This window comes from Chiloscyllium punctatum, chromosome 45 (assembly GCF_047496795.1).
Source record: "Chiloscyllium punctatum isolate Juve2018m chromosome 45, sChiPun1.3, whole genome shotgun sequence".
NCBI classification, from domain to species: Eukaryota; Metazoa; Chordata; class Chondrichthyes; order Orectolobiformes; family Hemiscylliidae; genus Chiloscyllium; species Chiloscyllium punctatum.
Window position 1 is genome coordinate 1790054 of NC_092783.1, and position 279254 is coordinate 2069307.

A 279254-nucleotide genomic window follows, 5' to 3' on the forward strand; every position below is an offset into this window, starting at 1 on the left:
GGCTGAAACAGAGGGCGAGAAACAGAGGGGCTGAAACAGAGGAGCTGAAACAGAGGGGCTGAAACCGAGGGGCTGAAAGTGAGTGCGAGAAACAGAGGGGCAGAAACAGAGGGCGAGAAACAGAGGGGCTGAAACAGAGGGGCTGAAGCAGAGGGCGAGAAACAGAGGGGCTGAAACAGAGTGCGAGAAACAGAGGGGGAGAAACAGAGGGGCTGAAACAGAGGGCGAGAAACAGAGGGGCTGAAACAGAGGGGCTGAAACAGAGGGGCTGATTCAGCGGGGCTGAAACAGAGGGCGAGAAACAGCGGGGCTGAAACAGAGGGCGAGAAACAGAGGGGCAGAAATAGAGGGGCTGAAACAGGGGGCGAGAAACAGCGCGGCTGAAACAGAGGGCGAGAAACAGAGGGGCTGAAAAAGAGGGGCTGAAACAGAGGGCGAGAAACAGAGGGGGAGAAACAGAGGGGCTGAAACAGAGGGCGAGAAACAGAGGGGCTGAAACAGAGGGGCTGAAACAGAGGGGCTGAATCAGCGGGGCTGAAACAGAGGGCGAGAAACAGCGGGGCTCAAACAGAGTGCGAGAAACAGAGGGGCAGAAATAGAGGGCGAGAAACAGAGGGGCTGAAACAGAGGGCGAGAAACTGAGGGGCTGAAACAGAGGGCGAGAAACAGAGGGGCTGAAACAGAGGGCGAGAAACAGAGGGGCTGAAACAGAGGGTGAGAAACAGAGGGGCTGAAACAGAGGAGCTGAAACAGAGGGGCTGAATCAGAGGGTCTGAAACAGAGGGCGAGAAACAGAGGGGCTGAATCAGAGGGGCTGAATCAGAGGGGCTGAAACAGAGGGGCTGAAACAGAGGGCGAGAAACAAAGGGGCTGAAACAGCGGGCGAGAAACAGAGGGTGAGAAACAGAGGGGCTGAAACAGAGGGGCTGAAACAGACGGGCTGAAACAGAGGGGCTGAAACAGAGGGCGAGAAACAGACGGGCTGAAACAGAGGGGGGGAAACAGAGGGGCTGAATCAGAAGGGCTGAAACAGAGGGGCTGAAACAGAGGGCGAGAAACAGAGGGGCTGAAACAGAGGGCGAGCAACAGAGGGGCTGAAACAGAGGGCGAGAAACAGAAGGGCTGAATCAGAGGGGCTGAAACAGAGGGTGAGAAACAGAGGGGCTGAAACAGAGGGCGAGAAAAAAAATGGCTGTAACAGATGGGCTGAAACAGAGGGGCTGAAACAGAGGGCGAGAAACAGAGGGGCTGAAACAGAGGGCGAGAATCAGAGGGTGAGAAATAGAGGGCGAGACACAGAGGGGCTGAAACAGAGGGGCTGAAACAGAGGAGCTGAAACAGAGGGGGAGAAACAGAGGGGCTGAAACAGAGGGCGAGAAACAGAGGGGCTGAATCAGAGGGGCTGAAACAGAGGGTGAGAAACAGAGGGGCTGAAACAGAGGGCGAGAAACAGAGTGGCTGAAACAGACGGGCTGAAACAGAGGGGCTGAATCGGAGAGCGAGAAACAGAGGGCCTGAAACTGAGGGCGAGAAACAGAGGGGCTGAAACAGAGGGGCTGAAACAGAGTGGCTGAAACAGAGGGGCTGAAACAGAGGGACTGGAACCGAGGGGGAGAAACAGAGGGGCTGAAACAGAGGGGCTGAATCAGAGGGGCTGAAACAGAGGGCGAGAAACAGAGGGGCTGAAACAGAGGGCGAGAAACAGAGGCGCTGAAACATAGGGGCTGAAACAGAGGGGCTGAAACAGAGGGGCTGAAACAGAGGGCGAGAAACAGAGGGGCTGAAACAGAGGGCGAGAAACAGAGGGGCTGAAACAGAGGGGCGGGAAACAGAGGGGCTGAAACAGAGGGGCTGAATCAGAGGGGCTGAATCAGACGGGCTGAAACAGAGGGTGAGAAACAGAGGGGCTGAAACAGAGGGGCTGAAACAGAGGGCGAGAAACAGAGGGGCTGAATCATAGGGGCTGAATCAGAGGGGCTGAATCAGAGGGGCTGAAACAGAGGGGGTGAATCAGTGGGTCTGAAACAGACGGCGAGAAACAGAGGGCGAGAATCAGAGGGGCTGAAACAGAGGGCGAGAAACAGAGGGGCTGAAACAGAGGGTCTGAAACAGAGGGGCTGAATCAGAGGGGCTGATTCAGAGGGGCTGAAACAGAGGGGCTGAATCAGCGGGGCTGAAACAGAGGGCGAGAAACAGCGGAGCTGAAACAGAGGGCGAGAAACAGAGGGGCAGAAACAGAGGGCGAGAAACAGAGGGGCTGAAACAGAGGGGCTGAAACAGAGGGCGAGAAACAGAGGGGCTGAAACAGAGGGCGAGAAACAGAGGGGCTGAAACAGAGGGAGAGAAACAGAGGGGCTGAAACAGAGGGGCTGAAACAGAGGAGCTGAAACAGAGGGGCTGAAACAGAGGGCGAGAAACAGAGGGGCTGAAACAGAGGGGCTGAAACAGAGGGGCTGAAACAGAGGGCGAGAAACAGAGGGCCAGAAACAGAGGGGCTGAAACAGAGGGGCTGAAACAGAGGGCGAGAAACAGAGGGGCTGAAAAAGAGGGGCTGAAACAGAGGGGCTGAAACAGAGGGGCTGAAACAGAGGGCGAGAAACAGAGGGGCTGAAACAGAGGGCGAGAAACAGAGGGGCTGAAACAGAGGGCGAGAATCAGAGGGGCTGAAACAGAGGAGCTGAAACTGAGGGGCTGAAACAGAGGGGCTGAAAGAGAGGGCGAGAAACAGAGGGGCAGGAACAGAGGGCGAGAAACAGAGGGGCTGAAACAGAGGGGCTGAAACAGAGGGCGAGAAACAGAGGGGCTGAAACAGAGGGGCTGAAACAGAGGGGCTGAAACAGAGGGGCTGAATCAGAGGGGCTGATTCAGAGTGGCTGAAACAGAGGGGCTGAATCAGCAGGGCTGAAACAGAGGGCGAGAAACAGTGGGGCTGAAGCAGAGGGCGAGAAACAGAGGTGCAGAAACAGAGGGCGAGAAACAGAGGGGCTGAAACAGAGGGGCTGAAGCAGAGTGCGAGAAACAGAGGGGCTGAAACAGAGTGCGAGAAACAGAGGGGGAGAAACAGAGGGGCTGAAACAGAGGGCGAGAAACAGAGGGGCTGAAACAGAGGGGCTGAAACAGAGGGGCTGATTCAGCGGGGCTGAAACAGAGGGCGAGAAACAGCGGGGCTGAAACAGAGGGCGAGAAACAGAGGGGCAGAAATAGAGGGGCTGAAACAGGGGGCGAGAAACAGCGCGGCTGAAACAGAGGGCGAGAAACAGAGGGGCTGAAACAGAGGGGCTGAAACAGAGGGCGAGAAACAGAGTGGCTGAAACAGAGGGCGAGAAACAGAGGGGGAGAAACAGAGGGGCTGAAACAGAGGGCGAGAAACAGAGGGGCTGAAACAGAGGGGCTGAAACAGAGGGGCTGAATCAGCGGGGCTGTAACAGAGGGCGAGAAACAGCGGGGCTGAAACAGAGGGCGAGAAACAGAGGGGCAGAAATAGAGGGCAAGAAACAGAGGGGCTGAAACAGAGGGGCTGAAACAGAGGGCGAGAAACAGAGGGGCTGAAACAGAGGGCGAGAAACAGAGGGGCTGAAACAGAGGGCGAAAAACAGAGGGGCAGAAATAGAGGGGCTGAAACAGAGGGTGAGAAACAGAGGGGCTGAAACAGAGGAGCTGAAACAGAGGTGCTGAATCAGAGGGTCTGAAACAGAGGGCGAGAAACAGAGGGGGAGAAACAGAGGGGCTGAAACAGAGGGCGAGAAACAGAGGGGCTGAAACAGAGGGGCTGAAACAGAGGGGCTGATTCAGCGGGGCTGAAACAGAGGGCGAGAAACAGCGGGGCTGAAACAGAGGGCGAGAAACAGAGGGGCAGAAATAGAGGGGCTGAAACAGGGGGCGAGAAACAGCGCGGCTGAAACAGAGGGCGAGAAACAGAGGGGCTGAAAAAGAGGGGCTGAAACAGAGGGCGAGAAACAGAGGGGGAGAAACAGAGGGGCTGAAACAGAGGGCGAGAAACAGAGGGGCTGAAACAGAGGGGCTGAAACAGAGGGGCTGAATCAGCGGGGCTGAAACAGAGGGCGAGAAACAGCGGGGCTCAAACAGAGTGCGAGAAACAGAGGGGCAGAAATAGAGGGCGAGAAACAGAGGGGCTGAAACAGAGGGCGAGAAACTGAGGGGCTGAAACAGAGGGCGAGAAACAGAGGGGCTGAAACAGAGGGCGAGAAACAGAGGGGCTGAAACAGAGGGTGAGAAACAGAGGGGCTGAAACAGAGGAGCTGAAACAGAGGGGCTGAATCAGAGGGTCTGAAACAGAGGGCGAGAAACAGAGGGGCTGAATCAGAGGGGCTGAATCAGAGGGGCTGAAACAGAGGGGCTGAAACAGAGGGCGAGAAACAAAGGGGCTGAAACAGCGGGCGAGAAACAGAGGGTGAGAAACAGAGGGGCTGAAACAGAGGGGCTGAAACAGACGGGCTGAAACAGAGGGGCTGAAACAGAGGGCGAGAAACAGACGGGCTGAAACAGAGGGGGGGAAACAGAGGCGCTGAATCAGAAGGGCTGAAACAGAGGGGCTGAAACAGAGGGCGAGAAACAGAGGGGCTGAAACAGAGGGCGAGCAACAGAGGGGCTGAAACAGAGGGCGAGAAACAGAAGGGCTGAATCAGAGGGGCTGAAACAGAGGGTGAGAAACAGAGGGGCTGAAACAGAGGGCGAGAAAAAAAATGGCTGTAACAGATGGGCTGAAACAGAGGGGCTGAAACAGAGGGCGAGAAACAGAGGGGCTGAAACAGAGGGCGAGAATCAGAGGGTGAGAAATAGAGGGCGAGACACAGAGGGGCTGAAACAGAGGGGCTGAAACAGAGGGGCTGAATCAGAGGGGCTGAAACAGAGGGCGAGAAACAGAGGGGCTGAAACAGAGGGCGAGAAACAGAGGGGCTGAAACAGAGGGGCTGAAACAGAGGAGCTGAAACAGAGGGGGAGAAACAGAGGGGCTGAAACAGAGGGCGAGAAACAGAGGGGCTGAATCAGAGGGGCTGAAACAGAGGGTGAGAAACAGAGGGGCTGAAACAGAGGGCGAGAAACAGAGTGGCTGAAACAGACGGGCTGAAACAGAGGGGCTGAATCGGAGAGCGAGAAACAGAGGGCCTGAAACTGAGGGCGAGAAACAGAGGGGCTGAAACAGAGGGGCTGAAACAGAGTGGCTGAAACAGAGGGGCTGAAACAGAGGGACTGGAACCGAGGGGGAGAAACAGAGGGGCTGAAACAGAGGGGCTGAATCAGAGGGGCTGAAACAGAGGGCGAGAAACAGAGGGGCTGAAACAGAGGGCGAGAAACAGAGGCGCTGAAACATAGGGGCTGAAACAGAGGGGCTGAAACAGAGGGGCTGAAACAGAGGGCGAGAAACAGAGGGGCTGAAACAGAGGGCGAGAAACAGAGGGGCTGAAACAGAGGGGCGGGAAACAGAGGGGCTGAAACAGAGGGGCTGAATCAGAGGGGCTGAATCAGACGGGCTGAAACAGAGGGTGAGAAACAGAGGGGCTGAAACAGAGGGGCTGAAACAGAGGGCGAGAAACAGAGGGGCTGAATCATAGGGGCTGAATCAGAGGGGCTGAATCAGAGGGGCTGAAACAGAGGGGGTGAATCAGTGGGTCTGAAACAGACGGCGAGAAACAGAGGGCGAGAATCAGAGGGGCTGAAACAGAGGGCGAGAAACAGAGGGGCTGAAACAGAGGGTCTGAAACAGAGGGGCTGAATCAGAGGGGCTGATTCAGAGGGGCTGAAACAGAGGGGCTGAATCAGCGGGGCTGAAACAGAGGGCGAGAAACAGCGGAGCTGAAACAGAGGGCGAGAAACAGAGGGGCAGAAACAGAGGGCGAGAAACAGAGGGGCTGAAACAGAGGGGCTGAAACAGAGGGCGAGAAACAGAGGGGCTGAAACAGAGGGCGAGAAACAGAGGGGCTGAAACAGAGGGAGAGAAACAGAGGGGCTGAAACAGAGGGGCTGAAACAGAGGAGCTGAAACAGAGGGGCTGAAACAGAGGGCGAGAAACAGAGGGGCTGAAACAGAGGGGCTGAAACAGAGGGGCTGAAACAGAGGGCGAGAAACAGAGGGCCAGAAACAGAGGGCGAGAAACACAAGGGCTGAAACAGAGGGCGAGAAACAGAGGGGCTGAAAAAGAGGGGCTGAAACAGAGGGGCTGAAACAGAGGGGCTGAAACAGAGGGCGAGAAACAGAGGGGCTGAAACAGAGGGCGAGAAACAGAGGGGCTGAAACAGAGGGCGAGAATCAGAGGGGCTGAAACAGAGGAGCTGAAACTGAGGGGCTGAAACAGAGGGGCTGAAAGAGAGGGCGAGAAACAGAGGGGCAGGAACAGAGGGCGAGAAACAGAGGGGCTGAAACAGAGGGGCTGAAACAGAGGGCGAGAAACAGAGGGGCTGAAACAGAGGGGCTGAAACAGAGGGGCTGAAACAGAGGGGCTGAATCAGAGGGGCTGATTCAGAGTGGCTGAAACAGAGGGGCTGAATCAGCAGGGCTGAAACAGAGGGCGAGAAACAGTGGGGCTGAAGCAGAGGGCGAGAAACAGAGGGGCAGAAACAGAGGGCGAGAAACAGAGGGGCTGAAACAGAGGGGCTGAAGCAGAGTGCGAGAAACAGAGGGGCTGAAACAGAGTGCGAGAAACAGAGGGGGAGAAACAGAGGGGCTGAAACAGAGGGCGAGAAACAGAGGGGCTGAAACAGAGGGGCTGAAACAGAGGGGCTGATTCAGCGGGGCTGAAACAGAGGGCGAGAAACAGCGGGGCTGAAACAGAGGGCGAGAAACAGAGGGGCAGAAATAGAGGGGCTGAAACAGGGGGCGAGAAACAGCGCGGCTGAAACAGAGGGCGAGAAACAGAGGGGCTGAAACAGAGGGGCTGAAACAGAGGGCGAGAAACAGAGTGGCTGAAACAGAGGGCGAGAAACAGAGGGGGAGAAACAGAGGGGCTGAAACAGAGGGCGAGAAACAGAGGGGCTGAAACAGAGGGGCTGAAACAGAGGGGCTGAATCAGCGGGGCTGAAACAGAGGGCGAGAAACAGCGGGGCTGAAACAGAGGGCGAGAAACAGAGGGGCAGAAATAGAGGGCAAGAAACAGAGGGGCTGAAACAGAGGGGCTGAAACAGAGGGCGAGAAACAGAGGGGCTGAAACAGAGGGCGAGAAACAGAGGGGCTGAAACAGAGGGCGAAAAACAGAGGGGCAGAAATAGAGGGGCTGAAACAGAGGGTGAGAAACAGAGGGGCTGAAACAGAGGAGCTGAAACAGAGGTGCTGAATCAGAGGGTCTGAAACAGAGGGCGAGAAACAGAGGGGCTGAAATAGAGGGGCTGAAACAGAGGGTGAGCAACAGAGGGGCTGAAACAGAGGAGCTGAAACAGAGGTGCTGAATCAGAGGGTCTGAAACAGAGGGCGAGAAACAGAGGGGCTGAATCAGAGGGGCTGAATCAGAGGGGCTGAAACAGAGGGGCTGAAACAGAGGGCGAGAAACAAAGGGGCTGAAACAGCGGGCGAGAAACAGAGGGCGAGAAACAGAGGGGCGGAAACAGAGAGCCTGAAACAGAGGGCGAGAAACAGGGGGCTGAACCAGAGGGCGAAAAACAGAGGGGCTGAAACAGAGGGCGAGAAACAGAGGGTGAGAAACAGAGGGGCTGAAACAGAGGTGCTGAAACAGACGGGCTGAAACAGAGGGGCTGAAACAGAGGGCGAGAAACAGAGGGGCTGAAACAGAGGGGGGGAAACAGACGGGCTGAATCAGAGGGGCTGAAACAGAGGGGCTGAAACAGAGGGCGAGAAACAGAGGGGCTGAAACAGAGGGGCTGAAACAGAGGGCGAGAAACAGAGGGGCTGAAACAGAGGACGAGAAACAGAGGGGCTGAAACGGAGGGCGAGAAACAGAGGGCGAGAAATAGAGGGGCTGAAACAGAGGGCGACAAACAGAGGGGCTGAAACAGAGGGCGAGAAACAGAGGGGCTGAAACAGAGGGGATCAAACAGAGGGGCCGAAACAGAGGGCGAGAAACAGAGGGGCTGAAACAGAGGGCGAGAAACAGGCGGACTGAAACAGAGGGGCAGAAAACAGAGGGGCTGAATCAGAGGGGCTGAATCAGAGGGGCTGAATCAGAGGGGCTGAAACAGAGGGTGCGAAACAGACGGGCTGAAACAGAGGGCGAGAAACAGAGGGGCTGAAACAGAGGGGCTGAAACAGAGTGTCTGAAACAGAGGGGCTGAAACAGAGGGGCTAGAACAGAGGGGTTGAAACAGAGGGCGAGAAACAGAGGGGCTGAAACAGAGGGCGAGAAACAGAGGGGCTGAAACAGAGGGCGAGAAACAGAGGGGCTGAAACAGAGGGCATGAAACAGAGTGGCTGAAACAGAGGGGCTGAATCAGAGTGGCTGTTTCAGAGGGGCTGAAACAGAGGGTCTGAATATGCGGGGCTGAAACAGAGGGCGAGAAACAGAGGGGCTGAAACAGAGGGCGAGAAACAGAGGGGCAGAAACAGAGGGCGAGAAACAGGGGGTCTGAAAGAGAGGGGCTGAAACAGAGGGGCTGATACAGAGTGCGAGAAACAGAGGGGCTGGAACAGAGGGCGAGAAACAGAGTGGCTGAAACAGAGGGCGAGAAACAGAGTGGCTGAAACAGAGGGGCTGAAACAGAGGGGCTGAAACAGAGGTCGAGAAACAGAGGGGCTGAAACAGAGGGCGAGAAACAGAGGGGCTGAAACAGAGGGCGAGAAACAGAGGTGCTGAAACAGAGGGCGAGAAACAGAGGGGCTGAAACAGAGGGCGAGAAACAGAGGGGCTGAATCAGAGGGGCTGAAACAGAGGGTGAGAAACAGAGGGGCTTAAACAGAGGGCGAGAAACAGAGTGGCTGTAACAGATGGGCTGAAACAGAGGAGCTGAAACAGAGGGCGAGAAACAGAGGGGCTGAAACAGAGGCCGAGCAACAGAGGGGCTGAATCAGAGGGGCTGAAACAGAGGGCGAGAAACAGAGGGGCTGAAACAGAGGACGAGAAACAGAGGGGCTGAAACGGAGGGCGAGAAACAGAGGGCGAGAAATAGAGGGGTTGAAACAGAGGGCGACAAACAGAGGGGCTGAAACAGAGGGCGAGAAACAGAGGGGCTGAAACAGAGGGGCTGAAACAGAGGGGCCGAAACAGAGGGCGAGAAACAGAGGGGCTGAAACAGAGGGCGAGAAACAGGCGGACTGAAACAGAGGGGCGGAAAACAGAGGGGCTGAATCAGAGGGGCTGAATCAGAGGGGCTGAATCAGAGGGGCTGAAACAGAGGGTGCGAAACAGACGGGCTGAAACAGAGGGCGAGAAACAGAGGGGCTGAAACAGAGGGGCTGAAACAGAGTGGCTGAAACAGAGGGGCTGAAACAGAGGGGCTAGAACAGAGGGGTTGAAACAGAGGGCGAGAAACAGAGGGGCTGAAACAGAGGGCGAGAAACAGAGGGTCTGAAACAGAGGGCGAGAAACAGAGGGGCTGAAACAGAGGGCATGAAACAGAGGGGCTGAAACAGAGGGGCTGAATCAGAGTGGCTGTTTCAGAGGGGCTGAAACAGAGGGTCTGAATCAGCGGGGCTGAAACAGAGGGCGAGAAACAGAGGGGCTGAAACAGAGGGCGAGAAACAGAGGGGCAGAAACAGAGGGCGAGAAACAGGGGGTCTGAAAGAGAGGGGCTGAAACAGAGGGGCTAATACAGAGATGGGAGAAACAGAGGGGCTGGAACAGAGGGCGAGAAACAGAGTGGCTGAAACAGAGGGCGAGAAACAGAGTGGCTGAAACAGAGGGGCTGAAACAGAGGGGCTGAAACAGAGGTCGAGAAACAGAGGGGCTGAAACAGAGGGCGAGAAACAGAGGGGCTGAAACAGAGGGCGAGAAACAGAGGGGCTGAAACAGAGGGGCTGAAACAGAGAGCGAGAAACAAATGGGCTGGCTGAAACAGCGGGCGAGAAACAGAGGGGCTGAAACAGAGGGGCTGAAACAGACGGGCTGAAACAGAGAGCCTGAAACAGAGGGCGAGAAACAGAGGGTCTGAAACAGAGGGCGAAAAATAGAGGGGCTGAAACAGAGGGCGAGAAATAGAGGGTGAGAAACAGAGGGCGAGAAACAGAGGGGATGAAACAGAGGGGCTGAAACAGAGGGGCAGAAACAGAGGGGCTGAATCAGAGGGGCTGAAACAGAGGGGCTGAATCTGAGGGGCTGAAACAGAAGGCGAGAAACAGAGGGGCTGAAAAAGAGGGCGAGAAACAGAGGGGCAGAAACAGAGGGCGAGAAACAGAGGGGCTGAAACAGAGGTGCTGAAACAGAGGGCGAGAAACAGAGGGGCTGAAATAGAGGGCGAGAAACAGAGTGGCTGAAACAGAGGGGCTGAAACAGAGGGGTTGAAACAGAGGAGCTGAAACAGAGGCGAGAAACAGAGGGCGAGAAACAGAGGGCGAGAAACAGAGGGGCTGAAACAGGGGGGGGGGAAACAGAGGGGCTGAAACAGAGGGGGTGAAACAGAGGGGCTGAATCAGAGGGGCTGAAATAGAGGGCGAGAAACAGAGGGGCTGAAACAGAGGGCGAGAAACAGAGGGGCTGAAACAGAGGGGCTGAAACTGAGGGGCTGAAACAGAGGGGCTGAAACAGAGGGCGAGAAACAGAGAGGCTGAAACAGATGGCGAGAAACAGAGGGGCTGAAACAGAGGACGAGAAACAGAGGGGCTGAAACAGAGGGCGAGAAACAGAGGGGCTGAAACAGAGGGGCTGAAACAGAGGGGCTGAAACAGAGGGCGAGAAACAGAGGGGCTGAAACAGAGGGCGAGAAACAGAGGGGCTGTAACAGAGGGCAACAAACAGAGGGCAAGAAACAGAGGCGCTGAAACAGAGGGGCTGAAACAGAGGGGCTGAAACAGAGGGCGAGAAACAGAGGGGCTGAAACAGAGTGCGAGAAACAGTGGGGCTGAAACAGAGGGGCTGAAACATAGGGGCTGAAACAGAGGGCGAGAAATAGAGGGGCTGAAACAGAGGGCGAGAAACAGAGGGGCTGAAACAGAGGGGCTGAAACAGAGGGCAAGAAACAGAGGGGCTGAAACAGAGGGGCTGAAACAGAGGGCGAGAAACAGAGGGGCTGAAACAGAGGGCGAGAAACAGAGGGGCTGAAACAGAGGGCGAGAATCAGAGGGGCTGAAACAGAGGGGCTGAAACAGAGGAGCTGAAACAGAGTGGCTGAAGCAGAGGGGCTGAAACAGAGGGGCTGGAACAGAGGGGCTGAAACAGAGGGGCTGAAACAGAGGAGCTGAAACAGAGGGGCTGAAACAGAGGGGCTGAAACAGAGGGGCTGAAACAGAGGGCGAGAAACTGAGGGGCTGAAACAGAGGGCGAGAAACAGAGGGGCTGAAACAGAGGGCGAGAAACAGAGGGCCTGAAACAGAGGGGCTGAAACAGAGGGCGAGAAACTGAGGGGCTGAAACAGAGGGCGAGAAACAGAGGGGCTGAAACAGAGGGCGAGAAACAGAGGGGCTGAAACAGAGGAGCTGAAACAGAGGGGCTGAAACAGAGGGGCTGAAAGAGAGGGCGAGAAACAGAGGGGCAGAAACAGAGGGCGAGAAACAGAGGGGCTGAAACAGAGGGCGAGAAACAGAGGGGCTGAAACAGAGTGCGAGAAACAGAGGGGGAGAAACAGAGGGGCTGAAACAGAGGGGCTGAAACAGAGGGCGAGAAACAGAGAGGCTGAAACAGATGGCGAGAAACAGAGGGGCTGAAACAGAGGACGAGAAACAGAGGGGCTGAAACAGAGGGCGAGAAACAGAGGGGCTGAAACAGAGGGGCTGAAACAGAGGGGCTGAAACAGAGGGCGAGAAACAGAGGGGCTGAAACAGAGGGCGAGAAACAGAGGGGCTGTAACAGAGGGCAACAAACAGAGGGCAAGATACAGAGGCGCTGAAACAGAGGGGCTGAAACAGAGGGGCTGAAACAGAGGGCGAGAAACAGAGGGGCTGAAACAGAGTGCGAGAAACAGTGGGGCTGAAACAGAGGGGCTGAAACATAGGGGCTGAAACAGAGGGCGAGAAATAGAGGGGCTGAAACAGAGGGCGAGAAACAGAGGGGCTGAAACAGAGGGGCTGAAACAGAGGGCGAGAAACAGAGGGGCTGAAACAGAGGGGCTGAAACAGAGGGCGAGAAACAGAGGGGCTGAAACAGAGGGCGAGAAACAGAGGGGCTGAAACAGAGGGCGAGAATCAGAGGGGCTGAAACAGAGGGGCTGAAACAGAGGAGCTGAAACAGAGTGGCTGAAGCAGAGGGGCTGAAACAGAGGGGCTGGAACAGAGGGGCTGAAACAGAGGGGCTGAAACAGAGGAGCTGAAACAGAGGGGTTGAAACAGAGGGGCTGAAACAGAGGGGCTGAAACAGAGGGCGAGAAACTGAGGGGCTGAAACAGAGGGCGAGAAACAGAGGGGCTGAAACAGAGGGCGAGAAACAGAGGGCCTGAAACAGAGGGGCTGAAACAGAGGGCGAGAAACTGAGGGGCTGAAACAGAGGGCGAGAAACAGAGGGGCTGAAACAGAGGGCGAGAAACAGAGGGGCTGAAACAGAGGAGCTGAAACAGAGGGGCTGAAACAGAGGGGCTGAAAGAGAGGGCGAGAAACAGAGGGGCAGAAACAGAGGGCGAGAAACAGAGGGGCTGAAACAGAGGGGCTGAAGCAGAGGGCGAGAAACAGAGGGGCTGAAACAGAGTGCGAGAAACAGAGGGGGAGAAACAGAGGGGCTGAAACAGAGGGCGAGAAACAGAGGGGGTGAAACAGAGGGGCTGAAACAGAGGGGCTGAAACAGAGGGGCTGAAACAGAGGGCGAGAAACAGAGGGGCTGAATCATAGGGGCTGAATCAGAGGGGCTGAATCAGAGGGGCTGAAACAGAGGGGCTGAATCAGTGGGGCTGAAACAGACGGCGAGAAACAGAGGGGCTGAAACAGAGGGCGAGAATCAGAGGGGCTGAAACAGAGGGCGAGAAACAGAGGGGCTGAAACAGAGGGTCTGAAACAGAGGGGCTGAATCAGAGGGGCTGATTCAGAGGGGCTGAAACAGAGGGGCTGAATCAGCGGGGCTGAAACAGAGGGCGAGAAACAGCGGAGCTGAAACAGAGGGCGAGAAACAGAGGGGCAGAAACAGAGGGCGAGAAACAGAGAGGCTGAAACAGAGGGGCTGAAACAGAGGGCGAGAAACAGAGGGGCTGAAACAGAGGGCGAGAAACAGAGGGGCTGAAACAGAGGGAGAGAAACAGAGGGGCTGAAACAGAGGACCTGAAACAGAGGGGCTGAAACAGAGGGCGAGAAACAGAGGGGCTGAAACAGAGGGGCTGAAACAGAGGGCGAGAAACAGAGGGCCTGGAACAGAGGGCGAGAAACACAGGGGCTGAAACAGAGGGCGAGAAACAGAGGGGCTGAAAAAGAGGGGCTGAAACAGAGGGGCTGAAACAGAGGGGCTGAAACAGAGGGCGAGAAACAGAGGGGCTGAAACAGAGGGCGAGAAACAGAGGGGCTGAAACAGAGGGCGAGAAACAGAGGGGCTGAAACAGAGGAGCTGAAACTGAGGGGCTGAAACAGAGGGGCTGAAAGAGAGGGCGAGAAACAGAGGGGCAGAAACAGAGGGCGAGAAACAGAGGGGCTGAAACAGAGGGGCTGAAACAGAGGGCGAGAAACAGAGGAGCTGAAACAGAGGGGCTGAAACAGAGGGGCTGAAACAGAGGGGCTGAATCAGAGGGGCTGATTCAGAGTGGCTGAAACAGAGGGGCTGAATCAGCAGGGCTGAAACAGAGGGCGAGAAACAGTGGGGCTGAAGCAGAGGGCGAGAAACAGAGGGGCAGAAACAGAGGGCGAGAAACAGAGGGGCTAAACAGAGGGGCTGAAGCAGAGTGCGAGAAACAGAGGGGCTGAAACAGAGTGCGAGAAACAGAGGGGGAGAAACAGAGGGGCTGAAACAGAGGGCGAGAAACAGAGGGGCTGAAACAGAGGAGCTGAAACAGAGGGGCTGAAACAGAGGGGCTGATTCAGCGGGGCTGAAACAGAGGGCGAGAAACAGCGGGGCTGAAACAGAGGGCGAGAAACAGAGGGGCAGAAATAGAGGGGCTGAAACAGGGGGCGAGAAACAGCGCGGCTGAAACAGAGGGCGAGAAACAGAGGGGCTGAAACAGAGGGGCTGAAACAGAGGGCGAGAAACAGAGGGGCTGAAACAGAGGGCGAGAAACAGAGGGGGAGAAACAGAGGGGCTGAAACAGAGGGCGAGAAACAGAGGGGCTGAAACAGAGGGCGAGAAACAGAGGGGCTGAAACAGAGGGCGAAAAACAGAGGGGCTGAAACAGAGGGTGAGAAACAGAGGGGCTGAAACAGAGGAGCTGAAACAGAGGGGCTGAAACAGAGGGGCTGAAACAGAGGGCGAGAAACAAAGGGGCTGAAACAGCGGGCGAGAAACAGAGGGCGAGAAACAGAGGGGCGGAAACAGAGAGCCTGAAACAGAGGGCGAGAAACAGGGGGCTGAACCAGAGGGCGAAAAACAGAGGGGCTGAAACAGAGGGCGAGAAACAGAGGGTGAGAAACAGAGGGGCTGAAACAGAGGGGCTGAAACAGACGGGCTGAAACAGAGGGGCTGAAACAGAGGGCGAGAAACAGAGGGGCTGAAACAGAGGGGGGGAAACAGACGGGCTGAATCAGAGGGGCTGAAACAGAGGGGCTGAAACAGAGGGCGAGAAACAGAGGGGCTGAAACAGAGGGCGAGAAACAGAGGGGCTTAAACAGAGGACGAGAAACAGAGGGGCTGAATCAGAGGGGCTGAAACAGAGGGTGAGAAACAGAGGGGCTTAAACAGAGGGCGAGAAACAGAGTGGCTGTAACAGATGGGCTGAAACAGAGGGGCTGAAACAGAGGGCGAGAAACAGAGGGGCTGAAACAGAGGGCGAGCAACAGAGGGGCTGAAACAGAGGGGCTGAAACAGAGGGGCTGAAACAGAGTGGCAGAAACAGAGGGGCTGAAACAGAGGGGCTGGAACAGAGGGGGATAAACAGAGGGGCTGAAACAGAGGGGCTGAATCAGAGGGGCTGAAACAGAGGGCGAGAAACAGAGGGGCTGAAACAGAGGGCGAAACAGAGGCGCTGAAATAGAGGTGCTGAAACAGAGGGGCTGAAACAGAGGGGCTGAAACAGAGGGCGAGAAACAGAGGGGCTGAAACAGAGGGCTAGAAACAGAGGCGCTGAAACAGAGGGGCGGGAAATAGAGGGGCTGAATCAGAGGGGCTGAATCAGAGGGGCTGAATCAGAGGGGCTGAAACAGAGGGTGAGAAACAGAGGGGCTGAAACAGAGGGGCTGAAACAGTGGGGCTGAAACAGAGGGCGAGAAACAGAGGGGCTGAATCAGAGGGGCTGAATCAGAGGGGCTGAAACAGAGGGGCTGAATCAGAGGGCTGAAACAGAGGGCGAGAAACAGAGGGGCTGAAACAGAGGGCGAGAATCAGATGGGCTGAAACAGAGGGCGAGAAACAGAGGGGCTGAAACAGAGGGTCTGAAACAGAGGGGCTGAAACAGAGGGGCTGAATCAGAGGGGCTGATTCAGAGGGGCTGAAACAGAGGGGCTGAATCAGCGGGGCTGAAACAGAGGGCGAGAAACAGCGGGGCTGAAACAGAGGGCGAGAAACAGAGGGGCAGAAACAGAGGGCGTGAAACAGAGGGGCTGAAACAGAGGGGCTGAAACAGAGGGCGAGAAACAGAGGGGCTGAAACAGAGGGCGAGAAACAGAGGTGCTGAAACAGAGGGGCTGAAACAGAGGGGCTGAAACAGAGGGCGAGAAACAGAGGGGCTGAATCAGAGGGGCTGAATCAGAGGGGCGGAAACAGTGGGGCTGAAACAGAGGGCAAGAAACAGAGGGCGAGAAACAGAGGGGCTGAAACAGAGGGGCTGAAACAGACGGGCTGAAACAGAGAGCCTGAAACAGAGGGCGAGAAACAGAGGGGCTGAAACAGAGGGCGAAAAACAGAGGGGCTGAAACAGAGGGCGAGAAACAGAGGGGCTGAAACAGAGGGCGGGAAACAGAGGGGCTGAAACAGAGGGAGAGAAACAGAGGGGCTGAAACAGAGGGGCTGAAACAGAGGAGCTGAAACAGAGGGGCTGAAACAGAGGGCGAGAAACAGAGGGGCTGAAACAGAGGGGCTGAAACAGAGGGGCTGAAACAGAGGGCGAGAAACAGAGGGCCTGAAACAGAGGGCGAGAAACACAGGGGCTGAAACAGAGGGCGAGAAACAGAGGGGCTGAAAAAGAGGGGCTGAAACAGAGGGGCTGAAACAGAGGGGCTGAAACAGAGGGCGAGAAACAGAGGGGCTGAAACAGAGGGCGAGAAACAGAGATGCTGAAACAGTGGGCGAGAAACAGAGGGGCTGAAACAGAGGAGCTGAAACAGAGGGGCTGAAACAGAGGGGCTGAAAGAGAGGGCGAGAAACAGAGGGGCAGAAACAGAGGGCGAGAAACAGAGGGGCTGAAACAGTGGGGCTGAAACAGAGGGCGAGAAACAGAGGGGCAGAAACAGAGGGGCTGAAACAGAGGGGCTGAAACAGAGGGGCTGAATCAGAGGGGCTGATTCAGAGTGGCTGAAACAGAGGGGCTGAATCAGCAGGGCTGAAACAGAGGGCGAGAAACAGTGGGGCTGAAGCAGAGGGCGAGAAACAGAGGGGCAGAAACAGAGGGCGAGAAACAGAGGGGCTGAAACAGAGGGGCTGAAGCAGAGGGCGAGAAACAGAGGGGCTGAATCAGAGTGCGAGAAACAGAGGGGGAGAAACAGAGGGGCTGAAACAGAGGGCGAGAAACAGAGGGGCTGAAACAGAGGGGCTGAAACAGAGGGGCTGATTCAGCGGGGCTGAAACAGAGGGCGAGAAACAGCGGGGCTGAAACAGAGGGCGAGAAACAGAGGGGCAGAAATAGATGGGCTGAAACAGGGGGCGAGAAACAGCGCGGCTGAAACAGAGGGCGAGAAACAGAGGGGCTGAAACAGAGGGGCTGAAACAGAGGGCGAGAAACAGAGGGGCTGAAACAGAGGGCGAGAAACAGAGGGGGAGAAACAGAGGGGCTGAAAGAGAGGGCGAGAAACAGAGGGGCTGAAACAGAGGGGCTGAAACAGAGGGGCTGAATCAGCGGGGCTGAAACAGAGGGCGAGAAACAGCGGGGCTGAAACAGAGGGCGAGAAACAGAGGGGCAGAAATAGAGGGCGAGAAACAGAGGGGCTGAAACAGAGGGGCTGAAACAGAGGGCGAGAAACAGAGGGGCTGAAACAGAGGGCGAGAAACAGAGGGGCTGAAACAGAGGGCGAGAAACAGAGGGGCTGAAACAGAGGGTGAGAAACAGAGGGGCTGAAACAGAGGAGCTGAAACAGAGGGGCTGAATCAGAGGGTCTGAAACAGAGGGCGAGAAACAGAGGGGCTGAATCAGAGGGGCTGAATCAGAGGGGCTGAAACAGAGGGTCTGAAACAGAGGGCGAGAAACAAAGGGACTGAAACAGCGGGCGAGAAACAGAGGGCGAGAAACAGAGGGGCGGAAACAGAGAGCCTGAAACAGAGGGCGAGAAACAGGGGGCTGAACCAGAGGGCGAAAAACAGAGGGGCTGAAACAGAGGGCGAGAAACAGAGGGTGAGAAACAGAGGGGCTGAAACAGAGGGGCTGAAACAGACGGGCTGAAACAGAGGGGCTGAAACAGAGGGCGAGAAACAGAGGGGCTGAAACAGAGGGGGGGAAACAGATGGGCTGAATCAGAGGGGCTGAAACAGAGGGGCTGAAACAGAGGGCGAGAAACAGAGGGGCTGAAACAGAGGGCGAGAAACAGAGGGGCTGAAACAGAGGGCGAGAAACAGAGGGGCTGAATCAGAGGGCGAGAAACAGAGGGGCTTAAACAGAGGGCGAGAAACAGAGTGGCTGTAACAGATGGGCTGAAACAGAGGGGCTGAAACAGAGGGCGAGAAACAGAGGGGCTGAAACAGAGGGCGAGCAACAGAAGGGCTGAAACAGAGGGGCTGAAACAGAGGGGCTGAAACAGAGTGGCTGAAACAGAGGGGCTGAAACAGAGGGGCTGGAACAGAGGCGGAGAAACAGAGGGGCTGAAACAGAGGGGCTGAATCAGAGGGGCTGAAACAGAGGGCGAGAAACAGAACGGCTGAAACAGAGGGCGAAACAGAGGCGCTGAAACAGAGGTGCTGAAACAGAGGGGCTGAAACAGAGGGGCTGAAACAGAGGGCGAGAAACAGAGTGGTTGAAACAGAGGGGCTGAATCAGAGGGGCTGAATCAGAGGGGCTGAAACAGAGGGTGAGAAACAGAGGGGCTGAAACAGAGGGGCTGAAACAGAGGGCGAGAAACAGAGGGGCTGAATCAGAGGGGCTGAATCAGAGGGGCTGAAACAGAGGGGCTGAATCAGAGGGGCTGAAACAGATGGAGAGAAACAGAGGGGCTGAAACAGAGGGTGAGAATCAGAGGGGCTGAAACAGAGGGCGAGAAACAGAGGGGCTGAAACAGAGGGGCTGAAACAGAGGGGCTGAAACAGAGGGGCTGAATCAGTGGGGCTGATTCAGAGGGGCTGAAACAGAGGGGCTGAATCAGCGGGGCTGAAACAGAGGGCGAGAAACAGCGGGGCTGAAACAGAGGGCGAGAAACAGAGGGGCAGAAACAGAGAGCGTGAAACAGAGGGGCTGAAACAGAGGGCGAGAAACAGAGGGGCTGAAAAAGAGGGCGAGAAACAGAGGTGCTGAAACAGAGGGGCTGAAACAGAGGGGCTGAAACAGAGGGCGAGAAACAGAGGGGCTGAATCCGAGGGGCTGAATCAGAGGGGCGGAAACAGTGGGGCTGAAACAGAGGGCAAGAAACAAAGGGGCTGAAACAGCGGGCGAGAAACAGAGGGCGAGAAACAGAGGGGCTGAAACAGAGTGGCTGAAACAGACGGGCTGAAACAGAGAGCCTGAAACAGAGGGCGAGAAACAGAGGGGCTGAAACAGAGGGCGAAAAAAAGAGGGGCTGAAACAGAGGGCGAGAAACAGTGGGTGAGAAATAGAGGGCGAGAAACAGAGGGGCTGAAACAGAGGGGCTGAAACAGAGGGGCAGAAACAGAGGGGCTGAATCAGAGGGCGAGAAACAGACGGGCTGAAACAGAGGGCGAGAAACAGAGGGGCTGAAACAGAGGGGCTGAAACAGAGGGGCTGAAACAGAGGGGCTGAAACAGAGGGCGAGAAACAGAGGGGCTGAAACAGAGGGCGAAAAACAGAGGGGCTGAAACAGAGGGCGAGAAACAGAGGGGCTGAAACAGAGGAGCTGAAACAGAGGGGCTGAAACAGAGGGGCTGAAAGAGAGGGCGAGAAACAGAGGGGCTGAAACAGAGGAGCTGAAACAGAGGGGCTGAAACAGAGGGGCTGAAAGAGAGGGCGAGAAACAGAGGGGCAGAAACAGATGGCGAGAAACAGAGGGGCTGAAACAGAGGGGCTGAAAAAGAGGGCGAGAAACAGAGGGGCTGAAACAGAGGGGCTGAAACAGAGGGGCTGAAACAGAGGGGCTGAATCAGAGGGGCTGATTCAGAGGGGCTGAAACAGAGGGGCTGAATCAGCGGGGCTGAAACAGAGGGCGAGAAACAGCGGGGCTGAAACAGAGGGCGAGAAACAGAGGGGCAGAAACAGAGGGCGAGAAACAGAGGGGCTGAAACAGAGGGGCAGAAGCAGAGGGCGAGAAACAGAGGGGCTGAAACAGAGGGCGAGAAACAGAGGGGCTGAAACAGAGGGGCTGAAACAGAGGGCGAGAAACAGAGGGGCTGAAACAGAGGGGCTGAAACAGAGGGGCTGATTCAGCGGGGCTGAAACACAGGGCGAGAAACAGCGGGGCTGAAACAGAGGGCGAGAAACAGAGGGGCAGAAATAGAGGGGCTGAAACAGGGAGCGAGAAACAGCGGGGCTGAAACAGAGGGCGAGAAACAGAGGGGCTGAAACAGAGGGGCTGAAACAGAGGGCGAGAAACAGAGGGGCTGAAACAGAGCCGAGAAACAGAGGGGGAGAAACAGAGGGGCTGAAACAGAGGGCGAGGAACAGAGGCGCTGAAACAGAGGGGCTGAAACAGAGGAGCTGAAACAGAGGGGCTGAAACAGAGGGCGAGAAACAGCGGGGCTGAAACAGATGGCGAGAAACAGAGGGGCAGAAATAGAGGGGCTGAAACAGAGGGGCTGAAACAGAGGGCGAGAAACAGAGGGGCTGAAACAGAGGGCGAGAAACAGAGGGGCTGAAACAGAGGGTGAGAAACAGAGGGGCTGAAACAGAGGAGCTGAAACAGAGGGGCTGAATCAGAGGGTCTGAAACAGAGGGCGAGAAACAGAGGGGCTGAATCAGAGGGGCTGAATCAGAGGGGCTTAAACAGAGGGGCTGAAACAGAGGGCGAGAAACAAAGGGGCTGAAACAGCGGGCGAGAAACAGAGGGCGAGAAACATTGGGGCGGAAACAGAGAGCCTGAAACAGAGGGCGAGAAACAGGGGGCTGAACCAGAGGGCGAAAAACAGAGGGGCTGAAACAGAGGGCGAGAAACAGAGGGTGAGAAACAGAGGGGCTGAAACAGAGGGGCTGAAACAGACGGGCTGAAACAGAGGGGCTGAAACAGAGGGCGAGAAACAGGGTCTGAAACAGAGGGGGGGAAACAGAGGGGCTGAAACAGAGGGCGAGAAACAGAGGGGCTGAATCAGAGGGGCTGAAACAGAGGGGCTGAAACAGAGGGCGAGAAACAGAGGGGCTGAAACAGAGGGCGAGAAACAGAGGGGCTAAAACAGAGGGCGAGAAACAGAGGGGCTGAATCAGAGGGGCTGAAACAGAGGGTGAGAAACAGAGGGGCTGAAACAGAGGGCGAGAAACAGAGTGGCTGTAACAGATGGGCTGAAACAGAGGGGCTGAAACAGAGGGCGAGAAAGAGAGGGGCTGAAACAGAGGGCGAGCAACAGAGGGGCTGAAACAGAGGGGCTGAAACAGAGGGGCGGAAACAGAGTGGCTGAAACAGAGGGCCTGAAACAGAGGGGCTGGAACAGATGCGGAGAAACAGAGGGGCTGAAACAGAGGGGCTGAATCAGAGGGGCTGAAACAGAGGGCGAGAAACAGAGGGGCTGAAACAGAGGGCGAAACAGAGGCGCTGAAACAGAGGTGCTGAAACAGAGGGGCTGAAACAGAGGGGCTGAAACAGAGGGCGAGAAACAGAGGGGCTGAAACAGAGGGCGAGAAACAGAGGGGCAGAAATAGAGGGCGAGAAACAGAGGGGCTGAAACAGAGGGGCTGAAACAGAGGGCGAGAAACAGAGGGGCTGAAACAGAGGGCGAGAAACAGAGGGGCTGAAACAGAGAGCGAGAAACAGAGGGGCTGAAACAGAGGGTGAGAAACAGAGGGGCTGAAACAGAGGAGCTGAAACAGAGGGGCTGAATCAGAGGGTCTGAAACAGAGGGCGAGAAACAGAGGGGCTGAATCAGAGGGGCTGAATCAGAGGGGCTGAAACAGAGGGGCTGAAACAGAGGGCGAGAAACAAAGGGGCTGAAACAGCGGGCGAGAAACAGAGGGCGAGAAACAGAGGGGCGGAAACAGAGAGCCTGAAACAGAGGGCGAGAAACAGGGGGCTGAACCAGAGGGCGAAAAACAGAGGGGCTGAAACAGAGGGCGAGAAACAGAGGGTGAGAAACAGAGGGGCTGAAACAGAGGGGCTGAAACAGACGGGCTGAAACAGAGGGGCTGAAACCGAGGGCGAGAAACAGAGGGGCTGAAACAGAGGGGGGGAAACAGATGGGCTGAATCAGAGGGGCTGAAACAGAGGGGCTGAAACAGAGGGCGAGAAACAGAGGGGCTGAAACAGAGGGCGAGAAACAGAGGGGCTGAAACAGAGGGCGAGAAACAGAGGGGCTGAATCAGAGGGCGAGAAACAGAGGGGCTTAAACAGAGGGCGAGAAACAGAGTGGCTGTAACAGATGGGCTGAAACAGACGGGCTGAAACAGAGGGCGAGAAACAGAGGGGCTGAAACAGAGGGCGAGCAACAGAGGGGCTGAAACAGAGGGGCTGAAACAGAGGGGCTGAAACAGAGTGGCTGAAACAGAGGGGCTGAAACAGAGGGGCTGGAACAGATGCGGAGAAACAGAGGGGCTGAAACAGAGGGGCTGAATCAGAGGGGCTGAAACAGAGGGCGAGAAACAGAGGGGCTGAAACAGAGGGCGAAACAGAGGCGCTGAAACAGAGGTGCTGAAACAGAGGGGCTGAAACAGAGGGGCTGAAACAGAGGGCGAGAAACAGAGGGGCTGAAACAGAGGGGCTGAATCAGAGGGGCTGAATCAGAGGGGCTGAAACAGAGGGTGAGAAACAGAGTGGCTGAAACAGAGGGGCTGAAACAGAGGGCGAGAAACAGAGGGGCTGAATCAGAGGGGCTGAATCAGAGGGGCTGAAACAGAGGGGCTGAATCAGAGGGGCTGAAACAGAGGGAGAGAAACAGAGGGGCTGAAACAGAGGGCGAGAATCAGAGGGGCTGAAACAGAGGGCGAGAAACAGAGGGGCTGAAACAGAGGGGCTGAAACAGAGGGGCTGAAACAGAGGGGCTGAATCAGTGGGGCTGATTCAGAGGGGCTGAAACAGAGGGGCTGAATCAGCGGGGCTGAAACAGAGGGCGAGAAACAGCGGGGCTGAAACAGAGGGCGAGAAACAGAGGGGCAGAAACAGAGAGCGTGAAACAGAGGGGCTGAAACAGAGGGGCTGAAACAGAGGGCGAGAAACAGAGGGGCTGAAAAAGAGGGCGAGAAACAGAGGTGCTGAAACAGAGGGGCTGAAACAGAGGGGCTGAAACAGAGGGCGAGAAACAGAGGTGCTGAATCCGAGGGGCTGAATCAGAGGGGCGGAAACAGTGGGGCTGAAACAGAGGGCAAGAAACAAAGGGGCTGAAACAGCGGGCGAGAAACAGAGGGCGAGAAACAGAGGGGCTGAAACAGAGTGGCTGAAACAGACGGGCTGAAACAGAGAGCCTGAAACAGAGGGCGAGAAACAGAGGGGCTGAAACAGAGGGCGAAAAAAAGAGGGGCTGAAATAGAGGGCGAGAAACAGTGGGTGAGAAATAGAGGGCGAGAAACAGAGGGGCTGAAACAGAGGGGCTGAAACAGAGGGGCAGAAACAGAGGGGCTGAATCAGAGGGCGAGAAACAGACGGGCTGAAACAGAGGGCGAGAAACAGAGGGGCTGAAACAGAGGGGCTGAAACAGAGGGGCTGAAACAGAGGGGATGAAACAGAGGGCGAGAAACAGAGGGGCTGAAACAGAGGGCGAAAAACAGAGGGGCAGAAACAGAGGGCGAGAAACAGAGGGGCTGAAACAGAGGAGCTGAAACAGAGGGGCTGAAACAGAGGGGCTGAAAGAGAGGGCGAGAAACAGAGGGACTGAAACAGAGGGCGAGAAACAGAGGGGCAGAAATAGAGGGCGTGAAACAGAGGGGCTGAAACAGAGGGGCTGAAACAGAGGGCGAGAAACAGAGGGGCTGAATCAGAGGGCGAGAAACAGAGGGGCTGAAACAGAGGGCGAGAAACAGAGGGGCTGAAACAGAGGGTGAGAAACAGAGGGGCTGAAACAGAGGAGCTGAAACAGAGGGGCTGAATCAGAGGGTCTGAAACAGAGGGCGAGAAACAGAGGGGCTGAATCAGAGGGGCTGAAACAGAGGGGGGGAAACAGATGGGCTGAATCGGAGGGGCTGAAACAGAGGGGCTGAAACAGAGGGCGAGAAACAGAGGGGCTGAAACAGAGGGCGAGAAACAGAGGGGCTGAAAAAGAGGGCGAGAAACAGAGGGGCTGAATCAGAGGGCGAGAAACAGAGGGGCTTAAACAGAGGGCGAGAAACAGAGTGGCTGTAACAGATGGGCTGAAACAGAGGGGCTGAAACAGAGGGCGAGAAACAGAGGGGCTGAAACAGAGGGCGAGCAACAGAGGGGCTGAAACAGAGGGGCTGAAACAGAGGGGCTGAAACAGAGTGGCTGAAACAGAGGGGCTGAAACAGAGGGGCTGGAACAGAGGCGGAGAAACAGAGGGGCTGAAACAGAGGGGCTGAATCAGAGGGGCTGAAACAGAGGGCGAGAAACAGAACGGCTGAAACAGAGGGCGAAACAGAGGCGCTGAAACAGAGGTGCTGAAACAGAGGGGCTGAAACAGAGGGGCTGAAACAGAGGGCGAGAAACAGAGGGGCTGAAACAGAGGGGCTGAATCAGAGGGGCTGAATCAGAGGGGCTGAAACAGAGGGTGAGAAACAGAGGGGCTGAAACAGAGGGGCTGAAACAGAGGGCGAGAAACAGAGGGGCTGAATCAGAGGGGCTGAATCAGAGGGGCTGAAACAGAGGGGCTGAATCAGAGGGGCTGAAACAGGGAGAGAAACAGAGGGGCTGAAACAGAGGGCGAGAATCAGAGGGGCTGAAACAGAGGGCGAGAAACAGAGGGGCTGAAACAGAGGGGCTGAAACAGAGGGGCTGAAACAGAGGGGCTGAATCAGTGGGGCTGATTCAGAGGGGCTGAAACAGAGGGGCTGAATCAGCGGGGCTGAAACAGAGGGCGAGAAACAGCGGGGCTGAAACAGAGGGCGAGAAACAGAGGGGCAGAAACAGAGAGCGTGAAACAGAGGGGCTGAAACAGAGGGGCTGAAACAGAGGGCGAGAAACAGAGGGGCTGAAAAAGAGGGCGAGAAACAGAGGTGCTGAAACAGAGGGGCTGAAACAGAGGGGCTGAAACAGAGGGCGAGAAACAGAGGGGCTGAATCCGAGGGGCTGAATCAGAGGGGCGGAAACAGTGGGGCTGAAACAGAGGGCAAGAAACAAAGGGGCTGAAACAGCGGGCGAGAAACAGAGGGCGAGAAACAGAGGGGCTGAAACAGAGTGGCTGAAACAGACGGGCTGAAACAGAGAGCCTGAAACAGAGGGCGAGAAACAGAGGGGCTGAAACAGAGGGCGAAAAAAAGAGGGGCTGAAACAGAGGGCGAGAAACAGTGGGTGAGAAATAGAGGGCGAGAAACAGAGGGGCTGAAACAGAGGGGCTGAAACAGAGGGGCTGAATCAGAGGGCGAGAAACAGACGGGCTGAAACAGAGGGCGAGAAACAGAGGGGCTGAAACAGAGGGGCTGAAACAGAGGGGCTGAAACAGAGGGCGAGAAACAGAGGGGCTGAAACAGAGGGCGAAAAACAGAGGGGCTGAAACAGAGGGGGAGAAACAGAGGGGCTGAAACAGAGGAGCTGAAACAGAGGGGCTGAAACAGAGGGGCTGAAAGAGAGGGCGAGAAACAGAGGGGCTGAAACAGAGGAGCTGAAACAGAGGGGCTGAAACAGAGGGGCTGAAAGAGAGGGCGAGAAACAGAGGGGCAGAAACAGAGGGCGAGAAACAGAGGGGCTGAAACAGAGGGGCTGAAAAAGAGGGCGAGAAACAGAGGGGCTGAAACAGAGGGGCTGAAACAGAGGGGCTGAAACAGAGGGGCTGAATCAGAGGGGCTGATTCAGAGGGGCTGAAACAGAGGGGCTGAATCAGCGGGGCTGAAACAGAGGGCGAGAAACAGCGGGGCTGAAACAGAGGGCGAGAAACAGAGGGGCAGAAACAGAGGGCGAGAAACAGAGGGGCTGAAACAGAGGGGCAGAAGCAGAGGGCGAGAAACAGAGGGGCTGAAACAGAGGGCGAGAAACAGAGGGGCTGAAACAGAGGGGCTGAAACAGAGGGCGAGAAACAGAGGGGCTGAAACAGAGGGGCTGAAACAGAGGGGCTGATTCAGCGGGGCTGAAACAGAGGGCGAGAAACAGCGGGGCTGAAACAGAGGGCGAGAAACAGAGGGGCTGAAACAGAGGGCGAGAAACAGAGGGTCTGAAACAGAGGGGCAGAAGCAGAGGGCGAGAAACAGAGGGGCTGAAACAGAGGGCGAGAAACAGAGGGGCTGAAACAGAGGGGCTGAAACAGAGGGCGAGAAACAGAGGGGCTGAAACAGAGGGGCTGAAACAGAGGGGCTGATTCAGCGGGGCTGAAACAGAGGGCGAGAAACAGCGGGGCTGAAACAGAGGGCGAGAAACAGAGGGGCAGAAATAGAGGGGCAGAAACAGGGAGCGAGAAACAGCGGGGCTGAAACAGAGGGCGAGAAACAGAGGGGCTGAAACAGAGGGGCTGAGACAGAGGGCGAGAAACAGAGGGGCTGAAACAGAGGGCGAGAAACAGAGGGGCTGAAACAGAGGGTGAGAAACAGAGGGGCTGAAACAGAGGAGCTGAAACAGAGGGGCTGAATCAGAGGGTCTGAAACAGAGGGCGAGAAACAGAGGGGCTGAATCAGAGGGGCTGAATCAGAGGGGCTGAAACAGAGGGGCTGAAACAGAGGGCGAGAAACAAAGGGGCTGAAACAGCGGGCGAGAAACAGAGGGCGAGAAACATTGGGGCGGAAACAGAGAGCCTGAAACAGAGGGCGAGAAACAGGGGGCTGAACCAGAGGGCGAAAAACAGAGGGGCTGAAACAGAGGGCGAGAAACAGAGGGTGAGAAACAGAGGGGCTGAAACAGAGGGGCTGAAACAGACGGGCTGAAACAGAGGGGCTGAAACAGAGGGCGAGAAACAGAGGGTCTGAAACAGAGGGGGGGAAACATAGGGGCTGAAACAGAGGGCGAGAAACAGAGGGGCTGAATCAGAGGGGCTGAAACAGAGGGGCTGAAACAGAGGGCGAGAAACAGAGGGGCTGAAACAGAGGGCGAGAAACAGAGGGGCTAAAACAGAGGGCGAGAAACAGAGTGGCTGTAACAGATGGGCTGAAACAGAGGGGCTGAAACAGAGGGCGCGATAGAGAGGGGATGAAACAGAGGGCGAGCAACAGAGGGGCTGAAACAGAGGGGCTGAAACAGAGGGGCGGAAACAGAGTGGCTGAAACAGAGGGCCTGAAACAGAGGGGCTGGAACAGATGCGGAGAAACAGAGGGGCTGAAACAGAGGGGCTGAATCAGAGGGGCTGAAACAGAGGGCGAGAAACAGAGGGGCTGAAACAGAGGGCGAAACAGAGGCGCTGAAACAGAGGTGCTGAAACAGAGGGGCTGAAACAGAGGGGCTGAAAGAGAGGGCGAGAAACAGAGGGGCTGAAACAGAGGGCGAGAAACAGAGGCGCTGAAACAGAGGGGCGGGAAATAGAGGGGCTGAATCAGAGGGGCTGAATCAGAGGGGCTGAATCAGAGGGGCTGAAACAGAGGGTGAGAAACAGAGGGGCTGAAACAGAGGGGCTGAAACAGAGGGGCTGAAAGAGAGGGCGAGAAACAGAGGGGCTGAATCAGAGGGGCTAAATCAGAGGGGCTGAATCAGAGGGGCTGAAACAGAGGGGCTGAATCAGAGGGGCTGAAACAGAGGGCGAGAAACAGAGGGGCTGAAACAGAGGGCGAGAATCAGAGGGGCTGAAACAGAGGGCGAGAAACAGAGGGGCTGAAACAGAGGGGCTGAAACAGAGGGGCTGAATCAGAGGGGCTGATTCAGAGGGGCTGAAACAGAGGGGCTGAATCAGCGGGGCTGAAACAGAGGGCGAGAAACAGCGGGGCTGAAATAGAGGGCGAGAAACAGAGGGGCAGAAACAGAGGGCGTGAAACAGAGGGGCTGAAACAGAGGGGCTGAAACAGAGGGCGAGAAACTGAGGGGCTGAAACAGAGGGCGAGAAACAGAGGGGCTGAAACAGAGGGCGAGAAACAGAGGGGCTGAAACAGAGTGCGAGAATCACAGGGGCTGAAACAGAGGGCGAGAAACAGAGGGGCTGAAACAGAGGGTGAGAAACAGCGGGGCTGAAACAGAGGGGCTGAAACAGTGGAGCTGAAAGAGAGGGGCTGAAACAGAGGGCGAGAAACAGAGGGGCTGAATCAGAGGGGCTGAATCAGAGGGGCTGAATCAGAGGGGCTGAATCAGAGGGGCTGAAACAGAGGGCGAGAAACAGAGGGGCTGAAACAGAGGGGCTGAAACAGAGGGCGAGAAACAGAGGGGCTGAAACAGAGGGCGAGAAACAGAGGGGGAGAAACAGAGGGGCTGAAACAGAGGGCGAGAAACAGAGGGGCTGAAACAGAGGGGCTGAAACAGAGGGGCTGAATCAGCGGGGCTGAAACAGAGGGCGAGAAACAGTGGGGCTGAAACAGAGGGCGAGAAACAGAGGGGCAGAAATAGAGGGCGAGAAACAGAGGGGCTGAAAAAGAGGGGATGAAACAGAGGGCGAGAAACAGAGGGGCTGAAACAGAGGGCGAGAAACAGAGGGGCTGAAACAGAGGGTGAGAAACAGAGGGGCTGAAACAGAGGAGCTGAAACAGAGGGGCTGAATCAGAGGGTCTGAAACAGAGGGCGAGAAACAGAGGGGCTGAATCAGAGGGGCTGTATCAGAGGGGCTGAAACAGAGGGGCTGAAACAGAGGGCGAGAAACAAAGGGGCTGAAACAGCGGGCGAGAAACAGAGGGCGAGAAACATTGGGGCGGAAACAGAGAGCTTGAAACAGAGGGCGAGAAACAGAGGGTGAGAAACAGAGGGGCTGAAACAGAGGGGCTGAAACAGACGGGCTGAAACAGAGGGGCTGAAACAGAGGGCGCGAAACAGAGGGGCTGAAACAGAGGGGGGGAAACAGAGGGGCTGAAACAGAGGGAGAGAAACAGAGGGGCTGAATCAGAGGGGCTGAAACAGAGGGGCTGAAACAGAGGGCTAGAAACAGAGGGGCTGAAACAGAAGGCGAGAAACAGAGGGGCTAAAACAGAGGGCGAGAAACAGAGGGGCTGAAACAGAGGGCGAGAAACAGAGTGGCTGTAACAGATGGGCTGAAACAGAGGGGCTGAAACAGAGGGCGAGAAACAGAGGGGCTGAAACAGAGGGGCTGAAACAGGGGGGCGGAAACAGAGTGGCTGAAACAGAGGGGCTGAAACAGAGGGGCTGGAACAGATGCGGAGAAACAAAGGGGCTGAAACAGAGGGGCTGAATCAGAGGGGCTGAAACAGAGGGCGAGAAACAGAGGGGCTGAAACAGAGGGCGAAACAGAGGCGTGAAACAGAGGTGCTGAAACAGAGGGGCTGAAACAGAGGGGCTGAAACAGAGGGCGAGAAACAGAGGCGCTGAAACAGAGGGGCGGGAAATAGAGGGGCTAAATCAGAGGGGCTGAATCAGAGGGGCTGAATCAGAGGGGCTGAAACAGAGGGTGAGAAACAGAGGGGCTGAAACAGAGGGGCTGAAACAGAGGGGCTGAAACAGAGGGCGAGAAACAGAGGGGCTGAATCAGAGGGGCTGAATCAGAGGGGCTGAATCAGAGGGGCTGAATCAGAGGGGCTGAAACAGAGGGCGAGAAACAGAGGGGCTGAAACAGAGGGCGAGAAACAGAGGCGCTGAAACAGAGGGGCGGGAAATGGAGGGGCTGAATCAGAGGGGCTGAATCAGAGGGGCTGAAACAGAGGGTGAGAAACAGAGGGGCTGAAACAGAGGGGCTGAAACAGAGGGGCTGAAACAGAGGGCGAGAAACAGAGGGGCTGAATCAGAGGGGCTAAATCAGAGGGGCTGAAACAGAGGGCGAGAAACAGAGGGGCTGAAACAGAGGGCGAGAAACAGAGGGGCTAAAACAGAGGGCGAGAAACAGAGGGGCTGAATCAGAGGGGCTGAAACAGAGGGTGAGAAACAGAGGGGCTGAAACAGAGGGGCTGAAACAGAGGGCGCGATAGAGAGGGGATGAAACAGAGGGCGAGCAACAGAGGGGCTGAAACAGAGGGGCTGAAACAGAGGGGCGGAAACAGAGTGGCTGAAACAGAGGGCCTGAAACAGAGGGGCTGGAACAGATGCGGAGAAACAGAGGGGCTGAAACAGAGGGGCTGAATCAGAGGGGCTGAAACAGAGGGCGAGAAACAGAGGGGCTGAAACAGAGGGCGAAACAGAGGCGCTGAAACAGAGGTGCTGAAACAGAGGGGCTGAAACAGAGGGGCTGAAAGAGAGGGCGAGAAACAGAGGGGCTGAAACAGAGGGCGAGAAACAGAGGCGCTGAAACAGAGGGGCGGGAAATAGAGGGGCTGAATCAGAGGGGCTGAATCAGAGGGGCTGAATCAGAGGGGCTGAAACAGAGGGTGAGAAACAGAGGGGCTGAAACAGAGGGGCTGAAACAGAGGGCGAGAAACAGAGGGGCTGAATCAGAGGGGCTAAATCAGAGGGGCTGAATAAGAGGGGCTGAAACAGAGGGGCTGAATCAGAGGGGCTGAAACAGAGGGCGAGAAACAGAGGGGCTGAAACAGAGGGCGAGAATCAGTGGGGCTGAAACAGAGGGCGAGAAACAGAGGGGCTGAAACAGAGGGGCTGAAACAGAGGGGCTGAATCAGAGGGGCTGATTCAGAGGGGCTGAAACAGAGGGGCTGAATCAGCGGGGCTGAAACAGAGGGCGAGAAACAGCGGGGCTGAAATAGAGGGCGAGAAACAGAGGGGCAGAAACAGAGGGCGTGAAACAGAGGGGCTGAAACAGAGGGGCTGAAACAGAGGGCGAGAAACTGAGGGGCTGAAACAGAGGGCGAGAAACAGAGGGGCTGAAACAGAGGGCGAGAAACAGAGGGGCTGAAACAGAGTGCGAGAATCACAGGGGCTGAAACAGAGGGCGAGAAACAGAGGGGCTGAAACAGAGGGTGAGAAACAGCGGGGCTGAAACAGAGGGGCTGAAACAGTGGAGCTGAAAGAGAGGGGCTGAAACAGAGGGCGAGAAACAGAGGGGCTGAATCAGAGGGGCTGAATCAGAGGGGCTGAATCAGAGGGGCTGAATCAGAGGGGCTGAAACAGAGGGCGAGAAACAGAGGGGCTGAAACAGAGGGGCTGAAACAGAGGGCGAGAAACAGAGGGGCTGAAACAGAGGGCGAGAAACAGAGGGGGAGAAACAGAGGGGCTGAAACAGAGGGCGAGAAACAGAGGGGCTGAAACAGAGGGGCTGAAACAGAGGGGCTGAATCAGCGGGGCTGAAACAGAGGGCGAGAAACAGTGGGGCTGAAACAGAGGGCGAGAAACAGAGGGGCAGAAATAGAGGGCGAGAAACCGAGGGGCTGAAACAGAGGGGCTGAAACAGAGGGCGAGAAACAGAGGGGCTGAAACAGAGGGCGAGAAACAGAGGGGCTGAAACAGAGGGTGAGAAACAGAGGGGCTGAAACAGAGGAGCTGAAACAGAGGGGCTGAATCAGAGGGTCTGAAACAGAGGGCGAGAAACAGAGGGGCTGAATCAGAGGGGCTGTATCAGAGGGGCTGAAACAGAGGGGCTGAAACAGAGGGCGAGAAACAAAGGGGCTGAAACAGCGGGCGAGAAACAGAGGGCGAGAAACATTGGGGCGGAAACAGAGAGCTTGAAACAGAGGGCGAGAAACAGAGGGTGAGAAACAGAGGGGCTGAAACAGAGGGGCTGAAACAGACGGGCTGAAACAGAGGGGCTGAAACAGAGGGCTCGAAACAGAGGGGCTGAAACAGAGGGGGGGAAACAGAGGGGCTGAAACAGAGGGAGAGAAACAGAGGGGCTGAAACAGAGGGGCAGAAACAGAGGGCGAGAAACAGAGGGGCTGAAACAGAAGGCGAGAAACAGAGGGGCTAAAACAGAGGGCGAGAAACAGAGGGGCTGAATCAGAGGGGCTGAAACAGAGGGTGAGAAACAGAGGGGCTGAAACAGAGGGCGAGAAACAGAGTGGCTGTAACAGATGGGCTGAAACAGAGGGGCTGAAACAGAGGGCGAGAAACAGAGGGGCTAAAACAGAGGGCGAGCAACAGAGGGGCTGAAACAGAGGGGCTGAAACAGGGGGGCGGAAACAGAGTGGCTGAAACAGAGGGGCTGAAACAGAGGGGCTGGAACAGATGCGGAGAAACAAAGGGGCTGAAACAGAGGGGCTGAATCAGAGGGGCTGAAACAGAGGGCGAGAAACAGAGGGGCTGAAACAGAGGGCGAAACAGAGGCGCTGAAACAGAGGTGCTGAAACAGAGGGGCTGAAACAGAGGGGCTGAAACAGAGGGCGAGAAACAGAGGCGCTGAAACAGAGGGGCGGGAAATAGAGGGGCTAAATCAGAGGGGCTGAATCAGAGGGGCTGAATCAGAGGGGCTGAAACAGAGGGTGAGAAACAGAGGGGCTGAAACAGAGGGGCTGAAACAGAGGGGCTGAAACAGAGTGCGAGAAACAGAGGGGCTGAATCAGAGGGGCTGAATCAGAGGGGCTGAATCAGAGGGGCTGAATCAGAGGGGCTGAAACAGAGGGCGAGAAACAGAGGGGCTGAAACAGAGGGCGAGAAACAGAGGCGCTGAAACAGAGGGGCGGGAAATAGAGGGGCTGAATCAGAGGGGCTGAATCAGAGGGGCTGAATCAGAGGGGCTGAAACAGAGGGTGAGAAACAGAGGGGCTGAAACAGAGGGGCTGAAACAGAGGGGCTGAAACAGAGGGCGAGAAACAGAGGGGCTGAATCAGAGGGGCTAAATCAGAGGGGCTGAATCAGAGGGGCTGAAACAGAGGGGCTGAATCAGAGGGGCTGAAAGAGAGGGCGAGAAACAGAGGGGCTGAAACAGAGGGCGAGAATCAGAGGGGCTGAAACAGAGGGCGAGAAACAGAGGGGCTGAAACAGAGGGGCTGAAACAGAGGGGCTGAAACAGAGGGGCTGAAACAGAGGGCGAGAAACAGAGGGGCTGAAACAGAGGGCGAGAAACAGAGGGGCTGAAACAGAGGGGCTGAAACAGAGGGCGAGAAACAGAGGGGCTGAAACAGAGTGCGAGAAACACAGGGGCTGAAACAGAGGGCGAGAAACAGAGGGGCTGAAACAGAGGGTGAGAAACAGCGGGGCTGAAACAGAGGGGCTGAAACATTGGAGCTGAAACAGAGGGGCTGAAACAGAGGGCGAGAAACAGAGGGGCTGAATCAGAGGGGCTGAATCAGAGGGGCTCAATCAGAGGGGCTGAATCAGAGGGGCTGAAACAGAGGGCGAGAAACATAGGGGCTGAAACAGAGGGGCTGAAACAGAGGGCGAGAAACAGAGGGGCTGAAACAGAGGGCGAGAAACAGAGGGGGAGAAACAGAGGGGCTGAAACAGAGGGCGAGAAACAGAGGGGCTGAAACAGAGGGGCTGAAACAGAGGGGCTGAATCAGCGGGGCTGAAACAGAGGGCGAGAAACAGCGGGGCTGAAACAGAGGGCGAGAAGCAGAGGGGCAGAAATAGAGGGCGAGAAACAGAGGGGCTGAAACAGAGGGGCTGAAACAGAGGGCGAGAAACAGAGGGGCTGAAACAGAGGGCGAGAAACAGAGGGGCTGAAACAGAGGGTGAGAAACAGAGGGGCTGAAACAGAGGAGCTGAAACAGAGGGGCTGAATCAGAGGGTCTGAAACAGAGGGCGAGAAACAGAGTGGCTGAATCAGAGGGGCTGTATAAGAGGGGCTGAAACAGAGGGCCTGAAACAGAGGGCGAGAAACAAAGGGGCTGAAACAGCGGGCGAGAAACAGAGGGCAAGAAACATTGGGGTGGAAACAGAGAGCTTGAAACAGAGGGCGAGAAACAGAGGGTGAGAAACAGAGGGGCTGAAACAGAGGGGCTGAAACAGACGGGCTGAAACAGAGGGGCTGAAACAGAGGGCGAGAAACAGAGGGGCTGAAACAGAGGGGGGGAAACAGAGGGGCTGAAACAGAGGGAGAGAAGCAGAGGGGCTGAATCAGAGGGGCTGAAACAGAGGGGCTGAAACAGAGGGCGTGAAACAGAGGGGCTGAAACAGAAGGCGAGAAACAGAGGGGCTAAAACAGAGGGCGAGAAACAGAGGGGCTGAATCAGAGGGGCTGAAACAGAGGGTGAGAAACAGAGGGGCTGAAACAGAGGGCGAGAAACAGAGTGGCTGTAACAGATGGGCTGAAACAGAGGGGCTGAAACAGAGGGCGAGAAACAGAGGGGCTGAAACAGAGTGCGAGCAACAGAGGGGCTGAAACAGAGGGGCTGAAACAGGGGGGCGGAAACAGAGTGGCTGAAACAGAGGGGCTGAAACAGAGGGGCTGGAACAGATGCGGAGAAACAAAGGGGCTGAAACAGAGGGGCTGAATCAGAGGGGCTGAAACAGAGGGCGAGAAACAGAGGGGCTGAAACAGAGGGCGAAACAGAGGCGCTGAAACAGAGGTGCTGAAACAGAGGGGCTGAAACAGAGGGGCTGAAACAGAGGGCGAGAAACAGAGGGGCTGAAACAGAGGGCGAGAAACAGAGGCGCTGAAACAGAGGGGTGGGAAATAGAGGGGCTAAATCAGAGGGGCTGAATCAGAGGGGCTGAATCAGAGGGGCTGAAACAGAGGGTGAGAAACAGAGGGGCTGAAACAGAGGGGCTGAAACAGAGGGGCTGAAACAGAGGGCGAGAAACAGAGGGGCTGAATCAGAGGGGCTGAATCAGAGGGGCTGAATCAGAGGGGCTGAATCAGAGGGGCTGAAACAGAGGGCGAGAAACAGAGGGGCTGAAACAGAGGGTGAGAAACAGAGGGGCTGAAACAGAGGGGCTGAATCAGAGGGGCTGATTCAGAGGAGCTGAAACAGAGGGGCTGAATCAGCGGGGCTGAAACAGAGGGAGAGAAATAGCGGGGCTGAAACAGAGGGCGAGAAACAGAGGGGCAGAAACAGGGGGCGTGAAACAGAGGGGCTGAAACAGAGGGGCTGAAACAGAGGGCGAGAAACAGAGGGGCTGAAACAGAGGGCGAGAAACAGAGGGGCTGAAACAGAGGGGCTGAAACAGAGGGCGAGAAACAGAGGGGCTGAAACAGAGTGCGAGAAACACAGGGGCTGAAACAGAGGGCGAGAAACAGAGGGGCTGAAACAGAGGGTGAGAAACAGAGGGGCTGAAACAGAGGGGCTGAAACAGAGGGGCTGAAACAGAGGGCGAGAAACACAGGGGCTGAAACAGAGGAGCTGAAACAGAGGGGCTGAAACAGAGGGCGAGAAACAGAGGGGCTGAAACAGAGGGGCTGAAACAGAGGGGCTGAAACAGAGGGCGAGAAACACAGGGGCTGAAACAGAGGAGCTGAAACAGAGGGGCTGAAACAGAGGGCGAGAAACAGAGGGGCTGAAACAGAGGGCGAGAAACAGAGGGCCTGAAACAGAGGGCGAGAAACACAGGGGCTGAAACAGAGGAGCTGAAACAGAGGGGCTGAAACAGAGGGGCTGAAAGAGAGGGCGAGAAACAGAGGGGCAGAAACGGAGGGCGAGAAACAGAGGGGCTGAAACAGAGGGGCTGAAACAGAGGGCGAGAAACAGAGGGGCTGAAACAGAGGGGCTGAAACAGAGGGGCTGAAACAGAGGGGCTGAATCATAGGGGCTGATTCAGAGGGGCTGAAACAGAGGGGCTGAATCAGCGGGGCTGAAACAGAGGGCGAGAAACAGCGGGGCTGAAACAGAGGGCGAGAAACAGAGGGGCAGAAACAGAGGGCGAGAAAGAGAGGGGCTGAAACAGAGGGGCTGAAGCAGAGGGCGAGAAACAGAGGAGCTGAAACAGAGGGCGAGAAACAAAGGGGGAGAAACAGTGGGGCTGAAACAGAGGGCGAGAAACAGAGGGGCTGAAACAGAGGGGCTGAAACAGAGGGGCTGATTCAGCGGGGCTGAAACAGAGGGCGAGAAACAGCGGGGCTGAAACAGAGGGCGAGAAACAGAGGGGCAGTAATAGAGGGGCTGAAACAGAGGGCGAGAAACAGCGGGGCTGAAACAGAGGGCGAGAAACAGAGGGGCTGAAACAGAGGGGCTGAAAGAGAGGGCGAGAAACAGAGGGGCTGAATCAGCGGGGCTGAAACAGAGGGCGAGAAACAGCGGGGCTTAAACAGAGGGCGAGAAACAGAGGGGCAGAAATCGAGGGCGAGAAACAGAGGGGCTGAAACAGAGGGGCTGAAACAGAGGGCGAGAAACAGAGGGGCTGAAACAGAGGGCGAGAAACAGAGGGGCTGAAACAGAGGGTGAGAAACAGAGGGGCTGAAACAGAGGAGCTGAAAGAGAGGGGCTGAATCAGAGGGTCTGAAACAGAGGGCGAGAAACAGAGGGGCTGAATCAGAGGGGCTGATTCAGAGGGGCTGAAACAGAGGGGCTGAAACAGAGGGCGAGAAACAAAGGGGCTGAAACAGCGGGCGAGAAACAGAGGGCGAGAAACATTGGGGCGGAAACAGAGAGCCTGAAACAGAGGGCGAGAAACAGAGGGTGAAAAACAGAGGGGCTGAAACAGACGGGCTGAAACAGAGGGGCTGAAACAGAGGGCGAGAAACAGAGGGGCTGAAACAGAGGGGTGGAAACAGAGGGGCTGAAACAGATGGAGAGAAACAGAGGGGCTGAATCAGAGGGGCTGAAACAGAGGGGCTGAAACAGAGGGCGAGAAACAGAGTGGCAGAAACAGAGGGCGAGAAATAGAGGGGCTAAAACAGAGGGCGAGAATCAGAGGGGCTGAATCAGAGGGGCTGAAACAGAGGGTGAGAAACAGAGGGGCTGAAACAGAGGGCGAGAAACAGAGTGGCTGTAACAGATGGGCTGAAAGAGAGGGGCTGAAACAGAGGGCGAGAAACAGAGGGGCTGAAACAGAGGGCGAGCAACAGAGGGGCTGAAACAGAGGGGCTGAAACAGGGGGGCGGAAACAGAGTGGCTGAAACAGAGGGGCTGAAACAGAGGGGCTGGAACAGATGCGGAGAAACAGAGGGGCTGAAACAGAGGGGCTGAATCAGAGGGGCTGAAACAGAGGGCGAGAAACAGAGGGGCTGAAACAGAGGGCGAAACAGAGGCGCTGAAACAGAGGTGCTGAAACAGAGGGGCTGAAACAGAGGGGCTGAAACAGAGGGCGAGAAACAGAGGGGCTGAAACAGAGGGCGAGAAACAGAGGCGCTGAAACAGAGGGGCGGGAAATAGAGGGGCTAAATCAGAGGGGCTGAATCAGAGGGGCTGAATCAGAGGGGCTGAAACAGAGGGTGAGAAACAGAGGGGCTGAAACAGAGGGGCTGAAACAGAGGGGCTTAAACAGAGGGCGAGAAACAGAGGGGCTGAATCAGAGGGGCTGAATCAGACGGGCTGAATCAGAGGGGCTGAAACAGAGGGCGAGAAACAGAGGGGCTGAAACAGAGGGCGAGAATCAGAGGGGCTGAAACAGAGGGCGAGAAACAGAGGGGCTGAAACAGAGGGGCTGAAACAGAGCGGCTGAAACAGAGGGGCTGAATCAGAGGGGCTGATTCAGAGGGGCTGAAACAGAGGGGCTGAATAAGCAGGGCTGAAACAGAGGGCGAGAAATAGCGGGGCTGAAACAGAGGGCGAGAAACAGAGGGGCAGAAACAGAGGGCGTGAAACAGAGGGGCTGAAACAGAGGGTCTGAAACAGAGGGCGAGAAACAGAGGGTCTGAAACAGAGGGCGAGAAACAGAGGGGCTGAAACAGAGGGGCTGAAACAGAGGGCGAGAAACAGAGGGGCTGAAACAGAGTGCGAGAAACACAGGTGCTGAAACAGAGGGCGAGAAACAGAGGGGCTGAAACAGAGGGTGAGAAACAGAGGGGCTGAAACAGAGGGGCTGAAACAGTGGAGCTGAAACAGAGGGGCTGAAACAGAGGGCGAGAAACAGAGGGGCTGAAACAGAGGGGCTGAATCAGAGGGGCTGAAACAGAGGGCGAGAAACAGAGGGCCTGAAACAGAGGGCGAGAAACAGAGGGGCTGAAACAGAGGGCGAGAAACAGAGGGGCTGAAACAGAGGGGCTGAAACAGAGGGGCTGAAACAGAGGGCGAGAAACACATCGGCAGAAACAGAGGAGCTGAAACAGAGGGGCTGAAACAGAGGGCGAGAAACAGAGGGGCTGAAACAGAGGGCGAGAAACAGAGGGGCTGAAACAGAGGGCGAGAAACACAGGGGCTGAAACTGAGGAGCTGAAACAGAGGGGCTGAAACAGAGGGGCTGAAAGAGAGGGCGAGAAACAGAGGGGCAGAAACGGAGGGCGAGAAACCGAGGGGCTGAAACAGAGGGGCTGAAACAGAGGGCGAGAAACAGAGGGGCTGAAACAGAGGGGCTGAAACAGAGGGGCTGAAACAGAAGGGCTGAATCAGAGGGGCTGATTCAGAGGGGCTGAAACAGAGGGGCTGAATCAGCGGGGCTGAAACAGAGGGCGAGAAACAGCGGGGCTGAAACAGAGGGCGAGAAACAGAGGGGCAGAAACAGAGGGCGAGAAAGAGAGGGGCTGAAACAGAGGGGCTGAAGCAGAGGGCGAGAAACAGAGGGGCTGAAACAGAGGGCGAGAAAAAGAGGCGGAGAAACAGAGGGGCTGAAACAGAGGGCGAGAAACAGCGGGGCTGAAACAGTGGGGCTGAAACTGAGGGGCTGATTCAACGGTGCTGAAACAGAGGGCGAAAAACAGCAGGGCTGAAACAGAGGGCGAGAAACAGAGGGGCAGAAATAGAGGGGCTGAAACAGAGGGCGAGAAACAGCGGGGCTGAAACAGAGGGCGAGAAACAGAGGGGCTGAAACATAGGGGCTGAAAGTGAGGGCGAGAAACAGAGGGGCTGAAACAGAGGGCGAGAAACAGAGGGGGAGAAACAGAGGGGCTGAAACAGAGGGGCTGAATCAGCGGGGCTGTAACAGAGTGCGAGAAACAGCGGGGCTGAAACTGAGGGCGAGAAACAGAGGGGCAGAAATAGAGGGCGAGAAACAGAGGGGCTGAAACAGAGGGGCTGAAACAGAGGGCGAGAAACAGAGGGGCTGAAACAGAGGGCGAGAAACAGAGGGGCTGAAACAGAGGGTGAGAAACAGAGGGGCTGAAACAGAGGAGCTGAAACAGAGGGGCTGAATCAGAGGGTCTGAAACAGAGGGCGAGAAACAGAGGGGCTGAATCAGAGGGGCTGAATCAGAGGGGCTGAAACAGAGGGGCTGAAACAGAGGGCGAGAAACAAAGGGGCTGAAACAGCGGGCGAGAAACAGAGGGCGAGAAACAGAGGGGCGGAAACAGAGAGCCTGAAACAGAGGGCGAGAAACAGGGGGCTGAACCAGAGGGCGAAAAACAGAGGGGCTGAAACAGACGGGCTGAAACAGAGGGGCTGAAACAGAGGGCGAGAAACAGAGGGGCTGAAACAGAGGGGGGGAAACAGAGGGGCTGAAAGAGAGGGCGAGAAACAGAGGGGCTGAATCAGAGGGGCTGAAACAGAGGGCGAGAAACAGAGGGGCTGAAACAGAGGGCGAGAAACAGAGGGGCTGAAACAGAGGGCGAGAAACAGAGGGGCTGAATCAGAGGGGCTGAAACAGAGGGTGAGAAACAGAGGGGCTGAAACAGAGGGCGAGAAACAGAGTGAATGTAACAGATGGGCTGAAACAGAGGGGCTGAAACAGAGGGCGAGAAACAGAGGGGCTGAAACAGAGGGCGAGCAACAGAGGGGCTGAAACAGAGGGGCTGTAACAGAGGGGCTGAAACAGAGTGGCAGAAACAGAGGGGCTGAAACAGAGGGGCTGGAACAGAGGGGGATAAACAGAGGGGCTGAAACAGAGGGGCTGAATCAGAGGGGCTGAAACAGAGGGCGAGAAACAGAGGGGCTGAAACAGAGGGCGAAACAGAGGCGCTGAAACAGAGGTGCTGAAACAGAGGGGCTGAAACAGAGGGGCTGAAACAGAGGGTGAGCAACAGAGGGGCTGAAACAGAGGGCGAGAAACAGAGGCGCTGAAACTGAGGGGCGGGACATAGAGGGGCTGAATCAGAGGGGCTGAATCAGAGGGGCTGAATCAGAGGGGCTGAATCAGAGGGTGAGAAACAGAGGGGCTGAAACAGAGGGGCTGAAACAGAGGGGCTGAAACAGAGGGCGAGAAACAGAGGGGCTGAATCAGAGGGGCTGAATCAGAGGGGCTGAATCAGAGGGGCTGAAACAGAGGGGCTGAATCAGAGGGGCTGAAACAGAGGGGCTGAATCAGCGGGGCTGAAACAGAGGGCGAGAAACAGCGGGGCTGATACAGAGGGCGAGAAACCGAGGGGCTGAAACAGAGGGCGTGAAACAGAGGGGCTGAAACAGAGGGGCTGAAACTGAGGGCGAGAAACAGAGGGGCTGAAACAGAGGGCCAGAAACAGAGGGGCTGAAACAGAGGGCGAGAATCAGAGGGGCTGAAACAGAGGGCGAGAAACAGAGGGGCTGAAACAGAGGGGCTGAAACAGAGGGGCTGAAACAGAGGGGCTGAATCAGCGGGGCTGAAACAGAGGGCGAGAAACAGCGGGGCTGATACAGAGGGCGAGAAACCGAGGGGCTGAAACAGAGGGCGTGAAACAGAGGGGCTGAAACAGAGGGGCTGAAACTGAGGGCGAGAAACAGAGGGGCTGAAACAGAGGGCCAGAAACAGAGGGGCTGAAACAGAGGGCGAGAAACAGAGGGGCTGAAACAGAGGGGCTGAAACAGAGGGGCTGAAACAGAGGGCGAGAAACAGAGGGGCTGAATCAGAGGGGCTGAATCAGAGGGGCGGAAACAGTGGGGCTGAAACAGAGGGCGAGAAACAAAGGGGTTGAAACAGCAGGCGAGAAACAGTGGGCGAGAAACAGAGGGGCTGAAACAGAGGGGCTGAAACAGACGGGCTGAAACAGAGAGCCTGAAACAGAGGGCGAGAAACAGAGGGGCTGAAACAGAGGGCGAGAATCAGAGGGGCTGAAACAGAGGGCGAGAAACAGTGGGTGAGAAATAGAGGGCGAGAAACAGAGGGGCTGAAACAGAGGGGCTGAAACAGAGGGGCAGAAACAGAGGGCTGAATCACAGGGGCTGAAACAGAGGGGCTGAATCAGAGGGGCTGAAACAGAGGGCGAGAAACAGAGGGCCTGAAACAGAGGGCGAGAAACAGAGGGGCTGAAACAGAGGGCGAGAAACAGAGGGGCTGAAACAGAGGGGCTGAAACAGAGGGGCTGAAACAGAGGGCGAGAAACTGAGGGGCTGAAACAAAGGGCGAGAAACAGAGGGGCTGAATCAGAGGGGCTGAAACAGAGGTTGAGAAACAGAGGGGCTGAAACAGAGGGCGAGAAACAGAGTGGCTGAAACAGAGGGCGAGAAACAGAGGGGCAGAAACAGAAGGCGAGAAACAGAGGCGCTGAAACAGAGGGCGAGAAACAGAGGGGCAGAAACAGAGGGCGAGAAACAGCGGGGCTTATACAGAGGGCGAGAAACAGAGGGGCAGAAACAGAGGGCGATAAACAGAGGGGCTGAATCAGAGGGGCTGAAACAGAGGTTGAGAAACAGAGGGGCTGAAACAGAGGGTGAGAAACAGAGGGGCTGAAACAGACGGGCTGAAACAGAGGGGCTGAATCGGTGGGCGAGAAACAGAGGGGCTGAAACAGAGGGCGAGAAACAGAGGGGCTGAAACAGAGGGGCTGAAACAGAGTGGCTGAAACAGAGGGGCTGAAACAGAGGGGCTGGAACAGAGGGGGAGAAACAGAGGGGCTGAAACAGAGGGGCTGAATCAGAGGGGCTGAAACAGAGGGCGAGAAACAGAGGGGCTGAAACAGAGGGCGAGAAACAGAGGGGCAGAATCAGAGGGGCTGAAACAGAGGGGCTGAATCAGCGGGGCTGAAACAGAGGGCGAGAAACAGAGGGGTTGAAACAGAGGGCGAGAAACAGAGGGGCTGAAACAGAGGTGCTGAAACAGAGAGCGCGAAACAGAGGAGCTGAAACAGAGAGCGAGAAACAGAGGGGCTGAAACAGAGGGCGAGAAACAGAGGGCGAGAACCAGAGGGGCTGAAACAGAGGGGCTGAAACAGAGGGTGAGAAACAGAGGGTCTGATACAGAGGGCGAGAAACAGAGGGGCTGAAACAGAGGGCGAAAAACAGAGGGGCTGAAACAGAGGGCGAGAAACAGAGGGGCAGAAACAGAGGGCGCGAAACAGAGGGGCTGAAACAGAGGGTCTGAAATAGAGGGCGAGAATCAGAGGGGCTCAAACAGAGGGCGAGAAACAGAGGGGCAGAAACAGAGGGCGAGAAACAGCGGGGCTGATACAGAGGGCGAGAAACAGAGGGGCAGAAACAGAGGGCGAGAAACAGAGGGGCTGAATCAGAGGGGCTGAAACAGAGGTTGAGAAACAGAGGGGCTGAAACAGAGGGTGAGAAACAGAGGGGCTGAAACAGACGGTCTGAAACAGAGGGGCTGAATCGGTGGGCGAGAAACAGAGGGGCTGAAACAGAGGGCGAGAAACAGAGGGGCTGAAACAGAGGGCGAGAAACAGAGGGGCTGAAACAGAGGGCGAGAAACAGAGGGGCTGAATCAGAGGGGCTGAAACAGAGGGTGAGAAACAGAGGGGCTGAAACAGAGGGCGAGAAACAGAGTGACTGTAACAGATGGGCTGAAACAGAGGGGCTGAAACAGAGGGCGAGAAACAGAGGGGCTGAAACAGAGGGCGAGCAACAGAGGGGCTGAAACAGAGGGGCTGTAACAGAGGGGCTGAAACAGAGTGGCAGAAACAGAGGGGCTGAAACAGAGGGGCTGGAACAGAGGGGGATAAACAGAGGGGCTGAAACAGAGGGGCTGAATCAGAGGGGCTGAAACAGAGGGCGAGAAACAGAGGGGCTGAAACAGAGGGCGAAACAGAGGCGCTGAAACAGAGGTGCTGAAACAGAGGGGCTGAAACAGAGGGGCTGAAACAGAGGGTGAGCAACAGAGGGGCTGAAACAGAGGGCGAGAAACAGAGGCGCTGAAACTGAGGGGCGGGACATAGAGGGGCTGAATCAGAGGGGCTGAATCAGAGGGGCTGAATCAGAGGGGCTGAATCAGAGGGTGAGAAACAGAGGGGCTGAAACAGAGGGGCTGAAACAGAGGGGCTGAAACAGAGGGCGAGAAACAGAGGGGCTGAATCAGAGGGGCTGAATCAGAGGGGCTGAATCAGAGGGGCTGAAACAGAGGGGCTGAATCAGAGGGGCTGAAACAGAGGGGCTGAATCAGCGGGGCTGAAACAGAGGGCGAGAAACAGCGGGGCTGATACAGAGGGCGAGAAACCGAGGGGCTGAAACAGAGGGCGTGAAACAGAGGGGCTGAAACAGAGGGGCTGAAACTGAGGGCGAGAAACAGAGGGGCTGAAACAGAGGGCCAGAAACAGAGGGGCTGAAACAGAGGGCGAGAATCAGAGGGGCTGAAACAGAGGGCGAGAAACAGAGGGGCTGAAACAGAGGGGCTGAAACAGAGGGGCTGAAACAGAGGGGCTGAATCAGCGGGGCTGAAACAGAGGGCGAGAAACAGCGGGGCTGATACAGAGGGCGAGAAACCGAGGGGCTGAAACAGAGGGCGTGAAACAGAGGGGCTGAAACAGAGGGGCTGAAACTGAGGGCGAGAAACAGAGGGGCTGAAACAGAGGGCCAGAAACAGAGGGGCTGAAACAGAGGGCGAGAAACAGAGGGGCTGAAACAGAGGGGCTGAAACAGAGGGGCTGAAACAGAGGGCGAGAAACAGAGGGGCTGAATCAGAGGGGCTGAATCAGAGGGGCGGAAACAGTGGGGCTGAAACAGAGGGCGAGAAACAAAGGGGTTGAAACAGCAGGCGAGAAACAGTGGGCGAGAAACAGAGGGGCTGAAACAGAGGGGCTGAAACAGACGAGCTGAAACAGAGAGCCTGAAACAGAGGGCGAGAAACAGAGGGGCTGAAACAGAGGGCGAGAATCAGAGGGGCTGAAACAGAGGGCGAGAAACAGTGGGTGAGAAATAGAGGGCGAGAAACAGAGGGGCTGAAACAGAGGGGCTGAAACAGAGGGGCAGAAACAGAGGGCTGAATCACAGGGGCTGAAACAGAGGGGCTGAATCAGAGGGGCTGAAACAGAGGGCGAGAAACAGAGGGCCTGAAACAGAGGGCGAGAAACAGAGGGGCTGAAACAGAGGGCGAGAAACAGAGGGGCTGAAACAGAGGGGCTGAAACAGAGGGGCTGAAACAGAGGGCGAGAAACTGAGGGGCTGAAACAAAGGGCGAGAAACAGAGGGGCTGAATCAGAGGGGCTGAAACAGAGGTTGAGAAACAGAGGGGCTGAAACAGAGGGCGAGAAACAGAGTGGCTGAAACAGAGGGCGAGAAACAGAGGGGCAGAAACAGAAGGCGAGAAACAGAGGCGCTGAAACAGAGGGCGAGAAACAGAGGGGCAGAAACAGAGGGCGAGAAACAGCGGGGCTTATACAGAGGGCGAGAAACAGAGGGGCAGAAACAGAGGGCGATAAACAGAGGGGCTGAATCAGAGGGGCTGAAACAGAGGTTGAGAAACAGAGGGGCTGAAACAGAGGGTGAGAAACAGAGGGGCTGAAACAGACGGGCTGAAACAGAGGGGCTGAATCGGTGGGCGAGAAACAGAGGGGCTGAAACAGAGGGCGAGAAACAGAGGGGCTGAAACAGAGGGGCTGAAACAGAGTGGCTGAAACAGAGGGGCTGAAACAGAGGGGCTGGAACAGAGGGGGAGAAACAGAGGGGCTGAAACAGAGGGGCTGAATCAGAGGGGCTGAAACAGAGGGCGAGAAACAGAGGGGCTGAAACAGAGGGCGAGAAACAGAGGGGCAGAATCAGAGGGGCTGAAACAGAGGGGCTGAATCAGCGGGGCTGAAACAGAGGGCGAGAAACAGAGGGGTTGAAACAGAGGGCGAGAAACAGAGGGGCTGAAACAGAGGTGCTGAAACAGAGAGCGCGAAACAGAGGAGCTGAAACAGAGAGCGAGAAACAGAGGGGCTGAAACAGAGGGCGAGAAACAGAGGGCGAGAACCAGAGGGGCTGAAACAGAGGGGCTGAAACAGAGGGTGAGAAACAGAGGGTCTGATACAGAGGGCGAGAAACAGAGGGGCTGAAACAGAGGGCGAAAAACAGAGGGGCTGAAACAGAGGGCGAGAAACAGAGGGGCAGAAACAGAGGGCGCGAAACAGAGGGGCTGAAACAGAGGGTCTGAAATAGAGGGCGAGAATCAGAGGGGCTCAAACAGAGGGCGAGAAACAGAGGGGCAGAAACAGAGGGCGAGAAACAGCGGGGCTGATACAGAGGGCGAGAAACAGAGGGGCAGAAACAGAGGGCGAGAAACAGAGGGGCTGAATCAGAGGGGCTGAAACAGAGGTTGAGAAACAGAGGGGCTGAAACAGAGGGTGAGAAACAGAGGGGCTGAAACAGACGGTCTGAAACAGAGGGGCTGAATCGGTGGGCGAGAAACAGAGGGGCTGAAACAGAGGGCGAGAAACAGAGGGGCTGAAACAGAGTGGCTGAAACAGAGTGGCTGAAACAGAGGGGCTGAAACAGAGGGGCTGGAACAGAGGGGGAGAAACAGAGGGGCTGAAACAGAGGGGCTGAATCTGAGGGGCTGAAACAGAGGGCGAGAAACAGAGGGGCTGAAACAGAGGGCGAGAAACAGAGGGGCTGAATCAGAGGGGCTGAAACAGAGGGGCTGAATCAGCGGGGCTGAAACAGAGGGCGAGAAACAGAGGGGTTGAAACAGAGGGCGAGAAACAGAGGGGCAGAAACAGAGGGCGAGAAACAGAGGGGCTGAAACAGGGGCTGAAACAGAGAGCGCGAAACAGAGGAGCTGAAACAGAGAGCGAGAAACAGAGGGGCTGAAACAGAGGGCGAGAAACAGAGGGCGAGAACCAGAGGGGCTGAAACAGAGGGCGAGAAACAGAGGGGCAGAAACAGAGGGCGCGAAACAGAGGGGCTGAAACAGAGTGTCTGAAATAGAGGGCGAGAAACAGAGGGGCTGAAACAGAGGGCGAGAAACAGAGGGGCTGGAACAGAGGGTGAGAAACAGAGGGGCTGAAACAGAGGGGCTGAAACAGACGGGCTGAAACAGAGGGCGAGAAACAGAGGGGCTGAAACAGATGGGCTGAAACAGAGGGGCTGAAACAGAGGGCGAGAAACAGAGGGGCTGAAACTGATAGCTAGAAACAGAGGGGCTGAAACAGAGGGCGAGAAACAGAGGGGCTGAAACAGAGGGGCTGAAATAGAGGGGCTGAAACAGAGGGGCTGAAACAGAGGGCGAGAAACAGAGGGGCTGAAACAGAGGGCGAGAAACAGAGGGGCTGAAACAGAGTGCTAGAAACAGAGGGGCTGAAACAGAGGAGGTGAAACAGATCGGCTGAAACAGAGCGGCTGAAAGAGAGGGCGAGAAACAGAGGGGCTGAATCAGAGGGGCTGAATCAGAGGCGCTGAAACAGAGGGGCTGAATCAGAGGGGCTGAATCAGAAGGGCTGAATCAGAGGGGCTGAAAAAGAGGGTGAGAAACAGAGGGGCTGAAACATAGGGGCTGAAACAGAGGGGCTGAAACAGAGGGGCTGATTCAGAGGGGCTGAATCAGAGGGGCTGAATCAGAGGGGCTGAAACAGAGGGGCTCAATCAGAGGGGCTGAAACAGAGTGTGAGAATCAGAGGGGCGGAAACAGAGGGCGAGAATCAGATGGGCAAAAAAACAGAGGGCGAGAAACAGAGGGGCTGAAACAGAGGGGCTGAAATGGAGGGGCTGAATCAGAGGGGCTGATTCAGAGGGGCTGAAACAGAGGGGCTGAATCAGCGGGGCTGAAACAGAGGGCGAGAAACAGAGTGGCAGAAACAGAGGGCGAGAAACAGAGGGGCTGAAACAGAGGGGCTGAAACAGAGGGCGAAAAACAGAGGGGCTGAAACAGAGGGCGAGAAACATCGGGGCTGAACAGAGGGCGAGAAACAGAGGGGCTGAAACAGAGGGCGAGAAACAGAGGGGCTGAAACAGAGGGCGAGAAACAGAGGGGCAGAAACAGAGGGGCTGAATCAGAGGGGCTGATTCAGAGGGGCTGGAACAGAGGGGCTGAATCAGCGGGGCTGAAACAGAGGGCGAGAAACAGCGGGGCTGAAACAGAGGGCGAGAAACAGAGGGGCAGAAACAGAGGGCGAGAAACAGAGTGGCTGAAACAGAGGGGCTGAAACAGAGTTCGAGAAACAGAGGGGCTGAAACAGAGGGCGAGAAACAGAGGGACTGAAACAGCGGGTGGGAAACAGAGGGGCTGAAACAGAGGGGCTGAAACAGAGGGGCTGAAACAGAGGGCGAGAAACAGAGGGGCTGAAACAGAGCGGCTGAAACAGAGGGGCTGAAACAGAGGGCGAGAAGCAGAGGGCCTGAAACAGAGGGCGAGAAACAGAGGGGCTGAAACAGAGGGCGAGAAACAGAGGGGCTGAAACAGAGGGGATGAAAAAGAGGGCGAGAAACAGAGGGGCAGAAACAGAGGGCGAGAAACAGAGGGGCTGAAACAGAGGGGCCGAAACAGAAGGCGAGAAACAGAGGGGCTGAAACAGAGGGCGAGAAACTAACGTGCTGAACAGAGGGCGAGAAACAGAGGGACTGAAACAGAGGGCGAGAAACAGAGGGGCTGAAACAGAGAGGGTGAAACAGAGGGGCTGAAACAGAGGGCGAGAAACAGAGGCGCTGAAACAGAGGGCGAGAAACAGAGGGGTAGAAACAGAGGGCGAGAAACAGCGGGGCTGATACAGAGGGCGAGAAACAGAGGGGCAGAAAAAGAGGGCGATAAACAGAGGGGCTGAATCAGAGGGGCTGAAACAGAGGTTGAGAAACAGAGGGGCTGAAACAGAGGGTGAGAAACAGAGGGGCTGAAACAGACGGGCTGAAACAGAGGGGCTGAATCGGTGGGCGAGAAACAGAGGGGCTGAAACAGAGGGCGAGAAACAGAGGGGCTGAAACAGAGGGGCTGAAACAGAGTGGCTGAAACAGAGGGGCTGAAACAGAGGGGCTGGAACAGAGGGGGAGAAACAGAGGGGCTGAAACAGAGGGGCTGAATCAGAGGGGCTGAAACAGAGGGCGAGAAACAGAGGGGCTGAAACAGAGGGCGAGAAACAGAGGGGCTGAATCAGAGGGGCTGAAACAGAGGGGCTGAATCAGCGGGGCTGAAACAGAGGGCGAGAAACAGAGGGGTTGAAACAGAGGGCGAGAAACAGAGGGGCTGAAACAGAGGTGCTGAAACAGAGAGCGCGAAACAGAGGAGCTGAAACAGAGAGCGAGAAACAGAGGGGCTGAAACAGAGGGCGAGAAACAGAGGGCGAGAACCAGAGGGGCTGAAACAGAGGGGCTGAAACAGAGGGTGAGAAACAGAGGGTCTGATACAGAGGGCGAGAAACAGAGGGGCTGAAACAGAGGGCGAAAAACAGAGGGGCTGAAACAGAGGGCGAGAAACAGAGGGGCAGAAACAGAGGGCGCGAAACAGAGGGGCTGAAACAGAGGGTCTGAAATAGAGGGCGAGAATCAGAGGGGCTCAAACAGAGGGCGAGAAACAGAGGGGCAGAAACAGAGGGCGAGAAACAGCGGGGCTGATACAGAGGGCGAGAAACAGAGGGGCAGAAACAGAGGGAGAGAAACAGAGGGGCTGAATCAGAGGGGCTGAAACAGAGGTTGAGAAACAGAGGGGCTGAAACAGAGGGTGAGAAACAGAGGGGCTGAAACAGACGGTCTGAAACAGAGGGGCTGAATCGGTGGGCGAGAAACAGAGGGCGAGAAACAGAGGGGCTGAAACAGAGGGGCTGAAACAGAGTGGCTGAAACAGAGGGGCTGAAACAGAGGGGCTGGAACAGAGGGGGAGAAACAGAGGGGCTGAAACAGAGGGGCTGAATCTGAGGGGCTGAAACAGAGGGCGAGAAACAGAGGGGCTGAAACAGAGGGCGAGAAACAGAGGGGCTGAATCAGAGGGGCTGAAACAGAGGGGCTGAATCAGCGGGGCTGAAACAGAGGGCGAGAAACAGAGGGGTTGAAACAGAGGGCGAGAAACAGAGGGGCAGAAACAGAGGGCGAGAAACAGAGGGGCTGAAACAGGGGCTGAAACAGAGAGCGCGAAACAGAGGAGCTGAAACAGAGAGCGAGAAACAGAGGGGCTGAAACAGAGGGCGAGAAACAGAGGGGCAGAAACAGAGGGCGAGAAACAGAGGGGCTGAAACAGGGGCTGAAACAGAGAGCGCGAAACAGAGGAGCTGAAACAGAGAGCGAGAAACAGAGGGGCTGAAACAGAGGGCGAGAAACAGAGGGCGAGAACCAGAGGGGCTGAAACAGAGGGCGAGAAACAGAGGGGCAGAAACAGAGGGCGCGAAACAGAGGGGCTGAAACAGAGTGTCTGAAATAGAGGGCGAGAAACAGAGGGGCTGAAACAGAGGGCGAGAAACAGAGGGGCTGGAACAGAGGGTGAGAAACAGAGGGGCTGAAACAGAGGGGCTGAAACAGACGGGCTGAAACAGAGGGCGAGAAACAGAGTGGCTGAAACAGATGGGCTGAAACAGAGGGGCTGAAACAGAGGGCGAGAAACAGAGGGGCTGAAACTGATAGCTAGAAACAGAGGGGCTGAAACAGAGGGCGAGAAACAGAGGGGCTGAAACAGAGGGGCTGAAATAGAGGGGCTGAAACAGAGGGGCTGAAACAGAGGGCGAGAAACAGAGGGGCTGAAACAGAGGGCGAGAAACAGAGGGGCTGAAACAGAGTGCTAGAAACAGAGGGGCTGAAACAGAGGAGGTGAAACAGATCGGCTGAAACAGAGCGGCTGAAAGAGAGGGCGAGAAACAGAGGGGCTGAATCAGAGGGGCTGAATCAGAGGCGCTGAAACAGAGGGGCTGAATCAGAGGGGCTGAATCAGAAGGGCTGAATCAGAGGGGCTGAAAAAGAGGGTGAGAAACAGAGGGGCTGAAACATAGGGGCTGAAACAGAGGGGCTGAAACAGAGGGGCTGATTCAGAGGGGCTGAATCAGAGGGGCTGAATCAGAGGGGCTGAAACAGAGGGGCTCAATCAGAGGGGCTGAAACAGAGGGTGAGAACCAGAGGGGCGGAAACAGAGGGCGAGAATCAGATGGGCAAAAAAACAGAGGGCGAGAAACAGAGGGGCTGAAACAGAGGGGCTGAAATGGAGGGGCTGAATCAGAGGGGCTGATTCAGAGGGGCTGAAACAGAGGGGCTGAATCAGCGGGGCTGAAACAGAGGGCGAGAAACAGAGTGGCAGAAACAGAGGGCGAGAAACAGAGGGGCTGAAACAGAGGGCGAAAAACAGAGGGGCTGAAACAGAGGGCGAGAAACATCGGGGCTGAACAGAGGGCGAGAAACAGAGGGGCTGAAACAGAGGGCGAGAAACAGAGGGGCTGAAACAGAGGGCGAGAAACAGAGGGGCAGAAACAGAGGGGCTGAATCAGAGGGGCTGATTCAGAGGGGCTGGAACAGAGGGGCTGAATCAGCGGGGCTGAAACAGAGGGCGAGAAACAGCGGGGCTGAAACAGAGGGCGAGAAACAGAGGGGCAGAAACAGAGGGCGAGAAACAGAGTGGCTGAAACAGAGGGGCTGAAACAGAGTTCGAGAAACAGAGGGGCTGAAACAGAGGGCGAGAAACAGAGGGACTGAAACAGCGGGTGGGAAACAGAGGGGCTGAAACAGAGGGGCTGAAACAGAGGGGCTGAAACAGAGGGCGAGAAACAGAGGGGCTGAAACAGAGCGGCTGAAACAGAGGGGCTGAAACAGAGGGCGAGAAGCAGAGGGCCTGAAACAGAGGGCGAGAAACAGAGGGGCTGAAACAGAGGGCGAGAAACAGAGGGGCTGAAACAGAGGGGATGAAAAAGAGGGCGAGAAACAGAGGGGCAGAAACAGAGGGCGAGAAACAGAGGGGCTGAAACAGAGGGGCCGAAACAGAAGGCGAGAAACAGAGGGGCTGAAACAGAGGGCGAGAAACTAACGTGCTGAACAGAGGGCGAGAAACAGAGGGACTGAAACAGAGGGCGAGAAACAGAGGGGCTGAAACAGAGAGGGTGAAACAGAGGGGCTGAAACAGAGGGCGAGAAACAGAGGCGCTGAAACAGAGGGCGAGAAACAGAGGGGCAGAAACAGAGGGCGAGAAACAGCGGGGCTGATACAGAGGGCGAGAAACAGAGGGGCAGAAAAAGAGGGCGATAAACAGAGGGGCTGAATCAGAGGGGCTGAAACAGAGGTTGAGAAACAGAGGGGCTGAAACAGAGGGTGAGAAACAGAGGGGCTGAAACAGACGGGCTGAAACAGAGGGGCTGAATCGGTGGGCGAGAAACAGAGGGGCTGAAACAGAGGGCGAGAAACAGAGGGGCTGAAACAGAGGGGCTGAAACAGAGTGGCTGAAACAGAGGGGCTGAAACAGAGGGGCTGGAACAGAGGGGGAGAAACAGAGGGGCTGAAACAGAGGGGCTGAATCAGAGGGGCTGAAACAGAGGGCGAGAAACAGAGGGGCTGAAACAGAGGGCGAGAAACAGAGGGGCAGAATCAGAGGGGCTGAAACAGAGGGGCTGAATCAGCGGGGCTGAAACAGAGGGCGAGAAACAGAGGGGTTGAAACAGAGGGCGAGAAACAGAGGGGCTGAAACAGAGGTGCTGAAACAGAGAGCGCGAAACAGAGGAGCTGAAACAGAGAGCGAGAAACAGAGGGGCTGAAACAGAGGGCGAGAAACAGAGGGCGAGAACCAGAGGGGCTGAAACAGAGGGGCTGAAACAGAGGGTGAGAAACAGAGGGTCTGATACAGAGGGCGAGAAACAGAGGGGCTGAAACAGAGGGCGAAAAACAGAGGGGCTGAAACAGAGGGCGAGAAACAGAGGGGCAGAAACAGAGGGCGCGAAACAGAGGGGCTGAAACAGAGGGTCTGAAATAGAGGGCGAGAATCAGAGGGGCTCAAACAGAGGGCGAGAAACAGAGGGGCAGAAACAGAGGGCGAGAAACAGCGGGGCTGATACAGAGGGCGAGAAACAGAGGGGCAGAAACAGAGGGCGAGAAACAGAGGGGCTGAATCAGAGGGGCTGAAACAGAGGTTGAGAAACAGAGGGGCTGAAACAGAGGGTGAGAAACAGAGGGGCTGAAACAGACGGTCTGAAACAGAGGGGCTGAATCGGTGGGCGAGAAACAGAGGGCGAGAAACAGAGGGGCTGAAACAGAGGGGCTGAAACAGAGTGGCTGAAACAGAGGGGCTGAAACAGAGGGGCTGGAACAGAGGGGGAGAAACAGAGGGGCTGAAACAGAGGGGCTGAATCTGAGGGGCTGAAACAGAGGGCGAGAAACAGAGGGGCTGAAACAGAGGGCGAGAAACAGAGGGGCTGAATCAGAGGGGCTGAAACAGAGGGGCTGAATCAGCGGGGCTGAAACAGAGGGCGAGAAACAAAGGGGTTGAAACAGAGGGCGAGAAACAGAGGGGCAGAAACAGAGGGCGAGAAACAGAGGGGCTGAAACAGGGGCTGAAACAGAGAGCGCGAAACAGAGGAGCTGAAACAGAGAGCGAGAAACAGAGGGGCTGAAACAGAGGGCGAGAAACAGAGGGCGAGAACCAGAGGGGCTGAAACAGAGGGGCTGAAACAGAGGGGCTGAAACAGAGGGTCTGATACAGACGGCGAGAAACAGAGGGGCTGAAACAGAGGGCGAAAAACAGAGGGGCTGAAACAGAGGGCGAGAAACAGAGGGGCAGAAACAGAGGGCGCGAAACAGAGGGGCTGAAACAGAGTGTCTGAAATAGAGGGCGAGAAACAGAGGGGCTGAAACAGAGGGCGAGAAACAGAGGGGCTGGAACAGAGGGTGAGAAACAGAGGGGCTGAAACAGAGGGGCTGAAACAGACGGGCTGAAACAGAGGGCGAGAAACAGAGGGGTTGAAACAGATGGGGTGAAACAGAGGGGCTGAAACAGAGGGCGAGAAACAGAGGGGCTGAAACTGAGGGCTAGAAACAGAGGGGCTGAAACAGAGGGCGAGAAACAGAGGGGCTGAAACAGAGGGGCTGAAATAGAGGGGCTGAAACAGAGGGGCTGAAACAGAGGGCGAGAAACAGAGGGGCTGAAACAGAGGGCGAGAAACAGAGGGGCTGAAACAGAGTGCTAGAAACAGAGGGGCTGAAACAGAGGAGGTGAAACAGAGGGGCTGAAACAGAGCGGCTGAAAGAGAGGGCGAGAAACAGAGGGGCTGAATCAGAGGGGCTGAATCAGAGGCGCTGAAACAGAGGGGCTGAATCAGAGGGGCTGAATCAGAAGGGCTGAATCAGAGGGGCTGAAAAAGAGGGTGAGAAACAGAGGGGCTGAAACATAGGGGCTGAAACAGAGGGGCTGAAACAGAGGGGCTGATTCAGAGGGGCTGAATCAGAGGGGCTGAATCAGAGGGGCTGAAACAGAGGGGCTCAATCAGAGGGGCTGAAACAGAGGGTGAGAATCAGAGGGGCGGAAACAGAGGGCGAGAATCAGATGGGCAAAAAAACAGAGGGCGAGAAACAGAGGGGCTGAAACAGAGGGGCTGAAATGGAGGGGCTGAATCAGAGGGGCTGATTCAGAGGGGCTGAAACAGAGGGGCTGAATCAGCGGGGCTGAAACAGAGGGCGAGAAACAGAGTGGCAGAAACAGAGGGCGAGAAACAGAGGGGCTGAAACAGAGGGGCTGAAACAGAGGGCGAAAAACAGAGGGGCTGAAACAGAGGGCGAGAAACATCGGGGCTGAACAGAGGGCGAGAAACAGAGGGGCTGAAACAGAGGGCGAGAAACAGAGGGGCTGAAACAGAGGGCGAGAAACAGAGGGGCAGAAACAGAGGGGCTGAATCAGAGGGGCTGATTCAGAGGGGCTGGAACAGAGGGGCTGAATCAGCGGGGCTGAAACAGAGGGCGAGAAACAGCGGGGCTGAAACAGAGGGCGAGAAACAGAGGGGCAGAAACAGAGGGCGAGAAACAGAGTGGCTGAAACAGAGGGGCTGAAACAGAGTTCGAGAAACAGAGGGGCTGAAACAGAGGGCGAGAAACAGAGGGACTGAAACAGCGGGTGGGAAACAGAGGGGCTGAAACAGAGGGGCTGAAACAGAGGGGCTGAAACAGAGGGCGAGAAACAGAGGGGCTGAAACAGAGCGGCTGAAACAGAGGGGCTGAAACAGAGGGCGAGAAGCAGAGGGCCTGAAACAGAGGGCGAGAAACAGAGGGGCTGAAACAGAGGGCGAGAAACAGAGGGGCTGAAACAGAGGGGCTGAAACAGAGGGGATGAAAAAGAGGGCGAAAAACAGAGGGGCCGAAACAGAAGGCGAGAAACAGAGGGGCTGAAACAGAGGGCGAGAAACTAACGTGCTGAACAGAGGGCGAGAAACAGAGGGACTGAAACAGAGGGCGAGAAACAGAGGGGCTGAAACAGAGAGGGTGAAACAGAGGGGCTGAAACAGAGGGGCTGAAACAGAGGGCGAGAAACAGCGGGGCTGAAACAGAGGGGCTGAAACAGAGGGCGAGAAACAGAGGGGCTGAAACAGAGGCCGAGAAACAGAGGGGCTGAAACAGAGGGGCTGAAACAGAGGGGCTGAAACAGAGGGCGCGAAACAGAGGGGCTGAAACAGAGGGCGAGAAACAGAGGGGCTGAAACAGAGGGCGAGAAACCGAGGGCGAGAAACAGAGGGGCTGAAACAGAGGGTCTGAAACAGAGGGGCTGAAACAGAGGGTCTGATACAGAGGGCGAGAAACAGAGGGGCTGAAACAGAGGGTGAAAAACAGAGTGGCTGAAACAGAGGGCGAGAAACAGAGGGGCAGAAACAGAGGGCGAGAAACAGAGGGGCTGAAACAGAGGGGCTGAAACAGAGGGCGAGAAACAGAGGGGCTGAAACAGAGGGCGAGAAACAGAGGGGCTGAAACAGAGGGTGAGAAACAGAGGGGCTGAAACAGAGGGGCTGAAACAGTAGGGCTGAAACAGAGGGGCTGAAACAGAGGGCGAGAAACAGAGGGGGTGAAACAGAGGGGCTGAAACCGAGGGCGAGAAACAGAGGGGCTGAAACTGAGGGCGAGAAACAGAGGGGCTGAAACAGAGGGCGAGAAACAGAGGGGCTGAAACAGAGGGGCTGAAACAGAGGGGCTGAAACAGAGGGCGAGAAACAGAGGGGCTGAAACAGAGGGCGAGAAACAGAGGGGCTGAAACAGTGGGCTAGAAACAGAGGGGCTGAAACAGAGGAGGTGAAACAGAGGGGCTGAAACAGAGCGGCTGAAAGAGAGGGCGAGAAACAAAGGGGCTGAATCAGAGGGGCTGAATCAGAGGCGCTGAAACAGAGGGGCTGAATCAGAGGGTCTGAATCAGAGGGGCTGAATCAGACGGGCTGAAACAGAGGGCGAGAAACAGAGGGGCAGAAACAGAGGGCGAGAAACAGAGGGGCTGAAACAGAGGGGCTGAAACAGAGGGCGAGAAACAGAGGGGCTGAAACAGAGGGCGCGAAACAGAGGGGCTGAAACAGAGGGTGAGAAACAGAGGGGCTGAAACAGAGGGGCTGAAACAGTAGGGCTGAAACAGAGGGGCTGAAACAGAGGGCGAGAAACAGAGGGGGTGAAACAGAGGGGCTGAAACAGAGGGCGAGAAACAGAGGGGCTGAAACTGAGGGCGAGAAACAGAGGGGCTGAAACAGAGGGCGAGAAACAGAGGGGCTGAAACAGAGGGGCTAAAACAGAGGGCGAGAAACAGAGGGGCTGAAACAGAGGGCGAGAAACAGAGGGGCTGAAACAGTGGGCTAGAAACAGAGGGGCTGAAACAGAGGAGGTGAAACAGAGGGGCTGAAACAGAGCGGCTGAAAGAGAGGGCGAGAAACAAAGGGGCTGAATCAGAGGGGCTGAATCAGAGGCGCTCAAACAGAGGGGCTGAATCAGAGGGTCTGAATCAGAGGGGCTGAATCAGACGGGCTGAAACAGAGGGTGAGAAACAGAGGGGCTGAAACAGAGGGGCTGAATCGGAGGGGCTGAATCAGAATGGCTGAAACAGAGAGGCTGAATCAGAGGTGCTGAAACAGACGGCGAGAAACAGAGGGGCTGAAACAGACGGCGAGAATCAGAGGGGCTGAAACAGAGAGCGAGAAACAGAGGGGCTGAAAAAGTGGAGCTGAAACAGAGGAGCTCAATCAGAGGGGCTGATTCAGACGGGCTGAAACAGAGGGGATGAATCAGCGGGGCTGAAACAGAGGGCGAGAAACAGAGGGGCAGAAACAGAGGGCTAGAAACAGAGGGGCTGAAACAGAGAGGCTGAAGCAGAGGGGCTGAAACAGAAGGGCTGAAACAGAGCGGCTGAAACAGAGGGCGACAAAAAGAGGGGCTGAATCAGAGGGGCTGAATCAGAGGTCTAGAAACAGAGGGGCTGAAACAGAGGGCGAGAAACAGAGGCGCTGAAACAGAGGGGCTGAAACAGAGGGGCTGAATCAGAGGGGCTGAAACAGAGGGCGAGAAACAGAGGGGCTGCAACAGAGGGCGAGAAGCAGAGGGGCTGAAACAGAGGGCGAGAAACAGAGGGGCTGAATCAGAGGGGCTGAAACAGAGGGGCTGAATCAGCGGGGCTGAAAAAGAGGGCGAGAAACAGAGGGGTTGAAACAGAGGGCGAGAAACAGAGGGGCAGAAACAGAGTGCGAGAAACAGAGGGGCTGAAACAGAGGGGCTGAAACACAGAAGCTGAAACAGAGGGGCTGAAACAGAGGGGCTGAAACAGAGGGCGAGAAACAGCGGGGCTGAAACAGAGGGGCTGAAACAGAGGGCGAGAAACAGAGGGGCTGAAACAGAGGGCGAGAAACAGAGGGGCTGAAACAGAGGGGCTGAAACAGAGGGGCTGAAACAGATGGCGCGAAACAGAGGGGCTGAAACAGAGGACGAGAAACAGAGGGGCTGAAACAGAGGGCGAGAAACCGAGGGCGAGAAACAGAGGGGCTGAAACAGAGGGTCTGAAACAGAAGGGCTGAAACAGAGGGTCTGATACAGAGGGTGAGAAACAGAGGGGCTGAAACAGAGGGGCTGAAACAGAGGGGCTGAAACAGAGGGCGAGAAACAGAGGGGCAGAAACAGAGGGCGAGAAACAGAGGGGCTGAAACAGAGGGCGAGAAACAGAGGGGCTGAAACAGAGGTGCTGAAACAGAGGGGCTGAAACAGAGGGGCTGAAACAGACGGCGAGAAACAGAGGGGCTGAAACCGAGGGGCTGAAACAGAGGGCGAGAAACAGAGGGGCTGAAACTGAGGGCGAGAAACAGAGGGGCTGAAACAGAGGGCGAGAAACAGAGGGGCTGAAACAGAGGGGCTGAAACAGAGGGGCTGAAACAGAGGGCGAGAAACAGAGGGGCTGGAACAGAGGGCGAGAAACAGAGGGGCTGAAACAGAGAGCTAGAAACAGAGGGGGTGAAACAGAGGAGGTGAAACAGAGGGGCTGAAACAGAGCGTCTGAAAGAGAGGGCGAGAAACAGAGGGGCTGAATCAGAGGGGCTGAATCAGAGGCGCTGAAACAGAGGGGCTGAATCTGAGGGGCTGAATCAGAGGGGCTGAATCAGACGGGCTGAAACAGAGGGTGAGAAACAGAGGGGCTGAAACAGAGGGGCTGAATCAGAGGGGCTGAATCAGAAGGGCTGAAACAGAGGGGCTGAATCAGAGGGGCTGAAACAGACGGCGAGAAACAGAGGGGCTGAAACAGAGGGCGAGAATCAGAGGGGCTGAAACAGAGGGCGAGAAACAGAGGGGCTGAAAAATTGGGGCTGAAACAGAGGAGCTGAATCAGAGGGGCTGATTCAGAGGGGCTGAAACAGAGGGCGAGAAACAGAGGGGCAGAAACATAGCGCGAGAAACAGAGGGGCTGAAACAGAGGGGCTGAAACAGAGGGGCTGAAACAGAAGGGCTGAAACAGAGGGGCTGAAACAGAGGGCGAGAAAAAGAGGGGCTGAATCAGAGGGGCTGAATCAGAGGGCTAGAAACAGACGGGCTGAAACAGAGGGCGAGAAACAGAGGTGCTGAAACAGAGGGTCTGAAACAGAGGGGCTGAATCAGAGGGGCTGAAACAGAGGGCGAGAAACCGAGGGGCTGCAACAGAGGGCGAGAAGCAGAGGGGCTGAAACAGAGGGCGAGAAACAGAGGGGCTGAATCAGAGGGGCTGAAACAGAGGGGCTGAATCAGCCGGGCTGAAACAGAGGGCGAGAAACAGAGGGCGAGAAACAGAGGGGCAGAAACAGAGTGCGAGAAACAGAGGGGCTGAAACAGAGGGGCTGAAACAGAGAGCGCGAAACAGAGGGGCTGAAACAGAGGGCGAGAAACAGAGGGGCTGAAACAGAGGGCGAGAAACAGAGGGCGATAAACAGAGGGGCTGAAACAGAGGGGCTGAAACAGAGGGGCTGAAACAGAGGGTCCGATACAGAGGGCGAGAAACAGAGGGGCTGAAACAGAGGGCGAAAAACAGAGGGGCTGAAACAGAGGGCGAGAAACAGAGGGGTAGAAACAGAGGGCGAGAAACACAGGGGCTGAAACAGAGGGGCTGAAACAGAGGGCGAGAAACAGAGGGGCTGAAACAGAAGGCGAGAAACTAACGTGCTGAACAGAGGGCGAGAAACAGAGGGACTGAAACAGAGGGCGAGAAACAGAGGGGCTGAAACAGAGAGGGTGAAACAGAGGAGCTGAAACAGAGGGGCTGAAACAGAGGGCGAGAAACAGCGGGGCTGAAACAGAGGGGCTGAAACAGAGGGCGAGAAACAGAGGGACTGAAACAGAGGGCGAGAAACAGAGGGGCTGAAACAGAGAGGGTGAAACAGAGGGGCTGAAACAGAGGGGCTGAAACAGAGGGCGAGAAACAGCGGGGCTGAAACAGAGGGGCTGAAACAGAGGGCGAGAAACAGAGGGGCTGAAACAGAGGGCGAGAAACAGAGGGGCTGAAACAGAGGGGCTGAAACAGAGGGGCTGAAACAGAGGGCGCGAAACAGAGGGGCTGAAACAGAGGGCGAGAAACAGAGGGGCTGAAACAGAGGGCGAGAAACCGAGGGCGAGAAACAGAGGGGCTGAAACAGAGGGTCTGAAACAGAGGGGCTGAAACAGAGGGTCTGATACAGAGGGCGAGAAACAGAGGGGCTGAAACAGAGGGTGAAAAACAGAGTGGCTGAAACAGAGGGCGAGAAACAGAGGGGCAGAAACAGAGGGCGAGAAACAGAGGGGCTGAAACAGAGGGGCTGAAACAGAGGGCGAGAAACAGAGGGGCTGAAACAGAGGGCGAGAAACAGAGGGGCTGAAACAGAGGGTGAGAAACAGAGGGGCTGAAACAGAGGGGCTGAAACAGAGGGCGAGAAACAGAGGGGGTGAAACAGAGGGGCTGAAACAGAGGGCGAGAAACAGAGGGGCTGAAACTGAGGGCGAGAAACAGAGGGGCTGAAACAGAGGGCGAGAAACAGAGGTGCTGAAACAGAGGGGCTGAAACAGAGGGGCTGAAACAGAGGGCGAGAAACAGAGGGGCTGAAACAGAGGGCGAGAAACAGAGGGGCTGAAACAGTGGGCTAGAAACAGAGGGGCTGAAACAGAGGAGGTGAAACAGAGGGGCTGAAACAGAGCGGCTGAAAGAGAGGGCGAGAAACAAAGGGGCTCAATCAGAGGGGCTGAATCAGAGGCGCTGAAACAGAGGGGCTGAATCAGAGGGTCTGAATCAGAGGGGCTGAATCAGACGGGCTGAAACAGAGGGTGAGAAACAGAGGGGCTGAAACAGAGGGGCTGAATCAGAGGGGCTGAATCAGAATGGCTGAAACAGAGAGGCTGAATCAGAGGTGCTGAAACAGACGGCGAGAAACAGAGGGGCTGAAACAGAGGGCGAGAATCAGAGGGGCTGAAACAGAGAGCGAGAAACAGAGCGGCTGAAAAAGTGGAGCTGAAACAGAGGAGCTCAATCAGAGGGGCTGATTCAGACGGGCTGAAACAGAGGGGATGAATCAGCGGGGCTGAAACAGAGGGCGAGAAACAGAGGGGCAGAAACAGAGGGCTAGAAACAGAGGGGCTGAAACAGAGAGGCTGAAACAGAGGGGCTGAAATAGAAGGGCTGAAACAGAGGGGCTGAAACAGAGGGCGAGAAAAAGATGGGCTGAATCAGAGGGGCTGAATCAGAGGTCTAGAAACAGAGGGGCTGAAACAGAGGGCGAGAAACAGAGGCGCTGAAACAGAGGGGCTGAAACAGAGGGGCTGAATCAGAGGGGCTGAAACAGAGGGCGAGAAACAGAGGGGCTGCAACAGAGGGCGAGAAGCAGAGGGGCTGAAACAGAGGGCGAGAAACAGAGGGGCTGAATCAGAGGGGCTGAAACAGAGGGGCTGAATCAGCGGGGCTGAAAAAGAGGGCGAGAAACAGAGGGGTTGAAACAGAGGGCGAGAAACAGAGGGGCAGAAACAGAGTGCGAGAAACAGAGGGGCTGAAACAGAGGGGCTGAAACACAGAAGCTGAAACAGAGGGGCTGAAACAGAGGGGCTGAAACAGAGGGCGAGAAACAGCGGGGCTGAAACAGAGGGGCTGAAACAGAGGGCGAGAAACAGAGGGGCTGAAACAGAGGGCGAGAAACAGAGGGGCTGAAACAGAGGGGCTGAAACAGAGGGGCTGAAACAGAGGGCGCGAAACAGAGTGGCTGAAACAGAGGACGAGAAACAGAGGGGCTGAAACAGAGGGCGAGAAACCGAGGGCGAGAAACAGAGGGGCTGAAACAAAGGGTCTGAAACAGAAGGGCTGAAACAGAGGGTCTGATACAGAGGGTGAGAAACAGAGGGGCTGAAACAGAGGGGCTGAAACAGAGGGGCTGAAACAGAGGGGCTGAAACAGAGGGCGAGAAACAGAGGGGCAGAAACAGAGGGCGAGAAACAGAGGGGCTGAAACAGAGGGCGAGAAACAGAGGGGCTGAAATAGAGGGTGAGAAACAGAGGGGCTGAAACAGAGGTGCTGAAACAGAGGGGCTGAAACAGAGGGGCTGAAACAGACGGCGAGAAACAGAGGGGCTGAAACCGAGGGGCTGAAACAGAGGGCGAGAAACAGAGGGGCTGAAACTGAGGGCGAGAAACAGAGGGGCTGAAACAGAGGGCGAGAAACAGAGGGGCTGAAACAGAGGGGCTGAAACAGAGGGCGAGAAACAGAGGGGCTGGAACAGAGGGCGAGAAACAGAGGGGCTGAAACAGAGAGCTAGAAACAGAGGGGGTGAAACAGAGGAGGTGAAACAGAGGGGCTGAAACAGAGCGTCTGAAAGAGAGGGCGAGAAACAGAGGGGCTGAATCAGAGGGGCTGAATCAGAGGCGCTGAAACAGAGGGGCTGAATCTGAGGGGCTGAATCAGATTGGCTGAATCAGACGGGCTGAAACAGAGGGTGAGAAACAGAGGGGCTGAAACAGAGGGGCTGAATCAGAGGGGCTGAATCAGAAGGGCTGAAACAGAGGGGCTGAATCAGAGGGGCTGAAACCGACGGCGAGAAACAGAGGGGCTGAAACAGAGGGCGAGAATCAGAGGGGCTGAAACAGAGGGCGAGAAACAGAGGGGCTGAAAAAGTGGGGCTGAAACAGAGGAGCTGAATCAGAGGGGCTGATTCAGAGGGGCTGAAACAGAGGGCGAGAAACAGAGGGGCAGAAACATAGCGCGAGAAACAGAGGGGCTGAAACAGAGGGGCTGAAATAGAGGGGCTGAAACAGAAGGGCTGAAACAGAGGGGCTGAAACAGAGGGCGAGAAAAAGAGGGGCTGAATCAGAGGGGCTGAATCAGAGGGCTAGAAACAGACGGGCTGAAACAGAGGGCGAGAAACAGAGGTGCTGAAACAGAGGGTCTGAAACAGAGGGGCTGAATCAGAGGGGCTGAAACAGAGGGCGAGAAACAGAGGAGCTGCAACAGAGGGCGAGAAGCAGAGGGGCTGAAAGAGAGGGCGAGAAACAGAGGGGCTGAATCAGAGGGGCTGAAACAGAGGGGCTGAATCAGCCGGGCTGAAACAGAGGGCGAGAAACAGAGGGGTTGAAACAGAGGGGGAGAAACAGAGGGGCAGAAACAGAGTGCGAGAAACAGAGTGGCTGAAACAGAGGGGCTGAAACAGAGAGCGCGAAACAGAGGGGCTGAAACAGAGGGCGAGAAACAGAGGGGCTGAAACAGAGGGCGAGAAACAGAGGGCGATAAACAGAGGGGCTGAAACAGAGGGGCTGAAACAGAGGGGCTGAAACAGAGGGTCCGATACAGAGGGCGAGAAACAGAGGGGCTGAAAAAGAGGGCCAAAAACAGAGGGGCTGAAACAGAGGGCGAGAAACAGAGGGGCAGAAACAGAGGGCGAGAAACAGAGGGGCTGAAACAGAGCGGCTGAAACAGAGGGCGAGAAACAGAGGGGCTGAAACAGAGGGCGAGGAACAGAGGGGCTGAAACAGAGGGCGAGAAACAGAGTGGCTGAAACAGACGGGCTGAAACAGAGGGGCTGAATCGGAGGGCGAGAAACAGAGGGGCTGAAACAGAGGGCGAGAAACAGAGGGGCTGAATCAGAGGGGCTGAAACAGAGGTTGAGAAACAGAGGGGCTGAAACAGAGGGCGTGAAACAGAGGGGCTGAAACAGACGGGCTGAAACAGAGGGGCTGAATCGGAGGGCGAGAAACAGAGGGGCTGAAACAGAGGGCGAGAAACAGAGGGGCTGAAACAGAGGGGCTGAAACAGAGTGGCTGAAACAGAGGGGCTGAAACAGAGGGGCTGGAACAGAGGGGGAGAAACAGAGAGGCTGAAACAGAGGGGCTGAATCAGAGGGGCTGAAACAGAGGGCGCGAAACAGAGGGGCTGAAACAGAGGGCGAGAAACAGAGGGGCGGAATCAGAGGGGCTGAAACAGAGGGGCTGAATCAGCGGGGCTGAAACAGAGGGCGAGAAACAGAGGGGTTGAAACAGAGGGCGAGAAACAGAGGGGCAGAAACAGAGGGCGAGAAACAGAGGGGCTGAAACAGAGGGGCTGAAACAGAGAGCGCGAAACAGAGGAGCTGAAACAGAGGGCGAGAAACAGAGGGGCTGAAACAGAGGGCGAGAAACAGAGGGCGAGAAACAGAGGGGCTGAAACAGAGGGGCGGAAACAGAGGGTCTGATACAGAGGGCGAGAAACAGAGGGGCTGAAACAGAGGGCGAAAAACAGAGGGGCTGAAACGGAGGGCGAGAAACAGAGGGGCAGAAACAGAGGGCGAGAAACAGAGAGGCTGAAACAGAGGGGCTGAAATAGAGGGCGAGAAACAGAAGGGCTGAAACAGAGGGCGAGAAACAGAGGGGCTGAAACAGAGGGTGAGAAACAGATGGGCTGAAACAGAGGGGCTGAAACAGAGGGGCTGAAACAGAGGGCGAGAAACAGAGGGGCGGAAACAGAGGGGCTGAAACAGAGGGGCTGAAACAGAGGGCGAGAAACAGAGGAGCTGAAACTGAGGGCGAGAAACAGAGGGGCTGAAACAGAGGGCGAGAAACAGAGGGGCTGAAACAGAGGGGCTGAATTAGAGGGACTGAAACAGAGGGGCTGAAACAGAGGGCGAGAAAGAGAGGGGCTGAAACAGAGGGCGAGAAACAGAGGGGCTGAAACAGAGGAGGAGAAACAGAGGTGCTGAAACAGCGGGGCTGAAACAGAGGGCGAGAAACAGAGGGGCTGAATCAGAGGGGCTGAATCAGAGGCGTTGAAACAGAGGGGCTGAATCAGAGGGGCTGAATCAGAGGGGCTGAATCAGAGGGGCTGAAACAGAGGGTGAGAAACAGAGGGGCTGAAACAGAGGGGCTGAAACAGAGGGGCTGAAACAGAGGGCGAGAAACAGAGGGGCTGAATCAGAGGGGCTGAAACAGAGGGGCTCAATCAGAGGGGCTGAAACAGAGGGTGAGAATCAGAGGGGCGGAAACAGAGGGCGAGAATCAGATGGGCTGAAACAGAGGGCGAGAAACAGAGGGGCTGAAACAGAGGGGCTGAAACGGAGGGGCTGAATCAGAGGGGCTGATTCAGAGGGGATGAAACAGAGGGGCTGAATCAGCGGGGCTGAAACAGAGGGCGAGAAACAGAGTGGCAGAAACAGAGGGCGAGAAACAGAGGGGCTGAAACAGAGGGGCTGAAACAGAGGGCGAAAAACAGAGGGGCTGAAACAGAGGGCGAGAAACATAGGGGCTGAACAGAGGGCGAGAAACAGAGGTTTCTGAAACAGAGGGCGAGAAACAGAGGTGCTGAAACAGAGGGCGAGAAACAGTGGGGCTGAAACAGAGGGGCTGAAACAGAGGGGCTGAATCAGAGGGGCTGATTCAGAGGGGCTGAAACAGAGGGGCTGAATCAGCGGGGCTGAAACAGAGGGCGAGAAACAGCGGGGCTGAAACAGAGGGCGAGGAACAGAGGGGCAGAAACAGAGTGCGAGAAACAGAGGGGCTGAAACAGAAGGGCTGAAACAGAGGGCGAGAAACAGAGGGGCAGAAACAGAGGGCGAGAAACAGAGGGGCTGAAACAGAGGGTGAGAAACAGAGGGGCTGAAACAGAGGGGCTGAAACAGAGGGCGAGAAACGGAGGGGCTGAAACAGAGGGTCTGAAACAGAGGGGCTGAAACAGAGGGCGAGAAACAGAGGGCCTGAAACAGAGGGCGAGAAACAGAGGGGCTGAAACAGAGGGCGAGAAACAGAGGGACTGAAACAGAGGGGCTGAAACAGAGGGGATGAAACAGAGGGGCTGAAACAGAGGGCGAGAAACAGAGGGGCTGAAACAGAGGGCGAGAAACAGAGGGGCAGAAACAGAGGGCGAGAAACAGAGGGGCTGAATCAGAGGGGCTGAAACAGAGGGCGAGAAACGGAGGGGCTGAAACAGAGGGCGAGAAACAGAGGGGCTGAAACAGACGGGCTGAAACAGAGGGGCTGAATCGGAGGGCGAGAAACAGAGGGGCTGAAACAGAGGGCGTGAAACAGAGGGGCTGAAACAGACGGGCTGAAACAGAGGGGCTGAATCGGAGGGCGAGAAACAGAGGGGCTGAAACAGAGGGCGAGAAACAGAGGGGCTGAAACAGAGGGGCTGAAACAGAGTGGCTGAAACAGAGGGGCTGAAACAGAGGGGCTGGAACAGAGGGGGAGAAACAGAGAGGCTGAAACAGAGGGGCTGAATCAGAGGGGCTGAAACAGAGGGCGCGAAACAGAGGGGCTGAAACAGAGGGCGAGAAACAGAGGGGCGGAATCAGAGGGGCTGAAACAGAGGGGCTGAATCAGCGGGGCTGAAACAGAGGGCGAGAAACAGAGGGGTTGAAACAGAGGGCGAGAAACAGAGGGGCAGAAACAGAGGGCGAGAAACAGAGGGGCTGAAACAGAGGGGCTGAAACAGAGAGCGCGAAACAGAGGAGCTGAAACAGAGGGCGAGAAACAGAGGGGCTGAAACAGAGGGCGAGAAACAGAGGGCGAGAAACAGAGGGGCTGAAACAGAGGGGCGGAAACAGAGGGGCTGAAACAGACGGCGAGAAACAGAGGGGCTGAAACCGAGGGGCTGAAACAGAGGGCGAGAAACAGAGGGGCTGAAACTGAGGGCGAGAAACAGAGGGGCTGAAACAGAGGGCGAGAAACAGAGGGGCTGAAACAGAGGGGCTGAAACAGAGGGCGAGAAACAGAGGGGCTGGAACAGAGGGCGAGAAACAGAAGGGCTGAAACAGAGAGCTAGAAACAGAGGGGGTGAAACAGAGGAGGTGAAACAGAGGGGCTGAAACAGAGCGTCTGAAAGAGAGGGCGAGAAACAGAGGGGCTGAATCAGAGGGGCTGAATCAGAGGCGCTGAAACAGAGGGGCTGAATCTGAGGGGCTGAATCAGAGGGGCTGAATCAGACGGGCTGAAACAGAGGGTGAGAAACAGAGGGGCTGAAACAGAGGGGCTGAATCAGAGGGGCTGAATCAGAAGGGCTGAAACAGAGGGGCTGAATCAGAGGGGCTGAAACCAACGGCGAGAAACAGAGGGGCTGAAACAGAGGGCGAGAATCAGAGGGGCTGAAACAGAGGGCGAGAAACAGAGGGGCTGAAAAAGTGGGGCTGAAACAGAGGAGCTGAATCAGAGGGGCTGATTCAGAGGGGCTGAAACAGAGGGCGAGAAACAGAGGGGCAGAAACATAGCGCGAGAAACAGAGGGGCTGAAACAGAGGGGCTGAAACAGAGGGGCTGAAACAGAAGGGCTGAAACAGAGGGGCTGAAACAGAGGGCGAGAAAAAGAGGGGCTGAATCAGAGGGGCTGAATCAGAGGGCTAGAAACAGACGGGCTGAAACAGAGGGCGAGAAACAGAGGTGCTGAAACAGAGGGTCTGAAACAGAGGGGCTGAATCAGAGGGGCTGAAACAGAGGGCGAGAAACAGAGGGGCTGCAACAGAGGGCGAGAAGCAGAGGGGCTGAAAGAGAGGGCGAGAAACAGAGGGGCTGAATCAGAGGGGCTGAAACAGAGGGGCTGAATCAGCCGGGCTGAAACAGAGGGCGAGAAACAGAGGGGTTGAAACAGAGGGGGAGAAACAGAGGGGCAGAAACAGAGTGCGAGAAACAGAGTGGCTGAAACAGAGGGGCTGAAACAGAGAGCGCGAAACAGAGGGGCTGAAACAGAGGGCGAGAAACAGAGGGGCTGAAACAGAGGGCGAGAAACAGAGGGCGATAAACAGAGGGGCTGAAACAGAGGGGCTGAAACAGAGGGGCTGAAACAGAGGGTCCGATACAGAGGGCGAGAAACAGAGGGGCTGAAAAAGAGGGCGAAAAACAGAGGGGCTGAAACAGAGGGCGAGAAACAGAGGGGCAGAAACAGAGGGCGAGAAACAGAGGGGCTGAAACAGAGGGGCTGAAACAGAGGGCGAGAAACAGAGGGGCTGAAACAGAGGGCGAGGAACAGAGGGGCTGAAACAGAGGGCGAGAAACAGAGTGGCTGAAACAGACGGGCTGAAACAGAGGGGCTGAATCGGAGGGCGAGAAACAGAGGGGCTGAAACAGAGGGCGAGAAACAGAGGGGCTGAATCAGAGGGGCTGAAACAGAGGTTGAGAAACAGAGGGGCTGAAACAGAGGGCGTGAAACAGAGGGGCTGAAACAGACGGGCTGAAACAGAGGGGCTGAATCGGAGGGCGAGAAACAGAGGGGCTGAAACAGAGGGCGAGAAACAGAGGGGCTGAAACAGAGGGGCTGAAACAGAGTGGCTGAAACAGAGGGGCTGAAACAGAGGGGCTGGAACAGAGGGGGAGAAACAGAGAGGCTGAAACAGAGGGGCTGAATCAGAGGGGCTGAAACAGAGGGCGCGAAACAGAGGGGCTGAAACAGAGGGCGAGAAACAGAGGGGCGGAATCAGAGGGGCTGAAACAGAGGGGCTGAATCAGCGGGGCTGAAACAGAGGGCGAGAAACAGAGGGGTTGAAACAGAGGGCGAGAAACAGAGGGGCAGAAACAGAGGGCGAGAAACAGAGGGGCTGAAACAGAGGGGCTGAAACAGAGAGCGCGAAACAGAGGAGCTGAAACAGAGGGCGAGAAACAGAGGGGCTGAAACAGAGGGTCTGATACAGAGGGCGAGAAACAGAGGGGCTGAAACAGAGGGCGAAAAACAGAGGGGCTGAAACGGAGGGCGAGAAACAGAGGGGCAGAAACAGAGGGCGAGAAACAGAGGGGCTGAAACAGAGGGGCTGAAATAGAGGGCGAGAAACAGAAGGGCTGAAACAGAGGGCGAGAAACAGAGGGGCTGAAACAGAGGGTGAGAAACAGACGGGCTGAAACAGAGGGGCTGAAACAGAGGGGCTGAAACAGAGGGCGAGAAACAGAGGGGCGGAAACAGAGGGGCTGAAACAAAGGGGCTGAAACAGAGGGCGAGAAACAGAGGAGCTGAAACTGAGGGCGAGAAACAGAGGGGCTGAAACAGAGGGCGAGAAACAGAGGGGCTGAAACAGAGGGGCTGAATTAGAGGGACTGAAACAGAGGGGCTGAAACAGAGGGCGAGAAAGAGAGGGGCTGAAACAGAGGGCGAGAAACAGAGGGGCTGAAACAGAGTGCTAGAAACAGAGGGGCTGAAACAGAGGAGGAGAAACAGAGGTGCTGAAACAGCGGGGCTGAAACAGAGGGCGAGAAACAGAGGGGCTGAATCAGAGGGGCTGAATCAGAGGCGTTGAAACAGAGGGGCTGAATCAGAGGGGCTGAATCAGAGGGGCTGAATCAGAGGGGCTGAAACAGAGGGTGAGAAACAGAGGGGCTGAAACAGAGGGGCTGAAACAGAGGGGCTGAAACAGAGGGCGAGAAACAGAGGGGCTGAATCAGAGGGGCTGAAACAGAGGGGCTCAATCAGAGGGGCTGAAACAGAGGGTGAGAATCAGAGGGGCGGAAACAGAGGGCGAGAATCAGATGGGCTGAAACAGAGGGCGAGAAACAGAGGGGCTGAAACAGAGGGGCTGAAACGGAGGGGCTGAATCAGAGGGGCTGATTCAGAGGGGCTGAAACAGAGGGGCTGAATCAGCGGGGCTGAAACAGAGGGCGAGAAACAGAGTGGCAGAAACAGAGGGCGAGAAACAGAGGGGCTGAAACAGAGGGGCTGAAACAGAGGGCGAAAAACAGAGGGGCTGAAACAGAGGGCGAGAAACATAGGGGCTGAACAGAGGGCGAGAAACAGAGGGGCTGAAACAGAGGGCGAGAAACAGAGGTGCTGAAACAGAGGGCGAGAAACAGTGGGGCTGAAACAGAGGGGCTGAAACAGAGGGGCTGAATCAGAGGGGCTGATTCAGAGGGGCTGAAACAGAGGGGCTGAATCAGCGGGGCTGAAACAGAGGGCGAGAAACAGCGGGGCTGAAACAGAGGGCGAGAAACAGAGGGGCAGAAACAGAGTGCGAGAAACAGAGGGGCTGAAACAGAAGGGCTGAAACAGAGGGCGAGAAACAGAGGGGCAGAAACAGAGGGCGAGAAACAGAGGGGCTGAAACAGAGGGTGAGAAACAGAGGGGCTGAAACAGAGGGGCTGAAACAGAGGGCGAGAAACGGAGGGGCTGAAACAGAGGGTCTGAAACAGAGGGGCTGAAACAGAGGGCGAGAAACAGAGTGCCTGAAACAGAGGGCGAGAAACAGAGGGGCTGAAACAGAGGGCGAGAAACAGAGGGACTGAAACAGAGGGGCTGAAACAGAGGGGATGAAACAGAGGGGCTGAAACAGAGGGCGAGAAACAGAGGGGCTGAAACAGAGGGCGAGAAACAGAGGGGCAGAAACAGAGGGCGAGAAACAGAGGGGCTGAATCAGAGGGGCTGAAACAGAGGGCGAGAAACGGAGGGGCTGAAACAGAGGGCGAGAAACAGAGGGGCTGAAACAGACGGGCTGAAACAGAGGGGCTGAATCGGAGGGCGAGAAACAGAGGGGCTGAAACAGAGGGCGTGAAACAGAGGGGCTGAAACAGACGGGCTGAAACAGAGGGGCTGAATCGGAGGGCGAGAAACAGAGGGGCTGAAACAGAGGGCGAGAAACAGAGGGGCTGAAACAGAGGGCGAGAAACAGAGTGGCTGAAACAGAGGGGCTGAAACAGAGGGGCTGGAACAGAGGGGGAGAAACAGAGAGGCTGAAACAGAGGGGCTGAATCAGAGGGGCTGAAACAGAGGGCGCGAAACAGAGGGGCTGAAACAGAGGGCGAGAAACAGAGGGGCGGAATCAGAGGGGCTGAAACAGAGGGGCTGAATCAGCGGGGCTGAAACAGAGGGCGAGAAACAGAGGGGTTGAAACAGAGGGCGAGAAACAGAGGGGCAGAAACAGAGGGCGAGAAACAGAGGGGCTGAAACAGAGGGGCTGAAACAGAGAGCGCGAAACAGAGGAGCTGAAACAGAGGGCGAGAAACAGAGGTGCTGAAACAGAGGGCGAGAAACAGAGGGCGAGAAACAGAGGGGCTGAAACAGAGGGGCGGAAACAGAGGGTCTGATACAGAGGGCGAGAAACAGAGGGGCTGAAACAGAGGGCGAAAAACAGAGGGGCTGAAACGGAGGGCGAGAAACAGAGGGGCAGAAACAGAGGGCGAGAAACAGAGGGGCTGAAACAGAGGGGCTGAAATAGAGGGCGAGAAACAGAAGGGCTGAAACAGAGGGCGAGAAACAGAGGGGCTGAAACAGAGGGTGAGAAACAGACGGGCTGAAACAGAGGGGCTGAAACAGAGGGGCTGAAACAGAGGGCGAGAAACAGAGGGGCGGAAACAGAGGGACTGAAACAGAGGGGCTGAAACAGAGGGCGAGAAACAGAGGAGCTGAAACTGAGGGCGAGAAACAGAGGGGCTGAAACAGAGGGCGAGAAACAGAGGGGCTGAAACAGTGGGGCTGAATTAGAGGGACTGAAACAGAGGGGCTGAAACAGAGGGCGAGAAAGAGAGGGGCTGAAACAGAGGGCGAGAAACAGAGGGGCTGAAACAGAGTGCTAGAAACAGAGGGGCTGAAACAGAGGAGGAGAAACAGAGGTGCTGAAACAGAGGGGGCTGAAACAGAGGGCGAGAAACAGATGGGCTGAATCAGAGGGGCTGAATCAGAGGCGTTGAAACAGAGGGGCTGAATCAGAGGGGCTGAATCAGAGGGGCTGAATCAGAGGGGCTGAAACAGAGGGTGAGAAACAGAGGGGCTGAAACAGAGGGGCTGAAACAGAGGGGCTGAAACAGAGGGCGAGAAACAGAGGGGCTGAATCACAGGGGCTGAAACAGAGGGGCTCAATCAGAGGGGCTGAAACAGAGGGTGAGAATCAGAGGGGCGGAAACAAAGGGCGAGAATCAGATGGGCTGAAACAGAGGGCGAGAAACAGAGGGGCTGAAACAGAGGGGCTGAAACGGAGGGGCTGAATCAGAGGGGCTGATTCAGAGGGGCTGAAACAGAGGGGCTGAATCAGCGGGGCTGAAACAGAGGGCGAGAAACAGAGTGGCAGAAACAGAGGGCGAGAAACAGAGGGGCTGAAACAGAGGGGCTGAAACAGAGGGCGAAAAACAGAGGGGCTGAAACAGAGGGCGAGAAACATAGGGGCTGAACAGAGCGCGAGAAACAGAGGGGCTGAAACAGAGGGCGAGAAACAGAGCGGCTGAAACTGAGGGCGAGAAACAGTGGGGCTGAAACAGAGGGGCTGAAACAGAGGGGCTGAATCAGAGGGGCTGATTCAGAGGGGCTGAAACAGAGGGGCTGAATCAGCGGGGCTGAAACAGAGGGCGAGAAACAGCGGGGCTGAAACAGAGGGCGAGAAACAGAGGGGCAGAAACAGAGTGCGAGAAACAGAGGGGTTGAAACAGAAGGGCTGAAACAGAGGGCGAGAAACAGAGGGGCAGAAACAGAGGGCGAGAAACAGAGGGGCTGAAACAGAGGGTGAGAAACAGAGGGGCTGAAACAGAGGGGCTGAAACAGAGGGCGAGAAACGGAGGGGCTGAAACAGAGGGTCTGAAACAGAGGGGCTGAAACAGAGGGCGAGAAACAGAGGGCCTGAAACAGAGGGCGAGAAACAGAGGGGCTGAAACAGAGGGCGAGAAACAGAGGGACTGAAACAGAGGGGCTGAAACAGAGGGGATGAAACAGAGGGGCTGAAACAGAGGGCGAGAAACAGAGGGGCTGAAACAGAGGGCGAGAAACAGAGGGGCAGAAACAGAGGGCGAGAAACAGAGGGGATGAATCAGAGGGGCTGAAAGATAGGGCGAGAAACGGAGGGGCTGAAACAGAGGGCGAGAAACAGAGGGGCTGAAACAGAGTGCGAGAAACAGACGGGCTGAAACAGAGAGGCTGAAACAGAGGGGCTGAAACAGAGGGGCTGAAACAGAGGGCGAAAAACAGCGGGGCTGAAACAGAGCGGCTGAAACAGAGGGTGAGAAACAGAGGGGCTGAAACAGAGGGCGAGAAACAGAGGGGCTGAAACAGAGGGGCTGAAACAGACGGGCTGAAACAGAGGGCGAGAAACAGAGGGGCTGAAACAGAGGGCGAGAAACCGAGGGCGAGAAACAGAGAGGCTGAAACAGAGGGTCTGAAACAGAGGGGCTGAAACAGAGGGACTGATACAGAGGGCGAGAAACAGAGGGGCTGAAACAGAGGGCGAAAAACAGAGTGGCTGAAACAGAGGGCGAGAAACAGAGGGGCAGAAACAGAGGGCGAGAAACAGAGGGGCTGAAACAGAGGGGCTGAAACAGAGGGCGAGAAACAGAGGGGCTGAAACAGAGGGGGAGAAACTGAGGGGCTGAAACAGAGGGGCTGAAACAGAGGGGCTGAAACAGAGGGGCTGAAACAGAGGGGCTAAAACAGAGGGGCTGAAACAGAGGGCGAGAAACAGAGGGGCTGGAACAGAGGGCGAGAAACAGAGGGGCTGAAACAGAGGGCTAGAAACAGAGGGGCTGAAACAGAGGATGTGAAACAGAGGGGCTGAATCAGAGAGGCTGAATCAGAGGCGCTGAAACAGAGGGGCTGAATCAGAGGGGCTGAATCAGAGGGGCTGAATCAGACGGGCTGAAACAGAGGGTGAGAAACAGAGGGGCTGAAACAGAGGAGCTGAAACAGAGGGGCTGAAACAGAGGGCGAGAAACAGAGGGGCTGAATCAGGGGGGCTGAATCAGAGGGGCTGAATCAGAAAGGCTGAAACAGAGGGGCTGAATCAGAGGGGCTGAAACAGACGGCGAGAAACAGAGGGGCTGAAACAGAGGGCGAGAATCAGAGGGGCTGAAACAGAGGGCGAGAAACAAAGGGGCTGAAAAAGTGGGGCTGAAAGAGAGGAGCTGAATCAGAGGGGCTGTATCAGAGGGGCTGAAACAGAGGGTGAGAAACAGAGGGGCTGAAACAGAGGGGCTGAAACAGAGGGGCTGAAAAAGAGGGCGAGAAACAGATGGGCTGAAACAGAGGGCGAGAAACAGAGGGGCTGAAACAGAGGGTCTGAAACGGAGGGGCTGAATCAGAGGGGCTGATTCAGAGGGGCTGAAACAGAGGGGCTGAATCAGCGGGGCTGAAACAGTTGGCGAGAAACAGAGTGGCAGAAAGAGAGGGCGAGAAACAGAGGGGCAGAAACAGAGGGGCTGAAACAGAGGGCGAAAAACAGAGGGGCTGAAACAGAGGGCGAGAAACATAGGGGCTGAACAGAGGGCGAGAAACAGGGGGGCTGAAACAGAGGGCGAGAAACAGAGGGGCTGAAACAGAGGGCGAGAAACAGAGGGGCTGAAACAGAGGGGCTGAAACAGAGGGGCTGAATCAGAGGGGCTGATTCAGAGGGGATGAAACATAGGGCGAGAAACAGAGGGGCTGAAACAGAGGGGCTGAAAGAGAGGGGCTGAAACAGAGGGCGAGAAACAGAGGGCCTGAATGAGAGGGCGAGAAACAGAGGGGCTGAAACAGAGGGCGAGAAACAGAGGTGCTGAAACAGAGGGGCTGAAACAGAGGGGATGAAACAGAGGGGCCGAAACAGAGGGCGAGAAACAGAGGGGCTGAAACAGAGGGCGAGAAACAGAGGGGCAGAAACAGAGGGCGAGAAACAGAGGGGCTGAAACAGAGGGGCTGAAACAGAGGGCGAGAAACAGAGGGGCTGAAAAAGAGGGCGAGAAACTAAGGTGCTGAACAGAGGGCGAGAAACAGAGGGGCTGAAACAGAGGGCGAGAAACAGAGGGGCTGAAACAGAGAGGCTGAAACAGAGGGGCTGAAACGGAGGGGCTGAAACAGAGGGCGAGAAACAGCGGGGCTGAAACAGAAGGGCTGAAACAGAGGGCGAGAAACAGAGGGGCTGAAACAGAGGGCGAGAAACAGAGGGGCTGAAACAGAGGCCGAGAAACAGAGGGGCTGAAACAGAGGGCGAGAATCAGATGGGCTGAAACAGAGGGCGAGAAACAGAGGGGCTGAAACAGAGGGGCTGAAACGGAGGGTCTGAATCAGAGGGGCTGATTCAGAGGGGCTGAAACAGAGGGGCTGAATCAGCGGGGCTGAAACAGAGGGCGAGAAACAGAGTGGCAGAAACAGAGGGCGAGAAACAGACGGGCTGAAACAGAGGGGCTGAAACAGAGGGCGAAAAACAGAGGGGCTGAAACAGAGGGCGAGAAACATAGGGGCTGAACAGAGGACGATAAACAGAGGGGCTGAAACAGAGGGCGAGAAACAGTGCGGCTGAAACAGAGGGCGAGAAACAGAGGGGCTGAAACAGAGGGGCTGAAACAGAGGGGATGAAGCAGAGGTGCTGATTCAGAGGGGCTGAAACAGAGGGGCTGAATCAGCGGGGCTGAAGCAGAGGGCGAGAAACAGCGGGGCTGAAACAGAGGGCGAGAAACAGAGGGGCAGAAACAGAGGGCGAGAAACAGAGGAGCTGAAAAAGAAGGGCTGAAACAGAGGGCGAGAAACAGAGGGGCTGAAACAGAGGGGCTGAAACAGAGGGGCTGAAACAGAGGGGCTGAAACAGAGGGGCTGAAACAGAGGGCGAGAATCAGAGGGGCTGAAACAGAGGGGCTGAAAGAGAGGGGCTGAAACAGAGGGCGAGAAACAGAGGGCCTGAAACAGAGGGCGAGAAACAGAGGGGCTGAAACAGAGGGCGAGAAACAGAGGGGCTGAAACAGAGGGGCTGAAACAGAGGGGATGAAACAAAGGGGCTGAAACAGAGGGGCTGAAACAGAGGGCGAGAAACTGAGGGGCTGAATCAGAATGGCTGAATCAGAGGGGCTGAATCAGAGGGGCTGAAACAGAGGGGCTCAATCAGAGGGGCTGAAACAGAGGGTGAGAATCAGAGGGGCGGAAACAGAGGGCGAGAATCAGATGGGCTGAAACAGAGGGCGAGAAACAGAGGGGCTGAAACAGAGGGTCTGAAACGGAGGGGCTGAATCAGAGGGGCTGATTCAGAGGGGCTGAAACAGAGGGGCTGAATCAGCGGGGCTGAAACAGAGGGCGAGAAACAGAGTGGCAGAAACAGAGGGCGAGAAACAGAGGGGCAGAAACAGAGGGGCTGAAACAGAGGGCGAAAAACAGAGAGGCTGAAACAGAGGGCGAGAAACATAGGGGCTGAACAGAGGGCGAGAAACAGAGGGGCTGAAACAGAGGGCGAGAAACAGAGGGGCTGAAACAGAGGGCGAGAAACAGAGGGGCTGAAACAGAGGGGCTGAAACAGAGGGGCTGAATCAGAGGGGCTGATTCAGAGGGGATGAAACATAGGGCGAGAAACAGTGGGGCTGAAACAGAGGGGCTGAAAGAGAGGGGCTGAAACAGAGGGCGAGAAACAGAGGGCCTGAATGAGAGGGCGAGAAACAGAGGGGCTGAAACAGAGGGCGAGAAACAGAGGTGCTGAAACAGAGGGGCTGAAACAGAGGGGATGAAACAGAGGGGCCGAAACAGAGGGCGAGAAACAGAGGGGCTGAAACAGAGGGCGAGAAACAGAGGGGCAGAAACAGAGGGCGAGAAACAGAGGGGCTGAAACAGAGGGGCTGAAACAGAGGGCGAGAAACAGAGGGGCTGAAAAAGAGGGCGAGAAACTAAGGTGCTGAACAGAGGGCGAGAAACAGAGGGGCTGAAACAGAGGGCGAGAAACAGAGGGGCTGAAACAGAGAGGCTGAAACAGAGGGGCTGAAACGGAGGGGCTGAAACAGAGGGCGAGAAACAGCGGGGCTGAAACAGAAGGGCTGAAACAGAGGGCGAGAAACAGAGGGGCTGAAACAGAGGGCGAGAAACAGAGGGGCAGAAACAGAGGCCGAGAAACAGAGGGGCTGAAACAGAGGGCGAGAAACCGCAGGCAAGAAACAGAGGGGCTGAAACAGAGGGTCTGAAACAGAGGGGCTGAAACAGAGGGTCTGATACAGAGGGCGAGAAACAGAGGGGCTGAAACAGAGGGCGAAAAACAGAGTGGCTGAAACAGAGGGCGAGAAACATAGGGGCAGAAACAGAGGGCGAGAAATAGAGTGGCTGAAACAGAGGGGCTGAAACAGAGGGCGAGAAACAGAGGGGCTGAAACAGAGGGCGAGAAACAGAGGGGCTGAAAAAGAGGGTGAGAAACAGACGGGCTGAAACAGAGGGGCTGAAACAGAGGGGCTGAAACAGAGGGGCTGAAACAGAGGGCGAGAAACAGAGGGGCTGAAACAGAGGGGCTGAAACAGAGGGCGAGAAACAGATGGGCTGAAACTGAGGGCGAGAAACAGAGGGGCTGAAACAGAGGGCGAGAAACAGAGGGGCTGAAACAGAGGGGCTGAAACAGAGGGCGAGAAACAGAGGGGCTGAAACAGAGGGCGAGAAACAGAGGGGCTGAAAAAGAGGGTGAGAAACAGACGGGCTGAAACAGAGGGGCTGAAACAGAGGGGCTGAAACAGAGGGGCTGAAACAGAGGGCGAGAAACAGAGGGGCTGAAACAGAGGGCGAGAAACAGAGGGGCTGAAACAGAGGGCGAGAAACAGAGGGGCTGAAACAGAGGGCGAGAAACAGAGGGACTGAAACAGAGGGCGAGAAACAGAGGGGCTGAAACAGAGGGGCTGAAACAGAGGGCGAGAAACAGAGGGGCTGAAACAGAGGGCGAGAAACAGAGGGGCTGAAACAGAGGGCAAGAAACAGAGGGACTGAAACAGAGGGCGAGAAACAGAGGGACTGAAACAGAGGGCGAGAAACAGAGGGCGAGAAACAGAGGGGCTGAAAAAGAGGGTGAGAAACAGACGGGCTGAAACAGAGGGGCTGAAACAGAGGGGCTGAAACAGAGGGGCTGAAACAGAGGGCGAGAAACAGAGGGGCTGAAACAGAGGGCGAGAAACAGAGGGGCTGAAACAGAGGGGCTGAAACAGAGGGGCTGAAACAGAGGGCGAGAAACAGAGGGGCTGAAACAGAGGGGCTGAAACAGAGGGCGAGAAACAGAGGGGCTGAAACAGAGGGCGAGAAACAGAGGGGCTGAAACAGAGGGCGAGAAACAGAGGGACTGAAACAGAGGGCGAGAAACCGCGGGCGAGAAACAGAGGGGCTGAAACAGAGGGTCTGAAACAGAGGGGCTGAAACAGAGGGTCTGATACAGAGGGCGAGAAACAGAGGGGCTGAAACAGAGGGCGAAAAACAGAGTGGCTGAAACAGAGGGCGAGAAACATAGGGGCAGAAACAGAGGGCGAGAAATAGAGGGGCTGAAACAGAGGGGCTGAAACAGAGGGCGAGAAACAGAGGGGCTGTAACAGAGGGCGAGAAACAGAGGGGCTGAAAAAGAGGGTGAGAAACAGACGGGCTGAAACAGAGGGGCTGAAACAGAGGGGCTGAAACAGAGGGGCTGAAACAGAGGGCGAGAAACAGAGGGGCTGAAACAGAGGGGCTGAAACAGAGGGCGAGAAACAGATGGGCTGAATCTGAGGGCGCGAAACAGAGGGGCTGAAACAGAGGGCGAGAAACAGAGGGGCTGAAACAGAGGGGCTGAAACAGAGGGGCTGAAACAGAGGGCGAGAAACAGAGGGGCTGAAACAGAGGGTGAGAAACAGTGGGGCTGAAACAGAGGGGCTGAAACAGAGGGGCTGAAACAGAGGGGCTGAAACAGAGGGCGAGAAACAGAGGGGATGAAACAGAGGGGCTGAAACAGAGCGGCTGAAAGAGAGGGCGAGAAACAGAGGGGCTGAATCAGAGGGGCTGAATCAGAGGCGCTGAAACAGAGGGGCTGAATCAGAGGGGCTGAATCAGAGGGGCTGAATCAGACGGGCTGAAACAGTGGGCGAGAAACATAGGGGCTGAACAGAGGGCGAGAAACAGAGGGGCTGAAACAGAGGGCGAGAAACAGAGGGGCTGAAACAGAGGGCGAGAAACAGAGGGGCTGAAACAGAGGGGCTGAAACAGAGGGGCTGAATCAGAGGGGCTGATTCAGAGGGGCTGAAACAGAGGGGCTCAATCAGCGGGGCTGAAGCAGAGGGCGAGAAACAGCGGGGCTGAAACAGAGGGCGAGAAACAGAGGGGCAGAAACAGAGGGCGAGAAACAGAGGGGCTGAAACAGAAGGGCTGAAACAGAGGGCGAGAAACAGAGGGGCTGAAACAGAGGGCGAGAAACAGAGGGGCTGAAACAGAGGGTGAGAAACAGTGGGGCTGAAACAGAGGGGCTGAAACAGAGGGGCTGAAACAGAGGGGCTGAAACAGAGGGCGAGAAACAGAGGGGCTGAAACAGAGGGCGAGAAACAGAGGGGCTGAAAAAGAGGGTGAGAAACAGACGGGCTGAAACAGAGGGGCTGAAACAGAGGGGCTGAAACAGAGGGGCTGAAACAGAGGGCGAGAAACAGAGGGGCTGAAACAGAGGGGCTGAAACAGAGAACGAGAAACAGATGGGCTGAAACTGAGGGCGAGAAACAGAGGCGCTGAAACAGAGGGCGAGAAACAGAGGGGCTGAAACAGAGGGCGCGAAACATAGGGGCTGAACAGAGGGCGAGAAACAGAGGGGCTGAAACAGAGGGCGAGAAACAGAGGGGCTGAAACAGAGGGCGAGAAACAGAGGGGCAGAAACAGAGGGCGAGAAACAGAGGGGCTGAAACAGAGGGGCTGAAACAGAGGGCGAGAAACAGAGGGGCTGAAAAAGAGGGCGAGAAACTAAGGTGCTGAACAGAGGGCGAGAAACAGAGGGGCTGAAACAGAGGGCGAGAAACAGAGGGGCTGAAACAGAGAGGCTGAAACAGAGGGGCTGAAACGGAGGGGCTGAAACAGAGGGCGAGAAACAGCGGGGCTGAAACAGAGGGGCTGAAACAGAGGGCGAGAAACAGAGGGGCTGAAACAGAGGGCGAGAAACAGAGGGGCTGAAACAGAGGGCGAGAAACCGCGGGCGAGAAACAGAGGGGCTGAAACAGAGGGTCTGAAACAGAGGGGCTGAAACAGAGGGTCTGATACAGAGGGCGAGAAACAGAGGGGCTGAAACAGAGGGCGAAAAACAGAGTGGCTGAAACAGAGGGCGAGAAACATAGGGGCAGAAACAGAGGGCGAGAAATAGAGGGGCTGAAACAGAGGGGCTGAAACAGAGGGCGAGAAACAGAGGGGCTGAAACAGAGGGCGAGAAACAGAGGGGCTGAAAAAGAGGGTGAGAAACAGACGGGCTGAAACAGAGGGGCTGAAACAGAGGGGCTGAAACAGAGGGGCTGAAACAGAGGGCGAGAAACAGAGGGGCTGAAACAGAGGGGCTGAAACAGAGGGCGAGAAACAGATGGGCTGAAACTGAGGGCGAGAAACAGAGGGGCTGAAACAGAGGGCGAGAAACAGAGGGGCTGAAACAGAGGGGCTGAAACAGAGGGGCTGAAACAGAGGGCGAGAAACAGAGGGGCTGGAACAGAGGGCGAGAAACAGAGGGGCTGAAACAGAGGGCTAGAAACAGAGGGGCTGAAACAGAGGAGGTGAAACAGAGGGGCTGAAACAGAGCGGCTGAAAGAGAGGGCGAGAAACAGAGGGGCTGAATCAGAGGGGCTGAATCAGAGGCGCTGAAACAGAGGGGCTGAATCAGAGGGGCTGAATCAGAGGGGCTGAATCAGACGGGCTGAAACAGTGGGCGAGAAACATAGGGGCTGAACAGAGGGCGAGAAACGGAGGGGCTGAAACAGAGGGCGAGAAACAGAGGGGCTGAAACAGAGGGCGAGAAACAGAGGGGCTGAAACAGAGGGGCTGAAACAGAGGGGCTGAATCAGAGGGGCTGATTCAGAGGGGCTGAAACAGAGGGGCTGAATCAGCGGGGCTGAAGCAGAGGGCGAGAAAGAGCGGGGCTGAAACAGAGGGCGAGAAACAGAGGGGCAGAAACAGAGGGCGAGAAACAGAGGGGCTGAAACAGAAGGGCTGAAACAGAGGGCGAGAAACAGAGGGGCTGAAACAGAGGGCGAGAAACAGAGGGGCTGAAACAGAGGGTGAGAAACAGTGGGGCTGAAACAGAGGGGCTGAAACAGAGGGGCTGAAACAGAGGGGCTGAAACAGAGGGCGAGAAACAGAGGGGCTGAAACAGAGGGCGAGAAACAGAGGGGCTGAAAAAGAGGGTGAGAAACAGACGGGCTGAAACAGAGGGGCTGAAACAGAGGGGCTGAAACAGAGGGGCTGAAACAGAGAACGAGAAACAGATGGGCTGAAACTGAGGGCGAGAAACAGAGGCGCTGAAACAGAGGGCGAGAAACAGAGGGGCTGAAACAGAGGGCGAGAAACATAGGGGCTGAACAGAGGGCGAGAAACAGAGGGGCTGAGACAGAGGGGCTGAAACAGAGGGGCTGAAACAGAGGGCAAGAAACAGAGGGGCTGAAACAGAGGGGCTGAAACAGAGGGGCTGAATCAGAGGGGCTGATTCAGAGGGGCTGAAAAAGAGGGCGAGAAACAGAGGGGCTGAAACAGAGGGGCTGAAAGAGAGGGGCTGAAACAGAGGGCGAGAAACAGAGGGCCTGAAACAGAGGGCGAGAAACAGAGGGGCTGAAACAGAGGGAGAGAAACAGAGGTGCTGAAACAGAGGGGCTGAGCAGAGGGGATGAAACAGAGGGTCTGAAACAGAGGGCGAGAAACAGAGGGGCTGAAACAGAGGGCGAGAAACAGAGGGGCAGAAACAGAGGGCGAGAAACAGAGGGGCTGAAACAGAGGGGCTGAAACAGAGGGCGAGAAACAGAGGGGCTGAAACAGAGGGCGAGAAACTAAGGTGCTGAACAGAGGGCGAGAAACAGAGGGGCTGAAACAGAGGGCGAGAAACAGAGGGGCTGAAACAGAGAGGCTGAAACAGAGGGGGTGAAACGGAGGGGCTGAAACAGAGGGCGAGAAACAGCGGGGCTGAAACAGAGGAGCTGAAACAGAGGGCGAGAAACAGAGTGGCTGAAACAGAGGGCGATAAACAGAGGGGCTGAAACAGAGGGCGAGAAACAGAGGTGCTGAAACAGAGGGCGAGAAACCGCGGGCGAGAAACAGAGGGGGTGAAACAGAGGGTCTGAAACAGAGGAGCTGAAACAGAGGGTCTGATACAGAGGGCGAGAAACAGAGGGGCTGAAACAGAGGGCGAAAAACAGAGTGGCTGAAACAGAGGGCGAGAAACATAGGGGCAGAAACAGAGGGCGAGAAATAGAGGGGCTGAAACAGAGGGGCTGAAACAGAGGGCGAGAAACAGAGGGGCTGAAACAGAGGGCGAGAAACAGAGGGGCTGAAACAGAGGGGCTGAAACAGAGCGCGAGAAACAGAGGGGCTGAAACAGAGGGGCTGAAACAGAGGGCTAGAAACAGAGGGGCTGAAACTGAGGGCGAGAAACAGAGGGGCTGAAACAGAGGGCGAGAAACAGAGGGGCTGAAACAGAGGGGCTGAAACAGAGGCGCTGAAACAGAGGGCGAGAAACAGAGGGGCTGGAACAGAGGGCGAGAAACAGAGGGGCTGAAACAGAGGGCTAGAAACAGAGGGGCTGAAACAGAGGAGGTGAAACAGAGGGGCTGAAACAGAGCGGCTGAAAGAGAGGGCGAGAAACAGAGGGGCTGAATCAGAGGGGCTGAATCAGAGGCGCTGAAACAGAGGGGCTGAATCAGAGGGGCTGAATCAGAGGGGCTGAATCAGAGGGGCTGAAACCGTGGGCGAGAAACATAGGGGCTGAACAGAGGGCGAGAAACAGAGGGGCTGAAACAGAGGGCGAGAAACAGAGGGGCTGAAACAGAGGGCGAGAAACAGAGGGGCTGAAACAGAGGGGCTGAAACAGAGGGGCTGAATCAGAGGGGCTGATTCAGAGGGGCTGAAACAGAGGGGCTCAATCAGCGGGGCTGAAGCAGAGGGCGAGAAACAGCGGGGCTGAAACAGAGGGCGAGAAACAGAGGGGCTGAAACAGAAGGGCTGAAACAGAGGGCGAGAAACAGAGGGGCTGAAACAGAGGGGCTGAAACAGAGGGCGAGAAACAGAGGGGCTGAAACAGAGGGCGAGAAACAGAGGGGCTGAAAAAGAGGGTGAGAAACAGACGGGCTGAAACAGAGGGGCTGAAACAGAGGGGCTGAAACAGAGGGGCTGAAACAGAGGGCGAGAAACAGAGGGGCTGAAACAGAGGGGCTGAAATAGAGGGGCTGAAACAGAGGGCGAGAAACAGAGGGGCTGAATCAGAGGGGCTGATTCAGAGGGGCTGAAACAGAGGGGCTGAATAAGCGGGGCTGAAACAGAGGGCGAGAAACAGAGGGGCAGAAACATAGGGCGAGAAACAGAGGGGCTGAAACAGAGGGGCTTAAACAGAGGGGCTGAAACAGAAGGGCTGAAACAGAGGGGCTGAAACAGAGGGCGAGAAAAAGAGGGGCTGAATCAGAGGGGCTGAATCAGAGGGCTAGACACAGAGGGGCTGAAACAGAGGGCGAGAAACAGAGGTGCTGAAACAGAGGGTCTGAAATAGAGGGGCTGAATCAGAGGGGCTGAAACAGAGGGCGAGAAACAGAGGGGCTGCAACAGAGGGCGAGAAGCAGAGGGGCTGAAACAAAGGGCGAGAAACAGAGGGGCTGAATCAGAGGGGCTGAAACAGAGGGGCTGAATCAGCCGGGCTGAAACAGAGGGCGAGAAACAGAGGGGTTGAAACAGAGGGCGAGAAACAGAGGGGCAGAAACAGAGTGCGAGAAACAGAGGGGCTGAAACAGAGGGGCTGAAACAGAGAGCGCGAAACAGAGGGGCTGAAACAGAGGGCGAGAAACAGAGGGGCTGAAACAGAGGGCGAGAAACAGAGGGCGATAAACAGAGGGGCTGAAACAGAGGGGCTGAAACAGAGGGGCTGAAACAGAGGGTCTGATACAGAGGGCGAGAAACAGAGGGGCTGAAACAGAGGGCGAAAAACAGAGGGGCTGAAACAGAGGGCGAGAAACAGAGGGGCAGAAACAGAGGGCGAGAAACAGAGGGGCTGAAACAGAGGGGCTGAAACAGAGGGCGAGAAACAGAGGGGCTGAAACAGAGGGCGAGGAACAGAGGGGCTGAAACAGAGGGCGAGAAACAGAGTGGCTGAAACAGACGGGCTGAAACAGAGGGGCTGAATCGGAGGGCGAGAAACAGAGGGGCTGAAACAGAGGGCGAGAAACAGAGGGGCTGAATCAGAGGGGCTGAAACAGAGGTTGAGAAACAGAGGGGCTGAAACAGAGGGCGTGAAACAGAGGGGCTGAAACAGACGGGCTGAAACAGAGGGGCTGAATCGGAGGGCGAGAAACAGAGGGGCTGAAAAAGAGGGCGAGAAACAGAGGGGCTGAAACAGAGGGGTTGAAACAGAGTGGCTGAAACAGAGGGGCTGAAACAGAGGGGCTGGAACAGAGGGGGAGAAACAGAGGGGCTGAAACTGAGGGGCTGAATCAGAGGGGCTGAAACAGAGGGCGAGAAACAGAGGGGCTGAAACAGAGGGCGAGAAACAGAGGGGCTGAATCAGAGGGGCTGAAACAGAGGGGCTGAATCAGCGGGGCTGAAACAGAGGGCGAGAAACAGAGGGGTTGAAACAGAGGGCGATAAACAGAGGGGCAGAAACAGAGGGCGAGAAACAGAGGGGCTGAAACAGAGGGGCTGAAACAGAGAGCGCGAAACAGAGGAGCTGAAACAGAGGGCGAGAAACAGAGGGGCTGAAACAGAGGGCGAGAAACAGAGGGCGAGAAACAGAGGGGCTGAAACAGAGGGGCTGAAACAGAGGGGCGGAAACAGAGGGTCTGATACAGAGGGCGAGAAACAGAGGGGCTGAAACAGAGGACGAAAAACAGAGGGGCTGAAACGGAGGGCGAGAAACAGAGGGGCAGAAACAGAGGGCGAGAAACAGAGGGGCTGAAACAGAGGGGCTGAAATAGAGGGCGAGAAACAGAAGGGCTGAAACAGAGGGCGAGAAACAGAGGGGCTGAAACACAGGGTGAGAAACAGAGGGGCTGAAACAGAGGGGCTGAAACAGAGGGGCTGAAACAGAGGGCGAGAAACAGAGGGGCTGAAACAGAGGGGCTGAAACAGAGGGGCTGAAACAGAGGGCGAGAAACAGAGGGGCTGAAACTGAGGGCGATTAACAGAGGGGCTGAAACAGAGGGCGAGAAACAGAGGGGCTGAAACAGAGGGGCTGAATTAGAGGGACTGAAACAGAGGAGCTGAAACAGAGGGCGAGAAAGAGAGGGGCTGAAACAGAGGGCGAGAAACAGAGGGGCTGAAACAGAGTGCTAGAAACAGAGGGGCTGAAACAGAGGAGGAGAAACAGAGGGGCTGAAACAGCGGGGCTGAAACAGAGGGCGAGAAACAGAGGGGCTGAATCAGAGGGGCTGAATCAGAGGCGTTGAAACAGAGGGGCTGAATCAGAGGGGCTGAATCAGAGGGGCTGAATCAGAGGGGCTGAAACAGAGGGTGAGAAACAGAGGGGCTAAAACAGAGGGGCTGAAACAGAGGGGCTGAAACAGAGGGCGAGAAACAGAGGGGCTGAATCAGAGGGGCTGAATCAGAGGGGCTGAATCAGAGGGGCTGAAACAGAGGGGCTCAATCAGAGGGGCTGAAACAGAGGGTGAGAATCATAGGGGCGGAAACAGAGGGCGAGAATCAGATGGGCTGAAACAGAGGGGTTGAAACAGAGTGGCTGAAACAGAGGGGCTGAAACAGAGGGGCTGGAACAGAGGGGGAGAAACAGAGGGGCTGAAACTGAGGGGCTGAATCAGAGGGGCTGAAACAGAGGGCGAGAAACAGAGGGGCTGAAACAGAGGGCGAGAAACAGAGGGGCTGAAACAGAGGGGTTGAAACAGAGTGGCTGAAACAGAGGGGCTGAAACAGAGGGGCTGGAACAGAGGGGGAGAAACAGAGGGGCTGAAACTGAGGGGCTGAATCAGAGGGGCTGAAACAGAGGGCGAGAAACAGAGGGGCTGAAACAGAGGGCGAGAAACAGAGGGGCTGAATCAGAGGGGCTGAAACAGAGGGGCTGAATCAGCGGGGCTGAAACAGAGGGCGAGAAACAGAGGGGTTGAAACAGAGGGCGATAAACAGAGGGGCAGAAACAGAGGGCGAGAAACAGAGGGGCTGAAACAGAGGGGCTGAAACAGAGAGCGCGAAACAGAGGAGCTGAAACAGAGGGCGAGAAACAGAGGGGCTGAAACAGAGGGCGATAAACAGAGGGCGAGAAACAGAGGGGCTGAAACAGAGTGGCTGAAACAGAGGGGCGGAAACAGAGGGTCTGATACAGAGGGCGAGAAACAGAGGGGCTGAAACAGAGGACGAAAAACAGAGGGGCTGAAACGGAGGGCGAGATACAGAGGGGCAGAAACAGAGGGCGAGAAACAGAGGGGCTGAAACAGAGGGGCTGAAATAGAGGGCGAGAAACAGAAGGGCTGAAACAGAGGGCGAGAAACAGAGGGGCTGAAACAGAGGGTGAGAAACAGAGGGGCTGAAACAGAGGGGCTGAAACAGAGGGGCTGAATCAGAGGGCGAGAAACAGAGGGGCTGAAACAGAGGGGCTGAAACAGAGGGGCTGAAACAGAGGGCGAGAAACAGAGGGGCTGAAACTGAGGGCGATTAACAGAGGGGCTGAAACAGAGGGCGAGAAACAGAGGGGCTGAAACAGAGGGGCTGAATTAGAGGGACTGAAACAGAGGAGCTGAAACAGAGGGCGAGAAAGAGAGGGGCTGAAACAGAGGGCGAGAAACAGAGGGGCTGAAACAGAGTGCTAGAAACAGAGGGGCTGAAACAGAGGAGGAGAAACAGAGGGGCTGAAACAGCGGGGCTGAAACAGAGGGCGAGAAACAGAGGGGCTGAATCAGAGGGGCTGAATCAGAGGCGTTGAAACAGAGGGGCTGAATCAGAGGGGCTGAATCAGAGGGGCTGAATCAGAGGGGCTGAAACAGAGGGTGAGAAACAGAGGGGCTAAAACAGAGGGGCTGAAACAGAGGGGCTGAAACAGAGGGCGAGAAACAGAGGGGCTGAATCAGAGGGGCTGAATCAGAGGGGCTGAATCAGAGGGGCTGAAACAGAGGGGCTCAATCAGAGGGGCTGAAACAGAGGGTGAGAATCATAGGGGCGGAAACAGAGGGCGAGAATCAGATGGGCTGAAACAGAGGGCGAGAAACAGAGGGGCTGAAACAGAGGGGCTGAAACGGAGGGGCTGAATCAGAGGGGCTGATTCAGAGGGGCTGAAACAGAGGGGCTGAATCAGCGGGGCTGAAACAGAGGGCGAGAAACAGAGTGGCAGAAACAGAGGGCGAGAAACATAGGGGCTGAACAGAGGGCGAGAAACAGAGGGGCTGAAACAGAGGGCGAGAAACAGTGGGGCTGAAACAGAGGGGCTGAAACAGAGGGGCTGAATCAGAGGGGCTGATTCAGAGGGGCTGAAACAGAGGGGCTGAATCAGCGGGGCTGAAACAGAGGGCGAGAAACAGCGGGGCTGAAACAGAGGGCGAGAAACATAGGGGCAGAAACAGAGGGCGAGAAACAGAGGGGCTGAAACAGAAGGGCTGAAACAGAGGGCGAGAAACAGAGGGGCTGAAACAGAGGGCGAGAAACAGAGAGGCTGAAACAGAGGGTGAGAAACAGAGGGGCTGAAACAGAGGGCGAGAAACGGAGGGGCTGAAACAGAGGGTCTGAAACAGAGGGGCTGAAACAGAGGGCGAGAAACAGAGGGCCTGAAACAGAGGGCGAGAAACAGAGGGGATGAACCAGAGGGCGAGAAACAGAGGGACTGAAACAGAGGGGCTGAAACAGAGGGGATGAAACAGAGGGGCTGAAACAGAGGGCGAGAAACAGAGGGGCTGAAACAGAGTGCGAGAAACAGAGGGGCTGAAACAGAGGGGCTGAAACAGAGGGCGAGAAACAGAGGGGCTGAAACAGAGGGCGAGAAACAGAGGGGCTGAAACAGAGAGGCTGAAACAGAGGGGCTGAAACAGAGGGGCTGAAACAGAGGGCGAAAAACAGCGGGGCTGAAACAGAGGGGCTGAAACAGAGGGTGAGAAACAGAGGGGCTGAAACAGAGGGCGAGAAACAGAGGGGCTGAAACAGAGGGGCTGAAACAGACGGGCTGAAACAGAGGGCGCGAAACAGAGGGGCTGAAACAGAGGGCGAGAAACAGAGGGGCTGAAACAGAGGGCGAGAAACCGAGGGCGAGAAACAGAGAGGCTGAAACAGAGGGTCTGAAACAGAGGGGCTGAAACAGAGGGACTGATACAGAGGGCGAGAAACAGAGGGGCTGAAACAGAGGGCGAAAAACAGAGTGGCTGAAACAGAGGGCGAGAAACAGAGGGGCAGAAACAGAGGGCGAAAAACAGAGTGGCTGAAACAGAGGGCGAGAAACAGAGGGGCAGAAACAGAGGGCGAGAAACAGAGGGGCTGAAACAGAGGGGCTGAAACAGAGGGCGAGAAACAGAGGGGCTGAAAAAGAGGGCGAGAAACTGAGGGGCTGAAACAGAGGGGCTGAAACAGAGGGGCTGAAACAGAGGGGCTGAAACAGAGGGGCTAAAACAGAGGGGCTGAAACATAGGGCGAGAAACAGAGGGGCTGGAACAGAGGGCGAGAAACAGAGGGGCTGAAACAGAGGGCTAGAAACAGAGGGGCTGAAACAGAGGATGTGAAACAGAGGGGCTGAAACAGAGCGGCTGAAAGAGAGGGCGAGAAACAGAGGGGCTGAATCAGAGAGGCTGAATCAGAGGCGCTGAAACAGAGGGGCTGAATCAGAGGGGCTGAATCAGAGGGGCTGAATCAGACGGGCTGAAACAGAGGGTGAGAAACAGAGGGGCTGAAACAGAGGGGCTGAAACAGAGGGGCTGAAACAGAGGGCGAGAAACAGAGGGGCTGAATCAGGGGGGCTGAATCAGAGGGGCTGAATCAGAAGGGCTGAAACAGAGGGGCTGAATCAGAGGGGCTGAAACAGACGGCGAGAAACAGAGGGGCTGAAACAGAGGGCGAGAATCAGAGGGGCTGAAACAGAGGGCGAGAAACAAAGGGGCTGAAAAAGTGGGGCTGAAAGAGAGGAGCTGAATCAGAGGGGCTGTATCAGAGGGGCTGAAAAAGAGGGCGAGAAACAGAGGGGCTGAAACAGAGGGTGAGAAACAGAGGGGCTGAAACAGAGGGGCTGAAACAGAGGGGCTGAAAAAGAGGGGGAGAAACAGAGGGGCTGAATCAGAGGGGCTCAATCAGAGGGGCTGAAACAGAGGGTGAGAATCAGAGGGGCGGAAACAGAGGGCGAGAATCAGATGGGCTGAAACAGAGGGCGAGAAACAGAGGGGCTGAAACAGAGGGGCTGAAACGGAGGGGCTGATTCAGAGGGGCTGAAACAGAGGGGCTGAATCAGCGGGGCTGAAACAGAGGGCGAGAATCAGAGGGGCGGAAACAGAGGGCGAGAATCAGATGGGCTGAAACAGAGGGCGAGAAACAGAGGGGCTGAAACAGAGGGGCTGAAACGGAGGGGCTGATTCAGCGGGGCTGAAACAGAGGGGCTGAATCAGAGGGGCTGAAACAGAGGGTGAGAAACAGAGGGGCTGAAACAGAGGGGCTGAAACAGAGGGGCTGAAACAGAGGGCGAGAAACAGAGGGGCTGAATCAGAGGGGCTGAATCAGAGGGGCTGAATCAGAGGGGCTGAAACAGAGGGGCTCAATCAGAGGGGCTGAAACAGAGGGTGAGAATCAGAGGGGCGGAAACAGAGGGCGAGAATCAGATGGGCTGAAACAGAGGGCGAGAAACAGAGGGGCTGAAACAGAGGGGCTGAAACGGAGGGGCTGATTCAGAGGGGCTGAAACAGAGGGGCTGAATCAGCGGGGCTGAAACAGAGGGCGAGAAACAGAGTGGCAGAAACAGAGGGCGAGAAACAGAGGGGCTGAAACAGAGGGGCTGAAACAGAGGGCGAAAAACAGAGGGGCTGAAACAGAGGGCAAGAAACATAGGGGCTGAACAGAGGGCGAGAAACAGAGGGGCTGAAACAGAGGGCGAGAAACAGAGGGGCTGAAACAGAGGGCGAGAAACAGAGGGGCTGAAACAGAGGGGCTGAAACAGAGGGGATGAAACAGAGGTGCTGATTCAGAGGGGCTGAAACAGAGGGGCTGAATCAGCGGGGCTGAAGCAGAGGGCGAGAAACAGCGGGGCTGAAACAGAGGGCGAGAAACAGAGGGGCAGAAACAGAGGGCGAGAAACAGAGGGGCTGAAACAGAAGGGCTGAAACAGAGGGCGAGAAACAGAGGGGCTGAAACAGAGGGCGAGAAACAGAGGGGCTGAAACAGAGGGGCTGAAACAGAGGGGCTGAAACAGAGGGGCTGAAACAGAGGGCGAGAAACAGAGGGGCTGAAAAAGAGGGCGAGAAACAGAGGGGCTGAAAAAGAGGGTGAGAAACAGACGGGCTGAAACAGAGGGGCTGAAACAGAGGGGCTGAAACAGAGGGGCTGAAACAGAGGGCGAGAAACAGAGGGGCTGAAACAGAGGGGCTGAAACAGAGGGGCTGAAACAGAGGGCGAGAAACAGAGGGGCTGAATCAGAGGGGCTGATTCAGAGGGGCTGATTCAGAGGGGCTGAATCAGCGGGGCTGAAACAGAGGGCGAGAAACAGAGGGGCAGAAACATAGGGCGAGAAACAGAGGGGCTGAAACAGAGGGGCTGAAACAGAGGGGCTGAAACAGAAGGGCTGAAACAGAGGGGCTGAAACAGAGGGCGAGAAAAAGAGGGGCTGAATCAGAGGGGCTGAATCAGAGGGCTAGAAACAGAGGGGCTGAAACAGAGGGCGAGAAACAGAGGTGCTGAAACAGAGGGTCTGAAACAGAGGGGCTGAATCAGAGGGGCTGAAACAGAAGGCGAGAAACAGAGGGGCTGCAACAGAGGGCGAGAAGCAGAGGGGCTGACACAGAGGGCGAGAAACAGAGGGGCTGAATCAGAGGGGCTGAAACAGAGGGGCTGAATCAGCCGGGCTGAAACAGAGGGCGAGAAACAGAGGGGTTGAAACAGAGGGCGAGAAACAGAGGGGCAGAAACAGAGTGCGAGAAACAGAGTGGCTGAAACAGAGGGGCTGAAACAGAGAGCGCGAAACAGAGGGGCTGAAACAGAGGGCGAGAAACAGAGGGGCTGAAACAGAGGGCGAGAAACAGAGGGCGATAAACAGAGGGGCTGAAACAGAGGGGCTGAAACAGAGGGGCTGAAACAGAGGGTCTGATACAGAGGGCGAGAAACAGAGGGGCTGAAACAGAGGGCGAAAAACAGAGGGGCTGAAACAGAGGGCGAGAAACAGAGGGGCAGAAACAGAGGGCGAGAAACAGAGGGGCTGAAACAGAGGGGCTGAAACAGAGGGCGAGAAACAGAGGGGCTGAAACAGAGGGCGAGGAACAGAGGGGCTGAAACAGAGGGCGAGAAACAGAGTGGCTGAAACAGACGGGCTGAAACAGAGGGGCTGAATCGGAGGGCGAGAAGCAGAGGGGCTGAAACAGAGGGCGAGAAACAGAGGGGCTGAATCAGAGGGGCTGAAACAGAGGTTGAGAAACAGAGGGGCTGAAACAGAGGGCGTGAAACAGAGGGGCTGAAACAGACGGGCTGAAACAGAGGGGCTGAATCGGAGGGCGAGAAACAGAGGGGCTGAAACAGAGGGCGAGAAACAGAGGGGCTGAAACAGAGGGGCTGAAACAGAGTGGCTGAAACAGAGGGGCTGAAACAGAGGGGCTGGAACAGAGGGGGAGAAACAGAGGGGCTGAAACAGAGGGGCTGAATCAGAGGGGCTGAAACAGAGGGCGAGAAACAGAGGGGCTGAAACAGAGGGCGAGAAACAGAGGGGCTGAATCAGAGGGGCTGAAACAGAGGGGATGAATCAGCGGGGCTGAAACAGAGGGCGAGAAACAGAGGGGTTGAAACAGAGGGCGAGAAACAGAGGGGCAGAAACAGAGGGCGAGAAACAGAGGGGCTGAAACAGAGGGGCTGAAACAGAGAGCGCGAAACAGAGGAGCTGAAACAGAGGGCGAGAAACAGAGGGACTGAAACAGAGGGCGAGAAACAGAGGGCGAGAAACAGAGGGGCTGAAACAGAGGGTGAGAAACAGAGGGGCTGAAACAAAGGGGCTGAAACAGAGGGGCTGAAACAGAGGGCGAGAAACAGAGGGGCTGAAACAGAGGGGCTGAAACAGAGGGGCTGAAACAGAGGGCGAGAAACAGAGGGGCTGAAACTGAGGGCGATTAACAGAGGGGCTGAAACAGAGGGCGAGAAACAGAGGGGCTGAAACAGAGGGGCTGAATTAGAGGGACTGAAACAGAGGGGATGAAACAGAGGGCGAGAAAGAGAGGGGCTGAAACAGAGGGCGAGAAACAGAGGGACTGAAACAGAGTGCTAGAAACAGAGGGGCTGAAACAGAGGAGGAGAAACAGAGGGGCTGAAACAGCGGGGCTGAAACAGAGGGCGAGAAACAGAGGGGCTGAATCAGAGGGGCTGAATCAGAGGCGTTGAAACAGAGGGGCTGAATCAGAGGGGCTGAATCAGAGGGGCTGAATCAGAGGGGCTGAAACAGAGGGTGAGAAACAGAGGGGCTGAAACAGAGGGGCTGAAACAGAGGGGCTGAAACAGAGGGCGAGAAACAGAGGGGCTGAATCAGAGGGGCTGAATCAGAGGGGCTGAATCAGAGGGGCTGAAACAGAGGGGCTCAATCAGAGGGGCTGAAACAGAGGGTGAGAATCAGAGGGGCGGAAACAGAGGGCGAGAATCAGATGGGCTGAAACAGAGGGCGAGAAACAGAGGGGCTGAAACAGAGGGGCTGAAACGGAGGGGCTGAATCAGAGGGGCTGATTCAGAGGGGCTGAAACAGAGGGGCTGAATCAGCGGGGCTGAAACAGAGGGCGAGAAACAGAGTGGCAGAAACAGAGGGCGAGAAACAGAGGGGCTGAAACAGAGGGGCTGAAACAGAGGGCGAAAAACAGAGGGGCTGAAACAGAGGGCGAGAAACATAGGGGCTGAACAGAGGGCGAGAAACAGAGGGGCTGAAACAGAGGGCGAGAAACAGTGGGGCTGAAACAGAGGGGCTGAAACAGAGGGGCTGAATCAGAGGGGCTGATTCAGAGGGGCTGAAACAGAGGGGCTGAATCAGCGGGGCTGAAACAGAGGGCGAGAAACAGCGGGGCTGAAACAGAGGGCGAGAAACAGAGGGGCAGAAACAGAGGGCGAGAAACAGAGGGGCTGAAACAGAAGGGCTGAAACAGAGGGCGAGAAACAGAGGGGCTGAAACAGAGGGCGAGAAACAGAGAGGCTGAAAGAGAGGGTGAGAAACAGAGGGGCTGAAACAGAGGGGCTGAAACAGAGGGCGAGAAACGGAGGGGCTGAAACAGAGGGTCTGAAACAGAGGGGCTGAAAAAGAGGGCGAGAAACAGAGGGCCTGAAACAGAGGGCGAGAAACAGAGGGGCTGAAACAGAGGGCGAGAAACAGAGGGACTGAAACAGAGGGGCTGAAACAGAGGGGATGAAACAGAGGGGCTGAAACAGAGGGCGAGAAACAGAGGGGCTGAAACAGAGGGCGAGAAACAGAGGGGCAGAAACAGAGGGCGAGAAACAGAGGGGCTGAAACAGAGGGGCTGTAACAGAGGGCGAGAAACAGAGGGGCTGAAACAGAGGGCGAGAAACAGAGGGGCTGAAACAGAGGGCGAGAAACAGAGGGGCTGAAACAGAGAGGCTGAAACAGAGGGGCTGAAACAGAGGGGCTGAAACAGAGGGCGAAAAACAGCGGGGCTGAAACAGAGGGGCTGAAACAGAGGGTGAGAAACAGAGGGGCTGAAACAGAGGGCGAGAAACAGAGGGGCTGAAACAGAGGGGCTGAAACAGACGGGCTGAAACAGAGGGCGCGAAACAGAGGGGCTGAAACAGAGTGCGAGAAACAGAGGGGCTGAAACAGAGGGCGAGAAACCGAGGGCGAGAAACAGAGAGGCTGAAACAGAGGGTCTGAAACAGAGGGGCTGAAACAGAGGGACTGATACAGAGGGCGAGAAACAGAGGGGCTGAAACAGAGTGCGAGAAACAGAGGGGCTGAAACAGAGGGGCTGAAACAGAGGGGCTGAAACAGAGGGGCTGAAACAGAGTGCGAGAAACAGAGGGGCTGAAACAGAGGGCGAGAAACCGAGGGCGAAAAACAGAGTGGCTGAAACAGAGGGCGAGAAACAGAGGGGCAGAAACAGAGGGCGAGAAACAGAGGGGCTGAAACAGAGGGGCTGAAACAGAGGGCGAGAAACAGAGGGGCTGAAACAGAGGGCGAGAAACTGAGGGGCTGAAACAGAGGGGCTGAAACAGAGGGGCTGAAACAGAGGGGCTGAAACAGAGGGGCTAAAACAGAGGGGCTGAAACAGAGGGCGAGAAACAGAGGGGCTGGAACAGAGGGCGAGAAACAGAGGGGCTGAAACAGAGGGCTAGAAACAGAGGGGCTGAAACAGAGGAGGTGAAACAGAGGGCGAGAAACAGAGCGGCTGAAAGAGAGGGCGAGAAACAGAGGGGCTGAATCAGAGGGGCTGAATCAGAGGCGCTGAAACAGAGGGGCTGAATCAGAGGGGCTGAATCAGAGGGGCTGAATCAGACGGGCTGAAACAGTGGGCGAGAAACATAGGGGCTGAACAGAGGGCGAGAAACAGAGGGGCTGAAACAGAGGGCGAGAAACAGAGGGGCTGAAACATAGGGCGAGAATCAGAGGGGCTGAAACAGAGGGGCTGAAACAGAGGGGCTGAATCAGAGGGGCTGATTCAGAGGGGCTGAAACAGAGGGGCTGAATCAGCGGGGCTGAAGCAGAGGGCGAGAAACAGCGGGGCTGAAACAGAGGGCGAGAAACAGAGGGGCAGAAACAGAGGGCGAGAAACAGAGGGGCTGAAACAGAAGGGCTGAAACAGAGGGCGAGAAACAGAGGGGCTGAAACAGAGGGCGAGAAACAGAGGGGCTGAAACAGAGGGTGAGAAACAGTGTGGCTGAAACAGAGGGGCTGAAACAGAGGGGCTGAAACAGAGGGGCTGAAACAGAGGGCGAGAAACAGAGGGGCTGAAACAGAGGGCGAGAAACAGAGGGGCTGAAAAAGAGGGTGAGAAACAGACGGGCTGAAACAGAGGGGCTGAAACAGAGGGGCTGAAACAGAGGGGCTGAAACAGAGGGCGAGAAACAGAGGGGCTGAAACAGAGGGGCTGAAACAGAGAACGAGAAACAGATGGGCTGAAACTGAGGGCGAGAAACAGAGGCGCTGAAACAGAGGGCGAGAAACAGAGTGGCTGAAACAGAGGGCCAGAAACATAGGTGCTGAACAGAGGGCGAGAAACAGAGGGGCTGAAACAGAGGGCGAGAAACAGAGGGGCTGAAACAGAGGGCGAGAAACAGAGGGGCTGAAACAGAGGGGCTGAAACAGAGGGGCTGAATCAGAGGGGCTGATTCAGAGGGGCTGAAACAGAGGGCGAGAAACAGAGGGGCTGAAACAGAGGGGCTGAAAGAGAGGGGCTGAAACAGAGGGCGAGAAACAGAGGGCCTGAAACAGAGGGCGAGAAACAGAGGGGCTGCAACAGAGGGCGAGAAACAGAGGTGCTGAAACAGAGGGGCTGAGCAGAGGGGATGAAACAGAGGGTCTGAAACAGAGGGCGAGAAACAGAGGGGCTGAAACAGAGGGCGAGAAACAGAGGGGCAGAAACAGAGGGCGAGAAACAGAGGGGCTGAAACAGAGGGGCTGAAACAGAGGGCGAGAAACAGAGGTGCTGAAACAGAGGGCGAGAAACTAAGGTGCTGAACAGAGGGCGAGAAACAGAGGGGCTGAAACAGAGGGCGAGAAACAGAGGGGCTGAAACAGAGAGGCTGAAACAGAGGGGCTGAAACGGAGGGGCTGAAACAGAGGGCGACAACAGCGGGGCTGAAACAGAGGGGCTGAAACAGAGGGCGAGAAACAGAGTGGCTGAAACAGAGGGCGAGAAACAGAGGGGCTGAAACAGAGGGCGAGAAACAGAGGTGCTGAAACAGAGGGCGAGAAACCGCGGGCGAGAAACAGAGGGGCTGAAACAGAGGGTCTGAAACAGAGGGGCTGAAACAGAGGGTCTGATACAGAGGGCGAGAAACAGAGGGGCTGAAACAGAGGGCGAAAAACAGAGTGGCTGAAACAGAGGGCGAGAAACATAGGGGCAGAAACAGAGGGCGAGAAATAGAGGGGCTGAAACAGAGGGGCTGAAACAGAGGGCGAGAAACAGAGGGGCTGAAACAGAGGGCGAGAAACAGAGGGGCTGAAAAAGAGGGTGAGAAACAGACGGGCTGAAACAGAGGGGCTGAAACAGAGGGGCTGAAACAGAGGGGCTGAAACAGAGGGCGAGAAACAGAGGGGCTGAAACAGAGGGGCTGAAACAGAGGGCGAGAAACAGATGGGCTGAAACTGAGGGCGAGAAACAGAGGGGCTGAAACAGAGGGCGAGAAACAGAGGGGCTGAAACAGAGGAGCTGAAACAGAGGCGCTGAAACAGAGGGCGAGAAACAGAGGGGCTGGAACAGAGGGCGAGAAACAGAGGGGCTGAAACAGAGGGCTAGAAACAGAGGGGCTGAAACAGAGGAGGTGAAACAGAGGGGCTGAAACAGAGCGGCTGGAAGAGAGGGCGAGAAACAGAGGGGCTGAATCAGAGGGGCTGAATCAGAGGGGCTGAATCAGAGGGGCTGAAACAGAGGGGCACAATCACAGTGGCTGTAACAGAGGGTGAGAATCAGAGGGGCGGAAACAGAGGGCGAGAATCAGATGGGCTGAAACAGAGGGGCTGAATCAGAGGGGCTGAATCAGAGGGGCTGAATCAGACGGGCTGAAACCGTGGGCGAAAAACATAGGGGCTGAACAGAGGGCGAAAAACAGAGGGGCTGAAACAGAGGGCGAGAAACAGAGGAGCTGAAACAGAGGGCGAGAAACAGAGGGGCTGAAACAGAGGGGCTGAAACAGAGGGGCTGAATCAGAGGGGCTGATTCAGAGGGCTGAATCAGAGGGGCTGAAACAGAGGGTGAGAAACAGAGGGGCTAAAACAGAGGGGCTGAAACAGAGGGGCTGAAACAGAGGGCGAGAAACAGAGGGGCTGAATCAGAGGGGCTGAATCAGAGGGGCTGAAACAGAGGGGCTCAATCACAGGGGCTGTAACAGAGGGTGAGAATCAGAGGGGCGGAAACAGAGGGCGAGAATCAGATGGGCTGAAACAGAGGGCGAGAAACAGAGGGGCTGAAACAGAGGGGCTGAAACGGAGGGGCTGAATCAGAGGGGCTGATTCAGAAGGGCTGAAACAGAGGGGCTGAATCAGCGGGGCTGAAACAGAGGGCGAGAAACAGAGTGGCAGAAACAGAGGGCGAGAAACAGAGGGGCTGAAACAGAGGGCGAAAAACAGAGGGGCTGAAACAGAGGGCGAGAAACATAGGGGCTGAACAGAGGGCGAGAAACAGAGGGGCTGAAACAGAGGGCGAGAAACAGTGGGGCTGAAACAGAGGGGCTGAAACAGAGGGGCTGAATCAGAGGGGCTGATTCAGAGGGGCTGAAACAGAGGGGCTGAATCAGCGGGGCTGAAACAGAGGGCGAGAAACAGCGGGGCTGAAACAGAGGGCGAGAAACAGAGGGGCAGAAACAGAGGGCGAGAAACAGAGGGGCTGAAACAGAAGGGCTGAAACAGAGGGCGAGAAACAGAGGGGCTGAAACAGAGGGCGAGAAACAGAGAGGCTGAAAGAGAGGGTGAGAAACAGAGGGGCTGAAACAGAGGGGCTGAAACAGAGGGCGAGAAACGGAGGGGCTGAAACAGAGGGTCTGAAACAGAGGGGCTGAAACAGAGGGCGAGAAACAGAGGGCCTGAAACAGAGGGCGAGAAACAGAGGGGCTGAAACAGAGGGCGAGAAACAGAGGGACTGAAACAGAGGGGCTGAAACAGAGGGGATGAAACAGAGGGGCTGAAACAGAGGGCGAGAAACAGAGGGGCTGAAACAGAGGGCGAGAAACAGAGGGGCAGAAACAGAGGGCGAGAAACAGAGGGGCTGAAACAGAGGGCGAGAAACAGAGGGGCTGAAACAGAGGGCGAGAAACAGAGGGGCTGAAACAGAGGGCGAGAAACAGAGGGGCTGAAACAGAGAGGCTGAAACAGAGGGGCTGAAACAGAGGGGCTGAAACAGAGGGCGAAAAACAGCGGGGCTGAAACAGAGGGGCTGAAACAGAGGGTGAGAAACAGAGGGGCTGAAACAGAGGGCGAGAAACAGAGGGGCTGAAACAGAGGGGCTGAAACAGACGGGCTGAAACAGAGGGCGCGAAACAGAGGGGCTGAAACAGAGGGCGAGAAACAGAGGGGCTGAAACAGAGGGCGAGAAACCGAGGGCGAGAAACAGAGAGGCTGAAACAGAGGGTCTGAAACAGAGGGGCTGAAACAGAGGGACTGATACAGAGGGCGAGAAACAGATGGGCTGAAACAGAGGGCGAAAAAAAGAGTGGCTGAAACAGAGGGCGAGAAACAGAGGGGCAGAAACAGAGGGCGAGAAACAGAGGGGCTGAAACAGAGGGGCTGAAACAGAGGGCGAGAAACAGAGGGGCTGAAACAGAGGGCGAGAAACTGAGGGGCTGAAACAGAGGGGCTGAAACAGAGGGGCTGAAACAGAGGGGCTGAAACAGAGGGGCTAAAACAGAGGGGCTGAAACAGAGGGCGAGAAACAGAGGGGCTGGAACAGAGGGCGAGAAACAGAGGGGCTGAAACAGAGGGCTAGAAACAGAGGGGCTGAAACAGAGGATGTGAAACAGAGGGGCTGAAACAGAGCGGCTGAAAGAGAGGCGCTGAAACAGAGGGGCTGAATCAGAGGGGCTGAATCAGAGGGGCTGAATCAGACGGGCTGAAACAGAGGGTGAGAAACAGAGGGGCTGAAACAGAGGGGCTGAAACAGAGGGGCTGAAACAGAGGGCGAGAAACAGAGGGGCTGAATCAGGGGGGCTGAATCAGAGGGGCTGAATCAGAAGGGCTGAAACAGAGGGGCTGAATCAGAGGGGCTGAAACAGACGGCGAGAAACAGAGGGGCTGAAACAGAGGGCGAGAATCAGAGGGGCTGAAACAGAGGGCGAGAAACAAAGTGGCTGAAAAAGTGGGGCTGAAAGAGAGGAGCTGAATCAGAGGGGCTGTATCAGAGGGGCTGAAACAGAGGGTGAGAAACAGAGGGGCTGAAACAGAGGGGCTGAAACAGACGGGCTGAAACAGAGGGCGCGAAACAGAGGGGCTGAAACAGAGGGCGAGAAACAGAGGGGCTGAAACAGAGGGCGAGAAACCGAGGGCGAGAAACAGAGAGGCTGAAACAGAGGGTCTGAAACAGAGGGGCTGAAACAGAGGGACTGATACAGAGGGCGAGAAACAGATGGGCTGAAACAGAGGGCGAAAAACAGAGTGGCTGAAACAGAGGGCGAGAAACAGAGGGGCAGAAACAGAGGGCGAGAAACAGAGGGGCTGAAACAGAGGGGCTGAAACAGAGGGCGAGAAACAGAGGGGCTGAAACAGAGGGCGAGAAACTGAGGGGCTGAAACAGAGGGGCTGAAACAGAGGGGCTAAAACAGAGGGGCTGAAACAGAGGGGCTAAAACAGAGGGGCTGAAACAGAGGGCGAGAAACAGAGGGGCTGGAACAGAGGGCGAGAAACAGAGGGGCTGAAACAGAGGGCTAGAAACAGAGGGGCTGAAACAGAGGATGTGAAACAGAGGGGCTGAAACAGAGCGGCTGAAAGAGAGGGCGAGAAACAGAGGGGCTGAATCAGAGAGGTTGAATCAGAGGCGCTGAAACAGAGGGGCTGAATCAGAGGGGCTGAATCAGAGGGGCTGAATCAGACGGGCTGAAACAGAGGGTGAGAAACAGAGGGGCTGAAACAGAGGGGCTGAAACAGAGGGGCTGAAACAGAGGGCGAGAAACAGAGGGGCTGAATCAGGGGGGCTGAATCAGAGGGGCTGAATCAGAAGGGCTGAAACAGAGGGGCTGAATCAGAGGGGCTGAAACAGACGGCGAGAAACAGAGGGGCTGAAACAGAGGGCGAGAATCAGAGGGGCTGAAACAGAGGGCGAGAAACAAAGTGGCTGAAAAAGTGGGGCTGAAAGAGAGGAGCTGAATCAGAGGGGCTGTATCAGAGGGGCTGAAACAGAGGGTGAGAAACAGAGGGGCTGAAACAGAGGGGCTGAAACAGAGGGGCTGAAAAAGAGGGGGAGAAACAGAGGGGCTGAATCAGAGGGGCTGAATCAGAGGGGCTGAATCAGAGGGGCTGAAACAGAGGGGCTCAATCAGAGGGGCTGAAACAGAGGGTGAGAATCAGAGGGGCGGAAACAGAGGGCGAGAATCAGATGGGCTGAAACAGAGGGCGAGAAACAGAGGGGCTGAAACAGAGGGGCTGAAACGGAGGGGCTGAATCAGAGGGGCTGATTCAGAGGGGCTGAAACAGAGGGGCTGAATCAGCGGGGCTGAAACAGAGGGCGAGAAACAGAGTGGCAGAAACAGAGGGCGAGAAACAGAGGGGCTGAAACAGAGGGGCTGAAACAGAGGGCGAAAAACAGAGGGGCTGAAACAGAGGGCGAGAAACATAGGGGCTGAACAGAGGGCGAGAAACAGAGGGGCTGAAACAGAGGGCGAGAAACAGAGGGGCTGAAACAGAGGGCGAGAAACAGAGGGGCTGAAACAGAGGGGCTGAAACAGAGGGGATGAAACAGAGGTGCTGATTCAGAGGGGCTGAAACAGAGGGGCTGAATCAGCGGGACTGAAGCAGAGGGCGAGAAACAGCGGGGCTGAAACAGAGGGCCAGAAACAGAGGGGCAGAAACAGAGGGCGAGAAACAGAGGGGCTGAAACAGAAGGGCTGAAACAGAGGGCGAGAAACAGAGGGGCTGAAACAGAGGGCGAGAAACAGAGGGGCTGAAACAGAGGGGCTGAAACAGAGGGGCTGAAACAGAGGGGCTGAAACAGAGGGCGAGAAACAGAGGGGCTGAAACAGAGGGCGAGAAACAGAGGGGCTGAAAAAGAGGGTGAGAAACAGACGGGCTGAAACAGAGGGGCTGAAACAGAGGGGCTGAAACAGAGGGGCTGAAACAGAGGGCGAGAAACAGAGGGGCTGAAACAGAGGGGCTGAAACAGAGGGGCTGAAACAGAGGGCGAGAAACAGAGGGGCTGAATCAGAGGGGCTGATTCAGAGGGGCTGAAACAGAGGGGCTGAATCAGCGGGGCTGAAACAGAGGGCGAGAAACAGAGGGGCAGAAACATAGGGCGAGAAACAGAGGGGCTGAAACAGAGGGGCTGAAACAGAGGGGCTGAAACAGAAGGGCTGAAACAGAGGGGCTGAAACAGAGGGCGAGAAAAAGAGGGGCTGAATCAGAGGGGCTGAATCAGAGGGCTAGAAACAGAGGGGCTGAAACAGAGGGCGAGAAACAGAGGTGCTGAAACAGAGGGTCTGAAACAGAGGGGCTGAATCAGAGGGGCTGAAACAGAGGGCGAGAAACAGAGGGGCTGCAACAGAGGGCGAGAAGCAGAGGGGCTGAAACAGAGGGCGAGAAACAGAGGGGCTGAATCAGAGGGGCTGAAACAGAGGGGCTGAATCAGCCGGGCTGAAACAGAGGGCGAGAAACAGAGGGGTTGAAACAGAGGGCGAGAAACAGAGGGGCAGAAACAGAGTGCGAGAAACAGAGTGGCTGAAACAGAGGGGCTGAAACAGAGAGCGCGAAACAGAGGGGCTGAAACAGAGGGCGAGAAACAGAGGGGCTGAAACAGAGGGCGAGAAACAGAGGGCGATAAACAGAGGGGCTGAAACAGAGGGGCTGAAACAGAGGGGCTGAAACAGAGGGTCTGATACAGAGGGCGAGAAACAGAGGGGCTGAAACAGAGGGCGAAAAACAGAGGGGCTGAAACAGAGGGCGAGAAACAGAGGGGCTGAAACAGAGGAGCTGAAACAGAGGGCGAGAAACAGAGGGGCTGAATCAGAGGGGCTGAAACAGATGGGCTGAATCAGCGGGGCTGAAACAGAGGGCGAGAAACAGAGGGGTTGAAACAGAGGGCGAGAAACAGAGGGGCAGAAACAGAGGGCGAGAAACAGAGGGGCTGAAACAGAGGGGCTGAAACAGAGAGCGCGAAACAGAGGGGCTGAAACAGAGGGCGAGAAACAGAGGGGCTGAAACAGAGGGCGAGAAACAGAGGGCGAGAAACAGAGGGGCTGAAGCAGAGGGGCTGAAACAGAGGGGCTGAAACAGAGGGTCTGATACAGAGGGCGAGAAACAGATGGGCTGAAACAGAGGGCGAAAAACAGAGGGGCTGAAACAGTGGGCGAGAAACAGAGGGGCAGAAACAGAGGGCGAGACACAGAGGGGCAGAAACAGAGGGGCTGAATCAGAGGGCGAGAAACAGAGGGGCTGAAACAGAGGGCGAGAAACAGAGGGGCTGAAACAGAGGGCGAGAAACAGAGCGGCTGAAAGAGAGGGCGAGAAACAGAGGGGCTGAATCAGAGGGGCTGAATCAGAGGGGCTAAATCAGAGGGGCTGAATCAGAGGCGCTGAAACAGAGGGGCTGAACAGAGGGGCTGAAACAGAGCGGCTGAAACAGAGGGCGAGAAACAGTGGGGCTGAAACAGAGGGTGAGAAACAGAGGGGCTGAAACAGAGGGGCTGAAACAGAGGGGCTGAAACAGAGGGGCTGAAACAGAGGGCGAGAAACAGAGGGGCTGAAACAGAGGGGCTGAAACAGAGGGCGATAAACAGAGGGGCTGAAACTGAGGGCGAGAAACAGAGGGGCTGAAACAGAGGGCGAGAAACAGAGGGGCTGAAACAGAGCGGCTGAAAGAGAGGGCGAGAAACAGAGGGGCTGAATCAGAGGGTCTGAATCAGAGGCGCTAAAACAGAGGGGCTGAATCAGAGGGGCTGAATCAGAGGGGCTGAATCAGACGGGCTGAAACAGAGGGTGAGAAACAGAGGGGCTGAAACAGAGGGGCTGAAACAGAGGGGCTGAAACAGATGGCGAGAAACAGAGGGGCTGAATCAGAGGGGCTGAATCAGAGGGGCTGAATCAGAAGGGCTGAAACAGAGGGGCTGAATCAGAGGGGCTGAAACAGACGGCGAGAAACAGAGGGGCTGAAACAGGGGGCGAGAATCAGAGGGGCTGAAACAGAGGGCGAGCAACAGAGGGGCTGAAAAAGTGGGGCTGAAACAGAGGAGCTGAATCAGAGGGGCTGATTCAGAGGGCTGAAACAGAGTGGCTGAATCAGCGGGGCTGAAACAGAGGGCGAGAAACAGAGGGGCAGAAACAGAGGGCGAGAAACAGAGGGGCTGAAACAGAGGGGCTGAAACAGAGGGGCTGAAACACAAGGGCTGAAACAGAGGGGCTGAAACAGAGGGCGAGAAAAAGAGTGGCTGAATCAGAGGGGCTGAATCAGAGGGCTAGAAACAGAGGGGCTGAAACAGAGGGCGAGAAACAGAGGCGCTGAAACAGAGGGGCTGAAACAGAGGGGCAGAATCAGAGGGGCTGAAACAGATGGCGAGAAACAGAGGGGCTGCAACAGAGGGCGAGAAGCAGAGGGGCTGAAACAGAGGGCGAGAAACAGAGGGGCTTAATCAGAGGGGCTGAAACAGAGGGGCTGAATCAGCGGGGCTGAAACAGAGGGCGAGAAAAAGAGGGGTTGAAACAGAGGGCGGGAAACAGAGGTGCAGAAACAGAGGGCGAGAAACAGAGGGGCTGAAACAGAGGGGCTGAAACAGAGAGCGCGAAACAGAGGGGCTGAAACAGAGGGCGAGAAACAGAGGGGCAGAAACAGAGGGCGAGAAACAGAGGGGCTGAAACAAAAGGGCTGAAACAGAGGGCGAGAAAAAGAGGGGCTGAAACAGAGGGCGAGAAACAGAGGGGCTGAAACAGAGGGTGAGAAACAGAGGGGCTGAAACAGAGGAGCTGAAACAGAGGGGCTGAAACAGAGGGCGAGAAACACAGGGGCTGAAACAGAGGGGCTGAAAGAGAGGGGCTGAAACAGAGGGCGAGAAACAGAGGGCCTGAAACAGAGGGCGAGAAACAGAGGGGCTGAAACAGAGGGCGAGAAACAGAGGGGCAGAAACAGTGGGCGAGAAACAGAGGGGCAGAAACAGAGGGCGAGACACAGAGGGGCAGAAACAGAGGGGCTGAATCAGAGGGCGAGAAACAGAGGGGCTGAAACAGAGGGCGAGAAACAGAGGGGCTGAAACAGAGGGCGAGAAACAGAGCGGCTGAAAGAGAGGGCGAGAAACAGAGGGGCTGAATCAGAGGGGCTGAATCAGAGGGGCTAAATCAGAGGGGCTGAATCAGAGGCGCTGAAACAGAGGGGCTGAACAGAGGGGCTGAAACAGAGCGGCTGAAACAGAGGGCGAGAAACAGTGGGGCTGAAACAGAGGGTGAGAAACAGAGGGGCTGAAACAGAGGGGCTGAAACAGAGGGGCTGAAACAGAGGGGCTGAAACAGAGGGCGAGAAACAGAGGGGCTGAAACAGAGGGGCTGAAACAGAGGGCGATAAACAGAGGGGCTGAAACTGAGGGCGAGAAACAGAGGGGCTGAAACAGAGGGCGAGAAACAGAGGGGCTGAAACAGAGCGGCTGAAAGAGAGGGCGAGAAACAGAGGGGCTGAATCAGAGGGTCTGAATCAGAGGCGCTAAAACAGAGGGGCTGAATCAGAGGGGCTGAATCAGAGGGGCTGAATCAGACGGGCTGAAACAGAGGGTGAGAAACAGAGGGGCTGAAACAGAGGGGCTGAAACAGAGGGGCTGAAACAGATGGCGAGAAACAGAGGGGCTGAATCAGAGGGGCTGAATCAGAGGGGCTGAATCAGAAGGGCTGAAACAGAGGGGCTGAATCAGAGGGGCTGAAACAGACGGCGAGAAACAGAGGGGCTGAAACAGGGGGCGAGAATCAGAGGGGCTGAAACAGAGGGCGAGCAACAGAGGGGCTGAAAAAGTGGGGCTGAAACAGAGGAGCTGAATCAGAGGGGCTGATTCAGAGGGCTGAAACAGAGTGGCTGAATCAGCGGGGCTGAAACAGAGGGCGAGAAACAGAGGGGCAGAAACAGAGGGCGAGAAACAGAGGGGCTGAAACAGAGGGGCTGAAACAGAGGGGCTGAAACACAAGGGCTGAAACAGAGGGGCTGAAACAGAGGGCGAGAAAAAGAGTGGCTGAATCAGAGGGGCTGAATCAGAGGGCTAGAAACAGAGGGGCTGAAACAGAGGGCGAGAAACAGAGGCGCTGAAACAGAGGGGCTGAAACAGAGGGGCAGAATCAGAGGGGCTGAAACAGATGGCGAGAAACAGAGGGGCTGCAACAGAGGGCGAGAAGCAGAGGGGCTGAAACAGAGGGCGAGAAACAGAGGGGCTTAATCAGAGGGGCTGAAACAGAGGGGCTGAATCAGCGGGGCTGAAACAGAGGGCGAGAAAAAGAGGGGTTGAAACAGAGGGCGGGAAACAGAGGTGCAGAAACAGAGGGCGAGAAACAGAGGGGCTGAAACAGAGGGGCTGAAACAGAGAGCGCGAAACAGAGGGGCTGAAACAGAGGGCGAGAAACAGAGGGGCAGAAACAGAGGGCGAGAAACAGAGGGGCTGAAACAAAAGGGCTGAAACAGAGGGCGAGAAACAGAGGGGCTGAAACAGAGGGCGAGAAACAGAGGGGCTGAAACAGAGGGTGAGAAACAGAGGGGCTGAAACAGAGGAGCTGAAACAGAGGGGCTGAAACAGAGGGCGAGAAACACAGGGGCTGAAACAGAGGGGCTGAAAGAGAGGGGCTGAAACAGAGGGCGAGAAACAGAGGGCCTGAAACAGAGGGCGAGAAACAGAGGGGCTGAAACAGAGGGCGAGAAACAGAGGGGCTGAAACAGAGGGGCTGAAACAGAGGGGCTGAAACAGAGTGCGAGAAACCGGGGGGCAGAATCAGAGGGCGAGAAACAGAGGGGCTGAAACAGAGGGGCTGAAACAGAGGGCGAGAAACAGAGGGGCTGAAACAGAGGGCGAGAAACTAAGATGCTGAACAGAGGGCGAGAAACAGAGGGGCTGAAACAGAGGGCGAGAAACAGAGGGGCTGAAACAGAGAGGCTGAAACAGAGGGGCTGAAACGGAGGGGCTGAAACAGAGGGCGAGAAACAGTGGGGCTGAAACAGAGGGGCTGAAACAGAGGGCGAGAAACAGAGGGGCTGAAACAGAGGGCGAGAAATAGAGGGGCTGAAACAGAGGGGCTGAAACAGAGGGCGCGAAACAGAGGGGCTGAAACAGAGGGCGAGAAATAGAGGGGCTGAAACAGAGGGCGAGAAACCGCGGGCGAGAATCAGAGGGGCTGAAACAGAGGGTCTGAAACAGAGGGGCTGAAACAGAGGGTCTGATGCAGAGGGCGAGAAACAGAGGGGCTGAAACAGAGGGCGAAAAACAGAGTGGCTGAAACAGAGGGCGAGAAACATAGGGGCAGAAACAGAGGGCGAGAAACAGAGGGGCTGAAACAGAGGGGCTGAAACAGAGGGCGAGAAACAGAGGGGCTGAAACAGAGGGCGAGAAACAGAGGGGCTGAAAAAGAGGGTGAGAAACAGACGGGCTGAAACAGAGGGGCTAAAACAGAGGGGCTGTAACAGAGGGGCTGAAACAGAGGCCGAGAAACAGAGGGGCAGAAACAGAGGGGCTGAAAAAGAGGGCGAGAAACGGATGGGCTGAAACTCAGGGCGAGAAACAGAGGGGCTGAAACAGAGGGCGAGAAACAGAGGGGCTGAAACAGAGGGGCTGAAACAGAGGGGCTGAAACAGAGGGCGAGAAACAGAGGGGCTGGAACAGAGGGCGAGAAACAGAGGGGCTGAAACAGAGGGCTAGAAACAGAGGGGCTGAAACAGAGGAGGTGAAACAGAGGGGCTGAAACAGAGCGGCTGAAAGAGAGGGCGAGAAACAGAGGGGCTGAATCAGAGGGGCTGAATCAGAGGGGCTAAATCAGAGGGGCTGAATCAGACGGGCTGAAACAGAGGGCGAGAAACATAGGGGCTGAACAGAGGGCGAGAAACAGAGGGGCTGAAACAGAGGGCGAGAAACAGAGGGGCTGAAACAGAGGGCGAGAAACAGAGGGGCTGAAACAGAGGGGCTGAAACAGAGGGGCTGAATCAGAGATGCTGATTCAGAGGGGCTGAAACAGAGGGCGAGAAACAGAGGGCGAGAAACAGAGGGGCTGAAACAGAGGGGCTGAATCAGCGGGGCTGAAGCAGAGGGCGAGAAACAGCGGGGCTGAAACAGAGGGCGAGAAACAGAGGGGCAGAAACAGAGGGCGAGAAACAGAGGGGCTGAAACAGAGGGGCTGAAACAGAGGGCGAGAAACAGAGGGGCTGAAACAGAGGGCGAGAAACTGAGGGGCTGAAACAGAGGGGCTGAAACAGAGGGGCTGAAACAGAGGGGCTGAAACAGAGGGGCTAAAACAGAGGGGCTGAAACAGAGGGCGAGAAACAGAGGGGCTGGAACAGAGGGCGAGAAACAGAGGGGCTGAAACAGAGGGCTAGAAACAGAGGGGCTGAAACAGAGGATGTGAAACAGAGGGGCTGAAACAGAGCGGCTGAAAGAGAGGGCGAGAAACAGAGGGGCTGAATCAGAGAGGCTGAATCAGAGGCGCTGAAACAGAGGGGCTGAATCAGAGGGGCTGAATCAGAGGGGCTGAATCAGACGGGCTGAAACAGAGGGTGAGAAACAGAGGGGCTGAAACAGAGGGGCTGAAACAGAGGGGCTGAAACAGAGGGCGAGAAACAGAGGGGCTGAATCAGGGGGGCTGAATCAGAGGGGCTGAATCAGAAGGGCTGAAACAGAGGGGCTGAATCAGAGGGGCTGAAACAGACGGCGAGAAACAGAGGGGCTGAAACAGAGGGCGAGAATCAGAGGGGCTGAAACAGAGGGCGAGAAACAAAGTGGCTGAAAAAGTGGGGCTGAAAGAGAGGAGCTGAATCAGAGGGGCTGTATCAGAGGGGCTGAAACAGAGGGTGAGAAACAGAGGGGCTGAAACAGAGGGGCTGAAACAGAGGGGCTGAAAAAGAGGGGGAGAAACAGAGGGGCTGAATCAGAGGGGCTGAATCAGAGGGGCTGAATCAGAGGGGCTGAAACAGAGGGGCTCAATCAGAGGGGCTGAAACAGAGGGTGAGAATCAGAGGGGCGGAAACAGAGGGCGAGAATCAGATGGGCTGAAACAGAGGGCGAGAAACAGAGTGGCTGAAACAGAGGGGCTGAAACGGAGGGGCTGAATCAGAGGGGCTGATTCAGAGGGGCTGAAACAGAGGGGCTGAATCAGCGGGGCTGAAACAGAGGGCGAGAAACAGAGGGGCAGAAACATAGGGCGAGAAACAGAGGGGCTGAAACAGAGGGGCTGAAACAGAGGGGCTGAAACAGAAGGGCTGAAACAGAGGGGCTGAAACAGAGGGCGAGAAAAAGAGGGGCTGAATCAGAGGGGCTGAATCAGAGGGCTAGAAACAGAGGGGCTGAAACAGAGGGCGAGAAACAGAGGTGCTGAAACAGAGGGTCTGAAACAGAGGGGCTGAATCAGAGGGGCTGAAACAGAGGGCGAGAAACAGAGGGGCTGCAACAGAGGGCGAGAAGCAGAGGGGCTGAAACAGAGGGCGAGAAACAGAGGGGCTGAATCAGAGGGGCTGAAACAGAGGGGCTGAATCAGCCGGGCTGAAACAGAGGGCGAGAAACAGAGGGGTTGAAACAGAGGGCGAGAAACAGAGGGGCAGAAACAGAGTGCGAGAAACAGAGTGGCTGAAACAGAGGGGCTGAAACAGAGAGCGCGAAACAGAGGGGCTGAAACAGAGGGCGAGAAACAGAGGGGCTGAAACAGAGGGCGAGAAACAGAGGGCGATAAACAGAGGGGCTGAAACAGAGGGGCTGAAACAGAGGGGCTGAAACAGAGGGTCTGATACAGAGGGCGAGAAACAGAGGGGCTGAAACAGAGGGCGAAAAACAGAGGGGCTGAAACAGAGGGCGAGAAACAGAGGGGCTGAAACAGAGGAGCTGAAACAGAGGGCGAGAAACAGAGGGGCTGAATCAGAGGGGCTGAAACAGATGGGCTGAATCAGCGGGGCTGAAACAGAGGGCGAGAAACAGAGGGGTTGAAACAGAGGGCGAGAAACAGAGGGGCAGAAACAGAGGGCGAGAAACAGAGGGGCTGAAACAGAGGGGCTGAAACAGAGAGCGCGAAACAGAGGGGCTGAAACAGAGGGCGAGAAACAGAGGGGCTGAAACAGAGGTCGAGAAACAGAGGGCGAGAAACAGAGGGGCTGAAGCAGAGGGGCTGAAACAGAGGGGCTGAAACAGAGGGTCTGATACAGAGGGCGAGAAACAGATGGGCTGAAACAGAGGGTGAAAAACAGAGGGGCTGAAACAGTGGGCGAGAAACAGAGGGGCAGAAACAGAGGGCGAGACACAGAGGGGCAGAAACAGAGGGGCTGAATCAGAGGGCGAGAAACAGAGGGGCTGAAACAGAGGGCGAGAAACAGAGGGGCTGAAACAGAGGGCGAGAAACAGAGCGGCTGAAAGAGAGGGCGAGAAACAGAGGGGCTGAATCAGAGGGGCTGAATCAGAGGGGCTAAATCAGAGGGGCTGAATCAGAGGCGCTGAAACAGAGGGGCTGAACAGAGGGGCTGAAACAGAGCGGCTGAAACAGAGGGCGAGAAACAGTGGGGCTGAAACAGAGGGTGAGAAACAGAGGGGCTGAAACAGAGGGGCTGAAACAGAGGGGCTGAAACAGAGGGCGAGAAACAGAGGGGCTGAAACAGAGGGGCTGAAACAGAGGGCGATAAACAGAGGGGCTGAAACTGAGGGCGAGAAACAGAGGGGCTGAAACAGAGGGCGAGAAACAGAGGGGCTGAAACAGAGCGGCTGAAAGAGAGGGCGAGAAACAGAGGGGCTGAATCAGAGGGTCTGAATCAGAGGCGCTAAAACAGAGGGGCTGAATCAGAGGGGCTGAATCAGAGGGGCTGAATCAGACGGGCTGAAACAGAGGGTGAGAAACAGAGGGGCTGAAACAGAGGGGCTGAAACAGAGGGGCTGAAACAGATGGCGAGAAACAGAGGGGCTGAATCAGAGGGGCTGAATCAGAGGGGCTGAATCAGAAGGGCTGAAACAGAGGGGCTGAATCAGAGGGGCTGAAACAGACGGCGAGAAACAGAGGGGCTGAAACAGGGGGCGAGAATCAGAGGGGCTGAAACAGAGGGCGAGCAACAGAGGGGCTGAAAAAGTGGGGCTGAAACAGAGGAGCTGAATCAGAGGGGCTGATTCAGAGGGCTGAAACAGAGTGGCTGAATCAGCGGGGCTGAAACAGAGGGCGAGAAACAGAGGGGCTGAAACAGAGGGTGAGAAACAGAGGGGCTGAAACAGAGGGGCTGAAACAGAGGGGCTGAAACAGAGGGCGAGAAACACAGGGGCTGAAACAGAGGGGCTGAAAGAGAGGGGCTGAAACAGAGGGCGAGAAACAGAGGGCCTGAAACAGAGGGCGAGAAACAGAGGGGCTGAAACAGAGGGCGAGAAACAGAGGGGCTGAAACAGAGGGGCTGAAACAGAGGGGATGAAACAGAGGGGCTAAAACAGAGGGCGAGAAACAGAGGGGCTGAAACAGAGTGCGAGAAACCGGGGGGCAGAATCAGAGGGCGAGAAACAGAGGGGCTGAAACAGAGGGGCTGAAACAGAGGGCGAGAAACAGAGGGGCTGAAACAGAGGGCGAGAAACTAAGATGCTGAACAGAGGGCGAGAAACAGAGGGGCTGAAACAGAGGGCGAGAAACAGAGGGGCTGAAACAGAGAGGCTGAAACAGAGGGGCTGAAACGGAGGGGCTGAAACAGAGGGCGAGAAACAGTGGGGCTGAAACAGAGGGGCTGAAACAGAGGGCGAGAAACAGAGGGGCTGAAACAGAGGGCGAGAAATAGAGGGGCTGAAACAGAGGGGCTGAAACAGAGGGCGCGAAACAGAGGGGCTGAAACAGAGGGCGAGAAATAGAGGGGCTGAAACAGAGGGCGAGAAACCGCGGGCGAGAATCAGAGGGGCTGAAACAGAGGGTCTGAAACAGAGGGGCTGAAACAGAGGGTCTGATGCAGAGGGCGAGAAACAGAGGGGCTGAAACAGAGGGCGAAAAACAGAGTGGCTGAAACAGAGGGCGAGAAACATAGGGGCAGAAACAGAGGGCGAGAAACAGAGGGGCTGAAACAGAGGGGCTGAAACAGAGGGCGAGAAACAGAGGGGCTGAAACAGAGGGCGAGAAACAGAGGGGCTGAAAAAGAGGGTGAGAAACAGACGGGCTGAAACAGAGGGGCTAAAACAGAGGGGCTGTAACAGAGGGGCTGAAACAGAGGCCGAGAAACAGAGGGGCAGAAACAGAGGGGCTGAAAAAGAGGGCGAGAAACAGATGGGCTGAAACTCAGGGCGAGAAACAGAGGGGCTGAAACAGAGGGCGAGAAACAGAGGGGCTGAAACAGAGGGGCTGAAACAGAGGGGCTGAAACAGAGGGCGAGAAACAGAGGGGCTGGAACAGAGGGCGAGAAACAGAGGGGCTGAAACAGAGGGCTAGAAACAGAGGGGCTGAAACAGAGGAGGTGAAACAGAGGGGCTGAAACAGAGCGGCTGAAAGAGAGGGCGAGAAACAGAGGGGCTGAATCAGAGGGGCTGAATCAGAGGGGCTAAATCAGAGGGGCTGAATCAGACGGGCTGAAACAGAGGGCGAGAAACATAGGGGCTGAACAGTGGGCGAGAAACAGAGGGGCTGAAACAGAGGGCGAGAAACAGAGGGGCTGAAACAGAGGGCGAGAAACAGAGGGGCTGAAACAGAGGGGCTGAAACAGAGGGGCTGAATCAGAGATGCTGATTCAGAGGGGCTGAAACAGAGGGCGAGAAACAGAGGGCGAGAAACAGAGGGGCTGAAACAGAGGGGCTGAATCAGCGGGGCTGAAGCAGAGGGCGAGAAACAGCGGGGCTGAAACAGAGGGCGAGAAACAGAGGGGCAGAAACAGAGGGCGAGAAACAGAGGGGCTGAAACAGAGGGGCTGAAACAGAGGGCGAGAAACAGAGGGGCTGAAACAGAGGGCGAGAAACTGAGGGGCTGAAACAGAGGGGCTGAAACAGAGGGGCTGAAACAGAGGGGCTGAAACAGAGGGGCTAAAACAGAGGGGCTGAAACAGAGGGCGAGAAACAGAGGGGCTGGAACAGAGGGCGAGAAACAGAGGGGCTGAAACAGAGGGCTAGAAACAGAGGGGCTGAAACAGAGGATGTGAAACAGAGGGGCTGAAACAGAGCGGCTGAAAGAGAGGGCGAGAAACAGAGGGGCTGAATCAGAGAGGCTGAATCAGAGGCGCTGAAACAGAGGGGCTGAATCAGAGGGGCTGAATCAGAGGGGCTGAATCAGACGGGCTGAAACAGAGGGTGAGAAACAGAGGGGCTGAAACAGAGGGGCTGAAACAGAGGGGCTGAAACAGAGGGCGAGAAACAGAGGGGCTGAATCAGGGGGGCTGAATCAGAGGGGCTGAATCAGAAGGGCTGAAACAGAGGGGCTGAATCAGAGGGGCTGAAACAGACGGCGAGATACAGAGGGGCTGAAACAGAGGGCGAGAATCAGAGGGGCTGAAACAGAGGGCGAGAAACAAAGTGGCTGAAAAAGTGGGGCTGAAAGAGAGGAGCTGAATCAGAGGGGCTGTATCAGAGGGGCTGAAACAGAGGGTGAGAAACAGAGGGGCTGAAACAGAGGGGCTGAAAAAGAGGGGGAGAAACAGAGGGGCTGAATCAGAGGGGCTGAATCAGAGGGGCTGAATCAGAGGGGCTGAAACAGAGGGGCTCAATCAGAGGGGCTGAAACAGAGGGTGAGAATCAGAGGGGCGGAAACAGAGGGCGAGAATCAGATGGGCTGAAACAGAGGGCGAGAAACAGAGGGGCTGAAACAGAGGGGCTGAAACGGAGGGGCTGAATCAGAGGGGCTGATTCAGAGGGGCTGAAACAGAGGGGCTGAATCAGCGGGGCTGAAACAGAGGGCGAGAAACAGAGTGGCAGAAACAGAGGGCGAGAAACAGAGGGGCTGAAACAGAGGGGCTGAAACAGAGGGCGAAAAACAGAGGGGCTGAAACAGAGGGCGAGAAACATAGGGGCTGAACAGAGGGCGAGAAACAGAGGGGCTGAAACAGAGGGCGAGAAACAGAGGGGCTGAAACAGAGGGCGAGAAACAGAGGGGCTGAAACAGAGGGGCTGAAACAGAGGGGATGAAACAGAGGTGCTGATACAGAGGGGCTGAAACAGAGGGGATGAAACAGAGGGGCTGAAACAGAGGGCCAGAAACAGAGGGGCAGAAACAGAGGGCGAGAAACAGAGGGGCTGAAACAGAAGGGCTGAAACAGAGGGCGAGAAACAGAGGGGCTGAAACAGAGGGCGAGAAACAGAGGGGCTGAAACAGAGGGGCTGAAACAGAGGGGCTGAAACAGAGGGGCTGAAACAGAGGGCGAGAAACAGAGGGGCTGAAACAGAGGGCGAGAAACAGAGGGGCTGAAAAAGAGGGTGAGAAACAGACGGGCTGAAACAGAGGGGCTGAAACAGAGGGGCTGAAACAGAGGGGCTGAAACAGAGGGCGAGAAACAGAGGGGCTGAAACAGAGGGGCTGAAACAGAGGGGCTGAAACAGAGGGCGAGAAACAGAGGGGCTGAATCAGAGGGGCTGATTCAGAGGGGCTGAAACAGAGGGGCTGAATCAGCGGGGCTGAAACAGAGGGCGAGAAACAGAGGGGCAGAAACATAGGGCGAGAAACAGAGGGGCTGAAACAGAGGGGCTGAAACAGAGGGGCTGAAACAGAAGGGCTGAAACAGAGGGGCTGAAACAGAGGGCGAGAAAAAGAGGGGCTGAATCAGAGGGGCTGAATCAGAGGGCTAGAAACAGAGGGGCTGAAACAGAGGGCGAGAAACAGAGGTGCTGAAACAGAGGGTCTGAAACAGAGGGGCTGAATCAGAGGGGCTGAAACAGAGGGCGAGAAACAGAGGGGCTGCAACAGAGGGCGAGAAGCAGAGGGGCTGAAACAGAGGGCGAGAAACAGAGGGGCTGAATCAGAGGGGCTGAAACAGAGGGGCTGAATCAGCCGGGCTGAAACAGAGGGCGAGAAACAGAGGGGTTGAAACAGAGGGCGAGAAACAGAGGGGCAGAAACAGAGTGCGAGAAACAGAGTGGCTGAAACAGAGGGGCTGAAACAGAGAGCGCGAAACAGAGGGGCTGAAACAGAGGGCGAGAAACAGAGGGGCTGAAACAGAGGGCGAGAAACAGAGGGCGATAAACAGAGGGGCTGAAACAGAGGGGCTGAAACAGAGGGGCTGAAACAGAGGGTCTGATACAGAGGGCGAGAAACAGAGGGGCTGAAACAGAGGGCGAAAAACAGAGGGGCTGAAACAGAGGGCGAGAAACAGAGGGGCTGAATCAGAGGGGCTGAAACAGATGGGCTGAATCAGCGGGGCTGAAACAGAGGGCGAGAAACAGAGGGGTTGAAACAGAGGGCGAGAAACAGAGGGGCAGAAACAGAGGGCGAGAAACAGAGGGGCTGAAACAGAGGGGCTGAAACAGAGAGCGCGAAACAGAGGGGCTGAAACAGAGGGCGAGAAACAGAGGGGCTGAAACAGAGGGCGAGAAACAGAGGGCGAGAAACAGAGGGGCTGAAACAGAGGGGCTGAAACAGAGGGGCTGAAACAGAGGGTCTGATACAGAGGGCGAGAAACAGATGGGCTGAAACAGAGGGCGAAAAACAGAGGGGCTGAAACAGTGGGCGAGAAACAGAGGGGCAGAAACAGAGGGCGAGACACAGAGGGGCAGAAACAGAGGGGCTGAATCAGAGGGCGAGAAACAGAGGGGCTGAAACAGAGGGCGAGAAACAGAGGGGCTGAAACAGAGGGCGAGAAACAGAGCGGCTGAAAGAGAGGGCGAGAAACAGAGGGGCTGAATCAGAGGGGCTGAATCAGAGGGGCTAAATCAGAGGGGCTGAATCAGAGGCGCTGAAACAGAGGGGCTGAACAGAGGGGCTGAAACAGAGCGGCTGAAACAGAGGGCGAGAAACAGTGGGGCTGAAACAGAGGGTGAGAAACAGAGGGGCTGAAACAGAGGGGCTGAAACAGAGGGGCTGAAACAGAGGGGCTGAAACAGAGGGCGAGAAACAGAGGGGCTGAAACAGAGGGGCTGAAACAGAGGGCGATAAACAGAGGGGCTGAAACTGAGGGCGAGAAACAGAAGGGCTGAAACAGAGGGCGAGAAACAGAGGGGCTGAAACAGAGCGGCTGAAAGAGAGGGCGAGAAACAGAGGGGCTGAATCAGAGGGTCTGAATCAGAGGCGCTAAAACAGAGGGGCTGAATCAGAGGGGCTGAATCAGAGGGGCTGAATCAGACGGGCTGAAACAGAGGGTGAGAAACAGAGGGGCTGAAACAGAGGGGCTGAAACAGAGGGGCTGAAACAGATGGCGAGAAACAGAGGGGCTGAATCAGAGGGGCTGAATCAGAGGGGCTGAATCAGAAGGGCTGAAACAGAGGGGCTGAATCAGAGGGGCTGAAACAGACGGCGAGAAACAGAGGGGCTGAAACAGGGGGCGAGAATCAGAGGGGCTGAAACAGAGGGCGAGCAACAGAGGGGCTGAAAAAGTGGGGCTGAAACAGAGGAGCTGAATCAGAGGGGCTGATTCAGAGGGCTGAAACAGAGTGGCTGAATCAGCGGGGCTGAAACAGAGGGCGAGAAACAGAGGGGCAGAAACAGAGGGCGAGAAACAGAGGGGCTGGAACAGAGGGGCTGAAACAGAGGGGCTGAAACACAAGGGCTGAAACAGAGGGGCTGAAACAGAGGGCGAGAAAAAGAGGGGCTGAATCAGAGGGGCTGAATCAGAGGGCTAGAAACAGAGGGGCTGAAACAGAGGGCGAGAAACAGAGGCGCTGAAACAGAGGGGCTGAAACAGAGGGGCAGAATCAGAGGGGCTGAAACAGATGGCGAGAAACAGAGGGGCTGCAACAGAGGGCGAGAAGCAGAGGGGCTGAAACAGAGGGCGAGAAACAGAGGGGCTTAATCAGAGGGGCTGAAACAGAGGGGCTGAATCAGCGGGGCTGAAACAGAGGGCGAGAAAAAGAGGGGTTGAAACAGAGGGCGGGAAACAGAGGTGCAGAAACAGAGGGCGAGAAACAGAGGGGCTGAAACAGAGGGGCTGAAACAGAGAGCGCGAAACAGAGGGGCTGAAACAGAGGGCGAGAAACAGAGGGGCAGAAACAGAGGGCGAGAAACAGAGGGGCTGAAACAAAAGGGCTGAAACAGAGGGCGAGAAACAGAGGGGCTGAAACAGAGGGCGAGAAACAGAGGGGCTGAAACAGAGGGTGAGAAACAGAGGGGCTGAAACAGAGGAGCTGAAACAGAGGGGCTGAAACAGAGGGCGAGAAACACAGGGGCTGAAACAGAGGGTGAGAAACAGAGGGGCTGAAACAGAGGAGCTGAAACAGAGGAGCTGAAACAGAGGGGCTGAAACAGAGGGCGAGAAACAGAGGGGCTGAAACAGAGAGGCTGAAACAGAGGGGCTGAAACGGAGGGGCTGAAACAGAGGGCGAGAAACTGTGGGGCTGAAACAGAGGGGCTGAAACAGAGGGCGAGAAACAGAGGGGCTGAAACAGAGGGCGAGAAATAGAGGGGCTGAAACAGAGGGCGCGAAACAGAGGGGCTGAAACAGAGGGCGAGAAATAGAGGGGCTGAAACAGAGGGCGAGAAACCGCGGGCGAGAATCAGAGGGGCTGAAACAGAGGGTCTGAAACAGAGGGGCTGAAACAGAGGGTCTGATGCAGAGGGCGAGAAACAGAGGGGCTGAAACAGAGGGCGAAAAACAGAGTGGCTGAAACAGAGGGCGAGAAACATAGGGGCAGAAACAGAGGGCGAGAAACAGAGGGGCTGAAACAGAGGGGCTGAAACAGAGGGCGAGAAACAGAGGGGCTGAAACAGAGGGCGAGAAACAGAGGGGCTGAAAAAGAGGGTGAGAAACAGACGGGCTGAAACAGAGGGGCTAAAACAGAGGGGCTGTAACAGAGGGGCTGAAACAGAGGCCGAGAAACAGAGGGGCAGAAACAGAGGGGCTGAAAAAGAGGGCGAGAAACAGATGGGCTGAAACTCAGGGCGAGAAACAGAGGGGCTGAAACAGAGGGCGAGAAACAGAGGGGCTGAAACAGAGGGGCTGAAACAGAGGGGCTGAAACAGAGGGCGAGAAACAGAGGGGCTGGAACAGAGGGCGAGAAACAGAGGGGCTGAAACAGAGGGCTAGAAACAGAGGGGCTGAAACAGAGGAGGTGAAACAGAGGGGCTGAAACAGAGCGGCTGAAAGAGAGGGCGAGAAACAGAGGGGCTGAATCAGAGGGGCTGAATCAGAGGGGCTAAATCAGAGGGGCTGAATAAGACGGGCTGAAACAGAGGGCGAGAAACATAGGGGCTGAACAGAGGGCGAGAAACAGAGGGGCTGAAACAGAGGGCGAGAAACAGAGGGGCTGAAACAGAGGGCGAGAAACAGAGGGGCTGAAACAGAGGGGCTGAAACAGAGGGGCTGAATCAGAGATGCTGATTCAGAGGGGCTGAAACAGAGGGCGAGAAACAGAGGGCGAGAAACAGAGGGGCTGAAACAGAGGGCGAGAAACAGAGGGGCAGAAATAGAGGGCGAGAAACAGAGGGGCTGAAACAGAAGGGCTGAAACAGAGGGCGAGAAACAGAGGGGGTGAAACAGATGGCGAGAAACAGAGGGGCTGAAACAGAGGGTGAGAAACAGAGGGGCTGAAACAGAGGGGCTGAAACAGAGGGGCTGAAACAGAGGGCGAGAAACAGAGGGGCTGTAACAGAGGGGCTGAAAGAGAGGGGCTGAAACAGAGGGCAAGAAACAGAGGGCCTGAAACAGAGGGCGAGAAACAGAGGGCGAGAAACAGAGGGCGAGAAACAGAGGGGCTGAAACAGAGGGGCTGAAACAGAGGGGATGAAACAGAGGGGCTGAAACAGAGGGCGAGAAACAGAGGGGCTGAAACAGAGGGCGAGAAACAGAGGGCCAGAAACAGAGGGCGAGAAACAGAGGGGCTGAAACAGAGGGGCTGAAACAGAGGGCGGGAAACAGAGGGGCTGAAACAGAGGGCGAGAAACTAAGGTGCTGAACAGAGGGCGAGAAACAGAGGGGCTGAAACAGAGGGCGAGAAACAGAGGGGCTGAAACAGAGAGGCTGAAACAGAGGGGCTGAAACAGAGGGGCTGAAACAGAGGGCGAGAAACAGCGGGGCTGAAACAGAGGGGCTGAAACAGAGGGTGAGAAACAGAGGGGCTGAAACAGAGGGCGAGAAACAGAGGGGCTGAAACAGAGGGGCTGAAACAGAGGGGCTGAAACAGAGGGCGCGAAACAGAGGGGCTGAAACAGAGGGCGAGAAACAGAGGGGCTGAAACAGAGGGAGAGAAACCGCGGGCGAGAAACAGAGGGGCTGAAACAGAGGGTCTGAAACAGAGGGGCTGAAACAGAGGGTCTGATACAGAGGGCGAGAAACAGAGGGGCTGAAACAGAGGGCGAAAAACAGAGTGGCTGAAACAGAGGGCGAGAAACATAGGGGCAGAAACAGAGGGCGAGAAACAGAGGGGCTGAAACAGAGGGGCTGAAACAGAGGGCGAGAAACAGAGGGGCTGAAACAGAGGGCGAGAAACAGAGGGGCTGAAAAAGAGGGTGAGAAACAGACGGGCTGAAAGAGAGGGGCTGAAACAGAGGGGCTGAAAGAGAGGGCGAGAAACAGAGGGGCTGAAACAGAGGGGCTGAAACAGAGAACGAGAAACAGATGGGCTGAAACTGAGGGCGAGAAACAGAGGGGCTGAAACAGAGGGCGAGAAACAGAGGGGCTGAAACAGAGGGGCTGAAAGAGAGGGGCTGAAACAGAGGGCGAGAAACAGAGGGGCTGGAACAGAGGGCGAGAAACAGAGGGGCTGAAACAGAGGGCTAGAAACAGAGGGGCTGAAACAGAGGAGGTGAAACAGAGGTGCTGAAACAGAGCGGCTGAAACAGAGGGGCTGAAACAGAAGTGCTGAAACAGAGGGGCTGAAACAGAGGGCGAGAAAAAGAGGGGCTGAATCAGAGGGGCTGAAACAGAGAGCGCGAAACAGAGGGGCTGAAACAGAGGGCGAGAAACAGAGGGGCTGGAACAGAGGGCGAGAAACAGAGGGGCTGAAACAGAGGGCGAGAAACAGAGGGGCAGAAACAGAGGGCGAGAAACAGAGGGGCTGAAACAGAGGGGCTGAAACAGAGGTGCTGAAACAGAAGGGCTGAAACAGAGGGGCTGAAACAGAGGGCGAGAAAAAGAGGGGCTGAATCAGAGGGGCTGTTCAGAGGGGCTGAAACAGAGGGGCTGAAACAGAGGGGCTGGAACAGAGGGCGAGAAACAGAGGGGCTGAAACAGAGGGCGAGAAACAGAGGGGCTGAAAAAGAGGGTGAGAAACAGACGGGCTGAAACAGAGGGGCTGAAACAGAGGGGCTGAAACAGAGGGGTTCAAACAGAGAACGAGAAACAGATGGGCTGAAACTGAGGGCGCGAAACAGAGGGGCTGAAACAGAGGGCGAGAAACAGAGGGGCTGAAACAGAGGGGCTGAAACAGAGGGGCTGAAACAGAGGGCGAGAAACAGAGGGGCTGGAACAGAGGGCGAGAAACAGAGGGGCTGAAACAGAGGGCTAGAAACAGAGGGGCTGAAACAGAGGAGGTGAAACAGAGGGGCTGAAACAGAGCGGCTGAAACAGAGGGGCTGAAACAGAAGGGCTGAAACAGAGGGGCTGAAACAGAGGGCGAGAAAAAGAGGGGCTGAATCAGAGTGGCTGAAACAGAGAGCGCGAAACAGAGGGGCTGAAACAGAGGGCGAGAAACAGAGAGGCTGGAACAGAGGGCGAGAAACAGAGGGGCTGAATCAGAGGTGCTGAATCAGAGGGGCTGAATCAGAAGGGCTGAAACAGAGGGGCTGAATCAGAGGGGCTGAAACAGACGGCGAGAAACAGAGGGGCTGAAACAGAGGGCGAGAATCAGAGGGGCTGAAACAGAGGGCGAGAAACAGAGGGGCTGAATCAGCGGGGCTGAAACAGAGGGCGAGAAACAGAGGGGCAGAAACAGAGGGCGAGAAACAGAGGGGCTGAAACAGAGGGGCTGAAACAGAGGGGCTGAAACAGAAGGGCTGAAACAGAGGGGCTGAAACAGAGGGCGAGAAAAAGAGGGTCTGAATCAGAGGGGCTGAATCAGAGGGCTAGAAACAGAGGGGCTGAAACAGAGGGCGAGAAACAGAGGCGCTGAAACAGAGGGGCTGAAACAGAGGGGCAGAATCAGAGGGGCTGAAACAGATGGCGAGAAACAGAGGGGCTGCAACAGAGGGCGAGAAGCAGAGGGGCTGAAACAGAGGGCGAGAAACAGAGGGGCTGAATCAGAGGGCGAGAAACAGAGGGGCTGCAACAGAGGGGCTGAAACAGAGGGGCTGAAACAGAGGGCGAGAAACAGAGGGGCTGGAACAGAGGGCGAGAAACAGAGGGGCTGAAACAGAGGAGGTGAAACAGAGGGGCTGAAACAGAGCGGCTGAAAGAGAGGGCGAGAAACAGAGGGGCTGAATCAGAGGGGCTGAATCAGAGGCGCTGAAACAGAGGGGCTGAATCAGAGGGGCTGAATCAGAGGGGCTGAATCATACGGGCTGAAACAGAGGGTGAGAAACAGAGGGGCTGAAACAGAGTGGCTGAAACAGAGGGGCTGAAACAGAGGGCGAGAAACAGAGGGGCTGAATCAGAGGGGCTGAATCAGAGGGGCTGAATCAGAAGGGCTGAAACAGAGGGGCTGAATCAGAGGGGCTGAAACAGACGGCGCGAAACAGAGGGGCTGAAACAGAGGGCGAGAATCAGAGGGGCTGAAACAGAGGGCGAGAAACAGAGGGGCTGAAAAAGTGGGGCTGAAACATAGGAGCTGAATCAGAGGGGCTGATTCAGAGGGGCTGAAACAGAGGGGCTGAATCAGCGGGACTGAAACAGAGGGCGAGAAACAGAGGGGCAGAAACAGAGGGCGAGAAACTGAGGGGCTGAAACAGAGGGGCTGAAACAGAGGGGCTGAAACAGAAGGGCTGAAACAGAGGGGCTGAAATAGAGGGCGAGAAAAAGAGGGGCTGAATCAGAGCGGCTGAATCAGAGGGCTAGAAACAGAGGGGCTGAAACAGAGGGCGAGAAACAGAGGCGCTGAAACAGAGGGGCTGAAACAGAGGGGCTGAATCAGAGGGGCTGAAACAGAGGGCGAGAAACAGAGGGGCTGAAACAGAGGGCGAGAAACAGAGGGGCTGCAACAGAGGGCGAGAAGCAGAGGGGCTGAAACAGAGGGCGAGAAACAGAGGGGCTGAAACAGAGGGGCTGAATCAGCGGGGCTGAAACAGAGGGCGAGAAACAGACGGGTTGAAACAGAGGGCGAGAAACAGAGGGGCAGACACAGAGGGCGAGAAACAGAGGGGCTGAAACAGAGGGGCTGAAACAGAGAGCGCGAAACAGAGGGGCTGAAACAGAGGGCGAGAAACATAGTGGCTGAAACAGATGGCGAGAAACAGAGGACGATAAACAGAGGGGCTGAAAGAGAGGAGCTGAAACAGAGGGGCTGAAACAGAGGGTCTGATACAGAGGGCGAGAAACAGAGGGGCTGAAACAGAGGGCGAAAAACAGAGGGGCTGAAACAGAGGGCGAGAAACAGAGAGGCAGAAACAGAGGGCGAGAAACAGAGGGGCTGAAACAGAGGGCGAGAAACAGAGGGGCTGAAACAGAGGGCGAGAAACAGAGGGGCTGAAACAGAGGGTGAGAAACAGAGGGGCTGAAACAGAGGGGCTGAAACAGAGGGGCTGAAACAGAGGGGCTGAAACAGAGGGCGAGAAACAGAGGGGCTGAATACGAGGGGCTGAAACAGAGGGGCTGAAACAGAGGGCGAGAAACAGATGGGCTGAACCTGAGGGCGAGAAACAGAGTGGCTGAAACAGAGGGCGAGAAACAGAGGGGCTGAAACAGAGGGGCTGAAACAGAGGGGCTGCAACAGAGGGCGAGAAGCAAACGGGCTGCAACAGAGGGCGAGAAACAGAGGGGCTGAATCAGAGGGGCTGAAACAGATGGGCTGAATCAGCGGGGCTGAAACAGAGGGCGAGAAACAGAGGGGTTGAAACAGAGGGCGAGAAACAGAGGGGCTGAAACAGAGGGGCTGAAACAGAGAGCGCGAAACAGTGGGGCTGAAACAGAGGGCGAGAAACAGAGGGGCTGTAACAGAGGGCGAGAAACAGAGGGCGAGAAACAGAGGGGCTGAAACAGAGGGGCTGAAACAGAGGGGCTGAAACAGAGGGTCTCATACAGAGGGCGAGAAACAGAGGGGCTGAAACAGAGGGGCTGAAACAGTGGGCGAGAAACAGAGGGGCAGAATCAGAGGGTCTGAATCAGAGGCGCTAAAACAGAGGGGCTGAATCAGAGGGGCTGAATCAGAGGGGCTGAATCAGACGGGCTGAAACAGAGGGTGAGAAACAGAGGGGCTGAAACAGAGGGCGAGAAACAGAGGGGCTGAAACAGAGGGTGAGAAACAGAGGGGCTGAAACAGAGGGCGAGAAACAGAGGGGCTGAAACAGAGGGGCTGAAACAGAGGGCGCGAAACAGAGGGGCTGAAACAGAGGGCGAGAAACAGAGGGGCTGAAACAGAGGGGCTGAAACAGAGGGGCTGAAACAGAGGGCGCGAAACAGAGGGGCTGAAAGAGAGGGCCAGAAACAGAGGGGCTGAAACAGAGGGAGAGAAACCGCGGGCGAGAAACAGAGGGGCTGAAACAGAGGGTCTGAAACAGAGGGGCTGAAACAGAGGGTCTGATACAGAGGGCGAGAAACAGAGGGGCTGAAACAGAGGGCGAAATACAGAGTGGCTGAAACAGAGGGCGAGAAACATAGCGGCAGAAACAGAGGGCGAGAAACAGAGGGGCTGAAACAGAGGGGCTGAATCAGAGGGCGAGAAACAGAGGGGCTGAAACAGAGGGCGAGAAACAGAGGGGCTGAAAAAGAGGGTGAGAAACAGACGGGCTGAAACAGAGGGGCTGAAACAGAGGGGCTGAAACAGAGGGGCTGAAACAGAGGGCGAGAAACAGAGGGGCTGAAACAGAGGGGCTGAAACAGAGAACGAGAAACAGATGGGCTGAAACAGAGGGGCTGAAACAGAGGGGCTGAAACAGAGGGCGAGAAACAGAGGGGCTGGAACAGAGGGCGAGAATCAGAGGAGCTGAATCAGAGGGGCTGAATCAGAAGGGCTGAAACAGAGGGGCTGAATCAGAGGGGCTGAAACAGACGGCGCGAAACAGAGGGGCTGAAACAGAGGGCGAGAATCAGAGGGGCTGAAACAGAGGGCGAGAAACAGAGGGGCTGAAAAAGTGGGGCTGAAACATAGGAGCTGAATCAGAGGGGCTGATTCAGAGGGGCTGAAACAGAGGGGCTGAATCAGCGGGACTGAAACAGAGGGCGAGAAACAGAGGGGCAGAAACAGAGGGCGAGAAACTGAGGGGCTGAAACAGAGGGGCTGAAACAGAGGGGCTGAAACAGAAGGGCTGAAACAGAGGGGCTGAAATAGAGGGCGAGAAAAAGAGGGGCTGAATCAGAGCGGCTGAATCAGAGGGCTAGAAACAGAGGGGCTGAAACAGAGGGCGAGAAACAGAGGCGCTGAAACAGAGGGGCTGAAACAGAGGGGCTGAATCAGAGGGGCTGAAACAGAAGGCGAGAAACAGAGGGGCTGAAACAGAGGGCGAGAAACAGAGGGGCTGCAACAGAGGGCGAGAAGCAGAGGGGCTGAAACAGAGGGCGAGAAACAGAGGGGCTGAATCAGAGGGGCTGAAACAGAGGGGCTGAAACAGAGGGGCTGAAACAGAGGGCGAGAAACAGAGGGGCTGAATACGAGGGGCTGAAACAGAGGGGCTGAAACAGAGGGCGAGAAACAGAGGGGCTGAAACAGAGGGGCTGAAACAGAGGGGCTGAAACAGAGGGCGAGAAACAGAGGGGCTGGAACAGAGGGCGAGAATCAGAGGAGCTGAATCAGAGGGGCTGAATCAGAAGGGCTGAAACAGAGGGGCTGAATCAGAGGGGCTGAAACAGACGGCGCGAAACAGAGGGGCTGAAACAGAGGGCGAGAATCAGAGGGGCTGAAACAGAGGGCGAGAAACAGAGGGGCTGAAAAAGTGGGGCTGAAACATAGGAGCTGAATCAGAGGGGCTGATTCAGAGGGGCTGAAACAGAGGGGCTGAATCAGCGGGACTGAAACAGAGGGCGAGAAACAGAGGGGCAGAAACAGAGGGCGAGAAACTGAGGGGCTGAACCAGAGGGGCTGAAACAGAGGGGCTGAAACAGAAGGGCTGAAACAGAGGGGCTGAAATAGAGGGCGAGAAAAAGAGGGGCTGAATCAGAGCGGCTGAATCAGAGGGCTAGAAACAGAGGGGCTGAAACAGAGGGCGAGAAACAGAGGCGCTGAAACAGAGGGGCTGAAACAGAGGGGCTGAATCAGAGGGGCTGAAACAGAAGGCGAGAAACAGAGGGGCTGAAACAGAGGGCGAGAAACAGAGGGGCTGCAACAGAGGGCGAGAAGCAGAGGGGCTGAAACAGAGGGCGAGAAACAGAGGGGCTGAATCAGAGGGGCTGAAACAGAGGGGCTGAATCAGCGGGGCTGAAACAGAGGGCGAGAAACAGACGGGTTGAAACAGAGGGCGAGAAACAGAGGGGCAGACACAGAGGGCGAGAAACAGAGGGGCTGAAACAGAGGGGCTGAAACAGAGAGCGCGAAACAGAGGGGCTGAAACAGAGGGCGAGAAACATAGGGGCTGAAACAGATGGCGAGAAACAGAGGGCGATAAACAGAGGGGCTGAAAGAGAGGGGCTGAAACAGAGGGGCTGAAACAGAGGGTCTGATACAGAGGGCGAGAAACAGAGGGGCTGAAACAGAGGGCGAAAAACAGAGGGGCTGAAACAGAGGGCGAGAAACAGAAGGGCAGAAACAGAGGGCGAGAAACAGAGGGGCTGAAACAGAGGGGCTGAAACAGAGGGCGAGAAACAGAGGGGCTGAAACAGAGGGCGAGAAACAGAGGGGCTGAAACAGAGGGTGAGAAACAGAGGGGCTGAAACAGAGGGGCTGAAACAGAGGGGCTGAAACAGAGGGGCTGAAACAGAGGGCGAGAAACAGAGGGGCTGAATACGAGGGGCTGAAACAGAGGGGCTGAAACAGAGGGCGAGAAACAGAGGGGCTGAACCTGAGGGCGAGAAACAGAGGGGCTGAAACAGAGGGCGAGAAACAGAGGGGCTGAAACAGAGGGGCTGAAACAGAGGGGCTGAAACAGAGGGGCTGCAACAGAGGGCGAGAAGCAGACGGGCTGCAACAGAGGGCGAGAAACAGAGGGGCTGAATCAGAGGGGCTGAAACAGATGGGCTGAATCAGCGGGGCTGAAACAGAGGGCGAGAAACAGAGGGGTTGAAACAGAGGGCGAGAAACAGAGGGGCTGAAACAGAGGGGCTGAAACAGAGAGCGCGAAACAGTGGGGCTGAAACAGTGGGCGAGAAACAGAGGGGCTGTAACAGAGGGCGAGAAACAGAGGGCGAGAAACAGAGGGGCTGAAACAGAGGGGCTGAAACAGAGGGTCTCATACAGAGGGCGAGAAACAGAGGGGCTGAAACAGAGGGCGAAAAACAGATGGGCTGAAACAGTGGGCGAGAAACAGAGGGGCAGAAACAGAGGGCGAGAAACAGAGGGGCTGAAACAGAGGGGCTGAAACAGAGGGCGAGAAACAGAGGGGCTGAAACAGAGGGCGAGAAACAGAGGGGCTGAAACAGAGGGTGAGAAACAGAGGGGCTGAAACAGAGGGGCTGAAACAGAGGGGCTGAAACAGAGGGCGAGAAACAGAGGGGCTGAAACAGAGGGGCTGAAACAGAGGGGATGAAACAGAGGGGCTGAAACAGAGGGCGAGAAACAGAGGGGCTGAAACAGAGGGCGAGAAACAGAGCGGCTGAAAGAGAGGGCGAGAAACAGAGGGGCTGAATCAGAGGGGCTGAATCAGAGGCGCTGAAACAGAGGGGCAGAACAGAGGGGCTGAAACAGAGGGGCTGAAACAGAGGGCGAGAAAGAGAGGGGCTGAAACAGAGGGTGAGAAACAGACGGGCTGAAACAGAGGGGCTGAAACAGAGGGGCTGAAACAGAGGGGCTGAAACAGAGGGCGAGAAACAGAGGGGCTGAAACTGAGGGCGAGAAACAGAGGGGCTGAAACAGAGGGGCTGAAACAGAGGGCGAGAAACAGAGGGGCTGAAACAGAGGGGCTCAAACAGAGAACGAGAAACAGATGGGCTGAAACTGAGGGCGAGAAACAGAGGGGCTGAAACTGAGGGCGAGAAACAGAGGGGCTGAAACAGAGGGCGAGAAACAGAGGGGCTGGAACAGAGGGCGAGAAACAGAGGGGCTGAAACAGAGGGCTAGAAACAGAGGGGCTGAAACAGAGGAGGTGAAACAGAAGGGCTGAAACAGAGCGGCTGAAACAGAGGGGCTGAAACAGAAGGGCTGAAACAGAGGGGCTGAAACAGAGGGCGAGAAAAAGAGGGGCTGAATCAGAGGGGCTGAAACAGAGAGCGCGAAACAGAGGGGCTGAAACAGAGGGCGAGAAACAGAGGGGCTGGAACAGAGGGCGAGAAACAGAGGGGCTGAATCAGAGGTGCTGAATCAGAGGGGCTGAATCAGAAGGGCTGAAACAGAGGGGCTGAATCAGAGGGGCTGAAACAGACGGCGAGAAACAGAGGGGCTGAAACAGAGGGGCTGAAACAGAGGGCGAAAACAGAGGGGCTGAAAGAGAGGGCCAGAAACAGAGGGGCTGAAACAGAGGGAGAGAAACCGCGGGCGAGAAACAGAGGGGCTGAAACAGAGGGTCTGAAACAGAGGGGCTGAAACAGAGGGTCTGATACAGAGGGCGAGAAACAGAGGGGCTGAAACAGAGGGCGAAAAACAGAGTGGCTGAAACAGAGGGCGAGAAACATAGCGGCAGAAACAGAGGGCGAGAAACAGAGGGGCTGAAACAGAGGGGCTGAATCAGAGGGCGAGAAACAGAGGGGCTGAAACAGAGGGCGAGAAACAGAGGGGCTGAAAAAGAGGGTGAGAAACAGACGGGCTGAAACAGAGGGGCTGAAACAGAGGGGCTGAAACAGAGGGGCTGAAACAGAGGGCGAGAAACAGAGGGGCTGAAACAGAGGGGCTGAAACAGAGAACGAGAAACAGATGGGCTGAAACAGAGGGGCTGAAACAGAGGGGCTGAAACAGAGGGCGAGAAACAGAGGGGCTGGAACAGAGGGCGAGAATCAGAGGAGCTGAATCAGAGGGGCTGAATCAGAAGGGCTGAAACAGAGGGGCTGAATCAGAGGGGCTGAAACAGACGGCGCGAAACAGAGGGGCTGAAACAGAGGGCGAGAATCAGAGGGGCTGAAACAGAGGGCGAGAAACAGAGGGGCTGAAAAAGTGGGGCTGAAACATAGGAGCTGAATCAGAGGGGCTGATTCAGAGGGGCTGAAACAGAGGGGCTGAATCAGCGGGACTGAAACAGAGGGCGAGAAACAGAGGGGCAGAAACAGAGGGCGAGAAACTGAGGGGCTGAAACAGAGGGGCTGAAACAGAGGGGCTGAAACAGAAGGGCTGAAACAGAGGGGCTGAAATAGAGGGCGAGAAAAAGAGGGGCTGAATCAGAGGGCTAGAAACAGAGGGGCTGAAACAGAGGGCGAGAAACAGAGGCGCTGAAACAGAGGGGCTGAAACAGAGGGGCTGAATCAGAGGGGCTGAAACAGAAGGCGAGAAACAGAGGGGCTGAAACAGAGGGCGAGAAACAGAGGGGCTGCAACAGAGGGCGAGAAGCAGAGGGGCTGAAACAGAGGGCGAGAAACAGAGGGGCTGAATCAGAGGGGCTGAAACAGAGGGGCTGAAACAGAGGGGCTGAAACAGAGGGCGAGAAACAGAGGGGCTGAATACGAGGGGCTGAAACAGAGGGGCTGAAACAGAGGGCGAGAAACAGAGGGGCTGAAACAGAGGGGCTGAAACAGAGGGGCTGAAACAGAGGGCGAGAAACAGAGGGGCTGGAACAGAGGGCGAGAATCAGAGGAGCTGAATCAGAGGGGCTGAATCAGAAGGGCTGAAACAGAGGGGCTGAATCAGAGGGGCTGAAACAGACGGCGCGAAACAGAGGGGCTGAAACAGAGGGCGAGAATCAGAGGGGCTGAAACAGAGGGCGAGAAACAGAGGGGCTGAAAAAGTGGGGCTGAAACATAGGAGCTGAATCAGAGGGGCTGATTCAGAGGGGCTGAAACAGAGGGGCTGAATCAGCGGGACTGAAACAGAGGGCGAGAAACAGAGGGGCAGAAACAGAGGGCGAGAAACTGAGGGGCTGAAACAGAGGGGCTGAAACAGAGGGGCTGAAACAGAAGGGCTGAAACAGAGGGGCTGAAATAGTGGGCGAGAAAAAGAGGGGCTGAATCAGAGCGGCTGAATCAGAGGGCTAGAAACAGAGGGGCTGAAACAGAGGGCGAGAAACAGAGGCGCTGAAACAGAGGGGCTGAAACAGAGGGGCTGAATCAGAGGGGCTGAAACAGAAGGCGAGAAACAGAGGGGCTGAAACAGAGGGCGAGAAACAGAGGGGCTGCAACAGAGGGCGAGAAGCAGAGGGGCTGAAACAGAGGGCGAGAAACAGAGGGGCTGAATCAGAGGGGCTGAAACAGAGGGGCTGAATCAGCGGGGCTGAAACAGAGGGCGAGAAACAGACGGGTTGAAACAGAGGGCGAGAAACAGAGGGGCAGACACAGAGGGCGAGAAACAGAGGGGCTGAAACAGAGGGGCTGAAACAGAGAGCGCGAAACAGAGGGGCTGAAACAGAGGGCGAGAAACATAGGGGCTGAAACAGATGGCGAGAAACAGAGGGCGATAAACAGAGGGGCTGAAAGAGAGGGGCTGAAACAGAGGGGCTGAAACAGAGGGTCTGATACAGAGGGCGAGAAACAGAGGGGCTGAAACAGAGGGCGAAAAACAGAGGGGCTGAAACAGAGGGCGAGAAACAGAAGGGCAGAAACAGAGGGCGAGAAACAGAGGGGCTGAAACAGAGGGGCTGAAACAGAGGGCGAGAAACAGAGGGGCTGAAACAGAGGGCGAGAAACAGAGGGGCTGAAACAGAGGGTGAGAAACAGAGGGGCTGAAACAGAGGGGCTGAAACAGAGGGGCTGAAACAGAGGGGCTGAAACAGAGGGCGAGAAACAGAGGGGCTGAATACGAGGGGCTGAAACAGAGGGGCTGAAACAGAGGGCGAGAAACAGAGGGGCTGAACCTGAGGGCGAGAAACAGAGGGGCTGAAACAGAGGGCGAGAAACAAAGGGGCTGAAACAGAGGGGCTGAAACAGAGGGGCTGAAACAGAGGGGCTGCAACAGAGGGCGAGAAGCAGACGGGCTGCAACAGAGGGCGAGAAACAGAGGGGCTGAATCAGAGGGGCTGAAACAGATGGGCTGAATCAGCGGGGCTGAAACAGAGGGCGAGAAACAGAGGGGTTGAAACAGAGGGCGAGAAACAGAGGGGCTGAAACAGAGGGGCTGAAACAGAGAGCGCGAAACAGTGGGGCTGAAACAGTGGGCGAGAAACAGAGGGGCTGTAACAGAGGGCGAGAAACAGAGGGCGAGAAACAGAGGGGCTGAAACAGAGGGGCTGAAACAGAGGGGCTGAAACAGAGGGTCTCATACAGAGGGCGAGAAACAGAGGGGCTGAAACAGAGGGCGAAAAACAGATGGGCTGAAACAGTGGGCGAGAAACAGAGGGGCAGAAACAGAGGGCGAGAAACAGAGGGGCTGAAACAGAGGGGCTGAAACAGAGGGCGAGAAACAGAGGGGCTGAAATAGAGGGCGAGAAACAGAGGGGCTGAAACAGAGGGTGAGAAACAGAGGGGCTGAAACAGAGGGGCTGAAACAGTGGGGCTGAAACAGAGGGGCTGAAACAGAGGGCGAGAAACAGAGGGGCTGAAACAGAGGGGCTGAAACAGAGGGGATGAAACAGAGGGGCTGAAACAGAGGGCGAGAAACAGAGGGGCTGAAACAGAGGGCGAGAAACAGAGCGGCTGAAAGAGAGGGCGAGAAACAGAGGGGCTGAATCAGAGGGGCTGAATCAGAGGCGCTGAAACAGAGGGGCAGAACAGAGGGGCTGAAACAGAGGGGCTGAAACAGAGGGCGAGAAAGAGAGGGGCTGAAACAGAGGGTGAGAAACAGACGGGCTGAAACAGAGGGGCTGAAACAGAGGGGCTGAAACAGAGGGGCTGAAACAGAGGGCGAGAAACAGAGGGGCTGAAACAGAGGGGCTCAAACAGAGAACGAGAAACAGATGGGCTGAAACTGAGGGCGAGAAACAGAGGGGCTGAAACAGAGGGCGAGAAACAGAGGGGCTGAAACAGAGGGGCTGAAACAGAGGGGCTGAAACAGAGGGCGAGAAACAGAGGGGCTGGAACAGAGGGCGAGAAACAGAGGGGCTGAAACAGAGGGCTAGAAACAGAGGGGCTGAAACAGAGGAGGTGAAACAGAAGGGCTGAAACAGAGCGGCTGAAACAGAGGGGCTGAAACAGAAGGGCTGAAACAGAGGGGCTGAAACAGAGGGCGAGAAAAAGAGGGGCTGAATCAGAGGGGCTGAAACAGAGAGCGCGAAACAGAGGGGCTGAAACAGAGGGCGAGAAACAGAGGGGCTGGAACAGAGGGCGAGAAACAGAGGGGCTGAATCAGAGGTGCTGAATCAGAGGGGCTGAATCAGAAGGGCTGAAACAGAGGGGCTGAATCAGAGGGGCTGAAACAGACGGCGAGAAACAGAGGGGCTGAAACAGAGGGGCTGAAACAGAGGGGCTGAAACAGAGGGTCTCATACAGAGGGCGAGAAACAGAGGGCGAGAAACAGAGGGGCTGAAACAGAGGGGCTGAAACAGAGGGGCTGAAACAGAGGGTCTCATACAGAGGGCGAGAAACAGAGGGGCTGAAACAGAGGGCGAAAAACAGAGGGGCTGAAACAGTGGGCGAGAAACAGAGGGGCAGAAACAGAGGGTGAGAAACAGAGGGGCTGAAACAGAGGGGCTGAAACAGAGGGGCTGAAACAGAGGGCGAGAAACAGAGGGGCTGAAACAGAGGGCGAGAAACAGTGCGGCTGAAAGAGAGGGCGAGAAACAGAGGGGCTGAATCAGAGGGGCTGAATCAGAGGCGCTGAAACAGAGGGGCAGAACAGAGGGGCTGAAACAGAGGGGCTGAAACAGAGGGCGAGAAAGAGAGGGGCTGAAACAGAGGGTGAGAAACAGACGGGCTGAAACAGAGGGGCTGAAACAGAGGGGCTGAAACAGAGGGGCTGAAACAGAGGGCGAGAAACAGAGGGGCTGAAACAGAGGGGCTCAAACAGAGAACGAGAAACAGATGGGCTGAAACTGAGGGCGAGAAACAGAGGGGCTGAAACAGAGGGCGAGAAACAGAGGGACTGAAACAGAGGGGCTGAAACAGAGGGGCTGAAACAGAGGGCGAGAAACAGAGGGGCTGGAACAGAGGGCGAGAAACAGAGGGGCTGAAACAGAGGGCTAGAAACAGAGGGGCTGAAACAGAGGAGGTGAAACAGAAGGGCTGAAACAGAGCGGCTGAAACAGAGGGGCTGAAACAGAAGGGCTGAAACAGAGGAGCTGAAACAGAGGGCGAGAAAAAGAGGGGCTGAAACAGAGGGCGAGAAACAGAGGGGCTGAAACAGAGGGCGAGAAACAGAGGGGCTGAAACAGAGGGGCTGAAACAGAGGGGCTGAAACAGAGGGCGAGAAACAGAGGGGCTGGAACAGAGGGCGAGAAACAGAGGGGCTGAAACAGAGGGCTAGAAACAGAGGGGCTGAAACAGAGGAGGTGAAACAGAAGGGCTGAAACAGAGCGGCTGAAACAGAGGGGCTGAAACAGAAGGGCTGAAACAGAGGGGCTGAAACAGAGGGCGAGAAAAAGAGGGGCTGAATCAGAGGGGCTGAAACAGAGAGCGCGAAACAGAGGGGCTGAAACAGAGGGCGAGAAACAGAGGGGCTGGAACAGAGGGCGAGAAACAGAGGGGCTGAATCAGAGGTGCTGAATCAGAGGGGCTGAATCAGAGGGGCTGAAACAGACGGCGAGAAACAGAGGGGCTGAAACAGAGGGCGAGAATCAGAGGGGCTGAAACAGAGGGCGAGAAACAGAGGGGCTGAAAAAGTGGGGCTGAAACAGAGGAGCTGAATCAGAGGGGCTGATTCAGAGGGCTGAAACAGAGGTGCTGAATCAGCGGGGCTGAAACAGAGGGCGAGAATCAGAGGGGCAGAAACAGAGGGCGAGAAACAGAGGGGCTGAAACAGAGGGGCTGAAACAGAGGGGCTGAAACAGAAGGGCTGAAACAGAGGGGCTGAAACAGAGGGCGAGAAAAAGAGGGGCTGAATCAGATGGGCTGAATCAGAGGGCTAGAAACAGAGGGGCTGAAACAGAGGGCGAGAAACAGAGGCGCTGAAACAGAGGGGCTGAAACAGAGGGGCAGAATCAGAGGGGCTGAAACAGATGGCGAGAAACAGAGGGGCTGCAACAGAGGGCGAGAAGCAGAGGGGCTGAAACAGAGGGCGAGAAACAGAGGGGCTGAATCAGAGGGCGAGAAACAGAGGGGCTGAAACAGAGGGGCTGAAACAGAGGGGCTGAAACAGAGGGCGAGAAACAGAGGGGCTGGAACAGAGGGCGAGAAACAGAGGGGCTGAAACAGAGCGGCTGAAAGAGAGGGCGAGAAACAGAGGGGCTGAATCAGAGGGTCTGAATCAGAGGCGCTGAAACAGAGGGGCTGAATCAGAGGGGCTGAATCAGAGGGGCTGAATCAGACGGGCTGAAACAGAGGGGCTGAAACAGAGGGCGAGAAACAGAGGGGCTGAAACAGAGGGGCTGAAACAGAGGGCGAGAAACAGAGGGGTTGAATCAGAGGGGCTGAATCAGAGGGGCTGAATCAGAAGGGCTGAAACAGAGGGGCTGAATCAGGGGGGCTGAAACAGACGGCGCGAAACAGAGGGGCTGAAACAGAGGGCGAGAATCAGAGGGGCTGAAACAGAGGGCGAGAAACAGAGGGGCTGAAAACGTGGGGCTGAAACATAGGAGCTGAATCAGAGGGGCTGATTCAGAGGGGCTGAAACAGAGGGGCTGAATCAGCGGGACTGAAACAGAGGGCGAGAAACAGAGGGGCAGACACAGAGGGCGAGAAACTGAGGGGCTGAAACAGAGGGGCTGAAACAGAGGGGCTGAAACAGAAGGGCTGAAACAGAGGGGCTGAAATAGAGGGCGAGAAAAAGAGGGGCTGAATCAGAGCGGCTGAATCAGAGGGCTAGAAAAAGAGGGGCTGAAACAGAGGGCGAGAAACAGAGGCGCTGAAACAGAGGGGCTGAAACAGAGGGGCTGAATCAGAGGGGCTGAAACAGAGGGCGAGAAACAGAGGGGCTGAAACAGAGGGCGAGAAACAGAGGGGCTGCAACAGAGGGCGAGAAGCAGAGGGGCTGAAACAGAGGGCGAGAAACAGAGGGGCTGAATCAGAGGGGCTGAAACAGAGGGCGAGAAACAGAGGGGCTGAAACAGAGGGCGAGAAACAGAGGGGCTGAAACAGAGGGTGAGAAACAGAGGGGCTGAAACAGAGGGGCTGAAACAGAGGGGCTGAAACAGAGGGCGAGAAACAGAGGGGCTGAATACGAGGGGGTGAAACAGAGGGGCTGAAACAGAGGGCGAGAAACAGAGGGGCTGAACCTGAGGGCGAGAAACAGAGTGGCTGAAACAGAGGGCGAGAAACAGAGGGGCTGAAACAGAGGGGCTGAAACAGAGGGGCTGAAACAGAGGGGCTGCAACAGAGGGCGAGAAGCAGACGGGCTGCAACAGAGGGCGAGAAACAGAGGGGCTGAATCAGAGGGGCTGAAACAGATGGGCTGAATCAGCGGGGCTGAAACAGAGGGCGAGAAACAGAGGGGTTGAAACAGAGGGCGAGAAACAGAGGGGCTGAAACAGAGGGGCTGAAACAGAGAGCGCGAAACAGTGGGGCTGAAACAGAGGGCGAGAAACAGAGGGGCTGTAACAGAGGGCGAGAAACAGAGGGCGAGAAACAGAGGGGCTGAAACAGAGGGGCTGAAACAGAGGGGCTGAAACAGAGGGTCTGATACAGAGGGCGAGAAACAGAGGGGCTGAAACAGAGGGGCTGAAACAGTGGGCGAGAAACAGAGGGGCAGAAACAGACGGCGAGAAACAGAGGGGCTGAAACAGAGGGGCTGAAACAGAGGGCGAGAAACAGAGGGGCTGAAACAGAGGGCGAGAAACAGAGGGGCTGAAACAGAGGGTGAGAAACAGAGGGGCTGAAACAGAGGGGCTGAAACAGAGGGGCTGAAACAGAGGGCGAGAAACAGAGGGGCTGAAACAGAGGGTGAGAAACAGAGGGGCTGAAACAGAGGGGCTGAAACAGAGGGCGAGAAACAGAGGGGCTGAAACAGAGGGCGAGAAACAGAGCGGCTGAAAGAGAGGGCGAGAAACAGAGGGGCTGAATCAGAGGGGCTGAATCAGAGGCGCTGAAACAGAGGGGCAGAACAGAGGGGCTGAAACAGAGGGGCTGAAACAGAGGGCGAGAAAGAGAGGGGCTGAAACAGAGGGTGAGAAACAGACGGGCTGAAACAGAGGGGCTGAAACAGAGGGGCTGAAACAGAGGGGCTGAAACAGAGGGCGAGAAACAGAGGGGCTGAAACAGAGGGGCTGAAACAGAGGGCGAGAAACAGAGTGGCTGAAACTGAGGGCGAGAAACAGAGGAGCTGAAACAGAGGAGGTGAAACAGAGGGGCTGAAACAGAGGGTCTGAATCAGAGGCGCTAAAACAGAGGGGCTGAATCAGAGGGGCTGAATCAGAGGGGCTGAATCAGACGGGCTGAAACAGAGGGTGAGAAACAGAGGGGCTGAAACAGAGGGCGAGAAACAGAGGGGCTGAAACAGAAGGGCTGAAACAGAGGGGCTGAAACAGAGGGCGCGAAACAGAGGGGCTGAAACAGAGGGCGAGAAACAGAGGGGCTGAAACAGAGGGGCTGAAACAGAGGGGCTGAAACAGAGGGCGCGAAACAGAGGGGCTGAAAGAGAGGGCCAGAAACAGAGGGGCTGAAACAGAGGGAGAGAAACCGCGTGCGAGAAACAGAGGGGCTGAAACAGAGGGTCTGAAACAGAGGGGCTGAAACAGAGGGTCTGATACAGAGGGCGAGAAACAGAGGGGCTGAAACAGAGGGCGAAAAACAGAGTGGCTGAAACAGAGGGCGAGAAACATAGGGGCAGAAACAGAGGGCGAGAAACAGAGGGGCTGAAACAGAGGGGCTGAATCAGAGGGCGAGAAACAGAGGGGCTGAAACAGAGGGCGAGAAACAGAGGGGCTGAAAAAGAGGGTGAGAAACAGACGGGCTGAAACAGAGGGGCTGAAACAGAGGGGCTGAAACAGAGGGGCTGAAACAGAGGGCGAGAAACAGAGGGGCTGAAACAGAGGGGCTGAAACAGAGAACGAGAAACAGATGGGCTGAAACTGAGGGCGAGAAACAGAGGGGCTGAAACAGAGGGCGAGAAACAGAGGGGCTGAAACAGAGGGGCTGAAACAGAGGGGCTGAAACAGAGGGCGAGAAACAGAGGGGCTGGAACAGAGGGCGAGAATCAGAGGAGCTGAATCAGAGGGGCTGAATCAGAAGGGCTGAAACAGAGGGGCTGAATCAGAGGGGCTGAAACAGACGGCGCGAAACAGAGGGGCTGAAACAGAGGGCGAGAATCAGAGGGGCTGAAACAGAGGGCGAGAAACAGAGGGGCTGAAACAGAGGGGCTGAAACATAGGAGCTGAATCAGAGGGGCTGATTCAGAGGGGCTGAAACAGAGGGGCTGAATCAGCGGGACTGAAACAGAGGGCGAGAAACAAAGGGGCAGAAACAGAGGGCGAGAAACTGAGGGGCTGAAACAGAGGGGCTGAAACAGAGGGGCTGAAACAGAAGGGCTGAAACAGAGGGGCTGAAATAGAGGGCGAGAAAAAGAGGGGCTGAATCAGAGCGGCTGAATCAGAGGGCTAGAAACAGAGGGGCTGAAACAGAGGGCGAGAAACAGAGGCGCTGAAACAGAGGGGCTGAAACAGAGGGGCTGAATCAGAGGGGCTGAAACAGAGGGCGAGAAACAGAGGGGCTGAAACAGAGGGCGAGAAACAGAGGGGCTGCAACAGAGGGCGAGAAGCAGAGGGGCTGAGACAGAGGGCGAGAAACAGAGGGGCTGAATCAGAGGGGCTGAAACAGAGGGGCTGAATCAGCGGGGCTGAAACAGAGGGCGAGAAACAGACGGGTTGAAACAGAGGGCGAGAAACAGAGGGGCAGACACAGAGGGCGAGAAACAGAGGGGCTGAAACAGAGGGGCTGAAACAGAGAGCGCGAAACAGAGGGGCTGAAACAGAGGGCGAGAAACATAGGGGCTGAAACAGATGGCGAGAAACAGAGGGCGATAAACAGAGGGGCTGAAAGAGAGGGGCTGAAACAGAGGGGCTGAAACAGAGGGTCTGATACAGAGGGCGAGAAACAGAGGGGCTGAAACAGAGGGCGAAAAACAGAGGGGCTGAAACAGAGGGCGAGAAACAGAGGGGCAGAAACAGAGGGCGAGAAACAGAGGGGCTGAAACAGAGGGGCTGAAACAGAGGGCGAGAAACAGAGGGGCTGAAACAGAGGGCGAGAAACAGAGGGGCTGAAACAGAGGGTGAGAAACAGAGGGGCTGAAACAGAGGGGCTGAAACAGAGGGGCTGAAACAGAGGGCGAGAAACAGAGGGGCTGAATACGAGGGGCTGAAACAGAGGGGCTGAAACAGAGGGCGAGAAACAGAGCGGCTGAACCTGAGGGCGAGAAACAGAGTGGCTGAAACAGAGGGCGAGAAACAGAGGGGCTGAAACAGAGGGGCTGAAACAGAGGGGCTGAAACAGAGGGGCTGCAACAGAGGGCGAGAAGCAGACGGGCTGCAACAGAGGGCGAGAAACAGAGGGGCTGAATCAGAGGGGCTGAAACAGATGGGCTGAATCAGCGGGGCTGAAACAGAGGGCGAGAAACAGAGGGGTTGAAACAGAGGGCGAGAAACAGAGGGGCTGAAACAGAGAGCGCGAAACAGTGGGGCTGAAACAGAGGGCGAGAAACAGAGGGGCTGTAACAGAGGGCGAGAAACAGAGGGCGAGAAACAGAGGGGCTGAAACAGAGGGGCTGAAACAGAGGGGCTGAAACAGAGGGTCTCATACAGAGGGCGAGAAACAGAGGGGCTGAAACAGAGGGCGAAAAACAGAGGGGCTGAAACAGTGGGCGAGAAACAGAGGGGCAGAAACAGAGGGCGAGAAACAGAGGGGCTGAAACAGAGGGGCTGAAACAGAGGGCGAGAAACAGAGGGGCTGAAACAGAGGGCGAGAAACAGAGGGGCTGAAACAGAGGGTGAGAAACAGAGGGGCTGAAACAGAGGGGCTGAAACAGAGGGGCTGAAACAGAGGGGCTGAAACAGAGGGCGAGAAACAGAGGGGCTGAAACAGAGGGGCTGAAACAGAGGGGCTGAAACAGAGGGGCTGAAACAGAAGGCGAGAAACAGAGGGGCTGAAACAGAGGGCGAGAAACAGTGCGGCTGAAAGAGAGGGCGAGAAACAGAGGGGCTGAATCAGAGGGGCGGAATCAGAGGCGCTGAAACAGAGGGGCAGAACAGAGGGGCTGAAACAGAGGGGCTGAAACATGGGGCGAGAAAGAGAGGGGCTGAAACAGAGGGTGAGAAACAGACGGGCTGAAACAGAGGGGCTGAAACAGAGGGGCTGAAACAGAGGGGCTGAAACAGAGGGCGAGAAACAGAGGGGCTGAAACAGAGGGGCTGAAACAGAGGGCGAGAAACAGAGGGGCTGAAACTGAGGGCGAGAAACAGAGGGGCTGAAACAGAGGGCGAGAAACAGAGGAGCTGAAACAGAGGAGGTGAAACAGAGGGGCTGAAACAGAGCGGCTGAAAGAGAGGGCGAGAAACAGAGGGGCTGAATCAGAGGGTCTGAATCAGAGGCGCTAAAACAGAGGGGCTGAATCAGAGGGGCTGAATCAGAGGGGCTGAATCAGACGGGCTGAAACAGAGGGTTAGAAACAGAGGGGCTGAAACAGAGGGACTGAAACAGAGGGGCTGAAACAGAGGGCGAGAAACAGAGGGGCTGAATCAGAGGGGCTGAATCCGAGGGGCTGAATCAGAAGGGCTGAAACAGAGGGGCTGAATCAGAGGGGCTGAAACAGACGGCGAGAAACAGAGGGGCTGAAACAGAGTCCGAGAATCAGAGGGGCTGAAACAAAGGGCGAGAAACAGAGGGGCTTAAAAAGTGGGGCTGAAACAGAGGAGCTGAATCAGAGGGGCTGATTCAGAGGGCTGAAACAGAGGGGCTGAATCAGCGGGGCTGAAACAGAGGGCGAGAAACAGAGGGGCAGAAACAGAGGGCGAGAAACAGAGGGGCTGAAACAGAGGGGCTGAAACAGAGGGGCTGAAACAGAAGGGCTGAAACAGAGGGGCTGAAACAGAGGGCGAGAAAAAGAGGGGCTGAATCAGAGGGCTAGAAACAGAGGGGCTGGAACAGAGGGCGAGAAACAGAGGCGCTGAAACAGTGGGGCTGAAACAGAGGGGCTGAATCAGAGGGGCTGAAACAGAGGGCGAGAAACAGAGGGGCTGCAACAGAGGGCGAGAAGCAGACGGGCTGAAACAGAGGGCGAGAAACAGAGGGGCTGAATCAGAGGGGCTGAAACAGAGGGGCTGAATCAGCGGGGCTGAAACAGAGGGCGAGAAAAAGAGGGGTTGAAACAGAGGGCGGGAAACAGAGGGGCAGAAACAGAGGGCGAGAAACAGAGGGGCTGAAACAGAGGGGCTGAAACAGAGAGCGCGAAACAGAGGGGTTGAAACAGAGGGCGAGAAACAGAGGAGCTGAAACAGAGGGCGAGGAACAGAGGGGCTGAAACAGAGGGCGAGAAACAGAGCGGCTGAAACAGAGGGTTTGAAACAGAGGGCGATAAACAGAGGGGCTGAAACAGAGGGGCTGAAACAGAGGGGCTGAAACAGAGGGTCTGAAACAGAGGGTCTCATACAGAGGGCGAGAAACAGAGGGGCTGAAACAGAGGGGCTGAAACAGTGGGCGAGAAACAGAGGGGCAGAAACAGAGGGCGAGAAACAGAGGGGCTGAAACTGAGGGGCTGAAACAGAGGGCGAGAAACAGAGGGGCTGAAACAGAGGGCGAGAAACAGAGGGGCTGAAACAGAGGGTGAGAAACAGAGGGGCTGAAACAGAGGGGCTGAAACTGAGGGGCTGAAACAGAGGGGCTGAAACAGAGGGCGAGAAACAGAATGGCTGAAAGAGAGGGGCTGAAACAGAGGGGATGAAACAGAGGGGCTGAAACAGAGGGCGAGAAACAGAGGGGCTGAAACAGAGGGCGAGAAACAGAGCGGCTGAAAGAGAGGGCGAGAAACAGAGGGGCTGAATCAGAGGGGCTGAATCAGAGGCGCTGAAACAGAGGGGCAGAACAGAGGGGCTGAAACAGAGGGGCTGAAACAGAGGGCGAGAAAGAGAGGGGCTGAAACAGAGGTTGAGAAACAGACGGGCTGAAACAGAGGGGCTGAAACAGAGGGGCTGAAACAGAGGGGCTGAAACAGAGGGCGAGAAACAGAGGGGCTGAAACAGAGGGGCTGAAACAGAGGGCGAGAAACAGAGGGGCTGAAACTGAGGGCGAGAAACAGAGGAGCTGAAACAGAGGAGGTGAAACAGAGGGGCTGAAACAGAGCGGCTGAAAGAGAGGGCGAGAAACAGAGGGGCTGAATCAGAGGGTCTGAATCAGAGGCGCTAAAACAGAGGGGCTGAAGCAGAGGGGCTGAATCAGAGGGGCTGAATCAGACGGGCTGAAACAGAGGGTGAGAAACAGAGGGGCTGAAACAGAGGGCGAGAAACAGAGGGGCTGAAACAGAGGGGCTGAAACAGAGGGGCTGAAACAGAGGGCGCGAAACAGAGGGGCTGAAACAGAGGGCGAGAAACAGAGGGGCTGAAACAGAGGGGCTGAAACAGAGGGGCTGAAACAGAGTGCGCGAAACAGAGGGGCTGAAACCGAGGGCCAGAAACAGAGGGGCTGAAACAGAGGGAGAGAAACCGCGGGCGAGAAACAGAGGGGCTGAAACAGAGCGTCTGAAACAGAGGGGCTGAAACAGAGGGTCTGATACAGAGGGCGAGAAACAGAGTGGCTGAAACAGAGGGCGAAAAACAGAGTGGCTGAAACAGAGGGCGAGAAACATAGGGTAAGAAACAGAGGGCGATAAACAGAGGGGCTGAAACAGAGGTGCTGAAACAGAGGGCGAGAAACAGAGGGGCTGAAACAGAGGGCGAGAAACAGAGGGGATGAAAAAGAGGGTGAGAAACAGACGGGCTGAAACAGAGGGGCTGAAACAGAGGGGCTGAAACAGAGGGGCTGAAACAGAGGGCGAGAAACAGAGGGGCTGAAACAGAGGGGCTGAAACAGAGAACGAGAAACAGATGGGCTGAAACTGAGGGCGAGAAACAGAGGGGCTGAAACAGAGGGCGAGAAACAGAGGGGCTGAAACAGAGGGGCTGAAACAGAGGGGCTGAAACAGAGGGCGAGAAACAGAGGGGCTGGAACAGAGGGCGAGAAACAGAGGGGCTGAAACAGAGGGCTAGAAACAGAGGGGCTGAAACAGAGGAGGTGAAACAGAGGGGCTGAAACAGAGCGGCTGAAAGAGAGGGCGAGAAACAGAGGGGCTGAATCAGAGGGGCTGAATCAGAGGCGCTGAAACAGAGGGGCTGAATCAGAGGGGCTGAATCAGAGCGGCTGAATCAGACGGGCTGAAACAGAGGGTGAGAAACAGAGGGGCTGAAACAGAGTGGCTGAAACAGAGGGGCTGAAACAGAGGGCGAGAAACAGAGGGGCTGAATCAGAGGAGCTGAATCAGAGGGGCTGAATCAGAAGGGCTGAAACAGAGGGGCTGAATCCGAGGGGCTGAAACAGACGGCGCGAAACAGAGGGGCTGAAACAGAGGGCGAGAATCAGAGGGGCTGAAACAGAGGGCGAGAAACAGAGGGGCTGAAAAAGTGGGGCTGAAACATAGGAGCTGAATCAGAGGGGCTGATTCAGAGGGGCTGAAACAGAGGGGCTGAAACAGAGTGGCTGAAACAGAGGGCGAGAAACAGAGGGGCTGAAACTGAGGGCGAGAAACAGAGGGGCTGAAACAGAGGGCGAGAAACAGAGGAGCTGAAACAGAGGAGGTGAAACAGAGGGGCTGAAACAGAGCGGCTGAAAGAGAGGGCGAGAAACAGAGGGGCTGAATCAGAGGGTCTGAATCAGAGGCGCTAAAACAGAGGGGCTGAATCAGAGGGGCTGAATCAGAGGGGCTGAATCAGACGGGCTGAAACAGAGGGTTAGAAACAGAGGGGCTGAAACAGAGGGACTGAAACAGAGGGGCTGAAACAGAGGGCGAGAAACAGAGGGGCTGAATCAGAGGGGCTGAATCCGAGGGGCTGAATCAGAAGGGCTGAAACAGAGGGGCTGAATCAGAGGGGCTGAAACAGACGGCGAGAAACAGAGGGGCTGAAACAGAGTCCGAGAATCAGAGGGGCTGAAACAAAGGGCGAGAAACAGAGGGGCTTAAAAAGTGGGGCTGAAACAGAGGAGCTGAATCAGAGGGGCTGATTCAGAGGGCTGAAACAGAGGGGCTGAATCAGCTGGGCTGAAACAGAGGGCGAGAAACAGCGGGGCAGAAACAGAGGGCGAGAAACAGAGGGGCTGAAACAGAGGGGCTGAAACAGAGGGGCTGAAACAGAGGGGCTGAAACAGAGGGCGAGAAACAGAGGGGCTGAAACAGAGGGGCTGAAACAGAGGGCGAGAAACAGAGGGGCTGAAACTGAGGGCGAGAAACAGAGGAGCTGAAACAGAGGAGGTGAAACAGAGGGGCTGAAACAGAGCGGCTGAAAGAGAGGGCGAGAAACAGAGGGGCTGAATCAGAGGGTCTGAATCAGAGGCGCTAAAACAGAGGGGCTGAATCAGAGGGGCTGAATCAGAGGGGCTGAATCAGACGGGCTGAAACAGAGGGTGAGAAACAGAGGGGCTGAAACAGAGGGCGAGAAACAGAGGGGCTGAAACAGAGGGGCCGAAACAGAGGGGCTGAAACAGAGGGCGCGAAACAGAGGGGCTGAAACAGAGGGCGAGAAACAGAGGGGATGAAACAGAGGGGCTGAAACAGAGGGGCTGAAACAGAGGGCGCGAAACAGAGGGGCTGAAAGAGAGGGCCAGAAACAGAGGGGCTGAAACAGAGGGAGAGAAACCGCGGGCGAGAAACAGAGGGGCTGAAACAGAGGGTCTGAAACAGAGGGGCTGAAACAGAGGGTCTGATACAGAGGGCGAGAAACAGAGTGGCTGAAACAGAGGGCGAAAAACAGAGTGGCTGAAACAGAGGGCGAGAAACATAGGGTAAGAAACAGAGGGCGAGAAACAGAGGGGCTGAAACAGAGGGGCTGAAACAGAGGGCGAGAAACAGAGGGTCTGAAACAGAGGGCGAGAAACAGAGGGGATGAAAAAGAGGGTGAGAAACAGACCGGCTGAAACAGAGGGGCTGAAACAGAGGGGCTGAAACAGAGGGGCTGAAACAGAGGGCGAGAAACAGAGGGGCTGAAACAGAGGGGCTGAAACAGAGAACGAGAAACACATGGGCTGAAACTGAGGGCGAGAAACAGAGGGGCTGAAACAGAGGGCGAGAAACAGAGGGGCTGAAACAGAGGGGCTGAAACAGAGGGGCTGAAACAGAGGGCGAGAAACAGAGGGGCTGGAACAGAGGGCGAGAAACAGAGGGGCTGAAACAGAGGGCTAGAAACAGAGGGGCTGAAACAGAGGAGGTGAAACAGAGGGGCTGAAACAGAGCGGCTGAAAGAGAGGGCGAGAAACAGAGGGGCTGAATCAGAGGGGCTGAATCAGAGGCGCTGAAACAGAGGGGCTGAATCAGAGGGGCTGAATCAGAGGGGCTGAATCAGACGGGCTGAAACAGAGGGTGAGAAACAGAGGGGCTGAAACAGAGTGGCTGAAACAGAGGGGCTGAAACAGAGGGCGAGAAACAGAGGGGCTGAATCAGAGGAGCTGAATCAGAGGGGCTGAATCAGAAGGGCTGAAACCGAGGGGCTGAATCAGAGGGGCTGAAACAGACGGCGCGAAACAGAGGGGCTGAAACAGAGGGCGAGAATCAGAGGGGCTGAAACAGAGGGCGAGAAACAGAGGGGCTGAAAAAGTGGGGCTAAAACATAGGAGCTGAATCAGAGGGGCTGATTCAGAGGGGCTGAAACAGAGGGGCTGAATCAGCGGGACTGAAACAGAGGGCGAGAAACAGAGGGGCAGAAACAGAGGGCGAGAAACAGAGGGGCTGAAACAGAGGGGCTGAAACAGAGGGGCTGAAACAGAAGGGCTGAAACAGAGGGGCTGAAATAGAGGGCGAGAAAAAGAGGGGCTGAATCAGAGCGGCTGAATCAGAGGGCTAGAAACAGAGGGGCTGAAACAGAGGGCGAGAAACAGAGGCGCTGAAACAGAGGGGCTGAAACAGAGGGGCTGAATCAGAGGGGCTGAAACAGAGGGCGAGAAACAGAGGGGCTGAAACAGAGGGCGAGAAACAGAGGGGCTGCAACAGAGGGCGAGAAGCAGAGGGGCTGAAACAGAGGGCGAGAAACAGACGGGTTGAAACAGAGGGCGAGAAACAGAGGGGCAGACACAGAGGGCGAGAAACAGAGGGGCTGAAACAGAGGGGCGGAAACAGAGGGGCTGAATCAGCGGGGCTGAAACAGAGGGCGAGAAACAGACGGGTTGAAACAGAGGGCGAGAAACAGAGGGGCAGACACAGAGGGCGAGAAACAGAGGGGCTGAAACAGAGGGGCTGAAACAGAGAGCGCGAAACAGAGGGGCTGAAACAGAGGGCGAGAAACATAGGGGCTGAAACAGATGGCGAGAAACAGAGGGCGATAGACAGAGGGGCTGAAACAGAGGGGCTGAAACAGAGGGTCTGATACAGAGGGCGAGAAACAGAGGGGCTGAAACAGAGGGCGAAAAACAGAGGGGCTGAAACAGAGGGCGAGAAACAGAGGGGCAGAAACAGAGGGCGAGAAACAGAGGGGCTGAAACAGAGGGCGAAAAACAGAGGGGCTGAAACAGAGGGCGAGAAACAGAGGGGCAGAAACAGAGGGCGAGAAACAGAGGGGCTGAAACAGAGGGGCTGAAACAGAGGGCGAGAAACAGAGGGGCTGAAACAGAGGGCGAGAAACAGAGGGGCTGAAACAGAGGGTGAGAAACAGAGGGGCTGAAACAGAGGGGCTGAAACAGAGGGGCTGAAACAGAGGGGCTGAAACAGAGGGCGAGAAACAGAGGGGCTGAATACGAGGGGCTGAAACAGAGGGCGAGAAACAGAGGGGCTGAACCTGAGGGCGAGAAACAGAGTGGCTGAAACAGAGGGCGAGAAACAGAGGGGCTGAAACAGAGGGGGTGAAACAGAGGGGCTGAAACAGAGGGGCTGCAACAGAGGGCGAGAAGCAGACGGGCTGCAACAGAGGGCGAGAAACAGATGGGCTGAATCAGCGGGGCTGAAACAGAGGGCGAGAAACAGAGGGGTTGAAACAGAGGGCGAGAAACAGAGGGGCTGAAACAGAGGGGCTGAAACAGAGAGCGCGAAACAGTGGGGCTGAAACAGAGGGCGAGAAACAGAGGGGCTGTAACAGAGGGCGAGAAACAGAGGGGCTGAAACAGAGGGGCTGAAACAGAGGGGCTGAAACAGAGGGTCTCATACGGAGGGCGAGAAACAGAGGGGCTGAAACAGAGGGCGAAAAACAGAGGGGCTGAAACAGTGGGCGAGAAACAGAGGGGCAGAAACAGAGGGCGAGAAACAGAGGGGCTGAAACAGAGGGGCTGAAACAGAGGGCGAGAAACAGAGGGGCTGAAACAGAGGGCGAGAAACAGAGGGGCTGAAACAGAGGGTGAGAAACAGAGGGGCTGAAACAGAGGGGCTGAAACAGAGGGGCTGAAACAGAGGGGCTGAAACAGAGGGCGAGAAACAGAGGGGCTGAAACAGAGGGGCTGAAACAGAGGGGCTGAAACAGAGGGGCTGAAACAGAGGGGCTGAAACAGAGGGGCTGAAACAGAGGGCGAGAAACAGAGGGGCTGAAACAGAGGGGCTGAAACAGAGGGGCTGAAACAGAGGGGCTGAAACAGAGGACGAGAAACAGAGGGGCTGAAACAGAGGGCGAGAAACAGAGCGGCTGAAAGAGAGGGCGAGAAACAGAGGGGCTGAATCAGAGGGGCTGAATCAGAGGCGCTGAAACAGAGGGGCAGAACAGAGGGGCTGAAACAGAGGGGCTGAAACAGAGGGCGAGAAAGAGAGGGGCTGAAACAGAGGGTGAGAAACAGACGGGCTGAAACAGAGGGGCTGAAACAGAGGGGCTGAAACAGAGGGGCTGAAACAGAGGGCGAGAAACAGAGGGTCTGAAACAGAGGGCGAGAAACAGAGGGGATGAAAAAGAGGGTGAGAAACAGACCGGCTGAAACAGAGGGGCTGAAACAGAGGGGCTGAAACAGAGGGGCTGAAACAGAGGGCGAGAAACAGAGGGGCTGAAACAGAGGGGCTGAAACAGAGAACGAGAAACAGATGGGCTGAAACTGAGGGCGAGAAACAGAGGGGCTGAAACAGAGGGCGAGAAACAGAGGGGCTGAAACAGAGGGGCTGAAACAGAGGGGCTGAAACAGAGGGCGAGAAACAGAGGGGCTGGAACAGAGGGCGAGAAACAGAGGGGCTGAAACAGAGGGCTAGAAACAGAGGGGCTGAAACAGAGGAGGTGAAACAGAGGGGCTGAAGCAGAGCGGCTGAAAGAGAGGGCGAGAAACAGAGGGGCTGAATCAGAGGGGCTGAATCAGAGGCGCTGAAACAGAGGGGCTGAATCAGAGGGGCTGAATCAGAGGGGCTGAATCAGACGGGCTGAAACAGAGGGTGAGAAACAGAGGGGCTGAAACAGAGTGGCTGAAACAGAGGGGCTGAAACAGAGGGCGAGAAACAGAGGGGCTGAATCAGAGGAGCTGAATCAGAGGGGCTGAATCAGAAGGGCTGAAACAGAGGGGCTGAATCAGAGGGGCTGAAACAGACGGCGCGAAACAGAGGGGCTGAAACAGAGGGCGAGAATCAGAGGGGCTGAAACAGAGGGCGAGAAACAGAGGGGCTGAAAAAGTGGGGCTGAAACATAGGAGCTGAATCAGAGGGGCTGATTCAGAGGGGCTGAAACAGAGGGGCTGAATCAGCGGGACTGAAACAGAGGGCGAGAAACAGAGGGGCAGAAACAGAGGGCGAGAAACAGAGGGGCTGAAACAGAGGGGCTGAAACAGAGGGGCTGAAACAGAAGGGCTGAAACAGAGGGGCTGAAATAGAGGGCGAGAAAAAGAGGGGCTGAATCAGAGCGGCTGAATCAGAGGGCTAGAAACAGAGGGGCTGAAACAGAGGGCGAGAAACAGAGGCGCTGAAACAGAGGGGCTGAAACAGAGGGGCTGAATCAGAGGGGCTGAAACAGAGGGCGAGAAACAGAGGGGCTGAAACAGAGGGCGAGAAACAGAGGGGCTGCAACAGAGGGCGAGAAGCAGAGGGGCTGAAACAGAGGGCGAGAAACAGACGGGTTGAAACAGAGGGCGAGAAACAGAGGGGCAGACACAGAGGGCGAGAAACAGAGGGGCTGAAACAGAGGGGCTGAAACAGAGGGGCTGAATCAGCGGGGCTGAAACAGAGGGCGAGAAACAGACGGGTTGAAACAGAGGGCGAGAAACAGAGGGGCAGACACAGAGGGCGAGAAACAGAGGGGCTGAAACAGAGGGGCTGAAACAGAGAGCGCGAAACAGAGGGGCTGAAACAGAGGGCGAGAAACATAGGGGCTGAAACAGATGGCGAGAAACAGAGGGCGATAAACAGAGGGGCTGAAACAGAGGGGCTGAAACAGAGGGTCTGATACAGAGGGCGAGAAACAGAGGGGCTGAAACAGAGGGCGAAAAACAGAGGGGCTGAAACAGAGGGCGAGAAACAGAGGGGCAGAAACAGAGGGCGAGAAACAGAGGGGCTGAAACAGAGGGCGAAAAACAGAGGGGCTGAAACAGAGGGCGAGAAACAGAGGGGCAGAAACAGAGGGCGAGAAACAGAGGGGCTGAAACAGAGGGGCTGAAACAGAGGGCGAGAAACAGAGGGGCTGAAACAGAGGGCGAGAAACAGAGGGGCTGAAACAGAGGGTGAGAAACAGAGGGGCTGAAACAGAGGGGCTGAAACAGAGGGGCTGAAACAGAGGGGCTGAAACAGAGGGCGAGAAACAGAGGGGCTGAATACGAGGGGCTGAAACAGAGGGCGAGAAACAGAGGGGCTGAACCTGAGGGCGAGAAACAGAGTGGCTGAAACAGAGGGCGAGAAACAGAGGGGCTGAAACAGAGGGGGTGAAACAGAGGGGCTGAAACAGAGGGGCTGCAAAAGAGGGCGAGAAGCAGACGGGCTGCAACAGAGGGCGAGAAACAGATGGGCTGAATCAGCGGGGCTGAAACAGAGGGCGAGAAACAGAGGGGTTGAAACAGAGGGCGAGAAACAGAGGGGCTGAAACAGAAGGGGCTGAAACAGAGAGCGCGAAACAGTGGGGCTGAAACAGAGGGCGAGAAACAGAGGGGCTGTAACAGAGGGCGAGAAACAGAGGGGCTGAAACAGAGGGGCTGAAACAGAGGGGCTGAAACAGAGGGTCTCATACGGAGGGCGAGAAACAGAGGGGCTGAAACAGAGGGCGAAAAACAGAGGGGCTGAAACAGTGGGCGAGAAACAGAGGGGCAGAAACAGAGGGCGAGAAACAGAGGGGCTGAAACAGAGGGGCTGAAACAGAGGGCGAGAAACAGAGGGGCTGAAACAGAGGGCGAGAAACAGAGGGGCTGAAACAGAGGGTGAGAAACAGAGGGGCTGAAACAGAGGGGCTGAAACAGAGGGGCTGAAACAGAGGGGCTGAAACAGAGGGCGAGAAACAGAGGGGCTGAAACAGAGGGGCTGAAACAGAGGGGCTGAAACAGAGGGGCTGAAACAGAGGGGCTGAAACAGAGGGGCTGAAACAGAGGGCGAGAAACAGAGGGGCTGAAACAGAGGGGCTGAAACAGAGGGGCTGAAACAGAGGGGCTGAAACAGAGGACGAGAAACAGAGGGGCTGAAACAGAGGGCGAGAAACAGAGCGGCTGAAAGAGAGGGCGAGAAACAGAGGGGCTGAATCAGAGGGGCTCTATCAGAGGCGCTGAAACAGAGGGGCAGAACAGAGGGGCTGAAACAGAGGGGCTGAAACAGAGGGCGAGAAAGAGAGGGGCTGAAACAGAGGGTGAGAAACAGACGGGCTGAAACAGAGGGGCTGAAACAGAGGGGCTGAAACAGAGGGGCTGAAACAGAGGGCGAGAAACAGAGGGGCTGAAACAGAGGGGCTGAAACAGAGGGCGAGAAACAGAGGGGCTGAAACTGAGGGCGAGAAACAGAGGGGCTGAAACAGAGGGCGAGAAACAGAGGAGCTGAAACAGAGGAGGTGAAACAGAGGGGCTGAAACAGAGCGGCTGAAAGAGAGGGCGAGAAACAGAGGGGCTGAATCAGAGGGTCTGAATCAGAGGCGCTAAAACATAGGGGCTGAATCAGAGGGGCTGAAACAGAGGGGCTGAAACAGAGGGGCTGAAACAGAGGGCGAGAAACAGAGGGGCTGAACCTGAGGGCGAGAAACAGAGTGGCTGAAACAGAGGGCGAGAAACAGAGGGGCTGAAACAGAGGGGCTGAAACAGAGGGGCTGAAACAGAGGGGCTGCAACAGAGGGCGAGAAGCAGACGGGCTGCAACAGAGGGCGAGAAACAGAGGGGCTGAATCAGAGGGGCTGAAACAGATGGGCTGAATCAGCGGGGCTGAAAGAGAGGGCGAGAAACAGAGGGGTTGAAACAGAGGGCGAGAAACAGAGGGGCTGAAACAGAGGGGCTGAAACAGAGAGCGCGAAACAGTGGGGCTGAAACAGAGGGCGAGAAACAGAGGGGCTGTAACAGAGGGCGAGAAACAGAGGGCGAGAAACAGAGGGGCTGAAACAGAGGGGCTGAAACAGAGGGGCTGAAACAGAGGGTCTCATACAGAGGGCGAGAAACAGAGGGGCTGAAACAGAGGGCGAAAAACAGAGGGGCTGAAACAGTGGGCGAGAAACAGAGGGGCAGAAACAGAGGGCGAGAAACAGAGGGGCTGAAACAGAGGGGCTGAAACAGAGGGCGAGAAACAGAGGGGCTGAAACAGAGGGCGAGAAACAGAGGGGCTGAAACAGAGGGTGAGAAACAGAGGGGCTGAAACAGAGGGGCTGAAACAGAGGGGCTGAAACAGAGGGCGAGAAACAAAGGGGCTGAAACAGAGGGGCTGAAACAGAGGGGCTGAAACAGAGGGGCTGAAACAGAGGGCGAGAAACAGAGGGGCTGAAACAGAGGGCGAGAAACAGAGCGGCTGAAAGAGAGGGCGAGAAACAGAGGGGCTGAATCAGAGGGGCTGAATCAGAGGCGCTGAAACAGAGGGGCAGAACAGAGGGGCTGAAACAGAGGGGCTGAAACAGAGGGCGAGAAAGAGAGGGGCTGAAACAGAGGGTGAGAAACAGACGGGCTGAAACAGAGGGGCTGAAACAGAGGGGCTGAAACAGAGGGGCTGAAACAGAGGGCGAGAAACAGAGGGGCTGAAACAGAGGGGCTGAAACAGAGGGCGAGAAACAGAGGGGCTGAAACTGAGGGCGAGAAACAGAGGGGCTGAAACAGAGGGCGAGAAACAGAGGAGCTGAAACAGAGGAGGTGAAACAGAGGGGCTGAAACAGAGCGGCTGAAAGAGAGGGCGAGAAACAGAGGGGCTGAATCAGAGGGTCTGAATCAGAGGCGCTAAAACAGAGGGGCTGAATCAGAGGGGCTGAATCAGAGGGGCTGAATCAGACGGGCTGAAACAGAGGGTGAGAAACAGAGGGGCTGAAACAGGAGGACTGAAACAGAGGGGCTGAAACAGAGGGCGAGAAACAGAGGGGCTGAATCAGAGGGGCTGAATCCGAGGGGCTGAATCAGAAGGGCTGAAACAGAGGGGCTGAATCAGAGGGGCTGAAACAGACGGCGAGAAACAGAGGGGCTGAAACAGAGGGCGAGAATCAGAGGGGCTGAAACAAAGGGCGAGAAACAGAGGGGCTTAAAAAGTGGGGCTGAAACAGAGGAGCTGAATCAGAGGGGCTGATTCAGAGGGCTGAAACAGAGGGGCTGAATCAGCGGGGCTGAAACAGAGGGCGAGAAACAGAGGGGCAGAAACAGAGGGCGAGAAACAGAGGGGCTGAAACAGAGGGGCTGAAACAGAGGGGCTGAAACAGAAGGGCTGAAACAGAGGGGCTGAAACAGAGGGCGAGAAAAAGAGGGGCTGAATCAGAGGGGCTGAATCAGAGGGCTAGAAACAGAGGGGCTGAAACAGAGGGCGAGAAACAGAGGCGCTGAAACAGTGGGGCTGAAACAGAGGGGCTGAATCAGAGGGGCTGAAACAGAGGGCGAGAAACAGAGGGGCTGCAACAGAGGGCGAGAAGCAGACGGGCTGAAACAGAGGGCGAGAAACGGAGGGGTTGAAACAGAGGGCGAGAAACAGAGGGGCAGACACAGAGGGCGAGAAACAGAGGGGCTGAAACAGAGGGGCTGAAACAGAGGGGCTGAATCAGCGGGGCTGAAACAGAGGGCGAGAAACAGACGGGTTGAAACAGAGTGCGAGAAACAGAGGGGCAGACACAGAGGGCGAGAAACAGAGGGGCTGAAACAGAGGGGCTGAAACAGAGAGCGCGAAACAGAGGGGCTGAAACAGAGGGCGAGAAACATAGGGGCTGAAACAGATGGCGAGAAACAGAGGGCGATAAACAGAGGGGCTGAAAGAAAGGGGCTGAAACAGAGGGGCTGAAACAGAGGGTCTGATACAGAGGGCGAGAAACAGAGGGGCTGAAACAGAGGTCGAAAAACAGAGGGGCTGAAACAGAGGGCGAGAAACAGAGGGGCAGAAACAGAGGGCGAGAAACAGAGGGGCTGAAACAGAGGGGCTGAAACAGAGGGCGAGAAACAGAGGGGCTGAAACAGAGGGCGAGAAACAGAGGGGCTGAAACAGAGGGTGAGAAACAGAGGGGCTGAAACAGAGGGGCTGAAACAGAGGGGCTGAAACAGAGGGGCTGAAACAGAGGGCGAGAAACAGAGGGGCTGAATACGAGGGGCTGAAACAGAGGGGCTGAAACAGAGGGCGAGAAACAGAGGGGCTGAACCTGAGGGCGAGAAACAGAGTGGCTGAAACAGAGGGCGAGAAACAGAGGGGCTGAAACAGAGGGGGTGAAACAGAGGGGCTGAAACAGAGGGGCTGCAACAGAGGGCGAGAAGCAGACGGGCTGCAACAGAGGGCGAGAAACAGAGGGGCTGAATCAGAGGGGCTGAAACAGATGGGCTGAATCAGCGGGGATGAAACAGAGGGCGAGAAACAGAGGGGTTGAAACAGAGGGCGAGAAACAGAGGGGCTGAAACAGAGGGGCTGAAACAGAGAGCGCGAAACAGTGGGGCTGAAACAGAGGGCGAGAAACAGAGGGGCTGTAACAGAGGGCGAGAAACAGAGGGCGAGAAACAGAGGGGCTGAAACAGAGGGGCTGAAACAGAGGGGCTGAAACAAAGGGTCTCATACAGAGGGCGAGAAACAGAGGGGCTGAAACAGAGGGCGAAAAACAGAGGGGCTGAAACAGTGGGCGAGAAACAGAGGGGCAGAAACAGAGGGCGAGAAACAGAAGGGCTGAAACAGAGGGGCTGAAACAGAGGGCGAGAAACAGAGGGGCTGAAACAGAGGGCGAGAAACAGAGGGGCTGAAACAGAGGGTGAGAAACAGAGGGGCTGAAACAGAGGGGCTGAAACAGAGGGGCTGAAACAGAGGGGCTGAAACAGAGGGCGAGAAACAGAGGGGCTGAAACAGAGGGGCTGAAACAGAGGGGCTGAAACAGAGGGGCTGAAACAGAGTGCGAGAAACAGAGGGGCTGAAACAGAGGGCGAGAAACAGAGCGGCTGAAAGAGAGGGCGAGAAACAGAGGGGCTGAATCAGAGGGGCTGAATCAGAGGCGCTGAAACAGAGGGGCAGAACAGAGGGGCTGAAACAGAGGGGCTGAAACAGAGGGCGAGAAAGAGAGGGGCTGAAACAGAGGGTGAGAAACAGACGGGCTGAAACAGAGGGGCTGAAACAGAGGGGCTGAAACAGAGGGGCTGAAACAGAGGGCGAGAAACAGAGGGGCTGAAACAGAGGGCGAGAAACAGAGGGGCTGAAACTGAGGGGCTGAAACAGAGGGCGAGAAACAGAGGGGCTGAATACGAGGGGCTGAAACAGAGGGGCTGAAACAGAGGGCGAGAAACAGAGGGGCTGAACCTGAGGGCGAGAAACAGAGTGGCTGAAACAGAGGGCGAGAAACAGAGGGGCTGAAACAGAGGGGGTGAAACAGAGGGGCTGAAACAGAGGGGCTGCAACAGAGGGCGAGAAGCAGACGGGCTGCAACAGAGGGCGAGAAACAGAGGGGCTGAATCAGAGGGGCTGAAACAGATGGGCTGAATCAGCGGGGCTGAAACAGAGGGCGAGAAACAGAGGGGTTGAAACAGAGGGCGAGAAACAGAGGGGCTGAAACAGAGGGGCTGAAACAGAGAGCGCGAAACAGTGGGGCTGAAACAGAGGGCGAGAAACAGAGGGGCTGTAACAGAGGGCGAGAAACAGAGGGCGAGAAACAGAGGGGCTGAAACAGAGGGGCTGAAACAGAGGGGCTGAAACAAAGGGTCTCATACAGAGGGCGAGAAACAGAGGGGCTGAAACAGAGGGCGAAAAACAGAGGGGCTGAAACAGTGGGCGAGAAACAGAGGGGCAGAAACAGAGGGCGAGAAACAGAAGGGCTGAAACAGAGGGGCTGAAACAGAGGGCGAGAAACAGAGGGGCTGAAACAGAGGGCGAGAAACAGAGGAGCTGAAACAGAGGGTGAGAAACAGAGGGGCTGAAACAGAGGGGCTGAAACAGAGGGGCTGAAACAGAGGGGCTGAAACAGAGGGCGAGAAACAGAGGGGCTGAAACAGAGGGGCTGAAACAGAGGGGCTGAAACAGAGTGCGAGAAACAGAGGGGCTGAAACAGAGGGCGAGAAACAGAGCGGCTGAAAGAGAGGGCGAGAAACAGAGGGGCTGAATCAGAGGGGCTGAATCAGAGGCGCTGAAACAGAGGGGCAGAACAGAGGGGCTGAAACAGAGGGGCTGAAACAGAGGGCGAGAAAGAGAGGGGCTGAAACAGAGGGTGAGAAACAGACGGGCTGAAACAGAGGGGCTGAAACAGAGGGGCTGAAACAGAGGGGCTGAAACAGAGGGCGAGAAACAGAGGGGCTGAAACAGAGGGCGAGAAACAGAGGGGCTGAAACTGAGGGGCTGAAACAGAGGGCGAGAAACAGAGGGGCTGAATACGAGGGGCTGAAACAGAGGGGCTGAAACAGAGGGCGAGAAACAGAGGGGCTGAACTTGAGGGCGAGAAACAGAGTGGCTGAAACAGAGGGCGAGAAACAGAGGGGCTGAAACAGAGGGGGTGAAACAGAGGGGCTGAAACAGAGGGGCTGCAACAGAGGGCGAGAAGCAGACGGGCTGCAACAGAGGGCGAGAAACAGAGGGGCTGAATCAGAGGGGCTGAAACAGATGGGCTGAATCAGCGGGGCTGAAACAGAGGGCGAGAAACAGAGGGGTTGAAACAGAGGGCGAGAAACAGAGGGGCTGAAACAGAGGGGCTGAAACAGAGAGCGCGAAACAGTGGGGCTGAAACAGAGGGCGAGAAACAGAGGGGCTGTAACAGAGGGCGAGAAACAGAGGGCGAGAAACAGAGGGGCTGAAACAGAGGGGCTGAAACAGAGGGGCTGAAACAAAGGGTCTCATACAGAGGGCGAGAAACAGAGGGGCTGAAACAGAGGGCGAAAAACAGAGGGGCTGAAACAGTGGGCGAGAAACAGAGGGGCAGAAACAGAGGGCGAGAAACAGAAGGGCTGAAACAGAGGGGCTGAAACAGAGGGCGAGAAACAGAGGTGCTGAAACAGAGGGCGAGAAACAGAGGGGCTGAAACAGAGGGTGAGAAACAGAGGGGCTGAAACAGAGGGGCTGAAACAGAGGGGCTGAAACAGAGGGGCTGAAACAGAGGGCGAGAAACAGAGGGGCTGAAACAGAGGGGCTGAAACAGAGGGGCTGAAACAGAGGGGCTGAAACAGAGTGCGAGAAACAGAGGGGCTGAAACAGAGGGCGAGAAACAGAGCGGCTGAAAGAGAGGGCGAGAAACAGAGGGGCTGAATCAGAGGGGCTGAATCAGAGGCGCTGAAACAGAGGGGCAGAACAGAGGGGCTGAAACAGAGGGGCTGAAACAGAGGGCGAGAAAGAGAGGGGCTGAAACAGAGGGTGAGAAACAGACGGGCTGAAACAGAGGGGCTGAAACAGAGGGGCTGAAACAGAGGGGCTGAAACAGAGGGCGAGAAACAGAGGGGCTGAAACAGAGGGCGAGAAACAGAGGGGCTGAAACTGAGGGCGAGAAACAGAGGGGCTGAAACAGAGGGCGAGAAACAGAGGAGCTGAAACAGAGGAGGTGAAACAGAGGGGCTGAAACAGAGCGGCTGAAAGAGAGGGCGAGAAACAGAGGGGCTGAATCAGAGGGTCTGAATCAGAGGCGCTAAAACAGAGGGGCTGAATCAGAGGGGCTGAAACAGAGGGGCTGAAACAGAGGGGCTGAAACAGAGGGCGAGAAACAGAGGGGCTGAACCAGAGGGCGAGAAACAGAGTGGCTGAAACAGAGGGCGAGAAACAGAGGGGCTGAAACAGAGGGGCTGAAACAGAGGGGCTGAATCAGAGGGGCTGAATCAGAGGGCTAGAAACAGAGGGGCTGAAACAGAGGGCGAGAAACAGAGGCGCTGAAACAGTGGGGCTGAAACAGAGGGGCTGAATCAGAGGGGCTGAAACAGAGGGCGAGAAACAGAGGGGCTGCAACAGAGGGCGAGAAGCAGACGGGCTGAAACAGAGGGCGAGAAACAGAGGGGCTGAATCAGAGGGGCTGAAACAGAGGGGCTGAATCAGCGGGGCTGAAACAGAGGGCGAGAAAAAGAGGGGTTGAAACAGAGGGCGCGAAACAGAGGGGCAGAAACAGAGGGCGAGAAACAGAGGGGCTGAAACAGAGGGGCTGAAACAGAGAGCGCGAAACAGAGGGGTTGAAACAGAGGGCGAGAAACAGAGGAGCTGAAACAGAGGGCGAGAAACAGAGGGGCTGAAACAGAGGGGCTGAAACAGAGAGCGCGAAACAGAGGGTTTGAAACAGAGGGCGAGAAACAGAGGGGCTGAAACAGAGGGCGAGAAACAGAGGGCGATAAACAGAGGGGCTGAAACAGAGGGGCTGAAACAGAGGGGCTGAAACAGAGGGTCTGATACAGAGGGCGAGAAACAGAGGGGCTGAAACAGACGGCGAAAAACAGAGTGGCTGAAACAGAGGGCGAGAAACAGAGGGGCAGAAACAGAGGGCGAGAAACAGAGGGGCTGAAACAGAGGGGCTGCAACAGAGGGCGAGAAACAGAGGGGCTGGAACAGAGGGCGAGAAACAGAGGGGCTGAAACAGAGGGTGAGAAACAGAGGGGCTGAAACAGAGGGGCTGAAACAGAGAGGCTGAAACAGAGGGGCTGAAACAGAGGGCGAGAAACAGAGGGGCTGAAACAGAGGGGCTGAAACAGAGGGGCTGAAACAGAGGGCGAGAAACAAAGGGGCTGAACCTGAGGGCGAGAAACAGAGGGGCTGAAACAGAGGGCGAGAAACAGAGGGGCTGAAACAGAGGGGCTGAAACAGAGGGGCTGAAACAGAGGGGCTGCAACAGAGGGCGAGAAGCAGAGAGGCTGAAACAGAGGGCGAGAAACAGAGGGGCTGAATCAGAGGGGCTGAAACAGACGGGCTGAATCAGCGGGGCTGAAACAGAGGGCGAGAAACAGAGGGGTTGAAACAGAGGGCGAGAAACAGAGGGGCAGAAACAGAGGGCGAGAAACAGAGGGGCTGAAACAGAGAGCGCGAAACAGAGGGGCTGAAACAGAGCGCGAGAAACAGAGCGGCTGAAACAGAGGGCGAGAAACAGAGGGCGAGAAACAGAGGGGCTGAAACAGAGGGACTGAAACAGAGGGGCTGAAACAGAGGGTCTGATACAGAGGGCGAGAAACAGAGGGGCTGAAACAGAGGGGCTGAAACAGAGTGTCTGATACAGAGGGCGAGAAACAGAGGGGCTGAAACAGAGGGGCTGAAACAGAGGGTCTGATACAGAGGGCGAGAAACCGAGGGGCAGAAACAGATGGCGAGAAACAGAGGGGCTGAAACAGAGGGGCTGAAACAGAGGGCGAGAAACAGAGGGGCTGAAACAGAGGGCGAGAAACAGAGGGGCTGAAACAGAGGGTGAGAAACAGAGGGGCTGAAACAGAGGGGCTGAAACAGAGGGGCTGAAACAGAGGGGCTGAAACAGAGGGCGAGAAACAGAGGGGCTGAAACAGAGGGTCTGAAACAGAGGGGCTGAAACAGAGGGGCTGAAACAGAGGGCGAGAAACAGAGGGGCTGAAACAGAGGGCGAGAAACAGAGCGGCTGAAAGAGAGGGCGAGAAACAGAGGGTCTGAATCAGAGGGGCTGAATCAGAGGGGCTGAAAGAGAGGGCGAGAAACAGAGGGGCTGACTCAGAGGAGGTGGAACAGAGGGGCTGAAACAGAGCGGCTGAAAGAGAGGGCGAGAAACAGAGGGGCTGAATCAGAGGGTCTGAATCAGAGGCGCTAAAACAGAGGGGCTGAAACAGAGCGGCTGAAACAGAGGGCGAGAAACAGAGGGGCTGAAACAGAGGGGCTGAAACAGAGGGGCTGAAACAGAGGGGCTGAAACAGAGGGCGAGAAACAGAGGGGCTGAAACAGAGGGCGAGAAACAGAGCGGCTGAAAGAGAGGGCGAGAAACAGAGGGGCTGAAACAGAGGGTCTGAAACAGAGGGCGAGAAACAGAGGGGCTGAAACAGAGGGCGAGAAACAGAGCGGCTGAAAGAGAGTGCGAGAAACAGAGGGGCTGAATCAGAGGGGCTGAATCAGAGGCGCTGAAACAGAGGGGCAGAACAGAGGGGCTGAAACAGAGGGGCTGAAACAGAGGGCGAGAAAGAGAGGGGCTGAAACAGAGGGTGAGAAACAGACGGGCTGAAACAGAGGGGCTGAAACAGAGGGGCTGAAACAGAGGGGCTGAAACAGAGGGCGAGAAACAGAGGGGCTGAAACAGAGGGCGAGAAACAGAGGGGCTGAAACTGAGGGCGAGAAACAGAGGGGCTGAAACAGAGGGCGAGAAACAGAGGAGCTGAAACAGAGGAGGTGAAACAGAGGGGCTGAAACAGAGCGGCTGAAAGAGAGGGCGAGAAACAGAGGGGCTGAATCAGAGGGTCTGAATCAGAGGCGCTAAAACAGAGGGGCTGAATCAGAGGGACTGAAACAGAGGGGCTGAAACAGAGGGGCTGAAACAGAGGGCGAGCAACAGAGGGGCTGAACCTGAGGGCGAGAAACAGAGTGGCTGAAACAGAGGGCGAGAAACAGAGGGGCTGAAACAGAGGGGCTGAAACAGAGGGGCTGAAACAGAGGGGCTGCAACAGAGGGCGAGAAGCAGACGGGCTGCAACAGAGGGCGAGAAACAGAGGGGCTGAATCAGAGGGGCTGAAACAGATGGGCTGAATCAGCGGGGCTGAAACAGAGGGCGAGAAACAGAGGGGTTGAAACAGAGGGCGAGAAACAGAGGGGCTGAAACAGAGGGGCTGAAACAGAGAGCGCGAAACAGTGGGGCTGAAACAGAGGGCGAGAAACAGAGGGGCTGTAACAGAGGGCGAGAAACAGAGGGCGAGAAACAGAGGGGCTGAAACAGAGGGGCTGAAACAGAGGGGCTGAAACAGAGGGTCTCATACAGAGGGCGAGAAACAGAGGGGCTGAAACAGAGGGCGAAAAAACAGAGGGGCTGAAACAGTGGGCGAGAAACAGAGGGGCAGAAACAGAGGGCGAGAAACAGAGGGGCTGAAACAGAGGGGCTGAAACAGAGGGCGAGAAACAGAGGGGCTGAAACAGAGGGCGAGAAACAGAGGGGCTGAAACAGAGGGTGAGAAACAGAGGGGCTGAAACAGAGGGGCTGAAACAGAGGGGCTGAAACAGAGGGGCTGAAACAGAGGGCGAGAAACAAAGGGGCTGAAACAGAGGGGCTGAAACAGAGGGGCTGAAACAGAGGGCGAGAAACAGAGGGGCTGAAACAGAGGGCGAGAAACAGAGCGGCTGAAAGAGAGGGCGAGAAACAGAGGGGCTGAATCAGAGGGGCTGAATCAGAGGCGCTGAAACAGAGGGGCAGAACAGAGGGGCTGAAACAGAGGGGCTGAAACAGAGGGCGAGAAAGAGAGGGGCTGAAACAGAGGGTGAGAAACAGACGGGCTGAAACAGAGGGGCTGAAACAGAGGGGCTGAAACAGAGGGGCTGAAACAGAGGGCGAGAAACAGAGGGGCTGAAACAGAGGGGCTGAAAGAGAGGGGCTGAAACATAGGGCGAGAAACAGAGGGCCTGAAACGGAGGGCGAGAAACAAAGGGGCTGAATCAGAGGGTCTGAATCAGAGGCGCTAAAACAGAGGGGCTGAATCAGAGGGGCTGAATCAGAGGGGCTGAATCAGACGGGCTGAAACAGAGGGTGAGAAACAGAGGGGCTGAAACAGAGGGACTGAAACAGAGGGGCTGAAACAGAGGGCGAGAAACAGAGGGGCTGAATCAGAGGGGCTGAATCCGAGGGGCTGAATCAGAAGGGCTGAAACAGAGGGGCTGAATCAGAGGGGCTGAAACAGACGGCGAGAAACAGAGGGGCTGAAACAGAGGGCGAGAATCAGAGGGGCTGAAACAAAGGGCGAGAAACAGAGGGGCTTAAAAAGTGGGGCTGAAACAGAGGAGCTGAATCAGAGGGGCTGATTCAGAGGGCTGAAACAGAGGGGCTGAATCAGCGGGGCTGAAACAGAGGGCGAGAAACAGAGGGGCAGAAACAGAGGGCGAGAAACAGAGGGGCTGAAACAGAGGGGCTGAAACAGAGGGGCTGAAACAGAAGGGCTGAAACAGAGGGGCTGAAACAGAGGGCGAGAAAAAGAGGGGCTGAATCAGAGGGGCTGAATCAGAGGGCTAGAAACAGAGGGGCTGAAACAGAGGGCGAGAAACAGAGGCGCTGAAACAGTGGGGCTGAAACAGAGGGGCTGAATCAGAGGGGCTGAAACAGAGGGCGAGAAACAGAGGGGCTGCAACAGAGGGCGAGAAGCAGACGGGCTGAAACAGAGGGCGAGAAACAGAGGGGCTGAATCAGAGGGGCTGAAACAGAGGGGCTGAATCAGCGGGGCTGAAACAGAGGGCGAGAAAAAGAGGGGTTGAAACAGAGGGCGGGAAACAGAGGGGCAGAAACAGAGGGCGAGAAACAGAGGGGCTGAAACAGAGGGGCTGAAACAGAGAGCGCGAAACAGAGGGGTTGAAACAGAGGGCGAGAAACAGAGGAGCTGAAACAGAGGGCGAGAAACAGAGGGGCTGAAACAGAGGGGCTGAAACAGAGAGCGCGAAACAGAGGGTTTGAAACAGAGGGCGATAAACAGAGGGGCTGAAACAGAGGGCGAGAAACAGAGGGCGATAAACAGAGGGGCTGAAACAGAGGGGCTGAAACAGAGGGGCTGAAACAGAGGGTCTGATACAGAGGGCGAGAAACAGAGGGGCTGAAACAGACGGCGAAAAACAGAGGGGCTGAAACAGAGGGCGAGAAACAGAGGGGCAGAAACAGAGGGCGAGAAACAGAGGGGCTGAAACAGAGGGGCTGCAACAGAGGGCGAGAAACAGAGGGGCTGGAACAGAGGGCGAGAAACAGAGGGGCTGAAACAGAGGGTGAGAAACAGAGGGGCTGAAACAGAGGGGCTGAAACAGAGGGGCTGAAACAGAGGGGCTGAAACAGAGGGCGAGAAACAGAGGGGCTGAAACAGAGGGGCTGAAAGAGAGGGGCTGAAACATAGGGCGAGAAACAGAGGGCCTGAAACGGAGGGCGAGAAACAGAGGGGCTGAATCAGAGGGTCTGAATCAGAGGCGCTAAAACAGAGGGGCTGAATCAGAGGGGCTGAATCAGACGGGCTGAAACAGAGGGTGAGAAACAGAGGGGCTGAAACAGAGGGACTGAAACAGAGGGGCTGAAACAGAGGGCGAGAAACAGAGGGGCTGAATCAGAGGGGCTGAATCCGAGGGGCTGAATCAGAAGGGCTGAAACAGAGGGGCTGAATCAGAGGGGCTGAAACAGACCGCGAGAAACAGAGGGGCTGAAACAGAGGGCGAGAATCAGAGGGGCTGAAACAAAGGGCGAGAAACAGAGGGGCTTAAAAAGTGGGGCTGAAACAGAGGAGCTGAATCAGAGGGGCTGATTCAGAGGGCTGAAACAGAGGGGCTGAATCAGCGGGGCTGAAACAGAGGGCGAGAAACAGAGGGGCAGAAACAGAGGGCGAGAAACAGAGGGGCTGAAACAGAGGGGCTGAAACAGAGGGGCTGAAACAGAAGGGCTGAAACAGAGGGGCTGAAACAGAGGGCGAGAAAAAGAGGGGCTGAATCAGAGGGGCTGAATCAGAGGGCTAGAAACAGAGGGGCTGAAACAGAGGGCGAGAAACAGAGGCGCTGAAACAGTGGGGCTGAAACAGAGGGGCTGAATCAGAGGGGCTGAAACAGAGGGCGAGAAACAGAGGGGCTGCAACAGAGGGCGAGAAGCAGACGGGCTGAAACAGAGGGCGAGAAACAGAGGGGCTGAATCAGAGGGGCTGAAACAGAGGGGCTGAATCAGCGGGGCTGAAACAGAGGGCGAGAAAAAGAGGGGTTGAAACAGAGGGCGGGAAACAGAGGGGCAGAAACAGAGGGCGAGAAACAGAGGGGCTGAAACAGAGGGGCTGAAACAGAGAGCGCGAAACAGAGGGGTTGAAACAGAGGGCGAGAAACAGAGGAGCTGAAACAGAGGGCGAGAAACAGAGGGGCTGAAACAGAGGGGCTGAAACAGAGAGCGCGAAACAGCGGGTTTGAAACAGAGGGCGAGAAACAGAGGGGCTGAAACAGAGGGCGAGAAACAGAGGGCGATAAACAGAGGGGCTGAAACAGAGGGGCTGAAACAGAGGGGCTGAAACAGAGGGTCTGATACAGAGGGCGAGAAACAGAGGGGCTGAAACAGACGGCGAAAAACAGAGTGGCTGAAACAGAGGGCGAGAAACAGAGGGGCAGAAACAGAGGGCGAGAAACAGAGGGGCTGAAACAGAGGGGCTGCAACAGAGGGCGAGAAACAGAGGGGCTGGAACAGAGGGCGAGAAACAGAGGGGCTGAAACAGAGGGTGAGAAACAGAGGGGCTGAAACAGAGGGGCTGAAACAGAGAGGCTGAAACAGAGGGGCTGAAACAGAGGGCGAGAAACAGAGGGGCTGAAACAGAGGGGCTGAAACAGAGGGGCTGAAACAGAGGGCGAGAAACAAAGGGGCTGAACCTGAGGGCGAGAAACAGAGGGGCTGAAACAGAGGGCGAGAAACAGAGGGGCTGAAACAGAGGGGCTGAAACAGAGGGGCTGAAACAGAGGGGCTGCAACAGAGGGCGAGAAGCAGAGGGGCTGAAACAGAGGGCGAGAAACAGAGGGGCTGCATCAGAGGGGCTGAAACAGACGGGCTGAATCAGCGGGGCTGAAACAGAGGGCGAGAAACAGAGGGGTTGAAACAGAGGGCGAGAAACAGAGGGGCAGAAACAGAGGGCGAGAAACAGAGGGGCTGAAACAGAGAGCGAGAAACAGAGGGCGAGAAACAGAGGGGCTGAAACAGAGGGACTGAAACAGAGGGGCTGAAACAGAGGGTCTGATACAGAGGGCGAGAAACAGAGGGGCTGAAACAGAGGGGCTGAAACAGAGGGTCTGATACAGAGGGCGAGAAACAGAGGGGCTGAAACAGAGGGCGAAAAACAGAGCGGCTGAAACAGTGGGCGAGAAACCGAGGGGCAGAAACAGATGGCGAGAAACAGAGGGGCTGAAACAGAGGGGCTGAAACAGAGGGCGAGAAACAGAGGGGCTGAAACAGAGGGCGAGAAACAGAGGGGCTGAAACAGAGGGTGAGAAACAGAGGGGCTGAAACAGAGGGGCTGAAACAGAGGGGCTGAAACAGAGGGGCTGAAACAGAGGGCGAGAAACAGAGGGGCTGAAACAGAGGGTCTGAAACAGAGGGGCTGAAACAGAGGGGCTGAAACAGAGGGCGAGAAACAGAGGGGCTGAAACAGAGGGCGAGAAACAGAGCGGCTGAAAGAGAGGGCGAGAAACAGAGGGGCTGAATCAGAGGGGCTGAATCAGAGGGGCTGAAAGAGAGGGCGAGAAACAGAGGGGCTGAATCAGAGGAGGTGAAACAGAGGGGCTGAAACTGAGCGGCTGAAAGAGAGGGCGAGAAACAGAGGGGCTGAATCAGAGGGTCTGAATCAGAGGCGCTAAAACAGAGGGGCTGAAACAGAGCGGCTGAAACAGAGGGCGAGAAACAGAGGGGCTGAAACAGAGGGGCTGAAACAGAGGGGCTGAAACAGAGGGGCTGAAACAGAGGGCGAGAAACAGAGGGGCTGAAACAGAGGGCGAGAAACAGAGCGGCTGAAAGAGAGGGCGAGAAACAGAGGGGCTGAAACAGAGGGTCTGAAACAGAGGCGCTGAAACAGAGGGGCTGAATCAGAGGGGCTGAATCAGAGGGGCTGAAAGAGAGGGCGAGAAACAGAGGGGCTGAATCAGAGGAGGTGAAACAGAGGGGCTGAAACAGAGCGGCTGAAATAGAGGGCGAGAAACAGAGGGGCTGAATCAGAGGGTCTGAATCAGAGGCGCTAAAACAGAGGGGCTGAATCAGAGGGGCTGAATCAGAGGGGCTGAATCAGACGGTCTGAAACAGAGGGTGAGAAACAGAGGGGCTGAAACAGAGGGGCTGAAACAGAGGGGCTGAAACAGAGGGCGAGAAACAGAGGGGCTGAATCAGAGGGGCTGAATCAGAGGGGCTGAATCAGAAGGACTGAAACAGAGGGGCTGAATCAGAGGGGCTGAAACAGACGGCGAGAAACAGAGGGGCTGAAACAGAGGGCGAGAATCAGAGGGGCTGAAACAAAGGGCGAGAAACAGAGGGGCTGAAAAAGTGGGGCTGAAACAGAGGAGCTGAATCAGAGGGGCTGATTCAGAGGGCTGAAGCAGAGGGGCTGAATCAGCGGGGCTGAAACAGAGGGCGAGAAACAGAGGGGCAGAAACAGAGGGCGAGAAACAAAGGGGCTGAAACAGAGGGGCTGAAACAGAGGGGCTGAAACAGAAGGGCTGAAACAGAGGGGCTGAAACAGAGGGCGAGAAAAAGAGGGGCTGAATCAGAGGGGCTGAATCAGAGGGCTAGAAACAGAGGGGCTGAAACAGTGGTGCTGAAACAGAGGGGCTGAATCAGAGGGGCTGAAACAGAGGGCGAGAAACAGAGGGGCTGCAACAGTGGGGCTGAAACAGAGGGGCTGAATCAGAGGGGCTGAAACAGAGGGCGAGAAACAGAGGGGCTGCAACAGAGGGCGAGAAGCAGACGGGCTGAAACAGAGGGCGAGAAACAGAGGGGCTGAATCAGCGGGGCTGAAACAGAGGGGCTGAATCAGCGGGGCTGAAACAGAGGGAGAGAAAAAGAGGGGTTGAAACAGAGGGCGGGAAACAGAGGGGCAGAAACAGAGGGCGAGAAACAGAGGGGCTGAAACAGAGGGGCTGAAACAGAGAGCGCGAAACAGAGGGGTTGAAACAGAGGGCGAGAAACAGAGGGGCTGAAACAGAGGGCGCAAACAGAGGGCGATAAACAGTGTGGCTGAAACAGAGGGGCTGAAACAGAGGGGCTGAAACAGAGGGGCTGCAACAGAGGGCGAGAAGCAGAGGGGCTGAAACAGAGGGCGAGAAACAGAGGGGCTGAATCAGAGGGGCTGAAACAGACGGGCTGAATCAGCGGGGCTGAAACAGAGGGCGAGAAACAGATGGGTTGAAACAGAGGGCGAGAAACAGAGGGGCAGAAACAGAGGGCGAGAAACAGAGGGGCTGAAACAGAGAGCGCGAAACAGAGGGGCTGAAACAGAGCGCGAGAAACAGAGCGGCTGAAACAGAGGGCGAGAAACAGAGGGCGAGAAACAGAGGGGCTGAAACAGAGGGGCTGAAACAGAGGGGCTGAAACAGAGGGTCTGATACGGAGGGCGAGAAACAGAGGGGCTGAAACTGAGGGGCTGAAACAGAGGGTCTGATACAGAGGGCGAGAAAAAGAGGGGCTGAAACAGAGGGCGAAAAACAGAGGGGCTGAAACAGTGGGCGAGAAACCGAGGGGCAGAAACAGAGGGCGAGAAACAGAGGGGCTGAAACAGAGGGGCTGAAACAGAGGGCGAGAAACAGAGGGGCTGAAACAGAGGGCGAGAAACAGAGGGGCTGAAACAGAGGGTGAGAAACAGAGGGGCTGAAAGAGAGGGGCTGAAACAGAGGGGCTGAAACAGAGGGGCTGAAACAGAGGGCGAGAAACAGAGGGGCTGAAACAGAGGGTCTGAAACAGAGGGGCTGAAACAGAGGGGCTGAAACAGAGGGCGAGAAACAGAGGGGCTGAAACAGAGGGCGAGAAACAGAGCGGCTGAAAGAGAGGGCGAGAAACAGAGGGGCTGAATCAGAGGGGCTGAATCAGAGGGGCTGAAAGAGAGGGCGAGAAACAGAGGGGCTGAATCAGAGGAGGTGAAACAGAGGGGCTGAAACAGAGCGGCTGAAAGAGAGGGCGAGAAACAGAGGGGCTGAATCAGAGGGTCTGAATCAGAGGCGCTAAAACAGAGGGGCTGAAACAGAGGGGCTGAAACAGAGGGCGAGAAACAGAGGGGCTGAAACAGAGGGGCTGAAACAGAGGGGCTGAAACAGAGGGGCTGAAACAGAGGGCGAGAAACAGAGGGGCTGAAACAGAGGGCGAGCAACAGAGCGGCTGAAAGAGAGGGCGAGAAACAGAGGGGCTGAATCAGAGGGGCTGAATCAGAGGCGCTGAAACAGAGGGTCTGAATCAGAGGGGCTGAATCAGAGGGGCTGAAAGAGAGGGCGAGAAACAGAGGGGCTGAATCAGAGGAGGTGAAACAGAGGGGCTGAAACAGAGGGTCTGAAACAGAGGGGCTGAAACAGAGGGGCTGAAACAGAGGGCGAGAAACAGAGGGGCTGAAACAGAGGGCGAGAAACAGAGGGGTTGAAACAGAGGGCGAGAAACAGAGGGGCTGAAACAGAGGGGCTGAAACAGAGAGCGCGAAACAGTGGGGCTGAAACAGAGGGCGAGAAACAGAGGGGCTGTAACAGAGGGCGAGAAACAGAGGGCGAGAAACAGAGGGGCTGAAACAGAGGGGCTGAAACAGAGGGGCTGAAACAGAGGGTCTCATACAGAGGGCGAGAAACAGAGGGGCTGAAACAGAGGGCGAAAAAACAGAGGGGCTGAAACAGTGGGCGAGAAACAGAGGGGCAGAAACAGAGGGCGATAAACAGAGGGGCTGAAACAGAGGGGCTGAAACAGAGGGTGAGAAACAGAGGGGCTGAAACAGAGGGCGAGAAACAGAGGGGCTGAAACAGAGGGTGAGAAACAGAGGGGCTGAAACAGAGGGGCTGAAACAGAGGGGCTGAAACAGAGGGGCTGAAACAGAGGGCGAGAAACAAAGGGGCTGAAACAGAGGGGCTGAAACAGAGGGCGAGAAACAGAGGGGCTGAAACAGAGGGCGAGAAACAGAGCGGCTGAAAGAGAGGGCGAGAAACAGAGGGGCTGAATCAGAGGGGCTGAATCAGAGGCGCTGAAACAGAGGGGCAGAACAGAGGGGCTGAAACAGAGGGGCTGAAACAGAGGGCGAGAAAGAGAGGGGCTGAAACAGAGGGTGAGAAACAGACGGGCTGAAACAGAGGGGCTGAAACAGAGGGGCTGAAACAGAGGGGCTGAAACAGAGGGCGAGAAACAGAGGGGCTGAAACAGAGGGGCTGAAACAGAGGGCGAGAAACAGAGGGGCTGAAACTGAGGGCGAGAAACTGAGGGGCTGAAACAGAGGGCGAGAAACAGAGGAGCTGAAACAGAGGAGGTGAAACAGAGGGGCTGAAACAGAGCGGCTGAAAGAGAGGGCGAGAAACAGAGGGGCTGAATCAGAGGGTCTGAATCAGAGGCGCTAAAACAGAGGGGCTGAATCAGAGGGGCTGAATCAGAGGGGCTGAATCAGACGGGCTGAAACAGAGGGTGAGAAACAGAGGGGCTGAAACAGAGGGTGAGAAACAGAGGGGCTGAAACAGAGGGACTGAAACAGAGGGGCTGAAACAAAGGGCGAGAAACAGAGGGGCTTAAAAAGTGGGGCTGAAACAGAGGAGCTGAATCAGAGGGGCTGATTCAGAGGGCTGAAACAGAGGGGCTGAATCAGCGGGGCTGAAACAGAGGGCGAGAAACAGAGGGGCAGAAACAGAGGGCGAGAAACAGAGGGGCTGAAACAGAGGGGCTGAAACAGAGGGGCTGAAACAGAAGGGCTGAAACAGAGGGGCTGAAACAGAGGGCGAGAAAAAGAGGGGCTGAATCAGAGGGGCTGAATCAGAGGGCTAGAAACAGAGGGGCTGAAACAGAGGGCGAGAAACAGAGGCGCTGAAACAGGGGGGCTGAAACAGAGGGGCTGAATCAGAGGGGCTGAAACAGAGGGCGAGAAACAGAGGGGCTGCAACAGAGGGCGAGAAGCAGACGGGCTGAAACAGAGGGCGAGAAACAGAGGGGCTGAATCAGAGGGGCTGAAACAGAGGGGCTGAATCAGCGGGGCTGAAACAGAGGGCGAGAAAAAGAGGGGTTGAAACAGAGGGCGGGAAACAGAGGGGCAGAAACAGAGGGCGAGAAACAGAGGGGCTGAAACAGAGGGGCTGAAACAGAGAGCGCGAAACAGAGGGGTTGAAACAGAGGGCGAGAAACAGAGGAGCTGAAACAGAGGGCGAGAAACAGAGGGGCTGAAACAGAGGGGCTGAAACAGAGAGCGCGAAACAGAGGGTTTGAAACAGAGGGCGAGAAACAGAGGGGCTGAAACAGAGGGGCTGAAACAGAGGGGCTGAAACAGAGGGTCTGATACAGAGGGCGAGAAACAGAGGGGCTGAAACAGACGGCGAGAAACAGAGTGGCTGAAACAGAGGGCGAGAAACAGAGGGGCAGAAACAGAGGGCGAGAAACAGAGGGGCTGAAACAGAGGGGCTGCAACAGAGGGCGAGAAACAGAGGGGCTGGAACCGAGGGCGAGAAACAGAGGGGCTGAAACAGATGGTGAGAAACAGAGGGGCTGAAACAGAGGGGCTGAAACAGAGAGGCTGAAACAGAGGGGCTGAAAGAGAGGGCGAGAAACAGAGGGGCTGAAACAGAGGGGCTGAAACAGAGGGGCTGAAACAGAGGGCGAGAAACAAAGGGGCTGAACCTGAGGGCGAGAAACAGAGGGGCTGAAACAGAGGGCGAGAAACAGAGGGGCTGAAACAGAGGGGCTGAAACAGAGGGGCTGCAACAGAGGGCGAGAAGCAGAGGGGCTGAAACAGAGGGCGAGAAACAGAGGGGCTGAATCAGAGGGGCTGAAACAGACGGGCTGAATCAGCGGGGCTGAAACAGAGGGCGAGAAACAGAGGGGCTGAAACAGAGGGGCTGAAACAGAGAGCGCGAAACAGAGGGGTTGAAACAGAGGGCGAGAAACAGAGGAGCTGAAACAGAGGGCGAGAAACAGAGGGGCTGAAACAGAGGGGCTGAAACAGAGAGCGCGAAACAGAGGGTTTGAAACAGAGGGCGAGAAACAGAGGGGCTGAAACAGAGGGCGAGAAACAGAGGGCGATAAACAGAGGGGCTGAAACAGAGGGGCTGAAACAGAGGGGCTGAAACAGAGGGTCTGATACAGAGGGCGAGAAACAGAGGGGCTGAAACAGACGGCGAAAAACAGAGTGGCTGAAACAGAGGGCGAGAAACAGAGGGGCAGAAACAGAGGGCGAGAAACAGAGGGGCTGAAACAGAGGGGCTGCAACAGAGGGCGAGAAACAGAGGGGCTGGAACCGAGGGCGAGAAACAGAGGGGCTGAAACAGATGGTGAGAAACAGAGGGGCTGAAACAGAGGGGCTGAAACAGAGAGGCTGAAACAGAGGGGCTGAAACAGAGGGCGAGAAACAGAGGGGCTGAAACAGAGGGGCTGAAACAGAGGGGCTGAAACAGAGGGCGAGAAACAAAGGGGCTGAACCTGAGGGCGAGAAACAGAGGGGCTGAAACAGAGGGCGAGAAACAGAGGGGCTGAAACAGAGGGGCTGAAACAGAGGGGCTGAAACAGAGGGGCTGCAACAGAGGGCGAGAAGCAGAGGGGCTGAAACAGAGGGCGAGAAACAGAGGGGCTGAATCAGAGGGGCTGAAACAGACGGGCTGAATCAGCGGGGCTGAAACAGAGGGCGAGAAACAGAGGGGTTGAAACAGAGGGCGAGAAACAGAGGGGCAGAAACAGAGGGCGAGAAACAGAGGGGCTGAAACAGAGAGCGCGAAACAGAGCGGCTGAAACAGAGGGTCTGATACAGAGGGCGAGAAACAGAGGGGCTGAAACAGAGGGGCTGAAACAGAGGGTCTGATACAGAGGGCGAGAAACAGAGGGGCTGAAACAGAGGGCGAAAAACAGAGGGGCTGAAACAGTGGGCGAGAAACCGAGGGTCAGAAACAGAGGGCGAGAAACAGAGGGGCTGAAACAGAGGGGCTGAAACAGAGGGCGAGAAACAGAGGGGCTGAAACAGAGGGCGAGAAACAGAGGGGCTGAAACAGAGGGTGAGAAACAGAGGGGCTGAAACAGAGGGGCTGAAACAGAGGGGCTGAAACAGAGGGGCTGAAACAGAGGGCGATAAACAGAGGGGCTGAAACAGAGGGTCTGAAACAGAGCGGCTGAAAGAGAGGGCGAGAAACAGAGGGGCTGAATCAGAGGGGCTGAATCAGAGGGGCTGAAAGAGAGGGCGAGAAACAGAGGGGCTGAATCAGAGGAGGTGAAACAGAGGGGCTGAAACAGAGCGGCTGAAAGAGAGGGCGAGAAACAGAGGGGCTGAATCAGAGGGTCTGAATCAGAGGCGCTAAAACAGAGGGGCTGAAACAGAGCGGCTGAAACAGAGGGCGAGAAACAGAGGGGCTGAAACAGAGGGGCTGAAACAGAGGGGCTGAAACAGAGGGGCTGAAACAGAGGGCGAGAAACAGAGGGGCTGAAACAGAGGGCGAGAAACAGAGCGGCTGAAAGAGAGGGCGAGAAACAGAGGGGCTGAAACAGAGGGTCTGATACAGAGGCGCTGAAACAGAGGGGCTGAATCAGAGGGGCTGAATCAGAGGGGCTGAAAGAGAGGGCGAGAAACAGAGGGGCTGAATCAGAGGAGGTGAAACAGAGGGGCTGAAACAGAGCGGCTGAAAGAGAGGGCGAGAAACAGAGGGGCTGAATCAGAGGGTCTGAATCAGAGGCGCTAAAACAGAGGGGCTGAATCAGAGGGGCTGAATCAGAGGGGCTGAATCAGACGGTCTGAAACAGAGGGTGAGAAACAGAGGGGCTGAAACAGAGGGGCTGAAACAGAGGGGCTGAAACAGAGGGCGAGAAACAGAGGGGCTGAATCAGAGGGGCTGAATCAGAGGGGCTGAATCAGAAGGACTGAAACAGAGGGGCTGAATCAGAGGGGCTGAAACAGACGGCGAGAAACAGAGGGGCTGAAACAGAGGGCGAGAATCAGAGGGGCTGAAACAAAGGGCGAGAAACAGAGGGGCTGAAAAAGTGGGGCTGAAACAGAGGAGCTGAATCAGAGGGGCTGATTCAGAGGGCTGAAACAGAGGGGCTGAATCAGCGGGGCTGAAACAGAGGGCGAGAAACAGAGGGGCAGAAACAGAGGGCGAGAAACAAAGGGGCTGAAACAGAGGGGCTGAAACAGAGGGGCTGAAACAGAAGGGCTGAAACAGAGGGGCTGAAACAGAGGGCGAGAAAAAGAGGGGCTGAATCAGAGGGGCTGAATCAGAGGGCTAGAAACAGAGGGGCTGAAACAGTGGGGCTGAAACAGAGGGGCTGAATCAGAGGGGCTGAAACAGAGGGCGAGAAACAGAGGGGCTGCAACAGTGGGGCTGAAACAGAGGGGCTGAATCAGAGGGGCTGAAACAGAGGGCGAGAAACAGAGGGGCTGCAACAGAGGGCGAGAAGCAGACGGGCTGAAACAGAGGGCGAGAAACAGAGGGGCTGAATCAGCGGGGCTGAAACAGAGGGGCTGAATCAGCGGGGCTGAAACAGAGGGCGAGAAAAAGAGGGGTTGAAACAGAGGGCGGGAAACAGAGGGGCAGAAACAGAGGGCGAGAAACAGAGGGGCTGAAACAGAGGGGCTGAAACAGAGAGCGCGAAACAGAGGGGTTGAAACAGAGGGCGAGAAACAGAGGGGCTGAAACAGAGGGCGCAAACAGAGGGCGATAAACAGTGTGGCTGAAACAGAGGGGCTGAAACAGAGGGGCTGAAACAGAGGGGCTGCAACAGAGGGCGAGAAGCAGAGGGGCTGAAACAGAGGGCGAGAAACAGAGGGGCTGAATCAGAGGGGCTGAAACAGACGGGCTGAATCAGCGGGGCTGAAACAGAGGGCGAGAAACAGATGGGTTGAAACAGAGGGCGAGAAACAGAGGGGCAGAAACAGAGGGCGAGAAACAGAGGGGCTGAAACAGAGAGCGCGAAACAGAGGGGCTGAAACAGAGCGCGAGAAACAGAGCGGCTGAAACAGAGGGCGAGAAACAGAGGGCGAGAAACAGAGGGGCTGAAACAGAGGGGCTGAAACAGAGGGGCTGAAACAGAGGGTCTGATACAGAGGGCGAGAAACAGAGCGGCTGAAACAGAGGGGCTGAAACAGAGGGTCTGATACAGAGGGCGAGAAACAGAGGGGCTGAAACAGAGGGCGAAAAACAGAGGGGCTGAAACAGTGGGCGAGAAACCGAGGGGCAGAAACAGAGGGCGAGAAACAGAGGGGCTGAAACAGAGGGGCTGAAACAGAGGGCGAGAAACAGAGGGGCTGAAACAGAGGGCGAGAAACAGAGGGGCTGAAACAGAGGGTGAGAAACAGAGGGGCTGAAACAGAGGGGCTGAAACAGAGGGGCTGAAACAGAGGGGCTGAAACAGAGGGCGAGAAACAGAGGGGCTGAAACAGAGGGTCTGAAACAGAGGGGCTGAAACAGAGGGGCTGAAACAGAGGGCGAGAAACAGAGGGGCTGAAACAGAGGGCGAGAAACAGAGCGGCTGAAAGAGAGGGCGAGAAACAGAGGGGCTGAATCAGAGGGGCTGAAAGAGAGGGCGAGAAACAGAGGGGCTGAATCAGAGGAGGTGAAACAGAGGGGCTGAAACAGAGCGGCTGAAAGAGAGGGCGAGAAACAGAGGGGCTGAATCAGAGGGTCTGAATCAGAGGCGCTAAAACAGAGGGGCTGAAACAGAGGGGCTGAAACAGAGGGCGAGAAACAGAGGGGCTGAAACAGAGGGGCTGAAACAGAGGGGCTGAAACAGAGGGGCTGAAACAAAGGGCGAGAAACAGAGGGGCTGAAACAGAGGGCGAGAAACAGAGCGGCTGAAAGAGAGGGCGAGAAACAGAGGGGCTGAATCAGAGGGGCTGAATCAGAGGCGCTGAAACAGAGGGTCTGAATCAGAGGGGCTGAATCAGAGGGGCTGAAAGAGAGGGCGAGAAACAGAGGGGCTGAATCAGAGGAGGTGAAACAGAGGGGCTGAAACAGTGCGGCTGAAATAGAGGGCGAGAAACTGAGGGCCGAAACAGAGGGGCTGAAACAGAGAGCGCGAAACAGAGGGGTTGAAACAGAGGGCGAGAAACAGAGGGGCTGAAACAGAGGGCGCAAACAGAGGGCGATAAACAGTGTGGCTGAAACAGAGGGGCTGAAACAGAGGGGCTGAAACAGAGGGGCTGCAACAGAGGGCGAGAAGCAGAGGGGCTGAAACAGAGGGCGAGAAACAGAGGGGCTGAATCAGAGGGGCTGAAACAGAGGGGCTGAATCAGAGGGGCTGAATCAGAGGGGCTGAATCAGACGGTCTGAAACAGAGGGTGAGAAACAGAGGGGCTGAAACAGAGGGGCTGAAACAGAGTGGCTGAAACAGAGGGCGAGAAACAGAGGGGCTGAATCAGAGGGGCTGAATCAGAGGGGCTGAATCAGAAGGACTGAAACAGAGGGGCTGAATCAGAGGGGCTGAAACAGACGGCGAGAAACAGAGGGGCTGAAACAGAGGGCGAGAATCAGAGGGGCTGAAACAAAGGGCGAGAAACAGAGGGGCTGAAAAAGTGGGGCTGAAACAGAGGAGCTGAATCAGAGGGGCTGATTCAGAGGGCTGAAACAGAGGGGCTGAATCAGCGGGGCTGAAACAGAGGGCGAGAAACAGAGGGGCAGAAACAGAGGGCGAGAAACAAAGGGGCTGAAACAGAGGGGCTGAAACAGAGGGGCTGAAACAGAAGGGCTGAAACAGAGGGGCTGAAACAGAGGGCGAGAAAAAGAGGGGCTGAATCAGAGGGGCTGAATCAGAGGGCTAGAAACAGAGGGGCTGAAACAGTGGGGCTGAAACAGAGGGGCTGAATCAGAGGGGCTGAAACAGAGGGCGAGAAACAGAGGGGCTGCAACAGTGGGGCTGAAACAGAGGGGCTGAATCAGAGGGGCTGAAACAGAGGGCGAGAAACAGAGGGGCTGCAACAGAGGGCGAGAAGCAGACGGGCTGAAACAGAGGGCGAGAAAAAGAGGGGCTGAATCAGCGGGGCTGAAACAGAGGGGCTGAATCAGCGGGGCTGAAACAGAGGGCGAGAAAAAGAGGGGTTGAAACAGAGGGCGGGAAACAGAGGGGCAGAAACAGAGGGCGAGAAACAGAGGGGCTGAAACAGAGGGGCTGAAACAGAGAGCGCGAAACAGAGGGGTTGAAACAGAGGGCGAGAAACAGAGGGGCTGAAACAGAGGGCGAGAAACAGAGGGCGATAAACAGAGGGGCTGAAACAGAGGGGCTGAAACAGAGGGGCTGAAACAGAGGGTCTGATACAGAGGGCGAGAAACAGAGGGGCTGAAACAGACGGCGAAAAACAGTGTGGCTGAAACAGAGGGCGAGAAACAGAGGGGCAGAAACAGAGGGCGAGAAACAGAGGGGCTGAAACAGAGGGTGAGAAACAGAGGGGCTGAAACAGAGGGGCTGAAACAGAGGGGCTGAAACAGAGGGCGAGAAACAGAGGGGCTGAAACAGAGGGGCTGAAACAGAGGGGCTGAAACAGAGGGCGAGAAACAGAGGGGCTGAACCTGAGGGCGAGAAACAGAGGGGCTGAAACAGAGGGCGAGAAACAGAGGGGCTGAAACAGAGGGGCTGAAACAGAGGGGCTGAAACAGAGGGGCTGCAACAGAGGGCGAGAAGCAGAGGGGCTGAAACAGAGGGCGAGAAACAGAGGGGCTGGAACAGAGGGCGAGAAACAGAGGGGCTGAAACAGAGGGTGAGAAACAGAGGGGCTGAAACAGAGGGGCTGAAACAGAGGGGCTGAAACAGAGGGCGAGAAACAGAGGGGCTGAAACAGAGGGGCTGAAACAGAGGGGCTGAAACAGAGGGCGAGAAACAGAGGGGCTGAACCTGAGGGCGAGAAACAGAGGGGCTGAAACAGAGGGCGAGAAACAGAGGGGCTGAAACAGAGGGGCTGAAACAGAGGGGCTGAAACAGAGGGGCTGCAACAGAGGGCGAGAAGCAGAGGGGCTGAAACAGAGGGCGAGAAACAGAGGGGCTGAATCAGAGGGGCTGAAACAGACGGGCTGAATCAGCGGGGCTGAAACAGAGGGCGAGAAACAGATGGGTTGAAACAGAGGGCGAGAAACAGAGGGGCTGAAACAGAGGGGCTGAAACAGAGAGCGCGAAACAGAGGGGCTGAAACTGAGCGCGAGAAACAGAGGGGCTGAAACAGAGGGCGAGAAACAGAGGGCGAGAAACAGAGGGGCTGAAACAGAGGGGCTGAAACAGAGGGTCTGATACAGAGGGCGAGAAACAGAGGGGCTGAAACAGAGGGCGAAAAACAGAGGGGCTGAAACAGTGGGCGACAAACAGAGGGGCAGAAACAGAGGGCGAGAAAGAGAGGGGCTGAAACAGAGGGGCTGAAACAGAGGGGCTGAAACAGAGGGCGACAAACAGAGGGGCTGAAACAGAGGGGCTGAAACAGAGGGGCTTAAACAGAGGGCGAGAAACAGAGGGCCTGAAACAGAGGGCGAGAAACAGAGGGGCTGAAACAGAGTGCGAGAAACAGAGGGGCTGAAACAGAGGTGCTGAAACAGAGGGGCTGAAACAGAGGGCGAGAAAAAGAGGGGCTGAATCAGAGGGGCTGAATCAGAGGGCTAGAAACAGAGGGGCTGAAACAGTGGGGCTGAAACAGAGGGGCTGAATCAGAGGGGCTGAAACAGAGGGCGAGAAACAGAGGGGTTGCAACAGTGGGGCTGAAACAGAGGGGCTGAATCAGAGGGGCTGAAACAGAGGGCGAGAAACAGAGGGGCTGCAACAGAGGGCGAGAAGCAGACGGGCTGAAACAGAGGGCGAGAAACAGAGGGGCTGAATCAGCGGGGCTGAAACAGAGGGGCTGAATCAGCGGGGCTGAAACAGAGGGCGAGAAAAAGAGGGGTTGAAACAGAGGGCGGGAAACAGAGGGGCAGAAACAGAGGGCGAGAAACAGAGGGGCTGAAACAGAGGGGCTGAAACAGAGAGCGCGAAACAGAGGGGTTGAAACAGAGGGCGAGAAACAGAGGGGCTGAAACAGAGGGCGCAAACAGAGGGCGATAAACAGTGTGGCTGAAACAGAGGGGCTGAAACAGAGGGGCTGAAACAGAGGGGCTGCAACAGAGGGCGAGAAGCAGAGGGGCTGAAATAGAGGGCGAGAAACAGAGGGGCTGAATCAGAGGGGCTGAAACAGACGGGCTGAATCAGCGGGGCTGAAACAGAGGGCGAGAAACAAATGGGTTGAAACAGAGGGCGAGAAACAGAGGGGCAGAAACAGAGGGCGAGAAACAGAGGGGCTGAAACAGAGAGCGCGAAACAGAGGGGCTGAAACAGAGCGCGAGAAACAGAGCGGCTGAAACAGAGGGCTAGAAACAGAGGGCGAGAAACAGAGGGGCTGAAACAGAGGGGCTGAAACAGAGGGGCTGAAACAGAGGGTCTGATACAGAGGGCGAGAAACAGAGGGGCTGAAACAGAGGGGCTGAAACAGAGGGTCTGATACAGAGGGCGAGAAACAGAGGGGCTGAAACAGAGGGCGAAAAACAGAGTGGCTGAAACAGTGGGCGAGAAACCGAGGGGCAGAAACAGAGGGCGAGAAACAGAGGGGCTGAAACAGAGGAGCTGAAACAGAGGGCGAGAAACAGAGGGGCTGAAACAGAGGGCGAGAAACAGAGGGGCTGAAACAGAGGGTGAGAAACAGAGGGGCTGAAACAGAGGGGCTGAAACAGAGGGGCTGAAACAGAGGGGCTGAAACAGAGGGCGAGAAAAAGAGGGGCTGAAACAGAGGGTCTGAAACAGAGGGGCTGAAACAGAGGGGCTGAAACAGAGGGCGAGAAACAGAGGGGCTGAAACAGAGGGCGAGAAACAGAGCGGCTGAAAGAGAGGGCGAGAAACAGAGGGGCTGAATCAGAGGGGCTGAATCAGAGGGGCTGAAAGAGAGGGCGAGAAACAGAGGGGCTGAATCAGAGGAGGTGAAACAGAGGGGCTGAAACAGAGCGGCTGAAAGAGAGGGCGAGAAACAGAGGGGCTGAATCAGAGGGTCTGAATCAGAGGCGCTAAAACAGAGGGGCTGAAACAGAGGGGCTGAAACAGAGGGGCTGAAACAGAGGGGCTGAAACAGAGGGGCTGAAACAGAGGGGCTGAAACAGAGGGGCTGAAACAGAGGGCGAGAAACAGAGGGGCTGAAACAGAGGGCGAGAAACAGAGCGGCTGAAAGAGAGGGCGAGAAACAGAGGGGCTGAATCAGAGGAGGTGAAACAGAGGGGCTGAAACAGAGCGGCTGAAATAGAGGGCGAGAAACAGAGGGGCTGAATCAGAGGGTCTGAATCAGAGGCGCTAAAACAGAGTGGCTGAATCAGAGGGGCTGAATCAGAGGGGCTGAATCAGACGGTCTGAAACAGAGGGTGAGAAACAGAGGGGCTGAAACAGAGGGGCTGAAACAGAGTGGCTGAAACAGAGGGCGAGAAACAGAGGGGCTGAATCAGAGGGGCTGAATCAGAGGGGCTGAATCAGAAGGACTGAAACAGAGGGGCTGAATCAGAGGGGCTGAAACAGACGGCGAGAAACAGAGGGGCTGAAACAGAGGGCGAGAATCAGAGGGGCTGAAACAAAGGGCGAGAAACAGAGGGGCTGAAAAAGTGGGGCTGAAACAGAGGAGCTGAATCAGAGGGGCTGATTCAGAGGGCTGAAACAGAGGGGCTGAATCAGCGGGGCTGAAACAGAGGGCGAGAAACAGAGGGGCAGAAACAGAGGGCGAGAAACAAAGGGGCTGAAACAGAGGGGCTGAAACAGAGGGGCTGAAACAGAAGGGCTGAAACAGAGGGGCTGAAACAGAGGGCGAGAAAAAGAGGGGCTGAATCAGAGGGGCTGAATCAGAGGGCTAGAAACAGAGGGGCTGAAACAGTGGGGCTGAAACAGAGGGGCTGAATCAGAGGGGCTGAAACAGAGGGCGAGAAACAGAGGGGCTGCAACAGTGGGGCTGAAACAGAGGGGCTGAATCAGAGGGGCTGAAACAGAGGGCGAGAAACAGAGGGGCTGCAACAGAGGGCGAGAATCAGACGGGCTGAAACAGAGGGCGAGAAAAAGAGGGGCTGAATCAGCGGGGCTGAAACAGAGGGGCTGAATCAGCGGGGCTGAAACAGAGGGCGAGAAAAAGAGGGGTTGAAACAGAGGGCGGGAAACAGAGGGGCAGAAACAGAGGGCGAGAAACAGAGGGGCTGAAACAGAGGGGCTGAAACAGAGAGCGCGAAACAGAGGGGTTGAAACAGAGGGCGAGAAACAGAGGGGCTGAAACAGAGGGCGAGAAACAGAGGGCGATAAACAGAGGGGCTGAAACAGAGGGGCTGAAACAGAGGGGCTGAAACAGAGGGTCTGATACAGAGGGCGAGAAACAGAGGGGCTGAAACAGACGGCGAAAAACAGTGTGGCTGAAACAGAGGGCGAGAAACAGAGGGGCAGAAACAGAGGGCGAGAAACAGAGGAAATGAAACAGAGGGGCTGCAACAGAGGGCGAGAAACAGAGGGGCTGGAACAGAGGGCGAGAAACAGAGGGGCTGAAACAGAGGGTGAGAAACAGAGGGGCTGAAACAGAGGGGCTGAAACAGAGGGGCTGAAACAGAGGGGCTGAAACAGAGGGGCTGAAACAGAGGGCGAGAAACAGAGGGGCTGAACCTGAGGGCGAGAAACAGAGGGGCTGAAACAGAGGGCGAGAAACAGAGGGGCTGAAACAGAGGGGCTGAAAAAGAGGGGCTGAAACAGAGGGGCTGCAACAGAGGGCGAGAAGCAGAGGGGCTGAAACAGAGGGCGAGAAACAGAGGGGCTGAATCAGAGGGGCTGAAACAGACGGGCTGAATCAGCGGGGCTGAAACAGAGGGCGAGAAACAGAGGGGTTGAAACAGAGGGCGAGAATCAGAGGGGCTGAAACAGAGGGGCTGAAACAGAGAGCGCGAAACAGAGGGGCTGAAACTGAGCGCGAGAAACAGAGGGGCTGAAACAGAGGGCGAGAAACAGAGGGCGAGAAACAGAGGGGCTGAAACAGAGGGGCTGAAACAGAGGGTCTGATACAGAGGGCGAGAAACAGAGGGGCTGAAACAGAGGGCGAAAAACAGAGGGGCTGAAACAGTGGGCGAGAAACAGAGGGGCAGAAACAGAGGGCGAGAAAGAGAGGGGCTGAAACAGAGGGGCTGAAACAGAGGGGCTGAAACAGAGGGCGACAAACAGAGGGGCTGAAACAGAGGGGCTGAAACAGAGGGGCTTAAACAGAGGGCGAGAAACAGAGGGCCTGAAACAGAGGGCGAGAAACAGAGGGGCTGAAACAGAGTGCGAGAAACAGAGGGGCTGAAACAGAGGTGCTGAAACAGAGGGGCTGAAACAGAGGGGTTGAAACAGAGGGCGAGAAACAGAGGGGCTGAAACAGAGGGGCTGAAACAGAGGGGCTGAAACAGAGTGGCTGAAACAGAGGGGCTGATACAGAGGGCGAGAAACAGAGGGGCTGAAACAGAGGGGGAGAAACAGAGGGGCTGAAACAGAGGAGCTGAAACAGAGGGGCTGAAATAGAGTGGCTGAAAGAGAGGGCGAGAAACAGAGGGGCTGAATCAGAGGGGCTGAATCAGAGGCGCTGAAACAGAGGGGCTGAATCAGACGGGCTGAATCAGAGGGGCTGAATCAGAGGGGCTGAAACAGAGGGTGAGAAACAGAGGGAAGAAACAGTGGGGCTGAAACAGAGGGGCTAAAACAGAGGGCGAGAAACAGAGGGGCTGAAACAGAGGGGCTGAAACAGAGGGGCTGAATCAGAGGGGCTGATTCAGAGGGGTTGAAACAGAGGGGCTGAAACAGAAGGCGAGAGACAGAGGGGCCGAAACAGAGGGCGAGAAACATAGGGGCTGAACAGAGGGCGAGAAACAGAGGGGCTGAAACAGAGGGGCTGAATCAGAAGGACTGAAACAGAGGGGCTGAATCAGAGGGGCTGAAACAGACGGCGAGAAACAGAGGGGCTGAAACAAAGGGCGAGAAACAGAGGGGCTGAAAAAGTGGGGCTGAAACAGAGGAGCTGAATCAGAGGGGCTGATTCAGAGGGCTGAAACAGAGGGGCTGAATCAGCGGGGCTGAAACAGAGGGCGAGAAACAGAGGGGCAGAAACAGAGGGCGAGAAACAAAGGGGCTGAAACAGAGGGGCTGAAACAGAGGGGCTGAAACAGAAGGGCTGAAACAGAGGGGCTGAAACAGAGGGCGAGAAAAAGAGGGGCTGAATCAGAGGGGCTGAATCAGAGGGCTAGAAACAGAGGGGCTGAAACAGTGGGGCTGAAACAGAGGGGCTGAATCAGAGGGGCTGAAACAGAGGGCGAGAAACAGAGGGGCTGCAACAGTGGGGCTGAAACAGAGGGGCTGAATAAGAGGGGCTGAAACAGAGGGCGAGAAACAGAGGGGCTGCAACAGAGGGCGAGAAGCAGACGGGCTGAAACAGAGGGCGAGAAACAGAGGGGCTGAATCAGCGGGGCTGAAACAGAGGGGCTGAATCAGCGGGGCTGAAACAGAGGGCGAGAAAAAGAGGGGTTGAAACAGAGGGCGGGAAACAGAGGGGCAGAAACAGAGGGCGAGAAACAGAGGGGCTGAAACAGAGGGGCTGAAACAGAGAGCGCGAAACAGAGGGGTTGAAACAGAGGGCGAGAAACAGAGGGGCTGAAACAGAGGGCGAGAAACAGAGGGCGATAAACAGAGGGGCTGAAACAGAGGGGTTGAAACAGAGGGGCTGAAACAGAGGGTCTGATACAGAGGGCGAGAAACAGAGGGGCTGAAACAGACGGCGAAAAACAGTGTGGCTGAAACAGAGGGCGAGAAACAGAGGGGCAGAAACAGAGGGCGAGAAACAGAGGGGCTGAAACAGAGGGGCTGCAAAAGAGGGCGAGAAACAGAGGGGCTGGAACAGAGGGCGAGAAACAGAGGGGCTGAAACAGAGGGTGAGAAACAGAGGGGCTGAAACAGAGGGGCTGAAACAGAGGGGCTGAAACAGAGGGGCTGAAACAGAGGGCGAGAAACAGAGGGGCTGAAACAGAGGGGCTGAAACAGAGGGGCTGAAACAGAGGGCGAGAAACAGAGGGGCTGAACCTGAGGGCGAGAAACAGAGGGGCTGAAACAGAGGGCGAGAAACAGAGGGGCTGAAACAGAGGGGCTGAAACAGAGGGGCTGAAACAGAGGGGCTGCAACAGAGGGCGAGAAGCAGAGGGGCTGAAACAGAGGGCGAGAAACAGAGGGGCTGAATCAGAGGGGCTGAAACAGACGGGCTGAATCAGCGGGGCTGAAACAGAGGGCGAGAAACAGAGGGGTTGAAACAGAGGGCGAGAAACAGAGGGGCTGAAACAGAGGGGCTGAAACAGAGAGCGCGAAACAGAGGGGCTGAAACTGAGCGCGAGAAACAGAGGGGCTGAAACAGAGGGCGAGAAACAGAGGGCGAGAAACAGAGGGGCTGAAACAGAGGGGCTGAAACAGAGGGTCTGATACAGAGGGCGAGAAACAGACGGGCTGAAACAGAGGGCGAAAAACAGAGGGGCTGAAACAGAGGGCGAGAAACAGAGGGGCTGAAACAGAGAGCGCGAAACAGAGGGGCTGAAAAAGTGGGGCTGAAACAGAGGAGCTGAATCAGAGGGGCTGATTCAGAGGGCTGAAACAGAGGGGCTGAATCAGAGGGGCTGAAACAGACGGCGAGAAACAGAGGGGCTGAAACAGAGGGCGAGAATCAGAGGGGCTGAAACAAAGGGCGAGAAACAGAGGGGCTGAAAAAGTGGGGCTGAAACAGAGGAGCTGAATCAGAGGGGCTGATTCAGAGGGCTGAAACAGAGGGGCTGAATCAGCGGGGCTGAAACAGAGGGCGAGAAACAGAGGGGCAGAAACCGAGGGCGAGAAACAAAGGGGCTGAAACAGAGGGGCTGAAACAGAGGGGCTGAAACAGAAGGGCTGAAACAGAGGGGCTGAAACAGAGGGCGAGAAAAAGAGGGGCTGAATCAGAGGGGCTGAATCAGAGGGCTAGAAACAGAGGGGCTGAAACAGTGGGGCTGAAACAGAGGGGCTGAATCAGAGGGGCTGAAACAGAGGGCGAGAAACAGAGGGGCTGCAACAGTGGGGCTGAAACAGAGGGGCTGAATCAGAGGGGCTGAAACAGAGGGCGAGAAACAGAGGGGCTGCAACAGAGGGCGAGAAGCAGACGGGCTGAAACAGAGGGCGAGAAAAAGAGGGGCTGAATCAGCGGGGCTGAAACAGAGGGGCTGAATCAGCGGGGCTGAAACAGAGGGCGAGAAAAAGAGGGGTTGAAACAGAGGGCGGGAAACAGAGGGGCAGAAACAGAGGGCGAGAAACAGAGGGGCTGAAACAGAGGGGCTGAAACAGAGAGCGCGAAACAGAGGGGTTGAAACAGAGGGCGAGAAACAGAGGGGCTGAAACAGAGGGCGAGAAACAGAGGGCGATAAACAGAGGGGCTGAAACAGAGGGGCTGAAACAGAGGGGCTGAAACAGAGGGTCTGATACAGAGGGCGAGAAACAGAGGGGCTGAAACAGACGGCGAAAAACAGTGTGGCTGAAACAGAGGGCGAGAAACAGAGGGGCAGAAACAGAGGGCGAGAAACAGAGGGGCTGAAACAGAGGGTGAGAAACAGAGGGGCTGAAACAGAGGGGCTGAAACAGAGGGGCTGAAACAGAGGGCGAGAAACAGAGGGGCTGAAACAGAGGGGCTGAAACAGAGGGGCTGAAACAGAGGGCGAGAAACAGAGGGGCTGAACCTGAGGGCGAGAAACAGAGGGGCTGAAACAGAGGGCGAGAAACAGAGGGGCTGAAACAGAGGGGCTGAAACAGAGGGGCTGAAACAGAGGGGCTGCAACAGAGGGCGAGAAGCAGAGGGGCTGAAACAGAGGGCGAGAAACAGAGGGGCTGGAACAGAGGGCGAGAAACAGAGGGGCTGAAACAGAGGGTGAGAAACAGAGGGGCTGAAACAGAGGGGCTGAAACAGAGGGGCTGAAACAGAGGGCGAGAAACAGAGGGGCTGAAACAGAGGGGCTGAAACAGAGGGGCTGAAACAGAGGGCGAGAAACAGAGGGGCTGAACCTGAGGGCGAGAAACAGAGGGGCTGAAACAGAGGGCGAGAAACAGAGGGGCTGAAACAGAGGAGCTGAAACAGAGGGGCTGAAACAGAGGGGCTGCAACAGAGGGCGAGAAGCAGAGGGGCTGAAACAGAGGGCGAGAAACAGAGGGGCTGAATCAGAGGGGCTGAAACAGACGGGCTGAATCAGCGGGGCTGAAACAGAGGGCGAGAAACAGATGGGTTGAAACAGAGGGCGAGAAACAGAGGGGCTGAAACAGAGGGGCTGAAACAGAGAGCGCGAAACAGAGGGGCTGAAACTGAGCGCGAGAAACAGAGGGGCTGAAACAGAGGGCGAGAAACAGAGGGCGAGAAACAGAGGGGCTGAAACAGAGGGGCTGAAACAGAGGGTCTGATACAGAGGGCGAGAAACAGAGGGGCTGAAACAGAGGGCGAAAAACAGAGGGGCTGAAACAGTGGGCGAGAAACAGAGGGGCAGAAACAGAGGGCGAGAAAGAGAGGGGCTGAAACAGAGGGGCTGAAACAGAGGGGCTGAAACAGAGGGCGACAAACAGAGGGGCTGAAACAGAGGGGCTGAAACAGAGGGGCTTAAACAGAGGGCGAGAAACAGAGGGCCTGAAACAGAGGGCGAGAAACAGAGGGGCTGAAACAGAGTGCGAGAAACAGAGGGGCTGAAACAGAGGTGCTGAAACAGAGGGGCTGAAACAGAGGGCGAGAAAAAGAGGGGCTGAATCAGAGGGGCTGAATCAGAGGGCTAGAAACAGAGGGGCTGAAACAGTGGGGCTGAAACAGAGGGGCTGAATCAGAGGGGCTGAAACAGAGGGCGAGAAACAGAGGGGCTGCAACAGTGGGGCTGAAACAGAGGGGCTGAATCAGAGGGGCTGAAACAGAGGGCGAGAAACAGAGGGGCTGCAACAGAGGGCGAGAAGCAGACGGGCTGAAACAGAGGGCGAGAAACAGAGGGGCTGAATCAGCGGGGCTGAAACAGAGGGGCTGAATCAGCGGGGCTGAAACAGAGGGCGAGAAAAAGAGGGGTTGAAACAGAGGGCGGGAAACAGAGGGGCAGAAACAGAGGGCGAGAAACAGAGGGGCTGAAACAGAGGGGCTGAAACAGAGAGCGCGAAACAGAGGGGTTGAAACAGAGGGCGAGAAACAGAGGGGCTGAAACAGAGGGCGCAAACAGAGGGCGATAAACAGTGTGGCTGAAACAGAGGGGCTGAAACAGAGGGGCTGAAACAGAGGGGCTGCAACAGAGGGCGAGAAGCAGAGGGGCTGAAACAGAGGGCGAGAAACAGAGGGGCTGAATCAGAGGGGCTGAAACAGACGGGCTGAATCAGCGGGGCTGAAACAGAGGGCGAGAAACAAATGGGTTGAAACAGAGGGCGAGAAACAGAGGGGCAGAAACAGAGGGCGAGAAACAGAGGGGCTGAAACAGAGAGCGCGAAACAGAGGGGCTGAAACAGAGCGCGAGAAACAGAGCGGCTGAAACAGAGGGCTAGAAACAGAGGGCGAGAAACAGAGGGGCTGAAACAGAGGGGCTGAAACAGAGGGGCTGAAACAGAGGGTCTGATACAGAGGGCGAGAAACAGAGGGGCTGAAACAGAGGGGCTGAAACAGAGGGTCTGATACAGAGGGCGAGAAACAGAGGGGCTGAAACAGAGGGCGAAAAACAGAGTGGCTGAAACAGTGGGCGAGAAACCGAGGGGCAGAAACAGAGGGCGAGAAACAGAGGGGCTGAAACAGAGGAGCTGAAACAGAGGGCGAGAAACAGAGGGGCTGAAACAGAGGGCGAGAAACAGAGGGGCTGAAACAGAGGGTGAGAAACAGAGGGGCTGAAACAGAGGGGCTGAAACAGAGGGGCTGAAACAGAGGGGCTGAAACAGAGGGCGAGAAAAAGAGGGGCTGAAACAGAGGGTCTGAAACAGAGGGGCTGAAACAGAGGGGCTGAAACAGAGGGCGAGAAACAGAGGGGCTGAAACAGAGGGCGAGAAACAGAGCGGCTGAAAGAGAGGGCGAGAAACAGAGGGGCTGAATCAGAGGGGCTGAATCAGAGGGGCTGAAAGAGAGGGCGAGAAACAGAGGGGCTGAATCAGAGGAGGTGAAACAGAGGGGCTGAAACAGAGCGGCTGAAAGAGAGGGCGAGAAACAGAGGGGCTGAATCAGAGGGTCTGAATCAGAGGCGCTAAAACAGAGGGGCTGAAACAGAGGGGCTGAAACAGAGGGCGAGAAACAGAGGGGCTGAAACAGTGGGGCTGAAACAGAGGGGCTGAAACAGAGGGGCTGAAACAGAGGGCGAGAAACAGAGCGGCTGAAAGAGAGGGCGAGAAACAGAGGGGCTGAATCAGAGGAGGTGAAACAGAGGGGCTGAAACAGAGCGGCTGAAATAGAGGGCGAGAAACAGAGGGGCTGAATCAGAGGGTCTGAATCAGAGGCGCTAAAACAGAGTGGCTGAATCAGAGGGGCTGAATCAGAGGGGCTGAATCAGACGGTCTGAAACAGAGGGTGAGAAACAGAGGGGCTGAAACAGAGGGGCTGAAACAGAGTGGCTGAAACAGAGGGCGAGAAACAGAGGGGCTGAATCAGAGGGGCTGAATCAGAGGGGCTGAATCAGAAGGACTGAAACAGAGGGGCTGAATCAGAGGGGCTGAAACAGACGGCGAGAAACAGAGGGGCTGAAACAGAGGGCGAGAATCAGAGGGGCTGAAACAAAGGGCGAGAAACAGAGGGGCTGAAAAAGTGGGGCTGAAACAGAGGAGCTGAATCAGAGGGGCTGATTCAGAGGGCTGAAACAGAGGGGCTGAATCAGCGGGGCTGAAACAGAGGGCGAGAAACAGAGGGGCAGAAACAGAGGGCGAGAAACAAAGGGGCTGAAACAGAGGGGCTGAAACAGAGGGGCTGAAACAGAAGGGCTGAAACAGAGGGGCTGAAACAGAGGGCGAGAAAAAGAGGGGCTGAATCAGAGGGGCTGAATCAGAGGGCTAGAAACAGAGGGGCTGAAACAGTGGGGCTGAAACAGAGGGGCTGAATCAGAGGGGCTGAAACAGAGGGCGAGAAACAGAGGGGCTGCAACAGTGGGGCTGAAACAGAGGGGCTGAATCAGAGGGGCTGAAACAGAGGGCGAGAAACAGAGGGGCTGCAACAGAGGGCGAGAAGCAGACGGGCTGAAACAGAGGGCGAGAAAAAGAGGGGCTGAATCAGCGGGGCTGAAACAGAGGGGCTGAATCAGCGGGGCTGAAACAGAGGGCGAGAAAAAGAGGGGTTGAAACAGAGGGCGGGAAACAGAGGGGCAGAAAGAGAGGGCGAGAAACAGAGGGGCTGAAACAGAGGGGCTGAAACAGAGAGCGCGAAACAGAGGGGTTGAAACAGAGGGCGAGAAACAGAGGGGCTGAAACAGAGGGCGAGAAACAGAGGGCGATAAACAGAGGGGCTGAAACAGAGGGGCTGAAACAGAGGGGCTGAAACAGAGGGTCTGATACAGAGGGCGAGAAACAGAGGGGCTGAAACAGACGGCGAAAAACAGTGTGGCTGAAACAGAGGGCGAGAAACAGAGGGGCAGAAACAGAGGGCGAGAAACAGAGGAAATGAAACAGAGGGGCTGCAACAGAGGGCGAGAAACAGAGGGGCTGGAACAGAGGGCGAGAAACAGAGGGGCTGAAACAGAGGGTGAGAAACAGAGGGGCTGAAACAGAGGGGCTGAAACAGAGGGGCTGAAACAGAGGGCGAGAAACAGAGGGGCTGAAACAGAGGGGCTGAAACAGAGGGGCTGAAACAGAGGGCGAGAAACAGAGGGGCTGAACCTGAGGGCGAGAAACAGAGGGGCTGAAACAGAGGGCGAGAAACAGAGGGGCTGAAACAGAGGGGCTGAAACAGAGGGGCTGAAACAGAGGGGCTGCAACAGAGGGCGAGAAGCAGAGGGGCTGAAACAGAGGGCGAGAAACAGAGGGGCTGAATCAGAGGGGCTGAAACAGACGGGCTGAATCAGCGGGGCTGAAACAGAGGGCGAGAAACAGAGGGGTTGAAACAGAGGGCGAGAATCAGAGGGGCTGAAACAGAGGGGCTGAAACAGAGAGCGCGAAACAGAGGGGCTGAAACTGAGCGCGAGAAACAGAGGGGCTGAAACAGAGGGCGAGAAACAGAGGGCGAGAAACAGAGGGGCTGAAACAGAGGGGCTGAAACAGAGGGTCTGATACAGAGGGCGAGAAACAGAGGGGCTGAAACAGAGGGCGAAAAACAGAGGGGCTGAAACAGTGGGCGAGAAACAGAGGGGCAGAAACAGAGGGCGAGAAAGAGAGGGGCTGAAACAGAGGGGCTGAAACAGAGGGGCTGAAACAGAGGGCGACAAACAGAGGGGCTGAAACAGAGGGGCTGAAACAGAGGGGCTTAAACAGAGGGCGAGAAACAGAGGGCCTGAAACAGAGGGCGAGAAACAGAGGGGCTGAAACAGAGTGCGAGAAACAGAGGGGCTGAAACAGAGGTGCTGAAACAGAGGGGCTGAAACAGAGGGGTTGAAACAGAGGGCGAGAAACAGAGGGGCTGAAACAGAGGGGCTGAAACAGAGGGGCTGAAACAGAGTGGCTGAAACAGAGGGGCTGATACAGAGGGCGAGAAACAGAGGGGCTGAAACAGAGGGGGAGAAACAGAGGGGCTGAAACAGAGGAGCTGAAACAGAGGGGCTGAAATAGAGTGGCTGAAAGAGAGGGCGAGAAACAGAGGGGCTGAATCAGAGGGGCTGAATCAGAGGCGCTGAAACAGAGGGGCTGAATCAGAGGGGCTGAAACAGAGGGGCTAAAACAGAGGGCGAGAAACAGAGGGGCTGAAACAGAGGGGCTGAAACAGAGGGGCTGAATCAGAGGGGCTGATTCAGAGGGGTTGAAACAGAGGGGCTGAAACAGAGGGCGAGAGACAGAGGGGCCGAAACAGAGGGCGAGAAACATAGGGGCTGAACAGAGGGCGAGAAACAGAGGGGCTGAAACAGAGGGGCTGAATCAGAAGGACTGAAACAGAGGGGCTGAATCAGAGGGGCTGAAACAGACGGCGAGAAACAGAGGGGCTGAAACAAAGGGCGAGAAACAGAGGGGCTGAAAAAGTGGGGCTGAAACAGAGGAGCTGAATCAGAGGGGCTGATTCAGAGGGCTGAAACAGAGGGGCTGAATCAGCGGGGCTGAAACAGAGGGCGAGAAACAGAGGGGCAGAAACAGAGGGCGAGAAACAAAGGGGCTGAAACAGAGGGGCTGAAACAGAGGGGCTGAAACAGAAGGGCTGAAACAGAGGGGCTGAAACAGAGGGCGAGAAAAAGAGGGGCTGAATCAGAGGGGCTGAATCAGAGGGCTAGAAACAGAGGGGCTGAAACAGTGGGGCTGAAACAGAGGGGCTGAATCAGAGGGGCTGAAACAGAGGGCGAGAAACAGAGGGGCTGCAACAGTGGGGCTGAAACAGAGGGGCTGAATAAGAGGGGCTGAAACAGAGGGCGAGAAACAGAGGGGCTGCAACAGAGGGCGAGAAGCAGACGGGCTGAAACAGAGGGCGAGAAACAGAGGGGCTGAATCAGCGGGGCTGAAACAGAGGGGCTGAATCAGCGGGGCTGAAACAGAGGGCGAGAAAAAGAGGGGTTGAAACAGAGGGCGGGAAACAGAGGGGCAGAAACAGAGGGCGAGAAACAGAGGGGCTGAAACAGAGGGGCTGAAACAGAGAGCGCGAAACAGAGGGGTTGAAACAGAGGGCGAGAAACAGAGGGGCTGAAACAGAGGGCGAGAAACAGAGGGCGATAAACAGAGGGGCTGAAACAGAGGGGCTGAAACAGAGGGGCTGAAACAGAGGGTCTGATACAGAGGGCGAGAAACAGAGGGGCTGAAACAGACGGCGAAAAACAGTGTGGCTGAAACAGAGGGCGAGAAACAGAGGGGCAGAAACAGAGGGCGAGAAACAGAGGGGCTGAAACAGAGGGGCTGCAACAGAGGGCGAGAAACAGAGGGGCTGGAACAGAGGGCGAGAAACAGAGGGGCTGAAACAGAGGGTGAGAAACAGAGGGGCTGAAACAGAGGGGCTGAAACAGAGGGGCTGAAACAGAGGGGCTGAAACAGAGGGCGAGAAACAGAGGGGCTGAAACAGAGGGGCTGAAACAGAGGGGCTGAAACAGAGGGCGAGAAACAGAGGGGCTGAACCTGAGGGCGAGAAACAGAGGGGCTGAAACAGAGGGCGAGAAACAGAGGGGCTGAAACAGAGGGGCTGAAACAGAGGGGCTGAATCAGCGGGGCTGAAACAGAGGGCGAGAAACAGAGGGGTTGAAACAGAGGGCGAGAAACAGAGGGGCTGAAACAGAGGGGCTGAAACAGAGAGCGCGAAACAGAGGGGCTGAAACTGAGCGCGAGAAACAGAGGGGCTGAAACAGAGGGCGAGAAACAGAGGGCGAGAAACAGAGGGGCTGAAACAGAGGGGCTGAAACAGAGGGGCTGAAACAGAGGGCGAGAAACAGAGGGGCTGAAACAGAGGGGCTGAAACAGAGGGGCTGAAACAGAGGGCGAGAAACAGAGGGGCTGAACCTGAGGGCGAGAAACAGAGGGGCTGCAACAGAGGGCGAGAAGCAGAGGGGCTGAAACAGAGGGCGAGAAACAGAGGGGCTGAATCAGAGGGGCTGAAACAGACGGGCTGAATCAGCGGGGCTGAAACAGAGGGCGAGAAACAGAGGGGTTGAAACAGAGGGCGAGAAACAGAGGGGCTGAAACAGAGGGGCTGAAACAGAGAGCGCGAAACAGAGGGGCTGAAACTGAGCGCGAGAAACAGAGGGGCTGAAACAGAGGGCGAGAAACAGAGGGCGAGAAACAGAGGGGCTGAAACAGAGGGGCTGAAACAGAGGGTCTGATACAGAGGGCGAGAAACAGAGGGGCTGAAACAGAGGGCGAAAAACAGAGGGGCTGAAACAGTGGGCGAGAAACAGAGGGGCAGAAACAGAGGGCGAGAAAGAGAGGGGCTGAAACAGAGGGGCTGAAACAGAGGGGCTGAAACAGAGGGCGACAAACAGAGGGGCTGAAACAGAGGGGCTGAAACAGAGGGGCTTAAACAGAGGGCGAGAAACAGAGGGCCTGAAACAGAGGGCGAGAAACAGAGGGGCTGAAACAGAGTGCGAGAAACAGAGGGGCTGAAACAGAGGTGCTGAAACAGAGGGGCTGAAACAGAGGGGTTGAAACAGAGGGCGAGAAACAGAGGGGCTGAAACAGAGGGGCTGAAACAGAGGGGCTGAAACAGAGTGGCTGAAACAGAGGGGCTGAAACAGAGGGCGAGAAACAGAGGGGCTGAAACAGAGGGGGAGAAACAGAGGGGCTGAAACAGAGGAGCTGAAACAGAGGGGCTGAAATAGAGTGGATGAAAGAGAGGGCGAGAAACAGAGGGGCTGAATCAGAGGGGCTGAATCAGAAGCGCTGAAACAGAGGGGCTGAATCAGACGGGCTGAATCAGAGGGGCTGAATCAGAGGGGCTGAAACAGAGGGTGAGAAACAGAGGGAAGAAACAGAGGGGCTGAAACAGAGGGGCTGAAACAGAGGGCGAGAAACAGAGGGGCTGAAACAGAGGGGCTGAAACAGAGGGGCTGAATCAGAGGGGCTGATTCAGAGGGGCTGAAACAGAGGGGCTGAAACAGAGGGGCTGAAACAGAGGGCGAGAGACAGAGGGGCCGAAACAGAGGGCGAGAAACATAGGGGCTGAACAGAGGGCGAGAAACAGAGGGGCTGAAACAGAGGGCGAGAAACAGAGGGGCTGAAACAGAGGGGCTGAAACAGAGGGGCTGAAACAGAGGGGCTGAAACAGAGGGGCTGAATCAGAGGGGCTGAAACAGAGGGCGAGAAACAGAGGGGCTGAAACAGAGGGCGAGAAACAGAGTGGCTGAAACAGAGGGCGAGAAACAGAGGGGCTGAAACAGAGGGGCTGAAACAGAGGGCGAGAAAAAGAGGGGCTGAATCAGAGGGGCTGAAACAGAGGGCTTGAAACAGAGGGGCTGAAACAGAGGGCGAGAAACAGAGGGGCTGAAACAGAGGGCGAGAAATAGAGGGGCTGAAACAGAGGGGCTGAAACAGAGGGGCTGAATCAGAGGGGCTGAAACAGAGGGCGAGAAACAGAGGGGCTGCAACAGAGGGCGAGAAGCAGAGGGGCTGAAACAGAGGGCGAGAAGCAGAGGGGCTGAATCAGAGAGGCTGAAACAGAGGGGCTGAATCAGCGGGTCTGAAACAGAGGACGAGAAACAGAGGGGTTGAAACAGAGGGCGATAAACAGAGGGGCAGAAACAGAGGGCGAGAAACAGAGGGGCTGAAACAGAGGGGCTGAAACAGAGAGCGCGAAACAGAGGGTCTGAAACAGAGGGCGAGAAACAGTGGGGCTGAAACAGAGGGCGAGATACAGAGGGCGAGAAACAGAGGGTCTGATACAGAGGGCGAGAAACAGAGGGGCTGAAACAGAGGGGCTGAAACAGAGTGGCTGAAACAGAGGGGCTGAATCAGAGGGGCTGAAACAGAGGGGCTGAATCAGAGGGGCTGAACTAGAGGGCGAGAAACAGAGGGGCTGAAACAGAGTGGCTGAAACTGAGGGGCTGACAAAGAGGGCGAGAAACAGAGGGGCTGAAACAGTGGGGCTGAAACAGAGGGGCTGAAACAGAGGGGCTAAAACAGAGGGGCTGAAACAGAGGGCGAGAAACAGAGGGAATGAAGCAGAGGGCGAGAAACAGAGGGGCTTGAAACAGTGGGCGAGAAACAGAGGGGCTGAAACAGAGGGCGAAAAACAGAGGGTGAAATACAGCGGGCGAGAAACAGAGGAGCTGAAACAGAGGGGCTGAAACAGAGGGGCTGAATCAGAGGGGCTGAATCAGAGGGGCTGAAACAGAGGGCGAGAAACAGAGGGGCTGAAACAGAGGGCGAGAAACAGAGGGGCTGAAACAGAGGGGCGGGAAACAGAGGGGCTGAATCAGAGTGGCTGAATGAGTGTGGCTGAATCAGAGGGGCTGAATAGAGGGGCTGAATCAGAGGGTGAGAAACAGAGGGGCTGAAACAGAGGGGCTGAAACAGAGGGCGAGAAACAGAGGGCTGAATCAGAGGGGCTAAATCAGAGTGGCTGAATCAGAGGGGCTGAAACAGAGGGGCTGAATCAGAGGGGTTGAAACAGAGGGCGAGAAACAGAGGTGCTGAAACAGAGGGCGAGAAACAGAGGGGTTGAAACAGAGGGGCTGAAACAGAGGGGCTGAGGCTGAGGGGCTGAATCAGAGGGGCTGATTCAGAGGGGCTGAAACAGAGGGGATGAATCAGCGGGGCTGAAACAGAGGGCGAGAAACAGAGGGGGTGAAACAGAGCGCGCGAATCAGAGGGCGAGAAACAGAGGGGCTGAAACAGAGGGCGAGAAACAGAGGGGCTGAATCAGAGGGGCTGAAACAGAGGGGCTGAAACGGAGGGGCTAAAACAGTGGGGCTGAAATATAGGGCGAGAATCAGAGGGGCTGAATCTGAGGGGCTGAAACAGAGGGGCTGAATCAGCGGGGCTGAAACAGAGGGCGAGAAACAGACGGGTTGAAACAGAGGGCGAGAAACAGAGGGGCAGACACAGAGGGCGAGAAACAGAGCGGCTGAAACAGAGGGGCTGAAACAGAGAGCGTGAAACAGAGGGGCTGAAACAGAGGGCGAGAAACATAGGGGCTGAAACAGAGGGCGATAAACAGAGGGGCTGAAAGTGAGGGGCTGAAACAGAGGGGCTGAAACAGAGGGTCTGATACAGAGGTCGAGAAACAGAGGGGCTGAAACAGAGGGCGAAAAACAGAGGGGCTGAAACAGAGGGCGAGAAACAGAGGGGCAGAAACAGAGGGCGAGAAACAGAGGGGCTGAAACAGAGGGGCTGAAACAGAGGGCGAGAAACAGAGGGGCTGAAACAGAGGGACTGAAACAGAGGGGCTGAAACAGAGTGGCTGAAACAGAGGGGCTGAATCAGAGGGGCTGAAACAGAGGGGCTGAATCAGAGGGGCTGAACTAGAGGGCGAGAAACAGAGGGGCTGAAACAGAGTGGCTGAAACAGAGGGGCTGACAAAGAGGGCGAGAAACAGAGGGGCTGAAACAGTGGGGCTGAAACAGAGGGGCTGAAACAGAGGGGCTAAAACAGAGGGGCTGAAACAGAGGGCGAGAAACAGAGGGAATGAAGCAGAGGGCGAGAAACAGAGGGGCTTGAAACAGTGGGCGAGAAACAGAGGGGCTGAAACAGTGGGCGAAAAACAGAGGGTGAAATACAGCGAGCGAGAAACAGAGGAGCTGAAACAGAGGGGCTGAAACAGAGGGGCTGAATCAGAGGGGCTGAATCAGAGGGGCTGAAACAGAGGGTGAGAAACAGAGGGGCTGAAACAGAGGGCGAGAAACAGAGGGGCTGAAACAGAGGGGCGGGAAACCGAGGGGCTGAATCAGAGGGGCTGAATGAGTGTGGCTGAATTAGAGGGGCTGAATAGAGGGGCTGAATCAGAGGGTGAGAAACAGAGGGGCTGAAACAGAGGGGCTGAAACAGAGGGCGAGAAACAGAGGGGCTGAATCAGAGGGGCTAAATCAGAGTGGCCGAATCAGAGGGGCTGAAACAGAGGGGCTGAATCAGAGGGGTTGAAACAGAGGGGCTGAGGCTGAGGGGCTGAATCAGAGGGGCTGATTCAGAGGGGCTGAAACAGAGGGGATGAATCAGCGGGGCTGAAACAGAGGGGGTGAAACAGAGCGCGCGAATCAGAGGGCGAGAAACAGAGGGGCTGAAACAGAGGGCGAGAAACAGAGGGGCTGAATCAGAGGGGCTGAAACAGAGGGGCTGAAACGGAGGCGCTAAAACAGTGGGGCTGAAATATAGGGCGAGAAACAGAGGGGCTGAATCAGAGGGGCTGAAACAGAGGGGCTGAATCAGCGGGGCTGAAACAGAGGGCGAGAAACAGACGGGTTGAAACAGAGGGCGAGAAACAGAGGGGCAGACACAGAGGGCGAGAAACAGAGCGGCTGAAACAGAGGGGCTGAAACAGAGAGCGTGAAACAGAGGGGCTGAAACAGAGGGCGAGAAACATAGGGGCTGAAACAGATGGCGAGAAACAGAGGGCGATAAACAGAGGGGCTGAAAGAGAGGGGCTGAAACAGAGGGGCTGAAACAGACGGTCTGATACAGAGGGCGAGAAACAGAGGGGCTGAAACAGAGGGCGAAAAACAGAGGGGCTGAAACAGAGGGCGAGAAACAGAGGGGCAGAAACAGAGGGCGAGAAACAGTGGGGCTGAAACAGAGGGGCTGAAACAGAGGGCGAGAAACAGAGGGGCTGAAACAGAGGGACTGAAACAGAGGGGCTGAAACAGAGTGGCTGAAACAGAGGGGCTGAATCAGAGGGGCTGAAACAGAGGGGCTGAATCAGAGGGGCTGAACTAGAGGGCGAGAAACAGAGGGGCTGAAACAGAGAGGCTGAAACAGAGGGGCTGACAAAGAGGGCGAGAAACAGAGGGGCTGAAACAGTGGGGCTGAAACAGAGGGGCTGAAACAGAGGGGCGAAAACAGAGGGGCTGAAACAGAGGGCGAGAAACAGAGGGAATGAAGCAGAGGGCGAGAAACAGAGGGGCTTGAAACAGTGGGCGAGAAACAGAGGGGCTGAAACAGAGGGCGAAAAACAGAGGGTGAAATACAGCGAGCGAGAAACAGAGGAGCTGAAACAGAGGGGCTGAAACAGAGGGGCTGAATCAGAGGGGCTGAATCAGAGGGGCTGAAACAGAGGGTGAGAAACAGAGGGGCTGAAACAGAGGGCGAGAAACAGAGGGGCTGAAACAGAGGGGCGGGAAACAGAGGGGCTGAATCAGAGGGGCTGAATGAGTGTGGCTGAATTAGAGGGGCTGAATAGAGGGGCTGAATCAGAGGGTGAGAAACAGAGGGGCTGAAACAGAGGGGCTGAAACAGAGGGCGAGAAACAGAGGGGCTGAATCAGAGGGGCTAAATCAGAGTGGCTGAATCAGAGGGGCTGAAACAGAGGGGCTGAATCAGAGGGGTTGAAACAGAGGGCGAGAAACAGAGGTGCTGAAACAGAGGGCGAGAAACAGAGGGGTTGAAACAGAGGGGCTGAAACAGAGGGGCTGAGGCTGAGGGGCTGAATCAGAGGGGCTGATTCAGAGGGCCTGAAACAGAGGGGATGAATCAGCGGGGCTGAAACAGAGGGCGAGAAACAGAGGGGGTGAAACAGAGCGCGCGAATCAGAGGGCGAGAAACAGAGGGGCTGAAACAGAGGGCGAGAAACAGAGGGGCTGAATCAGAGGGGCTGAAACAGAGGGGCTGAAACGGAGGGGCTAAAACAGTGGGGCTGAAATATAGGGCGAGAAACAGAGGGGCTGAATCAGAGGGGCTGAAACAGAGGGGCTGAATCAGCGGGGCTGAAACAGAGGGCGAGAAACAGACGGGTTGAAACAGAGGGCGAGAAACAGAGGGGCAGACACAGAGGGCGAGAAACAGAGCGGCTGAAACAGAGGGGCTGAAACAGAGAGCGCGAAACAGAGGGGCTGAAACAGAGGGCGAGAAACATAGGGGCTGAAACAGATGGCGAGAAACAGAGGGCGATAAACAGAGGGGCTGAAAGAGAGGGGCTGAAACAGAGGGGCTGAAACAGAGGGTCTGATACAGAGGGCGAGAAACAGAGGGGCTGAAACAGAGGGCGAAAAACAGAGGGGCTGAAACAGAGGGCGAGAAACAGAGGGGCAGAAACAGAGGGCGAGAAACAGAGGGGCTGAAACAGAAGGGCTGAAACAGAGGGCGAGAAACAGAGGGGCTGAAACAGAGGGCGAGAAACAGAGGGGCTGAAACAGAGGGTGAGAAACAGAGGGGCTGAAACAGAGGGGCTGAAACAGAGGGGCTGAAACAGAGGGGCTGAAACAGAGGGCGAGAAACAGAGGGGCTGAATACGAGGGGCTGAAACAGAGGGGCTGAAACAGAGGGGCTGAATCAGAGGGGCTGAACTAGAGGGCGAGAAACAGAGGGGCTGAAACAGAGTGGCTGAAACAGAGGGGCTGACAAAGAGGGCGAGAAACAGAGGGGCTGAAACAGTGGGGCTGAAACAGAGGGGCTGAAACAGAGGGGCTAAAACAGAGGGGCTGAAACAGAGGGCGAGAAACAGAGGGAATGAAGCAGAGGGCGAGAAACAGAGGGGCTTGAAACAGTGGGCGAGAAACAGAGGGGCTGAAACAGAGGGCGAAAAACAGAGGGTGAAATACAGCGAGCGAGAAACAGAGGAGCTGAAACAGAGGGGCTGAAACAGAGGGGCTGAATCAGAGGGGCTGAATCAGAGGGGCTGAAACAGAGGGTGAGAAACAGAGGGGCTGAAACAGAGGGCGAGAAACAGAGGGGCTGAAACAGAGGGGCGGGAAACAGAGGGGCTGAATCAGAGGGGCTGAATGAGTGTGGCTGAATTAGAGGGGCTGAATAGAGGGGCTGAATCAGAGGGTGAGAAACAGAGGGGCTGAAACAGAGGGGCTGAAACAGAGGGCGAGAAACAGAGGGGCTGAATCAGAGGGGCTAAATCAGAGTGGCTGAATCAGAGGGGCTGAAACAGAGGGGCTGAATCAGAGGGGTTGAAACAGAGGGGCTGAGGCTGAGGGGCTGAATCAGAGGGGCTGATTCAGAGGGGCTGAAACAGAGGGGATGAATCAGCGGGGCTGAAACAGAGGGCGAGAAACAGAGGGGGTGAAACAGAGCGCGCGAATCAGAGGGCGAGAAACAGAGGGGCTGAAACAGAGGGCGAGAAACAGAGGGGCTGAATCAGAGGGGCTGAAACAGAGGGGCTGAAACGGAGGGGCTAAAACAGTGGGGCTGAAATATAGGGCGAGAAACAGAGGGGCTGAATCAGAGGGGCTGAAACAGAGGGGCTGAATCAGCGGGGCTGAAACAGAGGGCGAGAAACAGACGGGTTGAAACAGAGGGCGAGAAACAGAGGGGCAGACACAGAGGGCGAGAAACAGAGCGGCTGAAACAGAGGGGCTGAAACAGAGAGCGTGAAACAGAGGGGCTGAAACAGAGGGCGAGAAACATAGGGTCTGAAACAGATGGCGAGAAACAGAGGGCGATAAACAGAGGGGCTGAAAGAGAGGGGCTGAAACAGACGGTCTGATACAGAGGGCGAGAAACAGAGGGGCTGAAACAGAGGGCGAAAAACAGAGGGGCTGAAACAGAGGGCGAGAAACAGAGGGGCAGAAACAGAGGGCGAGAAACAGAGGGGCTGAAACAGAGGGGCTGAAACAGAGTGCGAGAAACAGAGGGGCTGAAACAGAGGGACTGAAACAGAGGGGCTGAAACAGAGTGGCTGAAACAGAGGGGCTGAATCAGAGGGGCTGAAACAGAGGGGCTGAATCAGAGGGGCTGAACTAGAGGGCGAGAAACAGAGGGGCTGAAACAGAGAGGCTGAAACAGAGGGGCTGACAAAGAGGGCGAGAAACAGAGGGGCTGAAACAGTGGGGCTGAAACAGAGGGGCTGAAACAGAGGGGCGAAAACAGAGGGGCTGAAACAGAGGGCGAGAAACAGAGGGAATGAAGCAGAGGGCGAGAAACAGAGGGGCTTGAAACAGTGGGCGAGAAACAGAGGGGCTGAAACAGAGGGCGAAAAACAGAAGGTGAAATACAGCGAGCGAGAAACAGAGGAGCTGAAACAGAGGGGCTGAAACAGAGGGGCGGGAAACAGAGGGGCTGAATCAGAGGGGCTGAATGAGTGTGGCTGAATTAGAGGGGCTGAATAGAGGGGCTGAATCAGAGGGTGAGAAACAGAGGGGCTGAAACAGAGGGGCTGAAACAGAGGGCGAGAAACAGAGGGGCTGAATCAGAGGGGCTAAATCAGAGTGGCTGAATCAGAGGGGCTGAAACAGAGGGGCTGAATCAGAGGGGTTGAAACAGAGGGCGAGAAACAGAGGTGCTGAAACAGAGGGCGAGAAACAGAGGGGTTGAAACACAGGGGCTGAAACAGAGGGGCTGAGGCTGAGGGGCTGAATCAGAGGGGCTGATTCAGAGGGGCTGAAACAGAGGGGATGAATCAGCGGGGCTGAAACAGAGGGCGAGAAACAGAGGGGGTGAAACAGAGCGCGCGAATCAGAGGGCGAGAAACAGAGGGGCTGAAACAGAGGGCGAGAAACAGAGGGGCTGAATCAGAGGGGCTGAAACAGAGGGGCTGAAACGGAGGGGCTAAAACAGTGGGGCTGAAATATAGGGCGAGAAACAGAGGGGCTGAATCAGAGGGGCTGAAACAGAGGGGCTGAATCAGCGGGGCTGAAACAGAGGGCGAGAAACAGACGGGTTGAAACAGAGGGCGAGAAACAGAGGGGCAGACACAGAGGGCGAGAAACAGAGCGGCTGAAACAGAGGGGCTGAAACAGAGAGCGCGAAACAGAGGGGCTGAAACAGAGGGCGAGAAACATAGGGGCTGAAACAGATGGCGAGAAACAGAGGGCGATAAACAGAGGGGCTGAAAGAGAGGGGCTGAAACAGAGGGCTGAAACAGAGGGTCTGATACAGAGGGCGAGAAACAGAGGGGCTGAAACAGAGGGGGAAAAACAGAGGGGCAGAAACAGAGGGCGAGAAACAGAGGGGCAGAAACAGAGGGCGAGAAACAGAGGGGCTGAAACAGAGGGGCTGAAACAGAGGGCGAGAAACAGAGGGGCTGAAACAGAGGGCGAGAAACAGAGGGGCTGAAACAGAGGGTGAGAAACAGAGGGGCTGAAACAGAGGGGCTGAAACAGAGCGGGTGAAACAGAGGGGCTGAAACAGAGGGCGAGAAACAGAGGGGCTGAATACGAGGGGCTGAAACAGAGGGGCTGAAACAGAGGGCGAGAAACAGAGGGGCTGAACCTGAGGGCGAGAAACAGAGTGGCTGAAACAGTGGGCGAGAAACAGAGGGGCTGAAACAGAGGGGCTGAAACAGAGGGGCTGAAACAGAGGGGCTGCAACAGAGGGCGAGAAGCAGACGGGCTGCAACAGAGGGCGAGAAACAGAGGGGCTGAATCAGAGGGGCTGAAACAGATGGGCTGAATCAGCGGGGCTGAAACAGAGGGCGAGAAACAGAGGGGTTGAAACAGAGGGCGAGAAACAGAGGGGCTGAAACAGAGGGGCTGAAACTGAGAGCGCGAAACAGTGGGGCTGAAACAGAGGGCGAGAAACAGAGGGGCTGTAACAGAGGGCGAGAAACAGAGGGCGAGAAACAGAGGGGCTGAAACAGAGGGGCTGAAACAGAGGGGCTGAAACAGAGGCTCTCATACAGAGGGCGAGAAACAGAGGGGCTGAAACAGAGGGCGAAAAACAGAGGGGCTGAAACAGTGGGCGAGAAACAGAGGGGCAGAAACAGAGGGCGAGAAACAGAGGGGCTGAAACAGAGGGGCTGAAACAGAGGGCGAGAAACAGAGGGGCTGAAACAGAGGGCGAGAAACAGAGGGGCTGAAACAGAGGGTGAGAAACAGAGGGGCTGAAACAGAGAGGCTGAAACAGAGGGGCTGAAACAGAGGGGCTGAAACAGAGGGCGAGAAACAGAGGGGCTGAAACAGAGGGGCTGAAACAGAGGGGCTGAAACAGAGGGCGAGAAACAGAGGGGCTGAAACAGAGGGGCTGAAACAGAGGGCGAGAAACACAGGGGCTGAAACTGAGGGCGAGAAACAGAGGGGCTGAAACAGAGGGCGAGAAACAGAGGAGCTGAAACAGAGGAGGTGAAACAGAGGGGCTGAAACAGAGCGGCTGAAAGAGAGGGCGAGAAACAGAGGGGCTGAATCAGAGGGTCTGAATCAGAGGCGCTAAAACAGAGGGGCTGAATCAGAGGGGCTGAATCAGAGGGGCTGAATCAGACGGGCTGAAACAGAGGGTGAGAAACAGAGGGGCTGAAACAGAGGGGCTGAAACAGAGGGGCTGAAACAGAGGGCGAGAAACAGAGGGGCTGAATCAGAGGGGCTGAATCAGAGGGGCTGAATCAGAAGGGCTGAAACAGAGGGGCTGAATCAGAGGGGCTGAAACAGACGGCGAGAAACAGAGGGGCTGAAACAGAGGGCGAGAATCAGAGGGGCTGAAACAAAGGGCGAGAAACAGAGGGGCTTAAAAAGTGGGGCTGAAACAGAGGAGCTGAATCCGAGGGGCTGATTCAGAGGGCTGAAACAGAGGGGCTGAATCAGCGGGGCTGAAACAGAGGGCGAGAAACAGAGGGGCAGAAACAGAGGGCGAGAAACAGAGGGGCTGAAACAGAGGGGCTGAAACAGAGGGGCTGAAACAGAAGGGCTGAAACAGAGGGGCTGAAACAGAGGGCGAGAAAAAGAGGGGCTGAATCAGAGGGGCTGAATCAGAGGGCTAGAAACAGAGGGGCTGAAACAGAGGGCGAGAAACAGAGGCGCTGAAACAGTGGGGCTGAAACAGAGGGGCTGAATCAGAGGGGCTGAAACAGAGGGCGAGAAACAGAGGGGCTGCAACAGAGGGCGAGAAGCAGACGGGCTGAAACAGAGGGCGAGAAACAGAGGGGCTGCAACAGAGGGCGAGAAGCAGACGGGCTGAAACAGAGGGCGAGAAACAGAGGGGCTGAATCAGAGGGGCTGAAACAGAGGGGCTGAATCAGCGGGGCTGAAACAGAGGGCGAGAAAAAGAGGGGTTGAAACAGAGGGCGGGAAACAGAGGGGCAGAAACAGAGGGCGAGAAACAGAGGGGCTGAAACAGAGGGGCTGAAACAGAGAGCGCGAAACAGAGGGGTTGAAACAGAGGGCGAGAAACAGAGGGGCTGAAACAGAGGGCGAGAAACAGAGGGCGATAAACAGAGGGGCTGAAACAGAGGGGCTGAAACAGAGGGGCTGAAACAGAGGGTCTGATACAGAGGGCGAGAAACAGAGGGGCTGAAACAGACGGCGAAAAACAGAGTGGCTGAAACAGAGGGCGAGAAACAGAGGGGCAGAAACAGAGGGCGAGAAACAGAGGGGCTGAAACAGAGGGGCTGCAACAGAGGGCGAGAAACAGAGGGGCTGGAACAGAGGGCGAGAAACAGAGGGGCTGAAACAGAGGGTGATAAACAGAGGGGCTGAAACAGAGGGGCTGAAACAGAGGGGCTGAACAGAGGGGCTGAAACAGAGGGCGAGAAACAGAGGGGCTGAAAGAGAGGGCGAGAAACAGAGGGGCTGAATCAGAGGGGCTGAATCAGAGGCGCTGAAACAGAGGGGCAGAACAGAGGGGCTGAAACAGAGGGGCTGAAACAGAGGGCGAGAAAGAGAGGGGCTGAAACAGAGGGTGAGAAACAGACGGGCTGAAACAGAGGGGCTGAAACAGAGGGGCTGAAACAGAGGGGCTGAAACAGAGGGCGAGAAACAGAGGGGCAGAAACAGAGGGCGAGAAACAGAGGGGCTGAAACAGAGGGGCTGAAACAGAGGGCGAGAAACAGAGGGGCTGAAACAGAGGGACTGAAACAGAGGGGCTGAAACAGAGTGGCTGAAACAGAGGGGCTGAATCATAGGGGCTGAAACAGAGGGGCTGAATCAGAGGGGCTGAACTAGAGGGCGAGAAACAGAGGGGCTGAAACAGAGAGGCTGAAACAGAGGGGCTGACAAAGAGGGCGAGAAACAGAGGGGCTGAAACAGTGGGGCTGAAACAGAGGGGCTGAAACAGAGGGGCGAAAACAGAGGGGCTGAAACAGAGGGCGAGAAACAGAGGGAATGAAGCAGAGGGCGAGAAACAGAGGGGCTTGAAACAGTGGGCGAGAAACAGAGGGGCTGAAACAGAGGGCGAAAAACAGAGGGTGAAATACAGCGAGCGAGAAACAGAGGAGCTGAAACAGAGGGGCTGAAACAGAGGGGCTGAATCAGAGGGGCTGAATCAGAGGGGCTGAAACAGAGGGTGAGAAACAGAGGGGCTGAAACAGAGGGCGAGAAACAGAGGGGCTGAAACAGAGGGGCGGGAAACAGAGGGGCTGAATCAGAGGGGCTGAATGAGTGTGGCTGAATTAGAGGGGCTGAATAGAGGGGCTGAATCAGAGGGTGAGAAACAGAGGGGCTGAAACAGAGGGGCTGAAACAGAGGGCGAGAAACAGAGGGGCTGAATCAGAGGGGCTAAATCAGAGTGGCTGAATCAGAGGGGCTGAAACAGAGGGGCTGAATCAGAGGGGTTGAAACAGAGGGCGAGAAACAGAGGTGCTGAAACAGAGGGCGAGAAACAGAGGGGTTGAAACAGAGGGGCTGAAACAGAGGGGCTGAGGCTGAGGGGCTGAATCAGAGGGGCTGATTCAGAGGGGCTGAAACAGAGGGGATGAATCAGCGGGGCTGAAACAGAGGGCGAGAAACAGAGGGGGTGAAACAGAGCGCGCGAATCAGAGGGCGAGAAACAGAGGGGCTGAAACAGAGGGCGAGAAACAGAGGGGCTGAATCAGAGGGGCTGAAACAGAGGGGCTGAAACGGAGGGGCTAAAACAGTGGGGCTGAAATATAGGGCGAGAAACAGAGGGGCTGAATCAGAGGGGCTGAAACAGAGGGGCTGAATCAGCGGGGCTGAAACAGAGGGCGAGAAACAGACGGGTTGAAACAGAGGGCGAGAAACAGAGGGGCAGACACAGAGGGCGAGAAACAGAGCGGCTGAAACAGAGGGGCTGAAACAGAGAGCGCGAAACAGAGGGGCTGAAACAGAGGGCGAGAAACATAGGGGCTGAAACAGAGGGCGAGAAACAGAGGGCGAGAAACAGAGGGGCTGAAAGAGAGAGGCTGAAACAGAGGGTCTGATACAGAGGGCGAGAAACAGAGGGGCTGAAACAGAGGGCGAAAAACAGAGGGGCTGAAACAGAGGGCGAGAAACAGAGGGGCAGAAACAGAGGGCGAGAAACAGAGGGGCTCAAACAGAGGGGCTGAAACAGAGGGCGAGAAACAGAGGGGCTGAAACAGAGGGCGAGAAACAGAGGGGCTGAAACAGAGGGTGAGAAACAGAGGGGCTGAAACAGAGGGGCTGAAACAGAGGGGCTGAAACAGAGGGGCTGAAACAGAGGGCGAGAAACAGAGGGGCTGAATACGAGGGGCTGAAACAGAGGGGCTGAAACAGAGGGGCTGAATCAGAGGGGCTGAACTAGAGGGCGAGAAACAGAGGGGCTGAAACAGAGTGGCTGAAACAGAGGGGCTGACAAAGAGGGCGAGAAACAGAGGGGCTGAAACAGTGGGGCTGAAACAGAGGGGCTGAAACAGAGGGGCTAAAACAGAGGGGCTGAAACAGAGGGCGAGAAACAGAGGGAATGAAGCAGAGGGCGAGAAACAGAGGGGCTTGAAACAGTGGGCGAGAAACAGAGGGGCTGAAACAGAGGGCGAAAAACAGAGGGTGAAATACAGCGAGCGAGAAACAGAGGAGCTGAAACAGAGTGGCTGAAACAGAGGGGCTGAATCAGAGGGGCTGAATCAGAGGGGCTGAAACAGAGGGTGAGAAACAGAGGGGCTGAAACAGAGGGCGAGAAACAGAGGGGCTGAAACAGAGGGGCTAAATCAGAGTGGCTGAATCAGAGGCGCTGAAACAGAGGGGCTGAATCAGAGGGGTTGAAACAGAGGGGCTGAGGCTGAGGGGCTGAATCAGAGGGGCTGATTCAGAGGGGCTGAAACAGAGGGGATGAATCAGCGGGGCTGAAACAGAGGGCGAGAAACAGAGGGGGTGAAACAGAGCGCGCGAATCAGAGGGCGAGAAACAGAGGGGCTGAAACAGAGGGCGAGAAACAGAGGGCGAGAAACAGAGGGGCTGAATCAGAGGGGCTAAATCAGAGTGGCTGAATCAGAGGGGCTGAAACAGAGGGGCTGAATCAGAGGGGTTGAAACAGAGGGGCTGAGGCTGAGGGGCTGAATCAGAGGGGCTGATTCAGAGGGGCTGAAACAGAGGGGATGAATCAGCGGGGCTGAAACAGAGGGCGAGAAACAGAGGGGGTGAAACAGAGCGCGCGAATCAGAGGGCGAGAAACAGAGGGGCTGAAACAGAGGGCGAGAAACAGAGGGGCTGAATCAGAGGGGCTGAAACAGAGGGGCTGAAACGGAGGGGCTAAAACAGTGGGGCTGAAATATAGGGCGAGAAACAGAGGGGCTGAATCAGAGGGGCTGAAACAGAGGGGCTGAATCAGCGGGGCTGAAACAGAGGGCGAGAAACAGACGGGTTGAAACAGAGGGCGAGAAACAGAGGGGCAGACACAGAGGGCGAGAAACAGAGCGGCTGAAACAGAGGGGCTGAAACAGAGAGCGTGAAACAGAGGGGCTGAAACAGAGGGCGAGAAACATAGGGGCTGAAACAGATGGCGAGAAACAGAGGGCGATAAACAGAGGGGCTGAAAGAGAGGGGCTGAAACAGAGGGGCTGAAACAGACGGTCTGATACAGAGGGCGAGAAACAGAGGGGCTGAAACAGAGGGCGAAAAACAGAGGGGCTGAAACAGAGGGGCAGAAACAGAGGGCGAGAAACAGAGGGGCTGAAACAGAGGGGCTGAAACAGAGGGCGAGAAACAGAGGGGCTGAACTAGAGGGCGAGAAACAGAGGGGCTGAAACAGAGAGGCTGAAACAGAGGGGCTGACAAAGAGGGCGAGAAACAGAGGGGCTGAAACAGTGGGGCTGAAACAGAGGGGCTGAAACAGAGGGGCGAAAACAGAGGGGCTGAAACAGAGGGCGAGAAACAGAGGGAATGAAGCAGAGGGCGAGAAACAGAGGGGCTTGAAACAGTGGGCGAGAAACAGAGGGGCTGAAACAGAGGGCGAAAAACAGAGGGTGAAATACAGCGAGCGAGAAACAGAGGAGCTGAAACAGAGGGGCTGAAACAGAGGGGCGGGAAACAGAGGGGCTGAATCAGAGGGGCTGAATGAGTGTGGCTGAATTAGAGGGGCTGAATAGAGGGGCTGAATCAGAGGGTGAGAAACAGAGGGGCTGAAACAGAGGGGCTGAAACAGAGGGCGAGAAACAGAGGGGCTGAATCAGAGGGGCTAAATCAGAGTGGCTGAATCAGAGGGGCTGAAACAGAGGGGCTGAATCAGAGGGGTTGAAACAGAGGGCGAGAAACAGAGGTGCTGAAACAGAGGGCGAGAAACAGAGGGGTTGAAACAGAGGGGCTGAAACAGAGGGGCTGAGGCTGAGGGGCTGAATCAGAGGGGCTGATTCAGAGGGGCTGAAACAGAGGGGATGAATCAGCGGGGCTGAAACAGAGGGCGAGAAACAGAGGGGGTGAAACAGAGCGCGCGAATCAGAGGGCGAGAAACAGAGGGGCTGAAACAGAGGGCGAGAAACAGAGGGGCTGAATCAGAGGGGCTGAAACAGAGGGGCTGAATCAGCGGGGCTGAAACAGAGGGCGAGAAACAGACGGGTTGAAACAGAGGGCGAGAAACAGAGGGGCAGACACAGAGGGCGAGAAACAGAGCGGCTGAAACAGAGGGGCTGAAACAGAGAGCGCGAAACAGAGGGGCTGAAACAGAGGGCGAGAAACATAGGGGCTGAAACAGATGGCGAGAAACAGAGGGCGATAAACAGAGGGGCTGAAAGAGAGGGGCTGAAACAGAGGGGCTGAAACAGAGGGTCTGATACAGAGGGCGAGAAACAGAGGGGCTGAAACAGAGGGCGAAAAACAGAGGGGCAGAAACAGAGGGCGAGAAACAGAGGGGCAGAAACAGAGGGCGAGAAACAGAGGGGCTGAAACAGAGGGCGAGAAACAGAGGGGCTGAAACAGAGGGCGAGAAACAGAGGGGCTGAAACAGAGGGTGAGAAACAGAGGGGCTGAAACAGAGGGGCTGAAACAGAGGGGCTGAAACAGAGGGGCTGAAACAGAGGGCGAGAAACAGAGGGGCTGAATACGAGGGGCTGAAACAGACGGGCTGAAACAGAGGGCGAGAAACAGAGTGGCTGAAACAGAGGGCGAGAAACAGAGGGGCAGAAACAGAGGGCGAGAAACAGAGGGGCTGAAACAGAGGGGCTGCAACAGAGGGCGAGAAACAGAGGGGCTGGAACAGAGGGCGAGAAACAGAGGGGCTGAAACAGAGGGTGATAAACAGAGGGGCTGAAACAGAGGGGCTGAAACAGAGGGGCTGAACAGAGGGGCTGAAACAGAGGGCGAGAAACAGAGGGGCTGAAAGAGAGGGCGAGAAACAGAGGGGCTGAATCAGAGGGGCTGAATCAGAGGCGCTGAAACAGAGGGGCAGCACAGAGGGGCAAAAACAGAGGGGCTGAAACAGAGGGCGAGAAAGAGAGGGGCTGAAACAGAGGGTGAGAAACAGACGGGCTGAAACAGAGGGGCTGAAACAGAGGGGCTGAAACAGAGGGGCTGAAACAGAGGGCGAGAAACAGAGGGGCAGAAACAGAGGGCGAGAAACAGTGGGGCTGAAACAGAGGGGCTGAAACAGAGGGCGAGAAACAGAGGGGCTGAAACAGAGGGACTGAAACAGAGGGGCTGAAACAGAGTGGCTGAAACAGAGGGGCTGAATCAGAGGGGCTGAAACAGAGGGGCTGAATCAGAGGGGCTGAACTAGAGGGCGAGAAACAGAGGGGCTGAAACAGAGAGGCTGAAACAGAGGGGCTGACAAAGAGGGCGAGAAACAGAGGGGCTGAAACAGTGGGGCTGAAACAGAGGGGCTGAAACAGAGGGGCGAAAACAGAGGGGCTGAAACAGAGGGCGAGAAACAGAGGGAATGAAGCAGAGGGCGAGAAACAGAGGGGCTTGAAACAGTGGGCGAGAAACAGAGGGGCTGAAACAGAGGGCGAAAAACAGAGGGTGAAATACAGCGAGCGAGAAACAGAGGAGCTGAAACAGAGGGGCTGAAACAGAGGGGCTGAATCAGAGGGGCTGAATCAGAGGGGCTGAAACAGAGGGTGAGAAACAGAGGGGCTGAAACAGAGGGCGAGAAACAGAGGGGCTGAAACAGAGGGGCGGGAATCAGAGGGGCTGAATCAGAGGGGCTGAATGAGTGTGGCTGAATTAGAGGGGCTGAATAGAGGGGCTGAATCAGAGGGTGAGAAACAGAGGGGCTGAAACAGAGGGGCTGAAACAGAGGGCGAGAAACAGAGGGGCTGAATCAGAGGGGCTAAATCAGAGTGGCTGAATCAGAGGGGCTGAAACAGAGGGGCTGAATCAGAGGGGTTGAAACAGAGTGCGAGAAACAGAGGTGCTGAAACAGAGGGTGAGAAACAGAGGGGTTGAAACAGAGGGGCTGAAACAGAGGGGCTGAGGCTGAGGGGCTGAATCAGAGGGGCTGATTCAGAGGGGCTGAAACAGAGGGGATGAATCAGCGGGGCTGAAACAGAGGGCGAGAAACAGAGGGGGTGAAACAGAGCGCGCGAATCAGAGGGCGAGAAACAGAGGGGCTGAAACAGAGGGCGAGAAACAGAGGGGCTGAATCAGAGGGGCTGAAACAGAGGGGCTGAAACGGAGGGGCTAAAACAGTGGGGCTGAAATATAGGGCGAGAAACAGAGGGGCTGAATCAGAGGGGCTGAAACAGAGGGGCTGAATCAGCGGGGCTGAAACAGAGGGCGAGAAACAGACGGGTTGAAACAGAGGGCGAGAAACAGAGGGGCAGACACAGAGGGCGAGAAACAGAGCGGCTGAAACAGAGGGGCTGAAACAGAGAGCGCGAAACAGAGGGGCTGAAACAGAGGGCGAGAAACATAGGGGCTGAAACAGAGGGCGAGAAACAGAGGGCGAGAAACAGAGGGGCTGAAAGAGAGAGGCTGAAACAGAGGGGCTGAAACAGAGGGTCTGATACAGAGGGCGAGAAACAGAGGGGCTGAAACAGAGGGCGAAAAACAGAGGGGCTGAAACAGAGGGCGAGAAACAGAGGGGCAGAAACAGAGGGCGAGAAACAGAGGGGCTGAAACAGAGGGGCTGAAACAGAGGGCGAGAAACAGAGGGGCTGAAACAGAGGGCGAGAAACAGAGGGGCTGAAACAGAGGGTGAGAAACAGAGGGGCTGAAACAGAGGGGCTGAAACAGAGGGGCTGAAACAGAGGGGCTGAAACAGAGGGCGAGAAACAGAGGGGCTGAATATGAGGGGCTGAAACAGAGGGGCTGAAACAGAGGGGCTGAATCAGAGGGGCTGAACTAGAGGGCGAGAAACAGAGGGGCTGAAACAGAGTGGCTGAAACAGAGGGGCTGACAAAGAGGGCGAGAAACAGAGGGGCTGAAACAGTGGGGCTGAAACAGAGGGGCTGAAACAGAGGGGCTAAAACAGAGGGGCTGAAACAGAGGGCGAGAAACAGAGGGAATGAAGCAGAGGGCGAGAAACAGAGGGGCTTGAAACAGTGGGCGAGAAACAGAGGGGCTGAAACAGAGGGCGAAAAACAGAGGGTGAAATACAGCGAGCGAGAAACAGAGGAGCTGAAACAGAGGGGCTGAAACAGAGGGGCTGAATCAGAGGGGCTGAATCAGAGGGGCTGAAACAGAGGGTGAGAAACAGAGGGGCTGAAACAGAGGGCGAGAAACAGAGGGGCTGAAACAGAGGGGCTAAATCAGAGTGGCTGAATCAGAGGGGCTGAAACAGAGGGGCTGAATCAGAGGGGTTGAAACAGAGGGGCTGAGGCTGAGGGGCTGAATCAGAGGGGCTGATTCAGAGGGGCTGAAACAGAGGGGATGAATCAGCGGGGCTGAAACAGAGGGCGAGAAACAGAGGGGGTGAAACAGAGCGCGCGAATCAGAGGGCGAGAAACAGAGGGGCTGAAACAGAGGGCGAGAAACAGAGGGCGAGAAACAGAGGGGCTGAATCAGAGGGGCTAAATCAGAGTGGCTGAATCAGAGTGGCTGAAACAGAGGGGCTGAATCAGAGGGGTTGAAACAGAGGGGCTGAGGCTGAGGGGCTGAATCAGAGGGGCTGATTCAGAGGGGCTGAAACAGAGGGGATGAATCAGCGGAGCTGAAACAGAGGGCGAGAAACAGAGGGGGTGAAACAGAGCGCGCGAATCAGAGGGCGAGAAACAGAGGGGCTGAAACAGAGGGCGAGAAACAGAGGGGCTGAATCAGAGGGGCTGAAACAGAGGGGCTGAAACGGAGGGGCTAAAACAGTGGGGCTGAAATATAGGGCGAGAAACAGAGGGGCTGAATCAGAGGGGCTGAAACAGAGGGGCTGAATCAGCGGGGCTGAAACAGAGGGCGAGAAACAGACGGGTTGAAACAGAGGGCGAGAAACAGAGGGGCAGACACAGAGGGCGAGAAACAGAGCGGCTGAAACAGAGGGGCTGAAACAGAGAGCGTGAAACAGAGGGGCTGAAACAGAGGGCGAGAAACATAGGGGCTGAAACAGATGGCGAGAAACAGAGGGCGATAAACAGAGGGGCTGAAAGAGAGGGGCTGAAACAGAGGGGCTGAAACAGAGGGGCTGAAACAGAGGGCGAGAAACAGAGGGGCAGAAACAGAGGGCGAGAAACAGAGGGGCTGAAACAGAGGGGCTGAAACAGAGGGCGAGAAACAGAGGGGCTGAAACAGAGGGACTGAAACAGAGGGGCTGAAACAGAGTGGCTGAAACAGAGGGGCTGAATCAGAGGGGCTGAAACAGAGGGGCTGAATCAGCGGGGCTGAACTAGAGGGCGAGAAACAGAGGGGCTGAAACAGAGAGGCTGAAACAGAGGGGCTGACAAAGAGGGCGAGAAACAGAGGGGCTGAAACAGTGGGGCTGAAACAGAGGGGCTGAAACAGAGGGGCGAAAACAGAGGGGCTGAAACAGAGGGCGAGAAACAGAGGGAATGAAGCAGAGGGCGAGAAACAGAGGGGCTTGAAACAGTGGGCGAGAAACAGAGGGGCTGAAACAGAGGGCGAAAAACAGAGGGTGAAATACAGCGAGCGAGAAACAGAGGAGCTGAAACAGAGGGGCTGAAACAGAGGGGCGGGAAACAGAGGGGCTGAATCAGAGGGGCTGAATGAGTGTGGCTGAATTAGAGGGGCTGAATAGAGGGGCTGAATCAGAGGGTGAGAAACAGAGGGGCTGAAACAGAGGGGCTGAAACAGAGGGCGAGAAACAGAGGGGCTGAATCAGAGGGGCTGAATCAGAGGGGCTGAAACAGAGGGGCTGAATCAGAGGGGTTGAAACAGAGGGCGAGAAACAGAGGTGCTGAAACAGAGGGCGAGAAACAGAGGGGTTGAAACAGAGGGGCTGAAACAGAGGGGCTGAGGCTGAGGGGCTGAATCAGAGGGGCTGATTCAGAGGGGCTGAAACAGAGGGGATGAATCAGCGGGGCTGAAACAGAGGGCGAGAAACAGAGGGGGTGAAACAGAGCGCGCGAATCAGAGGGCGAGAAACAGAGGGGCTGAAACAGAGGGCGAGAAACAGAGGGGCTGAATCAGAGGGGCTGAAACAGAGGGGCTGAAACGGAGGGGCTAAAACAGTGGGGCTGAAATATAGGGCGAGAAACAGAGGGGCTGAATCTGAGGGGCTGAAACAGAGGGGCTGAATCAGCGGGGCTGAAACAGAGGGCGAGAAACAGACGGGTTGAAACAGAGGGCGAGAAACAGAGGGGCAGACACAGAGGGCGAGAAACAGAGCGGCTGAAACAGAGGGGCTGAAACAGAGAGCGCGAAACAGAGGGGCTGAAACAGAGGGCGAGAAACATAGGGGCTGAAACAGATGGCGAGAAACAGAGGGCGATAAACAGAGGGGCTGAAAGAGAGGGGCTGAAACAGAGGGGCTGAAAAAGAGGGTCTGATACAGAGGGCGAGAAACAGAGGGGCTGAAACAGAGGGCGAAAAACAGAGGGGCAGAAACAGAGGGCGAGAAACAGAGGGGCAGAAACAGAGGGCGAGAAACAGAGGGGCTGAAACAGAGGGGCTGAAACAGAGGGCGAGAAACAGAGGGGCTGAAACAGAGGGCGAGAAACAGAGGGGCTGAAACAGAGGGTGAGAAACAGAGGGGCTGAAACAGAGGGGCTGAAACAGAGGGGCTGAAACAGAGGGGCTGAAACAGAGGGCGGGAAACAGAGGGGCTGAATACGAGGGGCTGAAACAGAGGGGCTGAAACAGAGGGCGAGAAACAGAGGGGCTGAACCTGAGGGCGAGAAACAGAGTGGCTGAAACAGTGGGCGAGAAACAGAGGGGCTGAAACAGAGGGGCTGAAACAGAGGGGCTGAAACAGAGGGGCTGCAACAGAGGGCGAGAAGCAGACGGGCTGCAACAGAGGGCGAGAAACAGAGGGGCTGAATCAGAGGGGCTGAAACAGATGGGCTGAATCAGCGGGGCTGAAACAGAGGGCGAGAAACAGAGGGGTTGAAACAGAGGGCGAGAAACAGAGGGGCTGAAACAGAGGGGCTGAAACTGAGAGCGCGTAACAGTGGGGCTGAAACAGAGGGCGAGAAACAGAGGGGCTGTAACAGAGGGCGAGAAACAGAGGGGGAGAAACAGAGGGGCTGAAACAGAGGGGCTGAAACAGAGGGGCTGAAACAGAGGCTCTCATACAGAGGGCGAGAAACAGAGGGGCTGAAACAGAGGGCGAAAAACAGAGGGGCTGAAACAGTGGGCGAGAAACAGAGGGGCAGAAACAGAGGGCGAGAAACAGAGGGGCTGAAACAGAGGGGCTGAAACAGAGGGCGAGAAACAGAGGGGCTGAAACAGAGGGCGAGAAACAGAGGGGCTGAAACAGAGGGTGAGAAACAGAGGGGCTGAAACAGAGAGGCTGAAACAGAGGGGCTGAAACAGAGGGGCTGAAACAGAGGGCGAGAAACAGAGGGGCTGAAACAGAGGGGCTGAAACAGAGGGGCTGAAACAGAGGGCGAGAAACAGAGGGGCTGAAACAGAGGGCGAGAAACAGAGCGGCTGAAAGAGAGGGCGAGAAACAGAGGGGCTGAATCAGAGGGGCTGAATCAGAGGCGCTGAAACAGAGGGGCAGAACAGAGGGGCTGAAACAGAGGGGCTGAAACAGAGGGCGAGAAAGAGAGGGGCTGAAACAGAGGGTGAGAAACAGACGGGCTGAAACAGAGGGGCTGAAACAGAGAGGCTGAAACAGAGGGGCTGAAACAGAGGGCGAGAAACAGAGGGGCTGAAACAGAGGGGCTGAAACAGAGGGCGAGAAACACAGGGGCTGAAACTGAGGGCGAGAAACAGAGGGGCTGAAACAGAGGGCGAGAAACAGAGGAGCTGAAACAGAGGAGGTGAAACAGAGGGGCTGAAACAGAGCGGCTGAAAGAGAGGGCGAGAAACAGAGGGGCTGAATCAGAGGGTCTGAATCAGAGGCGCTAAAACAGAGGGGCTGAATCAGAGGGGCTGAATCAGAGGGGCTGAATCAGACGGGCTGAAACAGAGGGTGAGAAACAGAGGGGCTGAAACAGAGGGGCTGAAACAGAGGGGCTGAAACAGAGGGCGAGAAACAGAGGGGCTGAATCAGAGGGGCTGAATCAGAGGGGCTGAATCAGAAGGGCTGAATCAGAGGGGCTGAAACAGACGGCGAGAAACAGAGGGGCTGAAACAGAGGGCGAGAATCAGAGGGGCTGAAACAAAGGGCGAGAAACAGAGGGGCTTAAAAAGTGGGGCTGAAACAGAGGAGCTGAATCCGAGGGGCTGATTCAGAGGGCTGAAACAGAGGGGCTGAATCAGCGGGGCTGAAACAGAGGGCGAGAAACAGAGGGGCAGAAACAGAGGGCGAGAAACAGAGGGGCTGAAACAGAGGGGCTGAAACAGAGGGGCTGAAACAGAAGGGCTGAAACAGAGGGGCTGAAACAGAGGGCGAGAAAAAGAGGGGCTGAATCAGAGGGGCTGAATCAGAGGGCTAGAAACAGAGGGGCTGAAACAGAGGGCGAGAAACAGAGGCGCTGAAACAGTGGGGCTGAAACAGAGGGGCTGAATCAGAGGGGCTGAAACAGAGGGCGAGAAACAGAGGGGCTGCAACAGAGGGCGAGAAGCAGACGGGCTGAAACAGAGGGCGAGAAACAGAGGGGCTGAATCAGAGGGGCTGAAACAGAGGGGCTGAATCAGCGGGGCTGAAACAGAGGGCGAGAAAAAGAGGGGTTGAAACAGAGGGCGGGAAACAGAGGGGCAGAAACAGAGGGCGAGAAACAGAGGGGCTGAAACAGAGGGGCTGAAACAGAGAGCGCGAAACAGAGGGGTTGAAACAGAGGGCGAGAAACAGAGGGGCTGAAACAGAGGGCGAGAAACAGAGGGCGATAAACAGAGGGGCTGAAACAGAGGGGCTGAATCAGAGGGGCTGAAACAGAGGGTCTGATACAGAGGGCGAGAAACAGAGGGGCTGAAACAGACGGCGAAAAACAGAGTGGCTGAAACAGAGGGCGAGAAACAGAGGGGCAGAAACAGAGAGCGAGAAACAGAGGGGCTGAAACAGAGGGGCTGCAACAGAGGGCGAGAAACAGAGGGGCTGGAACAGAGGGCGAGAAACAGAGGGGCTGAAACAGAGGGTGAGAAACAGAGGGGCTGAAACAGAGGGGCTGAAACAGAGGGGCTGAACAGAGGGGCTGAAACAGAGGGCGAGAAACAGAGGGGCTGAAAGAGAGTGCGAGAAACAGAGGGGCTGAATCAGAGGGGCTGAATCAGAGGCGCTGAAACAGAGGGGCAGAACAGAGGGGCTGAAACAGAGGGGCTGAAACAGAGGGCGATAAAGAGAGGGGCTGAAACAGAGGCTGAGAAACAGACGGGCTGAAACAGAGGGGCTGAAACAGAGGGGCTGAAACAGAGGGGCTGAAACAGAGGGCGAGAAACAGAGGGGCTGAAACAGAGGGGCTGAAACAGAGGGCGAGAAACACAGGGGCTGAAACTGTGGGCGAGAAACAGAGGGGCTGAAACAGAGGGCGAGAAACAGAGGAGCTGAAACAGAGGAGGTGAAACAGAGGGGCTGAAACAGAGCGGCTGAAAGAGAGGGCGAGAAACAGAGGGGCTGAATCAGAGGGTCTGAATCAGAGGCGCTAAAACAGAGGGGCTGAATCAGAGGGGCTGAATCAGAGGGGCTGAATCAGACGGGCTGAAACAGAGGGTGAGAAACAGAGGGGCTGAAACAGAGGGGCTGAAACAGAGGGGCTGAAACAGAGGGCGAGAAACAGAGGGGCTGAATCAGAGGGGCTGAATCCGAGGGGCTGAATCAGAAGGGCTGAAACAGAGGGGCTGAATCAGAGGGGCTGAAACAGACGGCGAGAAACAGAGGGGCTGAAACAGAGGGCGAGAATCAGAGGGGCTGAAACAAAGGGCGAGAAACAGAGGGGCTGAAAAAGTGGGGCTGAAACAGAGGAGCTGAATCCGAGGGGCTGATTCAGAGGGCTGAAACAGAGGGGCTGAATCAGCGGGGCTGAAACAGAGGGCGAGAAACAGAGGGGCAGAAACAGAGGGCGAGAAACAGAGGGGCTGAAACAGAGGGGCTGAAACAGAGGGGCTGAAACAGAAGGGCTGAAACAGAGGGGCTGAAACAGAGGGCGAGAAAAAGAGGGGCTGAATCAGAGGGGCTGAATCAGAGGGCTAGAAACAGAGGGGCTGAAACAGAGGGCGAGAAACAGAGGCGCTGAAACAGTGGGGCTGAAACAGAGGGGCTGAATCAGAGGGGCTGAAACAGAGGGCGAGAAACAGAGGGGCTGCAACAGAGGGCGAGAAGCAGACGGGCTGAAACAGAGGGCGAGAAACAGAGGGGCTGAATCAGAGGGGCTGAAACAGAGGGGCTGAATCAGCGGGGCTGAAACAGAGGGCGAGAAAAAGAGGGGTTGAAACAGAGGGCGGGAAACAGAGGGGCAGAAACAGAGGGCGAGAAACAGAGGGGCTGAAACAGAGGGGCTGAAACAGAGAGCGCGAAACAGAGGGGTTGAAACAGAGGGCGAGAAACAGAGGGGCTGAAACAGAGGGCGAGAAACAGAGGGCGATAAACAGAGGGGCTGAAACAGAGGGGCTGAAACAGAGGGGCTGAAACAGAGGGTCTGATACAGAGGGCGAGAAACAGAGGGGCTGAAACAGACGGCGAAAAACAGAGTGGCTGAAACAGAGGGCGGGATACAGAGGGGCAGAAACAGAGGGCGAGAAACAGAGGGGCTGAAACAGAGGGGCTGCAACAGAGGGCGAGAAACAGAGGGGCTGGAACAGAGGGCGAGAAACAGAGGGGCTGAAACAGAGGGTGATAAACAGAGGGGCTGAAACAGAGGGGCTGAAACAGAGGGGCTGAACAGAGGGGCTGAAACAGAGGGCGAGAAACAGAGGGGCTGAAACAGAGGGGCTGAAACAGAGGGGCTGAAACAGAGGGCGAGAAACAAAGGGGCTGAACCTGAGGGCGAGAAACAGAGGGGCTGAAACAGAGGGCGAGAAACAGAGGGGCTGAAACAGAGGGGCTGAAACAGAGGGGCTGAAACAGAGGGGCTGCAACAGAGGGCGAGAAGCAGAGGGGCTGAAACAGAGGGGCTTAATCAGAGGGGCTGAAACAGACGGGCTGAATCAGCGGTGCTGAAACAGAGGGCGAGAAACAGAGGGGTTGAAACAGAGGGCGAGAAACAGAGGGGCAGAAACAGAGGGCGAGAAACAGAGGGGCTGAAACAGAGAGCGCGAAACAGAGGGGCTGAAACAGAGCGCGAGAAACAGAGCGGCTGAAACAGAGGGCGAGAAACAGAGGGCGAGAAACAGAGGGGCTGAAACAGAGGGGCTGAAACAGAGGGGCTGAAACAGAGGGTCTGATACAGAGGGCGAGAAACAGAGGGTCTGAAACAGAGGGGCTGAAACAGTGGGTCTGATACAGAGGGCGAGAAACAGAGGGGCTGAAACAGAGGGCGAAAAACAGAGGGGCTGAAACAGTGGGCGAGAAACCGAGGGGCAGAAACAGAGGGCGAGAAACAGAGGGGCTGAAACAGAGGGGCTGAAACAGAGGGCGAGAAACAGAGGGGCTGAAACAGAGGGTGAGAAACAGAGGGGCTGAAACAGAGGGGCTGAAACAGAGGGGCTGAAACAGAGGGGCTGAAACAGAGGGTCTGAAACAGAGGGGCTGAAACAGAGGGGCTGAAACAGAGGGGCTGAAACAGAGGGCGAGAAACAGAGGGGCTGAAACAGAGGGCGAGAAACAGAGCGGCTGAAAGAGAGGGCGAGAAACAGAGGTGCTGAATCAGAGGGGCTGAATCAGAGGCGCTGAAACAGAGGGGCTGAATCAGAGGGGCTGAATCAGAGGGGCTGAAAGAGAGGGCGAGAAACAGAGGGGCTGAAACAGAGGAGGTGAAACAGAGGGGCTGAAACAGAGCGGCTGAAAGAGAGGGCGAGAAACAGAGGGGCTGAATCAGACGGTCTGAATCAGAGGCGCTAAAACAGAGGGGCTGAATCAGAGGGGCTGAATCAGAGGGGCTGAATCAGACGGTCTGAAACAGAGGGTGAGAAACAGAGGGGCTGAAACAGAGGGGCTGAAACAGAGGGGCAGAAACAGAGGGCGAGAAACAGAGGGGCTGAATCAGAGGGGCTGAATCAGAGGGGCTGAATCAGAAGGACTGAAACTGAGGGGCTGAATCAGAGGGGCTGAAACAGACGGCGAGAAACAGAGGGGCTGAAACAGAGGGCGAGAATCAGAGGGGCTGAAACAAAGGGCGAGAAACAGAGGGGCTGAAAAAGTGGGGCTGAAACAGAGGAGCTGAATCAGAGGGGCTGATTCAGAGAGCTGAATCAGAGGGGCTGAATCAGCGGGGCTGAAACAGAGGGCGAGAAACAGAGGGGCAGAAACAGAGGGCGAGAAACAGAGGGGCTGAAACAGAGGGGCTGAAACAGAGGGGCTGAAACAGAAGGGCTGAAACAGAGGTGCTGAAACAGAGGGCGAGAAAAAGAGGGGCTGAATCAGTGGGGCTGAATCAGAGGGCTAGAAACAGAGGGGCTGAAACAGTGGGGCTGAAACAGAGGGGCTGAATCAGAGGGGCTGAAACAGAGGGCGAGAAACAGAGGGGCTGCAACAGTGGGGCTGAAACAGAGGGGCTGAATCAGAGGGGCTGAAACAGAGGGCGAGAAACAGAGGGGCTGCAACAGAGGGCGAGAAGCAGACGGGCTGAAACAGAGGGCGAGAAACAGAGGGGCTGAATCAGCGGGGCTGAAACAGAGGGGCTGAATCCGCGGGGCTGAAACAGAGGGCGAGAAAAAGAGGGGTTGAAACAGAGGGCGGGAAACAGAGGGGCAGAAACAGAGGGCGAGAAACAGAGGGGCTGAAACAGAGGGGCTGAAACAGAGAGCGCGAAACAGAGGGGTTGAAACAGAGGGCGAGAAACAGAGGGGCTGAAACAGAGGGCGAGAAACAGAGGGCGATAAACAGAGGGGCTGAAACAGAGGGGCTGAAACAGAGGGGCTGAAACAGAGGGTCTGATACAGAGGGCGAGAAACAGAGGGGCTGAAACAGACGGCGAAAAACAGAGTGGCTGAAACAGAGGGCGAGAAACAGAGGGGCAGAAACAGAGGGCGAGAAACAGAGGGGCTGAAACAGAGGGGCTGCAACAGAGGGCGAGAAACAGAGGGGCTGGAACAGAGGGCGAGAAACAGAGGGGCTGAAACAGAGGGTGAGAAACAGAGGGGCTGAAACAGAGGGGCTGAAACAGAGGGGCTGAAACAGAGGGGCTGAAACAGAGGGCAAGAAACAGAGGGGCTGAAACAGAGGGGATGAAACAGAGGGGCTGAAACAGAGGGCGAGAAACAGAGGGGCTGAAACAGAGGGGCTGAAACAGAGGGGCTGAAACAGAGGGGCTGCAACAGAGGGCGAGAAGCAGAGGGGCTGAAACAGAGGGCGAGAAACAGAGGGGCTGAATCAGAGGGGCTGAAACAGACGGGCTGAATCAGCGGGGCTGAAACAGACGGCGAGAAACAGAGGGGTTGAAACAGAGGGCGAGAAACAGAGGGGCAGAAACAGAGGGCGAGAAACAGAGGGGCTGAAACAGAGAGCGCGAAACAGAGGGGCTGAAACTGAGCGCGAGAAACAGAGGGGCTGAAACAGAGGGCGAGAAACAGAGGGCGAGAAACAGAGGGTCTGAAACAGAGGGGCTGAAACAGAGGGGCTGAAACAGAGGGTCTGATACAGAGGGCGAGAAACAGAGGGGCTGAAACAGAGGGCGAAAAACAGAGGGGCTGAAACAGTGGGCGAGAAACAGAGGGGCAGAAACAGAGGGCGAGAAACAGAGGGGCTGAAACAGAGGGGCTGAAACAGAGGGCGAGAAACAGAGTGGCTGAAACAGAGGGCGAGAAACAGAGGGGCTGAAACAGAGGGTGAGAAACAGAGGGGCTGAAACAGAGGGGCTGAAACAGAGGGGCTGAAACAGAGGGCGAGAAACAGAGGGGCTGAAACAGAGGGGCTGAAACAGAGGGGCTGAAACAGAGGGGCTGAAACAGAGGGCGAGAAACAGAGGGGCTGAAACAGAGGGCGAGAAACAGAGCGGCTGAAAGAGAGGGCGAGAAACAGAGGGGCTGAATCAGAGGGGCTGAATCAGAGGCGCTGAAACAGAGGGGCTGAATCAGAGGGGCTGAATCAGAGGGGCTGAATCAGAGAGGCTGAAACAGAGGGTGAGAAACAGAGGGGCTGAAACAGAGGGGCTGAAACAGAGGGGCTGAAACAGAGGGCGAGAAACAGAGGGGCTGAATCAGAGGGGCTGAATCAGAGGGGCTGAATCAGATGGGCTGAAACAGAGGGGCTTAACCAGAGGGGCTGAAACAGAGGGCGAGAATCAGATGGGCTGAAACAGAGGGCGAGAAACAGAGGGGCTGAAACAGTGGGGCTGAAACAGAGGGGCTGAATCAGAGCAGCTGATTCAGAGGGGCTGAAACAGAGGGGCTGAAACAGAGGGGCTGAAACAGAGGGCGAGAAACAGAGGGGCTGAATCAGAGGGGCTGAATCAGAGGGGCTGAATCAGATGGGCTGTAACAGAGGGGCTTAAACAGAGGGGCTGAAACAGAGGTCGAGAATCAGATGGGCTGAAACAGAGGGCGAGAAACAGAGGGGCTGAAACAGTGGGGCTGAAACAGAGGGGCTGAATCAGAGCGGCTGATTCAGAGGGGCTGAAACAGAAGGGCTGAATCAGCTGGGCTGAAACAGAGGGCGAGAAACAGAGGGGCTGAACAGAGGGCGAGAAACAGAGGGGCTGAAACAGAGGGCGAGAATCAGAGGGGCTGAAACAGAGGGCGAGAAACAGAGGGGCTGAAACAGAGGGTCTGAATCAGAGGAGCTGATTCAGAGGGGCTGAATCAGCGGGGCTGAAACAGAGGGCGAGAAACAGAGGGGCAGAAACAGAGGGCGAGAAACAGAGGGGCTGAAACAGAGGGGCTGAAACAGAGGGGCTGAAACAGAAGGGCTGAAACAGAGGGGCTGAAACAGAGGGCGAGAAAAAGAGGGGCTGAATCAGAGGGGCTGAATCAGAGGGCTAGAAACAGAGGGGCAGAAACAGTGGGGCTGAAACAGAGGGGCTGAATCAGAGGGGCTGAAACAGAGGGCGAGAAACAGAGGGGCTGCAACAGTGGGGCTGAAACAGAGGGGCTGAATCAGAGGGGCTGAAACAGAGGGCGAGAAACAGAGGGGCTGCAACAGAGGGCGAGAAGCAGACGGGCTGAAACAGAGGGCGAGAAACAGAGGGGCTGAATCAGCGGGGCTGAAACAGAGGGGCTGAATCCGCGGGGCTGAAACAGAGGGCGAGAAAAAGAGGGGTTGAAACAGAGGGCGGGAAACAGAGGGGCAGAAACAGAGGGCGAGAAACAGAGGGGCTGAAACAGAGGGGCTGAAACAGAGAGCGCGAAACAGAGGGGTTGAAACAGAGGGCGAGAAACAGAGGGGCTGAAACAGAGGGCGAGAAACAGAGGGCGATAAACAGAGGGGCTGAAACAGAGGGGCTGAAACAGAGGGGCTGAAACAGAGGGTCTGATACAGAGGGCGAGAAACAGAGGGGCTGAAACAGACGGCGAAAAACAGAGTGGCTGAAACAGAGGGCGAGAAACAGAGGGGCAGAAACAGAGGGCGAGAAACAGAGGGGCTGCAACAGAGGGCGAGAAACAGAGGGGCTGGAACAGAGGGCGAGAAACAGAGGGGCTGAAACAGAGGGTGAGAAACAGAGGGGCTGAAACAGAGGGGCTGAAACAGAGGGGCTGAAACAGAGGGGCTGAAACAGAGGGCGAGAAACAGAGGGGCTGAAACAGAGGGGCTGAAACAGAGGGGCTGAAACAGAGGGCGAGAAACAGAGGGGCTGAAACAGAGGGGCTGAAACAGAGGGGCTGAAACAGAGGGGCTGCAACAGAGGGCGAGAAGCAGAGGGGCTGAAACAGAGGGCGAGAAACAGAGGGGCTGAATCAGAGGGGCTGAAACAGACGGGCTGAATCAGCGGGGCTGAAACAGAGGGCGAGAAACAGAGGGGTTGAAACAGAGGGCGAGAAACAGAGGGGCAGAAACAGAGGGCGAGAAACAGAGGGGCTGAAACAGAGAGCGCGAAACAGAGGGGCTGAAACTGAGCGCGAGAAACAGAGGGGCTGAAACAGAGGGCGAGAAACAGAGGGCGAGAAACAGAGGGTCTGAAACAGAGGGGCTGAAACAGAGGGGCTGAAACAGAGGGTCTGATACAGAGGGCGAGAAACAGAGGGGCTGAAACAGAGGGCGAAAAACAGAGGGGCTGAAACAGTGGGCGAGAAACAGAGGGGCAGAAACAGAGGGCGAGAAACAGAGGGGCTGAAACAGAGGGGCTGAAACAGAGGGCGAGAAACAGAGTGGCTGAAACAGAGGGCGAGAAACAGAGGGGCTGAAACAGAGGGTGAGAAACAGAGGGGCTGAAACAGAGGGGCTGAAACAGAGGGGCTGAAACAGTGGGCGAGAAACTGAGGGGCTGAAACAGAGGGGCTGAAACAGAGGGGCTGAAACAGAGGGGCTGAAACAGAGAGCGAGAAACAGAGGGGCTGAAACAGAGGGCGAGAAACAGAGCGGCTGAAAGAGAGGGCGAGAAACAGAGGGGCTGAATCAGAGGGGCTGAATCAGAGGCGCTGAAACAGAGGGGCTGAATCAGAGGGGCTGAATCAGAGGGGCTGAATCAGAGAGGCTGAAACAGAGGGTGAGAAACAGAGGGGCTGAAACAGAGGGGCTGAAACAGAGGGGCTGAAACAGAGGGCGAGAAACAGAGGGGCTGAATCAGAGGGGCTGAATCAGAGGGGCTGAATCAGATGGGCTGAAACAGAGGGGCTTAAACAGAGGGGCTGAAACAGAGGGCGAGAATCAGATGGGCTGAAACAGAGGGCGAGAAACAGAGGGGCTGAAACAGTGGGGCTGAAACAGAGGGGCTGAATCAGAGCGGCTGATTCAGAGGGGCTGAAACAGAGGGGCTGAAACAGAGGGGCTGAAACAGAGGGCGAGAAACAGAGGGGCTGAATCAGAGGGGCTGAATCAGAGGGGCTGAATCAGATGGGCTGAAACAGAGGGGCTTAAACAGAGGGGCTGAAACAGAGGGCGAGAACCAGATGGGCTGAAACAGAGGGCGAGAAACAGAGGGGCTGAAACAGTGGGGCTGAAACAGAGGGGCTGAATCAGAGGGCGAAAAACAGAGGGGCTGAACAGAGGGCGAGAAACAGAGGGGCTGAAACAGAGGGCGAGAATCAGAGGGGCTGAAACAGAAGGGCTGAATCAGCTGGGCTGAAACAGAGGGCGAGAAACAGAGGGGCTGAACAGAGGGCGAGAAACAGAGGGGCTGAAACAGAGGGCGAGAATCAGAGGGGCTGAAACAGAGGGCGAGAAACAGAGGGGCTGAAACAGAGGGTCTGAATCAGAGGAGCTGATTCAGAGGGGCTGAAACAGAGGGGCTGAATCAGCGGGGCTGAAACAGAGGGCGAGAAACAGCGGGGCTGAAACAGAGGGCGAGAAACAGAGGGGCAGAAACAGAGTGCGAGAAACAGAGGGGCTGAAATAGAGGGGCTGAAACAGAGGGCGAGAAACAGAGGGGCTGAAACAGAGGGTGAGAAACAGAGGGGCTGAAACAGAGGGGCTGAAACAGAGGGGCTGAAACAGAGGGCGAGAAACAGAGGGGCTGAAACAGAGGGGCTGAAACAGAGGGGCTTAAACAGAGGGCGAGAAACAGAGGGGCAGAAACAGAGGGCGAGAAACAGAGGGGCTGAAACAGAGAGCGCGAAACAGAGGGGCTGAAACAGAGCGCGAGAAACAGAGCGGCTGAAACAGACGGCGAGAAACAGAGGGCGAGAAACAGAGGGGCTGAAACAGAGGGGCTGAAACAGAGGGGCTGAAACAGAGGGTCTGATACAGAGGGCGAGAAACAGAGGGGCTGAAACAGAGGGGCTGAAACAGAGGGTCTGATACAGAGGGCGTGAAACAGAGGGGCTGAAACAGAGGGCGAAAAACAGAGGGGCTGAAACAGTGGGCGAGAAACCGAGGGGCAGAAACAGAGGGCGAGAAACAGAGGGGCTGAAACAGAGGGGCTGAAACAGAGGGCGAGAAACAGAGGGGCTGAAACAGAGGGCGAGAAACAGAGGGGCTGAAACAGAGGGCGAGAAACAGAGGGGCTGAATCAGAGGCGCTGAAACAGAGGGGCTGAATCAGAGGGGCTGAATCAGAGGGGCAGAATCAGAGAGGCTGAAACAGAGGGTGAGAAACAGAGGGGCTGAAACAGAGGGGCTGAAACAGAGGGGCTGAAACAGAGGGCGAGAAACAGAGGGGCTGAATCAGAGGGGCTGAATCAGAGGGGCTGAATCAGATGGGCTGAAACAGAGGGGCTTAAACAGAGGGGCTGAAACAGAGGGCGAGAATCAGATGGGCTGAAACAGAGGGCGAGAAACAGAGGGGCTGAAACAGTGGGGCTGAAACAGAGGGGCTGAATCAGAGCGGCTGATTCAGAGGGGCTGAAACAGAGGGGCTGAAACAGAGGGGCTGAAACAGAGGGCGAGAAACAGAGGGGCTGAATCAGAGGGGCTGAATCAGAGGGGCTGAATCAGATGGGCTGAAACAGAGGGGCTTAAACAGAGGGGCTGAAACAGAGGGCGAGAATCAGATGGGCTGAAACAGAGGGCGAGAAACAGAGGGGCTGAAACAGTGGGGCTGAAACAGAGGGGCTGAATCAGAGCGGCTGATTCAGAGGGGCTGAAACAGAAGGGCTGAATCAGCTGGGCTGAAACAGAGGGCGAGAAACAGAGGGGCTGAACAGAGGGCGAGAAACAGAGGGGCTGAAACAGAGGGCGAGAATCAGAGGGGCTGAAACAGAGGGCGAGAAACAGAGGGGCTGAAACAGAGGGTCTGAATCAGAGGAGCTGATTCAGAGGGGCTGAAACAGAGGGGCTGAATCAGCGGGGCTGAAACAGAGGGCGAGAAACAGCGGGGCTGAAACAGAGGGCGAGAAACAGAGGGGCAGAAACAGAGTGCGAGAAACAGAGGGGCTGAAACAGAGGGGCTGAAACAGAGGGCGAGAAACAGAGGGGCTGAAACAGAGGGTGAGAATCAGAGGGGCTGAAACAGAGGGGCTGAAACAGAGGGGCTGAAACAGAGGGCGAGAAACAGAGGGGCTGAAACAGAGGGGCTGAAACAGAGGGGCTTAAACAGAGGGCGAGAAACAGAGGGGCTGAAACAGAGAGCGCGAAACAGAGGGGCTGAAACAGAGCGCGAGAAACAGAGCGGCTGAAACAGAGGGCGAGAAACAGAGGGCGAGAAACAGAGGGGCTGAAACAGAGGGGCTGAAACAGAGGGGCTGAAACAGAGGGTCTGATACAGAGGGCGAGAAACAGAGGGGCTGAAACAGAGGGGCTGAAACAGAGGGTCTGATACAGAGGGCGAGAAACAGAGGGGCTGAAACAGAGGGCGAAAAACAGAGGGGCTGAAACAGTGGGCGAGAAACCGAGGGGCAGAAACAGAGGGCGAGAAACAGAGGGGCTGAAACAGAGGGGCTGAAACAGAGGGCGAGAAACAGAGGGGCTGAAACAGAGGGCGAGAAACAGAGGGGCTGAAACAGAGGGTGAGAAACAGAGGGGCTGAAACAGAGGGGCTGAAACAGAGGGGCTGAAACAGAGGGGCTGAAACAGAGGGCGAGAAACAGAGGGGCTGAAACAGAGGGGCTGAAACAGAGGGGCTGAAACAGAGGGGCTGAAACAGAGGGCGAGAAACAGAGGGGCTGAAACAGAGGGCGAGAAACAGAGCGGCTGAAAGAGAGGGCGAGAAACAGAGGGTCTGAATCAGAGGGGCTGAATCAGAGGCGCTGAAACAGAGGGGCTGAATCAGAGGGGCTGAATCAGAGGGGCTGAAAGAGAGGGCGAGAAACAGAGGGGCTGAAACAGAGGAGGTGAAACAGAGGGGTTGAAACAGAGCGGCTGAAAGAGAGGGCGAGAAACAGAGGGGCTGAATCAGAGGGTCTGAATTAGAGGCGCTAAAACAGAGGGGCTGAATCAGAGGGGCTGAATCAGAGGGGCTGAATCAGACGGTCTGAAACAGAGGGTGAGAAACAGAGGGGCTGAAACAGAGGGGCTGAAACAGAGGGGCTGAAACAGAGGGCGAGAAACAGAGGGGCTGAATCAGAGGGGCTGAATCAGAGGGGCTGAATCAGAAGGACTGAAACAGAGGGGCTGAATCAGAGGGGCTGAAACAGACGGCGAGAATCAGATGGGCTGAAACAGAGGGCGAGAAACAGAGGGGCTGAAACAGTGGGGCTGAAACAGAGGGGCTGAATCAGAGCGGCTGATTCAGAGGGGCTGAAACAGAGGGGCTGAAACAGAGGGGCTGAAACAGAGGGCGAGAAACAGAGGGGCTGAATCAGAGGGGCTGAATCAGAGGGGCTGAATCAGATGGGCTGAAACAGAGGGGCTTAAACAGAGGGGCTGAAACAGAGGGCGAGAATCAGATGGGCTGAAACAGAGGGCGAGAAACAGAGGGGCTGAAACAGTGGGGCTGAAACAGAGGTGCTGAATCAGAGCGGCTGATTCAGAGGGGCTGAAACAGAAGGGCTGAATCAGCTGGGCTGAAACAGAGGGCGAGAAACAGAGGGGCTGAACAGAGGGCGAGAAACAGAGGGGCTGAAACAGAGGGCGAGAATCAGAGGGGCTGAAACAGAGGGCGAGAAACAGAGGGGCTGAAACAGAGGGTCTGAATCAGAGGAGCTGATTCAGAGGGGCTGAAACAGAGGGGCTGAATCAGCGGGGCTGAAACAGAGGGCGAGAAACAGCGGGGCTGAAACAGAGGGCGAGAAACAGAGGGGCAGAAACAGAGTGCGAGAAACAGAGGGGCTGAAACAGAGGGGCTGAAACAGAGGGCGAGAAACAGAGGGGCTGAAACAGAGGGTGAGAAACAGAGGGGCTGAAACAGAGGGGCTGAAACAGAGGGGCTGAAACAGAGGGCGAGAAACAGAGGGGCTGAAACAGAGGGGCTGAAACAGAGGGGCTTAAACAGAGGGCGAGAAACAGAGGGGCTGAAACAGAGAGCGCGAAACAGAGGGGCTGAAACAGAGCGCGAGAAACAGAGCGGCTGAAACAGAGGGCGAGAAACAGAGGGCGAGAAACAGAGGGGCTGAAACAGAGGGGCTGAAACAGAGGGGCTGAAACAGAGGGTCTGATACAGAGGGCGAGAAACAGAGGGGCTGAAACAGAGGGGCTGAAACAGAGGGTCTGATACAGAGGGCGAGAAACAGAGGGGCTGAAACAGAGGGCGAAAAACAGAGGGGCTGAAACAGTGGGCGAGAAACCGAGGGGCAGAAACAGAGGGCGAGAAACAGAGGGGCTGAAACAGAGGGGCTGAAACAGAGGGCGAGAAACAGAGGGGCTGAAACAGAGGGCGAGAAACAGAGGGGCTGAAACAGAGGGTGAGAAACAGAGGGGCTGAAACAGAGGGGCTGAAACAGAGGGGCTGAAACAGAGGGGCTGAAACAGAGGGCGAGAAACAGAGGGGCTGAAACAGAGGGGCTGAAACAGAGGGGCTGAAACAGAGGGGCTGAAACAGAGGGCGAGAAACAGAGGGGCTGAAACAGAGGGCGAGAAACAGAGCGGCTGAAAGAGAGGGCGAGAAACAGAGGGTCTGAATCAGAGGGGCTGAATCAGAGGCGCTGAAACAGAGGGTCTGATACAGAGGGCGAGAAACAGAGGGGCTGAAACAGAGGGCGAAAAACAGAGGGGCTGAAACAGTGGGCGAGAAACAGAGGGCGAGAAACAGAGGGTCTGAAACAGAGGGGCTGAAACAGAGGGGCTGAAACAGAGGGTCTGATACAGAGGGCGAGAAACAGAGGGGCTGAAACAGAGGGCGAAAAACAGAGGGGCTGAAACAGTGGGCGAGAAACAGAGGGGCAGAAACAGAGGGCGAGAAACAGAGGGGCTGAAACAGAGGGGCTGAAACAGAGGGCGAGAAACAGAGTGGCTGAAACAGAGGGCGAGAAACAGAGGGGCTGAAACAGAGGGTGAGAAACAGAGGGGCTGAAACAGAGGGGCTGAAACAGAGGGGCTGAAACAGAGGGCGAGAAACAGAGGGGCTGAAACAGAGGGGCTGAAACAGAGGGGCTGAAACAGAGGGGCTGAAACAGAGGGCGAGAAACAGAGGGGCTGAAACAGAGGGCGAGAAACAGAGCGGCTGAAAGAGAGGGCGAGAAACAGAGGGGCTGAATCAGAGGGGCTGAATCAGAGGCGCTGAAACAGAGGGGCTGAATCAGAGGGGCTGAATCAGAGGGGCTGAATCAGAGAGGCTGAAACAGAGGGTGAGAAACAGAGGGGCTGAAACAGAGGGGCTGAAACAGAGGGGCTGAAACAGAGGGCGAGAAACAGAGGGGCTGAATCAGAGGGGCTGAATCAGAGGGGCTGAATCAGATGGGCTGAAACAGAGGGGCTTAACCAGAGGGGCTGAAACAGAGGGCGAGAATCAGATGGGCTGAAACAGAGGGCGAGAAACAGAGGGGCTGAAACAGTGGGGCTGAAACAGAGGGGCTGAATCAGAGCAGCTGATTCAGAGGGGCTGAAACAGAGGGGCTGAAACAGAGGGGCTGAAACAGAGGGCGAGAAACAGAGGGGCTGAATCAGAGGGGCTGAATCAGAGGGGCTGAATCAGATGGGCTGTAACAGAGGGGCTTAAACAGAGGGGCTGAAACAGAGGTCGAGAATCAGATGGGCTGAAACAGAGGGCGAGAAACAGAGGGGCTGAAACAGTGGGGCTGAAACAGAGGGGCTGAATCAGAGCGGCTGATTCAGAGGGGCTGAAACAGAAGGGCTGAATCAGCTGGGCTGAAACAGAGGGCGAGAAACAGAGGGGCTGAACAGAGGGCGAGAAACAGAGGGGCTGAAACAGAGGGCGAGAATCAGAGGGGCTGAAACAGAGGGCGAGAAACAGAGGGGCTGAAACAGAGGGTCTGAATCAGAGGAGCTGATTCAGAGGGGCTGAATCAGCGGGGCTGAAACAGAGGGCGAGAAACAGAGGGGCAGAAACAGAGGGCGAGAAACAGAGGGGCTGAAACAGAGGGGCTGAAACATAGGGGCTGAAACAGAAGGGCTGAAACAGAGGGGCTGAAACAGAGGGCGAGAAAAAGAGGGGCTGAATCAGAGGGGCTGAATCAGAGGGCTAGAAACAGAGGGGCAGAAACAGTGGGGCTGAAACAGAGGGGCTGAATCAGAGGGGCTGAAACAGAGGGCGAGAAACAGAGGGGCTGCAACAGTGGGGCTGAAACAGAGGGGCTGAATCAGAGGGGCTGAAACAGAGGGCGAGAAACAGAGGGGCTGCAACAGAGGGCGAGAAGCAGACGGGCTGAAACAGAGGGCGAGAAACAGAGGGGCTGAATCAGCGGGGCTGAAACAGAGGGGCTGAATCCGCGGGGCTGAAACAGAGGGCGAGAAACAGAGGGGCTGCAACAGTGGGGCTGAAACAGAGGGGCTGAATCAGAGGGGCTGAAACAGAGGGCGAGAAACAGAGGGGCTGCAACAGAGGGCGGGAAACAGAGGGGCAGAAACAGAGGGCGAGAAACAGAGGGGCTGAAACAGAGGGGCTGAAACAGAGAGCGCGAAACAGAGGGGTTGAAACAGAGGGCGAGAAACAGAGGGGCTGAAACAGAGGGCGAGAAACAGAGGGCGATAAACAGAGGGGCTGAAACAGAGGGGCTGAAACAGAGGGGCTGAAACAGAGGGTCTGATACAGAGGGCGAGAAACAGAGGGGCTGAAACAGACGGCGAAAAACAGAGTGGCTGAAACAGAGGGCGAGAAACAGAGGGGCAGAAACAGAGGGCGAGAAACAGAGGGGCTGCAACAGAGGGCGAGAAACAGAGGGGCTGGAACAGAGGGCGAGAAACAGAGGGGCTGAAACAGAGGGTGAGAAACAGAGGGGCTGAAACAGAGGGGCTGAAACAGAGGGGCTGAAACAGAGGGGCTGAAACGGAGGGCGAGAAACAGAGGGGCTGAAACAGAGGGGCTGAAACAGAGGGGCTGAAACAGAGGGCGAGAAACAGAGGGGCTGAAACAGAGGGGCTGAAACAGAGGGGCTGAAACAGAGGGGCTGCAACAGAGGGCGAGAAGCAGAGGGGCTGAAACAGAGGGCGAGAAACAGAGGGGCTGAATCAGAGGGGCTGAAACAGACGGGCTGAATCAGCGGGGCTGAAACAGAGGGCGAGAAACAGAGGGGTTGAAACAGAGGGCGAGAAACAGAGGGGCAGAAACAGAGGGCGAGAAACAGAGGGGCTGAAACAGAGAGCGCGAAACAGAGGGGCTGAAACTGAGCGCGAGAAACAGAGGGGCTGAAACAGAGTGCGAGAAACAGAGGGCGAGAAACAGAGGGTCTGAAACAGAGGGGCTGAAACAGAGGGGCTGAAACAGAGGGTCTGATACAGAGGGCGAGAAACAGAGGGGCTGAAACAGAGGGCGAAAAACAGAGGGGCTGAAACAGTGGGCGAGAAACAGAGGGGCAGAAACAGAGGGCGAGAAACAGAGGGGCTGAAACAGAGGGGCTGAAACAGAGGGCGAGAAACAGAGTGGCTGAAACAGAGGGCGTGAAACAGAGGGGCTGAAACAGAGGGTGAGAAACAGAGGGGCTGAAACAGAGGGGCTGAAACAGAGGGGCTGAAACAGTGGGCGAGAAACTGAGGGGCTGAAACAGAGGGGCTGAAACAGAGGGGCTGAAACAGAGGGGCTGAAACAGAGAGCGAGAAACAGAGGGGCTGAAACAGAGGGCGAGAAACAGAGCGGCTGAAAGAGAGGGCGAGAAACAGAGGGGCTGAATCAGAGGGGCTGAATCAGAGGCGCTGAAACAGAGGGGCTGAATCAGAGGGGCTGAATCAGAGGGGCTGAATCAGAGAGGCTGAAACAGAGGGTGAGAAACAGAGGGGCTGAAACAGAGGGGCTGAAACAGAGGGGCTGAAACAGAGGGCGAGAAACAGAGGGGCTGAATCAGAGGGGCTGAATCAGAGGGGCTGAATCAGATGGGCTGAAACAGAGGGGCTTAAACAGAGGGGCTGAAACAGAGGGCGAGAATCAGATGGGCTGAAACAGAGGGCGAGAAACAGAGGGGCTGAAACAGTGGGGCTGAAACAGAGGGGCTGAATCAGAGCGGCTGATTCAGAGGGGCTGAAACAGAGGGGCTGAAACAGAGGGGCTGAAACAGAGGGCGAGAAACAGAGGGGCTGAATCAGAGGGGCTGAATCAGAGGGGCTGAATCAGATGGGCTGAAACAGAGGGGCTTAAACAGAGGGGCTGAAACAGAGGGCGAGAACCAGATGGGCTGAAACAGAGGGCGAGAAACAGAGGGGCTGAAACAGTGGGGCTGAAACAGAGGGGCTGAATCAGAGCGGCTGATTCAGAGGGGCTGAAACAGAAGGGCTGAATCAGCTGGGCTGAAACAGAGGGCGAGAAACAGAGGGGCTGAACAGAGGGCGAGAAACAGAGGGGCTGAAACAGAGGGCGAGAATCAGAGGGGCTGAAACAGAGGGCGAGAAACAGAGGGGCTGAAACAGAGGGTCTGAATCAGAGGAGCTGATTCAGAGGGGCTGAAACAGAGGGGCTGAATCAGCGGGGCTGAAACCGAGGGCGAGAAACAGCGGGGCTGAAACAGAGGGCGAGAAACAGAGGGGCAGAAACAGAGTGCGAGAAACAGAGGGGCTGAAATAGAGGGGCTGAAACAGAGGGCGAGAAACAGAGGGGCTGAAACAGAGGGTGAGAAACAGAGGGGCTGAAACAGAGGGGCTGAAACAGAGGGGCTGAAACAGAGGGCGAGAAACAGAGGGGCTGAAACAGAGGGGCTGAAACAGAGGGGCTTAAACAGAGGGCGAGAAACAGAGGGGCAGAAACAGAGGGCGAGAAACAGAGGGGCTGAAACAGAGAGCGCGAAACAGAGGGGCTGAAACAGAGCGCGAGAAACAGAGCGGCTGAAACAGACGGCGAGAAACAGAGGGCGAGAAACAGAGGGGCTGAAAAAGAGGGGCTGAAACAGAGGGGCTGAAACAGAGGGTCTGATACAGAGGGCGAGAAACAGAGGGGCTGAAACAGAGGGGCTGAAACAGAGGGTCTGATACAGAGGGCGTGAAACAGAGGGGCTGAAACAGAGGGCGAAAAACAGAGGGGCTGAAACAGTGGGCGAGAAACCGAGGGGCAGAAACAGAGGGCGAGAAACAGAGGGGCTGAAACAGAGGGGCTGAAACAGAGGGCGAGAAACAGAGGGGCTGAAACAGAGGGCGAGAAACAGAGGGGCTGAAACAGAGGGCGAGAAACAGAGGGGCTGAATCAGAGGCGCTGAAACAGAGGGGCTGAATCAGAGGGGCTGAATCAGAGGGGCAGAATCAGAGAGGCTGAAACAGAGGGTGAGAAACAGAGGGGCTGAAACAGAGGGGCTGAAACAGAGGGGCTGAAACAGAGGGCGAGAAACAGAGGGGCTGAATCAGAGGGGCTGAATCAGAGGGGCTGAATCAGATGGGCTGAAACAGAGGGGCTTAAACAGAGGGGCTGAAACAGAGGGCGAGAATCAGATGGGCTGAAACAGAGGGCGAGAAACAGAGGGGCTGAAACAGTGGGGCTGAAACAGAGGGGCTGAATCAGAGCGGCTGATTCAGAGGGGCTGAAACAGAGGGGCTGAAACAGAGGGGCTGAAACAGAGGGCGAGAAACAGAGGGGCTGAATCAGAGGGGCTGAATCAGAGGGGCTGAATCAGATGGGCTGAAACAGAGGGGCTTAAACAGAGGGGCTGAAACAGAGGGCGAGAATCAGATGGGCTGAAACAGAGGGCGAGAAACAGAGGGGCTGAAACAGTGGGGCTGAAACAGAGGGGCTGAATCAGAGCGGCTGATTCAGAGGGGCTGAAACAGAAGGGCTGAATCAGCTGGGCTGAAACAGAGGGCGAGAAACAGAGGGGCTGAACAGAGGGCGAGAAACAGAGGGGCTGAAACAGAGGGCGAGAATCAGAGGGGCTGAAACAGAGGGCGAGAAACAGAGGGGCTGAAACAGAGGGTCTGAATCAGAGGAGCTGATTCAGAGGGGCTGAAACAGAGGGGCTGAATCAGCGGGGCTGAAACAGAGGGCGAGAAACAGCGGGGCTGAAACAGAGGGCGAGAAACAGAGGGGCAGAAACAGAGTGCGAGAAACAGAGGGGCTGAAACAGAGGGGCTGAAACAGAGGGCGAGAAACAGAGGGGCTGAAACAGAGGGTGAGAATCAGAGGGGCTGAAACAGAGGGGCTGAAACAGAGGGGCTGAAACAGAGGGCGAGAAACAGAGGGGCTGAAACAGAGGGGCTGAAACAGAGGGGCTTAAACAGAGGGCGAGAAACAGAGGGGCTGAAACAGAGAGCGCGAAACAGAGGGGCTGAAACAGAGCGCGAGAAACAGAGCGGCTGAAACAGAGGGCGAGAAACAGAGGGCGAGAAACAGAGGGGCTGAAACAGAGGGGCTGAAACAGAGGGGCTGAAACAGAGGGTCTGATACAGAGGGCGAGAAACAGAGGGGCTGAAACAGAGGGGCTGAAACAGAGGGTCTGATACAGAGGGCGAGAAACAGAGGGGCTGAAACAGAGGGCGAAAAACAGAGGGGCTGAAACAGTGGGCGAGAAACCGAGGGGCAGAAACAGAGGGCGAGAAACAGAGGGGCTGAAACAGAGGGGCTGAAACAGAGGGCGAGAAACAGAGGGGCTGAAACAGAGGGCGAGAAACAGAGGGGCTGAAACAGAGGGTGAGAAACAGAGGGGCTGAAACAGAGGGGCTGAAACAGAGGGGCTGAAACAGAGGGCGAGAAACAGAGGGGCTGAAACAGAGGGGCTGAAACAGAGGGGCTGAAACAGAGGGGCTGAAACAGAGGGCGAGAAACAGAGGGGCTGAAACAGAGGGCGAGAAACAGAGCGGCTGAAAGAGAGGGCGAGAAACAGAGGGTCTGAATCAGAGGGGCTGAATCAGAGGCGCTGAAACAGAGGGGCTGAATCAGAGGGGCTGAATCAGAGGGGCTGAAAGAGAGGGCGAGAAACAGAGGGGCTGAAACAGAGGAGGTGAAACAGAGGGGCTGAAACAGAGCGGCTGAAAGAGAGGGCGAGAAACAGAGGGGCTGAATCAGAGGGTCTGAATTAGAGGCGCTAAAACAGAGGGGCTGAATCAGAGGGGCTGAATCAGAGGGGCTGAATCAGACGGTCTGAAACAGAGGGTGAGAAACAGAGGGGCTGAAACAGAGGGGCTGAAACAGAGGGGCTGAAACAGAGGGCGAGAAACAGAGGGGCTGAATCAGAGGGGCTGAATCAGAGGGGCTGAATCAGAAGGACTGAAACAGAGGGGCTGAATCAGAGGGGCTGAAACAGACGGCGAGAATCAGATGGGCTGAAACAGAGGGCGAGAAACAGAGGGGCTGAAACAGTGGGGCTGAAACAGAGGGGCTGAATCAGAGCGGCTGATTCAGAGGGGCTGAAACAGAGGGGCTGAAACAGAGGGGCTGAAACAGAGGGCGAGAAACAGAGGGGCTGAATCAGAGGGGCTGAATCAGAGGGGCTGAATCAGATGGGCTGAAACAGAGGGGCTTAAACAGAGGGGCTGAAACAGAGGGCGAGAATCAGATGGGCTGAAACAGAGGGCGAGAAACAGAGGGGCTGAAACAGTGGGGCTGAAACAGAGGTGCTGAATCAGAGCGGCTGATTCAGAGGGGCTGAAACAGAAGGGCTGAATCAGCTGGGCTGAAACAGAGGGCGAGAAACAGAGGGGCTGAACAGAGGGCGAGAAACAGAGGGGCTGAAACAGAGGGCGAGAATCAGAGGGGCTGAAACAGAGGGCGAGAAACAGAGGGGCTGAAACAGAGGGTCTGAATCAGAGGAGCTGATTCAGAGGGGCTGAAACAGAGGGGCTGAATCAGCGGGGCTGAAACAGAGGGCGAGAAACAGCGGGGCTGAAACAGAGGGCGAGAAACAGAGGGGCAGAAACAGAGTGCGAGAAACAGAGGGGCTGAAACAGAGGGGCTGAAACAGAGGGCGAGAAACAGAGGGGCTGAAACAGAGGGTGAGAAACAGAGGGGCTGAAACAGAGGGGCTGAAACAGAGGGGCTGAAACAGAGGGCGAGAAACAGAGGGGCTGAAACAGAGGGGCTGAAACAGAGGGGCTTAAACAGAGGGCGAGAAACAGAGGGGCTGAAACAGAGAGCGCGAAACAGAGGGGCTGAAACAGAGCGCGAGAAACAGAGCGGCTGAAACAGAGGGCGAGAAACAGAGGGCGAGAAACAGAGGGGCTGAAACAGAGGGGCTGAAACAGAGGGGCTGAAACAGAGGGTCTGATACAGAGGGCGAGAAACAGAGGGGCTGAAACAGAGGGGCTGAAACAGAGGGTCTGATACAGAGGGCGAGAAACAGAGGGGCTGAAACAGAGGGCGAAAAACAGAGGGGCTGAAACAGTGGGCGAGAAACCGAGGGGCAGAAACAGAGGGCGAGAAACAGAGGGGCTGAAACAGAGGGGCTGAAACAGAGGGCGAGAAACAGAGGGGCTGAAACAGAGGGCGAGAAACAGAGGGGCTGAAACAGAGGGTGAGAAACAGAGGGGCTGAAACAGAGGGGCTGAAACAGAGGGGCTGAAACAGAGGGGCTGAAACAGAGGGCGAGAAACAGAGGGGCTGAAACAGAGGGGCTGAAACAGAGGGGCTGAAACAGAGGGGCTGAAACAGAGGGCGAGAAACAGAGGGGCTGAAACAGAGGGCGAGAAACAGAGCGGCTGAAAGAGAGGGCGAGAAACAGAGGGTCTGAATCAGAGGGGCTGAATCAGAGGCGCTGAAACAGAGGGGCTGAATCAGAGGGGCTGAATCAGAGGGGCTGAAAGAGAGGGCGAGAAACAGAGGGGCTGAAACAGAGGAGGTGAAACAGAGGGGCTGAAACAGAGCGGCTGAAAGAGAGGGCGAGAAACAGAGGGGCTGAATCAGAGGGTCTGAATTAGAGGCGCTAAAACAGAGGGGCTGAATCAGAGGGGCTGAATCAGAGGGGCTGAATCAGACGGTCTGAAACAGAGGGTGAGAAACAGAGGGGCTGAAACAGAGGGGCTGAAACAGAGGGGCTGAAACCGAGGGCGAGAAACAGAGGGGCTGAATCAGAGGGGCTGAATCAGAGGGGCTGAATCAGAAGGACTGAAACAGAGGGGCTGAATCAGAGGGGCTGAAACAGACGGCGAGAAACAGAGGGGCTGAAACAGAGGGCGAGAATCAGAGGGGCTGAAACAAAGGGCGAGAAACAGAGGGGCTGAAAAAGTGGGGCTGAAACAGAGGAGCTGAATCAGAGGGGCTGATTCAGAGAGCTGAATCAGAGGGGCTGAATCAGCGGGGCTGAAACAGAGGGCGAGAAACAGAGGGGCAGAAACAGAGGGCGAGAAACAGAGGGGCTGAAACAGAGGGGCTGAAACAGAGGGGCTGAAACAGAAGGGCTGAAACAGAGGGGCTGAAACAGAGGGCGAGAAAAAGAGGGGCTGAATCAGAGGGGCTGAATCAGAGGGCTAGAAACAGAGGGGCTGAAACAGTGGGGCTGAAACAGAGGGGCTGAATCAGAGGGGCTGAAACAGAGGGCGAGAAACAGAGGGGCTGCAACAGTGGGGCTGAAACAGAGGGCGAGAAAGAGAGGGGCTGCAACAGAGGGCGAGAAGCAGACGGGCTGAAACAGAGGGCGAGAAACAGAGGGGCTGAATCAGCGGGGCTGAAACAGAGGGGCTGAATCCGCGGGGCTGAAACAGAGGGCGAGAAAAAGAGGGGTTGAAACAGAGGGCGGGAAACAGAGGGGCAGAAAGAGAGGGCGAGAAACAGAGGGGCTGAAACAGAGGGGCTGAAACAGAGAGCGCGAAACAGAGGGGTTGAAACAGAGGGCGAGAAACAGAGGGGCTGAAACAGAGGGCGAGAAACAGAGGGCGATAAACAGAGGGGCTGAAACAGAGGGGCTGAAACAGAGGGGCTGAAACAGAGGGTCTGATACAGAGGGCGAGAAACAGAGGGGCTGAAACAGACGGCGAAAAACAGAGTGGCTGAAACAGAGGGCGAGAAACAGAGGGGCAGAAACAGAGGGCGAGAAACAGAGGGGCTGAAACAGAGGGGCTGCAACAGGGGGCGAGAAACAGAGGGGCTGGAACAGAGGGCGAGAAACAGAGGGGCTGAAACAGAGGGTGAGAAACAGAGGGGCTGAAACAGAGGGGCTGAAACAGAGGGGCTGAAACAGAGGGGCTGAAACAGAGGGCGAGAAACAGAGGGGCTGAAACAGAGGGGCTGAAACAGAGGGGCTGAAACAGAGGGCGAGAAACAGAGGGGCTGAACCTGAGGGCGAGAAACAGAGGGGCTGAAACAGAGGGCGAGAAACAGAGGGGCTGAAACAGAGGGGCTGAAACAGAGGGGCTGAAACAGAGGGGCTGCAACAGAGGGCGAGAAGCAGAGGGGCTGAAACAGAGGGCGAGAAACAGAGGGGCTGAATCAGAGGGGCTGAAACAGACGGGCTGAATCAGCGGGGCTGAAACAGAGGGCGAGAAACAGAGGGGTTGAAACAGAGGGCGAGAAACAGAGGGGCAGAAACAGAGGGCGAGAAACAGAGGGGCTGAAACAGAGAGCGCGAAACAGAGGGGATGAAAATGAGCGCGAGAAACAGAGGGGCTGAAACAGAGGGCGAGAAACAGAGGGCGAGAAACAGAGGGTCTGAAACAGAGGGGCTGAAACAGAGGGGCTGAAACAGAGGGTCTGATACAGAGGGCGAGAAACAGAGGGCCTGAAACAGAGGGCGAAAAACAGAGGGGCTGAAACAGTGGGCGAGAAACAGAGGGGCAGAAACAGAGGGCGAGAAACAGAGGAGCTGATTCAGCGGGGCTGAAACAGAGGGCGAGAAACAGCGGGGCTGAAACAGAGGGCGAGAAACAGAGGGGCAGAAACAGAGTGCGAGAAACAGAGGGGCTGAAACAGAGGGGCTGAAACAGAGGGCGAGAAACAGAGGGGCTGAAACAGAGGGTGAGAAACAGAGGGGCTGAAACAGAGGGGCTGAAACAGAGGGGCTGAAACAGAGGGCGAGAAACAGAGGGGCTGAAACAGAGGGGCTGAAACAGAGGGGCTTAAACAGAGGGCGAGAAACAGAGGGGCAGAAACAGAGGGCGAGAAACAGAGGGGCTGAAACAGAGAGCGCGAAACAGAGGGGCTGAAACAGAGCTCGAGAAACAGAGCGGCTGAAACAGAGGGCGAGAAACAGAGGGCGAGAAACAGAGGGGCTGAAACAGAGGGGCTGAAACAGAGGGGCTGAAACAGAGGGTCTGATACAGAGGGCGAGAAACAGAGGGGCTGAAACAGAGGGGCTGAAACAGAGGGTCTGATACAGAGGGCGAGAAACAGAGGGGCTGAAACAGAGGGCGAAAAACAGAGGGGCTGAAACAGTGGGCGAGAAACCGAGGGGCAGAAACAGAGGGCGAGAAACAGAGGGGCTGAAACAGAGGGGCTGAAACAGAGGGCGAGAAACAGAGGGGCTGAAACAGAGGGCGAGAAACAGAGGGGCTGAAACAGAGGGTGAGAAACAGAGGGGCTGAAACAGAGGGGCTGAAACAGAGGGGCTGAAACAGAGGGGCTGAAACAGAGGGCGAGAAACAGAGGGGCTGAAACAGAGGGGCTGAAACAGAGGGGCTGAAACAGAGGGGCTGAAACAGAGGGCGAGAAACAGAGGGGCTGAAACAGAGGGCGAGAAACAGAGCGGCTGAAAGAGAGGGCGAGAAACAGAGGGTCTGAATCAGAGGGGCTGAATCAGAGGCGCTGAAACAGAGGGGCTGAATCAGAGGGGCTGAATCAGAGGGGCTGAAAGAGAGGGCGAGAAACAGAGGGGCTGAAACAGAGGAGGTGAAACAGAGGGGCATGAGACAGAGCGGCTGAAAGAGAGGGCGAGAAACAGAGGGGCTGAATCAGAGGGTCTGAATCAGAGGCGCTAAAACAGAGGGGCTGAATCAGAGGGGCTGAATCAGAGGGGCTGAATCAGACGGTCTGAAACAGAGGGTGAGAAACAGAGGGGCTGAAACAGAGGGGCTGAAACAGAGGGGCTGAAACAGAGGGCGAGAAACAGAGGGGCTGAATCAGAGGGGCTGAATCAGAGGGGCTGAATCAGAAGGACTGAAACAGAGGGGCTGAATCAGAGGGGCTGAAACAGACGGCGAGAAACAGAGGGGCTGAAACAGATGGCGAGAATCAGAGGGGCTGAAACAAAGGGCGAGAAACAGAGGGGCTGAAAAAGTGGGGCTGAAACAGAGGAGCTGAATCAGAGGGGCTGATTCAGAGAGCTGAATCAGAGGGGCTGAATCAGCGGGGCTGAAACAGAGGGCGAGAAACAGAGGGGCAGAAACAGAGGGCGAGAAACAGAGGGGCTGAAACAGAGGGGCTGAAACAGAGGGGCTGAAACAGAAGGGCTGAAACAGAGGGGCTGAAACAGAGGGCGAGAAAAAGAGGGGCTGAATCAGAGGGGCTGAATCAGAGGGCTAGAAACAGAGGGGCTGAAACAGTGGGGCTGAAACAGAGGGGCTGAATCAGAGGGGCTGAAACAGAGGGCGAGAAACAGAGGGGCTGCAACAGTGGGGCTGAAACAGAGGGCGAGAAACAGAGGGGCTGCAACAGAGGGCGAGAAGCAGACGGGCTGAAACAGAGGGCGAGAAACAGAGGGGCTGAATCAGCGGGGCTGAAACAGAGGGGCTGAATCCGCGGGGCTGAAACAGAGGGCGAGAAAAAGAGGGGTTGAAACAGAGGGCGGGAAACAGAGGGGCAGAAACAGAGGGCGAGAAACAGAGGGGCTGAAACAGAGGGGCTGAAACAGAGGGCGAGAAACAGAGGGCGATAAACAGAGGGGCTGAAACAGAGGGGCTGAAACAGAGGGGCTGAAACAGAGGGTCTGATACAGAGGGCGAGAAACAGAGGGGCTGAAACAGACGGCGAAAAACAGAGTGGCTGAAACAGAGGGCGAGAATCAGAGGGGCAGAAACAGAGGGCGAGAAACAGAGGGGCTGAAACAGAGGGGCTGAAACAGAGGGTCTGATACAGAGGGCGAGAAACAGAGGGGCTGAAACAGACGGCGAAAAACAGAGTGGCTGAAACAGAGGGCGAGAATCAGAGGGGCAGAAACAGAGGGCGAGAAACAGAGGGGCTGAAACAGAGGGGCTGCAACAGAGGGCGAGAAACAGAGGGGCTGGAACAGAGGGCGAGAAACAGAGGGGCTGAAACAGAGGGTGAGAAACAGAGGGGCTGAAACAGAGGGGCTGAAACAGAGGGGCTGAAACAGAGGGGCTGAAACAGAGGGCGAGAAACAGAGGGGCTGAAACAGAGGGGCTGAAACAGAGGGGCTGAAACAGAGGGCGAGAAACAGAGGGGCTGAACCTGAGGGCGAGAAACACAGGGGCTGAAACAGAGGGCGAGAAACGGAGGGGCTGAAACAGAGGGGCTGAAACAGAGGGGCTGAAACAGAGGGGCTGCAACAGAGGGCGAGAAGCAGAGGGGCTGAAACAGAGGGCGAGAAACAGAGGGGCTGAATCAGAGGGGCTGAAACAGACGGGCTGTATCAGCGGGGCTGAAACAGAGGGCGAGAAACAGAGGGGTTGAAACAGAGGGCGAGAAACAGAGGGGCAGAAACAGAGGGCGAGAAACAGAGGGGCTGAAACAGAGAGCGCGAAACAGAGGGGCTGAAACTGAGCGCGAGAAACAGAGGGGCTGAAACAGAGGGCGAGAAACAGAGGGCGAGAAACAGAGGGTCTGAAACAGAGGGGCTGAAACAGAGGGGCTGAAACAGAGGGTCTGATACAGAGGGCGAGAAACAGAGGGGCTGAAACAGAGGGCGAAAAACAGAGGGGCTGAAACAGTGGGCGAGAAACAGAGGGGCAGAAACAGAGGGCGAGAAACAGAGGGGCTGAAACAGAGGGGCTGAAACAGAGGGCGAGAAACAGAGGGGCTGAAACAGAGGGCGAGAAACAGAGGGGCTGAAACAAAGGGTGAGAAACAGAGGGGCTGAAACAGAGGGGCTGAAACAGAGGGGCTGAAACAGAGGGCGAGAAACAGAGGGGCTGAAACAGAGGGGCTGAAACAGAGGGGCTGAAACAGAGGGGCTGAAACAGAGGGCGAGAAACAGAGGGGCTGAAACAGAGGGCGAGAAACAGAGCGGTTGAAAGAGAGGGCGAGAAACAGAGGGGCAAATCAGAGGGGCTGAATCAGAGGCGCTGAAACAGAGGGGCTGAATCAGAGGGGCTGAATCAGAGGGGCTGAATCAGAGAGGCTGAAACAGAGGGTGAGAAACAGAGGGGCTGAAACAGAGGGGCTGAAACAGAGGGGCTGAAACAGAGGGCGAGAAACAGAGGGGCTGAATCAGAGGGGCTGAATCAGAGGGGCTGAATCAGATGGGCTGAAACAGAGGGGCTGAATCAGAGGGGCTGAAACAGAGGGGCTTAAACAGAGGGGCTGAAACAGAGGGCGAGAATCAGATGGGCTGAAACAGAGGGCGAGAAACAGAGGGGCTGAAACAGTGGGGCTGAAACAGAGGGGCTGAATCAGAGCGGCTGATTCAGAGGGGCTGAAACAGAAGGGCTGAATCAGCTGGGCTGAAACAGAGGGCGAGAAACAGAGGGGCTGAACAGAGGGCGACAAACAGAGGGGCTGAAACAGAGGGCGAGAATCAGAGGGGCTGAAACAGAGGGCGAGAAACAGAGGGGCTGAAACAGAGGGTCTGAATCAGAGGAGCTGATTCAGAGGGGCTGAAACAGAGGGGCTAAATCAGCGGGGCTGAAACAGAGGGCGAGAAACAGCGGGGCTGAAACAGAGGGCGAGAAACAGAGGGGCAGAAACAGAGTGCGAGAAACAGAGGGGGTGAAACAGAGGGGCTGAAACAGAGGGCGAGAAACAGAGGGGCTGAAACAGAGGGTGAGAAACAGAAGGGCTGAAACAGAGGGGCTGAAACAGAGGGGCTTAAACAGAGGGCGAGAAACAGAGGTGCTGAAACAGAGGGGCTGAAACAGAGGGGCTTAAACAGAGGGCGAGAAACAGAGGGCCTGAAACAGAGGGCGAGAAACAGAGGGGCTGAAACAGAGTGCGAGAAACAGAGGGGCTGAAACAGAGGTGCTGAAACAGAGGGGCTGAAACAGAGGGGTTGAAACAGAGGGCGGGAAACAGAGGGGCTGAAACAGAGGGGCTGAAACAGAGGGGCTAAAACAGAGGGGCTGAAACAGAGGGGCTGAAACAGAGGGCGAGAAACAGAGGGGCTGAAACAGAGGGGGAGAAACAGAGGGGCTGAAACAGAGGAGCTGAAACAGAGGGGCTGAAATAGAGTGGCTGAAAGAGAGGGCGAGAAACAGAGGGGCTGAATCAGAGGGGCTGAATCAGAGGCGCTGAAACAGAGGGGCTGAATCAGACGGGCTGAATCAGAGGGGCTGAATCAGAGTGGCTGAAACAGAGGGTGAGAAACAGAGGGATGAAACAGAGGGGCTGAAACAGAGGGGCTGAAACAGAGGGCGAGAAACAGAGGGGCTGAAGCAGAGGGGCTGAAACAGAGGGGCTGAAACAGAGGGGCTGAAACAGAGGGCGAGAAACAGAGGGGCTGAAACAGAGGGCGAGAAACAGAGCGGCTGAAAGAGAGGGCGAGAAACAGAGGGGCTGAATCAGAGGGGCTGAATCAGAGGCGCTGAAACAGAGGGGCTGAATCAGAGGGGCTGAATCAGAGGGGCTGAATCAGAGAGGCTGAAACAGAGGGTGAGAAACAGAGGGGCTGAAACAGAGGGGCTGAAACAGAGGGGCTGAAACAGAGGGCGAGAAACAGAGGGGCTGAAACAGAGGGGCTGAAACAGAGGGGCTGAAACAGAAGGGCTGAAACAGAGGGGCTGAAACAGAGGGCGAGAAAAAGAGGGGCTGAATCAGAGGGGCTGAATCAGAGGGCTAGAAACAGAGGGGCTGAAACAGTGGGGCTGAAACAGAGGGGCTGAATCAGAGGGGCTGAAACAGAGGGCGAGAAACAGAGGGGCTGCAACAGTGGGGCTGAAACAGAGGGGCTGAAACAGAGGGGCTGAAACAGAGGGGCTGAAACAGAGGGTCTGATACAGAGGGCGAGAAACAGAGGGGCTGAAACAGAGGGGCTGAAACAGAGGGTCTGATACAGAGGGCGAGAAACAGAGGGGCTGAAACAGAGGGCGAAAAACAGAGGGGCTGAAACAGTGGGCGAGAAACCGAGGGGCAGAAACAGAGGGCGAGAAACAGAGGGGCTGAAATAGAGGGGCTGAAACAGAGGGCGAGAAACAGAGGGGCTGAAACAGAGGGCGAGAAACAGAGGGGCTGAAACAGAGGGTGAGAAACAGAGGGGCTGAAACAGAGGGGCTGAAACAGAGGGGCTGAAACAGAGGGGCTGAAACAGAGGGCGAGAAACAGCGGGGCTGAAACAGAGGGGCTGAAACAGAGGGGCTGAAACAGAGGGCGAGAAACAGAGGGGCTGAAACAGAGGGCGAGAAACAGAGCGGCTGAAAGAGAGGGCGAGAAACAGAGGGTCTGAATCAGAGGGGCTGAATCAGAGGTGCTGAAACAGAGGGGCTGAATCAGAGGGGCTGAATCAGAGGGGCTGAAAGAGAGGGCGAGAAACAGAGGGGCTGATACAGAGGGCGAGAAACAGAGGGGCTGAAACAGAGGGCGAAAGACAGAGGGGCTGAAACAGTGAGCGAGAAACAGAGGGCGAGAAACAGAGGGGCTGAATCAGAGGGTCTGAATTAGAGGCGCTAAAACAGAGGGGCTGAATCAGAGGGGCTGAATCAGAGGGGCTGAATCAGACGGTCTGAAACAGAGGGTGAGAAACAGAGGGGCTGAAACAGAGGGGCTGAAACAGAGGGGCTGAAACAGAGGGCGAGAAACAGAGGGGCTGAATCAGAGGGGCTGAATCAGAGGGGCTGAATCAGAAGGACTGAAACAGAGGGGCTGAATCAGAGGGGCTGAAACAGAGGGCGAGAATCAGATGGGCTGAAACAGAGGGCGAGAAACAGAGGGGCTGAAACAGTGGGGGTGAAACAGAGGGGCTGAATCAGAGCGGCTGATTCAGAGGGGCTGAAACAGAGGGGCTGAAACAGAGGGGCTGAAACAGAGGGCGAGAAACAGAGGGGCTGAATCAGAGGGGCTGAATCAGAGGGGCTGAATCAGATGGGCTGAAACAGAGGGGCTTAAACAGAGGGGCTGAAACAGAGGGCGAGAATCAGATGGGCTGAAACAGAGGGCGAGAAACAGAGGGGCTGAAACAGTGGGGCTGAAACAGAGGGGCTGAATCAGAGCGGCTGATTCAGAGGGGCTGAAACAGAAGGGCTGAATCAGCTGGGCTGAAACAGAGGGCGAGAAACAGAGGGGCTGAACAGAGGGCGACAAACAGAGGGGCTGAAACAGAGGGCGAGAATCAGAGGGGCTGAAACAGAGGGCGAGAAACAGAGGGGCTGAAACAGAGGGTCTGAATCAGAGGAGCTGATTCAGAGGGGCTGAAACAGAGGGGCTGAATCAGCGGGGCTGAAACAGAGGGCGAGAAACAGCGGGGCTGAAACAGAGGGCGAGAAACAGAGGGGCAGAAACAGAGTGCGAGAAACAGAGGGGCTGAAACAGAGGGGCTGAAACAGAGGGCGAGAAACAGAGGGGCTGAAACAGAGGGTGAGAAACAGAGGGGCTGAAACAGAGGGGCTGAAACAGAGGGGCTGAAACAGAGGGCGAGAAACAGAGGGGCTGAAACAGAGGGGCTGAAACAGAGGGGCTGAAACAGAGGGCGAGAAACAGAGGGGCTGAAACAGAGAGCGCGAAACAGAGCGGCTGAAACAGAGCGCGAGAAACAGAGCGGCTGAAACAGAGGGCGAGAAACAGAGGGCGAGAAACAGAGGGGCTGAAACAGAGGGGCTGAAACAGAGGGGCTGAAACAGAGGGTCTGATACAGAGGGCGAGAAACAGAGGGGCTGAAACAGAGGGGCTGAAACAGAGGGTCTGATACAGAGGGCGAGAAACAGAGGGGCTGAAACAGAGGGCGAAAAACAGAGGGGCTGAAACAGTGGGCGAGAAACCGAGGGGCAGAAACAGAGGGCGAGAAACAGAGGGGCTGAAACAGAGGGGCTGAAACAGAGGGCGAGAAACAGAGGGGCTGAAACAGAGGGCGAGAAACAGAGGGGCTGAAACAGAGGGTGAGAAACAGAGGGGCTGAAACAGAGGGGCTGAAACAGAGGGGCTGAAACAGAGGGGCTGAAACAGAGGGCGAGAAACAGAGGGGCTGAAACAGAGGGGCTGAAACAGAGGGGCTGAAACAGAGGGGCTGAAACAGAGGGCGAGAAACAGAGGGGCTGAAACAGAGGGCGAGAAACAGAGCGGCTGAAAGAGAGGGCGAGAAACAGAGGGTCTGAATCAGAGGGGCTGAATCAGAGGCGCTGAAACAGAGGGGCTGAATCAGAGGGGCTGAATCAGAGGGGCTGAAAGAGAGGGCGAGAAACAGAGGGGCTGAAACAGAGGAGGTGAAACAGAGGGGCTGAAACAGAGCGGCTGAAAGAGAGGGCGAGAAACAGAGGGGCTGAATCAGAGGGTCTGAATTAGAGGCGCTAAAACAGAGGGGCTGAATCAGAGGGGCTGAATCAGAGGGGCTGAATCAGACGGTCTGAAACAGAGGGTGAGAAACAGAGGGGCTGAAACAAAGGGGCTGAAACAGAGGGGCTGAAACAGAGGGCGAGAAACAGAGGGGCTGAATCAGAGGGGCTGAATCAGAGGGGCTGAATCAGAAGGACTGAAACAGAGGGGCTGAATCAGAGGGGCTGAAACAGACGGCGAGAAACAGAGGGGCTGAAACAGAGGGCGAGAATCAGAGGGGCTGAAACAAAGGGCGAGAAACAGAGGGGCTGAAAAAGTGGGGCTGAAACAGAGGAGCTGAATCAGAGGGGCTGATTCAGAGAGCTGAATCAGAGGGGCTGAATCAGCGGGGCTGAAACAGAGGGCGAGAAACAGAGGGGCAGAAACAGAGGGCGAGAAACAGAGGGGCTGAAACAGAGGGGCTGAAACAGAGGGGCTGAAACAGAAGGGCTGAAACAGAGGGGCTGAAACAGAGGGCGAGAAAAAGAGGGGCTGAATCAGAGGGGCTGAATCAGAGGGCTAGAAACAGAGGGGCTGAAACAGTGGGGCTGAAACAGAGGGGCTGAATCAGAGGGGCTGAAACAGAGGGCGAGAAACAGAGGGGCTGCAACAGTGGGGCTGAAACAGAGGGCGAGAAACAGAGGGGCTGCAACAGAGGGCGGGAAACAGAGGGGCAGAAAGAGAGGGCGAGAAACAGAGGGGCTGAAACAGAGGGGCTGAAACAGAGAGCGCGAAACAGAGGGGTTGAAACAGAGGGCGAGAAACAGAGGGGCTGAAACAGAGGGCGAGAAACAGAGGGCGATAAACAGAGGGGCTGAAACAGAGGGGCTGAAACAGAGGGGCTGAAACAGAGGGTCTGATACAGAGGGCGAGAAACAGAGGGGCTGAAACAGACGGCGAAAAACAGAGTGGCTGAAACAGAGGGCGAGAAACAGAGGGGCAGAAACAGAGGGCGAGAAACAGAGGGGCTGAAACAGAGGGGCTGCAACAGGGGGCGAGAAACAGAGGGGCTGGAACAGAGGGCGAGAAACAGAGGGGCTGAAACAGAGGGTGAGAAACAGAGGGGCTGAAACAGAGGGGCTGAAACAGAGGGGCTGAAACAGAGGGCGAGAAACAGAGGGCGAGAAACAGAGGGGCTGAAACAGAGGGGCTGAAACAGAGGGGCTGAAACAGAGGGCGAGAAACAGAGGGGCTGAACCTGAGGGCGAGAAACAGAGGGGCTGAAACAGAGGGCGAGAAACAGAGGGGCTGAAACAGAGGGGCTGAAACAGAGGGGCTGAAACAGAGGGGCTGCAACAGAGGGCGAGAAGCAGAGGGGCTGAAACAGAGGGCGAGAAACAGAGGGGCTGAATCAGAGGAGTTGAAACAGACGGGCTGAATCAGCGGGGCTGAAACAGAGTGCGAGAAACAGAGGGGTTGAAACAGAGGGCGAGAAACAGAGGGGCAGAAACAGAGGGCGAGAAACAGAGGGGCTGAAACAGAGAGCGCGAAACAGAGGGGATGAAAATGAGCGCGAGAAACAGAGGGGCTGAAACAGAGGGCGAGAAACAGAGGGCGAGAAACAGAGGGTCTGAAACAGAGGTGCTGAAACAGAGGGGCTGAAACAGGGGGTCTGATACAGAGGGCGAGAAACAGAGGGGCTGAAACAGAGGGCGAAAAACAGAGGGGCTGAAACAGTGGGCGAGAAACAGAGGGGCAGAAACAGAGGGCGAGAAACAGAGGAGCTGATTCAGCGGGGCTGAAACAGAGGGCGAGAAACAGCGGGGCTGAAACAGAGGGCGAGAAACAGAGGGGCAGAAACAGAGTGCGAGAAACAGAGGGGCTGAAACAGAGAGCGCGAAACAGAGGGGCTGAAACAGAGCGCGAGAAACAGAGCGGCTGAAACAGAGGGCGAGAAACAGAGGGCGAGAAACAGAGGGGCTGAAACAGAGGGGCTGAAACAGAGGGGCTGAAACAGAGGGTCTGATACAGAGGGCGAGAAACATAGGGGCTGAAACAGAGGGGCTGAAACAGAGGGTCTGATACAGAGGGCGAGAAACAGAGGGGCTGAAACAGAGGGCGAAAGACAGAGGGGCTGAAACAGTGAGCGAGAAACAGAGGGGCAGAAACAGAGGGCGAGAAACAGAGGGGCTGAAACAGAGGGGCTGAAACAGAGGGCGAGAAACAGAGGGGCTGAAACAGAGGGCGAGAAACAGAGGGGCTGAAACAGAGGGTGAGAAACAGAGGGGCTGAAACAGAGGGGCTGAAACAGAGGGGCTGAAACAGAGGGGCTGAAACAGAGGGCGAGAAACAGAGGGGCTGAAACAGAGGGGCTGAAACAGAGGGGCTGAAACAGAGGGGCTGAAACAGAGGGCGAGAAACAGAGGGGCTGAAACAGAGGGCGAGAAACAGAGCGGCTGAAAGAGAGGGCGAGAAACAGAGGGTCTGAATCAGAGGGGCTGAATCAGAGGCGCTGAAACAGAGGGGCTGAATCAGAGGGGCTGAATCAGAGGGGCTGAAAGAGAGGGCGAGAAACAGAGGGGCTGAAACAGAGGAGGTGAAACAGAGGGGCTGAAACAGAGCGGCTGAAAGAGAGGGCGAGAAACAGAGGGGCTGAATCAGAGGGTCTGAATCAGAGGCGCTAAAACAGAGGGGCTGAATCAGAGGGGCTGAATCAGAGGGGCTGAATCAGACGGTCTGAAACAGAGGGTGAGAAACAGAGGGGCTGAAACAGAGGGGCTGAAACAGAGGGGCTGAAACAGAGGGCGAGAAACAGAGGGGCTGAATCAGAGGGGCTGAATCAGAGGGGCTGAATCAGAAGGACTGAAACAGAGGGGCTGAATCAGAGGGGCTGAAACAGACGGCGAGAAACAGAGGGGCTGAAACAGAGGGCGAGAATCAGAGGGGCTGAAACAAAGGGCGAGAAACAGAGGGGCTGAAAAAGTGGGGCTGAAACAGAGGAGCTGAATCAGAGGGGCTGATTCAGAGAGCTGAATCAGAGGGGCTGAATCAGCGGGGCTGAAACAGAGGGCGAGAAACAGAGGGGCAGAAACAGAGGGCGAGAAACAGAGGGGCTGAAACAGAGGGGCTGAAACAGAGGGGCTGAAACAGAAGGGCTGAAACAGAGGGGCTGAAACAGAGGGCGAGAAAAAGAGGGGCTGAATCAGAGGGGCTGAATCAGAGGGCTAGAAACAGAGGGGCTGAAACAGTGGGGCTGAAACAGAGGGGCTGAATCAGAGGGGCTGAAACAGAGGGCGAGAAACAGAGGGGCTGCAACAGTGGGGCTGAAACAGAGGGCGAGAAACAGAGGGGCTGCAACAGAGGGCGAGAAGCAGACGGGCTGAAACAGAGGGCGAGAAACAGAGGGGCTGAATCAGCGGGGCTGAAACAGAGGGGCTGAATCCGCGGGGCTGAAACAGAGGGCGAGAAAAAGAGGGGTTGAAACAGAGGGCGGGAAACAGAGGGGCAGAAACAGAGGGCGAGAAACAGAGGGGCTGAAACAGAGGGGCTGAAACAGAGGGCGAGAAACAGAGGGCGATAAACAGAGGGGCTGAAACAGAGGGGCTGAAACAGAGGGGCTGAAACAGAGGGTCTGATACAGAGGGCGAGAAACAGAGGGGCTGAAACAGACGGCGAAAAACAGAGTGGCTGAAACAGAGGGCGAGAATCAGAGGGGCAGAAACAGAGGGCGAGAAACAGAGGGGCTGAAACAGAGGGGCTGCAACAGAGGGCGAGAAACAGAGGGGCTGGAACAGAGGGCGAGAAACAGAGGGGCTGAAACAGAGGGTGAGAAACAGAGGGGCTGAAACAGAGGGGCTGAAACAGAGGGGCTGAAACAGAGGGGCTGAAACAGAGGGCGAGAAACAGAGGGGCTGAAACAGAGGGGCTGAAACAGAGGGGCTGAAACAGAGGGCGAGAAACAGAGGGGCTGAACCTGAGGGCGAGAAACACAGGGGCTGAAACAGAGGGCGAGAAACAGAGGGGCTGAAACAGAGGGGCTGAAACAGAGGGGCTGAAACAGAGGGGCTGCAACAGAGGGCGAGAAGCAGAGTGGCTGAAACAGAGGGCGAGAAACAGAGGGGCTGAATCAGAGGGGCTGAAACAGACGGGCTGTATCAGCGGGGCTGAAACAGAGGGCGAGAAACAGAGGGGTTGAAACAGAGGGCGAGAAACAGAGGGGCAGAAACAGAGGGCGAGAAACAGAGGGGCTGAAACAGAGAGCGCGAAACAGAGGGGCTGAAACTGAGCGCGAGAAACAGAGGGGCTGAAACAGAGGGCGAGAAACAGAGGGCGAGAAACAGAGGGTCTGAAACAGAGGGGCTGAAACAGAGGGGCTGAAACAGAGGGTCTGATACAGAGGGCGAGAAACAGAGGGGCTGAAACAGAGGGCGAAAAACAGAGGGGCTGAAACAGTGGGCGAGAAACAGAGGGGCAGAAACAGAGGGCGAGAAACAGAGGGGCTGAAACAGAGGGGCTGAAACAGAGGGCGAGAAACAGAGGGGCTGAAACAGAGGGCGAGAAACAGAGGGGCTGAAACAGAGGGTGAGAAACAGAGGGGCTGAAACAGAGGGGCTGAAACAGAGGGGCTGAAACAGAGGGCGAGAAACAGAGGGGCTGAAACAGAGGGGCTGAAACAGAGGGGCTGAAACAGAGGGGCTGAAACAGAGGGCGAGAAACAGAGGGGCTGAAACAGAGGGCGAGAAACAGAGCGGCTGAAAGAGAGGGCGAGAAACAGAGGGGCAAATCAGAGGGGCTGAATCAGAGGCGCTGAAACAGAGGGGCTGAATCAGAGGGGCTGAATCAGAGGGGCTGAATCAGAGAGGCTGAAACAGAGGGTGAGAAACAGAGGGGCTGAAACAGAGGGGCTGAAACAGAGGGGCTGAAACAGAGGGCGAGAAACAGAGGGGCTGAATCAGAGGGGCTGAATCAGAGGGGCTGAATCAGATGGGCTGAAACAGAGGGGCTGAATCAGAGGGGCTGAAACAGAGGGGCTTAAACAGAGGGGCTGAAACAGAGGGCGAGAATCAGATGGGCTGAAACAGAGGGCGAGAAACAGAGGGGCTGAAACAGTGGGGCTGAAACAGAGGGGCTGAATCAGAGCGGCTGATTCAGAGGGGCTGAAACAGAAGGGCTGAATCAGCTGGGCTGAAACAGAGGGCGAGAAACAGAGGGGCTGAACAGAGGGCGAGAAACAGAGGGGCTGAAACAGAGGGCGAGAATCAGAGGGGCTGAAACAGAGGGCGAGAAACAGAGGGGCTGAAACAGAGGGTCTGAATCAGAGGAGCTGATTCAGAGGGGCTGAAACAGAGGGGCTGAATCAGCGGGGCTGAAACAGAGGGCGAGAAACAGCGGGGCTGAAACAGAGGGCGAGAAACAGAGGGGCAGAAACAGAGTGCGAGAAACAGAGGGGGTGAAACAGAGGGGCTGAAACAGAGGGCGAGAAACAGAGGGGCTGAAACAGAGGGTGAGAAACAGAGGGGCTGAAACAGAGGGGCTGAAACAGAGGGGCTGAAACAGAGGGCGAGAAACAGAGGGGCTGAAACAGAGGGGCTGAAACAGAGGGGCTTAAACAGAGGGCGAGAAACAGAGGGCCTGAAACAGAGGGCGAGAAACAGAGGGGCTGAAACAGAGTGCGAGAAACAGAGGGGCTGAAACAGAGGTGCTGAAACAGAGGGGCTGAAACAGAGGGGTTGAAACAGAGGGCGGGAAACAGCGGGGCTGAAACAGAGGGGCTGAAACAGAGGGGCTAAAACAGAGGGGCTGAAACAGAGGGGATGAAACAGAGGGCGAGAAACAGAGGGGCTGAAACAGAGGGGGAGAAACAGAGGGGCTGAAACAGAGGAGCTGAAACAGAGGGGCTGAAATAGAGTGGCTGAAAGAGAGGGCGAGAAACAGAGGGGCTGAATCAGAGGGGCTGAATCAGAGGCGCTGAAACAGAGGGGCTGAATCAGACGGGCTGAATCAGAGGGGCTGAATCAGAGGGGCTGAAACAGAGGGTGAGAAACAGAGGGAAGAAACAGAGGGGCTGAAACAGAGGGGCTGAAACAGAGGGCGAGAAACAGAGGGGCTGAAACAGAGGGGCTCAAACAGAGGGGCTGAATCAGAGGGGCTGAAACAGAGGGCGAGAAACAGAGGGGCTGAAACAGAGGGCGAGAAACAGAGTGGCTGAAACAGAGGGCGAGAAACAGAGGGGCTGAAACAGAGGGGCTGAAACAGAGGGCGAGAAAAAGAGGGGCTGAATCAGAGGGGCTGAAACAGAGGGGCTGAATCAGCGGGTCTGAAACAGAGGACGAGAAACAGAGGGGTTGAAACAGAGGGCGATAAACAGAGGGGCAGAAACAGAGAGCGCGAAACAGAGGGTCTGAAAATGAGCGCGAGAAACAGAGGGGCTGAAACAGAGGGCGAGAAACAGAGGGCGAGAAACAGAGGGTCTGAAACAGAGGGGCTGAAACAGAGGGGATGAAACAGAGGGTCTGATACAGAGGGCGAGAAACAGAGGGGCTGAAACAGAGGGCGAAAAACAGAGGGGCTGAAACAGTGGGCGAGAAACAGAGGGGCAGAAACAGAGGGCGAGAAACAGAGGAGCTGATTCAGCGGGGCTGAAACAGAGGGCGAGAAACAGCGGGGCTGAAACAGAGGGCGAGAAACAGAGGGGCAGAAACAGAGTGCGAGAAACAGAGGGGCTGAAACAGAGGGGCTGAAACAGAGGGCGAGAAACAGAGGGGCTGAAACAGAGGGTGAGAAACAGAGGGGCTGAAACAGAGGGGCTGAAACAGAGGGGCTGAAACAGAGGGCGAGAAACAGAGGGGCTGAAACAGAGGGGCTGAAACAGAGGGGCTTAAACAGAGGGCGAGAAACAGAGGGGCAGAAACAGAGGGCGAGAAACAGAGGGGCTGAAACAGAGAGCGCGAGAAACAGAGCGGCTGAAACAGAGGGCGAGAAACAGAGGGCGAGAAACAGAGGGGCTGAAACAGAGGGGCTGAAACAGAGGGGCTGAAACAGAGGGTGTGATACAGAGGGCGAGAAACAGAGGGGCTGAAACAGAGGGGCTGAAACAGAGGGTCTGATACAGAGGGCGAGAAACAGAGGGGCTGAAACAGAGGGCGAAAAACAGAGGGGCTGAAACAGAGGGTGAGAAACAGAGGGGCTGAAACAGAGGGGCTGAAACAGAGGGGCTGAAACAGAGGGGCTGAAACAGAGGGCGAGAAACAGAGGGGCTGAAACAGACGGGCTGAAACAGAGGGGCTGAAACAGAGGGGCTGAAACAGAGGGCGAGAAACAGAGGGGCTGAAACAGAGGGCGAGAAACAGAGCGGCTGAAAGAGAGGGCGAGAAACAGAGGGTCTGAATCAGAGGGGCTGAATCAGAGGCGCTGAAACAGAGGGGCTGAATCAGAGGGGCTGAATCAGAGGGGCTGAAAGAGAGGGCGAGAAACAGAGGGGCTGAAACAGAGGAGGTGAAACAGAGGGGCTGAAACAGAGCGGCTGAAAGAGAGGGCGAGAAACAGAGGGGCTGAATCAGAGGGTCTGAATCAGAGGCGCTAAAACAGAGGGGCTGAATCAGAGGGGCTGAATCAGAGGGGCTGAATCAGACGGTCTGAAACAGAGGGTGAGAAACAGAGGGGCTGAAACAGAGGGGCTGAAACAGAGGGGCTGAAACAGAGGGCGAGAAACAGAGGGGCTGAATCAGAGGGGCTGAATCAGAGGGGCTGAATCAGAAGGACTGAAACAGAGGGGCTGAATCAGAGGGGCTGAAACAGACGGCGAGAAACAGAGGGGCTGAAACAGAGGGCGAGAATCAGAGGGGCTGAAACAAAGGGCGAGAAACAGAGGGGCTGAAAAAGTGGGGCTGAAACAGAGGAGCTGAATCAGAGGGGCTGATTCAGGGAGCTGAATCAGAGGGGCTGAATCAGCGGGGCTGAAACAGAGGGCGAGAAACAGAGGGGCAGAAACAGAGGGCGAGAAACAGAGGGGCTGAAACAGAGGGGCTGAAACAGAGGGGCTGAAACAGAAGGGCTGAAACAGAGGGGCTGAAACAGAGGGCGAGAAAAAGAGGGGCTGAATCAGAGGGGCTGAATCAGAGGGCTAGAAACAGAGGGGCTGAAACAGTGGGGCTGAAACAGAGGGGCTGAATCAGAGGGGCTGAAACAGAGGGCGAGAAACAGAGGGGCTGCAACAGTGGGGCTGAAACAGAGGGCGAGAAACAGAGGGGCTGCAACAGAGGGCGAGAAGCAGACGGGCTGAAACAGAGGGCGAGAAACAGAGGGGCTGAATCAGCGGGGCTGAAACAGAGGGGCTGAATCCGCGGGGCTGAAACAGAGGGCGAGAAAAAGAGGGGTTGAAACAGAGGGCGGGAAACAGAGGGGCAGAAACAGAGGGCGAGAAACAGAGGGGCTGAAACAGAGGGGCTGAAACAGAGAGCGCGAAACAGAGGGGTTGAAACAGAGGGCGAGAAACAGAGGGGCTGAAACAGAGGGCGAGAAACAGAGGGCGATAAACAGAGGGGCTGAAACAGAGGGGCTAAAACAGAGGGGCTGAAACAGAGGGTCTGATACAGAGGGCGAGAAACAGAGGGGCTGAAACAGACGGCGAAAATCAGAGTGGCTGAAACAGAGGGCGAGAATCAGAGGGGCAGAAACAGAGGGCGAGAAACAGAGGGGCTGAAACAGAGGGGCTGCAACAGAGGGCGAGAAACAGAGGGGCTGGAACAGAGGGCGAGAAACAGAGGGGCTGAAACAGAGGGTGAGAAACAGAGGGGCTGAAACAGAGGGGCTGAAACAGAGGGGCTGAAACAGAGGGCGAGAAACAGAGGGGCTGAAACAGAGGGGCTGAAACAGAGGGGCTGAAACAGAGGGCGAGAAACAGAGGGGCTGAACCTGAGGGCGAGAAACAGAGGGGCTGAAACAGAGGGCGAGAAACAGAGGGGCTGAAACAGAGGGGCTGAAACAGAGGGGCTGAAACAGAGGGGCTGCAACAGAGGGCGAGAAGCAGAGGGGCTGAAACAGAGGGCGAGAAACAGAGGGGCTGAATCAGAGGGGCTGAAACAGACGGGCTGTATCAGCGGGGCTGAAACAGAGGGCGAGAAACAGAGGGGTTGAAACAGAGGGCGAGAAACAGAGGGGCAGAAACAGAGGGCGAGAAACAGAGGGGCTGAAACAGAGAGCGTGAAACAGAGGGGCTGAAACTGAGCGCGAGAAACAGAGGGGCTGAAACAGAGGGTGAGAAACAGAGGGCGAGAAACAGAGGGTCTGAAACAGAGGGGCTGAAACAGAGGGGCTGAAACAGAGGGTCTGATACAGAGGGCGAGAAACAGAGGGGCTGAAACAGAGGGCGAAAAACAGAGGGGCTGAAACAGTGGGCGAGAAACAGAGGGGCAGAAACAGAGGGCGAGAAACAGAGGGGCTGAAACAGAGGGGCTGAAACAGAGGGCGAGAAACAGAGGGGCTGAAACAGAGGGCGAGAAACAGAGGGGCTGAAACAGAGGGTGAGAAACAGAGGGGCTGAAACAGAGGGGCTGAAACAGAGGGGCTGAAACAGAGGGCGAGAAACAGAGGGGCTGAAACAGAGGGGCTGAAACAGAGGGGCTGAAACAGAGGGCGAGAAACAGAGGGGCTGAAACAGAGGGCGAGAAACAGAGCGGCTGAAAGAGAGGGCGAGAAACAGAGGGGCAAATCAGAGGGGCTGAATCAGAGGCGCTGAAACAGAGGGGCTGAATCAGAGGTGCTGAATCAGAGGGGCTGAATCAGAGAGGTTGAAACAGAGGGTGAGAAACAGAGGGGCTGAAACAGAGGGGCTGAAACAGAGGGGCTGAAACAGAGGGCGAGAAACAGAGGGGCTGAATCAGAGGGGCTGAATCAGAGGGGCTGAATCAGATGGGCTGAAACAGAGGGGCTGAATCAGAGGGGCTGAAACAGAGGGGCTTAAACAGAGGGGCTGAAACAGAGGGCGAGAATCAGATGGGCTGAAACAGAGGGCGAGAAACAGAGGGGCTGAAACAGTGGGGCTGAAACAGAGGGGCTGAATCAGAGCGGCTGATTCAGAGGGGCTGAAACAGAAGGGCTGAATCAGCTGGGCTGAAACAGAGGGCGAGAAACAGAGGGGCTGAACAGAGGGCGAGAAACAGAGGGGCTGAAACAGAGGGCGAGAATCAGAGGGGCTGAAACAGAGGGCGAGAAACAGAGGGGCTGAAACAGAGGGTCTGAATCAGAGGAGCTGATTCAGAGGGGCTGAAACAGAGGGGCTGAATCAGCGGGGCTGAAACAGAGGGCGAGAAACAGCGGGGCTGAAACAGAGAGCGAGAAACAGAGGGGCAGAAACAGAGTGCGAGAAACAGAGGGGGTGAAACAGAGGGGCTGAAACAGAGGGCGAGAAACAGAGGGGCTGAAACAGAGGGTGAGAAACAGAGGGGCTGAAACAGAGGGGCTGAAACAGAGGGGCTGAAACAGAGGGCGAGAAACAGAGGGGCTGAAACAGAGGGGCTGAAACAGAGGGGCTTAAACAGAGTGGCTGAAACAGAGGGGCTGAAACAGAGGGCGAGAAACAGAGGGGCTGAAACAGAGTGCGAGAAACAGAGGGGCTGAAACAGAGGTGCTGAAACAGAGGGGCTGAAACAGAGGGGTTGAAACAGAGGGCGGTAAACAGAGGGGCTGAAACAGAGGGGCTGAAACAGAGGGGCTAAAACAGAGTGGCTGAAACAGAGGGGCTGAAACAGAGGGCGAGAAACAGAGGGGCTGAAACACAGGGGGAGAAACAGAGGGGCTGAAACAGAGGAGCTGAAACAGAGGGGCTGAAATAGAGTGGCTGAAAGAGAGGGCGAGAAACAGAGGGGCTGAATCAGAGGGGCTGAATCAGAGGCGCTGAAACAGAGGGGCTGAATCAGACGGGCTGAATCAGAGGGGCTGAATCAGAGGGGCTGAAACAGAGGGTGAGAAACAGAGGGAAGAAACAGAGGGGCTGAAACAGAGGGGCTGAAACAGAGGGCGAGAAACAGAGGGGCTGAAACAGAGGGGCTCAAACAGAGGGGCTGAATCAGAGGGGCTGAAACAGAGGGCGAGAAACAGCGGGGCTGAAACAGAGGGCGAGAAACAGAGTGGCTGAAACAGAGGGCGAGAAACAGAGGGACTGAAACAGAGGGGCTGAAACAGAGGGCGAGAAAAAGAGGGGCTGAATCAGAGGGGCTGAAACAGAGGGCTAGAAACAGAGGGGCTGAAACAGAGGGCGAGAAACAGAGGGGCTGAAACAGAGGGCGAGAAACAGAGGGGCTGAAACAGAGGGGCTGAAACAGAGGGGCTGAATCAGAGGGGCTGAAACAGAGGGCGAGAAACAGAGGGGCTGCAACAGAGGGCGAGAAGCAGAGGGGCTGAAACAGAGGGCGAGAAGCAGAGGGGCTGAATCAGAGGGGCTGAAACAGAGGGGCTGAATCAGCGGGTCTGAAACAGAGGACGAGAAACAGAGGGGTTGAAACAGAGGGCGATAAACAGAGGGGCAGAAACAGAGGGCGAGAAACAGAGGGGCTGAAACAGAGGGGCTGAAACAGAGAGCGCGAAACAGAGGGTCTGAAACAGAGGGCGAGAAACAGAGGGGCTGAAACAGAGGGCGAGATACAGAGGGTGACAAACAGAGGGCGAGAAACAGAGGGGCTGAAACAGAGGGACTGAAACAGAGGGGCTGAAACAGAGTGGCTGAAACAGAGGGGCTGAATCAGAGGGGCTGAAACAGAGGGGCTGAATCAGAGGGGCTGAACTAGAGGGCGAGAAACAGAGGGGCTGAAACAGAGTGGCTGAAACTGAGGGGCTGACAAAGAGGGCGAGAAACAGAGGGGCTGAAACAGTTGGGCTGAAACAGAGGGGCTGAAACAGAGGGGCTAAAACAGAGGGGCTGAAACAGAGGGCGAGAAACAGAGGGAATGAAGCAGAGGGCGAGAAACAGAGGGGCTTGAAACAGTGGGCGAGAAACAGAGGGGCTGAAACAGAGGGCGAGAAACAGAGGGGTTGAAACAGAGGGGCTGAAACAGAGGGGCTGAGGCTGAGGGGCTGAATCAGAGGGGCTGATTCAGAGGGGCTGAAACAGAGGGGATGAATCAGCGGGGCTGAAACAGAGGGCGAGAAACAGAGGGGGTGAAACAGAGCGCGCGAATCAGAGGGCGAGAAACAGAGGGGCTGAAACAGAGGGCGAGAAACAGAGGGGCTGAATCAGAGGGCCTGAAACAGAGGGGCTGAAACGGAGGGGCTAAAACAGTGGGGCTGAAATAAAGGGCGAGAAACAGAGGGGCTGAAACAGAGGGCGAGAAACAGAGGGGCTGAAACAGAGGGCGAGAAACAGAGGGGATGAATCTGTGGGGCTGAAACAGAGGGTGAGAAACAGAGGGGCTGAAACAGAGGGCAAGAAACAGAGTGGCTGAAACAGAGGGGCTGAAACAGAGGGCGAAAAACAGAGGTGCTGATACAGAGGGCGAGAAACAGAGGGTGAGAAACAGAGGGCGAGAAACAGAGGGGCTGATACAGTGGGACTGAAACAGAGGGGCTGAAACAGAGTGGCTGAAACAGAGGGGCTGAATCAGAGGGGCTGAAACAGAGGGGCTGAATCAGAGGGGCTGAACTAGAGGGCGAGAAACAGAGGGGCTGAAACAGAGTGGCTGAAACTGAGGGGCTGACAAAGAGGGCGAGAAACAGAGGGGCTGAAACAGTGGGGCTGAAACAGAGGGGCTGAAACAGAGGGGCTAAAACAGAGGGGCTGAAACAGAGGGCGAGAAACAGAGGGGCTGAAGCAGAGGGCGAGAAACTGAGGGGCTTGAAACAGTGGGCGAGAAACAGAGGGGCTGAAACAGAGGGGCTGAATCAGAGGGGCTGAATCAGAGGGGCTGAAACAGAGGGCGAGAAACAGAGGGGCTGAAACAGAGGGCGAGAAACAGAGGGGCTGAAACAGAGGGGCGGGAAACAGAGGGGCTGAATCAGAGGAGCTGAATGAGTGTGGCTGAATCAGAGGGGCTGAATAGAGGGACTGAATCAGAGGGTGAGAAACAGAGGGGCTGAAACAGAGGGGCTGAAACAGAGGGCGAGAAACAGAGGGGCTGAATCAGAGGGGCTAAATCAGAGTGGCTTAATCAGAGGGGCTGAAACAGAGGGGCTGAATCAGAGGGGTTGAAACAGAGGGCGAGAAACAGAGGTGCTGAAACAGAGGGCGAGAAACAGAGGGGTTGAAACAGAGGGGCTGAAACAGAGGGGCTGAGGCTGAGGGGCTGAATCAGAGGGGCTGATTCAGAGGGGCTGAAACAGAGGGGATGAATCAGCGGGGCTAAAACAGAGGGCGAGAAACAGAGGGGGTGAAACAGAGCGCGCGAATCAGAGGGCGAGAAACAGAGGGGCTGAAACAGAGGGCGAGAAACAGAGGGGCTGAATCAGAGGGGCTGAAACAGAGGGGCTGAAACGGAGGGGCTAAAACAGTGGGGCTGAAATAAAGGGCGAGAAACAGAGGGGCTGAAACAGAGGGCGAGAAACAGAGGAGCTGAAACAGAGGGCGAGAAACAGAGGGGATGAATCTGAGGGGCTGAAACAGAGGGTGAGAAACAGAGGGGCTGAAACAGAGGGCAAGAAACAGAGTGGCTGAAACAGAGGGGCTGAAAAAGAGGGCGAAAAACAGAGGGGCTGAACCAGAGGGCGAGAAACAGAGGGGCTGAAACAGAGGGCGAGAAACAGAGGGGCTGAAACAGAGGGGCTGAATCAGATGCGCTGAAACAGAGGGGCTGAATCAGAGGGGCTGAATCAGAGGGGCTGAATCAGAGGGGCTGAATCAGAGGGGCTGAAACAGAGGGTGAGAAACAGAGGGGCTGAAACAGAGGGGCTGAAACAGAGGGGCTGAAACAGAGGGCGAGAAACAGAGGGGCTGAATCAGAGGGGCTGAATCAGAGGGGCTGAATCAGAGGGTCTGACACAGAGGGCGAGAATCAGAGGGGCTGAAACAGAGGGCGAGAATCAGATGGGTTGAAACAGAGGGCGAGAAACAGAGGGGCTGAAACAGAGGGGCTGAAACAGAGGGGCTGAATCAGAGGGGCTGATTCAGAGGGGCTGAAACAGAGGGGCTGAATCAGCGGGGCTGAAACAGAGGGCGAGAAACAGAGGGGCTGAAACAGAGGGCGAGATACAGAGGGGCAGAAACAGAGGGCGAGAAACAGAGGGGCTGAAACAGAGGGGCTGAAACAGAGGGCGAGAAACAGAGGGGCTGAAACAGACAGCGAGAAACAGAGGGGCTGAAACAGAGCGGCTGAAACAGATGGCGAGAAACAGTGGGGCTGAATCAGAGGTGCCGAATCAGAGGGGCTGAAACAGAGGGGCTGAAACAGAGGGCGAGAAACAAAGGGGCTGAAACAGTGGGCGAGAAACAGAGGGCGAGAAACAGAGGGGCTGAAACAGAGGGGCTGAAACAGACGGGCTGAAACAGAGAGCCTGAAACAGAGGTCGAGAAACAGAGGGGCTTAAACAGAGGGCGAAAAACCGAGGGGCTGAAACAGAGGGGCTGAAACAGAGGGGCTGAAACAGAGGGCGAGAACCAGAGGGGCTGAAAGAGAGGGCGAGAAACAGAGGGGATGAAACAGAGGGCGAGAAACAGAGGGGCTGAAACAGAGGCGAGAAACAGAGGGGCTGAAACAGAGGGGCTGAAACAGAGGGGCTGAAACAGAGTGGCTGAAGCAGAGGGCGAGAAACAGAGGGGCTGAAACAGAGGGCGAGAAACAGAGGGGCTGAATCAGAGGGCGAGAAACAGAAGGCGAGAAACAGAGGGACTGAAACAGAGGTGCTGAAACAGAGGGGTTGAAACAGAGGGCGAGAAACAGAGGGGCTGAAACAGAGGGCGAGAAACAGAGGGGCTGAAACAGAGGGCGAGAAACAGAGGGCGAGAAATAGAGGGGCTGAAACAGAGGGCGAGAAACAGAAGGGCTGAAACAGAGGGCGAGAAACAGAGGGGCTGGAACAGAGGGCGAGAAACAGAGGGTGAGAAACAGAGGGGCTGAAACAGAGGGCGAGAAACAGAGGGGCTGAAACAGAGGGGCTGAAACAAAGGGGCTGAAACAGAGCGGTTGAAACAGAGGGGCTGAAACAGAGGGCGAGAAACAGAGGGGCTGAAACACAGGGCGAGAAAGAGAGGGGCTGAAACAGAGGGGCTGAAACAGAAGGGCTGAAACAGCGGGGCTGAAACAGAGGGCGAGAAACAGAGGGGCTGAAACAGAGGGCTAGAAACAGAGGGGCTGAAACAGTGGGCGAGAAACAGAGGGGCTGAAACAGAGGGCGAGAAGCAGAGGGGCTCAAACAGAGGGGCTGAAACAGAGGGGCTGAATCAGAGGGGCTGAAACAGAGGGCGAGAAACAGAGGGATGCAACAGAGGGCGAGAAACAGAGGGGCTGAAACAGAGTGCGAGAAACAGAGGGGCTGAATCAGAGGGGCTGAAACAGAGGGGCTGACTCAGCGGGGCTGAAACAGAGGACGAGAAACAGAGAGGTTGAAACAGAGGGCGAGAAATAGAGGGGCTGAAACAGAGGGGCTGAAACAGAGAGCGCGAAACAGAGGGGCTGAAACAGAGGGCGAGAAACAGAGGGGCTGAAACAGAGGGCGAGAAACAGAGGGCGAGAAACAGAGGGGCTGAAACAGAGGGGCTGAAACAGAGGGTCTGATACAGAGGGCGAGAAACGGAGGGGCTGAAACAGAGGGCGAAAAACAGAGGGGCTGAAACAGAGGGCGAGAAACAGAGGGTGAGAAACAAAGGGCGAGAAACAGAGGGGCTGAAACAGAGGGGCTGAATCAGAGTGGCTGAACCAGAGGGGCTGAAACGGAGAGGCTAAAACAGTGGGGCTGAAATAAAGGGCGAGAAACAGAGAGGCTGAAACAGAGGGCGAGAAACAGAGGGGCTGAAACAGAGGGCGAGAAACAGAGGGGATGAATCTGAGGGGCTGAAACAGAGGGTGAGAAACAGAGGGGCTGAAACAGAGGGCAAGAAACAGAGTGGCTGAAAGAGAGGGGCTGTAAAAGAGGGCGAAAAACAGAGGGGCTGAAACAGAGGGCGAGAAACAGAGGGGCTGAAACAGAGGGCGAGAAACAGAGTGGCTGAAACAGAGGGGCTGAATCAGATGCGCTGAAACAGAGGGGCTGAATCAGAGGGGCTGAATCAGAGGGGCTGAATCAGAGGGGCTGAAACAGAGGGTGAGAAACAGAGGGGCTGAATCAGAGGGGCTCAAACAGAGGGGCTGAAACAGAGGGCGAGAAACAGATGGGCTGAATCAGAGGGGCTGAATCAGAGGGGCTGAATCAGAGGGTCTGAAACAGAGGGCGAGAATCAGAGGGTCTGAAACAGAGGGCGAGAATCAGAGGGGCTGAAAAAGAGGGCGAGAATCAGATGGGCTGAAACAGAGGGCGAGAAACAGAGGGGCTGAAAGAGAGGGGCTGAAAGAGAGGGGCTGAATCAGAGGGGCTGATTCAGAGGGGCTGAAACAGAGGGGCTGAATCAGCGGGGCTGAAACAGAGGGCGAGAAACAGAGGGGCTGAAACAGAGGGCGCGATACAGAGGGGCAGAAACAGAGGGCGAGAAACAGAGGGGCTGAAACAGAGGGGCTGAAACAGAGGGCGAGAAACAGAGGGGCTGAAACAGACAGCGAGAAACAGAGTGGCTGAAACAGAGCGGCTGAAACAGATGGCGAGAAACAGTGGGGCTGAATCAGAGGGGCCGAATCAGAGGGGCTGAAACAGAGGGGCTGAAACAGAGGGCGAGAAACAAAGGGGCTGAAACAGCGGGCGAGAAACAGAGGACGAGAAACAGAGGGGCTGAAACAGAGGGGCTGAAACAGACGGGCTGAAACAGAGAGCCTGAAACAGAGGTCGAGAAACAGAGGGGCTGAAACAGAGGGCGAAAAACAGAGGGGCTGAAACAGAGGGCGAGAAACAGAGGGTGAGGAATAGAGGGCGAGAAACAGAGGGGATGAAAAAGAGGGGCTGAACCAGAGGGGCTGAAACAGAGCGGCTGAAACAGAGGGGCTGAATCAGAGGGGCTGAAACAGAGGGCGAGAAACAGAGGGGCTGAAGCAGAGGGGCTGAAACAGAGGGGCTGAAACAGAGGGCGAGAACCAGAGGGGCTGAAAGAGAGGGCGAGAAACAGAGGGGATGAAACAGAGGGCGAGAAACAGAGGGGCTGAAACAGAGGGCGAGAAACAGAGGGGCTGAAACAGAGGGGCTGAAACAGAGGGGCTGAAACAGAGTGGCTGAAGCAGAGGGCATGAAACAGAGGGGCTGAATCAGAGGGCGAGAAACAGAGGGCGAGAAACAGAGGGACTGAAACAGAGGGGCTGAAACAGAGGGGCTGAAACAGAGGGCGAGAAACAGAGGGGCTGAAACAGAGGGCGAGAAACATAGGGGCTGAAACAGAGGGGATGAAACAGAGGGCGAGAAATAGAGGGGCTGAAACAGAGGGCGAGAAACAGAAGGGCTGAAACAGAGGGCGAGAAACAGAGGGGCTGGAACAGAGGGCGAGAAACAGAGGGTGAGAAACAGAGGCGCTGAAACAGAGGGCGAGAAACAGAGGGGCTGAAACAGAGCGGTTGAAACAGAGGGGCTGAAACAGAGGGCGAGAAACAGAGTAGCTGAAACACAGGGCGAGAAAGAGAGGGGCTGAAACAGAGGGGCTGAAACAGAAGGGCTGAAACAGCGGGGCTGAAACAGAGGGCGAGAAACAGAGGGGCTGAAACAGAGGGCTAGAAACAGAGGGGCTGAAACAGTGGGCGATAAACAGAGGGGCTGAAACAGAGGGCGAGAAGCAGAGGGGCTCAAACAGAGGGGCTGAAACAGAGGGGCTGAATCAGAGGGGCTGAAACAGAGGGCGAGAAACAGAGGGGATGCAACAGAGGGCGAGAAACAGAGGGGCTGAAACAGAGTGCGAGAAACAGAGGGGCTGAATCAGAGGGGTTGAAACAGAGGGGCTGACTCAGCGGGGCTGAAACAGAGGACGAGAAACAGAGAGGTTGAAACAGAGGGCGAGAAACAGAGGGGCTGAAACAGAGGGCGAGAAACAGAGGGCGAGAAACAGAGGGGCTGAAACAGAGGGGCTGAAACAGTGGGTCTGATACAGAGGGCGAGAAACGGAGGGGCTGAAACAGAGGGGCTGAATCAGAGGGGCTGAAACAGAGGGGCTTAAACAGAGGGGCTGAAACAGAGGGCGAGAATCAGATGGGCTGAAACAAAGGGCGAGAAACAGAGGGGCTGAAACAGTGGGGCTGAAACAGAGGGGCTGAATCAGAGCGGCTGATTCAGAGGGGCTGAAACAGAAGGGCTGAATCAGCGGGGCTGAAACAGAGGGCGAGAAACAGCGGGGCTGAAACAGAGGGCGAGAAACAGAGAGGCTGAACAGAGGGCGAGAAACAGAGGGGCTGAAACAGAGGGCGAGAATCAGAGGGGCTGAAACAGAGGGCGAGAAACAGAGGGGCTGAAACAGAGGGTCTGAATCAGAGGAGCTGATTCAGAGGGGCTGAAACAGAGGGGCTGAATCAGCGGGGCTGAAACAGAGGGCGAGAAACAGCGGGGCTGAAACAGAGGGCGAGAAACAGAGGGGCAGAAACAGAGTGCGAGAAACAGAGGGGGTGAAACAGAGGGGCTGAAACAGAGGGCGAGAAACAGAGGGGCTGAAACAGAGGGTGAGAAACAGAGGGGCTGAAACAGAGGGGCTGAAACAGAGGGGCTGAAACAGAGGGCGAGAAACAGAGGGGCTGAAACAGAGGGGCTGAAACAGAGGGGCTTAAACAGAGGGCGAGAAACAGAGAGCCTGAAACAGAGGGCGAGAAACAGAGGGGCTGAAACAGAGTGCGAGAAACAGAGGGGCTGAAACAGAGGTGCTGAAACAGAGGGGCTGAAACAGAGGGGTTGAAACAGAGGGCGGGAAACAGAGGGGCTGAAACAGAGGGGCTGAAACAGAGGGGCTGAAACAGAGTGGCTGAAACAGAGGGGATGAAACAGAGGGCGAGAAACAGAGGGGCTGAAACAGAGGGGGAGAAACAGAGGGGCTGAAACAGAGGAGCTGAAACAGAGGGGCTGAAATAGAGTGGCTGAAAGAGAGGGCGAGAAACAGAGGGGCTGAATCAGAGGGGCTGAATCAGAGGCGCTGAAACAGAGGGGCTGAATCAGACGGGCTGAATCAGAGGGGCTGAATCAGAGGGGCTGAAACAGAGGGTGAGAAACAGAGGGAAGAAACAGAGGGGCTGAAACAGAGGGGCTGAAACAGAGGGCGAGAAACAGAGGGGCTGAAACATAGGGGCTCAAACAGAGGGGCTGAATCAGAGGGGCTGAAACAGAGGGGCTGAAACAGAGGGCGAGAGACAGAGGGGCCGAAACAGAGGGCAAGAAACATAGGGGCTGAACAGAGGGCGAGTAACAGAGGGGCTGAAACAGAGGGCGAGAAACAGAGGGGCTGAAACAGAGGGGCTGAAACAGAGGGGCTGAAACAGAGGGGCTGAAACAGAGGGCGAGAAACAGAGGGGCTGAAACAGAGGGGCTGAAACAGCGGGGCTGAAACAGAGGGGGAGAAACAGAGGGGCTGAAACAGAGGGCGAGAAACAGAGGTGCTGAAACAGAGGGGCTGAATCAGAGGGGCTGAAACAGAGGGCGAGATACAGAGGGGCTGAAACAGAGGGCGAGAAACAGAGGGGCTGATACAGAGGGCGAGAAACAGAGGGGCTGAAACAGAGGAGCTGAAACAGAGGGGCTGAAACAGAGCGGCTGAAACAGATCGCGAGAAACAGAGGGGCTGAATCAGAGGGGCTGAATCAGAGGGGCTGAAACAGAGGGGCTGAAACAGAGGGCGAGAAACAAAGGGGCTGAAACAGCGGGTGAGAAACAGAGGGCGAGAAACAGAGGGGCTGAAACAGAGGGGCTGAAACAGACGGGCTGAAACAGAGAGCCTGAAACAGAGGTCGAGAAACAGCGGGGCGGAAACAGTGGGCGAAAAACAGAGGGGCTGAAACAGAGGGCGATAAACAGAGGGTGAGAAATAGAGTGCGTGAAACAGAGGGGATGAAACAGAGGGGCTGAAACAGAGGGGCTGATACAGAGGGGCTGAAACAGAGGGGCTGAAACAGAGGGTCTGAATCAGAGGAGCTGATTCAGAGGGGCTGAAACAGAGGGGCTGAATCAGCGGGGCTGAAACAGAGGGCGAGAAACAGCGGGGCTGAAACAGAGGGCGAGAAACAGAGGGGCAGAAACAGAGTGCGAGAAACAGAGGGGGTGAAACAGAGGGGCTGAAACAGAGGGCGAGAAACAGAGGGGCTGAAACAGAGGGGCTGAAACAGAGGGCGAGAAACAGAGGGGCTGAAACAGAGGGGCTGAAACAGAGGGGCTTAAACAGAGGGCGAGAAACAGAGGGCCTGAAACAGAGGGCGAGAAACAGAGGGGCTGAAACAGAGTGCGAGAAACAGAGGGGCTGAAACAGAGGTGCTGAAACAGAGGGGCTGAAACAGAGGGGTTGAAACAGAGGGCGGGAAACAGAGGGGCTGAAACAGAGGGGCTGAAACAGAGGGGCTGAAACAGAGTGGCTGAAACAGAGGGGATGAAACAGAGGGCGAGAAACAGAGGGGCTGAAACAGAGGGGGAGAAACAGAGGGGCTGAAACAGAGGAGCTGAAACAGAGGGGCTGAAATAGAGTGGCTGAAAGAGAGGGCGAGAAACAGAGGGGCTGAATCAGAGGGGCTGAATCAGAGGCGCTGAAACAGAGGGGCTGAATCAGACGGGCTGAATCAGAGGGGCTGAATCAGAGGGGCTGAAACAGAGGGTGAGAAACAGAGGGAAGAAACAGAGGGGCTGAAACAGAGGGGCTGAAACAGAGGGCGAGAAACAGAGGGGCTGAAACATAGGGGCTCAAACAGAGGGGCTGAATCAGAGGGGCTGAAACAGAGGGGCTGAAACAGAGGGCGAGAGACAGAGGGGCCGAAACAGAGGGCGAGAAACATAGGGGCTGAACAGAGGGCGAGAAACAGAGGGGCTGAAACAGAGGGCGAGAAACAGAGGGGCTGAAACAGAGGGGCTGAAACAGAGGGGCTGAAACAGAGGGGCTGAAACAGAGGGCGAGAAACAGAGGGGCTGAAACAGAGGGGCTGAAACAGCGGGGCTGAAACAGAGGGGGAGAAACAGAGGGGCTGAAACAGAGGGCGAGAAACAGAGGTGCTGAAACAGAGGGGCTGAATCAGAGGGGCTGAAACAGAGGGCGAGATACAGAGGGGCTGAAACAGAGGGCGAGAAACAGAGGGGCTGATACAGAGGGCGAGAAACAGAGGGGCTGAAACAGAGGAGCTGAAACAGAGGGGCTGAAACAGAGCGGCTGAAACAGATCGCGAGAAACAGAGGGGCTGAATCAGAGGGGCTGAATCAGAGGGGCTGAAACAGAGGGGCTGAAACAGAGGGCGAGAAACAAAGGGGCTGAAACAGCGGGTGAGAAACAGAGGGCGAGAAACAGAGGGGCTGAAACAGAGGGGCTGAAACAGACGGGCTGAAACAGAGAGCCTGAAACAGAGGTCGAGAAACAGCGGGGCGGAAACAGTGGGCGAAAAACAGAGGGGCTGAAACAGAGGGCGATAAACAGAGGGTGAGAAATAGAGTGCGAGAAACAGAGGGGATGAAACAGAGGGGCTGAAACAGAGGGGCTGAAACAGAGGGGCTGAAACAGAGGGGCTGAATCAGAGGGGCTGAAACAGAGGGCGAGAAACAGAGTGGCTGAAACAGAGGGCGAGAAACAGAGTGGCTGAAACAGAGGGCGAGAAACAGAGGGGCTGAAACAGAGGGGCTGAAACAGAGGGCGAGAAAAAGAGGGGCTGAATCAGAGGGGCTGAAACAGAGGGCTAGAAACAGAGGGGCTGAAACAGAGGGCGAGAAACAGAGGGGCTGAAACAGAGGGCGAGAAACAGAGGGGCTGAAACAGAGGGGCTGAAACAGAGGGGCTGAATCAGAGGGGCTGAAACAGAGGGCGAGAAACAGAGGGGCTGCAACAGTGGGCGAGAAGCAGAGGGGCTGAAACAGAGGGCGAGAAGCAGAGGGGCTGAATCAGAGGGGCTGAAACAGAGGGGCTGAATCAGCGGGTCTGAAACAGAGGACGAGAAACGAGGGGTTGAAACAGAGGGCGATAAACAGAGGGGCAGAAACAGAGGGCGAGAAACAGAGGGGCTGAAACACAGGGGCTGAAACAGAGAGCGCGAAACAGAGGGTCTGAAACAGAGGGCGAGAAACAGAGGGGCTGAAACAGAGGGCGAGATACAGAGGGCGAGAAACAGAGGGTCTGATACAGAGGGCGAGAAACAGAAGGGCTGAAACAGAGGGCGAAAAACAGAGGTGCTGATACAGAGGGCGAGAAACAGAGGGCGAGAAACAGAGGGCGAGAAACAGAGGGGCTGAAACAGAGGGAATGAAACAGAGGGGCTGAAACAGAGTGGCTGAAACAGAGGGGCTGAATCAGAGGCGCTGAAACAGAGGGGCTGAATCAGAGGGGCTGAACTAGAGGGCGAGAAACAGAGGAGCTGAAACAGAGTGGCTGAAACTGAGGGGCTGACAAAGAGGGCGAGAAACAGAGGGGCTGAAACAGTGGGGCTGAAACAGAGGGGCTGAAACAGAGGGGCTAAAACAGAGGGGCTGAAACAGAGGGCGAGAAACAGAGGGAATGAAGCAGAGGGCGAGAAACAGAGGGGCTTGAAACAGTGGGCGAGAAACAGAGGGGCTGAAACAGAGGGCGAGAAACAGAGGGAATGAAGCAGAGGGCGAGAAACAGAGGGGCTTGAAACAGTGGGCGAGAAACAGAGGAGCTGAAACAGAGGGGCTGAAACAGAGGGGCTGAATCAGAGGGGCTGAATCAGAGGGGCTGAAACAGAGGGCGAGAAACAGAGGGGCTGAAACAGAGGGCGAGAAACAGAGGGGCTGAAACAGAGGGGCGGGAAACAGAGGGGCTGAATCAGAGGGGCTGAATGAGTGTGGCTGAATCAGAGGGGCTGAATAGAGGGGCTGAATCAGAGGGTGAGAAACAGAGGGGCTGAAACAGAGGGGCTGAAACAGAGGGCGAGAAACAGAGGGGCTGAATCAGAGGGGCTAAATCAGAGTGGCTGAATCAGAGGGGCTGAAACAGAGGGGCTGAATCAGAGGGGTTGAAACAGAGGGCGAGAAACAGAGGTGCTGAAACAGAGGGCGAGAAACAGAGGTGCTGAAACAGAGGGCGAGAAACAGAGGGGTTGAAACAGAGGGGCTGAAACAGAGGGGCTGAGGCTGAGGGGCTGAATCAGAGGGGCTGATTCAGAGGGGCTGAAACAGAGGGGATGAATCAGCGGGGCTGAAACAGAGGGCGAGAAACAGAGGGGGTGAAACAGAGCGCGCGAATCAGAGGGCGAGTAACAGAGGGGCTGAAACAGAGTGCGAGAAACAGAGGGGCTGAATCAGAGGGGCTGAAACAGAGGGGCTGAAACGGAGGGGCTAAAACAGTGGGGCTGAAATAAAGGGCGAGAAACAGAGAGGCTGAAACAGAGGGCGAGAAACAGAGGGGCTGAAACAGAGGGCGAGAAACAGAGGGGATGAATCTGAGGGGCTGAAACAGAGGGTGAGAAACAGAGGGGCTGAAACAGAGGGCAAGAAACAGAGTGGCTGAAAGAGAGGGGCTGAAAAAGAGGGCGAAAAAGAGAGGGGCTGAAACAGAGGGCGAGAAACAGAGGGGCTGAAACAGAGGGCGAGAAACAGAGGGGCTGAAACAGAGGGGCTGAATCAGATGCGCTGAAACAGAGGGGCTGAATCAGAGGGGCTGAATCAGAGGGGCTGAAACAGAGGGGCTGAATCAGAGGGGCTGAAACAGAGGGGCTGAAACGGAGGGGCTAAAACAGTGGGGCTGAAATAAAGGGCGAGAAACAGAGGGGCTGAAACAGAGGGCGAGAAACAGAGGGGCTGAAACAGAGGGCGAGAAACAGAGGGGATGAATCTGAGGGGCTGAAACAGAGGGTGAGAAACAGAGGGGCTGAAACAGAGGGCAAGAAACAGAGTGGCTGAAACAGAGGGCGAAAAACAGAGGTGCTGATACAGAGGGCGAGAAACAGAGGGTGAGAAACAGAGGGCGAGAAACAGAGGGGCTGATACAGTGGGACTGAAACAGAGGGGCTGAAACAGAGTGGCTGAAACAGAGGGGCTGAATCAGAGGGGCTGAAACAGAGGGGCTGAATCAGAGGGGCTGAACTAGAGGGCGAGAAACAGAGGGGCTGAAACAGAGTGGCTGAAACTGAGGGGCTGACAAAGAGGGCGAGAAACAGAGGGGCTGAAACAGTGGGGCTGAAACAGAGGGGCTGAAACAGAGGGGCTAAAACAGAGGGGCTGAAACAGAGGGCGAGAAACAGAGGGGCTGAAGCAGAGGGCGAGAAACTGAGGGGCTTGTAACAGTGGGCGAGAAACAGAGGGGCTGAAACAGAGGGCGAAAAACAGAGGGTGAAATACAGAGGGCGAGAAACAGAGGAGCTGAAACAGAGGGGCTGAAACAGAGGGGCTGAATCAGAGGGGCTGAATCAGAGGGGCTGAAACAGAGGGCGAGAAACAGAGGGGCTGATGCAGAGGGCGAGAAACAGAGGGGCTGAATCAGAGGGGCTGAATGAGTGTGGCTGAATCAGAGGGGCTGAATAGAGGGACTGAATCAGAGGGTGAGAAACAGAGGGGCTGAAACAGAGGGGCTGAAACAGAGGGCGAGAAACAGAGGGGCTGAATCAGAGGGGCTAAATCAGAGTGGCTTAATCAGAGGGGCTGAAACAGAGGGGCTGAATCAGAGGGGTTGAAACAGAGGGCGAGAAACAGAGGTGCTGAAACAGAGGGCGAGAAACAGAGGGGTTGAAACAGAGGGGCTGAAACAGAGGGGCTGAGGCTGAGGGGCTGAATCAGAGGGGCTGATTCAGAGGGGCTGAAACAGAGGGGATGAATCAGCGGGGCTGAAACAGAGGGCGAGAAACAGAGGGGGTGAAACAGAGCGCGCGAATCAGAGGGCGAGTAACAGAGGGGCTGAAACAGAGGGCGAGAAACAGAGGGGCTGAATCAGAGGGGCTGAAACAGAGGGGCTGAAACGGAGGGGCTAAAACAGTGGGGCTGAAATAAAGGGCGAGAAACAGAGAGGCTGAAACAGAGGGCGAGAAACAGAGGGGCTGAAACAGAGGGCGAGAAACAGAGGGGATGAATCTGAGGGGCTGAAACAGAGGGTGAGAAACAGAGGGGCTGAAACAGAGGGCAAGAAACAGAGTGGCTGAAAGAGAGGGGCTGAAAAAGAGGGCGAAAAAGAGAGGGGCTGAAACAGAGGGCGAGAAACAGAGGGGCTGAAACAGAGGGCGAGAAACAGAGGGGCTGAAACAGAGGGGCTGAATCAGATGCGCTGAAACAGAGGGGCTGAATCAGAGGGGCTGAATCAGAGGGGCTGAATCAGAGGGGCTGAATCAGAGGGGCTGAAACAGAGGGTGAGAAACAGAGGGGCTGAAACAGAGGGGCTGAAACAGAGGGGCTGAAACAGAGGGCGAGAAACAGAGGGGCTGAATCAGAGGGGCTGAATCAGAGGGGCTGAATCAGAGGGTCTGACACAGAGGGCGAGAATCAGGGGCTGAAACAGAGGGCGAGAATCAGATGGGTTGAAACAGAGGGCGAGAAACAGAGGGGCTGAAACAGAGGGGCTGAAACAGAGGGGCTGAATCAGAGGGGCTGATTCAGAGGGGCTGAAACAGAGGGCGAGAAACAGAGGGGCTGAAACAGAGGGCGAGAAACAGAGGGCGAGATACAGAGGGGCAGAAACAGAGGGCGAGAAACAGAGGGGCTGAAACAGAGGGGCTGAAACAGAGGGCGAGAAACAGAGGGGCTGAAACAGACAGCGAGAAACAGAGGGGCTGAAACAGAGCGGCTGAAACAGATGGCGAGAAACAGTGTGGCTGAATCAGAGGGGCCGAATCAGAGGGGCTGAAACAGAGGGGCTGAAACAGAGGGCGAGAAACAGAGGGGCTGAAACAGAGGGGCTGAAACAGACGGGCTGAAACAGAGAGCCTGAAACAGAGGTCGAGAAACAGAGGGGCTGAAACAGAGGGCAAAAAACAGAGGGGCTGAAACAGAGGGCGAGAAACAGAGGGTGAGGAATAGAGGGCGAGAAACAGAGGGGATGAAAAAGAGGTGCTGAACCAGAGGGGCTGAAACAGAGCGGCTGAAACAGAGGGTTTGAATCAGAGGGGCTGAAACAGAGGGCGAGAAACAGAGGGGCTGAAGCAGAGGGGCTGAAACAGAGGGGCTGAAACAGAGGGCGAGAACCGGAGGGGCTGAAAGAGAGGGCGAGAAACAGAGGGGATGAAACAGAGGGCGAGAAACAGAGGGGCTGAAACAGAGGGCGAGAAACAGAGGGGCTGAAACAGAGGGGCTGAAACAGAGGGGCTGAAACAGAGTGGCTGAAGCAGAGGGCGTGAAACAGAGGGGCTGAAACAGAGGGCGAGAAACAGAGGGGCTGAATCAGAGGGCGAGAAACAGAGGGCGAGAAACAGAGGGACTGAAACAGAGGTGCTGAAACAGAGGGGTTGAAACAGAGGGCGAGAAACAGAGGGGCTGAAACAGAGGGCGAGAAACAGAGGGGCTGAAACAGAGGGGATGAAACAGAGGGCGAGAAATAGAGGGGCTGAAACAGAGGGCGAGAAACAGAAGGGCTGAAACAGAGGGCGAGAAACAGAGGGGCTGGAACAGAGGGCGAGAAACAGAGGGTGAGAAACAGAGGGGCTGAAACAGAGGGCGAGAAACAGAGGGGCTGAAACAGAGGGGCTGAAACAAAGGGGCTGAAACAGAGCGGTTGAAACAGAGGGGCTGAAACAGAGGGCGAGAAACAGAGGGGCTGAAACACAGGGCGAGAAAGAGAGGGGCTGAAACAGAGGGGCTGAAACAGAAGGGCTGAAACAGCGGGGCTGAAACAGAGGGCGAGAAACAGAGGGGCTGAAATAGAGGGCTAGAAACAGAGGGGCTGAAACAGTGGGCGAGAAACAGAGGGGCTGAAACAGAGGGCGAGAAGCAGAGGGGCTCAAACAGAGGGGCTGAAACAGAGGGGCTGATTCAGAGGGGCTGAAACAGAGGGCGAGAAACAGAGGGGATGCAACAGAGGGCGAGAAACAGAGGGGCTGAAACAGAGTGCGAGAAACAGAGGGGCTGAATCAGAGGGGCTGAAACAGAGGGGCTGACTCAGCGGGGCTGAAACAGAGGACGAGAAACAGAGAGGTTGAAACAGAGGTCGAGAAATAGAGGGGCTGAAACAGAGGGGCTGAAACAGAGAGCGTGAAACAGAGGGGCTGAAACAGAGGGCGACAAACAGAGGGGCTGAAACAGAGGGCGAGAAACAGAGGGCAAGAAACAGAGGGGCTGAAACAGAGGGGCTGAAACAGAGGGCCTGATACAGAGGGCGAGAAACGGAGGGGCTGAAACAGAGGGCGAAAAACAGAGGGGCTGAAACAGAGGGCGAGAAACAGAGGGTGAGAAACAAAGGGCGAGAAACAGAGGGGCTGAAACAGAGGGGCTGAATCAGAGTGGCTGAAACAGGGGGGCTGAAACGGAGGGGCTAAAACAGTGGGGCTGAAATAAAGGGCGAGAAACAGAGAGGCTGAAACAGAGGGCGAGAAACAGAGGGGCTGAAACAGAGGGCGAGAAACAGAGGGGATGAATCTGAGGGGCTGAAACAGAGGGTGAGAAACAGAGGGGCTGAAACAGAGGGCAAGAAACAGAGGGGCTGAAACAGAGGGGATGAAACAGAGGGCGAGAAATAGAGGGGCTGAAACAGAGGGCGAGAAACAGAAGGGCTGAAACAGAGGGCGAGAAACAGAGGGGCTGGAACAGAGGGCGAGAAACAGAGGGTGAGAAACAGAGGGGCTGAAACAGAGGGCGAGAAACAGAGGGGCTGAAACAGAGGGGCTGAAACAAAGGGGCTGAAACAGAGCGGTTGAAACAGAGGGGCTGAAACAGAGGGCGAGAAACAGAGGGGCTGAAACACAGGGCGAGAAAGAGAGGGGCTGAAACAGAGGGGCTGAAACAGAAGGGCTGAAACAGCGGGGCTGAAACAGAGGGCGAGAAACAGAGGGGCTGAAACAGAGGGCTAGAAACAGAGGGGCTGAAACAGTGGGCGAGAAACAGAGGGGCTGAAACAGAGGGCGAGAAGCAGAGGGGCTCAAACAGAGGGGCTGAAACAGAGGGGCTGATTCAGAGGGGCTGAAACAGAGGGCGAGAAACAGAGGGGATGCAACAGAGGGCGAGAAACAGAGGGGCTGAAACAGAGTGCGAGAAACAGAGGGGCTGAATCAGAGGGGCTGAAACAGAGGGGCTGACTCAGCGGGGCTGAAACAGAGGACGAGAAACAGAGAGGTTGAAACAGAGGGCGAGAAATAGAGGGGCTGAAACAGAGGGGCTGAAACAGAGAGCGTGAAACAGAGGGGCTGAAAGAGAGGGCGACAAACAGAGGGGCTGAAACAGAGGGCGAGAAACAGAGGGCAAGAAACAGAGGGGCTGAAACAGAGGGGCTGAAACAGAGGGCCTGATACAGAGGGCGAGAAACGGAGGGGCTGAAACAGAGGGCGAAAAACAGAGGGGCTGAAACAGAGGGCGAGAAACAGAGGGTGAGAAACAAAGGGCGAGAAACAGAGGGGCTGAAACAGAGGGGCTGAATCAGAGTGGCTGAAACAGGGGGACTGAAACGGAGGGGCTAAAACAGTGGGGCTGAAATAAAGGGCGAGAAACAGAGAGGCTGAAACAGAGGGCGAGAAACAGAGGGGCTGAAACAGAGGGCGAGAAACAGAGGGGATGAATCTGAGGGGCTGAAACAGAGGGTGAGAAACAGAGGGGCTGAAACAGAGGGCAAGAAACAGAGTGGCTGAAAGAGAGGGGCTGAAAAAGAGGGCGAAAAACAGAAGGGCTGAAACAGAGGGCGAGAAACAGAGGGGCTGAAACAGAGGGCGAGAAACAGAGGGGCTGAAACAGAGGGGCTGAATCAGATGCGCTGAAACAGAGGGGCTGAATCAGAGGGGCTGAATCAGAGGGGCTGAATCAGAGGGGCTGAAACAGAGGGTGAGAAACAGAGGGGCTGAATCAGAGGGGCTCAAACAGAGGGGCTGAAACAGAGGGCGAGAAACAGAGGGGCTGAATCAGAGGGGCTGAATCAGAGGGGCTGAATCAGAGGGTCTGAAACAGAGGGCGAGAATCAGAGGGTCTGAAACAGAGGGCGAGAATCAGAGGGGCTGAAAAAGAGGGCGAGAATCAGATGGGCTGAAACAGAGTGCGAGAAACAGAGGGGCTGAATGAGAGGGGCTGAAAGAGAGGGGCTGAATCAGAGGGGCTGATTCAGAGGGGCTGAAACAGAGGGGCTGAATCAGCGGGGCTGAAACAGAGGGCGAGAAACAGAGGGGCTGAAACAGAGGGCAAGATACAGAGGGGCAGAAACAGAGGGCGAGAAACAGAGGGGCTGTAACAGAGGGGCTGAAACAGAGGGCGAGAAACAGAGGGGCTGAAACAGACAGCGAGAAACAGAGTGGCTGAAACAGAGCGGCTGAAACAGATGGCGAGAAACAGTGGGGCTGAATCAGAGGAGCCGAATCAGAGGGGCTGAAACAGAGGGGCTGAAACAGAGGGCGAGAAACAAAGGGGCTGAAACAGCGGGCGAGAAACAGAGGGCGAGAAACAGAGGGGCTGAAACAGAGGGGCTGAAACAGACGGGCTGAAACAGAGAGCCTGAAACAGAGGTCGAGAAACAGAGGGGCTGAAACAGAGGGCGAAAAACAGAGGGGCTGAAACAGAGGGCGAGAAACAGAGGGTGAGGAATAGAGGGCGAGAAACAGAGGGGATGAAAAAGAGGGGCTGAACCAGAGGGGCTGAAACAGAGCGGCTGAAACAGAGGGGCTGAATCAGAGGGGCTGAAACAGAGGGCGAGAAACAGAGGGGCTGAAGCAGAGGGGCTGAAACAGAGGGGCTGAAACAGAGGGCGAGAACCAGAGGGGCTGAAAGAGAGGGCGAGAAACAGAGGGGATGAAACAGAGGGCGAGAAACAGAGGGGCTGAAACAGAGGGCGAGAAACAGAGGGGCTGAAACAGAGGGGCTGAAACAGAGGGGCTGAAACATAGTGGCTGAAGCAGAGGGCGAGAAACAGAGGGGCTGAAACAGAGGGCGAGAAACAGAGGGGCTGAATCAGAGGGCGAGAAACAGAGGGCGAGAAACAGAGGGACTGAAACAGAGGGGCTGAAACAGAGGGGCTGAATCAGAGGGCGAGAAACAGAGGGGCTGAAACAGAGGGCGAGAAACAGAGGGGCTGAAACAGAGGGGATGAAACAGAGGGCGAGAAATAGAGGGGCTGAAACAGAGGGCGAGAAACAGAAGGGCTGAAACAGAGGGCGAGAAACAGAGGGGCTGAAACAGAGGGCGAGAAACAGAGGGTGAGAAACAGAGGCGCTGAAACAGAGGGCGAGAAACAGAGGGGCTGAAACAGAGCAGTTGAAACAGAGGGGCTGAAACAGAGGGCGAGAAACAGAGGGGCTGAAACACAGGGCGAGAAAGAGAGGGGCTGAAACAGAGGGGCTGAAACAGAAGGGCTGAAACAGCGGGGCTGAAACAGAGGGCTAGAAACAGAGGGGCCGAAACAGTGGGCGAGAAACAGAGGGGCTGAAACAGAGGGCGAGAAGCAGAGGGGCTCAAACAGAGGGGCTGAAACAGAGGGGCTGAATCAGAGGGGCTGAAACAGAGGGCGAGAAACAGAGGGGATGCAACAGAGGGCGAGAAACAGAGGGGCTGAAACAGAGTGCGAGAAACAGAGGGGCTGAATCAGAGGGGCTGAAACAGAGGCGCTGACTCAGCGGGGCTGAAACAGAGGACGAGAAACAGAGAGGTTGAAACAGAGGGCGAGAAACAGAGGGGCTGAAACAGAGGGGCTGAAACAGAGAGCGCGAAACAGAGGGGCTGAAACAGAGGGCGAGAAACAGAGGGGCTGAAACAGAGGGCGAGAAACAGAGGGCGAGAAACAGAGGGGCTGAAACAGAGGGGCTGAAACAGAGGGTCTGATACAGAGGGCGAGAAACGGAGGGGCTGAAACAGAGGGCGAAAAACAGAGTGGCTGAAACAGAGGGCGAGAAACAGAGGGTGAGAAACAAAGGGCGAGAAACAGAGGGGCTGAAACAGAGGGGCTGAAACAGAGTGGCTGAAACAGAGGGTCTGAATCAGAGGGGCTGAAACAGAGGGGCTGAATCAGAGGGGCTGAACCAGAGGGCGAGAAACAGAGGGGCTGAAACAGAGGGGCTGAACCTGAGGGGCTGACAAAGATGGCGAGAAACAGAGGGGCTGAAACAGTGGGGCTGAAACAGAGGGGCTGAAACAGAGGGGCTAAAACAGAGGGGCTGAAACAGAGGGCGAGAAACAGAGGGGATGAAGCAGAGGGCGAGAAACAGAGGGGCTGAAACAGAGGGCTAGAAACAGAGGGGCTGAAACAGAGGGCGAGAAACAGAGGGGCTGAAACAGAGGGCGAGAAACAGAGGGGCTGACACATAGGGGCTGAAACAGAGGGGCTGAAACAGAGGGGCTGAAACAGAGGGCGAGAAACAGAGGGGCTGAAACAGACGTGCGGGAAACAGAGGGGCTGAATCAGAGGGGCTGAATGAGTGGGGCTGAATCAGAGGGGCTGAATAGAGGGGCTGAATCAGAGGGTGAGAAACAGAGGGGCTGAAACAGAGGGGCTGAAACAGATGGGCTGAAACAGAGGGCGAGAAACAGAGGGTCTGAATCAGAGGGGCTAAATCAGAGGGGCTGAATCAGAGGGGCTGAAACAGAGGGGCTGAATCAGAGGGGATGAAACAGTGGGCGAGAAACAGAGGGGCTGAAACAGAGGGCGAGAAACAGAGGGGCTGAAACTGAGGGGCTGAAACAGAGGGGCTGAAACAGAGGGGCTGAAGACTCAGGGGCTGAAACAGAGGGGCTGAATCAGCGGGGCTGAAACAGAGGGCGGGAAACAGAGGGGCTGAAACAGAGGGGTTGAAACAGAGGGGCTGAAACGGAGGGGCTAAAACAGTGGGGCTGAAATAAAGGGCGAGAAACAGAGGGGCTGAAACAGAGGGCGAGAAACAGAGGGGCTGAAACAGAGGGCGAGAAACAGAGGGGCTGAATCAGAGGGGCTGAAACAGAGGGTGAGAAACAGAGGGGCTGAAACAAAGGGCGCGAAACAGAGTGGCTGAAACAGCGGGGCTGAAAAAGAGGGCGAAAAACAGAGGGGCTGCAACAGAGGGCGAGAAACAGAGGGGCTGAAACAGAGGGGCTGAAACAGAGGGGCTGAAACAGAGGGGCTGGAAGAGAGGGGCTAGAACAGAGGGGGAGAAAAAGAAGGGCTGTAACAGAGTTGCCGAATCAGAGGGGCTGAAACAGAGGGCGAGAAACAGAGGGGCTGAAACAGAGGGCGAGAAACAGAGGGGCTGAAACAGAGGGGCTGAATCAGAGGTGGTGAATCAGAGGGGCTGAATCAGAGGGGCTGAAACAGAGGGCGAGAAACAGAGGGGCTGAAAGAGAGGGCGAGGAACAGAGGGGCTGAAACAGAGGGCGAGAAAGAGAGGGGCTGAAACAGAGGGGCTGAAACAGAGGGGCTGAAACAGAGGGCGAGATACAGAGGGGCTGAAACAGAGGGCGAGCAACAGAGGGGCTGAAACAGAGGGGCGGGAAACAGAGGGGCTGAATCAGAGGGGCTGAATCAGAGGGGCTGGAACAGAGGGGCTGAATCAGAGGGGCTGAAACAGAGGGGCTGAAACAGAGGGCGAGAAACAGAGGGGCTGAAACAGAGGGGCTGAAACAGACGGGCTGAAACAGAGGGGCTGAAACAGAGGGCGAGAAACAGAGGGGCTGAAACAGAGAGGGGGAAACAGAGGGGCTGAATCAGAGGGGCTGAAACAGAGGGGCTGAAACAGAGGGCGAGAAACAGAGGGGCTGAAACAGAGGGCGAGAAACAGAGGGGCTGAAACAGAGGGCGAGAAACAGAGGGGCTGAATCAGAGGGGCTGAAACAGAGGGTGAGAAACAGAGGGGCTGAAACAGAGGGTGAGAAACAGAGTGGCTGTAACAGACGGTCTGAAACAGAGGGGCTGAAACAGAGGGCGAGAAACAGAGGGCCTGAAACAGTGGGCGAGAAACAGAGGGGCTGAAACAGAGGGCGAGAAACAGTGGGCTGAACCAGAGGGCGAAAAACAGAGGTGCTGAAACAGAGGGTGAGAAATAGATGGCGATAAACAGAGGGGCTGAAACAGAGGGGCTGAATCAGTTTGGCTGGAACAGAGGGGCTGAATCAGAGGGGCTGAAACAGAGGGGCTGAATCAGAGGGGCTGAAACAGAGAGCGAGAAACAGAGGGCCTGAAACAGAGGGCGAGAAACAGAGGGGCTGAAACAGAGGGCGAGAAACAGAGGGGCTGAAATAGAGGGGCTGAAACAGAGGGGCTGAAACAGAGGGCGAGAAACAGAGGGGCTGAAACAGAGGGCGAGAAACAGAGGGGCTGAATCAGAGTGGCTGAAACAGAGGGTGAGAAACAGAGGGGCTGAAACAGAGGGCGAGAAACAGAGTGGCTGAAATAGACTGGCTGAAACAGAGGGGCTGAAACAGAGGGCGAGAAACAGAGGGGCTGAAACAGAGGGCGAGAAACAGAGGGGCTGAAACAGAGGGCGAGAAACAGAGGGGCTGAAACAGAGGGCGAGAAACAGAGGGGCTGAAACATAGGGGCTGAAACAGAGGGGCTGAAACAGAGGGGCTGAAACCGAGGGCGAGAAACAGAGGGGCTGAAACAGACGTGCGGGAAACAGAGGGGCTGAATCAGAGGGGCTGAATGAGTGGGGCTGAATCAGAGGGGCTGAATAGAGGGGCTGAATCAGAGGGTGAGAAACAGAGGGGCTGAAACAGAGGGGCTGAAACAGATGGGCTGAAACAGAGGGCGAGAAACAGAGGGTCTGAATCAGAGGGGCTAAATCAGAGGGGCTGAATCAGAGGGGCTGAAACAGAGGGGCTGAATCAGAGGGGATGAAACAGTGGGCGAGAAACAGAGGGGCTGAAACAGAGGGCGAGAAACAGAGGGGCTGAAACTGAGGGGCTGAAACAGAGGGTCTGAAACAGAGGGGCTGAATCAGAGGGGCTGAAACAGAGGGGCTGAATCAGCGGGGCTGAAACAGAGGGCGGGAAACAGAGGGGCTGAAACAGAGGGGTTGAAACAGAGGGGCTGAAACGGAGGGGCTAAAACAGTGGGGCTGAAATAAAGGGCGAGAAACAGAGGGGCTGAAACAGAGGGCGAGAAACAGAGGGGCTGAAACAGAGGGCGAGAAACAGAGGGGCTGAATCAGAGGGGCTGAAACAGAGGGTGAGAAACAGAGGGGCTGAAACAAAGGGCGAGAAACAGAGTGGCTGAAACAGCGGGGCTGAAAAAGAGGGCGAAAAACAGAGGGGCTGCAACAGAGGGCGAGAAACAGAGGGGCTGAAACAGAGGGGCTGAAACAGAGGGGCTGAAACAGAGGGGCTGGAAGAGAGGGGCTAGAACAGAGGGGGAGAAAAAGAAGGGCTGAAACAGAGTTGCCGAATCAGAGGGGCTGAAACAGAGGGCGAGAAACAGAGGGGCTGAAACAGAGGGCGAGAAACAGAGGGGCTGAAACAGAGGGGCTGAATCAGAGGTGGTGAATCAGAGGGGCTGAATCAGAGGGGCTGAAACAGAGGGCGAGAAACAGAGGGGCTGAAACAGAGGGCGAGAAACAGAGGGGCTGAAACAGAGGGCGAGAAAGAGAGGGGCTGAAACAGAGGGGCTGAAACAGAGGGGCTGAAACAGAGGGCGAGATACAGAGGGGCTGAAACAGAGGGCGAGCAACAGAGGGGCTGAAACAGAGGGGCGGGAAACAGAGGGGCTGAATCAGAGGGGCTGAATCAGAGGGGCTGGAACAGAGGGGCTGAATCAGAGGGGCTGAAACAGAGGGGCTGAAACAGAGGGCGAGAAACAGAGGGGCTGAAACAGAGGGGCTGAAACAGACGGGCTGAAACAGAGGGGCTGAAACAGAGGGCGAGAAACAGAGGGGCTGACAAAGAGGGGGGGAAACAGAGGGGCTGAATCAGAGGGGCTGAAACAGAGGGGCTGAAACAGAGGGCGAGAAACAGAGGGGCTGAAACAGAGGGCGAGAAACAGAGGGGCTGAAACAGAGGGCGAGAAACAGAGGGGCTGAATCAGAGGGTCTGAAACAGAGGGTGAGAAACAGAGGGGCTGAAACAGAGGGTGAGAAACAGAGTGGCTGTAACAGACGGTCTGAAACAGAGGGGCTGAAACAGAGGGCGAGAAACAGAGGGCCTGAAACAGAGGGCGAGAAACAGAGGGGCTGAAACAGAGGGCGAGAAACAGTGGGCTGAACCAGAGGGCGAAAAACAGAGGTGCTGAAACAGAGGGTGAGAAATAGATGGCGATAAACAGAGGGGCTGAAACAGAGGGGCTGAATCAGTTTGGCTGGAACAGAGGGGCTGAATCAGAGGGGCTGCAACAGAGGGGCTGAATCAGAGGGGCTGAAACAGAGAGCGAGAAACAGAGGGCCTGAAACAGAGGGCGAGAAACAGAGGGGCTGAAACAGAGGGCGAGAAACAGAGGGGCTGAAACAGAGGGGCTGAAACAGAGGGGCTGAAACAGAGGGCGAGAAACAGAGGGGCTGAAACAGAGGGCGAGAAACAGAGGGGCTGAATCAGAGTGGCTGAAACAGAGGGTGAGAAACAGAGGGGCTGAAACAGAGGGCGAGCAACAGAGTGGCTGAAATAGACTGGCTGAAACAGAGGGGCTGAAACAGAGGGCGAGAAACAGAGGGGCTGAAACAGAGGGCGAGAAACAGAGGGGCTGAAACAGAGGGCGAGAAGCAGAGGGGCTAAAACAGAGTGGCTGAAACAGAGGGGCTGTAAAAGAGGGGCTGGAACAGAGGGGGAGAAACAGAGGGGCTGAAACAGCGGGGCTGAATCAGAGGGGCTGAAACAGAGGACGAGAAACAGAGGGGCTGAAACAGAGGGCGAGAAACAGAGGCGCTGAAACAGAGGGGCTGAATCAGAGGGGCTGAATCAGAGGGGCTGAATCAGATGGGCTGAAACAGAGGGTGAGAAACAGAGGGTCTGAAACAGCGGGGCTGAAACAGAGGGCGAGAAACAGAGGGGCTGAAACAGAGGGCGAGAAACAGAGGGGCTGAATCAGAGGGGCTGAAACAGAGGGTGAGAAACAGAGTGGCTGAAACAGACTGGCTGAAACAGAGGGGCTGAAACAGAGGGTGAGAAATAGATGGCGATACACAGAGAGCTGAAACAGAGGGGCTGAATCAGAGTGGCTGGAACAGAGGGGCTGAATCAGAGGGGCTGAAACAGAGGGGCTGAATCAGAGGGGCTGAAACAGAGAGCGAGAAACAGAGGGCCTGAAACAGAGGGCGAGAAACAGAGGGGCTGAAACAGAGGGCGAGAAACAGAGGGGCTGAAACAGAGGGGCTGAAACAGAGGGGCTGAAACAGAGGGCGAGAAACAGAGGGGCTGAAACAGAGGGCGAGAAACAGAGGGGCTGAATCAGAGTGGCTGAAACAGAGGGTGAGAAACAGAGGGCTGAAACAGAGGGCGAGAAACAGAGTGGCTGAAACAGACTGGCTGAAACAGAGGGGCTGAAACAGAGGGCGAGAAACAGAGGGGCTGAAACAGAGGGCGAGAAACAGAGGGGCGAAAACAGAGTGGCTGAAACAGAGGGGCTGTAAAAGAGGGGCTGGAACAGAGGGGGAGAAACAGAGGGGCTGAAACAGCGGGGCTGAATCAGAGGGGCTGAAACAGAGGACGAGAAACAGAGGGGCTGAAACAGAGGGCGAGAAACAGAGGCGCTGAAACAGAGGGGCTGAAACAGAGGGGCTGAAACAGTGGGGCTGAAACAGAGGGCAAGAAACAGAGGGGCTGAAACAGAGGGCGAGCAACAGAGGGGCTGAAACAGAGGGGCGGGAAACAGAGGGGCTGAATCAGAGGGGCTGAATCAGAGGGGCTGAATCAGATGGGCTGAAACAGAGGGTGAGAAACAGAGGGTCTGAAACAGAGGGGCTGAAACAGAGGGCGAGAAACAGAGGGGCTGAAACAGAGGGCGAGAAACAGAGGGGCTGAATCAGAGAGGCTGAAACAGAGGGTGAGAAACAGAGTGGCTGAAACAGAGGTCGAGAAACAGAGTGGCTGAAACAGACTGTCTGAAACAGAGGGGCTGAAACAGAGGGCGAGAAACAGAGGGCCTGAAACAGAGGGCGAGAAACAGAGGGGCTGAAACAGAGGGCGAGAAACAGAGGGGCTGAAACAGAGGGGCTGAAACAGAGGGGCTAAAACAGAGTGGCTGAAACAGAGGGGCTGAATCAGAGGGGCTGAAACAGCGGGGCTGAATCAGAGGGGCTGAAACAGAGGACGAGAAAAGGAGGGGCTGAAACAGAGGGCGAGAAACAGAGGCGCTGAAACAGAGGGGCTGAAACAGAGGGGCTGAAACAGTGGGGCTAAAACAGAGGGCGAGAAACAGAGGGGCTAAACAGAGAAGGCGAGAAACAAAGGGGCTGAAACAGAGGGGCGGGAAACAGAGGGGCTGAATCAGAGGGTCTGAATCAGAGGGGCTGAATCAGATGGGCTGAAACAGAGGGTGAGAAACAGAGGGGGTGAAACAGAGGAGCTGAAACAGAGGGGCTGAAACAGAGGGGCTGAATCAGAGGGGCTGAAGCAGAGGGGCTGAATCAGTGGGGCTGAAACAGAGGGGCTGGAACAGAGGGGGAGAAACAGAGGCGCTGAAACAGAGGGCGAGAAACAGAGGGGCTGAAACAGAGTGGCGGGAAACAGAGTTGTTGAATCAGTAGGGTCTGAATTAGAGGGGCTGAATCAGAGGGGCTGAAACAGAGGGTGAGAAACAGAGGGGCTTACACAGAGGGGCTGAAACAGAGGGGCTGAAACAGAAGGCGAGAAACAGAGGGGCTGAATCAGAGGGGCTGAATCAGAGCGGCTGAATCAGAGGGGCTGAAATAGAGGGGCTGAATCAGAGGGGCTGAAACAGAGGGCGAGACACAGAGGGGCTGAAACAGAGGGCGAGAATCAGAGGGGCTGAAACA